We start from the raw sequence: 288,358 nt of genomic DNA, 5'->3' as shown, positions 1-288,358 counted from the left end.
GTTGGTGTATTACATTTTTATTGTTTAACACTACATCAGGTATGGATGGCTACACAAGTAAATTCCAATGATGGCCTAAATTAATATATATTTCTGTGCTGTGAGGGACTGATTTTTGTCCCTCTTAATCAATTGGCACCTTGTTATTATTTTTCTTGTACAAGATTAGTGATTGTTTTCACTTCTGTCGCCTAAACCATCTTTCATACAATGTTCAAGCACTGATAGTGGAAATAAATGAGTGAAACATGTGCTGCCAAGATGATACTGTGCTCTCCAACAAAATAACTAACAAGCCTACAAGCTGCCAACCTTGTTTATTCAATCCTCTTAGTTCCTGGGGAGTTACAGATGCGTTAATATCATGAAAAGAAATAAGAAATAAAAATTATTATTTAAATATTAAATAACCAAAAGAATACCCAAGCTACCTAGTCAGCAACAGATGAAAAGGACAGCAGTCTGAATTTATTTTGTGAATACATACACCTCTGGTATTGCTGCTCACGGAAAACAATTCAGAAATTATTGCCACATTACTTATATTTAACAGATTAGCTGAAAAAAGGTTTATGTCTGCACTTTGACAACTGTGTGGGCTCTCATTTGCTTTAATGCATTAAGCATTTTTTTCAAGCTAGATTCATACATGATGGTGGATTCAGTGGCCTTAGTCAGGAGCAAGCTGCATTACATCATGCACAGGAGAGTTTCAGCCCTGGAAGATTCAGGAATCTAACCTCTCACTCTTGCAGAGCCTCTGCAGATGCCTGGGTGAAGGACTGATGCACAGCATTGCTGTGAATAAGGAAAGGACAGGAAAGGACTGAAGCATGGTAATCCTGGGTAGTTACACTGAATAATATGTACATTACTGGTTTCAGGTATAGAAGAGAATTTTGTCTTACTCTTTTTAATTTTTATTTAGTAGTGACTCTGGCTTTATTTCTGTAAGTGTTTTGATTTTATTTACTTTGCTTCTTTTTTCCAAATCCTTGCTTCTGCTTTCCTCCCCACTCCCCAATTTACATAAATACATATAGATTTAAACTATTATCTAAGATGATGGACATAGTAAAATAAAGTGATGATATGCAGTACAATGATTTTTCCTCTGTGAGTCAAGTTTCTCATTTAAAACTTGGTGATGCAAAGGACCTGTAATGGAGATACAGACTTCTATTATGTTTAGTAAAAAGACATTTTCTTTAGAATAAAGAGAACATTTAGTTTCTAGTTTGTTTTTTAGGATGACCATATGTGTCATAAAATGCTATTTAAAAATAGTCTAATGGTGATGATCCCTGAGTAGGGAATAATATGGAGAGAGAAGTTGTAGGCACATTATTGTATTTCAGACAGCATCTAATCCTTTTGAACTCCTGCTGTTTCCCTTTCTTCCAAGACCATAAATTAATTTTATAACTTATAAGTTTATGGTGAAGAGGACTGAAAACACAAACTTCAACACAGATAGAAATCAAGAATTAGAATTAAAACCTCTTTCATGAGAAGTGACTCTTGCAACTCCATAATTCAGTTTGCATGGTAGGAAACTAAAATTATTTCAAACACTGGGGGTATAAATATATGGATTTCCTAGATGTAAAATACAAACCACAGCTGGTTATGAATAAATTAAGTGAATGTGATAATTTTGTGTTGCTAACTACAAAAGCAATGAATAAGGGTATTCTCTTTATCTAGCTGTCAATGTAAATACTCTTAAGCATTAACAAAAGCACGCATTTGCACTCTTGATATCTGCCACCTTTATAGACTTGCTTGAAAGAATATGCTATCTGAAAGGTGCCACATGTGGCATTGACAGGCAGCAATTCAGAGTATGGCAGACAGCCAGTAAATCATTCAGCAGAGCTTTATGTCCTTCTAGCCATATCTTTCAGAATCCACAAGTTCAGCCTTTGCAGTATATTTCAGTGACAGAGGAAATATTCTTTTTAAACTTTTGTATGTGACAATGACAAAAAAGTTACACATTCTCCTGTTAATTGATTTTTCTCTCCATTCAGAGCTTAAGTGCACAAATCCCAGCAGGTGCTAACAAGTCTCTCACAGTATTTCCAAGCAGTCTGAGTCAAAAATGTGCGTTGTTTTCCCTTCTCCCTGGGTGGACAAGAGAAACAATATATTGAGAGGTTTTGGGGCAATTCATACTATTAAGAGTTTGTTAAAAATCTTTGAAAAATATTCATACCTGAAATTAAATTTTCAGTTCTTGCCTGATTATAAACTGATATTAAAAAATATGTAACGTTTGTCAATTTCTTGTAAATTCATTTTTTTCAGCTTTTCAAATGTTTCTGGCAATGAACCAACTTTTCTAAGAAAAACTGCTGCAATTACAACATTAAATGTTAAAATTGCAATAAATCACAGCTAGTCCTGCCTGTTCTGCAAAAGGGTCAGCCTAACCTAGAAATCTCCTCCATCAATGGATTTACATGAAGATCCAAGAAAGAGTAAGAAAAGGACAAGCACATGTGATGCCTACTCTATGCATATGTATATTATTACCACATAAATTAGTCTCATTAAACACTGTTGTTACAAGTTAACACTGGTCAAGACTTCACATGCTGTGGTAATATCTGTTTTCAAAAAAGCATGAATCTCTAGCCCTCTGAAATCACCACTGTCTGTGGGATGGCTCAGATTTACTAGATACATCCCCCAGTTTTGGAAGATTTGAATCTTTATCACACATCTTTATATTTAGATCTCAGGAATGCAAATCTATTATTACAAAAACATGAATGCATCTGTAACAGAAATAATTAGTCTAAATGTGGTGTGTAAACTGTGGAAAAATTTGGGCTGTGGCAGTGTGAGAAACTGGGAAGAATGTCTGGAGACATTATGGGGTGAGAGTTTGAGGGAAAGGGAAAGGGAAAGGGAAAGGGAAAGAGAAAGAGAAAGGGAAAGATAAAGGGAAAGGGAAAGGGAAAGGGAAAGGGAAAGGGAAAGGGAAAGGGAAAGGGAAAGGGAAAGGGAAAGGGAAAGGAAGCCTCGCCCTGGTGAGGCAGTGCCCTGCTCCACACCTCCCACCACTAAAGCCTGTATCTCAACTATGCAGAGGCTGCCAAACCCTGCCACATCAAATGCAGTGCTCTACACCAGCCTCTGGAGCCCCTAACCCAGCTCCTGAATAGCTAAATGACTGGAATTCCCACCTGGGAGAAGTACCCAGGAAGGCCAAGGGTATTTAAAGCCAAACATGCAGTAAGCAATGTCCTGACCCTACCTCCTCTTGGAATTTCTATCATCTTGAGTACTTCTACAGCAGGAGTGGTAGCTATATTTGCTCTTTTAGGTATCTTTTCTGTCCATCTCTCTTCTATTCCTTCTTCACAGAATTTTTGTTTAAATTAAAATCAGACTGGCTTAGATTTTGTGAAATTGAATGGGCCAAGTTAAAGCTTTGGGAGGTGTTTCGTATTGACTGAATGTTTCTTCATAGCTTTTGCCAAAGTTCTTCGATTTTCTAAAGCTGCCAATGAAGTTTTTGTTGTTGTTGTTGTTGTTGTTGTTGTTGTTGTTTTGACCTCTTGAGAATACCTTGTCAGTTTTTCTCGTGTGTGTTTAATTCAGAGTATGTGAACAACTTTTAAGCCTTCCTTGAATGAGTTTTTTTGAGCCTTACAGGCTCTTACAGATCTTCTGTGTATTCTGTAACTGCTCAAGTAATTCTGATTTGGCCATAAAACACACGGTAACATAGTATCTTTTCTTCATTTTATAAAAAATAGAAATTTATAAGCAGCTTTTGTTTTGTGCAATTGTTTCCAATAGATGTTCTGAACTCAAAAGGGATCTATTTTGTTTTTCCCCCCCTTGTCTCAGATATAGATACATTTAGTAAATATTTCTCTTAGCACAAACTCAAAATCGTTACAGTGACTGACTAATCCTCTTGCTTGCTTTGCTACCTCAGGCACACAAAGCATATTTTCTGCCTGGCCAGACCAAAGGGTGTGTGGAGATCCTAAAGCATCTTACAGATCCTGCACAGGGCCAGCCAGCAGACACAGGAAATGCACACACCCCATGTGTCCTGGCTCATAAAACAGATTTTAGCCTGGGGGGATGTGTTTTGCCTTCACTGTAAGAAAGGCATCAGTCAAAGGGTGATGGGAAGGGTTGTGGGTGTGCCTGACAGCCCCAGCCTGGCTCCCACCACAGAGCATGACCTGGCTGGGCTGTGTTAGGGGAATCATGGCTCAGAGCCCCACGTAGTGAGGGGTGCTGGGACCCTGACAGTTGAGATCCCTTAAACTGGTTTAAAGGCCAGAGTTGAGAATACACTTTCAGAGTCTGCTATGCAGTTTTAACAGCTCCCGAATGCATGTACATGAAGTGTGACAACTCCCATTAATTTTTTATGTATAAACACTACAGGTGAAGGACTGGAAGTCCTTCTAAAACTAAATAAATTGATTGTCTTAATAATTGTGATAATTTCAGTGTAGACCAAACTAAGCCAAATTTTAATACATCTTCCATGCATTCTAAGGCGATAAAGTCTCATGTACTGGTCTGTTTTACTTTGTGGAAGTATGAAAACATTTTCAGGGAAGATGAAAATGAAACAGCATGACAATTTTTACCACTTGTAGCAGCCTTCTAAGGGAAAAAATATAAAAAGAGATAAGAGAATTAGACCTGCAGAAAACAAATTAAATCAAACCCATTATCACCTAAGCTACATTCAAGTACTGCCACTTGAAATAGTATGGACTCTTTAGTAGCCCCATTCTCTTCCTGGTTTAATCAATGCCTATTGCAGTATGGCAGCAGGTTTCAACAACTTTTACCTGTAACTGTGGCCTGGGAAATCTGGAGGTATTGCATTTAGTAATTAATTGCCAAGTATATTGCCTGGAAGAGTTCTTGTGAGCCTTTTCCAGAGATGAAATTGTCTCCAGCAATTTCTTCTTCTGAGACTTAAGACATAAAATGTTAAACCAAATATTCACAACAAAATAAATATCTCTCTCTCTGTCACAAAGAGTGGAAATAGTCCCAAGGTGATATGCAACAACCCTCAGTAACACTAAAGAGAGTTACAGCTTCCTTTTTTCAGTTTTATCTTCAGCTGTGATTTAATTTTGTTTTGTCATTTTCATCACCCTTCAGTGTTGGGATTTTGAGGCTAATGGATTTAGATAAAATGTGGGCTGAATGAAGAAAGATTTTTAATGGTGTATTTTTGGAAGGACTAAGCTGTTGAGAAGGGAGAATTCTTTTAGGGGAGGGAAGGACTTCTCCAGGGTTTCCCAGCAAGCCACTGACAAGGATAAGAACTAGAATCTTGATCTCCTGGGGCTGTGCCTGCTGTTCTGTCCAGCAACCTCCACAGCTGATTTTTATAAGTAACAGTCAGAAAAAGCAGTCACAAAAATGCCGTCATCATGAATCAAGAAGGAAGAGGCATTCAAATGCTTCCAGAAATTGTGGAGCTGTTGATTCAGGCATCCCTCAAAAAGTGAAGCATGAAGAACAGCAGCTCTTTTCATTCCTGAAGTGATATCTGCACTGCACAGGCATTAGGCAGAGAAGGAGCTGCCTAATTAGCAGGGCTTGTCCTGGCTTTAATACAGCTTAAGAACAGCTGCTTTAAGTTGCATTATTGGCCTATGGATGCCACTAAAGATGATTTCTCCTCTTCAAAATGGATTTGTTCTCTGGCCTTTATCAAATCAATAAATCTACTTAAACTGAATGGAAATACTGTGATTTGGTGTCTTGTGTAGGGTGTGCCAGCAAGTTGTTGGCTGCCCGCTGTTAACTCCAAATCCAAAAGGAGTCATCACCATTTAAAATGACATATTGCACTATTTGTAGCGTTTTCTAAAAGGCTGCTTAGCCAGGTGCAACTTTGATCCCACGAGGGAAGGAGTCACAGCTGCAAATGGATGGAAATACAGAATTTTGTAGAGGTAGTGAGAGAGGATCGCCAGATGGAAAATTTAGCAGGAAATTTCAGTGCCATTATGAATCTCACCCTCTTCATTTCCAAGTGAAAACGAATGCTTGAGTGCTGAAAATGATGACATATTAAATCATTATTGTGAATTGCAGTTAGCTGGCTCAGATATACCTGAGGTTCTGGAATTACAGATGGCAAATTTAACCAAGCATTGTGACGTGCTTTTGCTGCAGATATTAGGGAAGCAGAGAAAAGCACACACAATCTCTGACAATGGCTTCCAACACTATTGAGAAAACCAAATAATGGCAAAGAGGGAATTAATACACAGAAGTTTGTAGATATACGCTCTTCAGAACAACATAATCTACTGCTTCTGCCATCACCTGTTTAATAAAAGAAAAAAATGTATCTATTCAGTGAATACTGAAGATCTTGTCCTTATAGAAAAAGGGTTGCACACAAAGATATAGATGTGGCATTAGATTAGTTAGATAACTAAGTTTTTTGGATCACTTTTTTGTATGTGAAACATACTGTCCTTTAAGCAAGTTGGGAAAGGGAGGTAGGGGTGGATAAATCTCTTGGATATTAACTTTATTTGCAGTGGGAATGATTCAGGGTTTGAAGAATGATGAATGATTTTTCACAAAATGGCAACTTTCTAAAACTTTTTGATGATAGTAGATAAATTTGATCATCACAAAAAATGTCTAATATGTATTGATAGATTATAAAATCTATCATACTTCACTGCCAAACAATTGAGATAAAGGGAAATGTAATAGGACTAAAAAGAATAACTATGTTTCCATGTTTCCACTTCCGAATCTCTTCTCAAATATCTAGAGCTTCATTTTATTTTAAGAGCAAACAATCCAGCTCTTAGAATTTTTTGGACGTTGAATATTCTTGAGGACTTTGTTAATATCAAGTTACAATAGAAGTCTTTTCAAGTTTTATCGTCAACTTAGCAAATAAATTACACGGGAGTTAATGTATCAGTTAAGAGATATTCCCAGTCTAGTTTCTCTAGACTGTTCTGCTTAACAGCCTCTCTTCATTTTTATAACATGCTCCATCTCAGACCTTGAGCTGTCTTTGGGTAAGACATTCTCTATTGCACATGGCTCATTGTATTGCTTATATATCCTATTATTTCACTTCCTCTATGGCATGCAACTTCCCTTTGAGAAGTGATAAACAAAATTATACATAGGTTCATTTAGGAAAAAAATGCAATTTGCTTTCATAAAAATTCTCCCTTCAGCAAAATAATTTTATTATATGTATCAGTATGTAGAAGAGTAAAAAGAGAGTACAAACAGGCAAGAGGGAAAGGACAACCCATTTTTTTCATTCATGTGAATGAGGAGCAAAAGACAAATTATGCTTTTGATTGATACATATCAGTAGCTCACAAAGCAAATTCATGTACTTACAGTTGTTTATTTTGTCAAAAGGCAAGACACGTAACCAGTATCCAGTGTTTTGATCATCTAGTTGTGGGAACAAAGGAACATAGAAGATCAGGTTGAAAAGAGCTGGATCAAGTGTGAGAAACTGCAGGGACTCTCTTCAGTCATTCAGGAGCTCAGACCTTTTGGATCCAAACATTTACAAATGGAGGAGTCAGACAAGTTGTCCTGTGTATCCAAGCACATTCACGGCAGCTGCCAGAAAAACCAAGAGGGCAAAGGAGAAAAAGACGTTCTTCAGAAAAGGTGGTCTTAATTGTTTCAACAGCATTCTGAGAAATTACAATAGTTTCCTGGATTTAGGGCTTTTATTGCTGCACAACAAAGACCGTATTCAGGTATCATGAAACTTGGTACAATATTTGAAGGATGTTCTCTAGCCCTAATGGTAATTGTTTGTTCAATATCTGTGTTCTAGCCAAAGGCTGCAGAAGGTTATTCTGTCCTCTAAAATTGCTTAATTTGCCTATCACAAGGTACCTAAAAGAATAGTCTGCAGTCACTAGCAAAGATAAATAGGGATCAGCCCTTGAGCTTCCAAACCTTAAAGTCATGCCACCTTTATAACCACTATTTATCTTATTTATTATCTGATCAATTTTATTTAAGGCCAAGACTCTGAATGAGATACTATCACTTCAGAATGGCCTTTTCTCAGAAAACACACTTCTAAAGAGGTTAGGTGAACAGAATCACAAATAATTGGGTTCTCTTCACTGCATGATTTAGATGAAAAATAATTATAAATGGCAACTGTAGATTGTTAGGAAATAGTTACATTCTGGACACAATAATTTCAAGGTGGTAAAAGAACAATAAGTTGATAAATCATAAAGCTTTTTGTCCCTGTTTCGTTCTACCCTTGTGTTAATACTATTTTTTCCACGAAATTCTGAAACCCAAGAGGACTGTTGTGATCATTTAATCCAGTAGGCCATGGAATTTCCTTAACCAATTTCTACATCAGGACCTGTAATTACTGCCTGAGTAAGACTAGGTGCCATTCAGCAGACCCTTTAACACTGGTTCAAACATTTCAAATTGTGGAATATCACTGACAGTCATGGTAAATTACACCAGCTGCTAGTAATTCATACTTATTTCTCATTTGAAATTGTCGAGAATAATTTCCTGTATTTTGTTGTTATTTTCCCTGTTAATGTATCAAAACTTTTATCATAAATTTGTAGGTTCCCATAGATGATGGAAAAGCAAGTCTTAAACACTTGTTGGAAAATATAGATTGTTTTTGTGTGAGGTCAATTTTCTAGTTAGTCAACCTCTTCCTTTTGGGATTTTTTGTTGAAGTATTCTGGAAAACAGACTCCTTTTTAATAGCATTATAATTGTAAAAAAATCCTCAGAGATGGCTGGATATCTTTTCAAAAGTTGATTATAACTATCTAAAACTTACTTATATTACTTCTGTATACTCAGTTCTACTAAAAAGAGTAAATATTACTAGCTTTCTTTTCTTGGTAGCTGGCACACTAACATTTTAAGATATTTCAAGTTTCAAGAAGAATCTTTTATTTTGTAAGCTGAAAATTCCACTAACAGTTTCTTTATTTGAGAACTGCCTTAAGCAATATCAAAGGCAATAATATTTTAGTAAACAGGGTCTACTTAGCAGCATCAAAAGATATATATATATATTTGTCTACTTCAAACAAACCTAACTCTATGAAATTCTGTGAAACTGCACTGATTTACACCAGTTAATGTTGTGACCTAGAGTTTTTGATCTCAGTGACAAAATAAATATATTCAAACTCACTTTTTTTATAGTTATTGGATATTCCTGTGTTTAATGAAGAATAGATTTCTTAGCATTTAAAATAGAATTTTAGTTTGAAATAAAAGCCTATTTGTTTTATAGATCTCAAAACTCTTAATTACTTTTGCTATTTGCAGTTTTGTGATTAAAATCACTATCTAGATCACAGTTATTTAAATGCATACGATTTGATAATACAGCCATAGAATCCATCTTAAGTATGCAACAAATAAAATATAACCAAAAGTAACCTTGAAAAATCCTAATAAATTAAATCAGGAGAAAGCTTGTATGTAGCATTTATTTTAAAAATATTTTAAAATTGTGTACTTTTACACATATCATTATAAAATTTTGAATTACAAAATACAGCTCAGTTCCAAAATGACAAAGAACCAATTCTTGTCTTTGGTTAGTTGATGGCCTGAGAAGATTCTTCCCTTTTTCATGTCCTTCTTAGGATTTTCTTAGTGCAAATAAACTCTTGACAGATATTTTTTTGTTTTATATAGGGTATGAATGTATACATATAGGGTGCATGTAGCAAACATGCACATGTTTTAAGCACATGTGCACGTATACATAATCTTTCTAATGGAAGAGGAAATGTTGAACTGAACTCCTTGATGTGCAGTTAATTCTTGAATGAGAATTAACTGCGCAAATGAGAAAATTCTTATCGTCTTCAAGCTGTAATCTTCTCTTCAGTTTCGTCCTGGAGGTTGTGCCTTGAAATACGATAAGACATGAATATGTTAATGTATTTTAAATTTCAATCATTTCTTCTAAAATTTTGGTTGTTTCTTCATAAGTATTACAAAAAAAAAATCCCTTTCACTCTTTCACCAAGTATTCCTGATTCAAATTTTTCCTCACTGTTGCTCTTTTTTTTGTTTGTTTGTTTGTTTTTGGTTTTTTTTCATGTTTGTACTGTGAAAAGTGCTGACTCATGCATTTCTGTATGCTTGGAAAAGAAAAGCAGACTTCATCTGGGTCAATATAAATTTTATGAACAGTGGAGAATGACCTGGAAGATAAGAGAGACTGTTAACATGGATTACCTCCAATAATTTACTGCCACCACCTCATCTTTCAGCTCAATGGAGCAATGGTGTCTCCTAGTGGACAAGTAGCTGCAAACGGCAGCCAACAATTCTTCAGAAGATATTCAACTCCCTTTAAGTTGGTATTCGCAAAGGTATTATCCTAATAAAACTATGATTTCTGCAAATTTTTTCTGTTGGGAGTGGTTTTATTGGAAATTAATTCAAATACTTCACGTACCTGGACTTGTATACTTTGGAAATGAACAGGGCTTTTTTGGGAAAAAAAAAATTAAAACAATATCAGCAAATTTTGTTCCTGTTGCCTTTTTTTTCTTTGATTATGAATTAAAATATCTTCCCTTCCCTGGCCAATGATGTATTGACTGGATTAATTCAAAACAAAATGTATCAAATAAAAAAAATATAAGAAGAAATTTAATTATGCTGAGTCTTTAAACATTTTTATGTGCCTTGCTTTACATTAATGGGAAATCACAGCCCCCTCTGCAAAACACTGCTTTATAAATCATTCCACCTCCTTCCATTGCATTTTCTTTTCTACACAGAAAAAAGGAAGAAAATAAATGCCTACCTTTCTTCAAATTCAATTTGAGACATTTTACTTTATAAAATGCATATTTGCATAAACATTTCTCTAAATTTGCACTGTGGAACTTGACAGCAGAGCTTATAACCTTAAATTCTACTCATTGATCTGGAGCTCCTGTGTGATAAGTAATTTCCTATTCACATTTAGCTTAAATTTTAAACAAAATAAGGTCCTAAGCTTTGTACACAAAGATACATTTTGTATGAAAATACTGAGGACCAGATGTTATATGTCAATATGTCTGACAAGCAGACTTGAATGAGCTTAAGCATTTCTTTCATAGCAAGGTTACAGAATGAAAGGAGGTTTTATTTAGCAAAGAAATTATTTTGTTATGTTAAAATAATATAATAAAATACTCAAATGCATGCATAAAAGTTGAGTAAAATATTAAGCTGGTGAGATTCTGGTGTCTGTGAAAAATCTCATACCAAACAGGTAGTAAAAGAGATGCTCCTTCAGAAGAAATGCAGATAAACACATTAATTGCCGTCAATATTGATTGGCATAAGTAGTTGGGAAAGAAGTATTCAGAGGTCTAAACTAGTTTTCCAGGAGTTTCAAAATTAACGTTCTATTTTTTTTCCTTTTTTTTTTTTTAATTAGTGACTAAATATGATTATGAAGTTGTTAGACCCAGTTCTACCACTGCAAGCAGATAGAGAGATTCTTACACAGAAGCCTTAGAGTGGACAGAGAATGACATGAAACCAAAAGTATTACTCAGGTTAAATCAGGTTTGTTGAGTTGACATACTGGAAAGTATTGCCAAGGAACTGGGATAAAATACATTTCAGACTTACTAAATATAATGAAAAGTGACAGTTGCATTTGTTCTAGGAAATGTTATGCACTTGAAGACTTTTACTCTCAACAGGAAAAATTACATATTATTAATTAAACTTAAATTGAATTAATACATGGACATTTAAACCCATCTGAGTGCTTTAAATTTTTATGTTTTTCCTCACTAAAACTGCTGTTCCTACTGCATCCAGGTTCACTGCGAGGTCCCATATATGACACTTTGCAGAAATTCATCAAAGGTTGATGAACATACTGAGCTAAACATGAAGATTTGCATAGCCTACATATTATATGGATGGCATATTATCTTAGTTTTATTTAAATTTCAGGTCCTGTAGTCTTCCAGTAGTTTGAAATATTTCCCTGGTAGATTGAATGTAACTCTGGTACATTTTGCAGAGGTGGTTCACACAGAAAATTCAGATGCTGTAAAGCAGAAATTTGGAGATGCACAGGGCATAGGGTTTACTATTGCCATTTCTACCAGGGTTGTTATTGTAAAAACACTTTGCTCTTGTTATTAAAGGCCTTGTATCACTCTTTACATCTTTCAATAGTGAGGTGCTTTCCAAGGAAGGAAGTACCAATAATTTCAGATTTCAGTTCTAACAAATTCTTCTCTAAAATATAAGCCTTCTAATGTCTTTGGAAACACAGCATCTACATATCTGCTTTAATCTTTACCTGTATGAGAGGTTATTCTCATAGGTGGAATAAAGATCCTGTAAGGTGAAAAGATGCAGAATAGCTGTGTCCAATTTAGCCTGTTGATAGAGCAGAGATGACTCAGTGTCCCCCAATATATTTTTTGCACACAGAATAAGTTACTGTAGTAAGAGTAATTTAGCTGCTTTAACAGAATAGAGTGGAATTTTGGAGTCATTCTAATCTCTGTGTTTCAGCCATTAAAGGAATCTCAGATGTGGCCTTTTTTTTGCTTTTTTTTTTTTCCAGCAGAAGCATTTGCCATGAAGGGAATACAGAGCACAGTTGGCAGGGTTTTCCTAACTCCATCACTGCCTTTAGAATAATTCAAGGCATTCAAAAAACTAATCTACAGATGGCATAAGCTAAATTGTCAGAAAAATTGCAACAGCTTTTACTTGCACGTAAGACTGGCCCATTTCTAATTTCATTGTTAAGAAAACACTTGATAGTACTGATCAAAAGCTGTTGCACATACAGATATTCACTGTCATTCCATTTTTTCAAATTTTAGTTGGAAACAGGCAAAGTGCTTATCAATACAACTCACAGGGCTTAAGAGTCTGCATTTTGTGCATTCAGGTTGCCAAACAGGCGAATTGCTTATAAGTTAAGATAGCCTTGTTTTTGACTTGCAAAAATATCAAAAAATCAACAAAACTCAAGTGGATGGATTTACCAGAAGTTTACATATAAGCATGTACATAAAAACTGGGTTGTTTACTTCAATTTGAGACAGTTAACAAAGGTTTTATTTGTTTACCTTCTATCTTTAGCTGCATGCAGGACTAGAGAGCAAAACAAGTGACACTTCCACTTAAATTTATTTGCAATGCAGAAGGTTGAGTTAGAATAAATACAAATTTAAAAAAAATAATAAAAAAGAGATATCTGTAGTTCCCAAAGGAGAAGTGAATAAAAGAGTAAAAGAAAGATGTTTGAAATAAACATGATTAATTATCTTACAAGATACAAAAAAATTAAACTATGTGAATTTTATCACCATTTCTAGAATTTGGCCAGAAAAAAAGTCAGAATCAAAGTCCTAGTAACAAATGCACTAACAGAACTGAAGTTATTAAAGAATGAATTATATTTATTGCTTAGATAGGAAACAGCTGCCATTTTAAGCATTTCACTTTCTTTTCAGTACATATGAACTTCCTCTTTCTGGTACAGAAAAAAAAAAAAAGACAGTGACTTGTAGATAGCCTTAGAGAAGACACAGTGACAATTTCTCATCTAACTCTTTTTTGCTGCGACATTGTGAACCTGAACTGTGCTATCTATTACAGCTAATGTACAGGTCAGATTTTCAATAAAAAGTCTGACACTTTAGAAGGTCTCTGTTTCTGAGACAATGATGTAAGTGGCCAGTTGTTTTTGAAAAATATTTCACCACGAGCATTTTACTGAGAAGCTACAGCATGATCACACCTGACAGTAAGCCATTCTCTTGAAATAACTGGACTTACTAAATTCACCTAGGATTCTTTAACTATGGCTCTGGAGTTTACAGATGCAAGCTGTCTTATATCTGATCAGACTGGCGAGGGGTTCAGTATGTATATGGTTCTACCAGATAAGATACTTGATATAAGAGACGGAGAATATATAACGGTATCCAGGCTTGTCTATTACAGCCCCTGCTCAGATCAAGGGAAAATGAGAAGAGAAAATGGTTTCAACCCTGGGTTAGGGTACAACTCCCTCTTGTAGCTTGCTGCTTGCCCTACACTGTTCCACCACTGATCTATATTAACAGACACCGTGGTTATAGTTGGTCTATGTGAGTTGATTTCATCCAAAAGACTGATACAAAACTTTCTTAAGAAAAGGTGATTTGCAATTTTTCAAGAGGTTTAATTGAATCCAAAATTCAATTTGTTCATGCTATCTGCAACCTTTAAACAATCAATGGCTATACAATTTCAGCAATGACTCTTTAAAATGAGAATTATTGAAAAGGCTTGCAAGAGTGATAAACAGAGTACTGTGGTATCGATTGACCAGTGGAAGACATTGATTTGAACTGTAAACAGGTATTATGCTAGAAGAATTGCATTACAGCATGTCTTTTTGCTACTCTTATTCTGAGTCACTTGTAAACACATTCACACCATTTATTTGATTATGCTTTTAATATGCTTTTAGTTGCTTGAATAAATTTATGGTTGAGAAAAAAAGAAAGTCTGATAAACATCATGTGATATTGATTGAAAGCACAGGTTTCAGTGTCTTTTCTTATTTGATTGTGAATATTTATGATTTACTGAACAAATGCATTTACATATAAATGTATTTATACTGTGCTTGCAAATTAGCTTTCTCAGTAAAGAAGAAGAGTTATGTACATTATTTTTCATCTAGATATGTTCCATCCTTACTTTAGCCAAAAAATATTTTTTTGCACTGACATTCGTGAAACTTATATGGTATGTATGCCTATTCACATGTTTGTGCGTATATTATTTCAGAAGAATAAACTTGAAAGTTACTACAAATCTTCAATTTTCAGTCAGGAAAAGCTGAATAATATTTGATTGAACCTAAAATTAAATGTATTGTTATTATATCAAATGACACATCAACATGAAGTTGGTTGATATATGGGTTGATATATTCTTATTCTAACTTTAATTGGTAGGTAAACAACTAAATGGGGAAAAACATGGTAAGATAGAGCAAGATTACACATAAGAGTTAAAACTACATAGAAAATAAAAAGAGTATTAAAAGAGATAAAAGATGAACAAACAACATGTCTGCACGGGTTAAAGAAAATTCAGTGAAATTTAAATTTTGCAAAAAGAAGATTAAAAGTTCCTGGCAGACTTAGAATCTTACCCTTCACATCTGCTACAGAAGCCTTGGTTTTGGCTGTTCTTGTTCATCTCTTCTTTCATCAGCAGGGATCCATGTTGCTAATTCTATACTTGCACTGTGTGCAAGTCTCTTATCTATGTCAGTGGAAATGTCAAGCATGAAATGTGTTTAGTATATGGAACAGATTTGTACCAAGAGGAAGATTTTGCATCAGTTTTGTCTTCAGGCTTTACTCAGATCTAACCCTAGAAAAGCATACACAAATCTGAGCACTTGGAGCAAAGTTTGAGTCACATTTTTTAGGAGCTGATTACCACCTCACACTGACTCTATACCCACCAATTCTGGTGAATTCAGGGCAATGACACCCACTGGACACATTTCTGAAAGGTAGTTTAAGCCCTCACAGTCTGTCAATGTGTGTCACTTTCATAGATACAGGCTCTAAAACAGTTAAAAAGCATCACAGTTCTTCTATTTTTACTGGCTTCAGAGGGAGCTGAAAGCTGCAAAATACAGAAACGGGATGTAAATATCTAAACGACAGCTGGTGGTTTTGAGAAATGAGGTTACTTATTCAACTTACATAAAATCTAATGGTGAGAAATCTGTTTAAATCCAAGCCCAAAGTTCAGGATAAACTTATTCATAACCCCTCGTAGCTCTGTATTTTTCATTCTTTATGCATCCACTTTTAAAAGATTCTAGTGTTTTTTTACTTTTATTTCCATTCTGCTGTTGTTGTGCACCACTGTAATGTATCACAACTTTATAATTTATCTGCAATTTTCCATGTGTCCACTACAAGAAATTCCCTTCTATTACATTTGAAAAACAGAATTATTTGTCTTTTATAAGTTTTCTCTACCTGTTTTTATGGAATGTCTAATGGACAATTTATCTTTTGTTGGTCATTAAAGAACATAACAGATGCCAAAATTTAAAGCTCATACTCACCACAATATGATATGGAAGGGACTGAAGTGTCAATAGAAAATGTTTTTAATTTGGTGCACAGACATGACTTGCTCCATGAGGCTTCAAAGCTTTATGTCAACTTCATACAAAACCATTACCAGTAAGACTTAAAAACACAACAGTGTAGTTTTTTTTATTATCTACTTTTATTTCCCATTTACACATTCCACACAAACATACAAAAGGGCAAGGACAGTAGACAGTTTGAAGATCTTTATTTTATTTTATTTTTTTTTTTACAGATATGTTTCTGTATTTCTAATCTGAGACCATCCATACACAAAAGAAGGGTGTGTTCCTTCAAAATCTGAGATGTGAGAGCAAGGCATGCTGAACAATGACAGTGTCTGCTGTGGTGGGTACTGGGAGTGGTTGGACAAGATGGTGAGATATAAGTTTCCTCTCTTTTATAAATACAAAGAACACATTCTAGAAGCACCAGGAACCACAAAATCTTGAGGACAGAAAATAAAAAATTACTAAAAATTACCAGGTACCTCAAAAAGAGACAAGATTTATCTTGGATGAGTGATAGTGTTTCAGAAGCTGCAAAAAAACTCTGAGGGCAGCTGAAAGTCATGGACCTGGCTGGCCTGCAGGCAGCCACTGGGCTATGGCACATGGTGCATGCTGGCCCCTTCATATTTACTGCCAAAATGCATCTGAGTCTCAAAATTTGCCTGGATACTCTAAAAAATAATTATGAATCTGAACACTTACTTGGTAAATGCTTTTATTAGTATTCAAAACTCGTATTACTGTCCTGCTTCAAAAGATCGAGTCATCCAGTCAAGGTGTAGAAGCTACTCTTGACGGTCTGGGTAATCAATAATGCATGACTCTTAAGCTGAAACAGACTTACAGCTGAAATTCCAATAAAATTTTAATTCTGTACAAATTATACACAGAGAAGTTTGAATTTCAGAGACAAAATCTAGAGTTGCTCTTTTTCAATGTTTTCTGAAATACTGCGTGACATTAGGGTTTGATATATTTTATGATTGCTGTTTTTGTCGTGGAAACCTGCTGTTTCCTGAAATCTGCTTTTTTTTTTTTTTTTTTTTTTTTTTTTTTGCCAGAATCTAGTCTTTATTTAAATCAAAAATGTTGATGTTTGTTTCATTTGGATACCTACATGCCTGGAGATTTCAGCTGCATTAGTAGGGTTTTTTCTCTTTAGTAATACTGATGCAAGCAGCAAGAGATACACTCTTCTATTGTCAGAAACATCCAAATGCCAACTGCACAGGAACAGATGCAGTGCTCTATTCTGCAAATAGTTTGAAAAAAACTGGTTCTGGAAGGTGTAATGTGATGCTTTATATCAATGGTATATTAAGTGTGAAATGGAAAGATGCAATCAAGAAAACCATAAAAAATTGACTACTGCTTATGCAATTGAGATCATAAAGCCAAGGTACTAACTCACACTGTAGATACTGTCATGTTACCGAATGCAGACAAATTTACCACAGCCTGCTGTCCAAATGCACAAAACTGTATCTTAAAGGTAGTGAGGAGGGCAGATTAACAGTGTCTATTTTATGTTGTTTTGTAACACACTGAGATGTATGGAAAACATAAAGAAAATTGAAATTAATACCACTTAATAAGATATGAATACAAATTTATTCAAATTTGTGGTCATTAAATAAATCCTTTAGAGATTTATAAAGTATGTTATAGAATGCCAGATTAAATTAAATTTCCTTCTCTATTTTTTTCTTAGTTTTAGAAAATACGGGGTATTCACAGTGGAGCAAACCACAGTATGAAGGAAGTTCCCTCTTTTATCCCTCTCTGTACATGTAAATTACACAGTGGGGTGAGACAGACTCCTGAGTTATACCCTATAGATGGTTACACATAGCCTCCAATCCAGGGTACTGTTCTCAAAACTAGGAGTAAACTGTGGGAGTAATTCAGCTCTGGAGCTTGGTCTGTGTGGACTAAAGAGTTCACACAGCACCATGTGAACTTTTGTGGTTGGAAGGGTCACACGGCACAAAATGTCCTTGTCTGCAGTGTGAATTCAGAGTGGGCAAGGTCAAGACTGAATGGATTATTTTCAGTCCAAGCAAAGTCTAAGCCATATCTTGGTTCAGACTGAGGTTTTGTGTTAATTGATTTAAACTGTAACTGGATTTGGAAAGAACTAATCTCCCTTCAGCCCTAGCAAATGTCTTTATTACTGGGGAGTGCTTTCTATTTTTGCAAAGTTCACAGGTTTAAACAGGAACAACAAAACTCAAGCTGATCTACCACTGTGAAGAAATATATAATATTATATATATATATAATATATAACAAATATGTAACAATGCCTTATGTACTAGTCCAGCTGCTGAGAAGTCTTTCATCTCCTTGGGTGATTTTCCTAACCACTTTGGTGTTTTCAGTGGCCTGAAGACATTAACAGGTCATAATAACCCAACCTCACTTGGGACCAGCACCCACACCCTCTACCAGTGAGCCCAGAGCAGCCCTGAGCCTCCAGCTGTTCCCCGGGCTGAACTGCGGGTGTGCCTGTTCCCAGTGCAGTCTATGGCTCCATTCTTGGCACCTCCTTGGATCTGTACTGCTAGCAGCCTGACTCCAGCCCTGTTTTCTGGTTGGATCTCTCACACTTGTATTGTAACTCCACTCCTGCCTCTTGGCCTTATCTTATCTTGCTCCTGACTGGTCCCCCTGGATTGACCCCAGCCCTGGTTTATTGCTTGCTGTGCTCTTGTTGCCCTCCAATACTTGTATCTGACTGCCTTACATGATTAGGGACGTCACGCACTGGTGAGGGATGATGCCTCTGTCTGGTGACCTTTATCTCCTGGCTCCTCTCCCATCTGGGACAGTCCAACCCTTTCTGCTCTCTGGAAACTGTAGCAAATGGGGACACAGCTGTTATGTTTTTTGTCAGGAATGTCTGAGGCCTGCTGTGTGCACTAAGACAGGCTGGAAGAGGTAGGTGGAAAAGCCCTAACAGGCTGAGGAATGGAGTACTGAGTGCTCAGACCCACCAGTGTGGTGGCAGTTCTGTTCTGTGTGCTGGCAAACGTGGCCCTTCAAGGAGATAGCAAATGCATTTCCCACAGGAGGGCACTCTTTAGAGACTGCACTTGGCATACTCTTAATTCTCCCAAGTCCTCTTGGGGACCTGTGTTTCCACAGGGTTCCCAGCAGCAGTAAATATACAGTGTGGAATCTATTTCTTACCATATTTCTGTTGTGACATCACTCATTTCACTAAAGCACCTGTATCAGTTTTTCGTGATTTTTCTGTATTTTTGCTGCTTCTACTTTCTAAACTGTAGCTGGAGTAAACATGAACGCTGGCACCCACCACTTGGTGTCTGACTACCAACCATCTGCACAACCTACCTAGCAGGCAGCCTGCCCGGATTTGCCTGGCAAAACAGCAGCAGATTAAGGTATTGTATTCTCCCCTACACATGGGATGGTCTGGCAGGACTGGAGACTGCTGGCAGATCAGAAAGAAAAATTATTGTTGTGGGCAGACTAGACTATTCTTTCTGACATTCCCAGAAAAAAAATACCTTTGACTGTTTTAATATCATTTATAGACACAAAAAACTCCTTGCATTTATTTTGCAGTCTTGCCACCATGCTCCCTTAAGTGTCAAAACCAAACATGAGGTAATTTAACCTCAAAGCATTGGAAAAAAATCATTTTTATCCTAGAATAATTTCAAAATAACTTTTATGCTCAGTTTCATGGATGAGATATTTGAATGTGATGATTTCCATATTAATGGCTTAATCAAACTATTTTTAAGATTTATGTCATTTCTTATTTGTCTGAGCTACTTACTGTGTATATAATATCTGTTCATTTTTCATTTTATATTCCTGAAAAAAAAGATGGGTGTCTGGTATGATTGGGGTTTTTTTAGGACAGTTCTTTGCTGGAAAAGTGAATAGTATTTTTGAATCCTAGATATAGGATTTAAACTTCAAAGTTGTTTTTTGTTGTTGTTCTTTTATTGCTTTGTCCTCCAATACCAGATCATTTTGTATTTGTGTGTATATATATATACATATATATATATACACATATATATATCTCTACAGAAACAACCTTCAAAGATCACGGGAAATTATTTTAGCAATATCTCAGAAGGTGGCCTCAAACAGCAGCTTTCATTACTGCAAGGGATGCTATAAAATAGATTTTTTGCTTGTATCTGTTCCCACATTGAATTCAGACCCTTCTCTGTTAGGGACAATGATATTATTACTTCTTTATCCTCTAACATACTCCTCACTGGTTCCCTCCTATCTCACAAGCTACATAACACTTTGGGAGAGAGTCTTCCAACAAAATTTAATGGCAAATCTGCCACTTTTATGAGATCAGGTTTACTCTATTATAAAGAATGGAAAAGCTACACAACATTTTTTTTGTTGTTGTTGTTCTGAAAACCAAGCACAACTCAAATAAACTCAGGGTTAATTGTGCTAAATGATTTATCTGTAGTAATGGAGACTTCACAGAATTAAAACTGGGCATATAGATAACAAGTCTGTTGAGACCTGGAAGAGGGATAAAAAAGAGTAGTGCTGTCTTCATTTGGGAGACTGCAGGTTAAAAATCTTGATTCAGTGAAGTATTTTAGTACTTTAGGCCTCTCTTTAAGCAATTTGCTTCATTGTATGTGGTATTGTTAAGAAAAATTTTGTGGCTAAGTCTGGTAATACATTCCCAAATCTGTGAAATAAATGGCTTTATCGCAGTCTCACAGGAAGCCTGTTGCAGCCTTAGGAAATGGATTACTGCCTGCTTGTTATAAATCCAATACCATGACCTTAAATTAATTTCTTTTATGGCTGTTTGGATAGGAAACTCTTGGCCTCTGTACATGCATTCTGGCTTCTTAGCTCTATATTGATGGCAGGATTACAGATTCCACCAGACAGGTCTATTTTCCTTTTTGTCTGTACTGTCCTACAGCATTTGTACCAGAGTCAGTTTATTTTCTGTTTCTGACTGAGGGCAAGTGATTGTACTAATCAGATGAAATAGATCTCAAGTAAACATAATGGATGTAGGCTCTTATAATCCTATTGAGGCACAACAGAAGAACAAAGGAGCAATAAGAAGATCATCTTTGTTAATGGTCTGACGTGCTAGTGAATGGGGAGAAAATTAATGTTAAATTATATCTGAGGTTTATCTGGGCGTGCAAAGTATCTTAATAATGCCATTTAACCACGTTGCAGTTTGCGAAATAAAACTGTGGGGGTTTGGGGGTTGTTTTGGAGGATTTTGAAACTTGAAAATGAAAGGTGGGAGACCAATTAAAAAAATAAATATCATATTTGCTGAGAAAGAAACAATGTTACTCCTAACAGCATAACCCGGGTGAGACATATTACGTTTACCTCATGCTATTGGTGGCAGAAGTCAGTGGGTTAGTGCAAGTTAACCAGGCGCCACATTAGGAGAAGATAATTTCTGCCTCCAGAATGAGTTTCAGACTTAAAGTTTCAAACTTTAAGTTTCACACTTAAAGTCACTCTCTCAAAATATTTATATTGCGCATTCTTGTAAAAGGCTTTCACCCTGTCATTAACAGTGGTTAGTAGATATTTGTAGTATAACAGAATTTTCATTTAAGTAAAAAGGATTAAAACTGGCAGTATTTTAAGACAATGAAAATTCTGTAATATCCTTCACAATTAAAAAGAATCATTCTTTCAGATTCACAGACAATTACTGAAGCAAGAGACATTTCACTGTTTTATGTCTGGAAAGGTACTGATTACAAATTAAGAAAAAATATAAGTACTGAGAAAATATTTTTTCTAAAGGAGATATATTTTATATTTCATATTTTATCAGACCACTAGAACATCTTGGTTATTAAGCTCTATTAAAGCATTTCCTTTGAAAATACAATATAATGCAAAAATAATGAGTCTTACTTGAAATAAAAATATCTTAACTCAAAATCTCTGATGTTTCTGATCTCAGTTGTATTCCCATTTTATTCTGACAATCCCGGGGACAGAAGCATGTCCTTCAGAATGCCCATGGGAGCTCACCCAAGCATTGTATTCCCCATTTCTGTAGGTCCTCTGGCTGCCAGCTGTTTCTGACTCACTTTCTCACTGTCCTTGCTGAGTACTAAAATTCTATCTCTCCAGGGATTTGGGAACTGGTAACTCATGCCTCCTGTTGAGAGGTGATTTTGATAGCATAGGGATAAAACGTTTCTAAAATCATGGGAATTGTAGATTCAGGGGGTGGTAAGAAAGGCTGGGTCTGGTAGGCCTGGGAATGGGAACTAGGCCCTGGGAATGAATTAGATCAGGTGAAACTGCACCTGCGTAATCATCATATGATAAATGACACGATTGTTTGGTAGCTGAATACAGTTACTGTTTAGCTGTAATAAGAATCATGAGAGAAGGTATTTGGGGTACCTGATGAAAATTACAAGAATTCATGCTTGGATAAGATCAATGTACACAATAGAACAATATGGGTTTAATAATTAATATATAGTTATATAATGAAAAGGGATAAAGACACGTTCATCTCGAATCCATGCCAGAGTCAGATTTGGGGTTGTACCCCAACTCCCAGAGCTCTTCAATAAAAGCACCTGCATATAATCATCCTGTGATTATGTGTTTCCACGCTAACAATTTCATAACACAGCCCTGGCTGTAGTGTATGAGCAGTCATCAGTGAGCTGGCAGTGCTGATCCAGCACCTGCAGCCCTTGCATCGCCTTCTCCGGGTGGTGAGCTCTTCCTCACGCTGTGGAGGCTCAGCAGGAGCTGCCTCTGGGGAATCCATGAGTTTCTGGGTTTAAGAGAAGCACGGTGTCATCCCTGCATGGAGGAACCTCCCCAGACATCCCCCAAGTCCCACCAGGGATCCTGCTGTGGTGCTGCTGGTATGTGCTGCTGCCCTGCCAGGTGTCTCCTGTGGCTCCTGTGACCCTGGTGCCACTTACCATTGTCCTTGGCATGCTGACTTCCAACCCCACAGCTACCTGACAAAGGAACACAGGGTCCTGGAATAGCAATTTATCTTCAGGACAGTGCAACTGGGTAACAGGTTCTTTATTTCTGTTCAGCATCTGGTTGGCTGTGAATTTTCACTAGCAGAAGGACCTCTGTCTAGAAAATAGTAGAAATAATTTTCCTCAAATGGCTGTTTTCATATATTTGGAAGGCCATTATCACTTCAGGTAGGTGCGATAGATAAAATTTAATCAATAAATAGCATAAATGAGGACTAAAAATTATTACAGGGATATATAAATTACCTTAAAGGTGTTGTTACAATAACTTATATTGAAATATATTTTTAAGGCTAATTGAACTCTGATTCAGAATGCAATTTAAGAGAATATTTTGAAGCAGTGAACAAACATTAACTTATCATTTTAATTAACACAGTTAATTCAAATAGAAATAATCTGATAGAGCTCCCAAAAAAACTTAAAAACTTGCATATTTCACTTTAATATACAGATTTTTTTTTAATTTAGTGTTTTGATGTTTGGTTTTTTTGTTTGTTTGTTTGTTTTTTATTAAAGGCTGCTAATTTTCTTATTGTTTGTACTCTATAACTGGCTAAATTAGACAAATGTATTTTTATGTGTGTCTGGCAAGCATAATTAAAACACTTTTTCAAGTGTTTTAAAACACTATTTTTCAAGTTTTTCAAATTTCACATGTTTAATATTGAAGATCTTCAATTCAAAAATAAATCCCTCGTTCTGCAAGCATCTTCACAGTCATGATTATTTGAAACTTTTTAACATCATAGAATAGCAGTATTAAGTCCATACATTTAAGAGAAATAAAGAAATATTGTTTGGTGTTATTAAATATAAGATTAAAATCCAAACCTTAATTAAATAGGTTTAAAGAACACAGGTTTTTTAAGCATAAACTGAGAGTTTCTTTAGTAGTATTTTCAGATATATTTGTGTTAGGAGAAATGATTTAAAATAAAATTAAAATACAAAAATATAAACTTTTTGATTCAAGTGATGGCTCATTACTTTATATATTTTATAAGTATTTTATATTTGTAATGACTTTATTAACTATCTGTTGAAAATAACTACTTAAGATATGGAAAAGTGTTAAAATGGAGTAAAAATGAGAAGCCAAGGAAGAAAATCTTGAGCTTTTTGTCAGAGTCAATATGAACATTGCTATAAGACAAGAGACAATATAACCAGTGTTATCAGACCATTCCCTATATAAAACTAGGTAAAAAAATTAAACTAGAAATTACTGAATATAAAGAACATTAAATAGAAAATGTATGCATAAGTAAATAATTTTCATAATCAGCAATTTCATAATATAAGCTACATGTGTACGAAGTGTGTAAAGATACAAATGTATCTTTAACATAATTTAAAGGACATTGGAAATATTTTAGATAATGAAGTTTTTAAACTTTATTGACAATTACCCTCAGATTTATTGAGTAAAATTCCATTAGATATTCACAACACTTTGATCATATAAATATAAAATCACAGAAAGCCCATGTATCTAAAGTACTTTAACATTTTCTAGAGGCAAGAGGGGATGTCTTTGCAGCTCTTGGAGCAATCAGGTATAAGTGATGCTAACTGTATCTCAGTTGAAGAGGTTTCACTGGGGAGGAAAGCTCAGCTTCATTTAAGAATGTCAAGTTATATGAGGCACATCTTAGTGATAAGCCAGCAAATGTTCTGCATGAGAAGGTTTTTTGCAACTTGTAAAACAGGGTGTTCAAGAAGTCTTGGATGAAATGGTTAGTTGTCTTTATGCATGTCAGTAGTTCTGTTGATTTGATAAAGTCTGAAATATCATTAATCTCTCTAGCCAGAAGAATTATGTCAGAAGGGAACTTGAGAGTAAGTGTGAATGTATACTGAATTTTAAACCTGCTTGCTAGTGCTCTCTTAATTTCCATAGTTGGACACTTACCAATGCACATTTTGAGGTACAAATGCAAAGTGAGAAAATCTAATATGTCGTGTACAAAGGACTGCATTTGAAGGAATAGGTATTTTATCTAAACACTGCTTTATGAATATAATATTCTGAAGCACACAGACAAGGGTTATTGAACCTGGATATTAAGCAAACTCAAGTCTGAATGTTGGATCATTAATGTGAACCATACTGCATTAGTGAATGTATTGATTGGTAGTTTTTATTGAAGTTAATTTTGTTGTCTGATAATGATTAGGTAATTATCTTGGGGTCAATGAATTCACATTAATCAAATGCTGACTGTGGAATTGACCATGGGAAATGTATAAAGGTGACTTGGTTGACTACTACTTGTAATTATTAATATTTCTAGATATTAAACTTTCTAAAAGGTAAGCTTATAAATTTACTCTAGTCTAGTGATTTGTCTACTCAGTGCCCTCAGCATTGTACTTAGGAAGTCAAATACAATGGTCTTAATACAAAAAATATTGAAGTAATTGAACCTAGTTCTTATGGATAGGATTTTATCATTTGGGAGTGAGGGACAGCATTGTTCAGACTGTGACACTGGTACCTTAGGATTTCTTTTTTCTCTAAAACAAATTTCTAGAAGAAAACCTTTTCAGTTTCCAGTTGAGAAAGAATATGAGAAGAGGGGGAAATAAGAAAAAACTTAGGAGAAACAGCACCATTTTTTATAAAAATAAAAGCTTAAATAATAGTATCTTGGGAGCTCATTTTGGATCTCCTGAAAGCTTCCTGTTTGTCCTCCCAAACAGTCATTATCAATCCTGTCCAATCACCCTCCTCAAGCAGAGACAAGTAGAACCAGTTTGTCCCAGACAATATCTAGTCAAGTGTTAAATATTTCCAGGGGTGAGAACTGTGCAACCTAGCTGAGTAACTTGTTCCAGTACTTGACCACTCTCACAGTAAAAAAAAAAAATAAAAAATAAAAAAAGTGTTTTTAATTTTTTTTAAAGTGCAATTTCCTATATTCCTCTTTATGGTCATTTGTGATTTGTGCTGGTTTTGGTTTGAGTAGAGTTAATTTTCCCTACCTTTCTTTTCTACTGCAATCACTTTATGAAAGAAAAAGTTGACTATGACAAGCATGTTGTTTAATGTCTACACAAAACAGCACCATAACTTAGGTTTTTAACATATTAATATGAGAATTCCCAGTAGTTGATTTTATATGGATGCATGCTTCCATGTTTTGTTTTTTTTCTTTTCATTTTAAATTACCCTTATTTTCTAATCACACTACTGCAGTGGTGTTTGTCCTGACAGTTTCATGTTGGAATGTCAACACATATGGAAGAATACCTTTTTATAAATAAGGTTTGTAAATTGAAATTATAGCTTTTAGGATAGACTTAGGATACTTATCTGAATGTATCTACATCTATATCACCTACATCTATATATATCTATATTTATCTATATCTGTCTATCCTGTATCTATTATGTCTATATCAACTATATCTAAATATATTGCACATAAACAACTTTTTCCTTAAGCATGGAGAATTCTCCATAGGCACCATTGTTGTCCTCATTCCACTAGACCAGTGCATACAGATGATGTGACACCTTGACTTTTTTGGAAGCTCTGGCTTAAGTTCAAAAAAACTCATGTTCAGGGGCAAAGCTGGGCATTTGCAGCTCCTGGGCATGTTCAAAGCCAGGCCAGGATTGCAGCTCTCCTGGGGTGAGAGCAATGGCAGTACTATTCCCCACACTTCACAGTGACACTGGACGAGAGCAAGAAAAAATCCTAACTGTGAGAGGATAATTAGAATAATTTGGTGACTTGAAATTTGTGGTTGAGGGAAGCTCAGGCCCAACAGTATTTAACATTTTATGAATTCAATTTGCCTAATGAGGTGCAGCAGAGGTGACAGCATCTCTACTGCAAAGTGTGTGTTTAATTCTGACAAGTTATGCATGGGCAGAAACAACAACAATTTCCTTTTGACAGCAACTATTACTTATAAATCACACTACTGGCACAGCAGCATTAATGCAAAGAGATTAAGCAAAAGCTACCTGATCCTATTCCCAGCTGTCATCCCTCAGGTTCTGCAGACAGACATGTAGCTTTGGTCCTGTGGCAGACAGCACCCATTTAATCATTGTCTTAGGGGAATCTGTACCTTTCCCTTTTCTGTTGTAACAGGTCTGGCCAGGACACCAAGGGAGGCTGAGGAAGCCCAGAGCCACTGAGCTCAGAGGTCTGCAGTATTCAGTATTTGAGGAGCTTTGCTGGGGAAAAGCCTGTTTTCTTGAGAAAAAGAAGGCAGGACTGTGAGAAAGAGAAAGAAGGACTTTGGGAGTGCTCAAGGAGCAGTTCCCACACAGCATCAGTAGCAATGTACAGGTCAGGGACTGTAAATGTACAGGGCACAATTGTGCCCTCAGTGATGAAGTGACTAGGTAGTCTTTTGGGTTGGGTATCACATTTACAACATGGTGAAAAAAGTCTTAAAACTTGCAAAACATTCACATTAGGAGGTTTAAAAAAGAACCTTAAGGTTACACCTCTTCCTAAAAGTGGATAATTTGTATGAATAATAGAAACTAAAGCACACACCAGTTTGAAATACTTCCTTTCACAGAATCCAGCTGTATGTAAAGCAAGCTTTGAGTTGTTGCTACTGCTTTTCTGCAGATTTGTTGTCATGCCATGGATGCCTTGTAAAAGTTGTACAAACTTGAATGCTACTTAGCATGATTCTTTTCACAAGTAAAATTATGTTGTTGAAAGCTTCAAAAGGGAAAAAAACCCACAAAATGGAGCTGTTCTGTCTAGTAAAGACCTGTGTGAGTATTGTAGCAATATTTTCCTGACATCACTTCAAGATAAAATAATAACCATGTTATTGAGTATTTTTATAGCAGAAATGAAATTCTGAAATTATATAACCTTGGAACAGCAACAATTCTTTCCTTTTTTGCTGAGAAATATGAAAGAGGAAATTTGTATCCCTTCATGTGATTTAGCAAAGACGAAGTTCAGTGTATTTTTTAAGACAATATTTGAAATTAGTTTTGACTTTATGTGGACATATGGTCTGATCACACCTGGCCCAGCACCTCACCTTGATTGGAAAAGCCAGCAATGATATGCTGCAGTGGGATCACTGTCATTGTAGTGAGACCACTCCAACAGCTCTCCTCACAACAAAAGGAAGTGGGGTACTAGGCACTAAAATGGCTTCTCAAAACTAATACTTGTCATAAGGAAATAGCATTCTTTTTCATTGTTGTAAGAACTTAATGCTCTTAGTCCCTATACAGTGACCATGTCATGATGATCTTTCTCTTTGCAAGGGATTATAGAGCTTTTGTTACTGGGTGAAGCTGTTTAAAGATATTTGTTATCTTGAGGATGAAGGTGCAATTTTAATCACCTGATCAATATGTCTCTTCCCCTTTATCTATATCTGTAATGGCTAATCTATATATGTAGCACAAATCAATATCTAATATATATCTATACCTATATTGTCTATATCTATATCTATATCATCTATCTATATCATCCATCTATATCTAATCGATATCTATATCTATATCTATATCTAATCTATATCTATATCTATATCTATATCTATATCTATATCTATATCATCTATATCTATATCTAATATCTATCTATCTATCTATCTATCTATCTATCTATCTATCTATCTATCTATCTATCTATCATCTATCTATCTCCATATCATGTATCTCTATCTCTAATCTCTATCTCATCTCTTGTAATATTTTCTTGTCCCCCCTGCCCTGTTGTTCTTGGGCAGGGGAAAGTTCCAAGGTTAGTGAGTGCTGGCCTTTCAGGTGCTCAGCTTCATGGCTTCTCACACAAACCTGTAGTTTCCAGCTGGCATAAAAAGACCGGGAGAGCAGCTCAGACTTTTCCCACAGGTTTTATTATCGTCCGTGAAGGGGTCAGGCCACAAATCCAAAGATGGGGGATCACACATGTACTTTTATAGGGTTTGGGGGGATCACAAGTAAACCAATGGAAAACAGGGTTAACACATTTTGGCCAACTACATTATCTTTCTTTGTTTGGGACAACTAATTATAAAGAACCAAACCTAACCAATAATATTCTAAAAAGATAAGAAGAGCTTGCACTTTTCTAACATGAGTCATTCTAAACAAGTAGTTTTTCTTATCTCAAAGAAGGTTCTGGGGGCTGTCGCAGGGCTGTCTGCAGAGGGATTCATCTCCTCTACAATCTCTATTACCCATGAATAGGTGTGTATATTAGTTTATATTGCTACTGTCTATATTACTCTTAATTATATTCCGGTATATAAAGTAACCTTCCAAAATTCTTTGACAATCATAACAGTCCTTTCTTTTCCCTGCCCAGTCACATCATTTAAAATTCAAATCTTTCTGTTTGGTGATACAATGAACTAGATGTAATTTCAAGACTAGAAGATAAAATTTGTAGTTTAGCAAGCTATGAGGATTCTGAACATTGAAATAAGGTATATAACATAAAAAGTACCATGAAGATACACTGAACTTCTGATGAGGAAAATGTCAGCAATACAAGCTCATCAGTAATGATCATTACAGAAAGAAATAGGAATTTAGGCATAGGACTCATAATAAAAATAGAAATAAGATTAGTTCATTCATGGAATTGAAGTCATCCAAACACCTGTGTTGGTAAATGTGAGTAGATGAAGCCACAAATAGATGAAAAAGCAGTTGATAGAGCTAACCTATCAAATAATTTTGTCTTATGGGGAAAAAGAAGGAAAAGATAAACTGAAACTTTCTCTCTGGCCTTGGTAACTATTGTTTTCCTGGTTATCTAGCAGAAAATCCATTGAAGTAAAATTCCACCAAGTTGACTTGGTTATTTTCCATAGTTTCACCTAGAAGATTTGTGCTTTTAAATTCAATTTCATCATGTATAGAAAAGTTAAGTTAAAAGAAACCTTTAAGTCAGACAAAAAATATTATGAGAAACAATATTTTTCATGGAATTCATGAGAACAAAAAACCACAACCAGAGCTGTGACAAAGTAGTTAATGGCCCGCCATACACCGCAAACATTATTTTAAGAATACAAAACCAGAAGATAAAAATTAATTCCACATGCTTCTGGCTTTGGGAATTGTAATTCTTTGTTTATACTGATGCCTTGAAGAAGCATCCTAAAACAGAGGTTAGACAAAGTTAAGAGAATAATGTGGGTATTTATTAAAGGCCTCTAACAGAGACACCTTGGGCAATGCAGGAGCCTAGCAGATGCTACACTGAAGATGGACGAGGGTCACCAGTTTTATGGACAGATATGGGTTTGGTCCATTTGTTTGGTCAGGGGTTAATTGTCAAATTACAGCTCCAGGTAATGAAGTCACATTACCCCAGTTTGCTCCCTGCACAATTCACTTTTGTTTGTACTTTTCGGGCCTGAGGCTGTGATGAGGACCTTGGTTCCCATCTGAGAAGGGATTGTTTTGTCTGACCAAACTGTGAAGACAGTTTATTAACATTCCATATGAAGTTCAGAGTTATACACGAATGCAGTACAAGATCTGAAAAATATAAAAGCTAAAAGTTAAGGCATTAATACTTGTAAATAGAAATTTAAATAAAAATATTTATATACTCAGATCCTAGATAGGTCCTTCAATTTTATAGGGTAAAATATCCCAAGAATTCTTATAATATGTAGACTTTTTTTGCATAGGTTGTTGGTACACACAAAACCTACCTCATGCCTTTGCCATGCTTCAGCAATTCTTTCAAAACCTTGAAAAGGTTTATAAGCATATTTTATTTTTTTTTCTAAATTTGGATTCTATTAAAAAAATCCTTTTATTAGATTGTCACACTTAACAACAACAACAACCACCTACTGCTTTTCTTTTGCTGCATAAGTTTAGCTCAATGGGGTCTTTTCATGCTTGTAAAATATGTTTTTTTATTTAAGTTTAGAATATACTGATCCTAAGGAAAGATATTAATGATCACATAGTCCCCTCCTTCTTTCTGCCTCTCTCAATTTATTACACATTGAATAGTGGTTTAATAATAATAAAGATTATATTTATTCCAAATGGAACTGGCAGAAATGAAGAAATGTCCTTTTGGCTGTTCAACAAATTTACCATGCATAATACAGGTCCTTTATGTCATATTGTAATAAATTTCTAGGTTCTACAGTATTTTCTGATATCTGGATGTTATTGGAAAGTGGTTTCCAGTTTTCTTTGTGTAAGCGTGATTCCTGAATTATTCTGGGGATCTGGTTGGCTAGAGTGGTGCACTGCAGGACATGACCCTAAATCTTCTCTGTGTCCACAATATGAGTATATAAGTACATGGCTTGTTTCTTCTCACAACAAGAGGAATTCTGTTGTGCAACAGTTACTCAGATTATGGCACTGTGTTCATGTGTTATGATTCTGTCAATGTAACTGTTTCTTAGGGTACAATTTTGGTATATGAGTTCTTTAAATGTAAATTGAGAATACTGACATAGTAGACTGATTCACAATTAGTCCTTTAATTACTTAAAACTTACTAGATCAGGTTAGTAATAAATTGGTCCTGTCAGGTTAATACCCAGAGAAAATCTTTGAGAAATAAATCTGCATTAAAAAGTGAGCAATAATATCGTTTGTTCAGCTACATTTACATGAGAACATAAGGTAGATTTAAAATGTCAGTTTTTCACCATTCTCTTGGTATGGGGAGCCATCAAGCTGAAAATATATTTTGAAATGCACTATGACCCAGACACATTGCTTTACATGTCAGAAGGTTGTGTAGGAGGTAGCCCCGATGTCATCAGTTCACTGATGCTTATGTATGCTCTTGTAAGCAGTTTCCAGGAGATTGCAGTGAGTTGACAGCTCCTGAGATCAATGTTAATCTTCTGTCAGTTCCTGGCATCAGGAACACGATAGTTATAGTTTAGAAGTACTAAGAAACTATCTTGAAATTAAAATTATTTATTCTGAAATTACAAATAGTCTTCACCTGCTCAAATCTCTTGAGGTGTTTTTATTTGTAAGGAGGGATATGGATCAACTGGGAGTGTTGGTGTACTATGGTACACCATGATGGTAGGTGATTAAAGTCAGCCAGTCTGGAGCTTCTACTTTAAATGAAACTTTTGTGTAGACCTCCTTAGGAATAGAGAAACTACACAAACACTTTCAGACACAGTCTTCTGCATTATGTATTTAAAGAACTTTTTACATCAGATTGTAGGTAGCAAACTGGAAAGCATACAGGAAAATATTAAATATTGTTTTAGTATCCAATTCCAGGCAAAAAGATTAAACAAGTATTTTAAGCACAGGTAAACTAAGCATTTGTAGCAAAATTACAAAGACTCGCAAAAGGTACACATAGAATACAGTATTCAAAGATATCAGTGATAGGTGAAGTATTAATAAAATCTACGGTCTGAATAAACAAACATATGGTGCAGTGTGAAACAAAACACTATAATAGTTTTCACTTGGCTGGATGGGATATAAAACAATGCATAAATAAAATATATTTAAAGAGACCTATCTGTGAAAAAAAAAATATTTTGAAGGTCTCACTGAAATAGAATGCTTAGAAAATTATTTTAAACTGTAACTGTTGATACATATAATACTCTAAGATCTATTAAAAGATATTATAGTTTTGAAAAAAAGAGAAAAATACATTTAAAAAGGAACATAGCTGTGTAAATCTGGCATACATTAAAGCTACTGAAGTGTGAAAGAGCATAAAATACTAAATTCAACAAATTTTACGGTTAAGTATGCCATTTATAAACACACACTGTAGGTACTTTAAGGAAGAATAGTTGTCTAAAAGAGAAGAGAGAGCATATTAGACCCTCATACAGATTGCTATTCGGGAGTTGTAAAAGCTGCAGTAAATCTAAATTGACCTTTTGTATATGGACATATATATGCATATTTCAAAACTTTGTGTTACACACTTTACAAATAATCTGTTCTCTAAACTACACAGAACAACTTGAGATGGAAGAGTGAGAATATTTTACATTATCACCCTTTTATTTTTCCCCCTCAGAATTAATATATTTTGAAAGTTTCATGGAGTGCTCTGTATCTACTATGTAGGCTACCATATGGAAAATGTGTAGTCTGAAAATCAGTCCACAGGAGACCTCACCAACGTCAGTTCTTATACATTGGGCATTTATTTTTGCTTTCATACAGTTTTTCTAAAATTCATTTGAAGTTTATGTAATTAATGCCATGGTGTGGTTTAGAAATCAGATTGAGTTTCAGTTACTATGTTGCTGTTAATGTTGCTCTTCTATGTTTTCCCTTTAATTAGTTACACTAATATAGTCTGCAATTTTCTGAGACACTCAAGATATTTAAGTATCAAATTTTCCACTGCCACATTATATTTACAGGTTTTTATGTGACTCTAAAATGAAACCAAACACTAGGATTAAATTTGCTGTGATTTCCAGCTGAATGTCAGAGTCTAGGGAGCCTGAAGTAGTTGCCTTAGCATATACTGCCTTTGGAGGTAGCCTGACTCGCCTGCCATGCCTACCTGAATCCTTCTAGCCATCCTCTCTCTGGCACAATTCCTTAAACTGTTTTTGTCTTCAGACTTGTGGAAATAGTTTAACTTCATCGCAATGTTGTCATGCAGTGAGACTTCCCAACCTATAGTCAAGTAGCACTCTCCCTTGTAAAACCAAGGTAGACTTTCCTGTGACATATTCCCTTTAGTGTGCTTCTTTGATGTTTTCTTGCCTAGGAAGAGAAGGAAATGTGAAAGCCAGGTGAATCAGGATTATAAAATCCCTAACTTCTCTCTTTTGCCTTCTTACCATGGGTCTGAGCATAAAGCATAAAGTAATGACGTACCTGGGCATTACTCTCTATTCTCTGCTCTGGGTCTAGTCCATCAACACTCATGAACAGTCTTCACTATGTTTGATCCGTTTTGCAGTGCTGTAACTGATCCAGAGAAACAGCATAGAGAAGGGTCTTACATCCCATGTCACAGTTTATTAGAAAATACAACCTGATAAAGATTCAGAGGCAGGTTCCTTCTTTATTCAGTACTTCATCAATTCAGCAGGCATGGCACATATTTTGACAGTTCTATAGCTCACTGTTTCCCTTTTCAGGGTGAATTAAATGATCAGTGTGTTGTGTGAGAACTGCTAAGCATAATAATCTCATTAATAACAATTCCCTTCATATATTAGGTGCAAAGACATTGCTATACACTGAATGAAACGATTTGTTGGCTTAGAGTACCTTGCAGCAGGAACTTGATGGATTAAAAAATGATGAGTTGTGTGTAAGCTGTTCTGAGGTATCCCCTCAGTTCTGTTTTGGCAGCAAAAAATTTCTCCCAGAATGAAAGGGTCCTCCTTACTACACATAGATGCCTTGCTGACAATCTCGACAGAGACAATCCATGTCATTATTTTCCATGAATAACCTGAACAGCGGCCATCCCTGAGAATCACACTATAAGCATGAGAGCATTGTCCAAACCCTTCTTCAACTCGGTCAGGCTTGGGGCTGTGACCAATTCCCTGGGGAACCTGTTCTAGTGCCCAGTCACCTCTGCATGATAAATCTTTTTCTAATATCCAACCTAAACCTCCCCTAGCTTAGGTCATTTCCTCAGGTCCTGTCACTGGTCACCACAGAGATCAGTGCCTGCTCCTCCTCTTCCCCTCAAGAGGAACTTGTAGGCTCCAATGAGGTCTCCCCTCAGTCTCCTCTTCTCCAGGCTGAACACTCCAGGTGACCTCAGGTGCTTCTCATACAACTTCCCTTCAAAGCCCTTCAGCATCGTCATAGCCCTCCTTTGGATGCTCTCCAACAGCTTAATTAATATATTTTTTTGCATTGTGGCACCCAAAACTTCATAAAGACGTAGGAGGTGAGGCTGCCCATCTCAGAGCAGATCAGGACAATCCCCTCCCTTGCCCGGCTGTGATGCTGTGCCTGATGTCCCCCAGGACAGGGTTGGCCCTCCTGGCTGCCAGGGAACACTGCTACTCTCAGACTACTGAAGATTCTTTGTGCAGTTTACAATGAAATCTGAACCGATTTCCCCCATTGAAATACAGGTCTTGCTGGAACACAGATTACATGAAGACTTGCCCACTTATATTTACAATTAACAAGAAAATACTGTTTATTAAATGCATTTTTCTGGTGTGTAGAAGCCTTTCTTGTAAAGATATCTTAATGAAAAGTTTAATTTTTAAGTGTATCTTGCTCTTGAAGAACTTTGTTCTAAGGCTAGTTCATTTAATTATGTGATAGAAATACAGTGTAGTGTAATCCTGATGCTCCTTTCTGTGCATTAGGAATTACTTTACTGTTTTACCATTTTTGAAACAGAAGTGGTACTATTTCAATATGACAAGAAAATGTAATGTCATTTCTATCCCTTTTTGCACTGTTTTCATCATAATGAAAACAAATTTCACTACTCAAGAGTTGCAGTATTATGAACATATATGGTTTAAGTCATCAATTAACAAGCATTTATTTCCTCAACACTTTGGGAAGTGTATATTACTTGATGAATATAAAGAGCCAAAATTGCTTTGTGGATAACTTTATTATACCTGTATAATATTTTTGTCTCTTTGTGGAGTGGCATTTTTTAGTTGGTTTTTTTTTCAATATATTATTCCCTGATCTCATCTCTGCTTTTATTGTTTAATGGTATATGGTTTCTTAAGAATTCTGTTCAGCTTAGCTCTGAGTGTTGCACAAAGAGGAAGGTGGATGGGATACATTCTTCCAGGGCACATGCAAAACAGATGGCTGGATAATTTATTCTCATCATAACAAAGAATGTCAATATTTTAGAGTAGGATTAGAGTTACCCAGAGTGGCTATTTTTTTTTCTGCTGGAATTTGCTTCTAGAGCTTTCCAGAATAAAAGTAATAAGGCCTGTCAATACTTAAAGTCTTTAACAACTGCAAATTAGGAGAAGCAGTATATATTTCTACAAGAGAAATTCGTATTAGTGAGGTTGCTTTGTTCCCTGTACAGCACAAGGCACAGTTTTCCCCATTAGGAATCTGAAATAGTCCTTGTACTGAGCAGAACAAAGCCTTGTCGTAGTCAATGACAAATGTGAAGCATATAATTACATATAAGGTTCCCAGGCTTCTTCCCTAGTTTTCTGGCTTGGTTTGGAGTTTTGTTGTTTTTGGTTGGTTGGGTTTATTTTTTGTTATGTGGGGTGGTTTTTTTGTTAATTTGTTTTTTTTTGTGTGTGTGTGTGTTGGGGTTTTTTTAATTTATTTTTTGGGGGTTTTTTTCGTTGCTTTTGGGTTTTTTTTGTGTTGTTGTGGTTTTGTTTTTATATGTTGCTTGTTTGGTTTTGGTTTGGGTTTTTTTCAAGCTGAATAGAGGCTGCTGAATTTCATGGACTTTATTCTCCAGATTCTGTGTAAGTAGTTTTTTATATGTGACAATCACAGCCCTCCTGATCTCAGCTAATCATCAGTAAAAACAGCTGAGATTTATCCAAAATCAATTATTAAAGTTAGTAGTATCTACACAATGACAAAAGTGATCTAAAAGGAAAACAAATTATAAATTATCAGGAAATATTAGGGTTATACAGAGCTAGAGAAACCATATGAAAAATTCTGCTAAGAAATGAATTATTTTGCTTACATTTTTAGTCTTTGGGTAATACTTGAAAAGCTTCTTTGTGGAAGAAGTCCTTAATGGGTTTGTTTGTTACCTCTAAATTTGCAAGTAGTGGTATTACAAATTAGGGACCTTGGGAAAGAATTATTCCAGGTAATAAAACAGTGACATTAGTCAATCCAGTAGGAGCAGAAACACATTGAATTTAAATTTAGAAATGTTCTAAAATCGGGAAGGCTTTATATACAGGAAGGGAACGAAAGAGCTGTTAATAGGTCCACTCTTCAAGTGATTTGTTCTTGGTGGCACTTTCTCTTTTAGTCTCTTAAATGCTGGGAATGAATATTCTATCTCTCACTTGGAAAATATAATCCTTGTTCCTTCTAAGAATTGTATTCTGATGGGAATGGCCAGAAGACCCAGTCAAAACTTTAACTGATCTAGAAAGAAGTAGACCAGTAAGGGATGGGAATTGCTGGTAGGGGAAGGGAGAAGGTATTATTTTGTACTTTCCAATGCTGGAGTGTGAGTAATTTTTGTTTTTAGAAGAATCTACATTTGCAAAGAAATATCTTGTTAATAATACTGAAAGCTTTACTAAAATCTGTGTAATTTATTAGGTTTTTTTAAATCATATAGAATGAGAAAAATATTTAAACTATTGAAATAGCGTATATGTCCAGAGTATATTTCCTTTCTGGAAAGGTCATAAAGACTAAACTTCTCAACTTTTAAGTCTCTCTAAGAGCTGTAACAGAAATGGCACAAAAATGCAAAGGCAAAGTGTTGTGGTTATAACCCATCAGGTGCTAAGGGCAAGGTTTCCTGTCTGGTGCAGTAAGCTAAAAACACTTCTGTTATAAGGATTTAGATTCTTAATTTTTATTTTCTCCAGTGTTTAAACACATGCAGCAGCACCAACTTAAATACAAGCTTTAATACCATATAGAGTTATTGCTTTATTTTTCCCTTTAAATTTGTGTACACGTATAGAGATTTTATTTAGCACACCTCTTGCTGATTTAAGTTCCTTTGGATGTTGACAGTATCCTCAGGCTTGTCTGCTCTCTTTAGTCAAATTATAATTGTCACTTCTGACTTCATTTGCTTGGAAGATATTCTCATATGTTCAGTAGACTCATATTTGGAGAAGGTTTAAAAAAGGTATTTCACTGCCTTTTCAGAACTTAATCTCTGTTTAACAGATACCTTATACTCTGCCACAATTTTGTTTGTTAGTTTGTACTTCTGCATTTCTAAATAGCTGATGAATTCTCCCAGACATAGCCACATTCAAAATACTGAAATACTGAAAGGTGGATGTGTAAGAAACCCTCCTATTATTGTGTCCAATGGTAGCTGATGGAATTAATGAAGTACAGTTGTAATCAAGGTGTGCAACGTGTCCCTGGCCTACAGCTGGATCGCCTCCACAATAGAAATTATTTGTTGTCTCAGTGGAGGGCAGTGAGCTCGTTTTACAAAATATTTCCCCTTTGGGAATTTGAATAACTAGTGCTCTGAGAACTGAGCTTGTAGTTGCATTACAACATTTTATAAGGTTAGAACAACCTTTGTTCTTTTTCTCTTTTTGTAATAACTGAATATTGCTGAGAGACGTTTATTGTCTTATCTCTGCCAATATGGCTGTTCAGTATTTATTGTTCCCATTTTTCAAAGTAAAAAAGATAACAAGTATTAAACAGCTATGACACCTCTGTTTGCTTACCTACAAGACATAATTTTATCCTTTCTCTAAGCAGTGTACCTAACCTTTACCTAGACTAATTAGTTTGAATTCCTTCATCTATTTTCTCATATCTATCCTTTTACAGAGCAGAATTTTTTATTGCTGTAGCTTGAGATCATTCTGGTTTTGCACAAAGTAGCTGCAGTGAATTAGTTCTCCCTTAAGCTTTGATTAAATTGCTGCACAGAAAGTCAGTGGGAGGCTAATGACTTAAAGGAAGTCATTGCTGTGTACATATTATTTTGCATAAGTAAATATATGAGTTTTTCTGTGAGCAATATTAGAAGTTGTCAGGTAAGGATACATGTTTTCTTCAGCTGAATTAATCTCACTTAAATTTTGTAAAATGTTATTTACTTTAATGTGATTCTATTTTTGAAGCAGACTCAGAGATCAGAGAAGATATTTTAAAATGATAATGATAGCTTCTAGAAGTAGTACTTCCTTCTGCATGGTGTTTTCTCTGTGTTAAGGCCTTGAAAAACAACTTTCTTATCATTAAAATTGCCAGTCCTTCCTTCAATAATTTTAAAATTAGAGCATTCAGGAAAATTAAATCAATGTGAATTTAATTAGAACTCAAAAATTGCTTAAACTACATTAAACTTACAAGCTGTCGTTTCTATACAGATTATACTGAGTTTATTTTAGATTGAAACATATATCCAGTTGGGTTATTTCTATACTTGAACACAAGTATTTACCTGAATTTAACTACTAGGATTTAAAATTTTACAGGAAGTACATAATGTCTCTATGTTCATAAGGTAGAACTGAGATTGCAATCAAGTGTAGATGATCAGCTAATAACTTTTTTAAGAAATCACTCTCTTATACTTAGTTCCTTTATAACCATTTTCTTCAGGCAATGTTTTCACGGTGGTAACTAAGTGAATATTGTTTTTAATAAAATGTCTTTCTTTAATTGCTTTCATTAAATGCTACGTTTTACTAACAAGAACCAGTTTAGCATAACACTTTTCATGCACACTCTGCATGTTAGCAGCCTGATAGATGTAATAATATACTAAAAGCATCTAATATTTTTTGGTGATATTTTAAAGAATGAAGATTGACTTGCACAGTGGTTTGCCTCCAGAGAAAGTATAATGGGAGATGTAATAATTCCCCATGAATCATCCCCATTGTAACCCTTTTTAAGGCAACAGCACAATACTTTCAGTCCTTGCATTGCAGGATTTATTGAGACATGATGGTTTGAACTGCAGTAACACCGACAATACTGCTGATTTTCATTGACCTACTGGTAAGTATGATGTTTTAGTTTGTTTTTCTAGTGACTAGCAGAGATAAGAAAGAAACTGAAAACTATCCAGCTGAGGCAGAGCACAGAAAAGGTAGCACTGATACTTGGTGTAACCTGGGGCAGAGGGTAGGAGGACTCATCAGAGGGATCTGGACAGGCTGGATAAATGGACCTAGGTCAGTAGTGTGAGGTTCAACAAGGCCACGTCCTGGGTCCTGCACTTGGGTTGCAACAATCCCACGTAGCACCACAGGCTGGGAGCAGAGTGTTTTAAAAGATGCCTGCCTTCACTGACAGGGTTATCAAGCTTTGGAATAGGCTGCCCGGGGAAGTGCTAGAGTTACCAGCCATAGTGATATTTAAAGGATGGAATAGGCTTTAGTGGGGGGACTTCGTAGTGTTAGGCTGATGGCTTGACTCGAAGACCTTGAAAGTTTTTTCTCATTCAAATTACTCTATGATTTCATAGATAACCAAAGATGCTTTAATTTATGCAATGACTTTTGTCAGCTAGCTTTGTGATTAAAGATAAATTTGAATCATGACAGTGCTTGTCCTCAGGGAGAGACAGTGATCGGTATTATTTTCTTTTTTATTATCTATATTTCTTCATAAACCGTGGACTTTCAAGATTTGCATTTTTTTTCTATATACTGCATGACTTACAAAAATATCAGTCTCACCATTGTCTTAAACTGAGAAACACTGTGGCTCAGGACCTGATCTTCCTGAAAAAAGCTGAATTCAAACATATACTTAACAGTGGTGGAATTCTTGGTAGTTCTCTTAATGACCCTTAAATAAGAAAAATCTGATCTTGAACCTATGAAAAATATATAAGTATTTAGTAAAAACACATTTTTTAAAAATGTCACCATGCCCTAAAAAAGGTCTGATTTGTTTTAAACCACTGTATGACCCCATGATTCCTCCCTGGGAGGGGTAATATGTAGGCGATCAGAGCTATACAGGGAAGAATTTTTATGTACAACAGTGTTCCTATTCATGTGTTATTTTTTCCCTCCAGAATCAGTTTTCATTTCCTGCTAATTTCTTTAGTTTCTTATTGTTATTTACATATTCATTAAAAAAAAATCATATTGAGCCAGAAATTATGCATTCTGTTGGTTAAAATGACATTTTCAAATTGCGTAAATCTGTTATACATATGTCAGGAGATAAAAAGTGATGATCCAGTTCTTATTATAAGAAAAAGAAAAATCTGAAATCAGTTCAGGTCAGTATGTGCAATACCTTTTCACTGTTAACAAGAATCAATCTGTCAAACTGCATTTTGTTAGTTTTCTGGAAAATGAGTTTTGATGATCTACAGCTTGATGCTCTTATTTTTAAATGCAAGAGCAGATAGCATAATATACTGTATTAATTTTCTCAATACACTAAAGTGTAAAGTTAACTTCTCCAGTGTTACATAGTTTTACTCTTTCAACGTGACTTTTAAAAGCTTTGGTTTTTTGGTTTTTTGGTTTTTTTTTTTGTTTTTTTTTTTTTTTAGTTCTTCAACACAGTCTCTGCTATGCAGGTACTTTCTGTTCTATATGAAAAATGGAGGAAACATGGATTACTCAGAATAATCAGAATAATTAAGAAGACTCACAGACTGATTGTTTATATATTTTGAAATTCTTAAAAATAAATAATTAGAAGAAAAATGTTAAAATAGTAATGGAATCGCTGCTTTCCACAGCCTTGTTCCTAGGTTTCTCTAAGGCAATGACCCAGGAAAATCGTAGATTTGCTCACTCATATGTCAATCAGCAACACAGAATTCCTTTTCCTAATTCTCCCCTCTTTTTCTTTTCTACATAAGAAATCTTATAAAGATGTCTGTGGGGTTTTAAATAGCTCAGATTACATTAGTAAATAGTCAGTATTATCCTTTCATATTTATTGTTTTTTAAGTATAGAAGTGTAGACAATTTTATTCTGTGGAGAGAATGGAAATTCCTGTCCCCTGCTTAAACAACAGCTTCTCAGTTATGGAACATGTCATTATATAGTTATATTTTTGATGAAAATTTGATAAAACTATCTACCACAGAGTTTGGCAGGCAAATTGTGAAAATCTTGTAAAAGGCTTTGAAGTCATGAAGAAATGCATTCCTTTATTTCAAGAAAATATTCTATTCAGGACTACTCAGGAACTGCCTTCTTACTCAGCGTGTTTTGTGACCTCCAGGGATGGATTTGTGCTGTGAGCTGTGCAGACTATAAATAGCATGATATTTACTAGGTTCTTTACTGCTGCTTAGTGCTGACCAGTAACAAACTGATAAAGTTAAGGTCAGTTTTGGACAGCATCTGTCTGATCTTACAAAGAACATATGTTTTTGTATCTGTAGGGATTTTGATTCATAGAAAACATGAATGTTTTTGTCTTTGGCGTCATTGGCATGGGGTGCCTTTAAAATTTTCACCTATGTGAAAATACAAGTCATTCCACTGGCTGCTGCTAAGAGCTAGTTCTTGTTTCAACTTAGTGCATTAGGAGCTTGACAATGTTTCATGAAATTGAATTATTTTTTTCTTTCTAGATGTATTTTGGAAGCCCTGATAGACCAATTACTTGTACTGTATGAGTGGTGACTGTAATTACAGGAATGCATTAATATGGCCAAGTACAATCAATATTAATTCCATTGGAAATAATGTGGATTTATAACTTCCTTCACAGAATAAAAACGCGAGTTGCAAGTTTGGCAACCCTAGTTGGTCCGTAAGAAGTAGTTACCTACTAAGATACTTATTATGCTAATTTATGCTTTTTAAATAAAAATCCTCTGTATATTTAAAAAATACTGTGGGGAGGTTATGTGAATAAAAAATAAATTTATATTAAAAATAAATATAAAATAAAATAAACTCTGATGTTTATGAGTCTTATTTGTGAGAAATATTATTTTCTCTTATAATATTTTTACTAATTTATGTAGTCCTGAACAAAATTTTTAGCAAGAATAAACATGTACCTTATTATCCATTATAGCAATGCCCTGCCTATTGTGTGATGATAAATTATCACTTGCTGATCATTGTAAGAAGGACAAATATTTAATAGCCATGAGATGAACTGAGATCTCAGTAAGTAATCATTCTCACTAAGTAGCAAGTATGAGTGGTGAAAAACACATAGTTGAAGTGGTGACATATTTTTTTTAAAGAGTGTTTTAGTCCTCTAGCATGGGCTAGGTTAGGAATGACTTTTAGAACCAACACAAATGAGTAAAATTCTAATAGAATCAACTAAAATGTCACATAATAATACGAGATTCTTGTCTTCATCTCTCTAATAATGTGTCAAGTATTTAAATACTCATATAAAATATTAACTTTCCCTTGAAATTACTAAAACCTTTTATCATTATGCACTAATACAGAAAGTCTAGCTGTATTTTACTGAGGATTAGGTATCACATTTTATTGAACCCCTAAAATTTTATTGGACCATACTCTTCAAGATCTATTAAAATTACAATTTATCACAACATTTTATTGCCAGTCCTATACTTAAATGTCTTAGACGGGTTACTACAACTTACCTGTGTGTAATTATTTATTTAATGGTGTCACCCTTTCAGTATGCGTATTTGGAAGCAGTAATGCATATAAAAGGCAGTGTGATACAAGTTAACTTTGCCAGTGGATCAAAGTAAGTGGATACTTCTCTTGCCCTTATATCACCTCTGTGCAGTCAACCATAATTCACCAGTGGTTTTCCCTTAATTAGCAGCAACAGAAACAAAAAAGGCTAAAAGTGCTGAGGAAAAGGAAAACTTAGAGTTACACAAAACATAAAATCTGAAATTCTTTCCAAATCCTTCCTGAAGGAGTATTTCTTCTTCCCTACAATGAAGTTTGTTCCAGGGCTTGAGAAGCCCATTCTATTGTCAGCAGCTAAGATCTTGTGTCAAATTTTCATGTAAGTCAATGGACTTGTACTATCTGTCCATCAATCTACATAGTATATATTGGATCTTTTCGTCAATCATCAGGCAGTTGATGTACTTCTGATTTATAATTAAGTCACCTTAGATGAAACTATAGGGACTACAAACAAAGCAAAACAAACCAAACCCACAAGAGACTTGGCAGGTGTTTTGTAAGTGGCTCCCAGCCAGACGCCTGCCCATATCCTTGCACGAGTGCCTCATGTGCCTTGCCGAATTTCTTGCATTTCCCATTGACCAGCTCCTCCAGGTTGATTAGATTTGTATGAACAGTACCCCTTCACTCTGGAGTTACTGACCAACTTCCTTGTATTTCTTGTCATCTGTAATCTTTGAGAGTGAGCTCTGACACTCTGCAAGGGACTGACAAAAATGCTAAATAGGTGTGGTCCTGCAATATTGGGATAGGAAGTGCATGGCTTGTGCTGTCAGCATCTGCTGATCCTGATCCAGCAGCCCTTGTGGAGCAGCCTCACTGCTGTTGTTTCTTGCATGGTTTGTTTAATCATTTCATGGTGCAAACATACATGTCCAAATCAGGCAGCTGTTATAGAATACATAGGATCTTTGCTCACTAAGGCTTCCACAGTTCCAACTGAATTCTCCTCCAGCCTCTGAAGTAGTTCAGTGTAGAGGAGGGATAAGTACATGGAAAATTCTAGCCTTTACATAGTGGAATAGGATAAGAATAATTAAAATAAAAAGGAAACTTCAGTCTTGCCATCATACAAAGTACTTTTTCTTAGATAAAATAAACAAGTCTCTTATATAGTAGTATTATAATTTTCAGTTTATTTAAGTCATATTAGTGTTTCTACTGCTGCATCTATTGCTAGCACTACAAAAATATTCTCAGACTGATAGATTATTAAAAATACAGAAGTTTGACTTTATCATTTTCGTCTTCTGCCCAGAGGTACATTTCATGCTCTTTCTTCTTTTGATCAAACCTGTAGGAAGAGAAAAAAAAAAAAACAAAAACAAAAACCAAACTTAAGTTTTCAAACTTTTTCTGTACTGTTAACTCACTGTGTTCTGAAAAAAATGCATAAATGGAAGTATAGGAAATTCTCCTTGTAAATGGGATCATTGCATTCACTTTTTCCGAGAGTTTTGATGGTTCTGTCACTTATAAATGTTTATTTTCCATTTCATACAGACTATGCTAAATTTAAAAATGGCAGGACCTGGGGGATTACATCCTAATTTCAAGAAAGCAGTGAAAATGCATGAAAATCACAAGCACTAAGTCCTTTTCTTGATGCTTGCATCCAAGTTTAGTAAACAAAACACTTCCAAGATATTGCACTGTGATTATACAAATCTTCTTTCATCTATAGGACATAAATTATTTTATTAGATGGTTTTGTCTCCTGAAGCAAAGTAATTTTCTGCATGACCAGCAGTAATGTAATGTGGGAGATTTTAATAAGGGACAATTATTTTTAAAATTAAAATTTAAACAGAGTGCAGATTGCAATAATATAGCAGAGAAGTGTTCAAGATTATCAAGCTCCTTTTAAAATTGTTAGCATTGAAATGCACTCTGATGATTCAGAGTAGCACAGAACTTCCAGAACAAAAAAGATTTTTCCACTTCTTGCATCATCAAAACCTTCCCAAACTTTAAATATAAAAGAAACAATTGCAACATTCAAAAAGAGAATTCTAAACATTTTTGGGGTTTTTGTTTGCTTGTTTTTGTTTTTGTTTTGAGGTGTTTTGGTAAAACAAAAAAAATAGCATTAACAGTAGTGTAAACATCAGAGAACAAAATGTTGAAGTTAGGAGCTGTCACATTCCACTCAAGTTTTTATTTAAGTACATTAAGTACATACAATCTCCAAATACATGAGCAAAGCCTCATTTTGCACCCAGTATCCAGAGGATGTAGACAACATATTCCAACATCTGCTGAGATCTTAGTCTGGCCACATACAACTTCCCAAATATTGGAAAAAAGTGTGAGGTTTTTAGAGTGTGAGAACAGCACAAATGCACTACAGTTAGCGTTAAGACTCTATGATGATCTTTATTATATCTCTGGGTCTTTGGCCAGTGCTCTCAGAGTTTCTGTTATTTTGTATAGTCAATAATGTCAAAGTATGCCCTGTGACTTTTTATTGGAAGTGGGAAAACCAGAAAAATATCATGTTTCCTGATTTAGTGAGCTTGTTCCAAAGCATGATTCTGCAACCTTCTCTCTTTTGGTTATTTTGCATTTGGTAACATTAAACTTATGAAGGAAATCCTGTAAAGAAGATACATACAACTGAAAAGAACAAGCAATTACATATTGGCTACTCATAGAGCAGATAGTAAGAACTAATGAGTTCCTACAGCTTTGCCTGGTTAATGTGCCCATTAATATGCTCATGATGAGCCTTTGCTCATCTTAGATTGTCTTAGATGAAGAAAATTTGGCTTGTGTTGCTCCCTGGAAAGGACCAGTGTTCAGTGTCAATCAGTGCTCAGCATTGTAGTTTCACTGTTTCAGTTTCCTTTTGTTGTTTTACTTACCATTTTCTGCTCTTTCATACCTGTAGTTTTCCTCCTGAATCCCTAAACTGTTACTCATCTCTCTTTTACTTTTCTTATCTGGCATGGCTCTAGGTTATGAAGTTTCTTATGTTTTCTTTTTCAAAGTCTAAGAGTTTTAGTGGTAAACCTGACCCAAGGTCATGCAGCTTGATACATCAAAAGTAGACATTGGATTATAAATAGCTGAACTGTTGAGCTAATGGATAGAGGTTCAGGGAGAAAGAAACAATAAAATAACATGTACAACAATATTTTTTTGTTCTTTTCTCAAAAAATGGCTAAGATGAAATGGTTGCATATCTCAAAAATGCAGCATATGGCAAGAAATTTGATGCAGAATATTAAATATTAATTTCTAGAAACCTCGTGTGTAATTAGGACTCCTGTCACGCAGTCTTAATCAATGGTGCTAGAAATCTTCAAGGTCTGCTTTGGGATTCACCTTGTGATGCATGTTTTCATTTGATTCAGATCTGTGTGACAGCTGCTAGATTGGTCAGCACATTAACAATTTGGCTGAGAGCACTGGCAGCTTCAGGGGAATCTCCAGTGTTCTGGGACCAGTAATAAGCATTTTTGGTACAGATTTCATACTGGGAAGAAACATGCAAAATCCACTCCTATAAGCACTGATTAACTTAAAGATAGAATTTTTTACTAATTCCATTTTACCTTGAACTTGTAAATGTGAAAGGGCTGCCACTTTTTATAAGGGTGTTGATTATCCATTCTAATATTCACAGTAACTGAAAATAAAATGGAACTTAACTTTGGATCTGTAAACAGTTATATTGGACAGGAAAAATTTTTACAGAGCAGAGAGAATCAGATCCTGAAAAATTATCTTACAGCTCAAGGCTACTGCCATGAGGAAGTTCAATTAAATTTTTGGAGATATGCTTTTAACATAGAAGTTGATTGGCCAGATTCTACAATAGGAAACTAATACTTTATTTAGACTTTATTAGATTCTTAGAGATAACCAGGTCTGTCTTATTAATTTTCCATTATTTTCTTTTACTTGCATGGTGGGTGAAACAGGAATTTTAGGGGAAAAGTAGAATATCTGAGTCATATTTCAAATTCCAAAGCATACTTGACAAATAAGAATGTATTCAACAGGAATGCAAAGTAGAGCAAAACTTCCCAGTGATTTTATCAAGACTGATGTTAACTTGAGGTAGAGAAATTAGTCAATGAATATGTTTTTACGTGAGAGACTCTGAAAAAACAAGTAGAGTGAGTTACCCAACCAGGAGATGAGAATGCCCAGATCTTCAGACTGATGCAGATTGATATTACATAAGTCTTGCATGTGTCAGCTTACACATGTGTGGCAGCGTTTTGCAGCAAACTAATTTGTATGAAATGAACACATTTCTAAAACACAAGTAAGGCTTTTTGATTTATTCTATGTATTTTTTAAGTGATTGGATCATTAAATATCAGGCAAGCTCTTTCAGAAAAAAACCCAAATTATACTATTTCAGAGATTTCGCATTAATCCCGGTATTGACAAGAATGGATATATCACCTTGCATAATCGTTTCTAAATAAGGCCTTACACCATAGACAATGCTGTCGATTAATTATCTCATGTGGTGTTGCAATCAGTTAAGACAAAAAAAAAAAAAAGTACTCCCCCTGCCCCCAATCAACATTTTTTAAACGATTTTGTCACCTTAAATTAGCTTTGTGAGAGACTCAAAGATAAAAACGCTGAAGAAATTGTAGAATGAATATATGTATTTATCTCTCAGTTATTTTTTTCTCAGTGTCTTTTACATCTAACGATAGATTATGCAGAGCATGAAACTTGGACTGGATTTTATGCTTAGAATGAAAGCACATTTGAAATACTTGTCAGGAATTCAAATTGAACTTTTATTTCCTGTTCTAGATTGAACGATCACAAGATGGATAAAAACTACCATATTTTTTCTGACAAAATATATGCTAGCCTGTAAAAGGAAAATTTAAAAAATATTTCCCCTGTAGCTGCCAGATCATGTTAAGTAAAAGAATTTAAGATTAGCAACCTCTTCTGCCATAGAACATGTGGATTTTTCTGATGAGAACTGCCAAAGAAATCTCAGAAAAGACCAGGAAAAATTGGAAGGGTGGAAAAGAGTTTGTTATGAAATAATTGAAATTAAATTTCAAGAGTGGAAGTTAGATTTACTAAGATTAGAGTTTGATGTTATTCAAAAAGTGCAGAGAAAAAGCATCAGAAGGATAACAGCTGTGGTACTGCGAGGTGGGTAAGAAATTCAAGTAAGTATATCAGGAAAGAAATTAAAGAGATGAACATTTAGAATAATTGAGTTCAGGAGAAAAATGATAATTAATTTTCCAGTAAAAATATGTGACTGTCTAATATTTCTGGAAAAAAAGTAATGAAACTAAGCTACAAGGAGCCTTTAAACTGTAGTAAGTTAGGTAAACATAAAGGTTTTCTAGGAAAGCAGAGTGTGGCACTAGCAGAGACAATGACACATGACTGCCAGTATTTTCTCTCTTTAGTGAGTCTAAAAAATAGGAATGATAGAATATTTTGTATTGCTGAGGAAATACATTAATTTCCAAAGTATTACAGCTGCATTCCATTATTATTTCACAACAAATTTGCAGCTATATTGGTCAACAGAAAGTTGTTGATAATCTTACACTTTATTGGAAAAAGTGGGTCATTCTTTCATGGGGTATAGTCCTTCAGGTACAGGCATCTGCAGTGCAGGCTTCTCCCTCCATGGGCCTCCCACAGGGTCACAGCCTCCTCTCAGGTATCCATATGCTCCGGTAAGGGTCTCCTCCAAGGGCTGCAGGTGAATATTTGCATCCACCATGAGCCTCAATGGGCTTCAGGGTCACAGCTGCTTCACCATGGTCTCCACCGTGGGCTGCAGGGGAATCCCAGCTCTGGCACCTGAAGCACCTCCTCCCCTTCTTTTTCATTGACCTTGGTGTCTACAGAGCTTTCCTTCTCACATGTTCTCATCCTGCTATTCCCTGGCTGTTGGAATTGCAACTGTGCAACCTTTTCTTTTCTTTTTTTCTTTTCTTTTTTTTTTTTTCCCTTAAACATGTCATCACAGAGTTGTTATCAGCTTTTCTAATTGGCCCAGCCTTAGCCAGCAACATGTCCATCTTTGGAGCTGCCAGGGTTTGGCTTTGCCATACATGGAGGAGGCTTCCAACAGCTTCTCACAGAAGCCACCCCTGTAGTCCCCCCTCCACTTCCAAAGCTTGCCCATACAAGCCCAAGAGACAGTGGCAGGACGTGCTATTTTCACATTTACTCATCAGAGATTAAATGATAAAAACACGGAGTGCAAAGTCTAATAACCTTTTGAGTGGTTTTGTCACCAAGCTTTCTTATGAATTTTGTTATTATTCAGATAAATCTTCACAAGTACATATTATTTTTACTCTTTTTAGCAGGCTCATGATCACAGTGTTAGGGAGAAGTATGTTGAAGTTCCTCTTCCAGAATTTAAAACAGCATAACCAGCATAAAACAGCGGACAGCACTTTAATGCAGCCACTCTGAACAAAGAAACAGATAATTTATTTCATTTCCACAAGTTCTATACAGAGTAAAAGCCCATTTGAAAGTTTAATGGAAGTGTTAGTACCTAAGCAATAAGTTGCAGAAGAAATACATAGAAAAAAATGGGGAAATCACTTACTAAGTGACAAAACTATAATTTGCTCCTTCCTCTTGATACACTGCCCATAGTTTATCTATTCCACCGCTCTTATGCAATATAAAGAACAGAAGTTCAGGGCGTAACAGATTAATGACATGTTTGCAGCAATATGAACAAGAAGGTTAGGAAATTTACATTACTGTGAGCTAAGATGGATTAATGTAATTTCTGTTTACAACCTCACATTTAATTCATCAGTTTTTCCAGGAGAAAATGCATTACTGGTATAATGCTTCAAGAGAGTTTTGGAGTACGGTTATATTAGTACTGTATAACTGGAGACATTTGTTATAAATACAGAGCTTAATTCCATAAAATGTTGAACACTTTCCTAATGGAATATAGCTTTTGTTTGATAACAGGGTGAAACAGTGTCAGTTCTGTGTCTAGGTCTTGGAATATAAATGAAACAAAAGTAAGAAAGTAAAGGTGATAAAAGATGCAGAGCTTTAAAACTGCATTTTATTTTCTTCATATTATTATTATCAGTAACATTATTATTTTTCTAAAACTTTGATTTAAAATTTATCTTTCCTAATCTTCTCAAAATATAAAATAAATTAAATTGAAAACAGACAAAAATTGAGAATATTTTTTCTTATGGGGTACAACATGATAGCCAAGACACACCACTGATATTTAGCTATATTATAATACCCAATTTAGAAGAGGATTTAAGAAGAAATCTAAACAATATATTGAATAGGAATGGATTTAATGTATGTCACTGTTATTTTTCTCTGTTGATCTTTTAGTACATTAGACCTGATTTCTTCAAGGAGTTTTACAATCTGTATGATTATTCTCTGTTTCTTTTTGGGGGAATTAGCATTTGTGTAAAAGATAGGAAACAAAGTAACCTACCTGTGATGAGAACTAGGTCCATTCTTGGCCAATTGCTTTCCATCTGTCTCTGCCTCCCAAATCACAGCTCTGTGGCTGGCCCTCCTCTAGCAGGTGGCTCTTTAAGCCAGCTCCTTCAGTTTAAGACATTTTTATATAAATATGTCATCTGCAGTCAGGGTGATTTGATAATTTTTGTGCTGTTAGGAAATTGAATGGTTAAACATTATAAAATATAAAGTATAAGACAGGCAAGACAAAAAGTTCAAAGATGGTATTTCACCAGAAATTAATTAATGAATTGGTTACTGGAACTTGTTCCCAGAGGAATTTAAGACAACAGCAGAAGATGGAGTTTGAGATGGGGTAGGGAAAGTGAAGACTAGGCAACATTTAGAATCATTTTGTTATCTCTCAGTGAATAAGGAAAGGAAAATACTAAAGAAATGTGGGGTTTATTGCCAAGATCTTGAGGTATTACAGCAATGTGCATTTCTTGTTTGTTAGCAAATTAATAGTAACTTATAGTTTACTTACAGATAATTTATATATGGATACAGGAAACCAGAGGCACTGAGGGTAGTTCTCATGTCCACTTTCAAACATCTGAGTCTTGTGTCCCCTCCTCTCATTAAAATGATGGATTCACATAGTTACTTTTGGTATGCAGAAACATCTGGAAAGATGTGAAAAAGGAACATGAGTATTGTATTAACAAAAAGCCTAAATGGACATTAATATTGTAGTGTATTTTTTTCTAGATAAAATACAAAATAATTTTCTTCTAAGATTATCTTAAAAACTGTAGAAAAACTGCAGAAAAATTATTATGTCTTACATGTTTACAACACTTTTTCTACTGCCCCATTCCATGTGTCACTAAAATAAACAAACTAACAAAAACACAAAACCACTGTAAGTGTTCAGGTCTTTTAAAAATCTTATCTCTTATATTAACTAAGTCAAGAGGTCTAATTCTCCAAAATATTGTTTGTGGTCACTTTTTATTGCAGATTTCTAACAAAAAGGGGACAATCTAATATATAAGACTGTTAAGCATTGGAAGAGAGAAGACTGCTTGTGTTATATAAATTTAATAAAAATGATAGCCTTGTATATTGTAGAGGTCTTAGCTGTTTTCTTTTGCCTATTTGCTTTCAAAAGGAAGGGAGTTAGGTTCAGTGAAGCCCTTGGCAAATGGTGTGGAACTTCTGCAACTCCTCTTCCTCTGAGAGATTTGCTAGCAGTCGGGGTGGCATAAGGGGTCGGAGGGGTGGGGGCTGGGGGATTGGGTGAAGGGACAGGTGTGTTGCACCATTTTTGAGTCACACAAAAATGACTAAACATTCTGGGATTGTGATTTCAGCACAGCAAAAGTACCATCCGCACCCCTCCAAAGGGAACTGGTATCGGTCACTGCCTATGTTGGACAACATTGTGGTGCATTCTTTTAGCTGAAGTAAGAAGGTAAGGAGGGACAGTGTATCCTTACCCTTTGCTCTTTTAATCAGCCAATTTTGAAGTGACAGGAAGCACTGGGAAAGATCAGGGGATGCCTCTGGCACAACTGTTGTACTCATTCTATACTTCCTTCTGTAGCTATATTACAGTGCAGAGAACCTAAGGCTAATAATTGAACAAATGTCAACCTACCAGAATAAATTTAGTATAGACAGCATTGAAATCTTTAATGTAATTTTAGTCATCTACACCCTAAGGATATGAATTCCAAGACAACTTTCAGTTACTTGTCCTCATTCTTAAGTGTCAGCATGATCCTCATACCCTCATGTGGGACATTCTAGTAACATAAACATCCAGGATTTGTAATACTACCAGACAAGGATATATATTTTCCCCTAGTTCCCTTACAGAGGTAATTTCCATCCTTTTTGCATACCCTCTGGGTATTTTTTTATCATTTTATCTCAGTGTTTTAATTTTTAGCTTCAAAGATAAGGGATTGCAAGCCACACAATAAAACAATTATACTCCAGTTTAAAACTGTGTATACCCATCTAAGTCCTGCAATTTCTGCTGTTGATCTGCTGCTGGTTTTCAGATGTTTATTCCCTCTTCCTGTCCCAATTTTCAAGTTAATTTGTGGCCACCTGGTATCAGTAAGCTCTGTTTAGAACATCAACATCACATGGCAGTGTGCAAAACAAATATTTTGCCAACAGTTTTTGACCTTTAAGTAAAAGCTTGTGTTAATATGGCACTTTGCATTTATCCAACAAACTATAAAATGATTTACAGAACAGAATAAAATAGTGCTTAACTGAGACTTTAGATTATTGTATGAGCCCTATTTAAACTTCTGGGTTTAGTCATTCCATAAAGTCATACTGATGTAGAAGAAATTGCACTGGGTTAATCAAATCTGTTTTCTAACATTGTCACATAAGGGAATCATAGTGGAGAGTTAGCAACTGCAAGAGTTTAATATTCCATTGATTTTTTTGTAACTTCCCAGTGACTGGTAGAATTTGTATCTCTGTATTTATTGCTAGATATAGAAATTTTTGTAAAATCATCTGGCATTTGTCTGTATAAAGATAGAATTTTGAGTGAGTTACTTCAGTGAGTGTGGTGATTTTCTTAGAGTAGGCAATGAAACACACAACCAGAAACTTACCAGCATGAAATGGTATGACCAGGCTATGGATGATTTTGGGGTAGGTGGCCAGATACCCCTTATGGTATGTCTGTTCTTTAGTACAAGTACTCTATAACCAAAACAAATCTTTTTTCTTATCTTCTTTTGAGACTGTGGATCACAACCACAATATTCAAAACAAGGGACATCACATATATGAATTTATGCATATCACAGCTTAGAATTGACATATTTCTAGTAAGTTATATAACTCTAGTTACTTTTTTTTTTACTCCAGCTGAACTTAAGTTGATAATCTTAATTTCTAATATATGGTAATATTGAAATGATCTCTCTTGAATCAGCAGTTTCCTTCCTTGGGTGTGGGAGAGAGTAAAGAATGTGAGACAATTCAGTCTCCTTCCCCTTCTCAGCTTTTTCTATCATCTTTTTGAGTGCTGATGACTAGCAGTCTGATAATCTTTTGAAGTTATTTGCATTGATTTGCATCTCTACCTCTTTAGCAATGACAATTAACAAAACTTAAAATACAAGTAGCTTTTTCCCTTGGTAGGAATGACCAAAATAAATAATGCCATTCTATGTACTTGTGGAAAGGGAGAAAGGAAAGAAAGAAGACAAACTAAGATGAGATTCATTTTTATTATAAGCTGCATAACAATTTGTAGATGAGGCATGACTTCTATGGTTTGTTTAAAATGCCATGGTGGTGTTAGACTTCAAACATCAGCTGCAGAGATTTTGTAAAAAGAGATGCCCTTTGGATGGATTGCTGTGTTGCTTATCTCAGTGTGCGCTGACTTCTCCAAAGAATATTGGCAGATAGCTCAGACTGCTTTTCCCTTTATAAAGGCTCCTCTTATTATTCTCCCTCATATTTCCATTATACTTTATCTTTTACAACTTCTAGAAATGAAAGTCATACTGCGGAGAAGCTCAATCCTCTTTTTCATTTGCTAACTATGTGCATAAATGAATCCACTTATTTTTCTTCATAGATAACTAGTGTTTTAGGCTTGTCTACATTAGGAAAATAGGTCATATTTTGAAAAAGCTAAATTATTAATGCTTCAAATAGCATGAAAATCAGAAGGAAAATGGTAATAAAATCTTGATATGTTTCAATACCAGGAAAAACTAAAGCAAACTCATCTTAAGGGCATAATATCACTGGACTCAAAATCATAATAAAAACATGAGTAGAAATTTTAAAAAACAATCATTTGAAAAGACAGGAGATAAAGACAAAAGTATTTCAATTGAGAGAAAATTCTGGAAAATAATAATGTAGGAAAACATTAGCAATTTGAGTATTTGTGTTTGCATGACTTATGCATATTTCTCTCTCTTTAAATACATAATAGCAGAGCAGCAAAAGTTCCCAGATTTGTGGCTTCTCCTGGAGAAGGTGTTATTGGGAGTGATTATAGCATAGTAGGCAAAGCACACCAAAATCAGTGTGTCCATCAATCTTTAAGAAAGCTCCATTGCTACTGAGATTAGTGCATGCCATGATGCTGGATCCATCTGTTCAGTCATGAACAGCCTCTGTTTCATGGAGAAATAGCAATAGGAGAAACAGCCTTTGATGGAGTTTCCTTCTTATGAGGGTCACGTTGTAAGAACAGCATGATGTGTTTAAAATTAAACATATTTGAAAAGTAAAAAAAAAAAAATAAAATCCCAAAGGCTACAAAACAGTTTTAAAAAGGGTTAAAAAAAAAGTAGGCTACTAAAAGAGTTTAATCTTTGCAATTAGGTTGGAGTCTGGGATACTATATGCAGTAGGGAAAGAGAAAAATATAAAGCAGGCACTTGGCATTGGTAAATAGCTGGTGTTGGGGCTGTGTCTGCACCAGGAGGCTGTAATACATAGCTATTGTAAGTAGTTCTTATGTACGGAATGGGTTGTAGATGATGATAGAATAAAACACAGCCTAGAGAGATACGAGTGCGGGCTGATAGAAAGAACATGTGGGCACATGGTGAAACCATGGGTCAAGAGCTGTCAGTGAATGATCAGTAGTAAATTACTGGTCGCTAAACACATGAAGTGCTGAACTGGGAAAACTGGTTTCAGAAGTAACAAAGAAAACACTGAATAGCTATTTTGCATATGTAAAACATGTCATATACATTAACTCCAGATACAGCACAGAACTGCAGAGCAGTAAAACAAAAACAAGGTGTAGTATATGTTCTAAAGTACATAAAATTAGTCCATAAGATGAGGGAGGAGTAATATTTACTATCAATATAACAAATCTGCCAACTGTTACGAGGGGAAAATGACTCAGTTCACCTAGCTTAATCTTAAATTGGAATCAAGGTAATTAATAAATTTATTATGGACTTGTGTTGACCATTTATCCATTTGGGATAAATTAATAAGGCAGAGTCTTAAGCCTTTTTAAATAGTTAACAAACATATTTCTGCAACTGAAAGTCCAAAATTCTAACCATGCTGGGGCACAGTGTGATACTAGGTGCTCGTGGCTCCCCATGGGGAGGTTGTCCTCTTTAGCATGGGCAGAGGTTATGGTGCCAGCAAGGATGAGTGTAACTGCTCTTACGCTAAGGTATCTTACTCACCTTTGCTACCAAATTTTGTTCCTTCTGTATTTCTCAGGTGATCTTTTCATTTATTTCCAAAATATGTTAGAATTGTCTTGCTTACCATTTACTCTGGCTGATGTTTTTCTTGCCCTTTAACACTCCCAGAGGCAATTGGTTCCCAGCTATGATATTTAATGCAATCAGTGTTGGGCAATCACACTCCAGAGCTTTGTGCATTTGATCTGTATTCACATACTGTGTACACTTGTTCTAATCCTACCAATGTTGTTATTCAGTCTATTTGCCAACAGTGGGCTGTGCGAGCATTCCCACACAAGTGAAGGATTTATGATATTGACAACTCCCTGTAGCAATACCCGCATCCATTCTCGATGAGTAAGGTTGGCAGTCATAACAGGGAAGTGTAGATATTGTGAAACCTCTGTATAGGAGATTTCTAGTTTTGTTTTTGTGAAAAATAGTTTGAAAGCTTGAAGAATTTATTGTAAAGTTAACAAACAACTTTGAAAATATTGTTGATCATTTGTTAGTTAAATATTTTAATTACAATACATTTACATGGAAAGTGTGTTTATTTATCCCACATGGATTGCATGGAGGGTCTGATATGGCACCTGTTGGTTGAATTTGGATGAACCACAAGGCCAAAAGTTATTTAAAACATATTGACCAATATATTTACAAAAAAATACATGACAAAAAAAATTAAAAATAGAAACAAAATGTTTGAACTGCTGCCTATGATATGAATAACATCTCCCTTTAAACGAATTCACTTCCAGAAGACTAAAAAGCAGGAAAAATATATATGGTTTTTTTCACAGAAGTTTTCAGGGGTGATGAGTCATGCAGATAAATTCATTGAGGAAATTAATTGAAAAAGGTACTGATGCTGACATCTTGAGAGCCAGAAACAGTTAACAATATGACCAGGAACTTAAAGAGAATGAGACAGTGGTTGTGAAACAGGGTCATGCCTATCTAATGTGAGGGGTAGGTGCCATGTCATGGGCTCTGGATTCTGGCAGTGAGAGATTGTGACTACTGACTCATGGACCGCTGACTCAAGAAACCCAACAATGCAAAAAGGAGAGAAAGATTGACCAAGTGAACTAATTAGTATGAGAAGCAACAGAATTATTAAAAAAATAAAATAAAAGGTAACATACTAATTTTGAGAGAACTAACCAACTTGTAGCGAACAAACTTATTTTTTTGTGTTCTAAAGTGTATCAATAGTGTAAACTTTTGTCAATCTGTACACTTGATTTCTGGAAAAACTTCCACCTTGTACTCTGCTCGGAATCAACATGGTAGCCTATCTAAATTAGGCCCCCTGCCCTTGTTTAGAGTACCTAAACTGGCAACAGTGCCATACTAAACTCAAAGATGCTAAGCAGACAAAGGCCATCTATGAGTTTCGGGTAATGATGTGTAATTTCACTAAAAATGTTGGTTTGACAACTGTCTGGTTATGTAAATAATGAATCAGAGAATTTGTTTTTCATACTTTGTTTTTTTTCTTAATACAAGTACATGTCAACCTCTTAAGTGCTATTCTCTGATGTGTGTGTGTGTATGTAAGGGGGAGAAGAAATCACTAAATATTTCATCCCATACTGTGGCCAAAATACATTACTGACAATCATATCTAACTCAAACCTTAGAACCCATAACTTGAGTGTGTACTTTAGCTGGTTCTAGTCTAAGCATATTTCTTAACCCTAAATCCATTGTCAGCGCAGAAGACAAAATTGAGAAGTTATTCAGAAGACAAAAGAAAGATATCCCAATGATCATTTTATTTGGGCTCTGTAATCACTATTTGGCAGCTTTTAATTGATTCTGCTTGTGTTTTATGGACAACAGACCTGGGCTTCCAGTGATTTCAGATTGTCATAAAGCAGCCTATGCCTTATCCAAACAGCACCTATTACGTGAGGAATCTGCAGATACACAACACCTCTCATTCTTGACATTTATCTCCTCTGCCCTTCTTTGGGAGTTGTTGCATTGGCATATTTGCATCTATTTACTGGTACAGTACCCCTTTTATAGTAGACACAATGAATCAAAGACAAATACTTTGCGATTGCAACAAAACCTGTGTAGCTCTTTGTTAGCAGAATAATGAGCTCCATAGGCTTGGATTTTCCTTGCTCCCAAGAGGTTTTGGTTTTGTTTATTTGCAGTGCAGCCCTGTCCAGCTTAGGAATTATGCTGTTGCCATTGCTGGTAAGAGGCTTGGTGCAAATTACACTGATCTCATGGGCCTTTGGACCTGTCAGGCTATATCTGGGATTGGCCAGTTCATGGACCTTTTTCAGCTTGTTTAGCTCAAACACCAGCTATGTAATGACCAGCTATTAGTTCTCCTGGTTTAATTTTTTGTTTAGCCTTATACTGCTTTGTGGAATAACAGTAATTGCTATTGTATGTTTGTAACTATTAGCTCACACCAACAAGTAATTTTTCTGCATAAAATAATTAAAAATACATAGCCTTAGAACAAAATGCAGACCACATGGATACAGCTATGGGATGACAGCAGAAGCCTACAATGTACAGGTGAGAGTGAAAGCCACAGGGCTACAAACAACTGGTAAATGCCCAGCAGTTTTTCAGCAGCAGAATGTTATCTTAGAAGTTGGGTAAAACAAGTTTTAGGGATAAAAATTGAGGAAAGGGCAAGTATCCAACCTAAGCAAGACAGACCTCAGTAAATCAGAGTGCAATGGGGAGTTGCAAACCAGTGGGATGGAAAACACTAAGGTGAATCACACTAGAAAATGTATTTAAAGTGCTACAAAACATGTTGTAATGACAGAGAAGAAACTCTCAGCATTGTATCTGTTCTGCAGAAGGACTTGCTTTTGAATATGCTTTGAGTGTAACAAACTGATGTGAATTCAAGCAAATCAGGAAGTAATTCAGATGCAATAAATTAGTAACAGTATTTGAGCTTTGCACATAAAATAGGATTTTTTGTACTGCAGACACTGAGTTACAAAGTGGGTTTGGAGTTTTTTTATTTTTTCCTTTTCTTTTGTCTTTATCGATTCTAGCAGCACAAAGTATTCTATGGAAAGTTGATACTGGATTTAAAGTAGTCAAGTTAGCAAAAATCACATGGGGATAAAAAAATACTCTTGCTTTTTCAAGTTTTATGTCTATCCTAAATTTTGCCTCCTTGAAACACTAGGATTAAATACCAGTTGAAGTCAATTATGCAGCTTTTCAGTGTTATTCTTATTTACAACATGTTCCATGGTTAAAGGGAAAGAATCCAGATGTTTCAGCCACTGATAGCACAAAAAAAGGAGTTCTATAAAATAAAATTGGTTTAAATAATAGAAGAACCGTTAATTTTTACACATGTAAATATTTGGATTTGTACTGTTTAGAGACTAAAGTCCTTATTTCAGCAAAATTTTCTGTGCAGATTTTATTACTTTCACAGAATTAACCCTGAACTTTACAAAATTCATGGAGGCAGTAATTTCAAATTCCGTAGATTATTCTAATGACTTCCTAACAGTCTCGTTCAGACTTTATGCACTTACACATCCATACGCTGTGAACATGTACGTGTTAATTCCAGTTTACACAAGGCTTACAGGTATATCAGAAAAAACGGTTTTACAGAAATGTGTTTTAATTTCTATCTTTTGCAGGCAGAGAATGCTATTCCTTAGGGCAGAAAAAATCCATGTCATGAAAGTTTTCTGTGGGAAGCTGTATGAGAAATAGCCACTCACAGGTCCAAGGCTTCTGGTAGAGTTAAGATGGCTGCATAGACTGGTGCTTATGGGATCGGTGGTGCTTATGGGATCAGAGGCTTGAATTAATGTATTGAGATGAGCAAGACTCTTTACTATCATAAAGTCTTTACTGTTATCTGTTCAAAGTCTTTTTAAGATTTTAGTTAAAGCTTTGAGAATTGCTTGGCTATGCTAGAAAATTGTTTTCATTAGTTTTTTGTTTCAGAGTTGCAATTTGTTCTTTAGTAAGCATCTGAACCAGTGCTCTGTCCTTACAGAGCTCCAGTTTGAATGCTCAGCCTTCACTAAATTGTGCTTATATACTAAAGGATACAGCTTTTAGGCATGGCACTGTTAATTGGGAGTTTGAATGAAGACATTTATGTTAAATTATGTATTTAAACAGCTAAAATTGTAATGATTTCATAAGCGTTTGCCCAATGCTTTTTGAGATACAGACTCTTACTACAGTGCACTAGGCTCTCCTCTGCACATAAGTGGAGCTAGAGTTTCATAAGAACAAGGATAAAATTAAAAATTCATGAATAAAATCAATGATTCAGGTCAGCAGAAGGAATCCCAAATGTAGACTGTCATGTCCTAATAGACATATGTGCTTATGGTGTTTCTGTAAAACTAGATGTGGAAGATGATCAGGGGAGTATAAAAGTAGCCAACTGCATCCTGTTTGCTGTGGTTTTTTTGTTTGTTTGTTTTTATAATGTTTTCTTTTCTTTTTTTTTTTTTTTCCATGCAGTGGTCTTTTTTATTACTTTCTTCTATTAAAAAGAAGTGAATGGCCCGTATGGGAATTAAAGCCATGACCTTGGTATTATCAGCACCATGCTCTGACTAACTGAGCTAATCTCAAGGTCACATTATGAACTATGTTTAAAAATTCAAACCAAATTCTGTGTTTTTCAGCAGTTGTATTAATGAATAAACTCTAGTATTTTAAGTTGAAATACTCCAAACGTATTTTGCACACTATGGCACATTGTAAATATCTGATTAGCATGTCATGTTTTATAAACTTGAAAGAATAAATAATTTTAAGATTAAATATTTGTACAAGGACCAAAAACTCAGCATTTTCCAAGGAGAAAAATCATGACTTTTCATATAATGGAATGAAGTCTAGAGCAGTATTATGAGTAACTCTTCACACCATTTTTTTTCCTTATGGGTTTTGGAGGACTGAAGTGGTTGGGACCACAGTGTTTCTTGTGATCTATTTTTAGCATATTTATGTGTTTTGAAGTACTATAATAACATTGATAAGTATTTAGTGTAGAATAATATTACATTTATTAGAGCTATTTTTTCCTGTAACATTTTCATGACATTTCAAAATGGTGACCTACATATTCAAATGTATTCATATGATAATTATTGATAGTTTATTCAAAGAATTTTCATTTCATTTTTCATACAGCCCTTGAAATTTTTACTAACTAACTACAGTGGTATATGCTTGCATTTCTGATTATGGGAAGTTATGATTTTAAAAGGCTTCGGCACAGTGGTCCTCTTAGATGGATCTGTATTTAACCTTTTAAGAATAAAAATGCTTTTAAAATTAAATATTCAGTGGCCTCATTGTCTTGGGAACATTTCTCAGGTACTGAAAAGGATCTGAGAAAGTGCTTTAATTGCAATTTAGGAGAACTCCAAAGAGCCTGAAGAGTGAAAAATTCAAGAGGAAACACTTAAAACAGATCTGCATCTATATTATATGGTTAATAGAGTCTTTATGTGTTCGTGACTGTTCTTTACCTCCTCAATTTTGTGTGACAACTGATTGTCCAGTTGCGTTGACTTCAGCAGAACTGTGCCATTATACTGAATTTGTCACCTCTTAGAGCCCTTCTCAACAAGAGTGGAGTAAGACTTTGCTATGCCTGGGACTCAGCAGCCAGTTTCTACCACTATTAAAAATGAGTGCCTGAAATGAGACTGAATTTAGTCCATTCCTGTGATGTACACAGATTTTTGATCATTACACTGCTAGTCTCTAAACATAAATGTTTGTTGCAGGGCTCATATATATGGGATAAGGCATTTAGCAGCATAAGAAGCTGATACATGTTGAATCTGTGCATGGAAAATTCAATATCTTTTTTAAAGGAAAAAGGGATTACTAACGCTATAGTATGCATGGCCACATTAAATAGGGTTGGGTTTCTAGCTGTTTTTTTGTTCCTGGTTGAGTAGGAAATATCCCTGTCTTTCCTGTGTTCCAGAACAGTGTGCAATGATCTCCTGCAGACTGCAAAGCTTACTATTTAAATAGAAAGTTATTGTAAAGTTTATTCTGTAAATTACACTGAAAAGGTGTTGGAGTCTGAAAACAGAGGCATCTGAGTTCCTCAGAGAGAAATTAAGTTCTAGCAAAGGCTGAAAATCATAGTCCTTGATACGAGTGTTGAAAACAACTTTCTGTGGAGGCTCCAAGAACAGAGTTTTAGATGTAATAAAACTACAGTAAGAAGTTGTTTATAGTTACCTGGTGTGCTAAGAAACTAGAATTCTAATAGGTTAAGAAGAAATGCTTTGGGTTCATGTTTTTAGCTTATTGGGTAGTTTGTGTATAAGGATCTATGTATTGTGGAGAGATTCACTCTTGCTCTCTCACTTTTCGTCTCCCCTCACCACCATCATCATCCCCTGAAGAAGACAGGAGCTGCTGCAGAAACATCAGCCCTGCCGGGACCTCGATGGGAGCAGCTTCTACTTCTGATTGGGACTTTACTGCTACTTAAGACTTTTTACCAGAAACCTTTAGCATGGACTTTAACACTGGTGACTCTTTGCCTTTCAAGACTAATGTGCCTTTACAACAAACAACTTTTTAACAACTAATACCTGCTCAGCTCTTATAAAGAAAACAACCGCAAAGTGACAAAAAGGTAAAAAATTAACACAAGTGACACCTACATGAGAAAAAACTAAGACGTTTTAAAGCTTTAGCTGGAAAGGATAAAATAGAACTTCTTTTAAAGAACTGAAACAAGTTTTTGAGAGGATTTTTGTATGAATATAAATGTGAACTATTTGGGAGAACCACATAGAATATGCCTGGATAAAATGGGCAAAGAAGGATATGCAATATTGATAGCTATATAAGAGCATCTTGTGATGACTTATTTTGGATAATTCTTTGAAAAAACTGTATCAGTAGTGCTGTGTGCTCATCCATGAAGTACTAAAAGCTTTGTAGTTGTGTCAAGGATAAATTCCCATATGTGAAAATGATCAGTGAAGGAAGAATCATGTTGCATTACTGAAAGACTATTAAGATTCTGAACATAACATTTCAAAAGCATCTGTCTCAGCTTCAGTTTACACATTCTACCTCTGGTAGTCAAGGATATGACAAGCACAAACTTGCTTTATAAACTTACTCCTGGATACCTATCCTGTATTTCTTTCTTCAGCCTATAGTATCTGATAAAAAAAAAAAAATCCCTTTTTCTCAAAGAAGTATTTTTAGTTCAAGGAATAATGGAATTGCTGGCCTAGCAGTATCTCAAAATTTTGGATGACTTTTCAGCTGTCCCTAATTTTGAACACATAGGAAGTAGAGATTCAAGCATCTCCAGTTTTAAAGTTTTAAAATGAATTGATGCAGCTTAATCTCCAGTCGAAACTACTCTTAGAGCAGCTTTAATCTGTCAGCCTATGGAGGCTCTTACTTAGTGGCAAATCCTGACACTCATATGTGTCATTGACTGTAAGCTGAATGCTTTGTAAATGTGTGGCGTTTAAATGGAAAACCAAGAAGGGAGGCTTCCAGTAATTGCTAACACTGTTACGAGTGCTACAGAAAACATTCTGGTTTTGAGACTGCATTTTCTGCTGAAATCCTAAATCTGATAATCCTGAATTGGATCATAAAAAAAATAACAAGAAAACTCTCTAACATGACTGTATTACTGTAGATTTTAAAAATACTTCTTATTATCAGAGAATCTGGTGTCCACTGCATAACCTGACGTGCTGGTGCCACACTTACCCTTACAGCACAAAGTATATTAAATTAATCTTCTTTATCCTCTAAATTTTATGTTGAACAGTGTTAATAGTTCTCCGAAGAAGCATGTCAGACTTGTCATGAACCTCATTCCCAGAGATTACTGAGATCACTGAAAAATGTTCCCTTAGACACAGGTATGCTAAATTGGCCTAAAAGTTACTTTCTGTAGCCTTTAAATTGTATGTCAGATCTTTGTGAAGAAAAACTTGTACTGAAGAAAATATTCTACTGTTTCCCATGACTACTGGGATATCTGTTAAATTCCCATCATCAAGGAATGACATCCTCTGTAACAAATAGAAGCAGCAAAATTTTTCATTTCCGAAACATTTCAGTTCAGCAGAAAATTTAGATTATACAAAAGGAGTGTAGAAGGTAATGGTGACAGTTTTATAGCACACAGAAGGCAAATAGAATATTTTAATGAACACTCCTCTTAAATAATTTTTTTGCAGTATTTCTGCTACAGTAAACCAGTAATGCAATACAACAGAAAATAAGCTTACATGTGTTGCTGTGAGTATATGCTTTTATTATTCCCCTTATGTTATACCCTTGGGGTTATTTTACATTCAGGAATTTTCAATACAGACATTGATTAAAATTCATCTCTTAAACTATAATGTCACTTACCCTCTGTCCAATAAATCTGACTTAATTATGGGATAAACTCTGCATATCTTTCCTGGAATTACTACTAATAGCTCTTCCTTAAAGTAATGTTGGAGTGGCTAAAGGTTCTATTTGAATTATTCTGCACACTAACTTCAAGAATAAAAGAAGCTGTTTTTCAAGCATTTGTGTTCTGTAACAGATAATGAGATGGCTTCTTGAAGCTAGGGATTACAAAGCATAGAAATACCAGCAGTCATTAACTGGAAGCAAGTTCGTTTTCTCCAACTGAAGTAAATCAAAATGGGTAATATACCTCTTATGCATCATTAAATTGACCTCTGGGGTGTATGGTGGACGGAGTGACACACTTCACTCTTAAGAGAGAAGTAGCAATATGTCCATTGATATAAACCAGTAATTTAAGAAATTTTGATAGTAAATGCTACAGTGGTCGAACAAGATTTTATAACAAGGTACACTTGACTATCTACTGCATAGAGGACAAAACTATGTCAGGGAAAACTGTCAGACAGGTCAGACAAAAACTGTCAGGGAAACCCTCCTGCAGAGTTCTGAGTTTCAGAAAGGACATTCTTATATTCTAAATTCCTCCTAAGAGAAGAGGGCAGCTTAGGTGCAGCTGGATCCACATTTAGTTCCAAACTTGGTCAGAATTTTATCTGTAAAGTATAATATATGCACAAACAATCCTTTATGTCAGCAAAGATTTAAGTATTAAAATCTCACCAAGGAACTGCTGTGTTAAGGAACCTTTCAGTCTAAAGAGGTAACCTAGGGAAGCATCTCTGCTCAAGGGAAGATCCTGGCACATAGCCCACTCCCATGCAAAAGAGCTCAGCAGGACTTGGGTTGTCCAGTATTTATAGGGTAAAATAACTGGATTAAAGTCATATTTGCATACAGACAATAGATGTTAATTTCTTCCAAACTTGGCTTGAATCAAACCCTTGACCAGCACTATGGTTAGGCAGGTGTGTTGCTGACACTAGCTCTTGGTGCTTGGGTTGTTATCCTCCTCCAAATCCACAGTGAGTCAGATATAGACAAAAGGACCAGACACTTCCATGATAGCCACTGGCACTGCTGGTAAGCACTTAAGTAGACTTATGGGAAATAAAGTTCAGGTTGAGATCATGACATGTGGAGTAGAGAGCAAGGCATCACAGGATGTATGGCACCAGTGGATATTTTTTTAAGTGCTTTTGTTGTAAGAGAAACTTTTCCTAGCATGAATATAACAGATCTATATCTTTCTTTGTGTCTTATGACTTCCATTTTCTATGCATTGTAAGATTTGTTAGAGAGGAGAAAACAAAAGCAAGTTTGGTGAAGAAGAGTTCTTAAAAAAACTAAGTCATAATTTTTAGAAAAGATCCACTTACAAGAGCATAAAGAATTATACAAATGTTTTAATGCTTCGGCATGTTAATCTTGTGCTCCTTTAGTATTTAGAAATCATCCTGGTTTGCCTGGTTTAAGGAAAAGTTGGAGACAATTTCACTTTTATAATCTTGCAGACCAAGGTTTCCTCCACAAGCATAATGAGTAGGAATGCTGAAAGAGTACCCAGATCTGAAAATAAAGAGGATATAATTTTCTTTAATAGCTCATGTTCTTGAGAAAAAGTATTTATTACTTCACTGTCAAATATGCTACTGTTTGAAGAGGAGCAATATGCTGGTGTTCTCAGCTAAGCTGGTCTTGTTAGGAATTTTATGAGCAAGTTCTGCTAGTGTTCAGTCTGTAAGATTAATTTCAACAAAATCAGAATACTAAAGAAACTTCAATTTATTAAGTGGTGAATAATTAACATTTTTTGTGCTTACTAATAAATGGATGCATTATGCCAATTTTCTCTCTAATGTTAAGGTTTACTGAGCTATTGCGACATCTGTTTTCTGGTAAATGAAGGAAATTTTAATTTGTTTTGACTATGTCCCGTTATGCCAGGGAGTTCCTACATAAAATTGTAGGGATTTGTTTTTTAAGATTTTTTTATTGCATTTCTTTATTGATGTATATATAACTTTTTCCTATAGTCCTGCAATATACCCTCTAATATCTAATTCTTGCCAAACATATGTCCCTGTCACTATCTGTGTAGTCTTTAACTGAAGCAAAGTTTCATGCAAACTGATGTGTTCTGTGCTGAGAATGGAACTTTAGTCTGGATAGAATCATAGAATCATGGAGATTGGAAAAGACCTTAAAGATTGTCAAGTCCAACCATTAACCCAACACTGCCAAGTTCACCACTAAACCACGTCCTCCCTGAACTCTACATTTACCCATCTTGTAAATACCTTCAGGGATGGTGACTCCTCCAGTTCTCTGGGCAACCCATTCTAATGTTTGGCAACCCTTCCAGTAAAGTTTTTCCCAATATCCAGTCTAAACCTCCCCTGGTGAAATTGGAGGCCTTTTCCTCTTGTCCAATCACTTTTCACTTGGGAGACAAGACTGACGCTCACCCTGGTGGTCAATACTCTTCCTACTGCAGCAAGGTTGGATACTTTTTCTTGGAGAGACCCCTGCTGACTCATGTTCAGCTAAGTGTCCACCAGCACCCCTAAGTCCTCTTCTGTGCTTCAGCTTTCCAGACAGTCAGCCTGTAGCTTATTCTGGTATAAAGGGTTCCTCTTTACCAGGTACAGGTCTTAGCTCTTTCCCTAGCTGAACTTCATGAGGTTCCTGTCATCCATTTTCTCCAGGTTCAGGATACCCCCTGGATAGCAGCAAAACACTCTGGCATGTCAGCAACTCATCCCAGCCTTCTGCAAACTTGCTGAGTGTTTGCTCTGTCCCATAGAGATCATGAATGAAGGTGTTGAACAGAATTGGATCCAGTACTCTGGGGTACATCTCTAGCCGCTCATGATTTATACAGCTGTGGTTCTGTCTGTTGTATGACAGCACTGTCAATCCAGGGTTTCACCCTTTTAAAATCATAAGTCTTTAAAGACCTAAAGAGACATTTTTAACAATTTACTGAAGTAGATTGGTTTGCTGTCTATAGGAGCAAGTTGCTTAGTATAAAATACTAATAATACTAATCCTTTGCTGGTCTCTGAAATTTTTGGAAAAATGTGTCATGTGACAAAAGGGTACGGTTTAAAATTAATTTTGATAGCAGTTACTGCTAATAGTAAATTGATCATTATGCATGTTTTTTCAGTTGATTTTTTGGCAACCCTTAGAGAGAAATTATCAAAGACAATCACCTGCATTTAGTATACTCCACCTGAAATCCAATTCTTTAATATTCAAAATTTGTGTAGGGATGTCTATTTCTGTGAATGATGAAATATGATAAAATGTAAAACATTTCTTATGTGTAGGTAGAATATGTATACTTGATCGGTAACTAGAGAAAAAAGAGTATTGTTTCACAGGCTTTCTTTGATATGTCACCACTGAGTTACTTTGCACACCTTACAAATTTGCTGAAAAATTGCTGTCTGAGAGGTATTCTGACAAAAAGTCATGTTTCTACTGAAATGAATGCACTTTGAAAACATCTCAGGTTTGATTATATATGGTTATCAACCCATATACTTAAAATCTATAATATAAATTGAAAATGGAATGTTTATTTGAATTTTGATATGAAAATAACCTTCAAAAGTTAAGAATTAATTTAATTATAGGGAATGTTCAAAAAATGAGAAGTCATATTCTTAAACTATATTTTAAGATATATATGAACCCATAGACATTCTTAAACTGCTAGACTTTTTCTTATCTACCACTACTAAACAAGGGTTTTTTGTACTGTTGTAACTCTGTATGCATGCAAACATGTCTTATGATTAGGTTTATTGCCTTAGGGAAAAAAGAATGAGTATTGGGTTTAGCAGGTGTAATCAAATACTTTCTGCTTTTAAATTTCTTGTGTGTGTGCATGTTTATGTGTGTGATGTTGCCTAGTATATGGAAATATTAGAGAAATAGAGAAAATAATTTGAGGTTGTCAAAATTACTAAAAAAAAATAAATCTAATTAAAAGGTTGTCTTTTTAATTCCCCTTGAAATATGCTGAAAAATGCTGCTGCAAGACTTTCAAGTGAAAAAAAAATCTGACTTTTTTCCAAAAAAATTAGGAGTAAGTTTATCCAGTTTGGGTTACCAATTATGCAAATGAGAAGGGACTAGATATTAAGTTAGCAAATACCTTTTTCTCTAGTGCTTTGTAATAAAGAAAATCTATTGCCCCCTACATTGCTCTTCCAAATAAGTCTGAAACCATTACCTTTCACAAATTATTGTGCCTTGTTTTAATCTCTGAATAGAATAAATAATGTCATTCATAATGCAGAAGTACCTGGTACTCTGAAGAAAGTTTTAGTCAAATTCTATATGCCCTTGAGTAATATCATGGCAATCGCTTCAATAAAGATAACCTCTGTTTCTTCATCAGGGAGTAAACTTCCATGGGGTTATGTAATTCATTCATTAAACTACATGTTATGTTGAGAGAAATCTGAGGGATCAAATGGATTATGCAGTTGTCTGATATTTTCTTTTTGTTCTAATGCTAATGCTAAGCCCAACTGCTTCCAAAATGTGGAGCATTTCCACACTGAGGGTATTTGGAAACTCACTAGAAACTTGGAGAGGTGCCTTCTGCTGACGGGTTGCTTGTGCTAATACATTAGTATAAGCTCAAGGACCACTAGGTCCTGGGCTGGTAGAAGTGCATAAGGTATGTAAGACTGTACAGAAATAATTAATATATATATACTTTAAAAAAATGTAAACAGCCCATTTGACTGCTTTTACTTCAGCATTAACTCTGTTTGTGTTGCAATTTCTTTAACAATTCTAGCAATTCTAAGTGATAAATCTTCATTTTGACTGTGGGGAGTCAGTAAATAGTCTTAGCCATGGAAGTTCTGATTAAAAGATTAAGAAACTTCTGTTTTTCTGGCTCTTACTACAGTAGACTCTCCTAAGCATTCACAAAGGAAAGAAAACAAACAAACAAACAAACAAACAAAAACAAAGGAAAATCCTGAAAAAAAACCAACCAACCAAACAAACAAACAAAAAAAACCCAAAAAAACCCCCCAACCAAACAAACAAATAAACACAGACCAAAAAACCTCCAGTTTTGAATCCTTTTCTTCTCATGGGTATAAATGGCAACTTAGCTTATATGCATAATGCCTCACCTATGTAACAAGGAAAGTTGAACCAAAGTGCAGTTTTAATACACATCTATTCTCTTGGTATTCTCATGTTGAGTATAGCATTGTGACACTCTGTGTTTTTTATTTATCCCTTTAAAGGATGGGAGATTAATTAATTCGGGAAGCTTAAGTTCAGCCACACACTGTTCACATTCTTTTGTTGCTGTTGTTAAGTACATGACTTCTCTGTAAAGGCAGTGATGTGTTCTGCTTAAATTCCATTACAAGTCCTAGAGCAAGCTCTTTTCTGTAAGTTCAGAAGCTTTTTCTTTCTTTTTGCAAATGGAGTTCTCTTCAGAATACACATTTTATAGGCATGAAAGGAGACCTGTAAAGCACTGTCTGTCAGCTTTATGAATAGTTTTTTTCAGAACAGTGGTTTCATTAAACTATTGCCAAAGCAGTGAAGAATATTTTTTTTTTGTTTCCCCCTGCAGCTCTTAAATTAATTTTATAAATCCTAGATGATGCAAAAAAACCTTCCTAATCTTCATTGTGAGGTTCTTCAGAGGTACAGTAACAGTTTACCCTCTGGAGCATTTGCATAAGGCATGAAAGTCAAACAACATGCCCTTGGTTTGCTTGAGCCACATCAAAGTTTAGCTTAATCTTTTTGCATGCCTGGTCGTTAGACAAGCCTTCTGTGCATTGGCTCTTCTGTAATGTATTGTGCTTGGAGCCCTTGAAAGGTGCTTTTTGAAGCTTATACTAGTGCATTTTTAGGGGTCTGGTTGCATCATAATCCCTCCTCCCTGTTTATGGCTGTTACACTTGTCAAAGATGAATGATTTTTTATCCATTTTTCCAGTGTCCTTGGAGAAAATTGTCCATTCCCATTTACACCATAGTGAAAAATTTCCATGATGTATGATATAAACTATTAGATCTTCAGCCCCACATGGTCTCCTCAAGTGTGTATTTTCTTTTTCCTGAACATTTGAATGCATTAGACATCATGTAGAACATTTGGAAAAAAGAAAAAAGTGAAGTGTCATTATTTTTTTTTTTCCAAATGGCTCTCTGTGCTTTCTCTCTTCTTGGAACAGCATGTTAACAAACTGATTTATGATTGTAGTTTAATGAAAATCTTAAATTCAATGAGTCACTTCAAAAGTTCTTGCAAAAGTCAGGAAGCCCAAGACATCAATCATTATAACTTCATAAATCATTTAATTTCATTTTATTCAGGGGAATCACAGATTTTCCTGTACTGCAGATCTTTGTCCCACATTATAGTTAATAATATTCCTCTGCATACTTTCCTTCTCCTACAGATTTTATCATTTCAACAACTGCAAATCCTTAAAAGATTTTATTTATTGAAAATGAGTCACTGGTAGCCCAAAGAATTTAAATAATTTGCTCATAATTGCCAAGTGTAACAAAGACTAATTTTGAGTACTTCTTTGACTAACTGTCATTTTCTAATCACAGTGAATACTTCCAGTAGAAATCAAAGGGCTTGGATTTCATAACACATCAGAACATGGATTTTTAACACTAGTATTAATCATGCCCCTAAAAGTTAAAGACAGAACAAATGATGTAAAAAATGAACAAGTCAAGGGTTTTTGGGATATACAAAGTCCTGACATGACTTAGAAGAGCAAACCAGATTTTCGTTCTGTCAATGGTGTTCACAAAATTAATCCTAACTGCTCATTTCAAGCTGCTTGTTCACTCTGTGACAGCTATTTCAACAGAAGATCAGCTGTAGTGGGGGTCTTGTGGAAGATTATATCAAGACGTGAATAAAAAAAATGCTTAATAGTTAGATAACAGTTCTTTTTCAGGATTACTTTGCCCATCTTTGTAGTAATATATGATCTTTAATAAACACGAATATATTCCAGTATAATAATAATAACAACAAAGATAGTTGTAGGTGCTGTGGAAATCAGTTTCTCTTCCTTAGGTAATACTGATACATGCTTTGTTTCCAACCGTAAATTTTAATTCAGGTGGAAGGAAGGCTGGATGAAGAAGATAAAACATTGAAGTTGAAAGCCAGAATTGAAGGAGAAATGGAATTTGGTGATAAATAAAATGAAGAGCACATGTGGCAGTAATATTTTAATAGATATTATGAAATACAGAGCACACAGATTGAGGTGATACAGTCTAATTTTTTAGCATACCTGACATATGTATCTGGAGGAAAATGGCTCTAACAGGTAAGTGGTATGACAAAACAAGTAAAAATTGAGACATTTAGAAACATGGAGTCCGTCTTTGCTCTCTTGATTGAAGGGAGAGTCTTTTGAGTTTCACTCCTCAGAGACCTGATTTAGTTGTTTTGTAGGCATGAAGTTGTGAGCAAATACAACCAAGGATGTTAAAAAAAGCACATCAATTGTCTAATTTTGAGTATCATTCTTCAAACTCTTGAAAATGAACTCAGATTTCATTGCTCAATTTTTTAAAAAAATTAATAAAATCGGGAATCTGAAATTATAGGATGCTGAATAAATGTTGGCTACAGCAGGATAAAAATATTACTGTTCAAAGACCAAAATAAATAGAAGTAAATAGAAAGCTGGGACAGGATAAAGATAGGATAATTTTTTCTACATGTCTTCCTGAAATAAGTAGAAATTACCTGGAAGAAATAATTTAAACACTCAGTTGAATAAAAGAGGAAAATAAAAGGGTATCTTACCAAAAGTTTCTAAGGTTAGGAACTAGTACTGTGGCTGCATGTGCCCAGTTTGACTTGCAAGTCAAAATGCAAATAAATGAAGTGCAACTTGTGTGGGTTTGACTAACTTGTGTGATGGTGTACTGCAAATGCAAGTGGAAATTACAAATTATCGATGAATGTTGTGTTTTCAGATTTTTCATCTCTATTCTTTTGTGCTTCATTATCACATTCTAATACTAGTTAGATAAGGAAAAATGCATGATACTAGAAAGTACATTATTAAGCACCAATGCTGGAAGAGGTCAATTGAAAATAATTAATAAATACATAAATACCTTATTTATGAAGAACATAAATGCATACTTAGTGGATTTCTATGGAAACTACATCTCGAAAAGCAGTTACTATACTGAGAATCAGAAACAGTTTTTTTAGAAACAAGAAATCTGTCGAAGTTTTTCACTCATGTGGTCATGTCCCTTTATATACCAGCTGATACACATTAAAGTATAACCAGTTTTACATGCTTCAGTGTGTTGCGAAATGCTTTATGACCATTGAAACATCTTTGTGATATGCAGAAAGCATCCAACTGTGAGGTAAATGTCATAATAAAGTGCCAGTCAAGGGACTTGAACTCTTGCCTCTTTCCCAGAAGACCAAACTGCCAGTGAAAAAGTAAGCAGGGTTGGCTTTGTGTGCATGGTGTGTGGATCTGGTTTTTTTTGGTTTTTTTTTTTTTTTCCTTTTTCTTGTTTATTTATCGATTTGGTATGGTGTTGGCCCTGGGAATACATACAGAAATCGTTTAATCTTTCTAAAAATCTATTCTACAATGTATTTCAGATCAGTTACACTTTCCTGAATGATAAATTAAAAACACTGTGGAGTTGTAAACAAACTGAAAGCTCCCCCTGCTGTTTCAGAGCATTAGGAGATGACTCATCTCTTTGGATTTTTTATTTAAAAGAAAAGACAAGACCAAATGCTCTAAACCAGCTAATGGTCAAAAATGTTTATTTCAGTGATGACATTTTCAGCTGATGAAAGGCAGAATATGTGTTAAATTACTTTAAGAATCATGACAAAAAGAAAGAAGCTCTTTCACTTAAACTAAATGAGGAAAAATGTTAACTATAATATCCTTTTCTCAAATTACACCACTACTTAACATAGGAAGGAATATTCAAGGTATTTGAGTCATTTATTGTTAAGGTTATACATATATTCTGATTAAAGTCAATCAGAAATCTCTAAAGATTACACTTTTGAGAAAATTGAGTATTTTATTGTAGCAATACAGCATTCTATAAATGGTGCTTGGACACAATCTGAGTTAAAGCTGTCCTCCTGTCTTTGCTATTGTGTTGAAGAAAAAGATATACATATGTGGGATAGATGCCTTTCATTCTGCATATGAACAATGTGCTCCTATCACCCAAAATTAAAAAAAAAAACAGTTGGTGGAGAGGTAGGTAAAACTGAAGGGCAAAATTTGAGCATATTTAGATTTAAGGAGAATATAATTTTTTTTTACAATATATTATGCAAAAAGCATACTGTGATTGGACCAGGTTGCAAATTTCACCTGTGCAACACAACATGAATCAGAGAAATTGCATTTATGAGAATGAGAGGAAAACATCATATGCAGACAGAAGAAACAATCTGGATCTTTAATTCTTTCTCTAATTCCTGTACTGTGCTTCTGGTGTCTTTCACAGGGGGAGTAGCATCACAATTCCCACTTTGCTGTTTTTTATTCTCCTTGAAATGCTGATCATACATCACCATCTTGATATATGTCAGCCAAACATGTAACAGGATATTCAGGTCTATTTTGTTCTCAAATTCCATCATCTACAGTTATCTGTGCTCATCTTTCTGGCTGACCATGCCTGGTTGCCAGATACCCATACAACCGTGCTCTCATTCCCCATCCTCACCGGGACAGGAGAAGTAAATAGGATGGAAAAGCTTCTGACAGAAGACAAAGACAGGCAGATTCATTACTGTCATAAACAGCGGCAGCAAAACTGACTCCGCTTGTGCAATACCAACTTAATTATTTTTGCCCATTGAAAATAAGAATAGGACGGTGAGAATGAGACAAAAAGCAAAACCCTATATAAATACTTTCCTTTTATCTGTGAACTCTAGTTCCGAAGATCACCTTCACCTTGAACCTTCACTCCCAATTCCTCTACCTCCTTTCCTCCAAGGCATTCCTGGGAATGGGGCCTGTGGTCAGCTCCTTTCTGTTGCTCCTTCCTCTTCCCACTTTACCCAGCCCCAGTGTAAGACCTCTCCAGAGGCTGCAGTACTTCAGGATAAACTTGCTCCAGTATGGGTTTTCCACGGTCTGCAGTCTTCCAGGAAATATTCCCCTCCTCTGGTGTTAAGCCATCCCTTTTTTTCCCAGGGAAAGCCGTGTCCCGCCGGGATGTCTCCCTGTCCGCAGGGCCATCATCCCTGCCGGGTCTCTCCTGCCCCCGTCCCTCTCCCGCTGTCCCCTCGGGGCTCCCAGGGCTGTTTCTCGCTCCCTGCCTTCCCCTGGCTCAGCCCTGGCTGCCGGGCAGCGTTTTGCCCTCCCTTGCCCAGGCTTTCCCCGGGGCTGAGGGGCTCAGCCGTGCCCTGCGCTGGGGCTGCTGCAGAAGATGAGCTGCAGTGTGCACAGCATCCCTCTGGTCAGCTGGAGCCATCCAGCCCCATGATGTCCCCTTCCGACCTCCCAGACTAATCACTTTGAGCAGGTAAGGAAGAGCAAGCACAGGTCAGCAATGGCTGGAACACTGGTGTATTATCAGCACCCTGTTGACCGCAAGTGCAGAATAGAGGGATTGCTATGAACAAAGTGAACCCCAGAACTCCATCTCTTCAGCCCAGGTATGGAATCATAGAATGATTTGTGTTGGAAGGAACCTTAAGGATCATCCAGTTGCACCCCTTCCTACAACCAGCAGAGACATCTGCGACTAGATCAGGTTGCTGAGAGCTCTGTCTGACCTGGCCTTGTCCATTTCCAGGGATGGGGCACTGACCACAGGAAAATCTGTTCCAGTGTTGCAGCATCCTCATCATAAAAACCCCTTCATTCTTATACCTTGTCTATATCTATCTTCTCTCAGTTTCAAGCCCTTAGCTTCTGTCCTATTGCAACAGACTCTGCTCAAAAGTTTGTCCCCATCTTTTTTGTAGGGACCCTTCAAGAACTGAAAGGCCACAATGAAGTCACCCTGGAGCTTTTTCTTTCTCCAGGCTGAACAGCCCCATCTCTCTCAGCCTGCTCTCATAGAAGAAGCGCTCCAGACCTCTGATCATTTTTGTGGCTCTCATCTGAACCCCCCCCCCCCCCAAGCAGGTCCATGTTTTCCCTGCACTGAGGACCTCATAACTGGACACACTGTTCTGGGGGAGATCTCACCAGAGTGGAGTATAGAGGGAGAATCATTCCTTCCACCTTCTGGCCACACCTCTGAGATGGCACAGGATGTGTGTGGTTGGCTTCCTCGGCAGCAAGCACGCCTCTGGCTCGAGTCCAGCTTTTCCTCCAAAAAGCCCTTCTTATCCAGTCCCTATTTTAGTCGTGGTGAAACCCATTACGTTCCAAGTATTCAGTTTATATTTCCCTCTTCATTTTGGATTATGAAATCTTACCTATTGTGACACTACCAGGTTTCTCAAGGAAAGTGGGAAAAAATTGGATTTTCTAATATCAGTCTCTGGTTACATGCATTTCCTAACTTTAGAAATTTTTCATTGGCTTGTTTTTTGTTTGCTTTTTTAATAGTCCTGATCTGATGTTCCATTCCCAGATTCTATTTGCATCACAACAGAAATCTAGTTTAATTCTGTCAGGATTATTTTTAATAGTTCTTTGATTTTCAGTTCCCGTTTTTAACTTTCTCCCCTTAAAAGGTTAAGGGATTGTGAAGTTCTTAACCCCCTCATTTGAATTCTGAGTGTTCACCTTTTAAGAGATACTGCACAGTATCTTTCATAGCATTGAATATATTGGTAATACTTTACTAATGAGAAAAACTACTTATAGGTACCCATTTGGCACATCGCCTTTTTCAACAGGTTGTATTTGGTCACAGATGTCACATTAATACATCATGATATTAAATAAAAATAGAATGTCTTAAAAAATGTTAGTGCTTGTACTCAAAATATTCTCTGTTGTTTTAAGGAGGAATCTCAAACCTCTTCAGAATCTTGCATACAAGAACATTTAATTTGGCTTAATTAACTTAAGTAATAAAACTGTTTCATATTTAAGCTTGTCTAATATTCAGCACAGAATTCACTGATGAATAATATAGCCCAACTGCCTCTGAGGCACAGTTCTTTCTTGAGAATATTTTGGTACTGTGTTTTTCCAGTGTTTCTCGCATCTAAAGACATCAGTTAAAGTGTAAACTGATACAGAATTCCAAATTACTGTTTTTCCTCTACTGTTTGAGATTTATTTTTAAGTTCCTTAACTGCAGTCTGTGAGGTTTTTAGTACATCATGTCTATAACGAGGGTTTTTATTCCTGCTGTTATGTGTAACAGTGGTGGGTAAAAGGTCTGTTTTACATAAGAATTTACAAAAATATGAATGGGATGTTGGCAAGTATTCATTATCCCAAATAGATGCTGTACAATCCATCCCCTTTATTTATGTGTTAACATTACCCTCATCATCATTGTATCTGACTACTTCATGCTTATTACATTATTTTATTTAACAAAACTTACAAAGAGGGAAGCTATTACCATAAAATTAGAATCATAGGATTCTTTAGGTTGGAAAATATCTTTAAGATCACACTTAAGTCCAATTATTTACTCAGCACTGTCAGTCCAAAACTAAACCACGTTATTAAGTGCCACATCTACGTGTCTTTTAAATATCATCAGGAATGGTGACTCAACCACTTCCCTTGACCACACTTTCAGTGAAGGGGTGAAACTATTATAGAAAGGAAAGAAGTCAGGTATCAGGGAGAAGTTTCAAGGGAAAATTGAAAATATAGTCAGATGTAGACTGAATATAGCTAAGCAGCTCAATATTGTTTCAAAAGGTCAGGGTTGGATTTGGCTGTTTCCATATGAAGACTGACTCGTAGGCTGTTCTTGCTTCCTTCTGCCTAAGAGCACCTTCTATTTCCTTCAAAGAAAAATCATCTAAAAATGCTTTAAAAAACCCCAACCAACCAACCGACCAAACAAAAAAAAAAAAACCCTAAGCTAAAATTTTACCTGTAGATATTTAAGAAGTGTTCTTAAAAGCTGACACTGTAGGGTGCTGGCTGGTTAAGAGGGAGCCCTCAGTCTGTGGCTCAAGTGATTTAACAGAAAAAATTGACTGAGTCAAGGCTAAGATCTATCTGCCAGCTCAGGATAAAGAAAAATATGACCATGTTAGTGTAGCTAAAAATCAAATTATGCAAATATCAGATTGTTAGTAATTTTTGCTTTAAAGTCATTGCTATCATAAGACTGTAAAGTCTCATAGAAAATGATAACGCTTTGTTTTCAGTAGAACAATTCCTGCAAGACTATCACAGAACATGCAATTCTTTTCTGTATAGACTAGAAGATGGATGAAAAGTAGAAATTATTTCTGGATCTTATTTATTTTTCACAAAATTTTAGGTTCAATTCACTTGGCAGCTTTACCATTTATTCTGTATGGGTTGTTTTGTTTTCTGCCATTGGTTAGCTCTTTTATTCTTGTAGGTTTTGCATTAATATATTAATATATTTATTTATACATATTTATATATGAACAGAGATGAACAAAGGGCAAATTAGAGTTAATACTTTGATGGATCTGTAAGGGAAGAAGAATGAAACACTACCTTTTATCACAGAAAAATAAAGCTCCAGAAACATAGTGACATGTCAAATACTTATATAAAGTTATTAAAATATGCCAGTTAAAGATCCTGCCTTTGACATATTGATCAAAAAGGTGAGAGAGAAAAACTTATCAATCATATAATCATAAGGTTTTTTTTCAGAAATAATAAGTGCAAGATAAATGCAACAAATACTCCCTGATGGGCTGTTAATAAAAACAATTTAATGTCCTTGAAGCTCCCAAAATCCATGATGGAACGACAAGAAAATGATACAAATATCTAAGATTTCAGCAGATGAAAACCAGCATTAGGCTTAACTAACTACATGAAGACATTTCAAGTTTCAGTGTTTTGGGATAAGTGCCTATAAATATGAGAAGATATCCCTTTCAGGATTTGTATAGTTTATTTTGATTTATGCATTAAAGCATTAAGTTTTGGAGGAAGGCCTGGCTCTTTTTGTAGTTAATAAAAATGTGCAACTACATTGTAGAGATGCAGCTTGGTCTGAAGGATGATAAAACAGCACATTATTTGAGAATCTGCCACCGAACTGCTTTGAATGGACTTTTTTTTTTTTTTGCTATGACTGTAGACAATGTCACTATGCCATTGTCATAATTGATACTACATTAGAAAAATACTAGTTTCTTTCTTTTTCAGAATATTAAACTACTATGCATCATTTCAACGCATAATGAGAATCCGTATATTCCTATTGATAATATATTATGTTGGATTTCAGGAGGCCTAGGTCTTATTGGTGACTGATGGTGCTTTTATAGGATTTAATTCAATTTTTTTTTGTCTTCTGAGTTGCTAATAAACTTTATAAATAATGGAATATTACTATAATTCTGTTTCCATGGATTCAAACTTAATTTCTTTCTCAGTCATTGCTTTTTTTTTCCATTTGTGCATGCTTAAAATGTGCTGCACAAACCTTTATACTAATTCCTGAAAGTATAATGATCCTAAAAATTCCCTATACTGTAGTATGTCCCTGAAAAAAAAAAAAAAAGTTACTTTTTTAAAGCTCCTGGACTCCCAGCAATAGCACTTTTCAATGGTTCCAGTGATGCTCATATTGCAGCATGTTTTCACCAACCTTATTTGTGTATACTGAAGGATGGAGAAGAACAAGACAAACACCCCTATCTAGTAGATATATTTTCAGTTTAGATAAGGACAGATGAGTTGTGGCTATGACAGTGATTATTAAGACAGAGCTTTTGTTCATGAAAGCAATATTTTCTCAGAGAAAGAATACACTTAGTGACTGTATTTTCAAAATTCTTATTACTAAATTAGGGTTACTGATCTGATACTGCTAGAGGATTTTTTGCTGTCATCCAGTGATATGAAACAGAGATATTTTCCAAGGTCTTAGATGAGGTTCCCAGAAACTCAGTGCATGTAATTTTTTTTTTTTTACAATGGCAATTGAAAGGTATCTTTCTCCTCTTCTGATGTCTGTAATATCAACTCTTAATCTATCTCACATTTATCATCTAAGACCTATATCATCTACCCTATTAATCACCCTTTAGATATGTTGAAATAGCATGAGGAGGAATATCTGTGCTTCTTGAAGCTTTCAATGTCCATTATTTAGATGCTGACCTTTGCTGGACAAGTGGGGCTAACCAAGCTATTCTAATACTTCCCCTCCTCAACTGGAAAAGAAAAATACTAAAAACAGTGCTTTGATGGAAAACCTCACTGATTATGTGAAAAATACATATGAAACAAAGGCTTTTCAGGAGATTAGAGTTGGTGAATTTTTCTTGCCAAGGTTTAAACCAAAATATTGTTTTAAGTAAAATTAAGTTTCTATAAGTTTATAATCCATTATGAAAACATGATTTTTCCTTCTACTTCTATTTTTCAGTACTTCAAACTTTTTTTTATTCCAGTGCAAAATTCTGACAGAGATCAAATTGCTGTTTGCACAATCAGCACTTGGGAAACTTAATACTGAAGCATTTTCAAATGAGATTTCCATCTGTTAAAACTCCGTGGAAAAATGGGCAGCTCTAGAGTTTTAAATGTAAGGTGTGGAACTTGATGCTTTTCCATTTAAGTTTGAGTCTATGCCATTCTAGGAATGGCAGTAGACTGTGATAGTTATTTAGCTCAATATTTTCATTACATCTGACAGCCTCTTCAGATGTACCATGGTGTGTTCAGTTAACTGCATATTTTGATAGGGATGAATGGTACTGCTAACCTGAATAGCTGTGCTAATTTTTCATGGTTTTCTTTTAAGGAAAGGTAATGAATAACAGTCTTCTAAGCGAGGAGAGCAATTGCTTTTAGACATTTATAAAAAATTACTTGGAGAGCTGAGAGTTAGATTCCAGAGATGAGAGTACCAAAAACTACTTCACTTATAGCTTATCAACATGTCACTATTGACTTTCTGCTTTTTCAAACAAGCAGTGAAGTAAATCAGTCATTCAAAACTCCACATAGTTTCTAGATATTTGTGTGAGGATGGAAAAATTCTTTGAAGCACATGCACATTCATTGGAGGATTTGACTATTCTCAGGGGATTCAATAAATTTTAATGCTTTGGTAGGAAGGGAACAGAAAACAAAAGAAAAAATATAGGGTTATTGAAGCCCTAGAATTAAATACAGAAAGTTATGTTTTTAGCAGGGGTCAAAGATATCTATGTTAATCACCAAAAATATTTAGAACATGAAACCTCTTACTTAATCTTTCATTCACCTTCCTAGCAAGTGATAATTGTTCTTGATCTCCGTGCTATCCTAAGAGTTAAGCCCTTTTTGTGTCAACCAAAAACATTCTTAGGTCGAAGCAAGCACTGGTGAGGAGCTATGTAAAATATCTGTGGCAGCTGTAAAAAAAAATCCCTCATTGCAACTCCAGCTGTGAAGCTGATAATGCACTTCCATAATACAGTACTTAATCTGTTTTATATATGGAGCTTTCAGGATAGCATTTACAAGTCCTTGAATTAGTCACCTGAAACTTCATCAGCTCTTCATGTTCTAACGACAAATACTATTCTGGTGGCTTATTTTCTAAATGTTCTGCTCTTGCACCACTCACTGTAGATGCAAAGCTTGGATATGTGTCTTCTTTTATATTTAAAGGACCTGTTATTGATTTCTTGTTCTTACCTTCCTTCTGGCTTCACAAGACAATTAAAAAAGCGATATGGCTTTGCTCTTTCAGTGAGCACATAGTTCCTCTTGCTGCCTAGAGAGGCTACCTAGAACAAAGGCTAGCCAGTGTTAAAGGCATAAAGTAGGTATTTAATTAAAGGCCTGCAAAGGATACACCTTGGGCAGTTCAAGAGCCCAGCCATGGCTCCACCCAAGACAGATGGTGGAGCACACATTTTCATACTTTTATAAGTTTTGACCAACTTACATATTGGAGTTAATTGTCTAATTACATCTTCAAGTTATTAAGTCCCATCCTCCCAGACTAGTCTCCTCAATCCACTGTTGTTTATACTTTTTGGGCCTGAAGCTGCAACAGTGTCTTGGTTCTCAGGCTGGAAAAGGATTGTTTTGTCTAACTGAACTGCGAAGAGAACTTGCTAACACTTTATATAAAGTTCAGAATTATATACTAATGCTGTACAAAATCTGGAAAATATGAAAGCTAAAACTTAAGGTATCACTCTGGCGCAACATTTCTATTATGGTGAATTGCTGTCCCTAATATGTTCTCATTTCTTGTGTTCTAGCAGGGACATCACACTGGGTGGTGCAACAAATACACCACACTTACAAAATTTTAGTATTAAGCTCCATGGTTTTTAAAGTGAAAAGGAGGGCTGTTTATCAGTCTAAATTTTAAATCTAGGAATAAATTAATATTTCCTAATGAAGGCAAGAACTGTTGCTTGCATGACTTGAATATGATTCTGCATGATATAAACAAGCTTATTTCTGCAATAGTCTCTTAGAGAGAAATGTGTAACTAAAAATTTTGTAAACTAGGGCACAGTAATGAAAAATCTTCACAGTTTCAAAATACTGGATTTGAATAAGCATACAAAAAATAGAATATATGTAGAGAATACAGCTTTACTCATTGTCATGTTTTCTTAAAATCTATCCTTTTGATTGTAGGTTACATGTTTACATCTGTAAATGTAATTTCTAGTGTACTGATTTTTGGTCAATCTCCATATCCTAATACAAAGTGCTATAAAATCCTGAAGATTCAGTGGTGAATGGACATAATTTGGTGTTGATAACATTATCATAATTCAGGAATTGTTCAACAGAGAAATAATAATGTTCTGTACGTATAGGGGAAACAGAGAACTTGGTTTTGTGCCACAGAGTGAATATATATGCAGTGGCATTGAAATTATTGCTTGTGAATAGATTTTAATAATTACAAATGAGTTATAGAGCAATTGCTAATTGAAAATTGCTAATTGCTAGATAACAAGAACAGAAAACCTAACAAAAACATTAACAGCAAAATCTCCCACCTCCAAAAAAAGAAAACAAACTAAAATTTGTGTAATAAAAATCAATTTAGCAACAATTTGCAATTTCCTACAGTATATTTTATTTACATTTATTTTCTATCCATGTGGCTTGTTTTGTACTCTGTAAGCTTTCAGCTTGTATCCCCTGGTCACCCTTTTATCTTTTATTTGTTGTCTGATTTTCCAGTGGATCTCATGCCAAACTCATGCTTTGTAGTTAGCATCTCATCTCTGTTAGACTGACACTTGTGTTATGCAGTCTGTTTTAAAGTCCAGGTGTTGCAGTCATTGAGATTGACATTTGAGGGACAAGACCATGGAATTAAAATATTTTTTTTAATTTGGAGACGATGCGTGTTTTGTTTAGCTTTGACAATGTCTGCCTGTTTAGGCATCCAACGGTAGAATATGCAAAACTAGGGAAAATCTAAACAATTTAAAGGAAATATTCAAGCCAAAAGTACATTTTTAACTGGATTTCCTAGCTGTTTCAGAGATTCATAGAATGACTAGGGTTGGAAGACACTCTAGGATCATCTAGTTCCACCCTCCCTGCCATGGCCCCAGACACATTTTACTAGACCAGGTGGCTTAAAGCCCCATCCTGGCCTTGAACACTTCCAGGGATTACACACACAACTGCACTGGGCAGCCTTCTTCTGGTGCATCACTACCCTCACAGGAAATAATTTATTCCTGAAATCTATTCTAAATCTACCTTGCTTAAGTTTGAAACCACTTCCCCTTGTCCTCTCCCTACATGCCCATGTACAAAGTCCGACTCCATCTTCCTTGTTAGTCCACTTTAGGTACTGGAGGGCTGCTAGAAGAATTTGCTGTCTACTTGCATTTCCTTCCTGTATCATTAAGGACTACCAAAACATATTTTCTGACATATTTTGTAGACCAGTTTTAGCCAGAAGTGGATAAACACAGTAATATTGTTGGGAATTTTATATTATGGTCTGTCATGATTTAGCCCCAGCCAACAGTGGCTCACTCACCTCCCACTAGTGGGACTGGGGAGAGAATCAGAAGGGCAAAAGGTAGAAAACTCACGGGTTGAGGTAAAGAGAGTATAGTAGGGAAAGCAAGTGCTGTGCACACAAGCAAGGAAAGACAGGAAATTCATTCACCACTTCCCATGGGTAGGCAGGTGCTCATCTCCAGGATGTATTCCATATGTAATGTTGACTTGAGCAGACAAGAGCCATCACTCCAAAGGTGTCCAATCCCTCACCCCTTCTTCCTCTTCCCACCACTTTACATGATCTGGAACATCCCTTTTGTCAGTTTGGGTCACTTGTCCTGGCTGTGTCTCCCCCCAACCTCCCAAGCACCCCCAACTTCCTCACCAGTGTGGCAGTAGAGAAAGCAGAAAAGGTTTTGGCTCTGTGCAAGCCCTGCTCAGCAATAACACTAACATCTCTGTCTTCATCACAAATCCAAAACATTACCCTACAGCAGTCGTTGTGAAGAAAATTACCCTGGTTGAAACCAACACATGATCCTATACTCAGCAGCTGTGTCTGTACTGTAAAATGCAGTGATACCAGCAACCACTTCCTTGCTTCACTTATGACCTGAAAGAAAAAAATGTTCACTTAATTTTATTTCCTACAAGTGAGGTGTGGAGAAACTAGAGGAGAAATACTTTTTTTTCTTTTTCTTTAAATGACTTGTGAGGGCTGAGAACGATTTATCATTCAAAGAAGTGGTGGTAATGGAGTTTGGCACAGCATTTAGAATATTAAAAATAGACTGGAGAAATGTCAGTGAGACACGTTTATCACTATGCCTGAAGTCACATTCCTGCATTTACTGTCTTGGTTAACATAACATTATTTAAGGAAGACATACAAGAAATGCAGAATTGATGAAAAGGTGCAAAAATTGTACATTTAATTACATAAAACTTAAATCACTTCATGCAATGCAAGTAAATAACAGTTTCTCCCAGCGACTGAATGTCAATAAGATTATTTGAAATATTTTGTCATTATTACTATTTTAATGGCTTCCCATTAATTCTTTTCAAAGAGATCATAAATTCAAAAGGAAATAGCACCACTTTGGTGTTAATCTCTGTAGTTAAAGCTCATATAAAATGTCTTTTAACATTTACAAAGTGAGATTTGTGTTTTTGCAAACCAGCAAAAAGGCTTATTTTTTCTGGTTTTCACTGAATCACACAATCCTGCTTTGTCCTCTAGGATACAGTCTTTTAGAGAATCAAAAAGGAAAGCAGGAGTATTTGAAGCTATACTGTGAGCTTGTAGCATCACTCTTTTCATTAGTTAGCTAATTCTTCATTGTGCATAAAAAAATGCTGTGGAAGACAAAATCTTCCTGTTAACATTTAAGATTTAGGTTCAAGTACCACATAAGATAGATCAAGGCAATTCTATGCAGAGAATAATATCATCCTCTTATGAACTGTAGGTAGACTCTCTGAAAACAAATATAATATGTACTTAGTTATAGTATTATCATAAACAAGGTCATAAAATTTTCTCTTTACAATTGGGATGCACAGACTGAATAATTGTATATTTAAACATTGGTTATTCATCCTATTTGAATTATTCTATATATTAGACCTTATTGTTGAACAGATTTATTTCTTTTATAATACAGAAATCCCATGTATTTTCTATTAGCAGAATGAATTTCATAGTAAATTATATATCAAGCATGAATCAACATAAGGTCTGGGTTATTTTTAATAGCAGATTAATATTTGTTCCATTGCTATCTCAGTTTAAAAGTATCCAATGATTAAAATAGCACCTTTATTAATTACCCCTCATATTCTATTAACTTAAAAGAAATTCTATTAACTTAAAAGGATGTCCACAATAATTCAGTGTACACTAGTAGTAGTCTACCATTTTTGAGGTATTTTCCTCAAAAACTACACTAAACATTCTTACATAATTTTTCTAGCTATGAAGATCATTTATTTAACATAGTATTCCATGTAAACACTTAGTATTTTTCTTAGTATTTTCTGGAATGATACTTCTCTTCAGCCTTCTTCTGCAGGCATCCTTATGGCTCTGTATGATTTTCAAACATACTATAAAACAGACTCTGTGAAAGACTGTTCTTAACCTCAATAATCTTGTGTTCTAGAAAAGGAAGATGTCATCATTTGATGATACATCATTTGAACCACAATCATTTTATACAAGTAACAAAAACTTGAAGGCTGCCCTAATTTATACTGAAAAGAAAATGAAAGCTGCAGGCAAATGATTAACATTTAGTTAGTAAAAATGTAGGCAGTTATACATTAAGGTCTATAACACTGGCATATCTTGGAAATAATTTGAATGATTTTCTATATGAACATGAAGCAACATATGAATTTCGCATCACGTACACCTTTCCCTTTTTATATCAGAAGCTAAAGCATATAAAGCATAGTCAGATGCTTTTAAACAGCCTGATTCTGGAGGGGGACTTTTAAAAAGGGGGAAGAATGTTTTCTGAAATTAACTGGAGTACTTGTTTCCAAGGATATAATTTTTGTTGCTGTTGTTTTTGTTGTTGTGGGTTTTTTAAATTTTTTTCTTTATCCAGAAAAAATTATATTCAAAGCATTGAACTGGAAGACACTTGCCAGAACACTTGGGATTTAAATGTATACAAACTTTTAAATTTACTCTAGATCATTTAAAATATCACTCCCTGTCTCTAATGGGAAATCTTACAGGCTAATAAATCTTTAGAAATAAAAGCTGTCTTTAGAAATATTTTATATTGGGCCAACTTGAAATAGAGTTTTCAGCTGCACACAATAACATGTTAAATGTGAGATGCCTTAAATGTGAACGTTTTTGTGCTGTAAACCCCTTAACTGTTTTAATGGCTAAGTAAGCTGTCATATAAATGATGATATTTTATAAATGGGAATGTTATTTTGATCATATATTTCCTTTTTGATATCTGTTTCTAAAACTAAGTACATGTTTAACTAAGTAGTAAATAGAAATTGTGAGCTGAAAATTGCTCTAATATTAAAACAGTTGTGAAAACTGTTGCCTATTATAATGAAGATATAAATAGGTTATATATTTATACTAGAATTTCAGGGAAAATGCCAGTATTTTTTTTTTCAGTAATCTTTCCTTAATCTTTTGACTTCCCTGTGTCATTTGGCACCTTATGTTATTTTTTTTCTCTAAGGCAACATAATTTTGCCAATAAATCCCATGTCACATTCCCAGGATGGCAGCTAGTACCTATAAAGGACATTCTACGCACTTCTGAAAGTGTGAAATTTTTCTACTATGAGTTTGAGCAACCAAAAAAGCATCTTCTTAACTTTAAGTATGTAAATACTATTCTGAAATATCTTTAGATTTGAGGCAAAGCCAGTATTCTAAATGTTATTTTTGGGTCAAGATTAGAGAGATCATCTTGAATTTGTTTTCTTAACAAAATAAAACAAGCAGACAAAAAATCCCCGACGCTAGCCCCCCCCCCACTTGCCCCCTAAACATTTCAAGCTCTAGAATCTTCTTTTCAATAGTTCTGTGAATACCATTCTCAAATAAAGCTAGATACAAGTTTCAGCTAGTTAGGCTCAGAAAGGCTTTTTCACAGAGTTAAACTTCTTTAAACAGAATTTAATGTCAGAGAGATTCCTTGGATTGAATGGAGACTATTTAATCAAAATCACAGATAACTAAAAAACCTTTTGCAGAACGGTCAAATGATAGTTAAGTACTGGAGTCTGTACTTCAGGTACTTGGTATTTAAGCAATTTCTCTGGTATCACATTACCTTACCATCAGGCCCTTCAGCCATTCCTGTCATCTCTGCTGGATTCAGTGAATAATTTTAGTTCAAAGTAGAAACATATGAGGGAGAGACTAAGGCAGTAATCTGGAAATCCCAGTGGGTCACAGGAGTAGCATGAGAACTTGCCTTTCAAAGCCTGGCTTTCTGTGTGGCAGAACATTTATGTAAATTGATTGAGCCTTTTATAACTTAGATGAGCATTCTAACTGCAGGACTTACAGGTTTTGGAGTAAATTTTTTTTTTTTTTTTCTCCACAAAGTTGACAAACTTTTGTCCAAGTGTACATTGACATCTCAGTTAATTAGAGGAGAGGTAAGCTTTTTCTTATCTAGCCTTAAAATATAAATAAGGAAGTGCTGGGGAGTGGAAGTAAAAGGCTGAAATAGCAAAAGGCCTAAAACACTGTTGAAAGTGTAGTTTTCTGGAAAGTTTCAGTTTTGCAGTTGGATCAATCTCATGGATGTTACTACACCATTTGTGTTTCTACCTTCTTTCAGTGTTTGAAGTCCTTCATCAATGCTGTTGATATTTGCTTCTAACTTTCACTACTTGACCAGCTCTTCTGCTTTCGGGATTTGGGATTCCTGTTCATAACAGTATCTCCCGATTTTAGTTTATAGGTCACATATGTTATGACATATGTTCAAGACATATTGTCAGGACACTGTCTATCTCCTGGATAGACATGCTTAACCCTAATGTGCTTCCAGCAAATATTAGGATGATGGAATTCTTGGTTGAACATCTGGGCTCTGTGTGACACATAAATAACATGATCTGATTAAAAAAACTTTCATAGGAATAATTTAAGGTTTTCCACAATTATCTCTTCCCAGGTATTACATACCTCTTTTTCCAGGTATTATATACCTATTAGACTATCAAAGCATCTTTTTCTATTCTTTCTGTTTAAATCATACATAATCTAGTAGCTGTGCTCTATGTGACCTTTGACCACAATTAATACCCTGCATAAAGGAAATAATGATATCTGTTTACTTATTCATTCAATTCCATTTATTATGAATCAGTCTAAAATCTCAGCAAGACCTGCAAGATTTCAGCTGAAAGAATATTAGCTGACTGTAATTGTCAGAACAGTGAGTTTAAACAATGAACATTATAAAAGATAAATAGTAGTTATTTAATACTTTAGCTATTCTAAGTCTGAGCTTCCTGTACTATTTTCAGTGTAGTTTTCCTCCTGCAGAACTTTTTAAAGACACGTGTGGATTAAATGACAAATAAAAATAATCTTATCTTTGGTTTATGTCAGATATTTGATAGTTTGTGTGGAGTTTACTCCAGCATTTTGTTGTACAAATTTCAAGATCAGAAGAAGCTATACTTAATGTCCATTTTAATAACCTATAGGAAATGGTCCCAAATAAATAAGCAATTTTGTGTTGCATCTGATCCAAAAAGCATAATTTCAGTTTGTTTCTAGTTTAAAGTGGTGCATATACTACCAAAATATTTCAGTGACAAGGTGTTTTCTGGCCCTCGCTTCAAGTCTGGCTAATTAGCAAATTTTAAATCAGCTAATTTAAAGTTTTCTTTCCAACTCAGAATATCCAGTGATTCTGTGATATTTCTTCCTGTGCTCATATAAAGTTCATTATTTTTCATATATATATATATATATATTTATGTATGTGTGTGTGTGTCTATCTGTTTGGCTGCATTCTATTCCTTTATACTTCGAACGATGAGTAAGCATGAGTAAATTAAGTGACTTCTTAAGTCACACATATAAGTAGGAAAAAGATAACCTTTCTTTTTATACATGTGCAGGTACTAAACCATGAATATGAGTGTTTGATACATGAATACCTGTGTGTTCTTTTAGCCACGAAATTTGATAAATTTTTTGACTGAAGTGATAATTTATTAAGTGTTGCTTAGCTTATTAAAAGTGAGTCAATTTTCTCCTTCAGTACTTCTGAAATTTAACTCTTAGCCATACCAATTCTTAGATAAATATACTTGAGTTGACTCCACCTTATGCCATTTGCACCTACAGTGCAACAAAGTTGCTGGGTTATACCATTTTATTGATCATGCTAAAGAGCCTCTCAGAGATTAGGAGGTCTGTTTCACATTGCTGCCATTGCAGTTTGGAAAAAACAAAATAATTTTTGTTATAGGTAAATATTTTATGTATGATTACATAAATTGCTTTAGAATTCTGTGAAATAATCATTTCTATATGACTTCTATAGAGTACTGAATTACTTTGGATGACATATATGAGTCAAAATATTCCTAGTATTTTTCAGGGTCACAATTGACTTACTCATAGTGTTACCTAAATGGAGGTCTCTATTTTCTGTTCTTCCACTCAATCTTTATACCACATTCAAAATTGCAGCCACTTTACCAGGGTAGTACAAGGATTGATGAACCATCACATAATCTGAAGGATGAGGGAAAAAATTCCAATGATCTGCTTCACCATTTCTGATCAGAGAAAATTTAATTACACATTATATTTATGGCCATTCTTCAGTAGATGAAAGGAAGTAGCAGACAGATAGGAATTTGCAAGTGTGAGATATTGTAAATCATATTGTCATTTACTAATAACCCGTTTTGTGAAGAAAAATACAATAACTATAAATTTAGATACTTCAGTCTTGAATTTTTTTTTCACAGACAAAACTGTAGAATCATAGAAAATGATAAAATATTTTCCTTTTGATCTTTCTACAGCTGCCATTAAAAATATTTTCTAATGGATATATATTTTGAATGAGCATGCTCAAACCTATAATCTGTTTCAAAATTCTTGAAATCATACATTATTTAATATCAATAACATTCTGTCCTTTTCATGTAGAAGTAAGAGAGGTACATGAACAGCAGCGCATGATCTCCCATGCAATGTACCTTATCAGGGAGGCAGTGAAGTCACATAAATTACCAAGAATAGTATGAGCAAACCCATGGGAGATCTTGAAACGTAGCTTACATCTCTGCAGGCTCTTCATGCATGATGCTACAAATGTGTGGAGGATTTTCTGTTCGTTTGTAAAACATAATCTCTAAAATTCTAGGCAAGTATTGTAATAAAATGTTTTACCCTTTCCTGAAGTAATGTATGGCGAGGATCTTGTTCTATACTCAGTACTTATTTTATGTAGTGCAAACTTATTTTATCTATACAAGAAATGTCTTTAAGAATTGTGGAATAAGCAATATGCAGGAATTTTTATACACTGACCTAGAGCAGAATATTTATTCCCAACAAGATATGAAGGTGGCATCTATGAAGACATATATGGCTGTATCATGCTGTCCTTCACTAATATATTTTCAATGTTTTTTTTCCTACCTTATGTTTTTCTACTGTCAGCTGAAAGGATGCTCCAGGGTTTTTCCACAATTCTTATTTTGCAGTAACGGGGGATTAACAGTAACTACCAGGGGATTGAATCTGGCCTTATACTTTAGATGAGAAGGATGTTAGTTTATTACTTTGTTCACCTAAAACAGCCTTCCGATAAACACAGTTATTGTCACTAAAATGTAGATTCTGACTGATTCAGTCTTTCATGAGTAACAGAAAACATCTAAAGCAATTAGACGCCTCCAAATGCAGTACAAAAAAAAAAAAAAAAAAAAGCACAAATTCCTTTATTTCTCCAGCATACAAATCTAAGCCTTTTGCCCTCTGTTTTTGTACAATGCAATGTGTGGATCACCTGTTGTGGTAAAATGCACTGTTGCTATTGCTTTTATCACAGATCTACAGATTCTTACAGATCAGCATTACAGTATTAACAATTTGCTGAAATGCATTAGTAATTCAGTTCAGTCTGGACAGTAGATTTACTGTAAAATTGCAGTCATGTAAATGCAAAACTAACTCCCAAACTGATTATATGGTGTATAACACCAGAACTGTCAGTCCTTAGACAAAATATATCCAAAGCGCTGGCGTAACAAAGTTTTGCCTTAGTGACTACTTTATCACCCCTGGAACTTTTTTTTTTTTTTTTTTTTTTTACTAAACAAGCAAATTGCTGCATCTATTTTAGTAGTATTTGGGACTAAAACTGTTGACAGAGCTTTACCACAGTGCAAGGACATTACTACCATTTTTGCTATATTAGGAAGGGAAGAAGTCTCTCTGGGTTCGTCCTATTTCTAGGCTATTATTATTTCTAGGCTATTTCATCCTGTTTCTAGGCTACTAGGAGGAAGATAAACTGAGGCCAGACCGGTCTAGAGTCTTCTGGAGAGTAACATGTGGCTCACTTAAGCCAACAAATTAGAATAAAATATCATTGTCTTCTCCATTTTTAAGCAAATATGGCTGAAGTATGAGGCTTTGAGGAGAAAGAAGATAATACTGTGAATTCATGAAAGGAAATTAACTTCCTATAGTGATTACAATGTAAAATTCTATTTCTATTTTTGGGGAGAAATAAAACTATTCCCTCTAAAATTTGTTTTAATTACATTACAGGGATTTTTATCTGGATGCTGGCTATTATCTATAAAAAATGAAGATGGATTGGGGTTTTTCCATCTTCTGTACTGAAAGACTTCCATGGAAATTTAGATGTGATATCTTTTCCTGAAAAGTATGTGAGTTGAACAATCTGTTCAAGGTATACAAATGTATCCATGTGTTTGAACTTGGAAAAGGTGTTTTGGCAGTGTGTTGTATAGCAGTCTTTCTATGTTTGTTCTATAAAATTCAGTCTGCTGCTTTTGCAGAAATAAGTTATATACCAATTCACAAATCTATCAGTCTGTCTTCTGCAAATTCACTCCTAATCCTCATCCCACAGTTCCCTGAGGAGAATCTTTTGGAATCTCTCACTTTGAGTTGTTGAGCTCCCTGCCCACATTGAGATTCTGTATGCTTTGTGCCTATGCCAGTACTAGTTTGCTTGGTCCTGTCATTTATGTACCCACAAAAGATAGATAAGACTTCCAGAGAGAAGGAATGGTTTTTACTAGAGGACACTAGATGAGATGTTGGAATAAAAATTAGGAAAATTCTGTGTATGAATTCATTATTCAGATTTTCAGAGGGTTATATTTACTCTGTAAACAGGTAACTTAAATTCTTTACCCGTAGTCAACGATATCCAGGACACAACTGAAATGTGTTCTGGCATTCTTCTGGTCTTTATTATTTTTTTCTCCTCCTAAACATATAATTTCAGAGACATACAAGTCTGCCAGTGTTTTTCAGTGTTCCAGTCCTTTTTTTGCATTATTGATGCTTCACAACTTTTGGGGTCCTATTCAAGTGTCAGGATATTTGGACTTTTTTTTATTAAGGCATTCTGTCATGTCAACTTATATGCAACCTGTGATTAACAGGTCATACAGGTGCTGGTGCAAGAGCAGTTCGTTCTCTTTGGTATTTCATGTTTCACAGTCACTTTCTCTGTGACAAAATCTATTGTTCACACAGCATTCCAAAGAAGCTGTGACTACCTGGTGCTGAGCCTGAACTAATTTATTTTGAGGCAGACTTAACCAACTGTCCCTGTGCCAGACTAATGTAAATGTTCTGTGTTCTGAGTTCAAAGCAGTGCTGTGAACTTTGTATTCACCTTTGAGATATAACTTGAAATATCTGTGATATTCTTCGGTGGTCCATATAGTTGTGGGTCCATAGTCTATAGGACTCGTAGGAGACCTGATTTGGAAATATATACAGAAATTATTCTAGTTATCAAACAGTCCTAAAACATGTATTATATCTTCAGTATCATAAGATAAATGAAGCCATTTCCTGGCACCAGCATTGTTTGTGTTTGTAGAAGCAGTGCATCAGCAAACAGCCTGAGATTAAACTCAAGAGGGGCAAAGACAACAGCATGGCAAAAACAACACTTTTGACAGGCTGTCAGGTTATTTTCCTTTGTAAGAGTATGAAGTCTATATCAGTTTATGCCATTCTGTCAGTGTTTTGCAGCATGAGTTTCATTTCACTGATGCCAAGTTGTTCACGTATTTTTAGAAACAGCTACATAGATGTCAGTAGGATATTGGCTGCCAGAGGTGTTTTGTTTCTTTGGGTTCCCCCCCCCCTCCAAATTAAAGTAGAATTCTTGTAACCATACTCACCTGGTTATGCAAGCCTGTGTTCATCCCCAATAGAAAATTAGGCCCTCTTTATCATTCAGAATAATATGCTGAATATTATAACATACATAAACTTACTATGTAAGTATTACTGTGTATTACTATGTGTATTACTGCACAAAGAAAGGAAACTATCTTGGATTTACTTTGAAATGCCAGACATAAAAATGTCATTAAAATTGAAACATAGGAATTAAAGGGAATTTTGATCCATTCCATAGTACATAAATAGAGTCAATGTTCATTAAGAAATGTTTTTTATTCATTTTAATGCACTTTTCTAAAAACCTTGCATTTACCCCTGACCGGAATAATTGCTAAATTATTCACTGTATATTGTCTTTCAATTGTTGTATAAAATCTAATTATCAGAAAACCAATGGAACCCTTTCTTATATTTTCCCCTAAGCAGAGAGGAAATAAGAGCTTTACAATTTAGAGTCTTTAATTTTTATGAATGAAGGGAATACTATTGCACCTTTTATCAGGATTAATCTTCCATCTTCTCTTCCTTTTAGAGTTAGAGAACTTTGGAAACTGAGTAGAAAAAAAAATCAGCACAGAAAAATAATATATTTTTTATTCTTTCTGGAATTCATGGGGAGGTTAATATGAAAAGAACATCAAAATGAAAAATAAAGAAATATAATAATAATAATTAATAATAGTAGTAGTAGTAGTAGTAGTAGTAGTAGTAGTAGTAGTAGTAGTAGTAGTAGTAGTAATAAAACTACACCAAGAGTTGATTTTCAGGCATTCAGAGCTGGAGAGGAAAAAGATGACACGTTGAATTCCATAACAATCTTCTTTCTTTTAATTTTCCAACAGATTTGGGTCTAACCAGTTTATCTTCATAAACACTATTTTGTAGCAATGTCATAAGTAGAGAAGAAGCAAAATCTGAGGGAAAAAACAGCAAAGCCTTATCTGGCTTGGGGTTTTTTAATACCTGTTATTATGTAACTCTCTTTTGCTATGAGCAGAAACGGTAACGATTAAAACCTTTTCAGATTTTTAGCAAGCAATTAGAAATATTAGAATGTAATATCTTTTCTTATCTCTATTATGGTAGAGAGTTTGAACGATTATTGCTCAGCTTTTGCAGTACTTTATCCTTCCTGCTTTACAGTAAGAACCAATTACTACCTGAGAAATAGTATAAAAGGGTAAGATTCAATGAAACACAGTGAAAAATGAAATCCCAGAGATGTGAAAAGTAGGAAAGTGACATCTCAGAAATTGAGACCTTGGTCTAAAACCTGAGCATAACTCATTCACTGTAGAAGTCAGATGACTTCATGATCAATCTGACAATGGGTTTTGGGTCATGCAGGGTTGGTTTTTTTTTTCCTCAGTAGAAGGCACAGAGCCCTGATCTGTCCCCATCCAAAATGTGCAAGAAAAATTTTTCCTATTTTGCTCTTTTCCTTCTTTCACTTTTCTAGCAGCTCAAACTGTCCAATTCTCTTTTGCTTTGCAAAGCAATAGTAAATATTTCTCTTTTGTTTTTCTTTCCATTATCTCTACATTTTCCTAAAATTTTAAATTTAAATTATGTAGTTGTGTCAGAAATGTATCTTAAGAGCTCTGATATACTGCATAGGATCGGAGTAGGCATAATTATATTCTAAACATTAGTTATTTGCTGTTAGCAAATAACTCTTTCCTTCCCAAAGCAGGGTGCATCTTTTATAAGATTTGTGTCTCAAACTGTATCAGATCATACCCAGGAACACTTGTACATAGTGCTACATTTTTACTTTGCATGTCTACTGAATTTATTGTTGGCAAGCTAAAAGAATTTTTAATGTTTTTATCCAGTAAATTGCACTATCTGTGAATTTGTAATCGTGAATGAGACTAGGCTTACAGTGTAACCCACTATATGCACCTGGGGTCCTACTGAATGCACCAAACTTATAATTCCCAGTTGGTTCTACTTGGAAATTAAGCCCAGCTACACTCAGCACCTTTAATCGCCAAGGACCAGATGATATGCAAGGGAATTTATTTTCTGCCAAATTTCTAGAATCTTAATGTAACAATTTCACACTTAAACCAATTAAAAAAAAAAAGTTGAGAGATTTTTTACTTTTAATCTAAATTTAAATATTTTTTCTGTTGATGAAAGGAAACCAGAAGATCAAGATGGATGGAAAATTGCATTTCCCTTAAAAAGAAACGTCGAGTCTAATATGCTGTAAAGACTCCATTATGTTTTGCTCTTTGTAAAACTTAGAAGGGAAAAAAAAGTGGGAAAGGGCTAATACCCCTTTTGATGTGGGTAGTTAACATAAGAAGTCATTTCAGTGGTTTTAGAAGGTTATATTTTATTACTGTCACTAAAACATAGTATTTATGCTAAAGTTCTTATGGAGATCTTCAGAGAGATAATTTTGAACACAAAACATAAAGATATTTAAGTTCCTTTAACACCTTTAATCCTTTGATTTGATTTACAATTAAACTTGCAGAGTCTCTTTAAGTCTCACTGTTGAAGGATCATATCATTGATTTCTCTTTACTTTCTGTTCAGTGGGAAAGTCTTTGTAACTTGATTTAGTCTTAAGATTTCCATGATTCTCAGGCTTGAAAGTAACTAGAAATTCATTGTCTCCCCTCAGTGTCTCTTTAGAGGTGAGACAAGAATGGCAGGTTTTAATCACTGAATTTTTCAAGATTTGGAGGTTAGGAATTTAAAATTTAGATTAATCTTGCTCAAAGGACAGGATTTTTCAAAGGTGATCCTGAGATGTACTACAGTTTTTCTTCAAGTATATTTTACTCCTGAGTTCAGTTGCAAAGACAGCTTGTGATTGCTCTAGTATGATACTTAAATTATTATTAACACTCCAGTAATGCAGGCACAGGAAGACTACAGACTACAGGGAAAATAAATCTTAAACTCATCCTGACATTGTTAGAAAAGCTTTGTGGAGTAGTGGAGAAAATAACTGAAAGCACTAAGATACAAAATGAAAATTCCTTTTGTATCCATTGTCTGAACAACTTGATTAGCTATTAGGTTTTGTTTTGCATTTTGTCATTTATATCTTTAATTGGAGGTTATAGATTAGCATGGCAATGGTATCTTCCATGATGTACAGAATTTTTTTTTATAAATCGCATCTTTCTTTTCGATATTGCTGTATACAGAGCAACAGTTCCCTGAAAAAAAAAAAAAAGAAAAGAAAAAGTAACAGAAGTGTCTGATAGAATAGCATAGTCAGGAGAATTATATTTAAATGCAATCCAATATCATTGGTGAATATCCATTGGCTGTTGAAACAAACCTCTACCAAAATACTGAGCTATTCATATTATATCAAGGAATTGCTCTGTGTGAGGTATTTGATGATGCTAGTTTGGGGTTTAACACATTCTCATATTGCACTCTGCAGCAACTCAATTACTATTTATATGAATTGAAGAATGAAAGCCAAATTCATATAATGATAAATTCTATTAATGAGTAAATAACTTGTACAATTAAGGTACTTTCTCATAAAACTTTTTGATCTTTATATTTTTGAGGGAACACTACACTCGGGATTTGGAGAAAGTTTGTTAATGCTGACATTTCCTGTCAAAATTTTTTAAATCAGTTTGTAAATATTAATTTTCTTTTAAATTAAACTGGAGGAAGAAATTTTAACTGTATAAAAGATATCCACGTTAGTGGTAGACTTATCAGAAGCTCTAAAAATAAGGCAGAAAGGTGTGTTCCTATGGGAGCAATGTAGAGCCTCTGCTGCCACTTGAGATGGCCACACAAATCATGACTTGACCTCTACAAATCAGATGCAGGCCTCCCTTTTTATAGCCATAATTGTCATTTTGTAGCTAGCTTCATGATTAACCTCTGGTATATCCTGTCACTTCTTTTGCTGGGTAGGTGGAATGTACATTTTGAAATGTGAATCAGCATAATGGAAAGTTGCTCAAAGTATTGCATTTATACTCTGCAATTGCATTCTAAGAGTTTTACTGACCTTGGGGAATGCAAGTGAAAATTCATTTCCACAGAAATTGAACATGTATTTCTTAGGAACCTGTAGATAAACCTTATGAGCCTTTGAGAACTTATTAGATGGGCACAGCTTTCTCATTTTTGAGCTTTATCATCCAGCTGAAGCACTTTGAAGTAGTTTTACAAATTTGTGTGACAGAGAAAAGTCAATTACAGCCTTGAATTCACTTCCATTTGGAAACCGATACATTGCCAGATAAATTAGGAGACCAACAAATTAGTAAATTTATTGCAAAAACAGTAATGCTCAGCAAATGCATGTGTCTAAATTTATTCCATTGGTTTCCATTGTTTTTTACATTATTTTGTATGAGATGAAGATTAAAAAATCGATATTAACTAAATGCTGCTGGAATGTACATTGTTATGGGGAAATTACTCAGTTTTCCATAAGTAGCAGAATATACTTTTAATGTTTTGGTAAGTAAATGTTGCAGAACTGATAAACTGATAAACAGAGACTTAAGACATACCTGCCTAGTACCCTGATGCCAAATTATCTTCAGACAAGCTGTTACATCTGCACAGAACAGAGCATTGCAATTCTGCACAGATCCACTGCTTTGGGATGCATAGCCAAGACCTAGTATTGCCCCCTTACTTCAATGGACCTGTGTGCTGGGTTTGTGTGGTCAGGTTTGAGTAGCAGACAGGCTACAGGGGTGTGAGAAGGTGCTGGAAGTTTCCCCTTGTCTGCCAGGGCCAATGCCAGCTTGGCCCAGGATGGACCCACCACTGGCCAAGGCCAAGCCCATTAGCAGTAATGGTGGCAATGCTGGGATAGGCATACTTTAGAATTGGGCAAAAACTGTGCAACTGAAGCCAGAGGAGTAAAAATATGTGGGAGGAACAACTCTGCGGACATCAAGGGCAGTGGAAGACAATGGATAAAAGGTGCTCCAGGCACCAGAGCTGAGATTCTCCTGCAGCCCGTGGTGCAAACCATGGTGAAGCAGTTGTGCCCTTGCAGCTCATGGAGGTCCACAGGGAAGCAGAGATCCACCCACAGCCTGAGGAAGACTCTAAGCCAGAACAGGGGGATGCTCAAAGAAAACTGTGACCATATATGAAGTTATGCTAGAGCAGGCTCCTGGCAGGATTTATGGACTCACGGAGAGAGGAGCCCACGCTGAAGCAGGTTTTATAGCAGGACTTGTGACCCCATAGGGGGCACATGCAAGAGCAGGCACATCCTTGGAAGGGAACAAGACTGAGAACTGTAGCCCATGGGAAGGACTTACATGGGAGAAGTCCATGGAACACTCTCTCCCATGGGAGGTTCCCCAGGCTGAAAGAGAGGAAGAGAGTTTCTCCCTCTGAGCAGGAAACAGTGGCAGAGATAATGTATGATGACCTGACCAAAAACCCCAATCCCACAACCTGCCGTGCCTCTGTGGGAGAGAAGATAAAGGAAATGTAGTTAAATCTGGGAAGAAAGGAGGCATGGGGAAAAGGTGTTTTAAGATTTTGATTTTATTTTGCATTATCCTACTCTGATTTGATTGGTAATAAATTTCATTAATTTCCCCAAATCAAGTCTTTTTTATCTATAGCGGTAATTGGTGAGTGATCTTTCCCTGGTGTTATCTCGACCCATAGGTCTTTAGTTATATTTTTTCTCCTCTGTCTAGCTGACAAGGAGAGTGATAAAAAACTTTTGGTGGCATCTGGCGTCCATCCAAGATCAACAACCTTCACAAAATGGAAAATTGTATGACACTACTGCTTAGATTCCCAAGAGATTATCAATTAAACTTTGGATTTATACATATATGGAAATAATCCTCTTAATAATATGTAAAAAAACCCCAAAAAACAAAACAAAACAAACAAAAAACAAAACAACAAACTCCTGCTGTATCAAAAACATTGGACTTCTTTAATCATGTGAATCCTCAGTTAAAGGGTGAAAACAAGTTTGGTTTGATAACCAGCTTGTTCTCACTTGCTTTTGAAGTCTCAGGTTCCTAATTCGCAGTGCACAGCATGCTTCCATGTGCAGTGAAAAACAAGGGTCTCCTCACCCACTAAAGAGTATCTGTATTTTCTATTTCTTCTATGTTGCAGGTATTTGCACTTTATTTCATGTTATTGAGCATGAAAGATTAATTCCTTTAAAGATTTTTGTAAATGCTATTTTCCATCCTGATTCATTACCTTGCCTAGGAAATCAAAACCAAAACCAATTTCTACTCAGTAATTTCAGAGTGAGAACATGGTGGCTTCTTTGAAGTCATGGAAATATTCTGTTTAAGTCTGATAACTCAAGTGTGGTTCTAGTTTAAATGCAGGATGAGTAATATGAAGTAGTTTTTTATAGGTGGAAAAGTACCATGAAGTTTAAAACAAACAGAACCCAGACTTAGGGCATATTACAGTGGCAGATGATGCTGTGAAATGAGAAGGTATAAGAGCAGAGCTACTCCAGCTATTTAAACAGATAAATTCCATATTTACTGGCAGTACTGTCAGCTGGATGTGACTCTGGGTTCCTTCATTAATATGTGTCCCTGGCAATGAGACCTTCTAGAGTACTCTGATATAGGATTTTTTGGCTCAATATGTATCTTGCATGTTTGTTAAGCCTGTAATTACATTGCAAAACCCAGCATCTTTAATTTTAATGTCTGTGGTATTTGCATCTTTAGTGAATTTCAGTGATCAGTTTTCTGGCAAAAATGAAAAATAAGAAATCGCTGTTGTATAACTGAAAATAACTGAATTCTGAATTGAAATAACATTAATAAATGTAGGATATTTTTTAAATTGCAAACTTTTTTAATCTTTGTGTTTAAACAGTGACATGATCATTAACTACTTCAAATCTTCTCCACTCATATTGTGTCTCCTGACATGTCCTAGAAGACCCTTGGAGAGTCACAAGTCTTGCTTGTGACCCACAGTTCATCCATCATAATTTCAAAAATGCTGTTCTTGGTTAAAATACTTATTTTATTAAATTATCAGTGTTAAAACTGTAAAATTAATAAAAATCACCTTCCTTTCACACTTTAATCTGCAGAACCATATTTATACAAGCATTCCATCTTGAATCAGAGGTCTCAGAACAGAATAACCAGAAAGTATTTAGATACACTTCTTACCATCTGTCTGTGTAGACCAAAGGAGGGATGAGACAGATCATAAGCCCTGAAACAAATGAAAGTATATGGATGAGAGCAGAAGTGTGAGTTTAGTGCTGCAATTCAAAGCATTCAAAGATTCTTGTATTATTAGCCATGAGAAAACAGTGTGAAAAGTGGAACAACTTGGTGGAACAACTGGAGAGCTCAGTTGTTAATGTAAGGATCTGCAATGTTAGCGCTTTCTTTCAAAATATTAGAACCTGCAGCCTTTACATCAGTTTAGGCCTTGGTACCCCTTCACTGCACACAAGATAAGCCCATTCTCTTGCCTTGAAAAGATTACCTAATTGCATTGAAGTACTTATCTTTTAAAATAACTGATTGAAAAATTTGCTTGCATTATGTCCTCCTTCTATGCCTTACAAAAAATGGCTGAGTTTTTAATGGATTTTCTCAATGGCAGAAGAGTTGCCTCTTGATTTTGTTTTCGTGTTCATCAGAGAGCAGAAGAGACTCATGAGACTTAGGTTGCATGTCAGCATATTATCCTCTTCCTTCCTCTTTTCTTTTTTATTTCTTACTTATGGAAGGTTGCCAAAGATGTGCAGCATTGTTTCCACTTATTCTTGTATTTTCATCAGGCAAGAATTCAAATTTAAACAAAAGAAAGCACAAAGTGGAAAATCACATGTAATACCTGGATGAGAAAACACTGAGTGCCATTATACCATGCCATAAAAATTACCTGAGAGAACATCAGCTGCAGTGCTCAGAAAGACTAAAGGCTTAAACACCTAAAGTTGTCACACTTGTTTAAAGATAACAATTATACAGCTCTTTACAGAATATAACTTTTGTATCAGCCTTTTATGATTTTATTGTTCTATTCTGCCATAGTCTCCACCAATGATAACCGATAGTGCAATAAAATAGCATTCTGTTTAATGGAAGAAAAAAAGAGTTCAAAGAGAAAAAAAAAATATTTTTGTCGATCTTTGGATAAAGGAGGAGATAAATTTACTTTTAGGTTTCCCAAGATGGATTTGGATGCAAAGAATTTCAATAATGGATAGATCTTGTTCTGACACACAAGAAAATACAACATTTTGATGAGTGAAATTCAGTTGCAATGTTTCCCTTCCTGTCTCTCCTACATTTCTGTGCATTTTTGCACATAGTGCAAGGAAATTCTGTAAAATATCTATATACAGTTCTGTCATGATTTACTCATAGTGAAGCTAAATTCTTTCAAACTAAGAATTTTTTTGCAGCATACATGTAAAACAATGCAGACTAAAACCCTGTTAGTGATACTCATTGATGGTATAAGCATTATAGTAAGAGCTAAATAACGTTACATGAAGTTTTTTTAGCTTTATTGGGTCTGGGAAGGCAGCAAGAAAACAAGATACACAAAGCTGTCAAGCTTTCTTTGTCAGGCTCTTCTTGGTGGTGCAAAGTAATTGGACATGAGACAATGGGCAGAAACTGGTGCACAGGAATTTCCACCTGGTTATGAGGAAGAACTTCCTTACTGTGTGAACAAGCACTGGAGCAGATTTCTCAGAGAGGTTGTGGAGACTCCCTCACTGGAGTTATTTAAGAACCATCTGGATGTAATCCTGTGCCACCTGCTCTAGGATGACCCTGGTGGAGCAGGGAGATTGGACCAAATGACCTGCTGTTGTCCCTTCCAAACTGGTCCATTCTGTGGTTCTGATTGTGTGATAGCTGAGAATCAGAAAGAGGGCAAAGTCTCAGGTAACACTAGAACACATTTCCCAGAATTTTTATGGTGTCTATGTCTGATACCGAAAACCTGCTTGGACAAAAGTCTGGAAAACCTGCTGTAGTTGACCTGGCTTGAGCAGCAGGATTTGACTGGGTTGCCTCAAATAGTCCCTTTCATCCTAAATGGTTCTGCAATTTTGTGTAAATACCAACATATATTAATAATTTTTGTAATTTTGTTATATCAAGTACAACATTGATTTGTATTGTCAGAACTGTAAGTAATCCTTAAAAAATAAAAAAATTCCCTGCCTGGAATCATTGAGACAAAGTTGTTAAATAATATGACACAGCTATGCACCAAAAAAACACTTCTAAAAAAAGATTTTCCATTTCTAATAGTGTGCTACTAGATGTTTTTTTTATTAAGAATTTGTAACCATGCATATTGTTTCATTAAAACATTTGAAATCTTTCATTATAATTTGCATTGTCTACTTCAGTCTGTTCTGTGGAGCAAGATCTTTCCACGGTGTTATCAAACAATCTGTGTCCACAGTCACAAATGATTGATCAGACTGATGTTTCCAATTATCATCTCTAATTACATATTCTTCCTGCAGAGTCTTACTGATATTTTTTTTTCCCTTAACACTTGCATACTCTGCCTTTGGAAAGGTGCACCTTTTTATTTTTGTTTTGGGTTTGTTTTTTTGTGTTTTTTTTTTTTTTGTGTGTGCCTGTGTAGTTTTTTGTTTTGTTTTGTTTTTTGGGGTTTTTTATGGTTTTTTGTGGGGTTTTGTTTGTTTCTTTTTTGTTGGTTTTTCCCTACTAGGACAAATAGAGGGAAATGGATACATTCTGAGTCATCGACCACAGAAAACAAAGCTGAATCACAAATACAGTGTGCACTATAGAACAAGATTGCACTTCTGGGTATTTGTACTCTACGTTGGATATGGTATGGATTTATTCATTTTATAAATACATTTTTATTATGATAGAACTCACAAAAGTGATCTCTAGTTGTAAAAGCAGAATATTCCTGAGAGAAACTTCCTCTATGCAGTTTGCATTTGCCTCTGAGAAAATACAAACAGTGCAAAAAGTGAATTCCAGGTGCAGTTCTATAAAATTGATTTGGGGAAAATTCATTTGAGAACAACAAATTTGGAATGCCTGGTGGATGACCGGATTATATTTACGTGATGAATGACGAGAGAAAGATGGGAAATTAATTTCTGGCTGGAAGAAAATGCAGGTTGCAAACATTTAATAGAGTATTTTTTAAATTATTAGAGTGAGGAGGATGTTTAGATGTGAATTCCTGCGTAACTGTATGGTGCCAGACAAAATTGTCCTGTTGGCAGAACTAAACTAGAGCATTTATTATTTGGGATAGTGTGATCAAAACTTTCATTTTGTATGAGAAAAAAAAGTTAAAGACTCATAGCTGTGATTTTAAATACTCAAGGGGTTTTTGTTTTTGTTGCTTTTTCAATACAAACTGACATTACATGAGAAAAGAAGGAAGAAACTGTCTAGTCTTAATTATCATGTTAAACTAGTCTACAGGTGTAAGGTAATTTTGAAGTTTCATACTTACTGCAAATAGCATCATGTTTTTATTGTGATAGGATAATTTGGCTTTACATAGTTAAGAGAGAAAGGATCTGAGTATTTTTCACCCCATTTATAGTCCCCATTATGTTTCTTTTTCTTTCTGTTCTTAAGAGCTGTTTTCATGTGGAGTGAAACTACTGTTTTCGTGAAACAACATTGTACTTTTAATAACAGTCATTTAGACAGATTCATACTTCTTGCTGTGCACAAATGACTCTGCAGTGTCATTTCAGGACAGTGTATACTGTGGGCTGTGTGGAATCACATCCTTTATGGAGCAGAAAAGGCTTTATGGCTGCAAGCATCTAATACACTATAGGGATTTGTTTAGTGTCTCTCCAGAATCATTAGTCAATTCACAGAAATGAGAAAGACCCTGAGCCCAGTATCCTGCAGGTACATAATTTTGGAATTACTGGGCAAACTGAGAAAAGAGTGTTTGTGCAATGGTGTCATTTATTGAAACTAAGGCTGGAAGACACTTTTTCAGGCCAGCTTTATGGATAAGCACAATTTGGCCTAAAGAAGGAGGTTTTAATCCCCTGAAGAAAGAAACAATTATTCTGAGCAAAGAATTGGTTCAGGTGGTGAGGTCAATATTTAAGTATGTTCTAAGATCCTAAGTAGCCATGCATTTCACCCACTTCATGTTTAGAAGGTCTAAGATAAGGATGACTATCCATTTAAATCAGAAGTTCAAATCCTCACACAATGGGAGAAGCAGAAACTAGATTTCTCAACTATCAATATACAAGTGAGAAATAAACTGAAAAGAGAAATACAAGCATATTTTAAACCTTTTAATAGGGAATTAGTAAATCCTTAGGTGGCTTTTTTGGTGTATCCCTATGGTTTGTTTTCAAAGATGCATTTTTTTAATCAAAAAAGCATTTACCTAAAAAACTCATTGCAACCATTCTCAAGATCAAATTGTATCATTATTTTTCAAAATAGTGTCTAGAAATGCATGGATGTTTTTAATGCCTGGGCACCTACTGGGATTACTTTCGTAAAGTAGAAGAATTAAAGTAAATGTGTAAATTCCCCAGTTCTGAAAAATTGCTGTCCTCTGTTTTCACCAGATGTAACAACCCATGCAATGTGTTACAGGACAATGCTAAAAACCCTTTATTCAAAAATGGAGACATAAATAACATTAGCTGATAGTGTGCAGTATTGGATAACTTGGTGGCAATTTTAAACATAGAAGAAGTAGTGAAGTATGTTTGACAAAATTCACTCAGATGGACTTTCTCCTTTTTTTTCTCAATATTCCTTCACTACTCTCTGGCTGAGTTTCTGATGATTTAATAAGTAGATTGATTTTCATCTTTTGCCTCCTGAAGTAGGCTGGTCCTTATCAGATGTGCTTCTTGTAAAGTCAGTGGAATTAGAAAAACTCATAGCAAAGCAAAACAAGATCTTTTGTTTCTTCTTTCATTTAGAACTAAAATTTGCAAGGAACTTATAAATATTCTGACAGGAAACTCTCTTCTTAGTTAAAAAAATAGCTAAGGAAAATATTCAGCAGGCGATAAGCTCTGCAACATGCAGTAATGAGGATGAGGAAAGATAACTGAAGATATATTTGGTTAAGCTCAATAGAAAAACAATAGACAAGTTGTTGTGTGACCAGAAGACTTAAGATGGAGAACACTTAGAGGGGGAAAAAAACCCCACAATTTATAATGATTCAAAGCAGCGCTGGTTTTAATTAATGGCACAGATGAATGCAATAGTGTAAAACCAAATGGACATCATGTGGAAAAAAGGCTCTTTTATTTTCTTCTCTCTATTGTTTGGCATGACCTAGACCTGCTTAAAATATTCTTTATTGCTGATTGTGCAGGAAGATGTTGCAGTTACCCCCACATTTTTTCTGCTTTCAGTTTGAAAGGACCATTGGCTTGCAGGGAACCACTGGCGCTGCTTTTCCTTGCATCCTGGAAGGGCCAAGAGGATGGAAAGTGCAAAGCGCAAGAATGGGGGTCTACTCTTTCTAACTTACTGGATAAGTCTTATGTAACACTTCAGAGCCTGCAAATGGAACCCGTAAAAATATTGGTGACTGTTTTAAATGGCACAATGCTAGAACACTTCTTGCTGGGATGTGATTTCTACACTATCTTTTATCTTATGCTTTAAACACAAACACCACAAAATGGTTTCACTGTCACAGCCAATTATGTGAACAGGGTTCAGGATTCACCACAGGCCAGAGTATAAATCTGTAACTAGAGTACAAATTCATTAAGGACTTTATAAAATACAAGTCTTCATTACTTAATAGAAAAGATCCTATATAATGATTGACAGTCCTTGAGTTCGCAGAAATCAGTTTACTTCAGTTATGAGTATATTTCTAAGCTATTTTTTTTGTATTTAATTTATACATTTTATAGGAAAGTTTTAATGGTGCAACATTTGCTAATGTTGCACGTCTCGCATGCAATAAATATTAATGGCTATACTAAATTCTTGTACTTAGAGCACTTAAAATGCTACTCACTCAATTGTGGGTGGGAGAAAAAAAAGAAGGGTTGAAAGCTGGTGATAAAAACAGCAAGTCATAAACTGGCTGAATTAAAGACAGAAACTATATATATATATATATATATATATATATATATATATATATATATGTATGATATAATTTCACAAATTAGTGTTCACTTAGAATTCTGTTTCTCAACTATTTTATGGGTTAGTTATCCCTATTCTATTAATCATCTTTTTCTTCCATGATCCTCTGTCTTTTGGACTTTGCATTCTTGTATAGGTACTGTATATAGACTTCTTAATTTTATTTCTGGCTGCAGATTTGGTGCACTGATACAACAGCTGTTAAGAAAGCTCACTTCTTTAACAGGATGGTGGAGGAAGGGTGAGATACTCCGATTGCATACCTGTGCAGGCAGTCATATATTTGTGGCAGTTTAAATGGGAATGACTATGGAGTAACATACAAGTACTCAGCCAAAAGAATCCAAAACCAACCAACTAACCAAACAAACAAACAAACAGACAAATAAACAAAAAACCACAAAACCCCTGAAGATTATGAAATTGATTTGTTTTACTTGCCTTTACAGCCCAAGATGTGGGTCTGGGACAAAGCTCACTCCTTGAATTATGGCCAGGCTCACTGAGAAGTCTGTTATGAGGACAGGGAGAAGAATGATGGCAAGAAGTAAGAGATCAGGGCTTGTGTGTGAAACCCCAAAATGCTTTAATTTAACATTTCAACTTCCTGTTTCAAAATGAAGTCTCACTCCCCAATCTGGTTACATTAAACATGAACAAAACAAACACAATAGCCAAAATAAACAACCCCTACAAAAGGGCCAACAAGAAGAAAACAAAACAAAACTTTGTATTTTCAGCTCCAATAGACAGTGTTTACTTTGACTGAGAACAATGTTTTGGGGGATAGGGTGAATGTAAGTAAGAAATTCTTTGGTTTTTATCTGCCTTAAGCACTAATGTTTCTTCACTGTTTTTGGTGCTGCAGACATATCAGCACAATCAGTTATTTGCATAGCTTTTCCTGCAAAAATAATTTTGTAATCTTAACACTAGAAGCTCTTTCTTCCTAAATAGCAGTGTAGTCAAGTACATAGTATAATTTACTGTAGGTATAAATTAATGTAGCTACATGCTTAGTTTTGAAGGAATTAAAGATATAATCTGGTGAAACCGCCTTGAGTACTGTGGCATTCAGATGAGATGCAGAGCATGTGAGGGGCAAAAGTCCTGGGTTTTGATCACAAACAGCATTTTATTACATTATCCTTAATAAAACTGTAGAACACAAAATTGGTTTGGGTAGCAATGATAAAAATTAAAAGGTAGCATCTAGAATTTGAATTTATCAAGTTCGTTATATAATTAAAGACACAGACTGGCTTGGTTATGAAGTACTGCACAAAGCTAGCCAGATAGTTATATATATCACTGTTCTGGCAACATAGTGATAATTCAGAATGAGAGTGTGCCATAAACTCTTTCCTGCCAAATAATTTACAAAACAATATTAAAGATGATTTTGTTTGAAATGCCAGAACAGTAGTTTCCATAGTAAGTTGTGTCACATAAATGAAATACTCAGCCTGAGGCATGAGGGAAAGCCTTGCTTGGCTTCAGGCTGTCATTGCTGTAATTGTTGAAACGATAAATTGCTATGAAACTACATAAATTTATATGGATACAAGATCTTGGAATTTCAGTTGGCAGTTTTATCCACCTGAGAAATGGCATTGAATATTGTTGCCCTAAGACAATTTCTGCATGGACTCATCTCATCATGCTAACTCTCACTGCTTTAATACTTTTGAATGCGGTAAAAATATAATCATTTTTTATAGAGGCAATCTAGAAAGCAGCTTATAGAGAGTCGATGAGTCTGCATTATCCACTTGTTGCATCATTGCTTGGAGTCCAACCTGGTGCTGAATTAGTAGTAGTAAGGAGTAAGTGGCTCTGTTTTCCCCAATTCACTTGTTTCCAGATGTGCCCAGGTATCCAGAGGTGGCCTGCCTACTGTCTCATCCCCATACATGATCTCTCAAGCAATTTGAATAATGTTCCAAAGTGACTGAGGCAGTGATCTGGCCTTTCCCTTTCTTCTGTACTTGCTGTCGTGTCCCAGGAGAATAGGAAAAAACAGATTTCTTTGTTGTACTTTTCTAGTTTTAAATGCACCTTTGCAGACATCATCTGTCTTCACAACAAAATGATGACAGAAGCCTTAAGTTAACAAATACCTCACTGAAGTATTGTCAAAATTGAGGTTTTGTTTGGTGGCTTTTAATGGCAATAAAAAAGAGAATATGATTAATTGTCATGAGGCAATTAATAAATGTGGTATTTAAGGAGAATATTTCCTTTAAATGCATGCAGGATAGAGTTTATTTTCTTCATAATATCTTGTATGGTATTATGTTTCTGACTTGTGCTGGAATCAGTGTCGATGGCACAACACGTTTTTGTTATTGCTGAGCAGGGATTTCACAGCACCGAGGCCTTTTCTGCCCATCACACCAACCCACCAGCAAGGAGGCTGGGGGTGCACAAGAGGCGGAGAGGGGACACAGTGGGGACAGCTGATCTCATCTGACAAAAGGATATTTTAGATCATACGACGTCCTTCTCAGCATATAAACTTAGGGGAAAGAAGGAAAGGGAGGCATTTGAAGTGATGGTGTTTGCCTTCCCAAGTCACTTTTACAAATGGTGGGGCCCTGCCCTCCTGAGAATGGCTGAACACCTGCCTGCATATGGGAAGCGGTGGATTAATTCTATGTTTTGCTTTGTTTGTGCATGCAGCTTTGCTTTCCCTATTAAATGGCCTTTATCTCAAACCAGAGGTTTTCTCTCTTTTACCTTTTCAATTCTGTCTCCCATCCCTCCAGGGTAGAGTGAGTAAACAGTAGTGTGGGGATTAGTTTCCAGCTGGGAGTGCACAAGAAAAGTCAAAAATAGAATTCCCTTTTCCATCCATTAATCATACATGTTTCTTTCATTTTCCTGGTTTGTGAAAGGAAATGCATGCAGGATTTCATTCCCCACTGTAGCTGGTGCAAACCCCACTGCTCACCGTGGGACTTTTGCTGAGACATTTGCTCTTCTGCACAGTTCCCAGTGTCATGAAGAATTGATTTAATGCTCAGCTAAGTTTCTATTTCACAATGTTTTACATAACTTCAGCACATGTATTGTTTCCCAAGTCCTAGTTGGATCTGTTTGAGATATTGTGAGGAAGGTCCCTTTGCCCTCCACTGCCAGATTCCTGTACTTGTTTTGGCTATCCTAGAATATATATACTGAAATCAACATTTTGACAATTCTCAATTCAGTTTTCAGTTGGAAACCATTGTTTTCAAACAGTTGCAAAAGTTGACTTTGTCATTAATTTTACTTTTGACCTTTTCCCTAAATAAGAACTTTTGTTTAGAAAATATAATTTATCTGTAATATATTGTTGAAATATCAGTAATCTAAATGAAGTATAGAATTTTTTTCAGGTTTCTTTTCTGAATTAATTAATATTGATATCAAGCAACCCTTTTGTAAAATCTTGAACTACTCCCACCAATTTAAGATGAGAATAATTTTCAGAGCTGTCAGGGAACAGGGAAGTGTTCTTTTCTCTTTTTTTACGCTAGGTTAAAAATCTGTGCCAAGTTCTATCTTAAGAATGACTAAAGCAGACAGTAAATGCCAAGATAACTATGTTTGAGCAGAATTATTACCTTTTTCAATTAATTGTTTGTTTAGATTAACATTCTGTAAATGTGAAAGTCATGTTGAGTCTACATTTTCCTCCCTTCAGGTTTGGAGAATATCTTGCTGTGATGTTCATTATTCAGCATATTTTTCAGTGAAGTTGACCATATTATTGCTGGGACAAGGCTGATAAATCCCTAAAGGAATAACACAGTGCATCCCACCTGTCAAATCAATAACTGCAGACTGAAGGTTATGGGCCTGTATATCTACACACCTCTAAGATGTTACTTTTCTCAGCATCTTTCCCTCAGAAAGTCTATTCATTCTGGCAGAGGTGAATGACTTCTGCTTCTTCTATCAATAATAATTAAGAATAATTGAGTACTGCATTCTTCATCCTAAGTACATTGCCTTGGGTTATTAGTTGAGAAAGCATCCAATTATATTTCTCTAAAGTGTTAATAATAAAATGAATAATTATTGGTTTAAATGTTGACTAGAACTGAACAAAAGCTTTATTTGTGCATAGAATTTTACATCTACACAAGACAAATACCAGCATTTTTGTTTTCTCAAATAACTGCAGTTCTCACTTAAAGATCAGTTCTCTGAGGTAATGGGATAGTTTACATGGGACTACCATTTTCCACAGTGCTTTTTTTATAAGAAGTATAACATACTCACTAAGGACTTTGCATCCTTGTATAATGCCCTCAGTGATATGATTGAAAAATGCTAATAGGAATCTGGGGACGAGGAAGAAAAAAGTACCTGTCATTCTTCAGCCTTGCCATCAAGTGGCGCAGACCCTGTCATAAGGTAGAGTATTCCCAAAAGCTGGCTTTATCAGCTGTCAGGTATCTTCACAGGCTCTTCAAACAGATTGCAAAAATGTGGAAAAGCTTACTTATGTACTCTTTACTTAGAGTTCCCAAACACTTACCCTGGGGGAAGGTAGGACATTGCTTTGTAAAACTCTTAAAAAAAAAAATGTAATTAAGAATGGAAAATATTGAAAAGATTGTCCTGAATCTAGGCTGGGAGCTGACTCACGAGGAAAGTTGGCTTGAAGAGCAGAAAGAGTAGAAAATAACACAGCTAAAATGCTTTGGGTTAATCTTTCACCTGTAATTCTCAGATAAACAAATGATAAAGCATATTTTAGTCATGGTAGAAACTCTCCAAATCTTTATTGCATTCTTCAATAAACAAAAAACAAACAAACAAATAGAGCTGCTTTAAGAACTTTTACATGTTGCTTTGGAGCAGAGTGAGCAAATAGATCAATCTCCTTAAAGCAAAGATTCCAGAATTACTGATTTTTCTTTTTTTAATTATTATGGTTATTTCATGACATCATCAAAGAGTTAATATTGCTATTACTGCCTGCATGCCTCTTAAGGCAGGCTCATCAATATGTGCTGTGCAGAAATAAAGAACTTAAATGAAACTGTACTACAGAATATATATAGCCCAGTCTTCATCACTTTAGTATAAACCAAGTTTATAGGTTTATAAATGGTTTATATCTGAAATATACAGGGAATTTCCATCTGCAAATTGAGCCACCAAAAGAGCCTTAAACTCAGTTAAAGGTACTGTTTACCTTCCACATATATCTTAAACATTTCTTCTGCATTATACTGTGACTGTGAGGACCTACTGATGATTCATTTCTGAAAGTTGAAACATTTTCCCCTTTTCCTGTACTGACCTTCACACTTTAAATTCATAAAAAGCATGTTTTAAATTATAAAAAAAATGATGTTCAAGGCATTGACAATAATGCAAACAAAAGATTTTGTTATCTATTTCTCACTGCTTCCATGTTCCTGGTAAAGATGTACACATTTAATTGAGTTGTAAAGACAGGTGATTGAATTAGCACTTAATGAAGAGAAAAAAAAGTTTCTTTAATTAATGAGCTTAGACAAAACACAAACTACAATCAAAGCCATACCTCTTTCTCATTCTTGGAGAAATATTGAAAGCTGAAGCTCTCTTTCTTAGAGACACTGCAGTGTAACTAGAACATTTTTTAATTTTAGCCTTGTGTCTTTCTTCAGAAGAAAATTTAAAATCAGGGGCTTGGTAATCTGTTTTTCAAAATGTTTATGTTTTTTGGCATTAGGTGGAAATCTGAGATCATTAGGCTTTTCTAGACTGATATATTTTGTTATAACTATGCAGTAAATTATGCCAGCCTACATTAAGCCCATCAGAATATGTGATATTCTTTCCTGGATTCATCAGAACAAGTATTTTATGGTTTTTGCATGTGTAAATACACATCTACTTTTTGCTTTCATGCAGAGGCAAATAGCATGTGTATGTTTTAGGAACTCTGCTTTTAAAAGTACAAGTATTTCAGTGGCTTTAAAATATAATTTTGTGTTTGCTTGCCTACAAGTTTTATCGTAAAAATTGGGGGGGGGGGGGGGGGGGGGGAGGAAGGCTGTTTATATGACTCTTGAGAGTCTGCAGAGAGGGTTTTTTTTAGACAGTTCCTTAGACCAGATGCTTTGTTCACATTAGGAAAAATTACAGAGCAAGTAACACTGGATGGCTTTTCCTTGCTGCTTTTCAAAAATCAGTGAAAAAATTTTCTGCAGTGACTCTATGCTGGTTTACGCTGTCTTATATATACAAAACTTTAATATGCAAGGTAAATGATATAAGGTTGCTCATTAAAAATAATCATCTCATGCTGACAATATTACTAATGTAGATATTTGAATTATTTCTCTTGGAATTTCTTCATATCCATATTTCTTTAGTAGGAGTTTTGATGCAATTCAATTTTCCTGTGCTAATACGCTACACAATACACAGAATTTTAACTATTCCTATGTCCATTTCACAGAATGCAATAAATGCTATTATTTCAGCGTAACATATTAATGATTTAAGGACATTTTAAATATTTTCACATATTGATCCATTAGGCTTATGCAATATTTTTGAGGGAAATTACACATAAAAATATCCATTTAAATAGCAGAAAAGTGAAAGAGGGGGCTGGCTGAGAGAGACAAACTGTGTTTGAAATTGCTGTATAGAGGGCATCTCTGTAAAATAATTCCTCCCTATATTTTTTGTTTTCTCTTCTTATAAATTCAAACAATTATCCTTTTCCAAATTAGGAAAAATTTTCTTAGGATATAAAAAACACATAATATTGGCAAGTTCCTTCTATTCAGAACAAAGTATTAAGAGAGCTGTCCATCAATTGCATTGTAGTTTATAAATAAAAGTTTGCCTTCTCTATGTCTACAGAAAACCAGTTCTAACTCAAAGAACTGTAGTTCTTGTAAGTCTAAACTGAACTGTGTGCCTTAAGTAGTTGTGTTGATTTTACCCTGGATGGACACCAAGTACCCATCAAAGCCATTCTATCACTCGCCTCCCCAGCTGGAAAGGGGAGAGATGACTGGGAGAGATTACTCATCAATTTCAGCAAGGGGGAGAAAGGAAAAGAGACTTGATTTGGGAAAATTTTTGAACTTATTATCAATCAATCCAGTGCAGGAATGAGAAATTAACCTAAAACTTAAAAAAAAAAAAAATCCCACAAAAAACAAACACCAAACTTCCCCCCTTCCTTATTCCCAGGGTTAACTTTATTCCTGAATTCTGTACCTTGTCTCCCACGAAGGGGTGGGGGAACAGGGCATGAAGACTGTGGTCAGTTCATCACATGTTCTCTCTGCAGCTCCTTCTTTATCAGGGGGAGGACTCCTCACTCTTGACCTGCTACAGCCTGGGGTCTCTCCCAAGGGTTTTGGATCTTCATAAACTGCCCTGGCATGGGTCCCTTTCCATGGGGTGCAATTCCTCATGAACAGCCTGCTCCAGTGCGAGTCCTCCACAGTATTACAGCTCCTGTCAGCAAACCTGCTCCACTGCAGGCTCTCCTCTCCCCTGGATCTCAGGTCCTGCCGGGACCCTGCCCCAGCACAGGCTTCCCACAGCATCACAGCCTCCCTCGGACACCCATCTGCTCTGGCATGGGGTCCTCCACGGGCTGCAGGTGGATCTCTGTTCCCCCATGGACCTCCATGGGCTGCAGAGGAATCTCTGCTCCAGTGCCTGGAGCACCTCCTCCACCTCTCTCTTCACTGACCTTGCTGCCTGCAAGGTTGTTCCTCTCACCTATTCTCACTCCTCCCTGGCTGCAGCTGCTGCTGTGCAATAACATATTCCCTTCTTGAATACGCATTCCCAGAGGTGCTGTCCCCACTGCTGATGGACTTGGCCTTGGCCACCAGCCAAGGCACTGGCTGTGCCAGCTATGGGGAAGTTTCCAGCAGCTTTGCACAGTAAACACAAAACCTGTCCCTGCAAACCCAGCAGGTGTACAGTTAAACCTGGATCATAAGTAAGCTGTCACAACTCTTGCTGATTTGGAATGTTCAACACTTTTTTTCTTAGCTGAATCCAGCTCATTGCTCTTAATAAAGTTGCGAGCACTTAGCAGGAGAAGCATTACACTAAATAGAGGAACTGTGGAGAGCCATTGTTGGGTACTTGCTACTAATTCATGCTTTTGAAGTGCACAAAGCTCTCTACAGTGTCAATATGCATCAGATTGTGTTGTTTTGGTAGGATTCAAGCTTTCCCTCATACTCAGTGGTACTCCTGAAAAGAGATCTGAGCCTGTTGATTTCGGTTAGCTAGTATTTGATTGTCAAATCGTTCAATTCTTGTTCATGTGAAGTTTTGGGCAAGATGAAATTACTTTATTGTAGAATAAACTATTATTTCTGATGCTGGTGTGTAAATATTTATATATAGAGAGATCTATAGATATAGATATCCATAGATTATATAGATCTAGATCTATATATCTATAGATATATTATATAGATAGATTAGATATAGATATCTCTCTGCCCAGACTGCCATTTTTATATCTCATTTCTTAATGCACATAAGAAATTATATCAAGTACTATTGGGCACTCCTATTTGACTTCTTATTTATATTTGTTAAGATCTATTTCCATGGTATATCATGTATTCCTGTTTGGGTTTTAATGTGTGCATGTGTTTTCATCATAAAAATAATATTGGATGTTGTCAATTAATTCTGAAGTAATAAAGCTCATTGCTACTACCAGTAAAAAATTTCTTTTTTTTTTCCACATGTACTGTTTCTAAGTGAAGCCCCATCCCATCAAATCCCGCAAAGTTTGCATGTACTGTAACAAAGGTACACTTGTCCAGTGCGAACACAGTGAGGCACCTTTCCTCCCTTGGAAAGGCTCCCAAACCTCGGAGCCACATGAGGGCAGCAAAGACCCAGATTCCAGGGGAGTGTTGCCTTAGCCAACAGAAGTGAAAATGCCAGAGGGGTTCCTTGATTCTCCTACTTCCCTTTTGCTTTTCCCAGATGAATTTTAAGATCATAACAGTGATGGTAGAAAGTCCATCACTTCAGTCTCAGAAATCGCTGGACAGAGTTGATGGCACTCTCTTTCCATGAGGAAGGTTCAATGGCTTTAAATAAAAATTTCCGGCATTACTTTGGAATCCCAAAGCAGATTTATGAAGCCTGTTTTATCCACACTACGGATGAGAGTAACTGAATCATGGTATTAAAACAAGAACCCTTCTCCTTTGTTCCTAAGGTACAGAATATGGAAAACTTTTCCGTGGTGCACTGCATCAATAATATTTATTTTTTCTTTTAAGTATTCTTTCTTCTTTTGAGTCACTTTGCTGTTCATTTTCTCAGCTGCTTTTTCTGTCACATTAATTAAAAAATCATCTGAATGCCTTGGTTTTTATAATTGTTTCAATCCTCTATAAATTCACACAATGGAAATTTAAGGTAATCTGAGCTAAGAGGAGCTCCCCCCCCCCCCCCCCCCCCCCCCCCCCCCCACTATCTATTGCCTTGTCAGTACAATCTTAGCTTAAATGGCAGGAATATACATTTCACATTTTTGTATTTTTACTTTCTTTTGTTCTACTTAACAAAGAATTGACTTGAAAAAGAAAGAGAAATTAATAAAATTCACATTAGTAAGCATGAATGGCCTGCACTTCTCTTAGATTGTACTAAACAGAGTATTTCATTAGTACACACAATTAAATGAGTCAAACCTTCTGTCAAAATTGAGACAAATTGCTCTGAAATGTGAACCATTAGTTGCAAATTAATATAGTAAAATCTACCAGCTCTATGATTTAATATGGTGCACACCACTTGTCAACCAGGATATTTCCATTTTCTGAAATCTTATTGCTGATCCTATTTCACATAGACAAAGAAGCAGATCAGGTGGTTACCTTCTTAGTATTCCATTGCTATCTTGATAAGTAAGTTGAACATCATTACTTTTGTATTTTTCTAAATGTTAACATTAAATTTTTACCAAATTACTGTGGCACTGATATGCAAACAGTGCAAGTAGACCTGAATAGCAGACATCTCTTCTGCAATACCTTTTCACTACCCGTTAAGTCACAGCTCCCACTGATCAGAACCATAATCCAGTCTCTTACACTGATGGCAGTTTGTGCTTTTGCTTACACTACTGTTGCCTTGCACATTCTGGGGTACTTTAGGGAGCTCTTCTCAGATGTTCTGTTGAACGAAGGAACCAAGTCCTTGCAGCAAAGTACTCCTTTTGTGCTTACTATGTGTCATAAAACATCTCTAATTGCATCCCACCATTTTTCTGGGGAAAGAACTGCATTTCTCACACTGCAGTTCAGGCATAGGCATATCTGACCTGTCCCAAAGAAGAAAGGCTGTTTGCTAATCAGCAGTTAGTGTTTTTCAGATGTGTATTTGTGTTCTGCTCTAGGGAAGTCCTCTTCAGCAGTTTCTAGGCGCCGATGACACACCTGTAAATATTCTTCCTCTAAAATAGAGCATACCAAGTAACAGGAGGGAGGCAAAGGTTAGAGCATAGCTAGTTCAATTGGAGCTGAAGGGAATCTTGATGCCTGTAGGGAATCTTGAGTAGCTGTAGCATGGGTAGAGTACACCACAAAATGATGGTAAGGCGCATATTGATTATACATCAAGATTTGTGAGGGTTGTGAATGCTTCAGCAAATAATTGCCAAAAATGTGATTTAGGTCATGGCAAGAAATAAATTAGATGTTTTGGGGTATGGATGATATATCTGAGAGAGAATTATTTGGTGATCCCCTCCCTCTAAGTGATCAAGAGTATCAGCAGAAAAGTAATCCTACTTACACTTCAGAACAGATCAATATAAGAGTAATTCAGGACCGAAGTGGCCACCTCCGATAGAAACAATGATATATCACTGCCCATAGATCACAAGAACTTTGGTATCCAAATGATCCATTGTCCAATTTGCCATGAAAGTGGAAATAATTCTGGAGAGGAGACTTTAAATAGGTTAGTGAAATAAACTGAACCTGAAGTCTGGAACATGAGACTAACTCAAGCTGTATATTAATGCTGCACCTGTGTTTATTTTCCAACCTGTTTGCATGCCACTACCATAATTTCTTAGCAGTATAACATTTTTCAGCTGGTCATGCTGACTCAGCCAGTCAGACATTGCAGGCTGGAAAATGTCCTGCCTGATTCCTGTGAAAATATTCGGTGATAGATACTTCTGTGATGCTAATGGGGGCTTTAAACCAACAAAGGCCCTTAAATCTTGCAATTTCCTTCTCATTCTTTGTAAGCTCATTTTCAGAGATTGTTTCCAACAGAGAGCTGTTGATTTTGCAGCAAATTGAGTAATCTCAATCTGTGTCTCTATACTGGAATTATTAATCCTATTAGAATTGCCAGACTGATGACGAACTCATTTCGTTAAGCTCCTTTGTATGCTTAGAAATCAATGTATTGAAATGTATTAATCCTTTTAGAAAATTGCTTCCATCATATTCAATATTTCTTGGAAATGGTGAACATTCAGTTTTAAACTGAGTACTTTAGAATTAATTTGATAAAATAAGTTTTTGAAATAACATCTTGCTGACTGGGTGGAAGAAAAAAATTAACAAGCTATTTAAATACAATTTAATAAATTAAATTAGACACAGCCACATCCAGATATATAAAATTATTGTGTAGGAAAAGTATCAGCCTCGTGAACTGCAAAGTGAAAAATAAAACGTTTCAATGTAAGAAAACCGGGGTTATAAAAATAAGTGTTAGTGTCTGGACACACAATATTCTTCAAAATGTTTATCTCATTTTTCTCTTTTTAATGGGATTTATTTTGAAAGATGTTGTCTGGTAAAAAAAATATTGCTGTCAATTTTTTTTCTATTATACTGTATCTCTTTTATTTCAGTGACTTCTATTTCTTTTGTGAATCATGCTAAAACTTTCTGAGATGCTTTAAAGCCATGGTTGAAGAAGTTTCATGTGTTAGTTTTAAACACATTTCATGTTGAAAGTATATTTCCTGTTCTAGTGCCTAGAGTTGCCAAACTAATCTACTACACTTTTATGAAATTTTTTAATGAAATTCAATGAATAAAAAATAATAACATAATAAAATATACATATTTTCAGTGAAAACTTGTTCCATACACCAGAACACACTTTTCAAATCCCAATAGGCATTACAGTTCAGGAGTATTTTCAGGAGAGTTCAAGGTGTTACATTACTGTAAAAAAATGCAAGACATCCAAAGTCACGCATTCAAAACACATCATATGGCAAAAATATATACAAAAAAATAGTATTAAAAATGTTTGAACCTCTAAGTAGTTATGCAGAATATCTATATATCCCATCATATACAGTGAAAAAAGTGTTTTGATATCTCATTTAAATTTGTTTACTGTTTTTGCATGGATATACTGTTTGTTCTAAATTTTACTTCTCAAGGTCTTGGAACATTGCAGGAGAAAGGCTGGAAAATTTCATCTGCTTTTTTCTTTAATATTATGTGCAATAGTCTCTTCTACAAGTTTTTTTCTCTTTTCACAAATAGAACAAAGTTCTTCAGTTATGTTAAATATTTCAAGATAAATTTTCAGTATGTGCAGTGCAGATGAAAAGAAGAGCTGTTGCACACTTAGAAAAATGTTTTTACTTTCTTTTAATGGATGGTTCCAGAAAGCAATTCTAGGCCTAGTCTAGAGAAAATTCAAATTGATAATTCAAGATTAGGTGTGTCTAGGTGACTCGGAGCAGCCAATGCATGAAATGAACACTAAGGGGGAAATAGATTGTACCAGGCTAGATCTTTCTGTGATACAAAATCAGCCATATAGACGTTTTCTAACACAGTTTTGCATATTAGAAATTGAGCATTCTTTATTGGAGTTCATTTTTCACTCTGGGGATCCTTCTTCTAATTGAGTGCCCCAGAAACAAGTGAATGGAGTTTTTATCATGCACACTGATTACATATTCATTAGTCAACGCCTCTTACTTGATGTAAATGCATTAATTTATTTTACATAGTCACACCCCTTGTCAGAAGTTCTTGCATGGTCTTTTGGGATCTTCTCTGGTGATCTTCAGTGTCCAGTATCATAATATTTGAATGGTCAATGGGCCATTCATTGACCCCAGTTCCTGAGTAAGATCAATACTGTTGTTTTGTATGACTCCTGCTTTGTCAGCCTAGAAGAGCTGAGCTGGCATCCTGTTTTCTTAAGTTACATCCTTTATCTATTTTTCCATGCCTGTGTTGTTCTGTTTTACTGTCCTTATCACCTGGAGCATTTTCAATCCCAGTCCTAAGAAACATCCAAAGACAAGCCTGTAGTTATTCGTGATTGCGTCCAATCTTATAAAATAGACATTCGAGTCTTCATGATGGAGGAATCAAAAATCCTGGAAAAAATACAATAAATGAAATTTGATTATTTCTCCACATGGGGTAGAAGAGTTTGCCAAGGATTTGAGCCTGTAAAAGATAAATATTAGCTGTGGGAGAATAATCCAGAGGACAGAGTGTTTTGCTTGTGGGCCTAACCTCTCCTATTCAACACATTGGTTATGTTTTATGGGTTTGACCTGCTAAATTATCTACCCCTTTGCACACAATTTTTATATAGTTTCAGCAGAGAGTGTGAGGGGCACAATGATGGCCTGAATATGCTATTGTGAGAAGCAAGATACTTTACTTGGTGCAACCTTTGGAGTGCTTTAAAATTGGGCTCTTTGTTTGTGTGCATGCTTCTACTGGTGAACCACTGCATGGGAGAGAGGGGAATTTCTTGTCATTGTCAAGTTTAGTTTTTTCTTCTGTTTTGATTGATTTCTGCAAGTGACTTTTGCAGCCTGTGTGATAAACTAAGGTTGTGGTAAATAGGATTTCAACTGATGATTTAGAAAAGGGAGGGTTTCCTCCTGCATTTCAGCAGGATGTAGATATGTTAGCCCTGTCACTGGATTTTTACGTTACCTGAAAATTCTCCATGGAAAAGTTACCCTGGTTAGTAAAGAAAGCCTATGGGCAACTTCTCCTCTGACAACATGAAACAATATTGAGACAAAAAAATACTCTCCAGAGCATGTTTTCAATCATGTGCAAATGAAGTCATATACAGTATGTAGATGTCTGGGAGAAGTTTCAGATTAGTTGTTCTTCATCACCCCTTTGGAGGCTGTGCTGGGTCTAGCTGGGATGGAAATAGTTTTCCTCATAGCAACCCTTTGCACCTATGAGCAAAGCAGCACTGATAAACACAAATCTTCTGGCTATTGTTGAGCAGTCAAGGTTTTACTTGACCCACTCTGCCACTGGTTGGGATGCACAAGAGTTTGGGAAGAGACACAGACAGACCAGATTACCCCAGGTGACCAAACAGATATTACATACCATATGGTGTCATGCTCAGCAATAAAGCTGGAAGGGAAGGTTTTTCTTGGAGGCATGTTTTGTTTTTAGACTGGCTGAGCATTGGTCTCCATGTAGGAGGAGGAGCTGAGTTCCTCACTTGGCTTTGTTGTATGTTTATGTCACCCCTATCCTCTTTCTTTCACTTTTTAAACTGTCTTTAACTTGTTCCATGACCTATCTGGCTTTCCTCTGCCTATTCTGTCCCCCAGCCCATGGGGGTGGTGAATGAGTGAGTGACTATATGGTGCTTAGCTACTGTCTGGGGCTAATCCTCCACAGAGGCTCTGTCACATGCAGAATAAAGGGCAGATTTCTGTCTACAGAGAAAATAAGATGCATGATGGAGCCTGGCCAGCTCAGAGACTGCAAACAAAAGGGAGAGATCAACTTTGCTTTACAATAATTTTTCCATGTTGCACAGTTTTATTTAATCCTGCAATGCTTTAGTGCAAATGCATGCATGATCTTTGAATTACAGAACAGCATTGGAGGCCGTTTATAAGGAAATGTTTTGCCTTACAGTCCTTTGCAGATCATTTCAACGGGAAGAACTGTCATGCTTAGATTTTCCCACATACTTAAGTTTCCTCTCCTGCTCATTATTTGAAATGGAGATCTCACTCTGCTCCCGGCAAAAGTTTTCTAGAGCAATTACCCAGAGGAGTTGTTAAGTCAACAAACTGTTTCACTAAATCTGAACCCTGGGAGAGCATTCTCTTCTCCATAACCATCAAGAGAGAGCTCAAGCACTGCTGCCAGCTTGGGTAACAAAGCACTATCTTCCAGATAGGCAGCAATTCAGGTAGACCAGAATCTGTCTTTGAACATATCTGGTCAGCAAATTGCTTCATTGAATCATTCTTCTGAATTTACCGCACTCTCTTGACTACATAGGATATTAAGCATTTTCAATCATATCATTTGGATCAAGCACAAAAACTAATGTGTGTGATATAAAACTTCAATTTAAATAAAAAGAATTGCAATCATAAAAATTAGTCCTAGAAATAAAAATGCAGCACTTACCAACTGTGGGACAGCATTACTAGAAACAATAATCATTCATTGTTGAGTTAAATTCATCAAACCTGAAAAAAGATAAGCTGAATTTCTGCTCTCAAATTTCTCCTTTTATGAACTGAAGATTAATATCTTGCTTTACTACATTTGAAACATTTGTATTTCATTTGTCACTGACAAATCCCCCTTCATTTAATAGAATAATTTTTTTCCTAATTTAAGACTAAGAAACAAAATTAAGCTAAGAAATATTTGCTTGCTATTTGTATATAAAAAAGGATGCTAAATACACATAGCCATAAATTAAGAGGACATAACAACTCCAGAGTCCTTCATCTCCTATTCTTTGTATCTCCTTCCCTTCACAGAGAAGAGGTGTTTTACATACTGTAATAGAACAGGAGAAAATATGCTACAGGTTTTGATACTGCATTTAGTTTTATCTTTTTTATATTCATTGTCTCATTTTATGCCTATGCAAATTGGCAGAACATTAAGTTGATGTTTGTTCATTCTGAAACATCTTATGCAAACCCACATTCTAGTTCTGCACCTGTCCTCCTTGTCCTGTACTTTTTGGTCAGATGTTTCTAGCGTGAAAATTCATCTGTAGTCATTTATGCAGTAAGATGCATGACTGGGAACATGATGAATACACAAGGGGAATAAAAATCCAACTTCAAAGTAATCCAAACAACCTAAAGCAGCAGGGGCTGAAGGCAAGGAGAGCATTTGAATAACATCAAATGTATCATCTGACTTCACTTACTGCTCTACAAAAATGAACTCCAAAGACAAAATTAAAAATATAAAATTAAAAATATAAAATTAAAAATACAACTATTTACTGCAGTCATGTGACCAAATAATATAAGACAAGTTTTTAAGGCATATTTATTTGTGATCCCTCTTAATATGATTTCATTTCCTCACCATACACCTTTTTGTGTATGCTTCTTGAATTGTCCTTTTTGACAGAGGCATACAGTAGAAAAACATGCATTTGAGTATAAATGCAGAATGTTCAACATTTGAAAACAATAAATCACCTCTAACATTACAACACATAACAGGAGAGCAGTAGCCTGCATTCCAAAAGAGTGGACTAATATTGGGCCCTTTCCTAGTCAGTCACTTCATTCTCCCCTCTCTTTTCCAGGTGTTCTTGGAACACAGGGAAGTAACCAAGACAGTTAAGAAAGTGAAACACATGCAAAAGAGGACATGTATTGTAAAAGTTATTTTCTTTATGCAGTAATGAATTATTTTTTTTTTTAATATAGACTAAGCCAAACTGTGTCATCAGCCCTAAGAGCAATCAGTGCTCCTGTTAAAGACAAAGGAGTATAAGATCTACATAAGGTGAGTAGAATTGAAGGAAATGCAGCAATTACAATGATTAAAATCTGAGGGAAATAATCAAATATGCATACATATAAGCATGTGGTATGCAATAAATAAGAAAAACTGGTTTTATCTATGAAACCTGGAAAATTAGAACCGAGGGAATGTTGATATCAAGATCAAGTAAATTTACAATAAAATCATAATAAGAAAATAAGTTAGTCAAACTTGAGTAGCAAACTTTTATGCAGCACTGGCAAAAGCTGAGATCCCAGCAAAACACCAAGAAACCAACAGTTTATGCGACTTCCCAGATGCTAATCAAACAGTATTCAAGAACACATTCAGCCAGATGCAATTCCTATGCATTAAGCAACCCACAAACTATCCGGTTTTCAGGACTTTGTCCAGCCTCTTTTTCTGAGCCTCCATGACTCTCTCAGCTAGTCATCATGTGAAGAACCACATCAATTTTTTTTATTTTTTTTTTACTTTCACCCTTATATCATGTGGTGACTCTTATTTCTTGTACTGGAAATTACAGTAAATAATTTATCCCTCTCTACCCTGTCCTCATTGCTAGTAACTGTATAAATTGCTACTCTATTCCTTCACTCCTACCTCAGATGTCCCACTGAAAAAAGTCTTAGTTGCTATGGATGGAGATTTGAGAAACCTGATCTAGTGGAAGGTGCCCCTGCTCATGTCAGGGAGCCCGGAACTAGACGGTCTTTAAGGTCCCTTTCCAACACAAACGATTGTGATTCTGTGATTCTACTCTGCTTATGAAGTTAGGTTCCTAGAGCTATTGAGCTTACTAGAGCGAAGGAGTATAGGTATGACTTTATCACAAGTCACAGAATGGATGAGCCTGGAAGATACCTCTGGAGATTATCTAGTCCAGATTCCCTGCTTTCAGCAGGGTCAATTACAGCAGGTTTCTCAGGAAAAGATCCAGTTGGGTTTTGAAGATCTCCAAGGTTTGATACATGACAACTTCTCTGGGCAACATGATCAGCTTTTCAACAGCCTGACAGTAAAACACCTTTTTTCTTGCATTTTAATGGAATTTAGTGCATTTCAATTTGAGTCCATTAAGTCTTGGGCACCACTGAGAAACAACTTGCCCTAGCCTGTTTACTTCCATCCATCAGGTATTTATACACATTGATAAGATTTCCTTGAGCCCCAGGAAGCAATTTGATTGCAAAAAACAGAAATGAAAGTAAGATATTTTAAAAATTACATGGGGATTTTAGTTGAAAATTAAGTTGAATAAAAGAAGCCTATGACTTAAATAAATTGGTTTAAAAAAACTCCAAAGGCCCACCAAAAAAATCCAGGAACTTATCTTAGTTTTGCTTAAAATAACAATGTTTGCTGGCATTCTGACACCTTATCTGATTCCTGATTTAAATAAGAACAGAAAAAGATTTGGGTTATTATGGATTTTCCATTGCAAAAAGGTTGTGAATGAGTATAGCATAAAATTTGATTTTCGTTCACACTTAAATGTCACCTCAGTAGGGTTATTATTTGGGGTCATTTCATTATTTTCTTTCATGAAATTTTTCAAAGCTCAGATATGTTTTTATACACACAGAATTTGAATGTCTACGCTAATAACAATCATAATAATAAAAAGTAATGTGTAAAAACAGTACAACCTCAAATCTCAACAAGTAAAATGCAATCATTAATATAATATTAAATGCCTTTAACCTGGTGAATCATTACCTTTTCTTCCTGTATTCATTCAGTAGAGATCTGTTATTCCATAGCAACACAGTCTTAATAACTCTCATATCAATAACAGAGGTAAACCTAGTATGGATATAGCATCTGCAAAACCAAATTTTTTGTCAGTGTAAAGGATAGGCTGTGTTTATGTGGATATGGAAATCTTATTGTTAAGGCAAGAATATTTTTAATGTAATTTTTAGAACAATATTATTAGTAAATTATTGAGTCATTTATTGGTCTTTGCTTCATAATGAACTGTGGTTCCAAAACCTAGAGTAAATGGTCAGTAACTGTGATTGTATTTTGAACAGTGAAATTTAGCCAATATATAAAATAAGTAAAAATCATGAAAGTATAAATTATTCAGCCATATCTTTGTGCAGGAGACATAATCTACTGCCATTGCTTTCCAAATCCTTGCTCTTTGACTAACTGTCATTTTTGCAGATCTGTGTTACAAGAATAGCAGTAATTTCAGATTTTTGTTGTAGAGGTTTTAAATCCAAATGTTAACAATCTTTTCTATTTTGACTCCATAGAGAAATTGTATGAACTTCCTTAAGTATTGACACCTTCAGTTTTCTTGAGAGGGCAGGGAATTTTTTTTCTTTCTTCCCTGAAATTTCTGTTATACATTTGTCTTCAATTCTTTATGTCTATGATGTAAGTTTAATAGTTGACTTTCCTTAGGTACTTCAACTTTTAGCTGAGTGTTTTACACTTATCTGTTTATTCCAGCACCAATAGCGTATGTCATAAATATTTAATATAAAAAGTGGAATTCTTTATGCCAGTGAATCGTTTTGTATCCAGTGCTGGAATCCTCAGTTTAGGAAGGACACTGAGATGCTTGAGCACATCCAGAGGAGTCAACAAGGCTGGTGAGGGGCTTGGAACACAAACCCTGTGAGGAACGACTGAGGGAGCTGGGGTTGTTTAGCTGGAGAAAAGGAGACTCAGAGGTGACCTCCTCACTCTCTACAACTCCCTGAAAGGTGTTTGTAGTCAGGTGGGGTTGGTCTCATTCACCAGGCAGCAACTGACAGAACAAGAAGATGCAGTCTCAAGCTGTGTCAAGGAAAATACAGGTTGGATATTAGGAAAAAGTTTTTCACTGAAAGAATGATAAAGTACTGGATTTTTTTGCCAGGGGAGGTGCACATCCCTGGATGTGTTTAAAAAAAGACTGGATGTGGCACTTGGTGCCACAGTCTAGCTGAGGTGTTAGGGCATGGGTTGGACTCGATGATCTTGAAGGTCTCTTCCAGTGTAATCATTCTGTGAATTCTGTGAAGTATCTCAGTTAGTTCATATGCAGAAAGTGTTTTACAGAGCGTTATGATTTGTGAGGAGTGCACTGTTGGGACATTTGAGAAGACGCCAAATGTGTATGCACTAGTACCCTATTTTTGGAAATTAAAACAAAAACATCTCTCAATTCTATGCCTTTTATACAGTTTGTTGGCTTCTTGACACTGTGACAACATTTGAGATTTTTGCAGAGAGGCATCCACTTTGACATCTTGACTATTCAAGGGTTTGTAGAGATTTTTTTTTAAGATATAATGTGTAAAACCAGAAGTTATTAACTGATACAATTTACATGTGCACTGGGGTTCCCTAATCCTACTGACTTCATGTCATCTCAGATTCCTTGGCATTTTAATTCTTGTAAATTTCATATTTCTCTAATTATATTTTAAAAAGTAAGATATTAAAAACCTGACAAGCATCTTCTAGAAAGGGTGTGAAAGAACATGGAATTAAACATGAATTTCCCAAATCCCAGGTTATGAATAAATGAAAAGCAAATCCTTTCCTTAGTTTTGTAGAACTGTTTACAAAATAATCCCCCAATTATATTAAATTTGTTTGATCACTCTTCAAAAATTTTAATTATGTATTTTTAGGACAATTTTGTTACTAGCTACATATTATGGCTTTTCTTGTTCTAAAATTTTCCTGGATATTTGTTAATTATGTCATAGCAACATCTCAGCTACAAATATTTTAAATGTAAAAAATATACATTTGATGTTCAATTTGGTATTAATTTAACATACAGCCATACATACGCTGTCACATATGGAATATGTGTAGCAGTATGTTAAAGATCACATTTTCTGTCTACCCATTTTGGAAGTCAGGCTCACATACAGACTGTCCAGCTTATAACAAATGCTTACCTATTCAAGATGGCTAATGTTCAGCCAGTATGGGCTACAAATACAGAGAATTTCCTGGGGAGAAAAGTCAAACACTGCCATGTTTTCCATGGTGTCAGAAAGTCAAATACTACCCTCACTTATGTTGATTTTGCTAGTGAAAGGCATATAAAGGACTAACACAGTTGCTAAGAGCAGAGTTTGGCTACAGGACTGCACCTCTGAAAATTAGTTGAGTCAGATTTTTGTTTGAATTGTGGCAACAGGGTAGGTAGCATTGCCATCCACATGCTATGTGAGGAAGCTTTGCTAATTAGGTGTTACTCTTGTATGAATCAAGTCTCAGTAGTGACTAGTAGAAAATATTTTTTTTCCAGTGCTCTGGTTTAGGCCCATTGTGCAGTATCAAGTTGTTTTTGACATACTGTCTAGATGTGTGCAAATTTAAAACCTAATTTTCCACATAAAAATTTCTATGCTGTGAAATGCATTCCATCACTTCATGTGCTTACCTGTCCTTTGAGGAGAGAGCTTTTATACGTTTAGTCTATCTTTAGGCAATGTAGGATACTTTTCATTAAAACAATAAAGCCCACAAAATTTCCACGTTGCCATATGCTGTGTCTCTTCCTCAGCATGCTGCTGGTAGAAGCTATGACAACTGTGCTTTTGATGCAGCCCTGTCCAACTGTATTGAATGGTCCAAGACTAATTTATAATATGCACCTTTCAAAGTGTCATTGAGAGATTAATTTATATAATGCTGACAAATCTTTACATTTCCCCCAGAGGGTAAAGGGAAACTTGTGCACATTAATACCAGACTTGTGAGCAAAGTATATCTGATACTTATTAATTCTTTACCTATACAAAAGTTAAACTATAGACCTGAGGTGAAGAAAAGACTCCTGGTTCAAGTAGGACACAGGCTGACCTTGGCAGTATCATTAATCATGAGTAGAGCTCAAATAGATTGTACAGCACTGCAGAGACTTGGGAAGGAGAATATAAGGATATATGCACTTTGGGGGCCATAAACTGTTGTCTTAAAAAATGTCTATGTCTTAGATCATCAGAAAAAAAGTAATGTAAAATAGTTTTGCAAGACATCTTCCAAGATATAATGCCTTGTGCATATCTGAACTTCTGTCATCTGCACAGCTACATTTAGGCATGAGTATGTACGCAGAGAGTGGAAAAAAACTGCTGGAATTTTATATTTATTCTGTTTCTGTTTAAATTTTGTCAAGAACAAAATTAAGAAAATGTCCAACCTCAAAAGGTTTTCTAAAATGTTTCCTGTGGGTGTGGCAGTGAAATACAGTGATATTCTGAACTGCAGCAGATGATCAATGGTAAAATAATTATATTTATAATATATATGCTTATGGTGCCTACAGAGTAACCATTTAACTGCAAAGAAAAGTGATGTGGAGTTCTTTACATGTGCTTTAGTGATGTTTACAATGGAAAAGGTGTCTTGGTACTAAAGATACAATAATAGACTAAAAACCTTCTCCATTATTACCTTCTAATAATAGTCTCATTTCAAAAGAAGAGGGAGAGACAAGGGAAATTTCCTTCACTTCAAGGAATAGTTGCTTTCATCTTTTTATTATATTGGAAAAATGTAGAATTTGTATGAACATTTTAAATATTCATTGGTGTATGCTAAGATCTTTTCCTTTTTAATTTGGGCTTTACATCTTCAGAGTGAGCAATAGCATTTTAAATTTAAATTTTCAGTGAAACTTTGAAAGAGGAAATATGATGTGTCAACATACTGTTTTCTTTAAAAAAGGGACAACAAACATAACCCCCAAACACAATGTACACAACCCCCTCCTCCCCCACAGTTCTAGTCATTAGATACTCCAGGAAGTGATGTTATTTTTTTTTTTCTAAGAGAAGTCAGCATGTTGCTATTGCTTCTTGTCTTAAAGTTTGTATTTGATTTACCATTCAGTTTTGTAACACCATCACAGCAGACAGTTTACCACTTAAATGATAAAAATTTCAATAGGCACTTTAGTGGAATTACGAAAAAGCTACCACTCTTCCACCATGATGCCAGAAAGCTACCTTCTTTCTAAATCAGGTCAGTAAACTGCACCTTGTAGGCCTGAGCTTGTCTCAGTGTAATTCCAGAGTAACAAAATAACAACAACAAAAACCTGTGTATGTTACAGGATTTATCATTCTTTCACAAATCAAACCAAAACTGACGGTATGATAAATGTAGTAACTTGCTGGAAACAATTGCTGTCTTTTATAATCAAAGTAATTGTGTCTTATATAAAGCTTAGGTTTATCTTTTAAATTTGTTGTTGGTTTGCTTTTCTTTTTGTTCCACTGTTGTAGTTGTACTTAAGTGACTTTGTCAGGATTATAACTTTCTTCTCCAAACATATCTGCTAAGATCTTAAAGCGAGGTCCCCAGTCACTCAGATAGTCATAATCCTGATCTGCCTCTGTAGTGAGGGAGTCTATAGAGCTGAGAGACTCTGCAACAGATCCATTTCCCTCATAAGCATAGGTTGCCAAGGAGTCATAAGGGGGTGCAGATGGATCTACATCGTTTTCCTTCAGCCTTTGATTAATGAAATCTCTTATGTCTGTGTTATCTTCCGCTGGTGGTCTGTGGCGTGTAAAACGCAAGGTGTCCGGTTTTATGTCCCTGCGTATTTTGTTATCTTCAATCACTTTGGGATTCCTCAGGGCTCCTATGTCAAAAGCCTGGGTGTCCTCTTCTCCACCTCCTTCATCATCATAATGGATAACATTATCTCTGATGTCTTCTTTAGAGGTCATCAGGGTGTCCTTTTTCTTCTGCCTCCGTAGTGCTACATACAGTACCACAATGACTGTAACAAGAGACAACTGAAGTTAAGACATGTACAGAGATAATTTAGTACTCTGATGACACATCATTATATCTTTCTTTGAAAGCCACAAGCAATCAAAGGGATTTTTGTCCTTAGAAAAGAGCAGTGCTTAGCAGTGCTCTAGCCAATGAAAAATGATCTGCTCTTTGACATGAGTCTAACTTTCCTAAGTGCTTGCTGAACTGCTGGAGAAAGTATCACATAATTTTCATGCTGGCCCGCTTTGCAAGCAAATAGAATTGAAGAGGACTTCAGGTTTTTAGTTCAGAGAGACAGAGACGTGATTTGTTAAAAAATATTTTCCACAGAAAAATAAAAAAACCCTAAATTTATGCTTTGAAGACAAGAATAAAAGAACTAAACCAAAAATCCAACCCACAAAGTATTACAGGAAAAAAAAATTGAATAATAAATAATTTCAAACTTGGAATTTTTGAAATACAGAAAAAATAATCCCACTCTTTGTTTTTAGACAGTACACTTTGACCTCTTCAGGGATCAGATTCAAGAAATTATTAAAGTTCTGGAGAGAAGAGGGGTCCAGGAAAGCTGGTTGATTTCCAAGTATCATGACCTCCAAACTCAAGAGTGGTCCAACCTGAGGAGCAGGAAATCAAGAAAAGGCAGCAGGAGGCATGCATTGATTAATAAGAAGATCTTGACTAAACTCAGTGATAGAAAAAGAGGCATCTAAGCGTTGTAAACAGCAACAAGTAAGCCAGGAGGAATATACAGCGACAGTCTGAACGCACAGGAATGCGGTTAGGAAAGACAAAACCCATGTGCTGCCATCTCAGGAGGGACTCAAAGAGCAGCAAGAATGGCTTGTACAACTGAGACAGAAAAAAAGGGTAGAAAAAGTGGAGTAAATTTGGGCCCTCTGCTGAATGGGGCAGGGGAGCTCTTATTTCCAAATAACATGGAAAAGCCAACCTAAGTCAGCAGTTTCTTTGACTCTGCATTTTTTTGAAAAGTTGTAACTCAGTAATTCCATATCTCTGAGACCAGAGGGAAAGTCTGGAATAAGAAAGACATACTTATCCTTGGTGGAAGAGGATTAAGCTAGGGAATACTTGAACAAACTGGACACACAAGTGCATGAGTTATGAAGAGATACGTGAATGATGAGGAAGGTGGCTGCTATCATTGTGAGGTTATTTGTGATAACTTTTAAAAGGTCATGGGGACTTGGAGAGGTTTCTGAGAACTGGACCAAGTGTCACTCCTATCTTCAAGTAGAGCAAGAAGAATGAGCTAGGGAGCTAGCAGCCAGTCAGTCTCACCTTGATTTTTAGGAAAGTGATGGAGAAAATAATTCTGGAAACTAAGAAGGGCCATAAGAGTAACAGATATGGATTTTTGAAGGTGAAATTGTGCTTAACTCACTTTATAGCCTTCTACAATAAGGTGACTGGTTGGTGAAGGGAGAAAAGTGCAATAATTGTGACCTAATTTTAGCAAAGCTTTTGATATTATCTTTCATAAGAATCTTCTCATAAAACTTGAGAAAATGTGAACTATACAAGCAGATGGTGAGGTGGATTGCAAAGCTGCCAAACTGCCATACTGTAAAGGTTTTGAGCAACATTTCAAAGACCAAATGGATTCCAGTCACTTATAAAGTACCACAGGATTTGGTACTGGGACTACTTTTGTTTCATATTTTCATAAATAGCCCAGATGGTGGGATTGAGTGCACCCTCAGCAAGTTTTCAGGCAATAAAAAAGAGTGGTTGTGCCACTGTTCAAAGGGATCTCATCAGGCTGAGGAAATGGACCAAAAGGAACTCCATGATGTTCAACAAACAGAAATTCCAAGTCTCACACATGGAGAGGAATAACTGCATACATCAGATCCTGTTGGCCCGCTGACCTGAAAGCAGCTTGATAGATGAGGTATTGTGATCCTGGTGAACAACAAGTTCATCATGAGCCATCAATGCACCCTTGCGTCAAAGAAGATCAGCAGTATTTGGGGCTTCATTAGGAGAAACAATACTAGCAGGTTTAGTGAGATGGTCATTACCCTCTGCTCAGCTCTGTTTATGCACACTTGGAGCTCTGGGCCCAGTTCTGGGCTCCTCATTACAAGACAGACATGAAGTGAGTCCAATGTACAAAGCAGATCAGGGGATAGGAACATCTGCCACACAAGGAGAGGCTGGGAGAACCAGGTCTCTTCACTCTGGAGAAGATGCAGGGGGATCTTATCAATGTGAAAAGTACCTGAGGGATGGAAGTAAGGATAGAGCCAGGCTCTTCTGAGGGGTGACCTGTCACAGGACAAGAGGCAATGTGCACAAACTGAAACGCAGGAAATTCCATTAAAATGTAAGAAAAGAAAAGGCTTCTTTATCACCAGCATGTCCAGCAGAGGAATATGTTGCACAGGGAACTTGTGGGGTATCTATCCTGCTCTAACTGGAGTTGTGGGAAAGGAGAGGGCATTCTTGATTCAGAAAGAAACTGACATAAGTTATTTTTGTTTAGTTGTTTTTTTTTTTTTTTTGTTTTGTTTTAAATTCTTCAGAATGAGTGTATTCATGAATTGAGCTGCTACTCCATTGGAAGTGTGACAATTTGCCATTCTTGTTGCGATTTGGAAAAAAAGAAAAAGTTTCTCACAACATAATTTTTTGATGCACAGCAGAAATCCTGACTTTTACCCACTCAACTCAGAAGCTATTTATGTAACCCTGAGCCCTTAGTAATTTATTTAATTAATTTGATGCAGTGAGGTACCCCCATGTTATATTCTGTGTCAAGAGCTATTTTTGTGTATGCATTAGACTACCATGGTACCTTGGAAGCCACTAGTATCAAAAGGAGGCATAGGCCAGCATCTGTAAGACTCAGTCTAATCTCTGAAGCCCACATTGTGCCTCTGTAAGCTATGAAGTTTGGTTTATATTTCTTAAGGCTATATTACAAGTAAGATGAACTTTGGATATGCTGCATATAAGGCAGAAAAAAAAATATAAGAAAAAAATATAAATATAAGGTAAAACAAAAAACAATGCCTTATGAAATCCATGCCTGTCTGAAATAAAATTTAAAAACTTCCTGTGAAGCTTTATATGGATGTGGCCAGTAACAGCCTATGTTACAATTATTTTCTCTTCCTTCATTTCTTCATTCTCCTTCTGCTTAAGAAGACATGAAGAATTAAATAAAGGCTCTTACTATGTACTTACTGCTGTTACTGCCAGTAGGACTTGTCTGCCTTAGTAATAACCTAAATCTTTCAAGAAAGATATTTTAAATAATTTCAGAGATAAAATTATGATTTGGGTTCCACTGAAAATTGATTCTCTTCATGCAATAAGAGGCATTGCATGGATTACCAGATTCATGGTCATGATCAGTGCTTTGGGATATTCTTCTGGAAATAAACTGCCACACATTTTCCATGGCTTTTGTTAAAAACTAGGTGAAGCTAATGAATAACCAGAGTACTTTTCAGGATTTCATGAGAACTAACCTAGAAGTATAACAATACACAACAAGATTGCAATCAGAGCTCCTGTGCTGAGGCCAACTGGTAAGAAGATTGCTTCCACGTTGCAGGACTGGATGGTGCCATCAGAATCACATCTGCAAACACGGATAGTCAGAGTGTTTGTGCTGCTCTGGACAGGGTAACTGCTGTCTTCTATTACTACTGGAAGAAAGTACAGCTCTTGCTGCCTTCTGCTGTAGCCATTTCTCCTGGTTTCAATCCCAGCTGTGTTGTCTGTAAAACATGACGGTCATTAGCAGATTTTTAATGTGTACTTCATTGCATACTGTAGCTTGTATCACCTTCAGTATTAGGCTGGTATTTAGTATTTGAAAACTGGTGAATGAAATGCACTACAAAATTGCCTTGTTTTGCCATTACAGAAAGTATTGTATTCTGACTGGTACAATGGGGTTTTTTTGGCAGAGCCTTAAACATTCCTTTTCTCGTAAACCTTTTAACAGCTGAAATTTCAAAGAGGATAAAAATAACTAAAAAAGGTCCAAACAAAAGATTGCAAGTATGATTCTGAAGACTTTTCAGGTTTGTTTTTTTTTTTTTTTCTCCTGATCTCTTTACATTCCAAGCCTGTGGTCCAAAGGATTTTGATTGCATATGAATTCAGAATCATATTTCTATCAATAAATTAATTTCCTTAAAAATACAAAGTAATATTCCTGGACAGTAGGCAATAATTTTTGCTTTCCTGCCCCATTAAAAATAACTAGAAAAATGAACTGAGTACTTGAAAATCAGTATTAGTCAATACTGATTTGTCCACTTCTAGACTTTGTAATTTCTTCCCAGTTAGTTATTGCTGCTTTCCTTGAATCAAACGAAGTAGCCAGAAAATGATGTAAAGATTCAAAGAATTATATTCAAGCAGAACCAAAATTAATTTGTCAAGGTATTAATGAGACGACAGAACTAAATGAAAGTAACCTGCTGCAACTACCATTTTTCCATCTCACCCATATATTTTATTATATTTTTTACAAGATGTCATATGATGGTTTTCATGCCTTGGAGGTTTGTTATGAGCTAAAAGGATTAAGGGCTCTGAATTTCACACTCAAATACTGGTATGGAGTTCTGATTAAGGACAATAAGATGGAATCCTAAATATCCAAAATTAGATATGCTATGATTAGACACCATTGAGAAGGCTCATAGCCAAAAAAAAAAAAAATGCTTCAGACACCTCTTTTCTATCAAACTCAAATATGGACAGGTCAAGTTCAGTTACACTTAGTTTTGAAAGAGAAAAATGTTTTAGAATAGTTTGACTCAAACCAGCTTCCATCTTCAGCTTTTCCTTTCTCTCTATGATTAATCACCTGCACTGTATAAAAAGTTTAAGAATTAATTTGAAGACATTCTGTTTAATCTTATTTCTATTATTTTTCTATATTTCTATTATTATAATTATCTATATTATTTTTTCTTCTAATTGAAACACTGAAGATCACTTTAATAGCTTACAATGCAACTAAATGACTTTCCATCCTCCTTTGAGAAGAATCAATCAGATCAACCTCTTAACTCCCTGATTTTGAGCACTTTTTGTTGCTCTTTTGTGGCCCCTTTCAATTGTCCAAAGTCCTTTTGAGAATACACAGGCAGGTGTTTGAACTCTACACAGAAGAGCCGAGAAAATATGAGGTAGCTTCTGGTTCCTCAGCCTCTTGGCAATAAATTAATTTATGGGATATGTGTGAGAAAAGGAAACAGCTCTTACATGAGCAATGGAGTTTACCACATGGAAGCTGCTCTCTAGAGAGCAGAGTGAGACCAGCAAAGCAGGAAGAGGGAGATCAGCAGTCCCTCTGAAAGCAGGACAGCTCTGCCAGGGCATTGCTTCTATTAACATTATGGTTTGATCTCAGTTCTGCTGAAAGGCAGCCTTGAGCTTCTGTCTCTCACCAGTCCTTGTTAAGTTATATTCTGAAGTATGGGGCCTGGCTTCTCTTGGGTGCATTACAAGAATGTTACACCTGCTGAAGTATCAGACCACCCATGATTTCCAGTTGTATAGAATAGCATGGGGATTAGGGCTTCTTTATTTATTTTAAAAATGTAAATGCCACCATTACTTGTAAAAGCATTAATTGTACCACAGTGAACAACACGGTGTCCTCAAAAAATAGAAAAAAAATATCTTCAGAAAGTACCTGCTTGTAACTAACATAATTGCTAGCTTAAAAAAAATGGTACTTGTTTTTAAAAGGGTTTTGTAATGAAAATAAGGTTGTGTTATTGCACCTTTAAACTGTGCACAGAGTAGACCTTCCTCCACAAACAAAAGGCAGAAGATATTGCAAAACAGGGTTTCTGTTTGGACAGATTTTTTTCTAATATCTCTGCAAATCATCGATAATGAAAAAAAAAAATATGGGTTTTTATTTGTTCCTTACATTGCAACAAATAGCATTTTTTTATTTTTCCTTTGTTTCCTCCCTAATTGTTAAGAAATTATTTTAAGAATTTACATCTTGAAGGTTTCCACTTTTTATCAGAATATTGCTCTTTTTTTTAATAGAGTAGTGAAGCTTCTTAACAGATCACTGAGATCCAAAGTCATCTCAGTGTAAATATTGCTGGTTTTACAGAGAAATTTATTACAGAAAAAATATTACAGAGAAATTTAATTATCTAATAATATTTGAACAATTTCCTCACCAAGCTCACATGCAAAGCACACTTTACAAAAGCTGTAATTACTGTATAGATTTACTAAGTTTAAAGATTCTTTTGATTAATTAAATCTGTTTAAATAACCTGATAAGTCTTCTATTTAAAGCACAAGTTAGTAATTATTAAAAAAACCCAACAACAGCAACAACAAAAACCCCAGCAAAAAACCAACCTTGGTGAAGTTGAAAGATCTTTTAGAAAACAGACAAGGAAAAAAAAAAAAAAAGAAATTAAAGCCCTTACTTTAAAGAAATCTTTACAAGAAAAATAAATTAAAGGTATTTAGAAATACCTTTTAAAATAAATAAATAAATACCTATTTATGTTCTAAGACTATATAATTGTGAAGATTCTACCCATATGGGGATTGAAGTATGTTCTAGAGCAGAGTAATGCCTTAATCTTCCAAGAACAAAAGTAAGGGAACTTGGATCTGTTGTAAAGTCATTCTTCGTATTCATTGAGCTGTCTGTCTCAACAAACCTTTTTGAATGCCTTTTGATAAAATTTGGATCTACATAGTTTTGGATTTATAAGAGACTATTATTCATGTCTACAATATTATGAATTGTCTCACTATAGTCTCTATTTACAAATCCTTAAGTTTCTGGCTCATCTGTTCAATCTCTTCATCTATCTATGACACACAAAGATAAAAGTCGCTATTAAGTTTGGGAATAAACCATTTTCGTTGTATCAGCTTAACAAGAGAGCTATTAAGAGAAAAGAAGCACAGTTTGGTTTTTTTTTTCAAATTTATTCCTTCCTGAAATTTCTTCGGGTTTAATAGTTGTTATCTTGTGTTGTTGCCTTTAGTTTTCTATTGCATAATAATACCAATAGTACAGGGCCTCAAAATAATTTTAACACATTTTTTAAAAGCTAAAAAAATAAGGTTTTGCAGTTTTATTTCATTTGGTGTATTATTCATTTCTAGTACTTTTGATGGCTTGGGTCACTTAATCTGCAAGAAAGTAACCTTTACCTTACAATTGATATAATCTCAAATTTAAATTGAAAACAGCAGTTAAAAAATTAAGAATTATATACTTCTTTAGATAGCAATACTTATGACCTACATAGACAAATGCTTTGAACTTTGTTAGATGCCTTTAGGTATTCTTTCTTTGAAATGTAATGTAAGCAATTTTATATTGAAAGTTTATCACAGTTCTTTAAAAATCATCTAATAGTTCAAATACTTATTTCTTTCTTACTTGATTAAATTAGTTAGTGGTGAAAATTTGCTACAGATTATTTTGTTTCATCTGTGTCTGTTCACAAGACTTGAGGATGCTTACAGTAGAAAAAAGGTCAAAGTTATTGTCTTGGTTTGTTCTTGCCATCTAACAAAAGGGTTAAAGGTAATAAGGAAAAAAAAGATTTTCAGTTCTGACAAAAATTGGAAGAAAAATCCGGGATGTCAGCTGTATAAATCTCCAAGTTACTAAGGGTCTTGTACTTCAGCAGCACTGTCCGTATTTAGAACTCACTGTTCTGCAGGACTACGTATCCTCAAGAAAGCACAACATCTGGGTACTTTGAAAATGGTTAGCAAAGTCATTGTATTTAAACAAGACAGCAATAGTGCCTTGTTTAAAGGTATACCTGCATTGGCATATGGATTCTTCCTGAGATACTGAATGATAAAAGGAAGAAAATAAAACAGGTAGCAGTGTTTTTGAAGGCCTGTAGGGAAATCTCAGCCTTTGGTGTTCTGACAATTCCTGCCCCTAAAAATAAGAAAAGGTGCAAGACCTGAATTTATATTAATATAAATCCCAGAGAGTCTAGCAATTAGAAATGTCAAAGAAAAACATTAGCTCCGTAGACACAATTGTAATTGAAAATAAAGATTTTTGTCATTGTAACTGCAGTCTGCTGCTCTGAAATAGAGATATGGTAACCCACTTACTTCTGTAGTCATGGACTGTGAAGTTTGGTTTGTTGGAAGCCTCAGAAGACAGTTTGAAGGAAAACCTTTGCCCAGCTGGTGACAAATCTTTATCTGCTGCAGTGATGGTCTGTATCACCTGAAACCAGATTAATTCTGAAGTCAGTTCACTCTTCTAAAAGAAGCAGTTTTGTAGAAGTACAAAGTGGACATCAAATGAAACTGTTGACGGTGAAATTTTGCTGGATTACTGTCATTCCCTCAATACACTGGACAGTGGAGGCAAGAAGTCTGAATTATATAACCACCAGAGAACTCAGAGAAGATCTTGCTTTGATATATCTGATGAAAATCAAAAAGATTTACTGTATATTCATGGTATTTAATATTTATTTTTTATATTAAAATACTAGTGATAGCTTTTGGTTGAATGGTTATCTTCACTTCATCTGCTACTACTTCTGTCACAGTTCCAACCCTTTAAGAGAGGGATTCTTTCTCCTCTTGTAGCTATAAAATGCACGGTAAAGGGTTGCACAGGCCCATATACTTGGAGAAAATATAAATAAAAATACGCTGTAAATAGACCATAAAAGTCAACAAACAGAATTCCAATACGTATTTCCAACACAGACATTTTGGTTTTAGAATAATTCTGACCATGATGTAATTTTTTAATCTAGAAATTTCTACTGCTATAAATAATAAGGAAAGAAAATGCAAAAGACCAAGCATTACAAATTTGAAATACCTGTCCTGGCTTGGCATTTTCACATACAGATGTCTCGTATGGAACTGAAATTTCAGGAGGAAACTCGTTGACATCCAAAACATTTATTATAACATTGACTTTGCTGGTTAATAGTGGGTTACCTAAAAATAATTTTAGAAGAAAAATGTTATATATTTGTTGTTATCACCAGTCTCCTAAGCTGTCACAAACCTATGATCTCAGTATTGTGACTCACAAAAGCCCTTGACTTCCATTAATTTATGATTTGAACTAAGAAGCAAACAGAACCAACTTCTTATCAATTTGTACCTCACTTTGATCCATTACTTTTCATAGCTTAAGGAATCAATCAGTGTGATTATGTTTATCAGAGCATAAATGGAAAAAAAAATAGTGAAGTTGTACCTGTTATTAAGGATGAAAACTTCTCTGAGATCACTTTTCACTAAGCCTGTGGAAAACACTTCCAGTGATTAAAACTTAATTCTGTTTTCCACAACTAAATGCAGAAAATCAGTATTTATTGCCTAGCCATTGTTTACATCTTCAAAATATCAAGGAGGCAAGCATAGCATACCAGTTTAGAGGACGGAGAAAGAGAGAATTATATGAAGAAAACCAAAATCTTGCTGAAAGTCATACAGAGTCAGTGACAACCTCAGCAGTGGAACATGCACAGCTATCATTCAGCTATTTGGCCAGGTTGAGGAAGGTATTTCTTTAACAGCAAAAGTGTCTGCAGGCAGCAAATACTTCTGTGCAAAAGAAATATTAAACAACAGTATGTGCCATGTTTTTTGCCACTGTCCTTTCTCTATAGATAATCTTCATCGGTGACTAGATGCATTTTATAAACAAGTTTACTCGCAAATGCCATGTCTGACAAAACAGAGACACTAGATCAACACAAAGCACATAATGCTCTCTTTTACTTTAGGCTGAGAACTCCTGCAAAATAGCAAATACATGAAAAATAGTATAACTGATGAGTCAAAAGTATAATTATTTTATCCTTTTTCACTTAAGATGAGTGGCAGAAACAGTTAACTGAAAAAATCTGTTACAAATCAGGGTGGTGGTGAATGGCAACACGGGACCATGTTCAAGAAGAAGAGGAGTTGTCTTCAATCTTGAGGGAAAAAAAAAAAAATCATAGAATGGCTTGGTTGGGAAGGAACTTTATAGTTCCAAGCCCCCTGACACATGCAGAGACACTTTCCACTGGACCAGATCGCTCAAAGTCCCTTCCAACTTCGTCTTGAACACTTCCAGGATTGGGGCACCCACAACTGCTCTGGGCAACCTGTGCCAGTACCTCAGCACCCTCACTGTAAAGAATTTATACTTCATATCCAATCCAAATCTACTCTCTTTCTGTTTGAAGCCATTCCCCCTTTTTCTGTCAATACATGCTGTTGTCAGAAGTCCAGCTTTCTTGTAGTTTCCCTTCAGGTACTGGAAGGCCACAGATAGGTCATTCCAGGGTATTCTCTTCTCCAGGCTGTAAAAGCTCAGTTGTCTCAGCCTGTCTTCATAGGAGACTTGATCCAACCTTCTGATTGTCTTCATGGCCCTCAATGGACCCTTCAAATTATTTGCATTGGGCACTTGCTTTGCAGTTTGTATAATCCCTGGCATTTCTTTTGTTTATAACTAACACAGCAGGGGGCAAAGTCTCTTCATATTGTCAATATAAAAAATTTGCATGATTTCTTCCTTATTCTTAGGAACTACTGAATGCAGTAGTAGTTTCAGGAGACCTCTGCCAAAACCAAAGGTATTCCCCCAATGATTTCCTAGTTACATACAACTATCTGCTAGATGAACTTTGTTTTACCCGTTTACAAGTATTATTTAAACTGACTGTGCTATAAACACAGCTTGTAATCTAGAAGACAATAAAAATGCACTACCCAGACCACACCCAGATCACATTTATAGTCCCTACTTATGAATTTAATAGAGAAATACTTAATATTTAATAGAGAAAATATATAAAGACATATCTTTGAATTCTTGTTCATTTCCAATTCAGCATCATCCCTACTTGCAGAATAGCTCTGTGGAAAAGGGCATTGTGCAGTGCAGTTGAAGATACAGTTTGGTCTAGCAGCTAGGAATTATATACTCATTCTTTAGGTGCCTGAAGAGCTGGAAGAAATCTAGATCACTTGTTCACAATTGAGTTGGTTTCTTTGTATAATAGGAAATTTACAAAAAACAAATCACTAAGAAGTTATTTTATTCAGTAGAGTGCAAGACCTCTATAAAAAGATCAGAAAATCCCTGAACATGTCAAATCCATGCAGCGACTGGGAGAAACAATCTGACCTAAAACTTCCCTCCTAGCAGTACTCACTGCAAAGGACACATCAACTCACATGGAGAAACTCAGGTTTTGCTTTAGATGTTTTTGTGTGTGTGTGTTCATTTTAAGGTACAACACTGAGAGGTTGAGGAGACGTTCTTCAAACAGATTAGAGATTAATGCACCACCATCAAAACACAAGCATAGCTGTTCATTTTCTTTTGGGAATATGTTCACAATGTCTTTCCAATAAAACAGTTAATGTATTCAAAATGTATGCATCATGGAACTATCAGATGATTTTGATAATTTATGTTAGACATGTCAGTTTCTTTAAGAAGTCTTTTAGGTCATATTTTTGTGAAGATGCTTGTCTAAATTATTTTTTCTGCTTTTTTGCAACAGTTTAGGTAGCAGTATGTGACCTATATTTTTAAAATTAACAAAAGGACTTTACCTTTTTTCTCCCTCAAAACCACTACAGGATAGCATGCTCTGGAAATATATATGTATATGAGTACATTTCTTACATTTATTTCTCACTGACGGTATCTGATTTATTCTCTGTGGTTCTTTGAAAGATATATTAGAGGCCAAAATCTTCTCTTCCTAAGTATTTCAGCAAACTAGAATTTTACCTTGCATAAATGGTCTGGAAAATACCAGATATGAAAGTAAACAGAATTACCAGAGCCTAAGATGAACCCATTTCAGGTTTTCATTTTGTTTATATGATTTTCTTTCTGTTTTGCACTGACATCACTTTAACTCCTTGTATGTATAAATGAAGACTGAAAGAAGATTGTATACAGCTTTGACTTCATATATAATACCAAAGACTTTTAATACTTGATGTAAACGAGCATGAAGAATTGCATTTAGAATACTATTTTGCAGACCTGACCTCCATTTTCTCTGGTTTCTGGTTGTTGTTTCTCTCAAAATCAAGTCTTTATGAACCCTGTGAACACAGTAGTGACGTACATGCTGGTATCAGTGAGTGAGTCACTAAAAGCATCTGCTTATGCCTTTTAAACCCAGATTACACAGATGAGAAGACAAACTGGTTCAATCACGAGCCTAGAAATTAAGAAACTGATTTCATGTTTCAATTTTGCCTGTAAGATGTAGGAAAATTAATTAGTTTTAATAAATTATTTTATCAACTTAATTAGTTGACATCATCTTCCCTTGTTTTTTCCTATCTGTGAGACTGACCATCCTGCTTCATTTTTTTGCTTGATTACCATCATTTGTCAATATCTTAATGGTTCAAAGCTATTACAGCAATAGAAAACATGCAACGTTCTTTGAATAATGGACTTGTGAAAACCCAAGGTATCTGAGAAAATAGATAGTGACTATTGAGGAGAACTGCTGGTTCCTTAAATTCCAGTTATGGTATGCAGGAGAAGATTAACTCCATCTTGAGATTTAAGGTGAGATTTCCTTAACATTCTCAAAATTTGGACCTAGGCATAGGTGAAATGGGAAGACAGTTTGAACAGGAAGAATTATTACTTTATTTAGACTCTTAAATTATGCCTTCAGGACAAGAAAGAAGAAGTAAGATCTTAAGCATTTTACCTATCTCCTCATTTGTAAATGGAGAAAACCACTTCTATACTAGGTAATTAGGCAGCATATGGAGGAGTTTTGAACACTTTTTTTATGATTATTTTTTTTTATGCCACTATGTTCTTATGGTAGCTCTTGGTACAGTTTTGACCTGGGGTAACCAGTGGTCATGTGGACAATGCACACACATGTGCTGGGAGTTTGTAAGGGCAGGGGCTACTCTTAAAGGATTGATTTACATGTGGGGACTCTGAAAGATAAGGTGTAGAAATAAGCTAATTCATGCTTGCTGGCCCTTGTGCTTGAAATGAATGAGAGCCATGTTTCATTTACTAGTTTGGATAGGTTCCCTGGCATCAAAAATGTTCAGAAGTGGCACCCACACAGGCTACTGTGGTGTTGATTTAGCCTAAGAATAAAAAACCAAAACAATAAGCTATAATTAAATGGAGTCAGGTAATGAAAAGAAGTACAGAGGAACTGGGAAGTGAAATGGGGAAAAACAATGTGAGTCTGAAATATCCTCTACCTGCTCATGCACTTTGTTCTATATAAAACCTGAATTTTATTTCTATAAATGGGTTAGGCATGCTCTGCATTCATTTGCCTTCATATCTGCCTCATCATCAGCATGTCTGCAGAACAATCATCCATCTCCTGCTTAAAACTATCTCCAGTCAGGGACAATTCAAGAAAAGGCAGTTTACAGAATGATCATTCAGATGTGCCTAAAAAAGTGTGGGAGGTGTAGTTGCTATTCTCTCATAATAAGAAAACAAAATTTCAGCAATAAAGTTTTTAAATAGTTAAATAGTTAATAGTTTTTAATCTGACTGCTACTAGTTTAGTTTACTTATTTACTTATTTATTCTTATTTTATAATTATATATATATCCTTATAGAGAGATAAGGTCACAAGGAGGTGAAAATACTTCAATAACAATACTGTCTGTTCTTTTCTGAAGAAAGTTTGTGCAGCTAATTTCAATACTCGGCCACCTTTTCACCAGTCATGCATATATCAAGGCACTCCTCTGTTTTATCTGTGATAAGAGATGACAGTTTTAGTTTCTATGTCAGCACTGGACAGAATTTTTTATATCAATAGTTCTTCAAATATAGCAATTTTGTCCCAATATTTTTCTTATTTTTTCCCCTCTCAAACCATTATTTTTTGCTTTTGCACAGTGTGTCATCTCAATCTTCCACCTTTATTTCTACGCTCTTTTTCAGACAATTGCACATAATGCTTTGACAGTTACTTTACCTCAAATCATCCCAAATGTTGCCAGTTACTAGTATAGTAGGGATATGGCAATTGTTGTTACCTTTATATGTAACAGTCAATGTACAAATATTTTGGGATATGCTGCAATGAAACACAGATTAGTTTGAGGTGCAGATTCTTAATATAGCAATTGATAAAATTGGGGATTTCAAATTATATACTATTTGCTGCAGCTCTGCTTAAATGTCATACTGTTATATATATGTCCATGGAAAAATAAATTTCAGGGTATTAGACATCTTTAATTACTCTTGGGAATAATAAACGGATTTAAATCAAGTTTGCTAAAACTGTTTCCTTACTGAAGGAAAAAAGCTTACAAATCTCAAATGTTCTTTGCCCACCATGAAGTCTAAATAGTTAAGCTTTAATGAAACATAGACCATGATGAGACCTTCTTTTTGCATCTGCCTGCCTTTCAGTTTCTCTGGAAACAAATTACAGCTCTGCTAGATTTTCTGTGAATATACACTGCACTTGTATCTCCATGGACTCAACCACTTCTGACAGTTTATGCTTCTCTCTCAACGTAAGTCTTTTTCAATTTATGGATAAAATTCAAGTGTTCATTTGATTGGTGTTCTCTTTATATTTTCAGGTTCCTAGGAGTGAGCCCATGGCTTTTTGAGAAAATTACAACTGAGAATTATTATTATTTTTTTTTTAATCTGAAATACTATGTACCATCTCTGCTTCCCAAATCTCCCTCTTCGTGTTAGTAGCATCTATTAACTTTTGAAGACTCGGCCAAGAAATACATTCAGTAAAACATGTTCTTTTGCTACAGAAACTTGCCTTTTCTGACACATAGACAACATAGCATGAATAAGAAATACAACAGGACCCTCTTCTACAGCCTGTTAATGTCAACAGAAAGAATTCTGCGGCCATTGCATAACTGCTAAGTGACCAAAGGACTTGTATTCAAAGTGTGAGTTACACCTAAGAGAGTTACAGTTTGACAAGACCATGAATGAGAAATCCTGCACACATGGATGGCAATGAAGAAAGTCGCAGGTACATGATATACTGGAAGAAGAGATTTCTAACAAAAAAAGAGGCTATGCAGAAGACACAAAGACAAGAAATGAAATTATCCTACCACAAATCACATAGAAGGGGTTAGGCACAAAATTTTGGGCAGAGAGAAGAGACAAGAGCAGAGATGCAGCACATAGATAAGTTCATTTAGGACAGTATATCTTAGACTTAATTTTAGTGTACTTTTTATCTGAGTATCAAATGAACTTTTATATTTCTCTGCCTTCAAAAATTGCATTGACAAATCTGTTATTTGACTAACCTAATTTTAAATGAAGTGACTTACAAAATCAGAAATCAGAACTGGAAGGCACCCATACAGATCCTCATGCTCAACATGCTGACGAAATATTTTTCATCTTCTAAGGGAACTGTGGTTACATGAGGTCTGCTAGCAAAACCTTACTAAATAGGGCTGACTGCACATCACAATTATCCTCATGAGTCTGGGAAAATTATATTCATTGAATCTTCTTAAATAAATTCTTGGCAATTCAAGCAGTCTTCACATTATATTTGCACCTGAGCATTACATTCTGAGAAAAACATCATATTAGCATATTAATTCAGTTTGTGTCATACTTACTAACTTTACTTGCAATTATTGAGAAATTGTATTGTGCTGTGCTTTCTCTGTCCAGTAATTCATTAGTAGCAATGGTTCCTTCAGTAGCATCTATTGCAAAGTAGCTGTCCACATCATTCTTCCAATCCATGAAGTATCTGTATGCAAAAAATATTACAGAAAGTAGATGCAAATGTGAAAATATTACTCATTTATCATAGCAGCAGTGTAGCTGCCTCAAGTTTTATTTTTCTCTTCACAGCTATTACCATCCTTGCAGGAAGAAGACAATAAAGAATGATTTGTTTATTTCTTTTTTTGCCGAGTTGGAGTGCTCAAGGGGAAATGGGATATAATAAAAGGTTTAGTAGTCCTGGTGTTCATATTATTTGAAAACCTTGGCGTCCCAAGAAATTGATGCACATCTTCTGTGACCCTGATTACCTATATCAGCCACTTTGGAAGCACTATACAGGCTTAGAGGGAAACAGAGAAAAGGAATGTGAAATAGGGCATCAATAAGAATGTGCCAGATCTGGTCACTTTACATCCATTTTTAGCTGCAGTGGGCTGGATATAGCCTCACAAAGAGGTGTTCGGAAGGATTTTGGCAGGCTAACAGCAAGGGAGATGGAAAAGACTGTGCTTATTCCCACACACATATAGGATCAATAAACAGCACTTTGTGAAGAATACGTACCTTTCACTGGACCTATGAGGAACAGGGAAATAGCACTGTTTTATGTTGTTTTGTTTGGTTTTATTTTATTTTGTTTTGTTTTCCCGAGCCTTTATTTGTCAAGAAGTGTGAACATAAAACAATTTTAAAACCAGAAATGTCTACTTATTTCTTATTTTTCCGTAGTGAGGAATAGAAAGCAGAGATGTACCTAAACATATCTGCTTAAAAGCAATGTGATAACCATCCAAACCCATTTCCCTTAAATGCTAATTAATTTGAAAGTCTATTTTCACATTTGATGCTACTGTTTGTAGTCATAACAGATTAATATTTTTCATGGAATTGCCACCAGCTACTAATTTCCTTTTCATTGTTCATGTCTTCATACCTTGATAGTGTTTCTCAAAAACTAGGCAGGATGAAATTGAGAAAGCCATTCGTGAGCAGTGGGCAATAAGAACAAAATGGCAGTCAACAACAAGTACATTCAGAAGATTATAATGCCTAGAGTACCACTCCTATGACACCTCATTTCATGCAAACCAATGAGAATAAGAATAAAAGTTGCTTTTTCCATCTCTAATTAGAGTAATTTATTTATTTAATTTAGAGGGAATGGAATGATAACCACTGTTTACTTCTGTAGAAGGAAGCAGTGGTAGAAAGGAGTATGTGTCATATTCACAAAGAAAATATTTCTACTTGGTAATAAGAATACTAAGAGCTCCAGAAGACTTGAAGAGTAAAAAAAAAGACACAAATAAAGTGATGTGCTCATTTGGAGACATTTTGTTCAATCAAAATCACAAAAAAATACTATCTGTAGATGAAATATTTTATTTCATCTATTGACAGGCATCGTTGCCAGTTTATAGCTTTAATTGAAAAGCCTCAGAAATGGTATTCTAAAAGCAGTATGTATCCTTTTACATAGTGGAACGGGCACGTTTTCTTGAATACTATATTATTATCTGCCCATATTTGTAGTTTCAATCTCGTTGTTCAAAATTTGCTTAACATTAAAATGATGAAAAACATAAAAACCATTTATTAGAAATATCCTTACTCTTAGATACTCTCTCAGGATAAGCAAAATTACTTTGTCTGGCTTTGCACATTTAATAAATTACAATTTCTTCCAAAATTAAATACATAGCAAAACACAAATAAATGAGTTCAAAGCATGAGAAAGTAACTTGGCTTTTATTTCCACTTAGGAAGATTAACTTTGCCTGAGTACCCTGCACATCTCAGTATGAGACAGGGAAAAAAAGTACAGGCCTTAATTCAAAGCACCATGCAGGGGATAGCCTCCTTCACTGGGAGGCTTTGAAAGTACAGGAAATATATTAAGTATGAATACTGTTGTGATTGAAGTTCAAGCATGAATATTTGTAGGATCAGATGATCAGTAGGATCTGATGCCATCAGATTCTGTCTGGAAGCATTCACACAGCTGATTAACTTAATACAGTGGCCCAGTATGCCTATTCCTAAACATAAGCATCAACAGGATTAAAGTCCACAGTAAGCACTGCAAGTCTAGCACTAGTCCACCTGGTACTTATGGCAGAATTCCTTGTGGCTTCCATGGAAATGGGAATTGGACAATTTGATAAAAGCAGCACTGTAGCAGTTCTTCCAAATTCATTGCCTTCACCTTCATTGTGTTACAGTGTGAAAACTATTATGTCATCACCATTAGCACAGTTCGTATTTTTATTTTTTAAAAATTTTACAATTTTACTTATGTTACTCTTTAGAGACATCCCTTCCTTCTATGTCTGCATGCTGCACATAAGCTTAAATTAGGCATGTTATTTCAGCTCCTCTCATTTTAAGAATCTACATATTCAATTATACTACAGAAAGGGGGAGGTATAGGTAGAATGATTGGAGATGTATTGTCTAAGACAGACCAATTTACAAGAAAAGCTGCAGACAAACATTCATTCTTCCTCCTTTCATTGGCTCTTCATGTGTAGTACCCAAGAAAACATACCTAGCAGAAAATCCTCTTACAGGCAGATCTGGACACAGAATTGCTCCCAGGTACATAAGTCTATAAAGGTTAAGAACAAATGAATGGGACCCCATCCATTTAGTCTTGATATGGAAATTTTTGTGGGACTCCCCAGGAGGAGGTCACTTTTGGCAAAGGCCCTAAGAAAATAAAGTTTCCTTTCATAGCCAGAAATCATTATTTCACCCACTGATGCTCAGTGTGCAATTTTTTATAATTAGTCTCTAAGGCCAACTGTAGACCCTGAGCTCTGGCCTTAACATGGAAGAAATGCTTTGAAGAAGAGAAGAAATGGGGAAAATGTCTCCAATCAGAAAAATCAGTAACTTTTCCAAGACAAACCCAGACGTCTGGGACATAAAGCCTGACATTTCTTGTGAGATTGGGATACACAGAGGAACACTGTTGAAATGCTGGTATTAGGACAGCTGTCTACATCTTCCAGTTATGGTCTAGCAGTTTGAAGCAACTGAGGTTGGCTTATTTGACTCCTCAGAGTGCTTCTAAGAGAGATCATGGAAAAGTGCACTAATCCTAAGAGGCATTTCCTTCCTTGAAAAGTTAGGGAGAACTTACTTGTTGATATAGGACAAAGCTGAACTATTTTTCAGAAGCCCCTAAATAGGCCTGCCAGACAGCTCTTAGTACCAAACATTGATATAGTTCATATTCACCATCAGGGAATAAATTTTGACTTATATGTTTCCCCGAATATTCTTTCCAGCAGAGTAATGTATTTCAGGGTATATTGTTGAAGGCAGGAAGCGTGTGGAAGGATATATCTTTGCTAGCACTGTCTGAGTTTTCTCAAGAATAGCTGCATTTAGACATTATGTAGGATTGAAGAGACAGAATGGAAATACTCAGTTTATAAAATTATAAGATTCAAGCCTGTAAGACTCACCCATAGTCCACACTGACTTTTCAGGAGCTCCAAGAACTATGGACACTCACCATGGCTAGATGGTGAAGTTGGATGTATGTCCCTCACAAGCTCTCGCAGAGCACTCCCATGGAAGAGGGCTCATCTTGCAAAGAGAGGGGGACAACAGCAGAGACTGAGCTGGCTCTTGCTGCAGCACGGAAGATGGCAGTTCTTGATGGAGTGCTATTGAACACGTGAGTGACAGCAGGTCATCCTTGTGAGGATAACAGGAACTGAGCCATCGAGCAGGCAACTGTAGTTGCTTCAGACTGTTATGCCATGAATAAAAGAGTTGGACAGCTGTCCTGTGCTGCTGGAGAAACCCGTGTGACAATGTGCTCTGAAGGGACAGGAGGTGGCAGGATGTTAAGGAGGCTTAGGAAGCTTAGGACTCAGGATATATTTTTTGGTCTTAAAAATGTGGAGGGGAAGATTTCTCCTGCCTGTCATGGGAAATGCTTGTTCTTGATGTTACGATCATGTAATTTAAGCCAGGAAATGAGTAAGGTAAGACGTCTAAAAGTGTGTATATTATCTAGGAAGAGAAGACTGTTTAAAACTACATTGGGAGAATTAAGGCTAAATACTAAAGACGCGAAACTCCAAGATTGACCTTAAAGAGTGCTAAAGCACAGACTCTCAGGTTTTTCTTGGGATTCTTTTTCCTCTTATTTTATATTTACATATATCTATGTACACAAACAACAGGACGGGAATGCTGGAGCAGCTGTCTCGAAGTTTGTATTCCACCACAGTCATCAGTCTCATTTTACAGAACCAAGCAAGGGAGATGGAACAGCTTCAGCCACTAGCACAGCAAAGTTCTCTTTGTTACAAAGTCTTTTAACAATTTTTTAGCCAATAGCATAATATTAAAAGCTGACAGCTGTTTTCATAGGCCAATTAATAAAGCTACATCTACATCTTGCTTTGAACAATGGTTGCTTGTAATAGCTCAAAACAATAGATAAAGCTTTATTATTAAACTTACATAGTTCTACTATCTTGGTTAATGTATTTTCCTGAGGACAATCTCTACACAGTTCACAGCCCTATTGTTTCTTGTCCTTGCATCTTCAGCATTCTTTCATTTCTCCATCCTGAGATTTGTTTTAACACAGCTTTCTGAGAGTTCTATACCTTTCCTATTGCCCACAACAGACAATAGATAAGGTGCAAGATAAACTAGGTAGTGGTAACATAAGATCAGCACAACCAAAATTAGGCATTTGAAGGTTAATGGGTTTTGATCATTGTGCCTTTGTACTCAATACATATTTCCTAAAAAAGTCCTGTTTTGTTTCTTTTTTTGTTTGTTTCTTTGTTTTGTGTTTGTTTGTTTGTTTGTTTTAACTTTGACAGGGAGAAATAACCAGGTGATAGAGGAGCTTTATAAAAATAGTTTCATTTGTCTCAACTCACACTTTGCTGATGTAAAGTACCTTGCTTACTCTAGTACCTAATGACTTAGAATACTGGCTTTTTAAAAGAAAAATATTGCATAGAAAGATAAGGGGTGAAATAAAAATTATCTGTAATACGATAGATGGCGATCTGTGTATATGACCTGAAATTGTTTAAACTGCATTCACTTTAAGTTTTATTTAAATATTAAACTGCAACTAAATTAAATTCAGGGTCCATGACAACTTGGGATATATAAATACCACCCATCAGAGCAAAAATAATAAGCAGTAGCCTAAAAACATTGGTAACATAAATGAAAGCTAAGAGAATTAGGTTGCGTATTGTGATCAGTTAAGATTTTTTTGTAATTTCAATACATAGATAATTAAATAGATGAAAGAAGTATTAAAGGAGCAATGGCAAAAGAGGTGAGGGACAAGAAGAATACAAATGAGATTCTAGCTGTGATGAGACTACCTGAAAGTCCAAAGAAATTTTCATTAGTATAATAATCATGTGCTGTGGCTTAAAATTATTAGATTTCTTCATATAACTGAATGTTGAGAATATGACACATCCACAACACAACTTTGTCCTGTCCTGGACATTGTGTCAATAGATAAATATAAAAAAAATAGAGGAAGCTTACAGAAAAGCAAGAAAAACTGTCTTATGTCTAGGAATTTCCAAATTATAAAGAAAGATTAAAAGAACTAACATATGCTTAGCTTGGATAAGAGATAAAAAAAGAGAGACAGGATAAAGGCCTACAGATAATGAAGGACTTCACTAGCAAAAAGGGGAAGGTAGGATTTTTTCAACACAGAGAAGTGAAGGGACAAAACTCGGGAAAATTTATGTGCTGTAGCAAAATCTTTCTGTCAGTGATGTACATTATGCTTCACAGCAGAGGAATGACAGAAGTGCTGTCACTTGGTACTAAAAAAGAAAGCTGGGTAATGTAATGGACACTGTGCAGTAAAGGAAATTTGTAGAAAGGTGGAATTATAATCCTTATAGTCTCTGTAATCATAAGCTCTGCTAAATAGGAAACATATAATATAGTTATATATAGTTATATATATATATATACAGTTATATATAATATATAACATATAGTATAATCATACCGATCATACTCATCATAAGGTGCAGTTACAAATATTTAAAAATATAATTATGGTTTTTGGGTCTTTTTAAGATTGCTATTATTAAAACATAGGAAAACAGAAAAATCACTCCTCCAATGAGAAATAAGAAAATCAGACTTCATGTCAAGCCTGAAAGAAATTAAAAAGTTAGAGGCTACAATGTGTTGAAGCATACAAGATATGTGTCTTCCAAAATCTCATCCTGCCACTAAAATTTCCTTTCTGCAACTCTAAATCCATTCACTGAGTTATCATTGTGTAAAACTCAAATTTATCACCATATTTACATGCATAAATATGAGAAACTCTAAGTCAGAACTTTATTGTTCTTCTCAAAGATAAGTGCTAATTACTGATTACTGGAGGCATCTTCCAGTTAACACAGAGGAGTGATTTCCATGATTTTGGTAAAGGTGTAATCAAGAACTTTTGAAATGAGTCCCCAGTGTAAAAATATTGAATCAAATAATCCAGCATAAGCTTTTCCAGTTGCTGAGGAGGTCTTTTCGTTGCAAAAAAAAAATGGTACAAAAGTACATGGTTTCCTGCTCTCAGAGTTCCAGCCAGCCATGGAACAAAGGCTTGCTGGAGAAATCAGGTGTTTTGTGTGAGCTGCTGCACTACAAGGGTACAGGGACTCATCAGCTGCAAGAATTCGTGAGTACAGTCTGCCAGGCATTTGTCTGCTTTGGCAAGTTTCTCAAATGTTTCTCAACAATGACAGATTTCTGCTTGTCCCTGTAACCCATGCATGCCTAAAGAAGTCATTAAGTTCAAACAGGTATAAATAAATTTAACAAAACATTTTATTTTCTTGTGCCAAATAATACAGTCTTTTGAGTATTTACAACTGAATAGGACTGTTAAATTTCCAGTCTTTCTCAGGGCCACAGCACTTGAAGCAGTATTATATTAATTTAGCTTATTTTCCATACCTCCTTTAGACTTAAAGATTAGCCTTGACTCTGTTTCTTGTGGTTTTCTATTAACTTGAAAATGTTGCTTCACACAGTTTTATAGGAGCAGAAATGCTGAAGAATATTTTTCTTCTCTGTGCAGCACGGTAATATGAAATAAAGTGTCATGTACTACTTGCTCAACAATAGTAGGCAGGTTTTGCATATAATTCATGTTGTCCTGTGCTAATGTAATCACAATAATTTTTAAGTTCCCTTTACACCGTACAACCCAGCAGCTATTGTGCTGTATCTATACACACTATTACATGTGTGAAATATTAGATATTTAAAAAAATAAAATTATCTTCTCTTGTGCAGAACTTCCAGTTTTAATACCCTGGGTTTAATAGTGTGATATTCTTCTTGAGGGAAGTAAATGCAGTCAACCTTACCTGTTCTCACATAAAGCCATCTGATATATTCATACCAAGAGCTATCAGAAAAATCTAACACTAATAACAGCAAAATAACATTTAAAGTTTTGTTGTAAAATTTGCCTGTCATTAACCAACAAAAAAAGATGTTTTAGCAGATGCTAGACCCACTTGGTTGCAGGGTATTTTTTGTTTATATGTTTAAAATAATTTATTAAGCCATCTCCCTTAATTGCAGCAGAAGTTTTCTGTACTTTTTGCTGAATATCTTCAGAACACTGCTGAGACATTAGAGGTCAAAACAAAGGAAACTTGGACTGGTCTGCTGTCAGATCATATCCCTTCAGTAATCTCATGGCTCATGGGTACCAAGTAGATCCCAGAAGAACCCTACCCATAGCAACACATAATTGTCTCAAATATGTTGGGTTTGTTTGTTTGTTTGGGTTTTTTGTTGTTTAGTTTTGTTTTTAGGGGGAATACTAGAAATGGAGGATAAACAATAACAAACAAGCAAGCAAACAAACAAAAAAACCCTCAATGGAGAAAACCCGGTTCTACCTGAAGTGTGAAAAGGAGTCAGCACTGCCATTCGCTACTATTGCCATAAAATCTTAACATGACATCTCTCCAAAGTGCCCAGGCAGACACAGTCACAGAAGGGCTTCTGCTGCTGTTTCAGGTTAAGTAGCTACCTCCTATCCTGAACTCCCTTCCTGCTTTGCATTAGCATTATCCTCTAGTTGTCCCAAATGCAATTTCCTTCTCAAATGAAAAGGGAGAGTCTGTAAAAATGTAGTTTGGTTTCAGCTGCTTTGTGACCTAACCAGTGTCACAAGTGGGTCATTGCTCAGTTGTGCATGCAGAACTGACCTCAAAAACCACCTCAAGTGTGATGCTAAGTTGGCATAATAAAATGCAACCAAAAATGAGCAGAAAATGTAGTTGCTCTAACTTGCCCTAAGTGCCTTTACTGTCATATAATAACACACAACCTACAAGAGGAGCATACATTGAAAGATTTAGAGGCATTGCTTTGTTCCAGGGTATCAAAAATTAGAGATGCCCATGTGGGTGATGCTATAGAAGTGGTAGAATTGTCTTTTTACCATATTACACTTGACACACCTAAAAAAAATATACCCCCAAGTTTACTGACATACTATCTTTCAGTTTAACTATGACTTATCCTTCAGCATTTCACACAAAAAGCCATATTCCTACATGATTTTGCAGAGATTTTTCAAATGCACAGAACACTGAGGTAAGGTTTTTGTGATAGTCCAGGCTGAGTGCTTTTGAAGATCCCGATGAAGTAATGTACTTAGTCTTTTAGGAAGGATACTTTTGCATTAGTTAAAATATTTTGGCTTAAAAAGCAGAGAATTCTGGGATTATTTTGACAGAAGCCCAGATAAATTGCTGTCTCTGTACCCTCTTCCAAAGGAGTTCAGCATTGTAATTTCTCAGACTGCTATCCTGTGATCTGTACTTCAGCCTTTCCACAATGAGTATTGTCTATATTGCCCATCAGTGGTGATGCTTCAGAGAAGGACAGAGGAATTGCTATACTTTGGGAGAAGGTATGAATGCTTCCTGTCATGGTCCCATGCCTATCAGTTTAATGTCTTCCATGTAACACAAGAAAAAAAAAGTTTGAGTCTTTGGCATACTACGTGAGTTCACAGTTTTTCAAACGTGGCTTCCTACTTCTATGATTTTAATCAGGAGGTTGAAGGTTTAGTTTTATTAGCAGTCAGTGTCTTACTTGGTCTGGAATGAGCACTGTATCAGTACAAATAAATTATACTTTCCTCCTTGGAGAAAATCAACCTTTATGCCAAATTAATTGACAGGAAAGCAGTGGCGGCAGACAGCCAAACTAATGATGGGTCAGAGTCAAGTGAGGGAAGCTGTTAAACTTTTCATAAGCCTTATAAATCTTACATAGGAATTTTAGTAAAACATGCCAGGTAATATAGGAATTAAAATGTGCTGCAGTTCAGTTATCTGCCCTTTCAAATTGCCAATTCTGCCTGTCTCCAACTTCCTGTGATTTCTCTTCCGTATGCTTTTAAAGGTTTTGTTAATTTGCTTATCTGACCCTACAGTCAGCTCCACTGTCTGCTCTGTGTTTCTCATTACCAGCTGAGTATCTTATCAAAAGATGTTGTCATTTAGAAAATGCATTGTTTTTATTCAGTCTCAACATCATTTTTCCTGCTTCATTGAGCAGGTAGAACTGCAAGACAGACAGGCAGAGGGAAAGCTTTGTCCTGAAGTTTAATTCAGTCTCAGTTTTTGGACTGTGAGCAGCAGGAGAAGGCATGTTGGATTTAACACCCTCACTCCCAGCTTAGCAGTCAATCCTGCTATGGTAGGAAAGAAAGAGAGTGCTTCCTACACCAGCACCCCACATTATAGGGCATGATCACCATTTCACCCTGATTTTGAAAGGTGTTCATTTGCCCTTTGCCCATGGTCTGTTCTTTCCCCTTTCATCCAGCCCATAGTAGGAAGAAATTACCATCTGCATTCTCCAAGGCATCCAGACACCAGAGGGCACATCTCACACTTAGTGAAGAACAGAAGGGATCTTGCTTTGATGGTTTTAGGTGGGGAAAGAACATGCTGGGATGAGTGTCTGGGCTGTATGAGTATCTCTACTAATGGGCAGAGTGATTAAAGATGGAGCAAGTAAACCTGAATTAATACCTCTACCCTAAAGAAAGCTGAGAGGGGGAAAGCAGATGCTATGACTCCATCAGATAGTCAGCCTCACTAGAAGGCTAAAATTTATTTTCCACTGGAGTTCATCTGACATAAACCCCACAGGATAAGACAAAGGTGCTTCCTGGGCAGCTGTTCCCATGCCTGGCCTGGAATGCTTTGTCTTCTGATAAAGTGCTACAGCACTAAATATAAATACTATAAAGGAGAGCTGGCTTGCTGGCATATATCCAGTAGAAATAATCTTTGATTGTTTTCTTTTGCTTCGTGTAAATATGTAAATATTAGCTCTGTTCTATATCTTTTGGAACCAAAATCTGAACAAATATCGTATATTTTTATCCATTTAAAAAGCTGTAGTAAAATGCTGATGCTGAGACAATCAAAGGAAAAGCAAATAAAATAGCCATGCTGACTCTAGAGAAAACTGCAGCACACAGTAAAAGAGTTATTTCTTGCTTAGATCATCAGTTGGGACTCACTTGGATTGTCAGCTTGATGAGAATTGGAGGCTTCTTTGTGCTGTTTTGAAGCTGGTTTGGTAAAGTGCTTATAAAATAAGATTATTCAGAACAGCTCTGATGCTACAGAGATTCTGCATTTTGCTCTTTCATTTCTCCTCCCCAAGCCCTTGATGTATCAAGGAATGCAGAATTTGCAGAGGTCAGTATAAGTATGAAGTCACCTTTTCAAAGGTTTTATGAATTTCATGATGGAACCAGGCAAAAGTTGCTGGATAAGCATCTCCTTGCCCCCATTTGCATACTGATGGTATGACCTGAGCAACATCAGGTCCCAACAATTATTTCTAAAATGGGTTCCTCTATCCTCCTATCTGTGTTGTGTTTCCTTCACACTATTTTCGGATTTATTTCTAAAATAATCTGTAGTTAGAAATCTGTATACTTAACTATTTCAATGAATGCTGACAGCAGTCTTTTTAGCTATCATAGATTCCCTTCATTTATTTTCAACAGATTCTGTTCCAGATTATTATAGATGGATGTCACAGAATTAGAAAAGGGTGGAGATTGGCAGGGACCTCTAGAGGTCATCTGATCCAAACCCTCTGTTCAACCAGGTACACCTAGAGCTACTCACCCAAGACCAACTCCAAAATTCTTTTTTAATATCCTCACAGTGAGGCACTATACCACCTCCCTGGACAATCTGTACCAGTACTTGGTCAACCGCACAGCAAGAAGTGTTTCCTGCTCCTGATATTCAGAGGAAACCTGTGTTTCAGTTGTGCCCACTGCCTCTTGTCCTGCCCCTGGGCACCACTGAGAAGAAGCTGTCTCCATTCACTTTGCACCCTCCCTTCAGGTGCTCCTATGTGAGCTAAGTGCATTTATAACTGTTAAAACCTTCTTGAGGCTTCTTTTCCCTGGACTGAATATTCCCAACTCTGTCAGGATTTCCTCATAGAAAGAATAGTCCAGTTCCTTCATCATCTTCAAGGCCCTTTGCTGGACTCCCTCCAGTATGTCTTTCTTGTACTAAGAAGCCCAGAATTAGAACACAGTAAAAGTAGAAATATATGAGATCCATTTGCATCTAGAGTCAAAATATGACTGAAACTTACAAAGAGAGCCCAAAATGTGTAAAACTCTCAAAAACCCTGTTGTTTAAAATTTATTTAAAAACCTGAAAACAAAAGTATGAACAAACAAAGAAAGTGCAAAATGTATAATATGTATGCAATAATTATTTAAACATAATAATAAATTGAGTATTTTAGGATTGGAAAGTATGCTTGCAAACAGACCTAGAGGGCAAATTCAGAAGGAAAGGACTTGGAATCTGACTAGATTGCAATTGTAGTTATCCTTGTAGAAAGGGATGAAAGACCTTAAATGAAAAATATTGCGAAGCTTATTTACTATTCTATACTAGTGAGATAGCTCAGGGTCGACTTGGTATACCCTAGTGCAGATTTCCAACTAACACACTTCCCTGTAGAGAGTAGGTTTTTCTTAGACATAGTTTTAAGTCCTGAGCCCTCCTAATTCTCATTCAAGCCTTGAGGTTCACTAATTGAGGTGATATGATAATGGCTGTAGCCATTAAAGCTCTGTTTTACTCTCGCAGTTTCTTTCTAGAATCCTTGAGAAAATTATTCCTGAAAAAATTTGGAATAACAATCCTCAATCAACAATCAAGAAGACTATTATTTGAGGTAAAATTACAGTTTGTGCCTCTGGCATGAGAACTGGCTTTGTAAAATCACATCACCAGGTAGTACCAAGTGCTGTGGAATAAACCAGAAACTATTATGAACCATTATGATCATATTGTTCCCTTCCCCTCACTTTGTCTGCTTTGCTGTTCTCAATTAATTTAAAAACTTTCCTTGCCAGGTTGTTCTTCACCTTGGATCTGAATGCATATTTCTTGATTTTCAGCATCCATTTCCTTCACAAACAGGCCATTCACTGAGAGCTATAGTCCATAAATTTCTTGGACTGCACATCTATTTCAGTTCAATCTCCTGACTGATATTTTATAGTGTAATATGACTGCATATGCCAACGGAAGATCACTTGCTGTTTTGCACAAGCTTCAGTAAGTTGATGAATTACTGACTGTAAATAAAGGTTACTGGCCTCTCAGTTTTAGACTTTGTTTTCAGTTGCTTTTAACTTGCTGGACTTAGGAAATAATATTTCACCCTTCAAGTGCATTCAAGAGTTGATCTAGGAAAAGTTATACATGTCAAATTAATCCCACCCGTCTTTCATTTTGGAAGGCCTGATTTTTCACTTGCACAGTCTTTCTGACTTGTGCCAGAAAGTACTTACCTTTGCTCCATGTTCCTGCCAGTCTTGAGAAAACCCACACAGATCAAAATGTCAGTCTGCATGTGTCCTAAAATTGCAAGGAAGGATTTTTAACGCACGACTCCATCTGTTTCCAATGAACCTGCTGCAGCATCACAGAGAAGTAATAATTGACTACATTTACCTTCCCCACTGATCATGCATGATTGCTTCAGCCTGAAGTATATAGATTTAAGATTAAGGTTAAGACAAATTCACACCTTTTTTGTAGTTTCTCCTTGTAGTACCGCCAAGCCAATCACCAAATCAAGGTACCACAGACCCTGAACTGATACAACTGAGCCACTTACTAGCTGAGCTGTGATAACTGTCTGCGTGCATCTAATCCATTTCAAGTGTAAAATAAAATGTAGTCATTTAAACTACCATGAAGGGGATTGCTAAAATAATTTGGTATTCACACCTTGTTTTTTGGTGAAAGTAAGGCAGAAACTGCTGCTTGAAAAAAGCTCCTTTTGGGGGACAACTTATACACAGAAGAGAAAGATTTTTCTGCCTTCTGTTTGAAGAGAAGTCACTTTTCTGTTCAGTTCCTTAAAACCACCCAGTTGCTGAGGAGGAAGACAGGTCAGTCAAACCTAGAGACTGGCAGTGCAGCATATGGGACCATAGGAGAAAAGCTTACAGGAACAGGGTGGTGGAGTAGAGGATGTGATTTCTTGAGGTCATGAAGATGAAGTTTAGGAGCTAGAAAACAGAACAGAGGAAGAGTCAGAAAGTGGGGAGGAGTGGGAGCTGGAAGCAGGAGTTCACTGCCTTACATTGAGCCAAATGAGAATGGAAAGGAGAGGATTGTGAGGAAAGAGAAGATGTGTCTGCCAAATATACACCTTGGGATTCAGAAAAAAATGTTGGAGGGAAGCCCAGATTACATAGTTTTGAAAAGAAGATAAAGTAGCTAGAACAAAATGAAAAAAACACATCAAGATATTGAGATCAAAAAACGTGTCAGTCCTCAGCAGAAGAAAAGAGGAGGGTAGAGCAGGACACCAATTAAGCTAATGGAAGATGGTTCAGCAGTAAAAATACAGAAACCAGCCAAGGGAGAAAAAAAAGACTGTGGATTAGGAGACTACTATTAGACAGAGCATAAGAGATATAAGAAAACAGTGGGCTGGTAGGAGGACAGAAAACTATACCAAGAAATTTGCAGGAGAAACTCAGCAGTAGTTCTGTAGGGATTTGAATTAGATAGTTTGGATAAATCAGAACCTATAGAATAGAATCCTCTCATGGAATAGAGGTTTTAAAAGTGAGGTGTGTGACAGGGATTTCATAAAATGAAAAGGTAGGAGTATAGCTAAAATTGCAACAGAAACTGACAGGAGGCAACAGGGAAAAAAGTGCGCAAAATCACCAGAGCAGCTGAAGAGGAACCAAAATTCATGAGTCTCAATACCTCTTATCTAGTATATCTCCAGCATGATACCATACACAGAAAAAAATAGCTGTCAACTACCTAATCTGTCATTAAGTGAAGACGCTTGAGGTGCTGGAACTAGATGTCCCAGATTTCCTATATATGTATGCAACTGTAAGGTACATTTTAATGTCACAGGGTGGGACTTTTCTTTTTGAAGAATAAGTAAATTCAAAAAACTTAGGCACAAAACCTTGGAAGAATTATGGGACCAAAAAGTCAAACTCTTACATACTTTAATTCATCTTGTTGGTGCTTGTATATTAAGATGTGATGTTTTAGGATTCAGGAAGAAATCATTGTTTTCTTAAACTTGACATGAAAAAGTATTTTTCTGGGAAAACATAACCTATTCTTCAAAGTGTATGGATCATTGTGAACTAGTTCAGACAGAAAAATAAAGCTTTTCCTTTGGAAGCACATGTAGGGAATACAGTCTTATCCCCAAGACAGTGAGAACAGTACTGACCTGTGGTTAGTACACATGGCTTTTTACTTTAAAATCAGTTTAATGACTCTGGACTTGGTCAAGAAAATGAACGATCCCCACAGCTTTCCTGCTTTGAATGGCTCTTTTGGTTCATAAGGCAAAACTCCTGAGTCAAGAAAAAACCTGAAGGACAGTATTTTGGCACAGAATAAGAAACTCATTGTTAATTAGAGTCATCTGGGATTCACATCAGGAACAATAATCCTCTTATACTTTATGCCAGAAGGTCATCTCCATGGAAATCTGACAACTTCAGACATGTCAGTGCAAAGTTGTTGAACTTCTCACACACTATTAGACAGAGCTCACTAGGATGTACTGCAGGTAACTCAGCCTTGCCCTCCATTTCTTTCTCCTTATTTAGACAGCTTTGTCTATGACATTCATGCTGTATGGACACATAAACCAGTGATTTTTAGGAAGTCCTAAACACTCTTGTTCCAGAATTACAAGAATCTTTACAAAAAACTTGCACAGTTACAAATTACAGGCATTGTAACACACTACAGGACAGCAGCTTTTTTTCCCTTCCAGTCATCTTCAAACTGCAATAAACTAGAGGACTCTGAGAAGAAAATGAGATCAGAGCTGTTTTTGCAAGGGCTTTGGGATTTTTAATTGCCAAAACGTACATAGGACTTCACCTTAGCGTGTATGCTGAGCATTTCTTGAAGCACTGTGGATAAAATGGGAATAGACAAAACAGATCACCTGAGACACATAAAGTCCATATTTAACACAGTTTGAAAATTAGGTGCACTGGGGTAATGTTCAAAAACAGCTGCAAAGCCAGTCACCCTTGCAGGTGTTGAATACCTGCGGCTCTTTTTCTCCTTGTGCTTAATTTCCTGTTCATTACTGAATGTATGCTCTGTGCCCTTTCACTCCAGCATCTCTAGCAAATACCTTTCTAAAAAACAAACCTTTTTAGGCTTCAGACCTGACTAAAATTTTGAAACCAGTAACAGAAAAAAAGAGAAAATTAATATAACCCTCGCCATTTTCAATGTCCTCCAGCAAAGTATTTTTCTTTAACAGCTGAATCCGGTGTTCATCCTTAGATGTTATCTTCCCCTTCCTGATGTACCTAGCATAACAGATGTAAAATTTTTGTCTGATAACATGAATTTAGTTGTTGGAACAAATACTGTTTCTTTTCATGTGAGATGTTCTAGCTTGCTTTGGTCTCTGGAGTTTTGCTTTCTGTTGCATACTGTGCAGGTTTTATCCCAGTCTTTATTGCTTGGCAGACTGTTGACTATTTTTTTTTTTCTGTTATGGATTTCTCAATGCCCAAACCATTCCAGGAAGATATTTCACAGAAAATTAATGAATTTACAACCAGCAGTTGTAGTACTACTAGTGCTATCCAGTAATTTGTATGGGCCATGTCTTCAGAGAGTATGACTTGCTTTTCCCCATTTGTTTTGAGGGCATATTTACTCAGAAGTTGTTTGGGCTCCTTTGCAATATGATGAAATTGGTGCAGTAATTCTTTAGCTCTATGAGATCATCTAGATTTTAAACAGCTAACAGAGCATGACTGCTTAAGATACAATAAGAACTTGCAAACACATTCAATGCCTTCAAACTAATTTACACTTTTCCAACTTATGGTCTTGCTTTGTTGGATTTTTTAAATTTATTTTTTATTTCATTTAGAGGATATAAAAGTTATATAAAAAGGGATATTGAATACTTATACATTGGTGTATTAGGTCTGGCTGAGACGGAAATAATTTTCCAAAAACAGACTTCACAGTGCTGTGATCTGTATTGGTACCTAGAATGGTGTTGATAACATACCAGTGTTTTGTCTACTGTTGAACAGCTCTGGTACAGCATGAATTTTGTGTTTCCAACATTTCCCAAGATCCTGAGAGGGTACACAATTATGCCAATTAAATTAACAAAAGGGATAGACCATACCATATGATATTAGCTTAGATATAAAAGCTAAGGAAAGGAGGAGGAAGGGAGGCATTTGTCAATTACAGGGTTTGCCTTCCAGAGAAACAACTATGTGTGTTGAAGCCCTACTTCCCAGGAAGTGAGTGAACATCCCTTGCTGATGGGAAGCAGAGAAAAAAACTTTTTTTTTTATCTCTTCACTTATGCATGCACAAGTTTCATTTTTTTGCTTTAGTAATCCTCCTTATTGAATGTTGTCCATCTTATTTTCTCTCCCCCATCCAGCTTGGAAGGGAAGTGATAGAGCGGTTTGGTGGGCACGTTGCATCTTTCCAAGGTCAACACACCACAATCCTTTTTAGTGCACAGGGAGCATGACAAAGGCAGTTCTATCTATCTATCTATCTATCTATCTATCTATCTATCTATCTATCTATCTATCTATCTGACTTTGTCTGTCTATCTGTCTATCCATCTGTCTATCTATTTTGCATGCTATAGTAATAGCAGTTATCAAGTAGCAAGCTCCTTTGTGGGACACGAGGTTTCTCAGCTGCACTCCTTATCTCTTTGTTTTGCTGAGTTTGCTGGGAACATGTTAGCACCAACAACAGCTCTGTGCTCTGCCCTGACATGGCAGCTTTGTGCGAGGGGAGTTATCGTCTGTGGATGGTGAGGAAATACATCTCCCTCTCCCTGTCCAAGATTGATGTGAATGGGTTGATAATGCAGAATCCCATGGTTATTACTGATCCTTATTTGAGCTGCTTAATACTGTTAATAGTATTAATGAATACTATTGGCGTACTATAGGATTTGTGGAATCTGGTGTCATCCTGTTGTAAGACAAAACAAACTTTAAGTATGGATATATTGAAATCTGCCCTGAGACATCTAGTTCCTGGGTGGCAGGGTGTGTGGAAGGATTTGGGAAGGTTCCTGGGGTGGTTATGACCTCCAGTTCCCTGTGACTTTACACCTGAACATGTGACCAGCCCTGGGAAACTGACCCATCAATGATGGAAGGGTTCTTTGCCCACCCCAGTGAAAGCCAGCAGCTTCTTGCCCTGTGCTAGGTCCTGACCTGTGCCTTCTGAGCCACTGTTCAGTCCTCACAGAGGACTGTAATTGACGTGGGAACCCAAACTGTATTTGAGGACACTACAGCTGAGATGGGGACTCAAACCATAGCAACAGCTTGCACCAGTAGTGGAAACAAAATAATGTATAAGGCAAGCTACAGATCCACATCACTGATAAGAAGGGGGGAAAGAGGAAGAAGAAGGAGGAGGAGAAGAGGAGAAGGAGAACAACCAGGAGAGGAGGAGAGGCCAGATGAAAAAGCTAGCCCTTCAACAAAGAAATTCAAAGGAGTGAGACAAATCAAACAGGAACCTCAAGTTACCCATTCCTTGACCTCATCAGTACTTTGAGAAGCACAGAAAGACTGCAGTCACCAACCAGGTGATGCTGGGATAACAGTGCAGACAGTCAACAATTGGAAGGTCATGAAGCCATGACAGCTAAAATCCCTTGTTAGAGATGAGGAAGTTGAAGGAGGAATTGGAAAATAAGGAGCAATTTGCTCTGGAGTCTCTGGAGATGGCCTCTCTAAAGCATGAGGTCATGATATCCATTTAAGGAAGATCTTGTGAATTCCCCAGGAAAGTGGATCACTGCAGACAAAGGTATCCAATACATGAGTGAATTAGAAGTTCTGGAAACTGTCAATAGTAAATTAAAAAATGATAATGTCTTGTCTAGGTTTAGGGACAAATTTTAGGAGAAAATGCCATGGAATGAGCATTTCCTCTAAAGAGAATGGCTATGAAAACTCTGTTTGCCAATGAGAGAAATGATTCCTATTGGGTGGATCCTATTCACCCACAGTCCTAGTGGGTGAAAGTGAAAAAAAAATCCCAAACTGTTTATTAACAAAGAAAAAAACAAAAAGGTGCCCACAAGGCACAGAAAATGATTGAATAAATGCTAGATATTGAAATTTCAAAAACATAACCCCAACCCCCTACCAGACAGCATAGCTATGAGGCAAAAATGGAGGCTGCCCCTCTTTTTGTCTCAGGGAAGGGGAGGAACAGGAGTTTGCACAGCCGCTCGGGCAGAATAAATGGGAATCTTTCTGATGTCGGACTCTTCCTCACAGCAGGAGAAGCTGGTAGGTTTTAGTGTCCTTGCTGATGTTGGTTCAGCTTCTTTGAGGTCTTGAATTTTGGGCAGCCTCTCCCCACCAGCTCTCCAGAAGGGCCAAAAAAAATAAAAAAAAGAAAAGAGAAAAAAAAAAAGCCAGAAAAGTTCAAGAGGAAAAAAAAAAAAAAAGCTGCTGATTCTGGCAAAAGCAGATGATTGCTAAATAATGTATCATCATAAAATCACCTCAAGACAGTTCCTAAAGATCCAGAGGATAGTCATTGCACAGTGGACACATGGAGGAAGGTGGCTCAAATTGCCCAAGAAGCACCATCACATAACAGGTTGTCCCAAAACAAAAGAAGCCATGCTCTATTTTCTGATGTATCTTTTTGCATTGCAGGAAACCATCGGAGATGGAAAGCTGCTGTGTGGAGTCCTACACAATGGCTGCTGAAGAAAAAAAAGAGTCAAGCCTCTTTGCAGAAGTGTAAGCCATACAACTAGCCCAAGGTATCACTGAATAAGAAAAGTAGCCTGTATTCTATCTCTGCACTGACTCCTGGATGGTGGTTAATGTCCTGTGGTGGCAGCTACAGCAATAGAAGAGAGCAAACTGGCAACACAGGGGTAAACCCATTTGGGCTGCTGTACTGGGGCAGGACATGACTGCACATGTAGAAAATAGGACTATGTATGTAAGTCATGTAGGTGCACACGTGTCCAAAAGTCACACCACTAAAGAACATCAGAACATTCTGGGACATATTTCATGTTTTTCTGTGGGCATGAACCAGCCAAATCAACTCATAAATGTGACCCTGGGAGGACTTAGGCAGTTTGTTGGTGTAAGGGGTCAGCTAGAAGAGCAGGGAGATTAAAATGTAGGGGTATTAACTGTAGATGGGCATTTGGACACTCAAGTAGTGATTTCAGGGTTAAAAACCATAGACATGGACATTATAAAGTGGCTTAGGATTCAATATTCCAGTGAACACATTACGTGGATTAACCATCAAGAGACAATTATTTTTCTTGCATAGTTGCAGATACAGAATCTGTAAAAAGCACTTGAGTCTCCTAAGAGTGTTTGTAAAATAAAAAACTCACTGAAACTGTTTATACATCCAAATTATTCCACTGTCATATGAAAAACTGCTTAGCAATGTGATTAAAGGCTTTCTGTCTGGTTGCAAGAGAGTATGGTTTGTATGGTTTTCAGCAGAATATTGACTTCACTGGGGCTATTTTCATAGGCTACCACCAGGGAAAAATATTCCAACTTCAGTCTTTGTTAGTGAAGGTTTTGATCTTTTTTTCAGAGAAGGAATGTATCAGACTTACGAACAAATAAATATCTGTATTTTTTAAAAATGAAGATTCTATTAAAAAGAAGTGAAGCAAACAGCAGTAGTAATAGTTTTAAGCAGAAATTAACAGTGAATTAACAATGCAGTGTATGTTAAATTTTTGCATATGATTACAACTAGCATGTTTATTGTATATTTTGAGAATATAAGTATTGAACAAAAATACACATAATTAATATACATGGATTTAAAAAGTCCGAATTCAATTTTTAATCAAATATACATGAATTTCCATGCACTTGGTAGACACTAGTGTAATTTGCCTGTCCTGTCCCATTTGATAAACATTAATATATAAAGATTGATGACATGCATCATGTGTTCAATATTTCTTATGAAAATATGAGAATAAATGTTTCCTGAAGTCAGGCAGGCCCAGTACAAATTGATACTGGAAGTATGTATGTGTTAACATCTGCCTGTGTCTCAGACCACTCCTAAGCTTTAAGGATCTTCCTTATTGGTACATGACTTTGATTCACTTTAATCTTTCTAATGTGGCTGTAAATAGGTTGTCAAAATTAATGTATTACATTTGTATACCAGATGCTCACCCTTTTTTATTTCTAAAATTTACTTTTTTACTATATAAGCTATAGCAATAAATGAGAGGCTTGCCTGGCAGGAGTTTCCTTGTGCTGAACACAGCCATGTTGGTCAGCAATTACATCCCCACAGCCTCAGCCAAGACACATGTGCTGATTATTTATCAGATCATTTGTTCTTTGCCAGATGTAAAGAGTAAGTGGTTCTTGTGAAAGGGGCAGTTCTGTCACACGTTGAGGTCTAACTCAAAAAGATGACGCAGGTAAAACCTTCTTTCTCACTACTGTGCTTTGGAGATACTTTTGTGCAAGACCCAGTGTAGAGGACCAGACCTAAGCCCATTTCGTCTCAAACTTTCTGAGCACTGCTACAGGAAAGGTGTGATCAGAGGAGAGGATCCTGCAGAGGTGGGGCTGGGCTGTTCTCAGCCAACTTCTTGCTCCACCTTGAGACTCCTTCTCAGCTTCCACCTGCCAACTCAGGAGAAGTGCTGGCTGTGCATGTGCTAACAAAACAGTGTGAAAAATCTACATAGTGTAAGAGGTGTGCACCAGGTTAACTATAAAAGTCATGGTTTGGGCATCCTCACTCTCTCTGGAGGTGTGCTGTGGCTTCTGAGCCAGCACATTTTGAAGGGCATGTTGTGGGAGTTGGGAACTTATTGAAGTGTAGCTCACAAAATTAAGGGCTACCACTCTTGTGGAAGTACATTATAAGAATTTAAGGGCTTGTTAGCCAACATCTTGTGAGTCAAAGTTATAGCGATTGTACAATAAAAGCCTGAGAGTTCCCTGACATGTGTCTTTGTTCAGCCTGGAGGAGAATTTATAGCAAAAAACACGTCCTCTTCCAGTGGGTTGTGACACCCAGACACCGTGTTATTCCTTAGTCTTAACACACCATCTCTGAAGTCATGGCAGTGTGTGGTAACTTACATAATCAGCATGATAAGAAGCTGTGAGCACTCAATGTATTTTTCCTGATAATTCACCTAAACGAGCATCTGCTTCCAATATTTTTTTCAGAGCATGAGTTATCTATAAGAGTGACAGATTTGGTATACTTTATATCTTCATACTTAGTTCTTTGTCAGTGCATCCAACTGTCAGCAGCACTTTTGGTTGTCAGAGAGTTATCAAAGGAGGAAAAGCTCTCTTACCTAACTGAGCTGCTGCCAGCATCAAGGTCCTGTGCTGTCACTGCGCCTATAATGGTCCCCACGGGTGTATCCTCATAGACTTCCATCGTGTACATGGGCTTGCTGAACACTGGAGGTTCATCCATGTCCAACACATTTATCTTCACAGTGGCAGTATCTTTAAATGGACCCACTGAGTGAAACCGATGGTCAAGATGGAGATTGGAGGCCTCCACCTTGAAGGTGTATGCCTTCTTTGTTTCAAAGTCTAATGGCTGCAGAAAGAACAAAAGCAAAATGTTAGATTTGACTAAAATCTAGACATCACAAAATCATTTTGGTTGGACTAATCTGAAAAAACTTAAGATGCCTTTAATGTAAAACTTATCTCCTGAGCTAATCAATAATTTAAGTTTGTTTTGCTGTTCATCTCATGCTAAGGTGGTTTTAGAAATAGGCCAGATGAATCACAGTCAGGAAATTACTGCTTCTCTACATCAAAAAAAATCAGGATGACTGGCATGGATGTAAACAGTTACACTGTAGATGTCTGAAGTCAAATGGGTGAGATTCAACTCTTGCAAATGAGCTGAGTGCAGGTTAGTCATAGATTTGCATTTGCAACTCCCATGCACTGGCAATCAGCTGTCTCTACCTGATCCAGCTCCTTAAATACAAGATTCCCCACTCTTTTTTTTTTTTTTTTTTTTTTTTCATTTAAGCAGGAAAAGATTTCAGAAGACCATGACAGTGATGAAGATGAGTCCAAATGAAAACTCTGATTATACCAGTGAGTCAAACCAAACCTCAGGTATGACTTGGAATTATGAATTCTAACTTGATCTTGAAACAAGCTTTTCCTGTAAAATGTCAATCTTAGCAGTGAACTGCTAACCATGCCATATGTTTGAGCTGCATGTACTTCACAAAATGTCGACTTTGGCTCTGTCTTATGATCTTAGGTGTAATTCATAAGGTCTTGAAGATGACACAGCAGCTTTTTGTGCACTTATGTGGGGTTCTGACAGAATGTATCCTGCAATCAGGTTGTTTTGATGCGGGTTTCTATCAACACATATCAATTTAGTGCCTTTACTTCTAGAAAAGTAATAATCTCAAACCCCTTAATGCAGTCTCATTTAGTTGAAAAGATGCAGAATCTTTATTTTCATTTAAAGGGTTTATCTGCATTGATTTTCATGTTGTTTTTAAGGTTTCTAACAAAACCTTTTCCTGATGTCTGGGTAACACTGGCACCTAGTGGTTTCTGTCTATAATTGTAAAGGTGGAAATTTGCTTACGGGAAAGAATATGCTACCTGGAAAAAGAACAGGTTTACATGTATATCAACAAGAATATTTCAATGTTTGTTTTGTTGTTGTTGTTGTTGTTGTCATTGTTTGGTTTTTGTTTTTTTTCCCCAGTGTTTTCAGTCAGTTGTCACAACCATGACAGATTTAAAGTCTTCAGTTTTCCATCCTTATCACAACAGGACATAATCAACCAGAGGACTGACAGGTGTAAATGTAAATAGTTAAAATCAATTGAGTTACCTTGGCTTGCATTAGCTGAACAGCTACAATAATGATTATAAATGCTTATGAAAGATGTCATAATTTTAGCAGACTAAATATTCAGGGGTTTTTTTGTTTGCTTGTTTTTTTAGATTCCTTTTGTTTGTTTGTTTTTGTATATTTTTTAAAAAATCTATTTTTTTAAACCTAAACTTACCCATATAAATCTCAATGCCATAGAAATAATCAGACTTGAAAGTAAATTACCAGAAAACCCACTATGTGCTGCACCTTTGTTACTGAACTGACGTAAAGAAGACAAAACTAAGCCTGAGGATAAACGGACAAAATTAAGTCTGGTAGATCTCATGCCCCAGTGGTGAAACCCTAAGATGTTTCCTTCATTAAAAATAGACACGTTGGTCTCCATTATTCAAATTGCTGCCACACCGTGGTTTCATTTTCTATGCCACTTTTGCACACTTGTTATGCATTGACTAAACAATTTTACCCAAAAAGAATAAAAAACAAAACCAACTCTTCTCCAGATATTTATATAAATTGTTAACACACTTTCAAAAATATAATAAATGGAGAAATATGAAGTTTAAGGACTTAGTCTGGTGAAGAAAAAGTCAGGAGTTAAGCTAAAGATAAGTTATTAAGACAGAGAAAGCAAGAAATCTAAGCTCCACATAGGTAATAATTCTGGGTAATAACCTTGTATGTATCTTTCATACCACCAAAATTACATTAAAACTCTTCAGATTGGTTCCTGTAATAGTATATTTGCATCAGTATATTTGCAAAGAGACGTATTAATGGAGAGAGCCATAATTCATACAATCTTTGCAGGCTGTCTTTAACCAAATTACCCTTCAAGGTACTTAGATCAGATCATGGCACATGGCCAGTGCGCAGTCACATTTCATGATGCAAGGGGAACAGAAAGTGGTAAGATTTCAAACAGTTCTGTCTTTTGGTATGTTCATACTGGCATATTTCACTGCACAGGTACCCAGGAAGCTGACAAAGTGGCTGCATAACTTCTCTACCCCCAGCATTATGGAGAAATATAAAGCGTATTTTTAAGTAGACAGTGTGATTCCAAGAAAGGATAAAATTTTTTCACTGTAACCTCAAAGCAAGTCATTCTCTCTTTCTGTCCTTCTATGGGTTTGATGATAAATATAGTTAGGGGTTATGGGGCCAGTGCAAAGCACAGATGGCAGTCAAAATAAGAAAAGACAGGCGGAAAATGATGAGCCATCACGAGAGAAAGAAATCAGTGTCAGACTCCTACAAAACAGCAGAAATTAGCCTTTAGCCTAAGTGAGGCTAAACTGCAACTGAAATGCATATGGAGAGTTGGGAAATGTTGCAAGTTGTAAACTTAGGACTTAATTTCAAACAGAAAAAAGGTTTTGTACAACATATATCATGTAACAAGAGTATGGCTTTATTATCTTGTGTGTATGAGGACTGCATGTTGCAATCTCCAGATCAGTTCTGTTTTTTCCATGTTTGAACAGTTGAGTCATATAGATAGCATTGACAATTTAAAGTTTAGGCATATGTCCAAATTGTCCAGAGTCTGCCTAAAAACAGTAGAGTTGAATGCCTGCATAGATCCCAGGCAAAACCTTTTGGATTTTTGTATTTTTTGTTTTTATCACATTAAAAATACACTTTATTTTATTTTTAATTTTTAGTACATAACACTAAAATCTATCAAGGAAAAGTGGTCCACAAAATAGTTTATCTCTATTAAAAAAAACAAACAAACCAAACCAAACCAAACCAAAACAAAACAAAACATTACTGTTTTGCTGTTGTATAATAGCTGTCTGAGGGTGCTCAGCCCCATTTTTGTTTTGAATCTGGAATGCTGCTAGAAATACAAACTGTAGAATGTTTGAACTGTACCAAAAAAACCCAAACGATCCCTGTAAGGTTTTTGAGATGTCTTTCAATTAATAATATTTTAATGAGATTACTTCCTAGATTTTTTTTTATTAAGCAAGATAAATATTTATTTATTCTATAAAAGTAATTGGACACAGAAGGTAAGTTTGAATAAGGCTTTGCAGATATTTGGGGTTTTTTTGTTCAGTAAACAGCATTTTGCTGATGTTAAGGTGATGTCTTATTAACTGTGAACTATTCAATAACTGAGTGTTTCTAATTTATATTCTAAGTACCAGTAACAGAACAGATGTATTTGGCCCCCTAAACTTGTCCTCATCTGTCTTTTCCTATGTTGAGGTTACAAGCTGCTCTATATAATTGCCTAGTAAAGTGCTATCAGCATATACACACCCGTGCACTGCAAAGCCATTCTCCAAGTCCCCAAATCAAATACACACTGACAAATCAGTTTACCATGCAACTCTGTAAGTACCATGAATGGACTTATTTAGTATTACTAGGACAGCACAAAAACAGCTCTGTATTAGAAATAAACCTACTTTGAAATATTACTGTCTTCCAGATTCAAGGCAGAATTTAAGAAATGCTGTTATATAGATGCATCCGTATCCAAAATTTTACATTAGTGTGAAATAGAGGGAGAATTAAAGAACTGAAAGAAAAAAAAAAAGTGGTCTGAAAGATATAATTACCCTGTCACTTTGTTCTGCATCACAAAGAGGCAAAATTGGTAACTCGAGAAATTTTTGTTTATCTACACATAAGAAATACAAGAGTATTGTTTCTGATAGAGGCTTTCACCTACAATGATGGAAAAGCTATATTTTGGGATGAGATTTTAAGCCCCGGGATATATAGATAGTTATGGATAGTAGGACTAGGTTGACAGGAACTGTAGAATAACTTAGGCTTGAGTTCATACTAGTACTGTGCAATTGCAGACTAGCTCTGGATCACATGTGCTGGTCTCAAAAGCCAGAAACACTTTTCCCTTCAAACGGCTTGAGCACCTGTGCATTTTGTGAAATACTGGCATAAGACGATTTGCTGTGCACTGACACTTTTTCTGTATGAGCAGTTAAGTTTCAGTAACTGGACTTCTGCATTAGATTCCAAATATGGAAATGACTGGTATTACAGGGCAGGTTTGGTAAAGTAAGCTCTAGATCAACCAGGAGCATTCATTAGTTAGAGTTGAGAATGGACAGTAAAAAATGAGATCTGTAGTGAGTATTTCAAGATTTGATGGAAAGTGGGCAAAATATATGTCTGTTCTGTATCTAGAGAAGGGGAGAAGCTGACCAGTGTCAGGGGTTCTGTTGTTTCCTACTCTCAAGCATCTCACTCATTTCTGAAGGTGTCTTTCCCTGTTCCAGGGAAAACCAAATCAAACAGTTCTATCCACAAACTACAAAGACTGAACTACCCCTTTTCCTTGCTTTTCCTGTTGTTCTTTGTGATTGTATCCGCACACAGCTCACCACTTTCTGCCTATACTGAAGGACTTTAATATCACCTGCTCAAAATGCACGGCCACTATTCTCACTTCCACAAACTCATGAATTATGATTACAGATTAACAGACAGTGCCTGTCCTCACACTCGCAGAGGAAACTCTCTGCCTTTGGAGAAAGAATGGGTGTGGTGGGGTGTGGTGAGCAGTCTGTAGCCGTTTTGGTAGTAAAGCAAGGAATAATTTTAATGCAGTTCTCACTGAAGGATTTCAGAAGTCTGCTGTATGCTCACTCTTGTGTGGTACAGGTGTTCTCAGACTGCTCTTATATTGCAGCAACATCCCAGAGATACATACATACATACACACACACACATGGGCTGTCCCACAGGCAGCACAACTGAGTTTAGTCAGCACTCAAAGCACTACATGCTGACTGCATTTAAATGCTTCTAAAAAGTGCCTCTTGAAGTTAAAAGGAAGCACACACTCCTAATACTTTGCTGCAGCTTCTGGTTCTGTTAATCGTCCCCCAGTTTCATCTACCTTATCATCACTAAAGTTGCTGTTTCTCACTGTGCAGTGCTGTGACATTTTGGGATTTTATGGCCACAGCTTTTGTCATCTAATCAGTTAGTTTGAGTACTGGTGCACAATTTAACAAAAAACAAGATGTGATTGTCCCTTGAGCTTCCACTGAACCGTGTGGAGAAGTTGACTCAGTTTAGTGGAGCAGGGTAGGACCACAACAGGTGAAGCCTAGAAACAGTTGATTTCCAAAGTTTCAATGAAACACTGCACAAATTAGTAAAGTGATATCTTCAAGCAGAACAAGTTCAGAGCCTGAAACCTGTTCAGTTTCTGGATTAGCACATGCTGAGCCAATTAAAAGGCTTCTGCACATAATGGATTTATCATGTAAACTCATCCTTGGTTTAATAAATTTAATTACATTTTTTTCAGAGAAGGTTGGAATCTCCCGTTTTCCTTTACTGTTGTGTCTGGTCATTAAAGATTCCAAAATCAGTCCCTTTCCTGACATATCTGAGGCCACTATGCTCTGGCGTGAAGGGGATGGCCCCTTCTGTCACCATGTGTCTTATACCTTACACCTACTGTAGTTCGCTGAAGATTCAGGTACAATAGAAGATACTATCTAAATACCAAATGCAATAAGCACTACATTAAACAACACTAGACAAGGGAGGGAATTATAATTCTATAACTAACTATATTCTATTCTAATCTATAGTAGTGTTTCTGACTCTTACAGAGAACTCTGTAGAGCACTACTTTAAGACAAGTCTACCGTTTCCCCTCCTCCCCCCACCCCCCCTTCCCCCCTTTAGGGATACTATTTTCCTTTCTTTTTTATTTTGTGAGGAAAAGAATATTACAGTACTAACCACACAGTGGTGCTAGATGGCATTTGGATGATTTATTTAGCAGAATATAAGAAAAGCTGTTTCACTTTTTCTTTATGTAATTAGCACAAAAGTAGTAGTAATCAGACTTACATAGGATCAAAGCACAAAAATAAAGGAAAAACCAAAGCAGAATATTTACGATCTGAAACTTGTCCATCTGTTGCTGTTCTCACCCATTTAGCATCCCTGAAGCAGAGAATGGCCTTCTGCATCCATAACACACTTAGGGTGCTAAAAGGAACAGTTTAGCCTATGCAATTTTTTTCTCATCAAATGTATTTTCCACCAAAAATAAAGGTAGTCCAAGAAGGTTTAATTTTCATCAATTTTTATATAGAAATCTCTCAATTTTTTTCTGCATAACAGCAGACCAAAAAAGAGTCTATGCAGTGGTGGACAGCTGCTGGCTGCAAGAAATTTTCCAGGGAGAACAAAAGCAAATTTTATAAATGGTTTTGAATTTGCTCAGCACTGAATTACTGTAACACTTACAGCACCAGAATATGCTATAATAGAGAAGAAAGTGCAAACCTGTTTATATATATATATATTGATATACCACCTTTTTTTTAGTAGCTTTCACTATTTATTATTTATAATTGAATTTAATTGAATTTAATGTGAATGTGTCAATCTTATTCATTCACCCACTTTCATTTTAAAAAATACTTCAATACATACTAAATATTTGCATAATCCCACAAGGTCAAATCAATGTTTTGAACATCTTTCAATGTAAAATTGCTTCTCTGAAGGCAAATGAATAATGCTGTTATAGGCTTGTACTGTACAAGTAGTATGCATTTTAATAGGTATCTATAGAATTGTGTCAAGCACTTCTGTAATCTGAAATCTGCAACCCATGAAAACACATTTATATTACTATAAGTGTAAGGATATAAAAAGACAACTGAGTGAACAATATCTTTAAGAATCTATATTGTTCTTTTTTTTTTTAACCTGGAATCTAGCAAAGAACCTAAGTGGATGGATTTTTGGATGATTCCAAAATGGTGTAAAATACCTGAATTATTTAAAATCTTGTGAAAGGGATCTTTTTCCTGAGAAAAGTTTTGCAAAAAACAAAGTATAGGGTCAGTTTAAAGGCATACTTTGCTGAAGGCCCTGAGTGTTTGCTTTATCTTCTTTCCACACTCCACTCTTTCCACTCCACTTCCACATTGTTCTATGTTTGCATAGAACAAAGCTGACATTTCCTGATCTTCACATTCTCTCACTGTCCCTCTCACTGTGATGAAGATTAGGAAGGGATTGGGATTACAGTTTTTTCCCAATATTCAGTGATGGAGATCTACAATTTATATTAGGCAACATTGTTCTGATGTTGTCAAAGCTCCCTAGTTCAGTTTATGCCCTATCTTTTGTGCTGGAAAGACTAAACACAATAGCCAACTCTAAAGTAGCTGGATATAGAAGTGGTCATGTCAATTTTATTTTTTCTTTCACCGCTCTAATTTTCTTTTTGCATGCCCTAATGACATCTTTAAACATTTCCTGAGTTGCCTGCCCCCTTTTCCAGATTATATACCCTCTTTTTTCTCCTTAGTTTCTTCAAAAGCTCCCTGCCCAGACAGGTCAATTGTTTTTTTCCTACTAGCTCATCTTTTGACACAAAAGGATAGCCTGCTCCTGCATCTTCAAGATTTCTTTCTTGAAGCATGATTTATTTCTTTCTTGAAGTCTATTCTTCTCAGACCCCTTTGTTTTTAAGGGCTGTTTCCCAAGGTACTCTCTGATCACCATCTTGATTAGGCTGGTTTGCCTTCCAGGAGCCCAGTGTAGGTGTTTTGTTGATGCCTGTCCTTGTTTCACCAAATATTGAAAACTATTATTTTATGATCACTGTACCCCAGACGGCCTCTGACCACTGCATCTCCCACAGACCCTTCTCTGTCTGTAAGCAGAAGGGCTAGAGGAGCTCTACACCTGGCTGGTGATCTTGAAACATCCTCCAGCTGCTTATAGAATAATATATCCACCTCTTCATCCTGGCTGGGTGGCCTATAATAGACTCCCACCAGGATGTCTGCCTTGTTGGCCTTCCCCCTGATCCTTACTCATAAGCACGAAACCTCATCACCATCAACCTCAAATTCTTTTGTGTCAAGAGATTCCCCAATGCACAGAGCCACCCCACCTCCTCTCCATCCTCACCCATCCCGTCAAAAATACACTTGACCACAAGTATGGAAAATTCTATTTCTGTGTGTCTAAAAGCAAGAAGTGCAGAGGAAGCTGCTCTTTATGATCAAATATTAATTTTAATGGTTTTTAATTTCTTACTGGCAGTGCATATGGAGGGGTATGCAGCTACACAGTCTGACATCTCCAGATGGACCCATTTATGAGTCATCTGCATGGAGAGAAAAAGGTGACCAGAAGGGTTTTAAAAATGAAACAAAGTCTACAAATTCCCATTAGGAGGAAACAGAACACTCAAACCTTTAGTCAGAAAAGAAGGGGGGTGTGAAGAGGTCAAAGAGGTCAATTTGTCTTATTGACAAATTACTTCCTGTGAGTATGGTGGCTTCCATTTTATGTCATAAAAACTAGCAAAAATGTCAGTGGCTTGACATAACCTATCCTTTAATGCACCAATGGATAATTTACTATTTCCCAGGTCAGAAGGTTGAAGCCAGCACTTCCATTATTAGAATGGATATAATGCAAATATAGATCTACGGTCAGATTCAAGGGAAGTTAAGCACCTACATTCTAAATTTGCTTAGAATTAAAGCTTCATTTTTCCTAAAGCTTATCTTAACATACATGTCCAGAATGCTTTCCTTCCCAGACCCTTGTGAAGTGTCCAGCTAATTGTTTTTTTACAAACTTTACACCTACTAGCCTGAGCTGCCTATAAAACATATAGCCTTCCAAATTCCATTTTGCCTTCCAAAATGTCCTGTGGTTCAGATTTCTTTCTAGCGAACAAGTTGATTGTTGGTGCATATGTAAATGCCTGGGCCCAGAAAATAATAACTGCTTAAAATGTGATGTTAAAATAACTGGTTAAAATGTGCCCAAAATCTCTGTTTTGGATTTCTCCTATTGAGTGCTTTAATCACTAAAGTCTAAATTAAATGCACCATTTCCATCTTTGAAATTCATAAATTGAGTAATCTTGAGTTTATTCTACTGCACTAAAGCAACATCAATGACTGAGATGTAGTGTATTTCCCTGCATGAGTATCTAATAACCAGCTACTTGGTACTCTATTACGAGACTGGAAATAGGACATGGCTATTTGCAACCATTTGGGACTCTTCCTGCCCTGAATAAAAACTGTGTCCACCATAGTACTTTATAATTATTCATTATTAAAATAGCAAACACAAAGTCAAAATTTTCAAAATAAAATGCTTATAAGTGAAAATGTACTACATTTTATCTAACATAAAATATAACTCATTCATTCCATGCTCTGATCTAAAATGTTTTTTGCATGGTTTTAGGTAGAAAACTTCCCATAAAAGAAAAATTGTACTTTCTAGAAATTAGAATTACTTCTTCACCATGACATTATTTATGAAATGTCATACCTGATTGTATGCTAAATTATCAACTCAAATGCAATGGCTTTTAAAATGAAGATCGCAACTGTGGATTCAAATAGGGATATAAGCTACTTACGTAGCACTATTACTGTGAGCTACTTATGACATAAAATTGCAAAACGTTTCATTTCTTTACCTATTTTACGATCTGAGTCATAGGCAAAGCCACCCGTCGGTGCGACATACCTTTTTCAGTTTAATGACTCCTTCCTGGGTGTACTCATCTGTCGTGATGTCAAACAAGTTTCCTCCATCTCCTGGAACTATGTTGTACTCAATTTCTGCATTTTTCCCAAAATCAGGGTCCACAGCTCTGATCCGTCCAATAGCAGAACCAACATGAGAGGTCTCAGGTACTTTTAAATGGAAGATACCTGTGACAAAGTGGTAGACAGTCATTCTTGGGATTTCTCAGTAATTAACACAGGTATTTCTGATTAAAATCATGAAGCCTGTGCAAAATAAAAAGACTTAAATAATCTAATTAAAATTAGGAGATGAAAACAACAAAGGTTGTGAAAAATACAGTCCAGTTTATCTATTGACTTCCCCTCGATTCTAGATTTTGTCCATTTTGTCAGTAAAGGCCTTAGCATCTATATCTCTTGAGATATCTATCTATATTTCTATCTTTAATTTTTCACATATGACTGACTCTTTCTAGAATTAAATTGTACTTACAGATAGTACATAGTTTATAAGTTCTTTCCTCCTTCTGTTTGTTTTTTGGGTTTTTGGGGGTTTTGTTTGTTTTTTTTTGTTTGTTGTTGTTGTTTGGTTTGGTTTTGTTTGTTTTTGTAGAAAATATATTTATAACTTTCACATTGCTTGAAAGGAAGAATTCACTGGGAAAAGTTTCCACCCATTTATTTAAAATTCAGTATTATAAATAGATGTACAGCTCCATTTGAAAGAGATATTGTTCATACATGAGCCACCAGAGGGTGCTCTTATTAAAATTTCAGAGCTAAACAATTTTTAACTTTGAACACCTTTACTTTCAGGTTATTTACTACAAATTTTAATTTAAAAAAATAAAAACAAACAACCAAAATAATTTGAACCATTTTAAAATAAGCATTGCAACTGACATATGAAGAGAAAATAGTTTCATTCAGGGGAACTGCTGTGTTGGAAAATGCTGGACGTAATAGTTAATAAAGCTAAATGAAAAAGTCCAACGTACTCTGAGGCAGCCCTGATTTTAGCAAGAGCATTAGCAGCAGGGCTTGTAACATGGTGCCCTGACTTATTTCACTACTCCTGAAGCACCTGTATTCCCTGTTCAGCTGCACTTCTTGCTGGAGTTGTTCCTTGGCTCAGCTGCCGGTGAACACCTCCATGACCAGTATTTACAGTGGGCAGGCAGAGCTCGCCTTTCTTGGCGTAGCAGTCTCTGCTGTCAAAACTGCCAGCAGCTTTTGGAATTGGTTTTGAGCCCAAGATGTTTGATTCACTTCATCCTGTCCCTCAACAAAATTAGCCCCATCATTTTATTTCCCTTGGTCCATTTTGTTTTCCCAGGTCAATGTTCCACAGCTCTCACAGAGCAGTCCCTTCAGAAAACATCGGCAAGGTCTGTTTGATTCTTCTACGTGTGACATGTAGGGGGAAATTTGTACCTCTTTCTTAACAGCATAGCAGGTACAGGCAACTGTGACTCCTGGGAGGGACATTAGGGGGATGTCTCAGAGATTTCCACCTGGCAGTGGTCCAGCCACACATCACAGAATGAGGCTCTGAGAAGCTGTATATTATGGAACAGCAGGATAGGTGACTTTCACATTCAACAACTGAATTAAACAGCAGATGCTGCTCCCTGTTGTTATCTCCTTACAATGCATGCTGTGTCAGCTTTTTCACCTTTACAATCTTTTCAGGTGACGAAGAAATGATATTAGCACTGCTGGATTAAGAAAAAGCTCAGTCTCTTTTGAGCTATTCATTTTGCTATGGTACCTGTATTATTGTCTGATTGCCATGGAAAAAATGTCCTTTGTTTGCTTTCTCCCTCTGCCCGTCAGTATGCAATGTATACCAGAAGGCAGAATTTGCCTTTTTTGTTAGAGAAAAATCCCCATAAGTAAAGTCATCTTGTGCCAGCATTCACTTCTGGACATCACAGTGTGCAGGTTTGTATTACCCACTGACTGAGCTACTAAACACTGAGAAATTATCATTTCCCTACTTTTCTTTCCAAGGGAACATACTAAAGGAAGCTGTACTTCTTAGTGCTCTTCTAACAGCAGGAAAGGATTATTATAACACGAAATGGTGTCATGACAAGATAGTCTCGGATATTTCTTAGCTGTATTTCAGTGATTTTGAGTATAGAAGAAATTTTTAACATGGTATTCATGATACAGCCACAAATCCTCCTATTGTTTAATGTCAGCTGCTAACATGTGTATTACTGGGTCTTTGCTGCGCAAGTTAAACAAAAAAGAGACCAAAAAAGCCTTTACCTACACTTGGATCTTATACTAAGCTTCCACAACATAGTCCTAGGCCTGATGTTCAGCATTTTTACAGGTATTTATATCAGATAACAGAAGTCATTGCTGAAGCAATTCCTGTTTATATCTACAGTTTTAGTGAAACTTAAATATAATATGATCACAGATTTTTCCATGTTAAACAAATTGATCTATTTTTATAGATCTGAAGATCACTCAGATTCATTAAAATCAAAATTTCCGTATAAAATACTGTACCTGGCTGAAAAGCATATGGGACTTGGACGAAGTCAAAGAAAGATTAAGTTACTAATTTTTCATTGTTCAGGCTTTTATCAGTTATTTTCAGTGACTTGGAATTTCAGAATTTCCAGAAATTCAACAGCAATAAAAATGGGATCATCCAGACTAATTTGAAACTCTGAAGCAATTTTCAACCCTGCAAGAGTCAGATTTCTGAAGATGTAGTATGTAATTACAGTTCCATTGTCCTCCTGTAACGTTATCTTCACAGCATATGGAATCTGTTCTACTGTGACAGCTTGTTTTCAGAATAAAATAAATGAAAGCAAATAATGTATATTGCTGCCAGCTTGCAGAAAAACTTAAAGAGAATATAATATATAGCATGAAACCACCCTCATTCCTTTCTTCCCCTCCCTCAAGTAATAGAATCCTAGAATCATAGAATATGTTTAGCTGAAAGGGCCCCATCAGGAGCACTGGCTGCAACTCCTGACCCTGCACAGGACACCCTGAGAACCACACCATATGCCTGAGAGTGCTGTCCAAACACTTCTTGAACTCAGACAGGCTCAGTCTTTGTAGGAAGGACATTTGAAATGATCAATATAAACTATACATCAAATGACATAGAAAAAGAGTTTTGTAGATTTTATTTTTTTTGTTTCCAGCAGACATTACTTCTTGCTGTGGACTTGCTGTGACAGTTTAGCATTATTCATTTTTTATTGTCCAGTTTGCCTGTATACACTAGCACCTCCATTTGCTATAGAGGTATATTGAAACAGGCCTGAGTAATAGCCTTTTACTGCCAAAGCTCCTGAAAACCTTGTTCTCTTCAGCTTCCAGAAATGATGGAACAAGAACCTCAGACAAACTTATGCAGCAGCTGGTTACACTGCACAAATAATTCTGTCAAATGTTGTTGATGTGACTTCTCTGACAACAGAAGTCTTTCTTCTACTTGCATAAATCTCTTCTAAATGTGTTTTCTAAGTTTGCTCCTGTCTTTTGGGATGTCCCAGAGGAGAAAGCCATCACTTTCCTCAAAGTGCAGTACAAAACTGGACTCTGCAACTAGCTCCCCCCTTTGCTGATTTTAGTCACATATATTGCATGCAAGTCGGGTTATTTTAATGTGTAGGAAAGCTGGTAGCAATAAATATTTCTTGGTCAGGTCTTTTTGTTCCACGTTGAGCAGCATCAGTGAGGATGATAAAAATAAATGAATGATGAGGCTGTTGAAGCTTTTAAGCTGAAATAACTGACAGGGCTAATAACTTGGCCCCAAAATCATTCAGGAAAATGAGGGAGATGTGAGCTAACAATTCATACGCGCTGCCTCTGAGTTTCTAAAACAAAGATGATTCCAAAGTGCGCAGTAGGAAAAAAATCAGAGCTGAGTAAGTGACAGGTAATCAGTCATATTGACTGAAATACAGCACACATTTACAGTTCCTCTGACATGATTAGATTAGTTTTAGTTTGTAAGGCTCGAAAGCTGTTCTGGGGTTTGATTTTTACTTACAAAGAGGTTAGGTGCTTTTTTGTTTATTTTCTACTTATAAAGAGGTTTTGTTTTTATTTCTCCATACTTGAAGATTACACCATCATTTACTAAAAACTTTTCAGGTCTGATAGGAATAGCACCATCATTACTTCTTATCAGTAAAACAACCATTAAGAAATAACCCAGGTTAGCATAAAAGGACTTAAGCTAAATGCATAATGGCCTTCAATCAAACAGCTGTAAATGTTATTCAAACATTTTTTTCTAAACTGTCACCATACTTGTACTGTGCAAGATTCTCCTCTCCTGAATTTTCTTTGTCTATAATTTTTCAGGATTTCTGGCAGTTACCAAAGTAATGCATTGCAGTGGATCATGATAGCATGATTCTTAAAGGCAAAAACACTGAAATAGAAGAATTGATCTCTCTTTCTTCTTAATTTTTAATGTTTTCTCAGAAAAAAAAGAGCAAAACCCAACCAACAAAACAAAACAAACAAACAAAAAAAAAAACCCAAACAACAAAACCGAAACCCAAGAGACAGGGTATTGTAATATTCTTGTTAAATTAAGTTACCAAGGCATTTTAATTTTTATCCAGACCCAGGTTGCAAAGACATTGATTTATGTCTATTTAGGGAGAATCATAAGACAACAGTTCATATTTTCTCACTGGTGTTTTAAATAGGGTGTAATAGCCAAAGGAAAGTATAATGTAAATACATAAGCATATACTCAATATATTAAACCTGCTGCATCAGCTACAGCTAACCAGCCTAATAAATAGCAGCATCTGATGCATATTCTCCTAAAACTGGGAAAATGTGATTCAGCACAGCGGTGAGATGCATTCATGACTTTCCTGGATGTGGCTTTGTGCCCTGCAGAGGGGCTGGGACATTATGTGTGGAAAAAAAGCCAGGCTTTGTCACCATGTGCCTGATGCAGGTCATGCATGATCTGGGATGGGCTTGTAAAACTTCAGTTATGGAGAGGCTCCTTCCAGTCTTTAACCCACTGCTCTGAGTGAGGGTTTATGGCCTCATTATATATAACATAAGTACGCTGTAAAATTTCTGGTTCTCTTCTGTGGATTCCAAAGTCCACACTTAGAAAAATGCATTTCCCAGTGTGGCAGAGATTGTGAATGTCCAAGGATCACCAGCACCTTAAGGGAAAATGAGCAGAAACAAAAAGAAAAAAAACAAAAACATTTTGAGTTTGATCCTACCCTAGTTAACGATAATCCACATGCTGGAGCTTCCCCAGAGCGGGCAGTTCCTGAGCCAGAACTCTATCACCCCCTGAGGTGAGCTAGCAGACTGTGTTTTTGAAGCCATTCTCCTTCCACCTCCCTAAAGGGAAAATTATGTTCATTATACTGGTATAATTTTTGTATACTGAAATATTCAGTATAATAATTTGCTGGGGTTTTTTTTTCCTACTGAAAAAGTGTTGTTGTCATATAGCTTTCTAAAAATAAACCTCCCCATTGCATGTCAGAGAATATTTCCACAGACATTAATATCCCTCTTTTTGAAGCAAAGGTTCAGGAAATGGGAAATGCCCGTTCACTTTTATTATCTCAAGACAGTCAATCCCACATCTTTTCCTCCAAAGTGTGCTGGTTGTTGCATAGACAATATTTGTTGCAACAAGAGAGTATACTCTTTTTAAACGCATAATGTAGAAATAATTATAGAAGCAGTTGTTTAGAACTATACACACTCCGATGTGTGTCCTAATACTGAGGCACAGATAATACTTAATCTTCTTTGAAGATCTTAAATCATCTTTGTGTGTAGCATAGTTTTACTAAGAGGGAAAGAAAATGCTCAGTTCTAGAAATTCCTCAAATTTATAAAGAATAGTTTCTGCTAGACAATATGGAGTTTCCATACTCTGATCGTCTGAGGAGAACTAATCAAATTCCTGAGTAATTGCTTTAATCCTGATGTTATTGTTGTATACAAAAAAATCCCAGCTTTATCACTTCTTTTTATGAAAAATCTGATTTTGCCAATGTATTGATGTGTTAGACAGTGTAGCTTTCTGTAACTCTGAGGGCTTATGTGGAAAACCAGTTCCACATGATCAGTTTCATTATGTATCATAACCAATGAAGATTTTTTTCTGCTAATATTCAGTCTACTACTTAGAAATTAATACCAAATAAAATTGGGGGGTATAGTACAAAAGCTTGAATCAATTTTTTTGTATGTAAATTACACAGTGGTTATAAAGAATTATCAATGTGTAGCATAACTAATAGATAGAAAAAGGTTTTCAGGAGAAGATGCCTTTCCTTTTTCAGAATCCCACGTAGCATGTAACTTATCAGGTAGGTTGGTTGGTAATATTCTGGTGATGACACTGTTACCATGAAGGAAATCAATATACATATTCCCCCTATAAAATTTAAATTGAAAGGCACATGAGAAACATTAACAAGATAAAAAGTACATTTTCAAGGATGGGGCACAGAGTTTGTAATGCTCTGCTTAACATCCCTGCTTCTTTAATATCTTGCTGGAGCCTTTTCATAATTTCTTTATCACTCTGGCACAAGATATAATAGCACAACGTTTACTACAATTCATTCACTCTTAAGAATATGGTCAAACCATTTACTTTAGGATCTAAGCCAGGTTCTCTAAATCATCTGTATTGGAAGAATAATTTTTCTGACCATCAACTAAGGAATTAGGTTCTTAAGTCCTCCAAATCACACCTGTATCCCTAAAATCACCTAAACAATGCATGCTTAACATCTGTATTACTCAAAAAACTCCTTGTGAAGACTTGATTTTTATATAGTCATTGGATACATTTCATGCAATTTTTTCCCCCTACTCTCCATATCATTTTTTTCCCCATGGAGGCACAGGCTGAGGTGGCCAAAAATTATTACTTTTAAAGATGAAATTGTGAAATCATCAAGGACAAGTTCATAATAGTTTACTATACTTTGTTTCAAGTTCTGGTTTACTTTATGCAGTTTTCTTAAATGCTTGTGATTCAGTGTGTGGTATAGATATGAAAATAGTGATACAATAGGATAGAAATTGCATGTTTTGCATTTGTATTCTCTAATACTTTTTAGCAAGTATGATCAACTTATTACAAGTGATGTTTACATTTTACAGTTTAAGTGTTTAAAGTAAGCACTCTCTATAAATACTGCTCATTTTGCAATGAAATGCAAAAGTAGTGAGTGCTTAATTACAGGTCCTTCTCTTGTGAGCACTAGGCAATCACATTTACAAATTCAATGAATTCTCCATAGAAGCCACCAAGAATAAAATAATTGTCATGAATTCAAGAAAAAAAAACTTAAAAATATATACTATTCCTAATATCTTCTATTTATTTTTAAACCTTTCTCTACGCAAATATACTAAAAAAGTATTTTGAACTCACAGAAGACAGTCACAAACTGCTTGGTAACTTCAACTCAGTTCCTCCTGATATCACTAGAAACACGTGGATTGCTGCAAGCCCTTGGGCATCCCATTTAATGTTTTTACAAGGAGTGGAGCATTGGTGAAAATCTGAATACAACTGCAGTGCTGAGATATTTTTGAAAATCATGAGCCTAAACGATTGTGATAATAATTAGATAATTACGTATGATCTGTTTCACTCTATATTGCCCTGTAGTCTAAATTTTCAGAAGGTAAGCTCACAATGGTTAGAAACAGAAAGGATATGTTGATTTCTTACTTGGATGGAAGACCTCAGGGAAAAAGGCAGATGCTACCAGAACTGATAGTGACACAGCAAGTGACACTGTTGTCAGTGAGTCACTTTGGAACCAATTCTGAAAGCATTGCATGGCAACCCCATGCTGTTAAATCTGTAGCCTTAGCTACTTTTCAATATCAGAGTAGGCGGAGATGCATGTGGCTTTCAAGACATACCAAGGTTACTGAGAGTAATTTCATGCATCCAATCTAAATACTCTCTGTGTTTTGAATGAATAATTTCTTTGTCGCTCCCCATAGAAAACACATTGTAGTGGAATGAATGACATGATTCCTGCCAAAGGTTGTTGAATTTCTATTAACTGTATTCATTTGCACCTTCTCTACATAAGGTACCAGATGTAAAATACCATTATTAATGATAGTATTCTACTATGATGATAATTATAGTGTTTAAAAACAATTTACCTAATCTTTCCATTAATGATCAATTACGACTTAGAGATGATGATAAGAGGGGATGAATTAACAACGGAATGCTATGACAAATAGACAATAGTGTGCTTCTAACCACTATTGTGCTCATTTGTGTTTCTCAAACTACTGTTTACAGTGCAATCAGAGCATTGCATTTTAGCCAGTGAGAAATTACCTTTGTTTTTCATTGGCTATGGAGTAGTATAAAAAAATAGCTATATTTGGGCTTATGCTCTGCTTTGCAGCTAAGGGTTCAGTCTCTCAGTTTAGATCTTTGAGCAGTTTTTTTGTTTCATTCAATATGTACTCCAAACAGTCCTCAGATAACCTTTGCTACTTATGCATTCCTGAGAGTTAAAAAACAATATAAGTGCAGCAGTCAAAGAATTTGTTAAACATGTAGTCTGTGGTAATTGAATATCTCCCTCTCCAGTTTATTTCTCAGTATTCTTCCAATTAGTATGCTTTGGTTAGGAATTTAGCTATTCAGTCTGAATAAAATGATTCACCCTTCAAGATGCTTTATGGTTAAGAACATGCAACAATGACAGCTGCAAAAAAAGAGATGTTTCCAGAGCATTTTTACTAAGGTTACATTCACCTTGGGGGAAAAATCAGTTGTTACTTAAAGTACGTGAAGAATTCTGATATGGAAAGGAATAAGAAAAAAATTAAGAGAAAGTCGGCATAAGTATAAATAGAAATTTTTATATAGGTTAAAATTTAACTCCTTTATGTTGGACACACATAAATAATGATAGAAAACTACTTAATTGTGGGGTGCTGTGACCCAAAGAGGGCTGCATGGCCTGGATTGCAAAGCATTGGTTCAAACAAGCTACAAATGTACAAAGAAATTTCATGTACCAGCTGTACTCTCTGGCCCAGAAGCCAGCCAATATAAATGCCCTAATTCCATATTATTAAATTATTTTACCCACACCAAAATAGGTCAATTTCATGGAAAGTGACTGCAGAAAATAGTTCCTGATCTTTATTAATTTCTTCAAGTGCCCTGAATTTCTCAGAGAAAGCTTTACTTGGTTTTGGTCAAAAATGTGCCCTGGACTGTTCTGAGATTAACAGTGCAGACAACAGAAATCTTCAGATCCTCTTATGTCCTTCTTTTGCTTTGAAAAGCAAAATGTAATAAGACATTGTATATCTTTTAGTCTATGTAAAAATGTCCATAATTTCACTGATTAAATGATGGTGCAGGGAAAATAAAAATACAAAGGCTTTTTTATGACTACCTGTCAAATGTGTAACTCAAGTGAGTGAAATAGAAACAGCAGACAAGCGTCACTGAGCTGTGTCACAGGGTAGTGGCCTAAACAAGTAGGATGAAGAGGTGAAGAGTTTATCTGGGATGGTGATGACTCATGATTTCAGTATAGCAAATATGGAGAAACTGAGAGCTGGAAACGACTTACCAAAGCATAAAGTCTTTTTGCATTGGGAAAGAAATAAAATTACTTGTGGAGTTGAAGGAGGAGATGGCTACAATCTAGTTATATGATGAAAATGATATCAAGGATAAGTGTGTGTCTCTCACAGAAGAGTGGAGACAAGAGTGCTTGTTGAAAATAAGGAAGGATATACAGAATGAGGAAGAAAGAGAGGCCAAAGGAGGATGAGACAGGTGAGAAAGAAATGCAAATAGTACAGAGGTGTGAGACTTGGAAAGAACCAGGAGAAAAGAGGAGATACCTTTGGTTCTCCTCTGATTCCTGTTCAGATACTGGTCAGCTGGTACTTATCATTGTACTGATTTGACTGCAGTTTTACTGATGGTAGAGCAGTAGTGGGTCAAAGGTATTACAATCCAAAATGAGTGCTGCTTTCATGATTGGCTTGCAGTTGCATGAGCCCATTTCTGGAGCCTTTGCGCTCCTATCTTCCATCACTGTTTGAAATGGTTGGTTAAAGTATATGTTTAACTCAAAAATAAAGCTTTAAGTTAATCAAAACTCACAGGTAAATGAAAATCAGACTTGCGTAAGACTTTTTGGCATTAAACAATATATGCTTGGTTAACAAGACCAAGCTGGTACTTTTATTTCCTTTTTTGTCTTACGGCATAGACATTAGAAAATTAAAGATGGAGGAAATCAGGATTTGACCTTCCCTCCTTTTCTTTTTCAAAGCAAGTTCTGGCTAAGTCTCACAACTAATCTCTGCCTGAAAGCTAGTCTGCAATCTGTCCACCTGTGCAGGTATCTCCCAAATGCTATAACATAAGAAATTATTTGCTGGAACTGAATTAGGGCATCTTGTCTGCCAGGCAAATTCTTTAATCAATGAAAGATGGACTGATTTTCATTCTGAGACCCAACAAAGATGCAAGTGCTGTACATAAAACACAACTTTTACCAGAAATACCGAGAGGAGACATACTTCTATATCTAAATTACAGGGAGTAGAACAGCTTCCCAGAAAGTCATGCAGACTTGTTAAAATGCTTAATTAGGCAGATCTGAACCTTAATCCTGAGTAAGTTTTCTAGCTATAGAAAAGCAAGTAAGCCTTCTGGTTCTAAAGTGTCCAAGTAAGGAGGGAATAAATCTTCCTTTCTTATTTTTAAATAAATTCTCTGCTTTAATGATTTAAATTTTTTAGATTAGTGAACAGAATAATTTATTATTCACACAATCTTTTCCTGTAGATTTCTGGTGCACTACTGGGTGGGATTTGTATTGCATTCTTCTGAAATCTTCAAAATTAGATACCATTGTCTCTCATAATATTGGCTCTCATAACCCACTCACCCAAAGCAATGGATTAAAATATAAAATATTTTTCTTTCTGTGTCTTGTGGACCAGAAGACCTCTTGCTTGCACTCTGCTTCTGAACCAATTTTTCAATATAATCTGAGCTACACTTGTTCAAAGAAACTTGAATGGAATCAGCCACATTTAGTCTACTGAGTTAAAAACTGACCAGCTTCAACATAGTAAAACTTAGAATAATTAATGCACGTGGAATTTCTGTGATGTACTCAGCTTGCAATAATATATAAATGGGCAACTGTGATAAGAATTTTCAATCTACAGAGTGTGCATGCATAACTATATGTAGGCAAGCTATTCTTGGTTCAGCACTTAGTTGTTCTTTCTTTTTAAGTATTTCTACAGACTGTAGTACTTAACAGTACACCCATTAAAATAAGCTGCAAACCAGTAAATAATCACAGAAAATAGATGCAATCTAAAGGATAATAATATGTAAAGCCTATTCCTAACATATAATATGTCTATAAAATAGATCATCTAGTTAATAGTTCATTTAAGTGCCATGCTAAGGTTATATAACTAAGTGAATAAAGGGCTAGTCTGTGTTTGCATAAATCTTCTTCACTTACACTGAAATTCCTGAAATTGCATAAATGAAAGGTGTTTTTCTGTTTGTTTCTGAATTTTCTATTTCATGATTTTTTCTCTCTGATTATTGTTTCCTCTGATGTCTCCAAAAAAATAATTTAATATATTCCATGGAATGCACTGTATTGGACACTGGGGAAATCCAAATCCAATTACCTGCAAATTCCTACAGTATGGACTGATGTGCAAGGTCGTAAGAATGATCCTTGAACCTTGCTTTATTTAAGGTGTCACTACCAGAAAGATGAATAGTTGTGTATCTGCTTCCAAACATGTTAGCATTTCTGGAAATTTGCCATGCTCTTTTATGTAAACCGCCTTGATGGATTTCACTGAGATGCTTTTGGAAAGACCAATGACAGCAAAAAAAAAAAATGGTCCTTGTGATGTTTAGGCCTTGTTCTACAGCTGTCTGAATATTTTAAATGTGGTTGCAAAGCAGCCCTGAGATAATGGTTTCTGACCATCAGAGATGCATTTTTTTTAAGGTAAGACATGCGGAAGTAGACAAAATTCAAGTACCAGGTTCAAACCTTAATTAATTTCTCTTCTATTAGAAAAGGTTTTTAATTATGGTCTCATAAAATTGACTTGTGTTAGCTGGAAATTATGTAATAAAATGTATGTTTATCCAAATAGTTCTTTTGGGTTCAAAAAACAAATTCAGGAGGTGTCACCTTAAAAAATACACACCTTAATAAGAAACCAAAGTTATTGCTGACTTCACAAGACACTTGAAATAGTCTTTTATTTGCTAATATCAGAATAAAAATGGTATAAATTTTAAAATTCAATTCCATGTCTTCTGTGTTAGGGCCTTATTCTCTAAAAGCATATTTATGTAATATTAAAATGAAATGACATACTATCCCTTTGACTAAAATGATTCACATGTGCTTTTATTTCTCTAAATTGCTTTCACACTCACTCTGTCAGCAGTGAACAAATGAAAGAGACTGGGAAACTAAAGCATAATAAACTTACAAAATATGAATCCACCACTTCATTTAATTGGTTTGATTTCATAATGCATAATTTATCCCAACTAATTATATACTTTTTGTCATTTAAATGTTGAAGTAAATATAACCCATCCATTCGTTCTTTAAGCTTATTTCAACAATTGGAAACAAACCACTGCTGTCCTGGCAGCTTGCTCAGACTGGTCCACTGCTTGATGAGTTAAGGGTTAGCCCATTAGCTTTCAGGAATGGTGTGCTGAAATACCTTTTTACTTAGCCAGCTATCATGTACATAAGTAGCTGGGAGAGAAAGGCCATCAGTCCCCTTCTGGACCAGAATGCATGCCTACATGTACACAGCTTTTGCCCACTCCTCTCTGCTCAAAGGTACTGTTGTGTTATACCAAATTTTTATTCAATTGCTTGAACATTGTTGTTATAATAGGAAAAGTACTTGCCTTTTCAGTCTTAGCCTTGATTAGTTTTCCTCTTGTTTTGGTAAAAATAAAACTTTTTTATGAGATATTTATTTTAATATTTACAAAAAAAGATTTAACAGTGAAACATGCACAGCAATGCAGAAAGCTGCTGTGCTAATGAAGAGCCAGGGAAGACAGAAAACACTTCTGGAAATAAATTTTTACAAAACAAAAAAATATTCAGATTAATTTTTCCTACTAGTTTCAAAGAAAATATCCATTTACTGAAGTGTCAGTTTTCTGAAATGTGGGCCAATAGATACTTGCAGGTCAGACAACTCCAACAGAAATATGTGTTTTGAGGTTTCCTCTCTGTTACACTCCTCATTACTAGGAGACATGCAAGGTGGGAGTTCCCCACTGAATACGTTCAAAAGCACAGGTTCTAAATAAAAAATTCCATGTTCAGCAGGATAGTCAGTGATTTTTCATCACTGGATGCTGATAAACCATCCAAACCTGCCTGTCTCCTTAAAGGACCCTCAATGAGATGAAGGTGTTTCATGATACCTGTTTTGCAAGTTTGTAATGTATTATTTATCAATGTAGCTCCTTCCAAATATTAATAATATATGTTCTCCTACTTCTGCTGTGGAAACCTCTTTTTTTTTTTTTTTTTTTTTTTTTTGCTTCTGCTTTACTAAGTTCAGAAAATAAATTTAAACTTTATCCTGTGAAATTTAATATTGTCTTATTTGATTAGGTGATCTATAGCGTAGCTTCTTTGGCATAAGTCCTTTGCAAAACTGTGGTCCTGATTATGTGACATAAAAGCCTTAACCCTGCAGCAGTTTGTGTTAAAGGATCTTTAGTCCTTTTTTTTTCAGTCTATACTTCCTGGCTTTGTTAGTCAACGATGAGCAATGGGATACTGGAGGTCTCAATCCCAGCAACACCTAGGGGTCCTGACCTCTTGCCTGAATTTGGCCCCTACACAGACCAGATTTTAAATACTTATTTTTTTTACGCAAACTAAAATTCTGCACAAGTATCAATTTAGCTATGGTGGTTAAGCAAATGGCAAACTCCATTTTCTGGCAGGTAATTACTATGATTCATTGCAATGCTTTCAAGGAAAAAAAAAATACGGTTGTTATATTCAAAATATAATTCATACTCCACTTTTTCTCACACAGTTATTTTGTTTAGCTGTAATTGGCCTTGTGTCTCTGTGAATTTCAGGCACGCTACACATCATCTCACAGACTGCTTAGCCAAACAGAGCTGGCTAAGTAAATCCCCACTGACTGAGACTGTCGCCTGTAACACATGCAAAAAAGATGAAAGGCTTGACCAATACACTGGAGTCCCCACACTGACATTTTAGCTTGTAAGCCATGTTAAGTGTTTGTTATTTTCAATATCAACACAAATCTCCAATCTTATTCTCTTCTGTTTTGTTGAGAGTCACTACTGCAATTTGTCTTTTGTGACATTTGATATAATAGAAAGAAAAGGATTTCAACCTTACTAGCATGCAAAGTACAGGACAAGCTTGGTCTCTTATGTGTGATTTTTTTTTTTTCTACTTCATAGCAACAGTTGGGCCAAGATGTCATAACTGCAATTCATGCATTAAATGAGACCTGGAGGCTATGTTCTTCAAAGACAATGATATATTCATTTATTTCTCTGTGTCATGAAAACCATCTGATATTACGTGAAATGTGTGCATTTTTGCACCACCACAGTAGATGAAATCATGCAATAAGATATAAAATACCAAGGCCCCTAACAAAAAAGGAAGTAAAATATACAGTTGAAAACCAGAATGGGAGTGAGTACTGGGCACATGAAGCTTGCCAATGTACTGAGTTTTCAGTCTCCAGACAGCTACATTATTTCCTGTTGTACCCATGGTACCCTTCCAACAGCAAATGTTCCAGCTGAAAGAAAGGAGCAGACTGTAATTGTGGGCAGCTTAACAAGCACTGAGAATGAAGACAGTAGGAATGATGGTACAAAGAGACCCTCTGGGAGGATTTTCTAATTGATCAGGTTTGGAGTATTCCACAAGTACTTTGGTAGTGTGTCATGAAACTAAAAGAGATATCATGTGAGGTCTAACAAAATAAAGAAGTCTTAGGATTGAAATTTAGGCTGGCAAATGAAACCTGAAGATAAGGACATTGATAGTTTGAACTAGTGTCACCATGTACAATCAGGACAAAAAGATTGAAAGACAATGCTTTAAATGCCTGGCTGAGAAAAAGTGATGAGGAGAAGTGAGTCACAATATTGGAATGTTGGAGCACTTTTTAAAGAATAGTAAAAATTGCAAAATTCATTTTGGACATGAGGAAAATAGACTTATGAAAGTTTAAAAGCTTTTTTATGATCATTGTGATACCTAGTGAAAGGTTCAGGAGAATTTTCAGGTGTTGGAAAGCACAAAATTAGAAAAAAATTGCAAAGATATGCAGTTCAAACAAAGGGTGCAGTGATGAGAATTCTGCATTCTTCACTGGAGGATGCTACAGAAGGATTTGATAGTCCAGTCAGAAATGCAGAAGTGGTAGTTCATGCAGGATCAAACTAAGGACAAGTAAAGAGGAGAAAGAAAGCCATAATATAAAGCCAAGGGTTAATACAGGGACTAGTATAGGTAACTTTAATGCCTAATGCTAAAAAAGAATATCAGCATTATACCTGTGTTCAATATCTGTGGGAAAGAAGAAAATCACTCAGGCAGCATGGTATCAAGGAGCAAAATACACAGGGAAGTCACAGAAGACTTTATCAGTGGAGGAATAATGATGGTTGTGAAAGGCATCTTTGTAAATAAGATTTAAAAAAGAGGACAGTATTAACATTAGCTATTCTGGAAAAGTTCCCTAGTTATTTTACATTTTGCAACAACTATAATTAGTTTAAATGGAATATTTGTGCAGGAGCAATAAAAACTAGAATTAGAAGGTGGCTGTATTTAGTGAAATAAATAAGAGGAAAGTAGAAATAAATAAAACTTAGGCACATTACTATAGAAATTCTGAATGGGACAGCTGAGACTGTTAAATCACTATGGGTGGTATGGATTCTATCGAGGGATATAATTTAGAAGACCCACAGCAAATGCACATGTCCATCAAAAGGCAAATCTGTAAGGGCAAACAACATAGCTAATGAAAGCAAGAGCACATATTTCAAAAAACAAAGTTGTGTCTCAGAGAGGACAATAGAAAGAATCATAAAACCTGCTTTAGCTATAAAACCACAATAAAGAAGACAAAAAATGAGTTTGAATAAATCTCTGCAAACAAGGTAATAATAATTGTCCTTTAAGACATCTGGAGGCAAAAGCCTGAGGGGAACTGTGTAAAGCCAGCCCAAAACTGAGATACAGAAGTGCTCAGAGAAGATAAGATCACAAATGTAAAACTTACTCTCTTTTTTGTTTCTTTATTGTTCGTATAGAAAAACTGGAGGGTTTTTTTTCTGTCCTAGAACTTTATAGGGGACTCAGGAGAAGGTTAAATTAGCTATAGAAGCAGTTGTGGAACAAACAGACACAACAGTAACAAATCATTTGGATTAGCTGTTACATGCCCAAGAGCCTGAAGAATGAAATAAGGGAACTATTATGATGTGCAATATTTTGCTTTAAACCACTGTGGGACAAGAAGGCTTGGAGGTATAATATAACAATGATTTTTTTTCCCCCAAAAGTTCTCCAGGGAGTCCAGGGGAGCTAAGGATGAATATGACTGACATGTACAGGCAAAACAGTAGGAGCAGATTCGCTCAACTCAGAGAGAATTTCCCATACTGAAAAAAGAGAAGACAACACAGCTTCTCTAAATAAAGTTGATATTTTGCAGTTCTTTCTGAATTCTTTGAAGGGACTAACATGCAGGCAATTATGTGAAGATGGATTGAAAACAAGTGAGGGGAAGAAGTTGTATGATATATGATTAGTCTGTGTACCTCTGACAGAGGATGTGGACACTGAAATTTAACATAAGTTTCAAAGCAGAGGGGCAACTTACTGCAAGAAAAATAATTTGAGGGTTTTTAAGTACAAAGACACCATTAGAATTAAATATAATTAGCAAGTAAGGAAGTTTTATGAAGTATTACTTGACCTGTTTTATGGATACCGTCTAGACATGAGTGTAAGAGACAGAAGGTAGGACCAAATGCCTGCAAAAACACGATGCATTTTCAGACTGAGTTAAAGAAGAATTTTTATATGAGAGAAAATTTCACAGTTGCAGATGTGGTTTTGTACCTATAGAGCATTCATAATACATATAGTGGGATTTCAATTTGTAAGCAAGGAAGAGATGCAAAGAAAAAAGCAGCTGTGATCTCACTGCAGATTTGTGCAATATATGCTAATTTGCCTTACTAATGAATTTTAGCAGCTAATTATTTTGGCATAGTTATCAAAATGTATGATTGATTAGTTTGTGCATTTTGAAGGTATCAAATACACAGAACTTCAGTGAATTTATGGAGACAAGTAAGTGACAATCCTCCTAATCATACACAGACTATAAAACCCTTTAAATTAGCATACTTCTGAAAGGCTTCATTTAAACTAACTGACGTGAAACATAATAAATTATCAGTGAATGATCACTGTTTTGAGGCTGTAGGTGTTTTAATGGACAGATATAATCTTCTGGGCCAAGACATATAAAAATCTGTTCCTCAATATCATAACAGTGATGCTTAGCATGAGCTAGCTCTGCCTTTGGTACCTGAAAATCTCAGGTTTAAACCTTTTGTAATTTGAAGGGGTTCGTGCAGTTTCCCTCGACAAAATTGTATTTCCCAAATAATTTTTACAGTGTATATGAAATTAATTCTTAGGCTCAGGCTGGTTTTGTGGAATGATGGTATATATCCTCTTAAATATTCAACTCATACTTTCAAATTGAGCTTTATATTTTTAAAAAAAACAACAAAAACAAGCAAACAAAAAAATGTTATCTCATTTTTTTCATCATATAATGTTCTTTTTCCAGGATCTCAGTTTCTTATCCACAAGACTTTTCCAAATATATATTTTTAGTCATGCTTATTTGAAAAACAGTGCTTGGAATACTACATACTCTTAGGAAATCTGGGTGGGTTGTCGTTGACATCCGTGAGAGTTATGTTTACAGTAGTAGTACCAGCTAGTCCTCCCAGCTGTCCTCCCATGTCCTTGGCTTGGATTAGAACTTGGTATTGTTCTTTCACTTCTCTGTCCATATTTGGTAAAGCTGTTCTTATGACACCTATGAGAAGAAATGGGAAAGAAAAGGAGGAAATAAACAAAGGGCTGTGATTGTCTACTCTTACAAATTAATACTGGATCTCTTGAACCAGGAATAGAATTCTTCTGAACGGGTTGATGAGAAGTCACACAAAAACATGCAAATCACTCAGGCTTTTCAAAAGTGTTTGTCAGCTATTCAACCATTTTGTCTTTTTGTCTTTTCAATCAGTACATGAATGAATGAAAGAGAATTATGCATTTTCACTAGGGGCGTGAATGATATGAACATAGGTTTGGCACATCAGGGATGAGGAATACTGTCTTGTACAGAGTAAGGCAATGTAGCAAGAGGTGGCATTGCATTGTAGAGCCTACATCTTCAGTTGTTTTCAACCATTCACTTGACAATTAATTCAAGTTACTGTAGGCCAAGACAGTGTTCCTCTGAACAAAAGGATGTCTTTATTTGAAGACTTTCCTTTCCTACAGAAAGTTTTCTTGATATAGCACAAACATGAAGTGAAAATTTGAGGAACCTCCTTTAAAAATAAGTAATTTAAATATCACAGTAAGACATAACTTTTAGTCTTTAGTGATTTTGGATAGTTGCTATCTAAGCAGATATGCCATAATCTCCCTTCTGAAATGGTAAGAATACCTAGAATAAAGGGAAGACTTGGAGAGAGAAAGAGGAGGAGAGAAAAGGAGAGGTACGAATGAGCACACAAATTAGCTGATGAGGCTGCATAAAGCTGAAAGGTTTGGGGTACTAAAAGCTTTTATTGAAATCAAATATGTAGGAGAAAATACATGTCTTTGTCAAAATTTTGAAAATGTGAATAGCATTGCAAAATGCTATTTATTCAATAACAGTTATCAGAAAATATCTAGGTGCACATTGGTAACATGCACAACTGAAAAATAAACCAACTGCTTATTTTCTAGTATTAAACAGTTTGATGTTAAAAGCAGGGATTTTACCTGGTGTTAAAATGGGTCTGGAAACTTTAAGGACCACTCTAATCTTTACAGCAGCTAACCACTGCTGTCTTAATAAGCCAGAATAGGAATTTAACAAGCCAGTCAAAAATCTGCAGGACCTCCCTGCCCCCAAGTGAGTCAGCAGCTCCTCCCAATTTAGTGTCTTCAGCAAACTTACATAGTGTTCCTTGTAGTCCTGTGTCCAAGTCATTTATGAAGATGTTGGAGAACATTGTGTTGATAATGGATCCCTGTAGTCACCAGTCTGATGTCACACCCTTTTCACTACAACCCTTTGTGCCTGGCCCATGAGCCGGTTGCTCACCCATCACATGATGTGGTGTTTACCCAACTGTGTACTGGACATTTTGTCCACAAGGATCCTGTGAGGGATGGCATCAAAAGCTTTGCTGAAGTTCAAAAAGATTACAGAAAAAGATGACAGAAATAAAAAAACAAAACGGAGCATGGGCACGCAGTGGATTGCGAAGAGAAAATGCAGTTTATCTGGTTGATATAGGTGTTCTGGGTACAACTAAGTGGCTTTCTCAGAAATGTTCCAGGGTTTTTTCAGGAAAGTAAGAATGGGCTATCACTCCAGTAGTAGAGTTCCAAATCACCCACTGTTTCTTCCTGTCTGGATGTGTAAGGTCATTCTGTATGTTTTTCTGGGAAAAAACAAACACTTTGTCTTCAGAAAATTAAAAAAAACCAAAACAATGAAAATAATTTTTCTGCCTAGCAATTCATGGTCAATTTTCCTTTTTCTGCCTACTCTATTTCAAAGGCTTATTCAAAATAATGAGAAATATTATTTCTCACAAAATCGGTTCATATGGACAGGATAAATGTGAATTTGAGTTACCTTACCATCAAAAAGAAGAATAAAGTAGAGGTAAGAAACCGTGGGAAGGAAAGGGCTACAAATGTTGGTATTTCAACTTCAGCATCACAAAGAATATCAAAATTTAAATAAAAGTGTTATTTAAATGTAGAGGCCTTATGTGCATGTAATGGTATTCTGAGTTTTTGTGAATCCTTTTATCTTAAGATTTTATGATATTGTTCAACTGCAGAACCGAATAGCTTTGATTTTCCTTTTTGTCTTTTCAGATGTCATTAATATCAAATGTGTGGAAAAATTCGGTCTTCATGAGATCGTTGAAAACTGAAAGTATGAGACTTGGGCCAGAAGATTTTCTTTCCAAAGTTATTGACCTGTAATTCAGCAGGAGATCACTCACTTTTGTGGAAAATACAGGTTCCAAGAAAAACCTCCTGCATAAATATTAACATCAATACTCCTGCTGATATCAATTTGGATTTCAATAGCATAACTGAAGTAAAAAGATGGACTAGAATACCAAGTCTAAGAAAAGCTGGTGATATCTAGCCATAAATAAGAACATTGACCTCACAAACATATCAGAAAATTGAGTGGGAAGGACACTTTAATGGTGGAAATGGATTTTTTATAAGAAAAGAATATACAGAATAGAGAGCTTATCTGTTTTAAGAGAAGTTCTCTTGTTAAAAATCCCCTCACATTAAAATCAGAAGAGCAATCTTATAGCATTTAAAAATACCCCCACATACAAGATTTGAGGCTTTAGATTGTGCCATTCAGTTGCTCTCCAGAAGGTACTGTATTGCATTTAACTGCCCTGAAATAGCAATAAAAGTTAACTTTCCACTTCCACATGGTTTGCTTATCTCCAGCAAAAAGATGGAAAAAGATTAGGAGGTCTATAAAGACAAGGAGTGAAAGGGGCAGGCATGATATTCAGACTCATAGAGGTTAAAAACTATTTAAGTGTACAAGTTTCATATCAGAGTAAATGTGTAACACCTATTAGGAGTGATTTGAGGAAGGGCTATGTATAAAGCTGTGTGCTTGACAAGCACGATCCTTATTTCCCATGTCAAGTGTTGGTCAGTGGTGTCACAGGTTACTACTTTGCAATGGGACCTTGAACCAGTAACAGAAATTTCCACAGACGTATCAACATCTGTGCAGTAGAATCTAAAGAAACGAACAATGTTTGGAACTGTTTGGGAAGGAATAGAGAACAAAAGTGCTATTAAACAGCTGTATGCATCCATATCAGCTGCCTGCCTGAATACTGTGTGCACTTTCTCACCCTGAGTAGAGGATGATTATTGTTATGGACTGGCTTCTGTTTAAAGAAGTCTTCAACCTAGAAGAGAGTCAATCTAGGGAGAATAGAAATAGAAATTAACTGCTCACTGTCTTATGCAATGCGTGAGGTATGAAACAACTTGAGATGTTCCTTCTTTCACAAAATAAAGAGTAAGAGGAGCTGGTTCTTAATAAAATAAACTTGTGCTATGGAATTTCTAGTCAGTGAGTATGTAGCTACTGTACTCCTGGACAAGTAAAATCTACTGGGAAATGGAAAAGTTGTGGAGGAGAAATACTTTTAGAATTTTAGTTACTTTAGCCCTGCTAGTCACCCAAAAACTTTGTAAGACAAGTTCTTTGAAAATGAGAAAAATATTTCAGGGGTGCATCACTAAACATTTACTCTTCATATCTCACTAGAGCTAAGCAAGCTATCACTTTTGGAAACATGATACAGGACAGAAACGAAGTAGAAATGTTCTTGGGTTCTTTAAATGACTACAAGATTATGTCTCAAAATTAATTCTGGAATGCAAGAAATTGTTAAAGCTAGCAACAACACAAAAAATTCTTATTCATCTGGGGGCAGTTCTGAGTTTGTCATTTAACTGAAATGGCTTTCTTCCCCTTTCCTATCAAAAGCACTCAGGACAGATTTCTAGCAGCAAAACTCCACAGTGAAAAACAACTGTAGAAACTCTCAATTATAAAATAAGGAATTAGGAAGACCAGATGTGTAGTATTGACCCGGACTTCTGGATTTTAGAACAAATCGTTAATCACCATCCTGTGCAGGGTTATTCACATACCTCTAGAGTTAATGTTAGAGCCATGAGTAATTCTCATAATGGGAACTTTGTAACGTAAGACACATTACAGCATATTATTGATGCTTATAGAAGCATGCATCTATATGCTTTTTTTCTGGTATAGGATTTTATACTACACTAGACTACTGTTTCACCAATCTTCCTCTATAGCTGTGTCCATTCTTTTAGCACTTGAGTAACTCATTTAAGGTAATAGCCAGGTTTGTATGATGTTCCAGGGCTAGTAGGGTACAGGCCATCACCTGTGGTTAACTCACTAGTGAGTAACAGATGAGAACATTTGACACAGACATTAAAAGTGCCATGGGAAAAATAGTTCTTCCAGGTACCACTAACTACTCTTATTTTCTTGTAAAACTTGTACTAAAACTCCAATTTTGACTCCAGTAAATTTATCCTCATTCTTTACAAAACTGAAATGAAAAACTAGGTATAAAGGCAACTGTATCACAACCCCAAACCATAAATTACAAAGCAAACTACTTAGTGCAATACAACATGCAACTATTTTTTTTCCCCAGACACCTGAAGAAGTTCTATTTCAGTTTGGAAAGTAGAATTGCTCACTCCAAATTACAGTAAGATCTTCTGCTACACGGAGCCTGGAACAAAGGAATGTGTACATTGGAGATGGTGCATTCACAACACTCCACCATCAGGGATAAAGGCCCTGGATCTGACATTCAAGTACAGGTACATTGGAAGGCCAAACTATTTGCTGAAAGGACGATAGGATAGCTTTACCTGTAGCACACTCAGGATGCCACAATGTGTGTCATTCACCATGTATGTGATCCCTTCCTTAACTGAATTACTAAATATAAAATCAAGAATGACATTTAGAAATATAGGACGAGTTACCCAATTAACATGTCCACCGACCTCCCAAATACTTGTCTCTTGAAACATAATATCTTTTTCTGCTCACACACCCAGTAACCCCAGACAAAAATCATATGCCCCAGGAAAAGAGGAGGGAAGGAGATGATTAGCTGTTCCACAGTCTCAAATTAGTTCAATATAACAAAGCAATAATTGTTGGAGAATTTCTGACTGTATGTTCAGCAAGTAAAAATACTGAGAAGACCCAAGTGAGAAAACTCAATCATCAGGGGACAAAAAAGGATACATGTAGAAGATAAAGTTTTATTTATAGGTAGTATAGGGATAGTAAAACATTGAGAAAATAATCATTCAATGTGGACATATTTTAGATATTCCAGGACAAATTGGAGGAAAATGTTTAATTGGAGGAACATGTTGGTTTTTTTTTTTGTTTGTACAAAACATTGTAATTCATAAAAAGCTAGCCAATACTCAAAACTGAATCATGTGGAAAAAATTGCTCTCCTGGATTTTGGCCATATCAACAAGGGCCATATTTATTCATCGATACTGACTCTATGAATCTAAAAACCAAAGCTTAAATCTTCTGCTATTGCTAATAAGTGATTTACCTGTCTTGGGATCAATGGAGAAATATGGTTGTCCCTGAAGAATGCTGTAAACCACTCTAGCACTGTTTCCATAAGTGGGATCATCAGCATCTGTCGCCTTTACTTGAAGCACATATGCTCCTGCAAAGAAACACAGGTAATCACATTTTTGTCATAGGGAAGTGATAAGGGATATTTCAGACACAAGTCCAGTTGCTAATGGATTCTGTTGCAATTCTTGTTTCACTGGAAAAAAGGCGAAAATAAAACTGTTAGTTCTTCAGCTGCATGCTAGCAATTGTCTAGACCATAGATGAGACATAAAGGGGAAGAAAGGGAAAGGTACCCACTGTCAGAAGATACTTACAAATAATTTATGATGCATGCATTATTTGCAGTAACTTTTAATATAGCACATACAAGATGGAGGCTTGGGAAAACTCAATATTAAATTCTGAAAAAGGATTATGCCCCACAAATTTGTGAAAAAGTAGACAACCATGAAAGTAAAATATGGGAGTTGCCTTTAAAACAAGAGTTTGGTCATTCAACTCCTGGATCTTCAGTAAGATCAAGTGAACCAAGCTCTAAGTAAATTAAAGAGCTGCACTGCAGTCTCCTAAAGTTAGAATTCATATTCCTACTGTAGAATGAAATTAGGTGTTTAGTTCAGCTCATTGTCTTCAAAATCCAGACTTGAGTACCCTTGCCCTTCCAGTACAGCTCAGTAAGAAATAGAAGTACTGTGGAGGAAGTACTCATTGTCTTTGTTTTCAGCCATAGCTATAGACCAGACCTAGTGCAGTTTCCTTTCCATTACAACTTAAAACAAACCAACGGAGCAAAAGAAATGCACGTGAAAGCAGAAAACTCACTATAAATGTCAACAGTCTGCAGAAATATCTTGTTTCTCCTGTTGGTTGCTAATGTATTTACTTGCATTTCCTCACTGATCCATAATTAAAATAGTTTCCAAACTATAAGCAAAACAAACTGCCGCATTGTAAGGCTTTCCTATCAGCTTTGAAGAATTGTTTCCTATGATCTTTAGTGCAATTCAGTGTTGGAATTTGCGGTGCTGATTTGGAGTGAAGGTTGCCTGTGTGAGAAACAGCACAGTGATGAGCATTATCTCTGCCATTCCTGTTTTAAGCAGCATTGTGTATTTGGAGGTCATTTGGCATTTTTTCAATAATATCCATGTAATAATGCAAGAGCTTTAAGGCTGCTACATTTCTGCAGTGAAAATCGACAAGTTTTAAAGAATATTCAGAATTGGAAATTAACCTTAATGGACTTGTCAAAGTTTAGTTTTGGGAGTACCTCACTGAGAGTTGTTCCATGTTCCTATGACTTAGGCAAGAAAATAACAGTGAAGGTTAATTGTTTGGAGGACAATTTTTCAGTGCCCGGCCCATGAAATGGTGGTTTCAGTGGTGTTGAAAGGTTTTGCACTAGCATGGTAAAAACACTCGCTGTGTGATGGCAGCATCAGACTTCTCCTGTTACAGTTTATTGAGCAATAGAGAATGAAAAGCTATTCCAAGATATTCTATTTCCTGAGGAAAACACAAAAAATATAAGTGTTATTTGATTTGCTATCACTTTTTACAGTTAATGGGCACATCAAATTATTAAGCTAACAGCAAGTTCCATTAAATTCAACTTCTAAAATAAAGAAAATATTAGCAAATAATAAATTTAAATAAATTAAAATGAATGAAAATAAACACTGCATGTGAATCCATATCTACAAAACTCCTCACTCAAAAATATGATGATGCAACATGAAGGAAGCAGACACTGGCCATGAAATTTCTTGAAAATTCTATCACCGACCGAGGTGCTTGATGATCCCTGCATATACTCTTTATTAGAGTAGATATTCCTAGGTACATGGTCCAGGTAGTCCACTCTTATGACACAAAAGGAGGAAGAAATGTTGATTCACAAACTAATTTTTATTAAGGGAGACATACAAAGTCTGATAAATAGTTGGCACTGAATTTGAAAAACAATTCATTTCACATTGACAGAATTTTCAACTATAAACTCATCTGTCACATCTTTTTTTCAACAGATAATAAGTAAAGCTTATATTTTTATGAGAGATCTGACATGTTGGTTTGTATTTTTTAATATGCTTCCAGTAATTTTTTTTTAATGCATACTTAATGTTGTAAATGGGTTTTCTGAAATTGGTTTCTCATCCTTTCAGTATTATCAAGCATTACTCTTTGTATCTAACCAGCTTTCTATTTTATTGCAAAGCATGAAACCAATGTATTTTTAAAAAACAGACTATAAAATCAAATTATATTTTTCCAGGCAATAATGCAGGGCACTACAGTTGTAAATTTTTACTTCACAAAGGTAGTGAGGATAGATCATATTAACTATAGTTCATGACATGTTAATTAAAATATATACTTACATTACTACATGAGGTAATGAAATGAACAAAAAACTATACAATATTTTTTAAATACTTTATATTATAGACAATGTTTAAATATATTTTAATTTTTTAAGTGCAAGCAACACATATTTGATGTAAGGCATTATAAACTGCAGAAAAAATTAATTATGTGCTTTAGTTATTTATGTTTCAAAAAGGGAAAAAAATAATGTTAAACCATTCACACAGCTCAATAAATGGTATGGAATTTTAAAGATTGTGTTTTCTTTGAAGAAATACAACTGGTATTGAGGACTAACATACTGTAAATCACAGCAAGCATAGTGACCTGAATTTTACTCTGGCTAAACCTAAAGGAGATTCATCAATAAGTGCAAACAGACTGGAGCCTAAGATCTATAACTTGTTGATGAAACTGACAGAAAGAGCACTAATAAAAACCTTGTTGTTTGTATCAGAATAACTGGAAGGAACTGTAGGATGTCTGAGTTTATACCATAACAGAAAAGTTTATGAAATATTGATTTGACTTCTAGAACAATTACTCTTTTTTTTTTTTCTGAGAATCTCTCATTGGTAAAAATGTTATTTTGTCAAAATAAAGAGAATCTTTGAAGGAAGAGCAGTACTGATGAAATCTCTTCCCATCCAAGGAGTACTAGAAAGAAATTTCAAAATATTCTAGCACCCAGTTTGAGATTTTCAAATTGCTTATGAATGTCAATTTTTTTTTTAATACTTTAAAGTTTAGACCCTCCCAGGTTTTTGAAGCAGAGTATTTAATTAATTTATTATCTTTCTTGCTTTTGTTGTTGTTGTTGTTCTTTTGTTTGTTTGATTGTTCGTTTGTTTGTTGGTTTGTTTTTTCTTATAAAAGACTGAAATGCTGACCCTTTGTGCCGTTTCAACCTGGAAACAAATTTTACCTTCACCAAAGAGTAGATGAGGTGGGATGTTTTGCTCTCTGTGGAGCTATTACTGTCTTTCAAAGTAATCAAGAATGAAATATGAGTTTTTTATGCTTGACCTGAAGACTATGACAAAGAATACACAAAACTTGACTGGGTCTATATAAAATTATTATTTCATTGTAAAGTAAAATGAGTTTAATCAATGCCATGGTAATAATAGAACAGACTTATTTAGACACAATTCATAAAAAAAAAAATAATGTGCATTCAATAGAATTGCAAAGACAAACTAGAAAGGAGATTGTGATATGTTATTTCTTTTCATGTTAAGAACAGCTTACACTATGCCTGCAAATCCCATTAAGTTTGGTTACAAATGCCAAAATTCACTTAAGTGCTAGCAGTGCATTTTTTCATTGTTTTACACAGGAAGTGCGGGTGGCCTGTTTTGAGGCTTTGAAGGGGTAAGAGAAGGCTGGAATGGGAGGGGTAAGTTTTAAAGGTTACTCAAGAAAGGAAGAGATGGTGAAATTATAGCAAGACTTCAAGTGTTCCACGGGCTCTGGCTGGAGCCTCTCTTCACTGTGCAGAGATCCGAGGTTCAGTCAGAGCAGGTGACTCAAGCCCTTATCCTGCCAAATTTTCAATTTTGCCAATAATAAAGATATCACTTCTTTGGTGATCCTGTGAAGAGGATTCCTACCTCAATTCTTCTCCTTTGAAATTCAGGGGCCCTGATTTTGCTATTTCTCTTGTTCATCTTTTTTTTTTTTCTTTTCTTTTTTGTCTTTTGTTAGCAGGAAGTGAATGCATTATGTGAATAGTATGTGAATTTTCATGGAATTACTTTTCGTAATGGACTACCGAAGATAGTGTCATCTACTCCATGGTGTGTAAAGAAAGATATGGTTTCCTCATAGAGTAAGAAGAATTGTCATCATCTTGCTGCACAACCTCTCCCACATGCATGATTCAGTACTTTTGAAAGAAATTAGATGATTGTGAATTTATTTATTTTTTTTATGGGCAGGTGGAAGGAAGAGCACAGCTGCTGGCATAGAAACTAACTAGTTTGTGCAATATTCTTTCTAAGCAATTCCAAAAATAGCTGCATGGCAACCCAAACAGCATCCATCTTCGTATCAGAAGTCAAGTAAAAATCTAATCAACACAATTCATAGTTGTGGGTTTGGGGTTTTTTTTTAAGCTTAAAAAAAAAAAAAAAGAAAAAAGAAGTGAATTTATGGCTCACTGCAGCACTACATTGCAATTCAGATCAGGAGATTCTGTGTCTCAATAAATATTCCCCTGACCTGCCACTAGTAGTTTCAGCAAAACTCCAGTGCTCGGAAGACATGTGAATTTGTAAAGAGAGATGCTGACATTGCCCTTTCGGGGCTTATCTTTTATAGAGAAATTACCAATAATAATTTTTGAATATATACTCTGGACGCTGACTCCCACAAAAGTAATGTGAGAAAGACATATTTTACTTGGAAAAGTCAGTTTCCAGTTTATGTATTCATGGCTGTGCAGCCCTGATAACAATACAAGCTTGCTGGCTCCATCAATATCTCGAACACTAGACATAATCAAGGAAGCATACTTTATTTCTGTTTTGCATTCCAGACATCACCCTGAACATATATATTTCTCTCTGCTGTCAGAAGCAGCCATGGCCACAAAAGCAATACTGCCATTCCCTTTTGCAATTGATGAAGAATAGCAGCCTTTTGCTAATAGTTTTTCTGTGCTGGTGGCTAAAAGCAGCTGTTGCAAATCTCAGCATTTAGAGCATAATTAAACATATTTCTAGGATGTCTAGAATAACATTTAACTTATATTGGTAACAATCCAGGGAGTATGGAAGCTGGCTTTTTTTTTTTCCTGCTGGTCATCCCTGTCTCCTTTAAGGATGATGAGGGCAAACAGGGGAAACCTGCTGTGGGGGTTTTAGCTTATTATTTAGCTTAGAAATCAGCAAAGCAATTATTTTCTTTTTCTATTTTCTTTTTCTTTTTTCTTTTCCTTTTTTTTTTTTTTGGTACCGTCATCTGTTGGGGTCAGCCAGAGTTAAGCACCGCAATCTGGCTAAACGAATAATGCCTGATATTCACTAAATATTTATTTAATTTATTTATTTTCATTAATTTAGGCTATTCATTTTATTATAAAGACACTCAGCTGCTTACACAGTCTCAAGGCTGTGATAACGTTTACAGAGGTTACACTTCTGAAGAAAATTAGGAGTTTGAAATAGCAGCTAATTGTCTATACCCAATATGCACATAAAAAAGTGGCTTAGTAAAGTAACTGCTGGAAATTCTGCATAAGGAGAATAGCAGAGGAACCAATTAGCAAATAGTAAGCTTAATATCTATGTGTTTGAAAAATACACCTCTGGAGAGTGATTTTTCCTTTCTGTTTTCAAGATTGTTTTCCTCTTACCAACATGACAGAAGTTCTTATATATATGAAATTTAGCAAATAGAAAAGTTTAGCTTTGACTTCTGCCTTTATCATCTTGAAGACTTGATTAGTTTTCAGGCTATGACTCAACAGGGACTTAAGTCTGCCAGTATACCTTCATGGCTAGGATAGGTGAGATAAAAATAACTGGTACACCATCTAATCGTGATAACTATGCTGGCAAATCTCCCACTGTAGATGTTTCTGTGCTGATAAAAACGTGCTTTTGCTGTTTTAGTTTATGTTTTACAGGGAGATGGTTTAAGTTGTATTATAAGAACCTTTATGATATCAAATGCTGTGTCTCAGTCAGACAACTTTTCCAAAACAACATAAAAAATCAGATGTGTCCTGGGAAATACCTTCTGGAATAGAATTGCAAAATAATAAATTTTAGCCCTACTCAATGCACTGAAATCTTTAAGACTTGAAGAGAAATGAGTTAACCCCAGAATAATAGCACAAAGAGTTGCTATTCATTTATTAATCTGTAAAGTTGTTTCAATGCAATCAAAATACTTTTTCAGACTCAAAAGTTCAAAGAAAATACCAAGTATTAAGTTCAATTTAAGCAAGGAAAGTGATACATTGGAACTGATTCCAAGCTAATGCAACCTGATGTTTGTCATGATATTTACCTGGACACAATTTGTTAATATCAGCTGCATGCCCTTGCAGCAACAGATACTTCTCATGCCAGATAAAAAGGTACTAGATAAAGAATTTTTAAGCAGTCACTTTCCTCATGGAAGAGCTCCTGGATGTTCTTAATTGTGGCAAAGAACTTGAAATTGTGACACTGCTCCTGACAGCCTCCAAGCTCTCTTCCCCCAGAAAAAAGTGTGCCAAAAATGGCCATCTCATAAAGAACTCAGGAGAAAGCAAGTCACAGTGTTACTTCCACTATTTTACAGTTTGAATTTTTCATGAGCTGGAGTGTCACACATCAGTTCTTCAAATGCCAAATGATTTATTCAGAATGTAGTAATAAGAAAACTCGAGCTTTACAGAGGATAGAAGAAAAAAAAATACTGTGAAATAAATGACATTCATAGTGAATGTCAGCTAAAAAGACCTGGTTTTGAATCTCACTAGATGTTCTAATGCTATATGGAGGCTGTGTTTCACTGTTTTTTACCAGATATTGGGCCTGTTTAGAAATTATTTAATTCTATGTTCACTCAGCTATCTTTAGCTAAGAAAAGTTTCTACACCACTATTTGTTGAAAAAATATTTTAAATTTTGTATGAAATAAAGAAGTTTACCAAGGCCTTTTCCCAAGTTATATTTAGAGTCATGCAATTACGCTCAAGAATTGGTAACTAAATTGCATACTTATGTGGTAACATTTCAAGGAAAAGACATTTGGAGCTGTTGATGACCGAGCACTTCTAAAGTTTATATTGTCAGTATCACAGTTCTTCCTATCTACTTAAAATATTGTAGTTAAATCTCTCAAGAAGGATACAGAGCAGTCTTCATGAACATTTATCCTTATTTTTTTTTTAACCACTCTTTTCCTTCTCAAAATCTACAAGTATTCCTCGGGCAATCTTGGATTAGGCAGAGTCATGAAAACATGCAAATTATACTTCAGAATACATCAGCGAGTTCTACACAGCCAAGTATGCAAGGAGATTCTCTGTGAAAATTGATGACTTTAATTATTTAATCAGAATACTGCTTTGAAGATTTTCCTGCTACTTGAAGATCAAAGTACTGAAGAATCTATAGAATTTTACTCTATACATTTGCATTAAAATTTAAAATGTAACCTGATCCATTCAGTGAATTAATTCATAATGTCAGTACTACTCTACACAGCTCTCTTTATCAATATCCAGCTACACCAACCTTTTGTGGTGAGGGGAGACAGTAACCCCACATACCCACCAAAGGGCTATGATTATAGGGGCTTCAGAACATGGAACAACATGGATATCCTCAGGCTTGAAAAGAAGCTCCCCTCATGCAAACTCATTTGCAAGAATAAGAGAAATGGCAAAAGATGGATTGTTACTTTAGGTGATGTCAGGCACATCCTCCATCACAAATGGTATTTCAGAAAAAAAGAGGGGGGAGAAATCCAGCATCTGACAACACTCAGGATAACGAGCCCCTGTGTAAGCCCTGGTCTGATTCCTACCCATGACCGATTTATATCATACAAACATACCATTTCCAAATACCTTGTACCTTTCACCACAATAATTAGACAAATTATTCCAAAAAAAAAAAGCTAAGGAACCAATTTGCCTTTCTATAAGAACAGTACAAGGAACTGAAGGGAATCAGAAGTTTGTGATGGATGAACAGAGACAGCATGATGGAGCTGACTTTGGTGATTCTTTTTCTCATCTGAGCTTTGTGTTCCCTTTCAGAAATCCCATCCCTGGTGTAGGAATGACACAGCGACTTATAAAGGTACAAACTGAGGTCAACTTCAGATTTTCTTAGTAATTCACAGCAGTTGATGAACTTTGAACATGCAGCTGAACCATCCTTCCAGCAGAGACTCTTGAGAGAGAGTGGGAATAAATAACTTGCAACAGAAAACCATGCAGAAATTAAGGTTGCGAGTGGACAGACTTTAAATAGAGCCCTCATGTTAATGGTAAGCACATAATTTATTCCAATTTGTTCTTTTACTAGAGGCATTGTAGCATCACTATCTTTGGAAGTTCTCAAGAACATACTAGATATCCATTGGGAACAACATATATGTGGTGATCCTTGTGGAAATGCATAAAGAGACTTCCTTCAGAAAACTATTGTATCCTTGTTCTAATGGCTATGATAGAAGTGCTTTAATTTGGTTCAGGAGTGCAGTATCGAAACAGATCTTTCCCTTGCCCTCAGTGCACTCTTTCAGCAAGTCAACTGGATTATTTTGGGTTGAAGCTAAGATGGAAGGTAGGTGTGCACTTGATGCAGTGCTACTGTTAATAGGTATTTGATATGAACTTATTTGAAACCGTGAGGGCTTCAAATACTGTGAATGCCAAGTTCTCATCACACACTGTTTCATCACACAGCTGTTTCTATTGCATCATGCTACTGCCTAGAATGACACCACATTATTTTCATAACCTTTAGATACTATAGCATTACATAAGTAAATTTATTATTTCACATCAGGAACAGTTGTAACTTAATCAGGAAAAATCTATAAAATTTTAACTGAAGATTGAAAATGCTATCATAGTACAACTACACATATTTGGCCAATTTCATGGCACTGAAAAAAGAACATTTTAGTGATTCGGAGAGAGAAGAAATTCAAACCACAAGGCCATATTACACATATGGAAGTTTTAAGTATACACACTTAAAAATGATCATGACTGTCCTATCTCAAATGTCTTCTAATAGTGTGACAGCTTTTAAGATGCTTGCATTAGTTTTTGATTATTTTTTTCATAAAATCATATTAAAACCTTGTAGTGTTCCAGTCTGATTTTTTGTTGATCTGATTAGTAAATCCAATTCTGTTTACTTTATAATTTGGATCAGTATAATGCTTTGATAATACAGTTAGTCTTTCTTTCATTTTTGCTCCATCTCAGTTTCTTCTGTATGAGCACTCCTGATCAACGGAAATCTGTGTTTTCAGAAACGTGAAACAATATTATCAAGTGAGCCTGAAGGACTTGAATTTATCTGTGATAGGTGTAATAAGACCATTGCTGGTAGAGAAACAAAAATAAGTTCTACATAAATTGGACTATTGCATTAATTTTTTTTTCCCTGACACATTTTTATGTATACATAATTGGCTAACTGGCAAACAGATTCAAGGCATCTTGAATTGAGCTTTTAAGTGAATGAAGTCTTTACTGACACAAAATTGACTTCAGTAGTATTCTTGCCTTTTGTGACTCAGTTTTAACCTCTTATGAGAGATTCAAGGCAGCATTGTGGCAAGAAATATGATGGAGAATATGGAGAAGAAGGAGATTTGAAGTATGGGACAAAACCCCCTCCTTCTCTGTTTAGAGAAGATTACAACTCTAAGAATGCTCTATTTTAAAATTAGTATTGTTTTCATCAGTGTGCCTTAATTGTGGGTACTGAATTTTACTGTTTAACTTCAGGCATTTAAGACTTCAATCTCAACTCTCTAAAAGTTAATGTACCTGCCCATCTTAAAATGCAGGCAGTGTTCATTTATCAATTAAATTTTCATTCATCTGTTTTATAAAAATAAGCCTGAACCCTCATGGGATAGTCTGTGTTAAAATGACTGTGAGGCTGGTGGCTGCAAAGCTTCTAACTGGAATGATACCACATCAGATGACGAGCCAGCCAGTGGTCCTGGGGTTATTTCAGGTGATAATAAAGGCTGTATTAAAGGTGTATGTAAAGAGTAGGTGACACTCTTCCCTGTGTGCCAGAGGTAAGTTCAGACCTCCACCCTAAACAGTTCTTTAGCCATGGCTGACAAAATGAGCTGTTCTCATAACTAGTCAAAAAGTGTATCTTCTGGCAAAGTGTAATCATTATCTTTATCTTTTAGCAAGTTAAGACAATTTCAGCTCATTTTATGCTGCCCTGCCCATTTTAATGTCCTGTTTGGGAAGGCTGAGATACTGTTCATGCTAAAATTAACAACAAACTCGTCATTACCCTGGATAGCAAAAGACCATGTATTTAGAAACTCCTGTTGCTTTGAAATTCAAAATCTATCTAGCTCTATCACTCTATATAAAACCAGATGTTTCCCATCAGACTGATAATTATCCAGAGAAAATGGATAAATATTAAATTTTCAAATTTGACTTTGTGAGCTATCAATTGGTTTTGTGCCTTTCTGTTGGAATTATTGACTCAAAGCATTGCCTGAATGATTATTCAAGCATCCTTTCCTTAATAATCATGGACAATGCATTCTGAATCCACAATATGTGATTGAACTCTGCTGAAACTCTTAAAATACAAAGACTTGTGTCACCTATCTCAGATAAATACAAGAAATCCAAAATATTTTCCTCTCCCTTGCAAAGAGACATTTAACACCTTCAAAAAAAAGGGTGCTTGGATTCCAAATAATTTAAGATCTTATGTTTCTTATTATATTTCTCTAACTTACTAGATCACTTTTAAGATTTGAGCACTTACAAAAACATGGTAGCCAAGGTTCTTTTACCTCATTCACTTGAAATTGGCTTAGAAAATTTTCAAAAGTTCATAGAAATTTACTTCAAGCTATGTGTCACAGATGCTAGAGGAGAAATAAAACCCCACCTTTAATAAATTATCATTTATTTCCCAAATCTAAACATTTGTGACATAATTTTCTCCTCCAAGAGCCACAATCACATTTGTCAACTTAACTGATCCCTGAAATGAAATCCAAATTATTCAACAGGGATAAAATTAGTAGCAAGCCTGCGGCAAAAGACAGCAGTTGTCTTTAGCATTCATTTTTGGTTTATTAACTTCTAAAGATCTACACCAAATGAGATCATACAATGGTACTGCAGTCCAGTTGAATAATCTCCTTTTCCTGCAGCAGAATAAGTTTTTGTTTTGTTTGTTTGATTGCTTGTTTATGGTTGGTTTAGTTTGGTTTTGTTGGTTTTGGGGTTTTGTTTTTTGTTTGTTTGTTTGTTTGTTTGCTTGGTTACTTGTTTGTTTAGTTTGGTTGGCTGTTCAGTTTTGTTAATTTTTCTACAACTCTGGAATCCTTTAGATGAAGTGGAACATGTGTGTCTGCAAATGCACTTTGAGATGCTCAAGCTTCCAGCATCTGAAAGCAGTAAGTTCTCAATTTTACTCTCAAATTTATTAAGGCTTCTAGGACAAGTTAGCATCTAGAACTAAGGTCAATCCAAAACAATAAAAATGCCAAGTCTAGCAATGATGTGCTAGAAGCAATCTTTCTTTAGAGAACGGTGATACTTTACCTCGACTCACTGCAGCTTTTCTCCTTGGCTGCTGAGAAGACTTATACCTTTTGCAATTTCCAGCCATGTTCCTATTCCCATTCCCATAGCATCCATCTAGTGAGCCACACAGAGGAAATTCATCCAGTCCAAACTACAGTTCCCATAGTTACTACATTTGCTTACCCCCCCTGTTTCTCCTGACACATTCCCGACTGTGCCTGTGATGAAACCATTTCCCTTGTGCCCCTGTTTCTTTCTACTCTAGGTCTTCCACTCTTGAACTTTGCCCAGGTCTAGCTTGTTTATACTGTCTCCTTCCCACAAAACAATGCTTCTAGATACAGCATATTAATTCATTTTTGGTTCTTCAACACTAACTTCAACACCAACTTCAACATCAGCCTACTTCTTTGGTTTTCATATTCTTTTCCATTTTATTTTATAAAATAAAATTATATTCAAAATAACTATTTTTGACACATTTCAATCATTTTAATCAATTATAGGATGAATATATGTGAGATTCTATTTTCTGGAAAAGTATTGCAAATGAAATATTTCACACTGCATCAAAACGAGGTTTTTCCTGGCTCCATTGCATCTAGTGCCAACAAAAAGCTTCATGCCAAGATACTGACAAAAACATGTTAACTAAAACAATATCAACACCTTAATGAGACATCTAAGCAGTGTCAGACCACTTACAGTTTTCTGTTTTCTATTTTTTTCATTTTCTTACTCTGAAGGCCTCTGTGATTTTTCTTTTGAATCATCAAAAGGTTTTAAAATAGAAAACTAATAGTAATTTGTGTTAGTGGGCACTGGTTGAGGAGAAGTGTAAAGGAAGGTATAGGAGAAAACAGGCTTGTTCATGTCATTGCTATTGCAGCTAAATATGATGCAGAATACAGTCTGATTTTCTTAAAATTCAGTAAGCGTGTGAAGACCACACTCAATGAAGGAGTGTGCTCTTTGACCATTTTGTAAAAATGTCTAATTAATTTCCCTTTGTCACTTTCAATATGTTTTTATTGCATGCTTGGGACTACGGGGGTTCCCAATGGCAAGTGATTTTTGCAGCTGAAAATTACTGTCCTTAAGTAATTCTAAGAATTTCTCACTGAAAACTCTTAAGGACACATCAGATGCTGGTTGTGGCCACACAAAGAAAGACTGCTTGGTTATACTTCTTATTTTACATCGCCTTGAATATTAGTTGTTTATTTAGGATAATCACCAATTTTTAAAAAGTCACCTGCAATATTTTCCTCTTCACCATAAATGAAGATTATGTGTCTCTGAAATATTATTCTCATGGATGACCATACAGGAGAAAGGAATCCTATCGAGTGCATGCTCTTTGGCAGAAATGAGATCTGGGAATGTACCCAGTTCATCCAGTTACCTGGTAAGTTACAAGTAGTGCAATGCACCAGGTAAATACGATGGGCAGAAGTTGCCAGCGCATGCTGCTGTCAGATTCCTGTGGAAAAAGGTCATCTCTCTTACCTGCATGGGAATAACTGACTGAATAACTGAGATTTCCAGTGCTGCTGGTAACCAACAGAATGCATGTACCAATGACTGTCATTGTATCTGAAAAGCAAGAACTACTACTTTATAAGTCCTCAAATCAACTGAGTTGCAATGCAATGAAAGTGAGGGCATTTGTATCTCCCAAAAACTCCCCGAATCTATATATTATTTGACTTTCCTGTACTCCATTAGCATGTTCAGAAGAGTATTTCACAGAATTGTAGAACAAGTTCTTTAATAGATGCTCATAGCTATGTACAGAGTGTTCAAGTAAACACTAATAAATTGTTTCTGACTCATTTTCTTTGTTCTCTTTATTATTCACATGGCACTTATTGTGCAAAAAATAATGGTAATTTTCCAAAATGAACAATGGTGAAAATTATATTGTTAATAACTGTTACAATTCTTTGCATTCTTATTTAACTTTTAGCACTTCTTGCAAAATATTCAGTCTTGTAGCAGAGGAACAGCCTCTAAATTATGACTTCACTTTCCAGGAAAAATTTTCCAAATGATAGATCCACCAGATGGTGCCATTCACCTAGCCAGATGAGGAATTTTGATCCATGAAAGCTTTCAATTTCTTATTCATAGAAAACATTTAATAATCAGTATATCCTTGTTCACCATTTTATGGATGTCCTATGCATTTATGCATGTTATGCTGATCTTTATTTAAAGACCTAAATTTCTCATAGCATCTTTTTCTCAAGGAAGAGTAGGTAAGTGGACAAGATGATCCAACACGCTGTTCAGTAGCAGAATGTTCATTTTTGGTTTTGGGTTGGTTTTTTTTTTACTGAGAATAAAACACAAAGCTGGGAGGAGAGGCCAATACCCCACAGGTTTGTGCAGCCCTTCAGAAGGACCTTGACAGGATGGAGAGAGGGGCAGATAAGAACCTTCTGAAACTCAAGAAAGGCAACGGGCAAAGATTAAGGCCATGGACCATAACAGGCTAGGGGCTGGAAAGCAGCTCTGTGAAGGACCTGGGGGTAGGGTAAACAACAAGGTGTCCATGAGCCAGCAGTGTGTCCTTATGGCCAAAAAGGCCAATGGTATCCTGGAATACACTAGGAAGACCATTGCCAGCAGACTGAGGGAGATGATCATGCTCCTCTGCTCAACCCTGGTGAGGCACATCTGGAGTGATGTGTGCAGTTCTGGGCTCCTCAGTAAAAGAGAGACATGGAGCTCCTGGACCAAGTACAGTGCAGGGTGACAAAAATTATTCAGGGACTGTGGGACCTCAGGAAAGGCTGAGAGACCTGAATCTGTTTCATCTGGAGAAAGATGACTGAGAGGGGACCTAATTGATATGTATAAGTATCTAGAGGAAGGGTGTCTACAGGATGGAGCCAGGCTCCATTGGACAACAGGAAACAGGCAGAAACAGATGCACAGACAGCTCCCGCTGAACAGGAGGTGACCAAGCACCAGAGCAGATTGCCCAGAGGGGTTGTGGAGTTTCCTTCACTGGAGATATTCCAGAACTGTCTGCAATGTGCTCCTGGATGTCCGTGCTTGAGCAGGGAGGTAGGACCAGGTGACTCACTGTAGGCTTTTCCAACCTTATCCACTCTTGTTTTCCTGTGGCTGATGTAAATTTTGCATGCGATCACAGAAAATAAGGGTAAAAAGAAAAGCAAAACCTTCCACCTCAGTCTCCTACTTTTTTCACTCAATAGGGACTAATACATGTCTGTCTTCCAAAACTGCTCAGAATGTTTTACCATTGGTTAATATATATATATATATAATTTTTTTAATTTTGATCTCTAGATTTGACACAAGCTGGAGCTGAGTTGATCCATTAAATAAATGCACAGTTTTTTTCTGATTTAATTGAAATGGCCATTGCAAATTATTAATGTTTCTTCTCACAGAAGTATTTTTACATCTACTGTTCTTTTATCAATCCTAGGCCTTAAATATCAATTACAAGTCTAAATTGTCATTTTGCAAGAATCCTACCCTCTTTCTATCTTCATACATATCTTAAGTAGTATTCAGTTTTGCCTGATCCCTCATTTGAATACAACAGAAGATCATTTCAGAAGGTCCTAAATCCTTACCTGATCTAACCGTAATGAAAATATATTATTTTTTTTCATCAGGCTGTATGTAACATTTGTCAGAGAGGGAGTCTTTCTCTGTCACTCTTCCCCAGAAGTGACTCCCACAACCCAGTCCAGGCTGCCTGTCATTACTGTTCCCAGAACAGAAATGACAGTAGACCAAACTTATCTGGAACAGTCAGCAAGAAAGTTTGAGGTGCCTGAGAAACAAGGCACTTTTCTAGATGTAAACACTGTACTTACTGATAAAGCACAGGCTAAAAAAGATTAGATGCAGGGTAAATGGTTTGGTGCTAATTCTGGACACTTTTCTACATGTCCGTGTGCCAACACAGGACTAAAAGCCACACAGGCATAACAGTGCTCATCCGTTCACCTGAGATACAAGACATGTCAATCTCTGCACAGACACGTGCTAATGAGCACAGGCAGCCCTGGGAGCAATGCTGCTTCTCACAGTGCATGCCCAGGGATTTTGCACCAAGGCATACAAACTCTAAGTGAATCCAACATGAATGTTTCTCTATTTAATGCAATAACTTCGTACATTGAACCAAAAAGAGAGCATATATAATGTCCGGTTTCATTTTCATCACAACTCTGGAAAGCCCTGAAAGCAGACTCCTCTGAGGAATCAAAGTGCCTCCTTGCTCAAAATTACTTTCACGTTTAAACTTGGAGTCTCTCAAACTTTGCTCAGGACCATGATAAGGGACTTTGGCAGAACTCTTACCTTTATAAGCATTTTCTCTGCCTGATGTATTTACAGAACACCTTAGCTTTTATTTTCTTTTGACTGGTTCTCTGTTTATTTATTTTTCTATGTATTTTTCCTTAAACAAAATGTAGTTAAAGTTGCCTCCAACATCTTAATTTTACATACGTAAATGCTTACAAATTGGATCTGTGGCCTGAATATAGCATATACATTTGCGCGTGTGTGTGCATATATATGTGTATATATATGTGTCTATATATACATATATATATATATATATATATGTATATTTGTTACTGACCTGAGACAGTTAAAACTTTTCACATTTATAATTAGCAGGATTCCATACTCTACCAAGCTCCTCTTTCTTGGGGTTTGGGTTTGCTTGGTTTTCTTAAACTGATGATGGTAATAACAGGCTTGCATATAAAAACTACACAGTGTCAAGACTTAATGGTGCACAATTGTGGACACAATTGTTAGAAAAGCATTCTGTAGCAGTTTCTTAGCTTTTTTAGGGTAATGATTCCCTAGTCAGAAAAAGAAGATTGATAATCACTTCAAATTTTATTTCTTAAAAAAAAAACATATTTAATGAGAAAGGCAAGTCATGTTAGTTTCTAGGTATCTGGGGATACAGCCAAATCTGCTGAATCTGATTAATTTTTTTAAGCCCAGTGCTATTTTCTACAATGAATTGCATTAGTACACTTCTAGAACAACTCATCCCCTGAAATCAAACTAAAATAACAGGAGCCACAATGGTACTAAAAAAGGGATACAGGTGTTATGGCACTTATGCAAAATTTGACAGAATCTGACTTTTACCTCCAGCATGCTTGTTCTTATTGACTGTGGTTATTTTCCATATCTCAGAGTGTAAGAATGTGTTCAAAGATTTTTTTTTTAATTTTATTTTTATTTGCCTTCATTAACTGCTGCCCCTAGACCGTGTTGCAAAGGCTGACTTATTCTTTCATTATTCCCCTTTTTCACTGGGGGAATACATCTAGCTAAAGAACAGTGGCAGTGCAAAGAAGGTTAAGCAGAAGCACCCTTGCATTAAGTCCTTTGGCAACAAAGAAGAAATAAAAGATGCCAGCTAGCTTGACTCAAAAGATTAACTTCACTGTGGTATTCTGAACCAGGCTCTGTAACTTTGGGACACTTTGTTGCAGGTATGCTGGAGCCCTTGTGTCAAGATAAGCTGGTCTTCATCCACAGTTCCCTAAATACACAAAAATTCAGTGGTTTAAGACAAAATAAAGCAATTAAAGTTAACAATTTCTGCCCTTTTTAGACTTCAAGACTGTTATGGGTTATGACTAATGAATAATGTGTTTAGAGACTGTTGCACAAACCACCAAGGAATTTTTCTGACAGCAAACCACACAGACTGAGGACTCCATACATCCTTTACTGATGTTGTAGGGCAGGACTCAGTTTAACAAATCTTTCAATATCATTGCAAGTAAATATCTAAAATTATATGTTTATTTAAACTCTTTTCTCTCCAGTATTTGTATACTTTATGTTCTTAACTGGGTTTAACAATATGTGACCTTTAGAAAGACACTGTACTAATGGTATCTCATCCCTTTCATTTCCCGATTATAATGCTCTAAAAGGTGCATTTGTATTCCTATCATTACAAGGAAATATTGAGACAAACATAATAATTTATCCTTTTTTCTTCCCTCATCCCCTGGTAATAAGAAATTTGTGCATTTCTGTATAAGAAACTCTGTAATATCACCCTTTTCCTTTAAGCTGTGTTACAGTAGGACATATTTCCTTATAGAATGATAGAATGGTTTGAGTTGAAAAAGACCTTAAAGATTATCTAGTTCCAACACCCCTGCTGGGGACAGGGACCTTTTACTAGACCAGGTTGCTTGAAGTCCCAACAAACCCTGAAACTTCCAGGGATGGGGCATCCACAACTGCTCTGGGCAACCTATTCCAGTGTCTCACCACCCTCACAGTAAAGAATTTCTTCTGAATTTCTTAATATCCAATCTAAATCTACTCTCTTTCAGTCTGAAGCCATTACCTCTTATCCTATGACTTCATTCCCTTGTGGAAAGTCCCCCTCCAGCTTTGCTGCAGGCTTCTTTTCAGTACAGGAAGGTGCTCTATGGTCTCCCCAGAGCCTTCTCTTCTCCAGACTGAGCAACCTTAACTCTCTCAGCCTGTCTTTATAGCCATCTGATCATCTTCATGTCCCTCCCCTTGACATGCTCCAGCAGGTCCATGTCCTTCCTGTGCTGGGTCCCCCAGAGGTGGATGCAGCACTGCAGGTGGGGTCTCACCACAGCAGAGCAGAGGGACAGAATCCCCTCCCTCACTCTGCTGGCCAGGTTGCTCTGGCTGCAGCCCAGGACATGGTTGGCCTTCTGGGCTGGAAGTCCACATTTCTAGGTCATGTGCATGCTCATAAAAGGAAAGAACTAAAAATGGCAGGTGTGTTATCATAACTGGTATGTAACTCATGCAGTATATGGAAAAATACTTCTGATTAGAACTGAACCTTAGCTAGAAACAGAAGCATGAAAATGATGCGCTTTCATATCCTTTGTCACTTACATATGGAACACAGGAATTGAACATACTTTATTAAGTTAAATAGGACTTTTAACCATGAGTTTTTTGCAAGATAAAGATTACAAATACCACTGCTTAGAGGCAGCAGCACTAAAGAGATCAGCTCTTGTTCCAATGAATTTTTTGTAAAGTATACTCCCACCTTTGTGAATGCAGTGCACTTTGTCCATATTTGCACAAAGCTAATTTAATTGAATGATAATACAATAAGCAATTTAAAGACTTCTTTCACTTTCATAAAATTTTGGGGTTTTCTACAGAAGCAATACCCCTTCTCCAAACAGAAGTCACAAGTTCTGCTCTACATAATTTATTGCAGTTTCTCTGGACTCATGTTTTGGTAAAGCCAACGCTCATGCAGTTATCTCTGCAACTGACTTCTGGCATGTTTGCCGTATTTTTCTTGGTATAAAGCAGAAAAAGCTAGTGATTTATCTTTGGCAGGTTACTGGTATGTCACCAAATGGCATATGAGAAAGACTTAATAAATCACACCTTCATGTAAGAATATTTAATGACAAACTTCCATCTTTTTTTACCCTAAAAATTAAAAGCCTCTATAAGACTTAGGTGTCAAGACCACAGAAAGGCTGTGAAGACCCTTATCTCTCCTTTTCAGTATGTATGTACATAGATGCAATTCCTCATTACTCCCATTCACTTACCAGGGATAAAGCTCTGGGGCTGCTGGCAGGTGGTTATCAGCACCTTATTACAGAGCCACTCTGGGACAGAAAACAGGCAGCTGGTCAGGGCCACACAGCACGAGGAGTGCGACAGCCATGGCTGTAACCTGGTGCATCCCCTGCCCACTCCAGTTTCTGTCCTCTGCTCTTTATCCGTAGGCTTTATCAGGTGACACCTGCACTGGCCTACCAAGTAACACAGGAATTCAACTTGAATGCATCTGGCTACCTGTCAAACAGCTAACTAAATAAAGATGTCTTTTCAGATGTCTTTTCAGAACCCAGACAGGTCATGTCTCTTCCCAGCCCTCTGCAGTAGCTTAAAATGATAAGAATCATACTACTTAAATATTGCAGTAAAAACAATTATATGATGAATATGCTGTAAGGTTTAATTGAAAAAGAGAAAAGCAATTACAGGACTCTGAGTTTAATTTTATATTAAATTTAAAGATGTACTCCTGCACTTGACTTTATTTTTACTTCCTCTTTCATATGCACATATCTGATTGTTATCAAATTAAAATTAAATATGAAAGGACAACCTACCAAACATGATGTGTGCTGTGCCCTTTCCTTTCCTTACTTCACATGCTTAGAAAAGTTTTTTTCTTTCTCCCTTCAGAAAGCTTGCTGTCAATTACTTGGATTTTTAGGTCATCATATTAAAAACCACACACCACTTCAGTTTCCTTTAATTATTACACATTTGATTTTAAAAATTCTTTAGGCAAAATTCTATTCTCAGTAGCACACATGTAGCCACACTGAAGTCACTAATTACCGTTGAATCAGATATATAACTTACTCTCAGGGAAAGCAGATAAAAATGAAAGGAAAGGCAGGAAGAGAAAGGACTCAGAACACAAAATAATAGGCTGACTAGCAAAGATAATTTAATAACATGGACATAACTAAAGCTTATTGTGAATATTCTTTTCTTCCTCTGATTTTGTGAGTTAACAGTCATTTAAGATCAATGACTATGCACGTTTCATCAGTTTAATTTAAAAGACAAAAGGGAAATTATGTTCGGTTATAATTACATTTATAAGGACTGTGCTGGCTTTTAAGTTTTCACTATTTCTGTATTTGGAAAGTACTAAATACTCACAGAGCACAGAGACAGAAGGTCGCCTAGAACACAAAAAGGATTATAATCACACGAACAGTAGAAATAACAGCAGAAGCAATAATGCAGAGAGATTACATGCATTGCACCATAACCTCGTCTAACCCTGAGCTAAGCTATATAAAATTACCTAGTTAGGTCTTATTTAATGTCCTGCTGCACTGAGATGGACAAGAGCTTGGTTAGGTCGAAAAAGCAAAAAAGTTGCAATGTTAACATAAACTATCCCAGCAAGAGAACACTTGTGTTGGTTCAATTGTTTTGGTTCAATTGCCTTTAATGTCTGTACTAGTTTCCTAAGATTTTCTTATACCACAGCCACTCAACCACTGCACCATGCTGCTGCCACTTGCTGGCAAGGTTAACAGCAGGTACAACACGAATGGTGCGGGGTGTAGAGCTCAGTGTCTGCTCTTGTGCCCTGTAATCAGGAGATGTAGCATCCTTGGGTGCTCACTGTCATACCTGTATTTGTCACCTTCTCTAGGTCAGATTTTGTGTAGCCAAGTTGCCAGAACGTTGGCTGTGAGCTCTCTGCACCTGAACCCAGTGCAATGCTCTCCAGCCTGGCTTGAGAATCCTGCAGTAAATGCTCAAACCGAGACAGATGTTTTGCCCCTTAAACAGATAAGGAGTTAACATGTCATTATTTCTGCTTGCTCAAATGTGGGGATGGTACTTTTGAGACACAGCAACATTTTCAATTAACATAATTGTTTTTTGCAGCAATTGCATGATTATGGCCTTTAACACAAATATAAGAAAATGCTATCAGAAGCACAACTGCACTGACTACTACTACTACTATTGAACTACTGCCAGTTATCCATGTTTATTAATTTCACTAAACTGTATTTTCAGTGGGTAGCATCACTGTCCTGGCCTCAGTGGATGTCAAGATTAAAAGATTCTTGCTACATGCATTGTAACTGTGCATAATAATACATTTTCACTAGTCATGGGTGCATTTCAAGAATTTCAGAGTTCTTGTTTCAGTTGGGTAAAGGCTTGGGAGTCTGAAAGTAATTCCTATTTTTTTTTTCCTAGATGTGTTGAGTCTGTAAAATTGAATTTAAAAGCCTTTCAAGTACGCTTCTAGGAGTCTGCATTTGGCCAAGACAACCTGCAAAACACTTCTCATTATGATTTCTCAGAAATTTTGACAACCCTTTCAATTAGAAAATGAGTTTTTAAAGATATATTAAAAATTATTATATGGTGGAAAATAAAGATTTATTGCAGAACATCTTTGAAATGACAAAATTGGACTGCTTCTAGAAATGTTTTAGAAGAATTTTTAAATTTCATTGAATTGGTTTGCCTTTATCGAAATTTAAGTTATAACTAAATGCAACAGAGTTGGTGACAATATTGCTACTAAAATGGCTGTATGTACATTTTCAGATGGCCTCAACAGCTCCATAATTGTCTGAAGAACAAATGGAGACACTTTTTTTTTCTCTTACAAAATCTAATTCTTGGAGATTATGTTATTGGTTGGGGTTTTGATTCCCTTCCTTCCTTCCTTCCTTCCTTCCTTCCTTCCTTCCTTCCTTCCTTCCTTCCTTCCTTCCTTCCTTCCTTCCTTCCTTCCTTCCTTCCTCCCTCCCTCCCTCCCTCCCTCCCTCCCTCCCTCCCTCTTTATCTTTCTTTCTCTTTTCTTTAAAGAATGGGATATAAATAGTATTTCCCTTCCATAGACCTCTGGGGTTTTTTTTTGCCTTTTGTTTCACTGTAGCATGACTAACAAGTTTTCAGTGGAGAACCTACATATGCATTAATTAAGAGTGTAATTCTTTCTCATACAAGACATTCAAAGATAACAAGATATTTCAAGATAACAGTCTGAAATACTTCCTTTCAAGAAATGCCAAATCAGAAAATAGTGTGCAAGAACATGGATTGTGAAAAATCTCACATTATGCAAATATGCTCAAAATAATGATGTAAACATATTTTAGTTGTGCTTTTTGACAGGAAGGTTTGTAGAGCTTTCTTCAAAACCTCCTCAAAAAAAGCATTCTGATTCACAAAGGCAGCCTTCCATGCTTCAAATTTATCTTCAGTTCTGTGCTGGTTTTGGCTGGGTTAGATTTAATTTTCTTCACAGTGGCTTGTATGAGGCTATGTTTTGGATTCATGCTAAACACAAGGTTGATAATAGAGAGAAGAATTTTTTTTTATTGTCCAAAAGGGGTTGTTGTAGTTTAACCCCAGCCAGCCACCAAATCCTACGCAGCCACTCACTCCCCCACCAGTAGAACTGGTGGGAGAATAAGAAAGACAAAAGCTAGAAAACGTGTGGGTTGAGATAAAGGCAGTTTAATAGGGAAAGCAAAAGGCATGCACACAAGCAAAGAGAAACACGGAATTAATTTACTGCTTCCCAAGGAGAGGCAGGTGTTCAGCCATCTCCAGGAGAGGAGAGCAGGGAGATGACACAGATGACCCCAAGAGACAAAATGATGACTTTGAAAGACAAACACTATCACTGCAAATGTCCACCCACTTCCTCCTTCTACCATGAAATTTATACACTGACCATGATTTCACGTGGTCTGGAACATCCCTTTGGTCAGTTTGGGTCACCTGTCCTGGCTGCGTCTCCTCCCAACCTCCCAAGAGCCCCCAGCTCCCTCGTAAGTGTGGCAGAAGGGAAAGCAGAAAAAAAGACTTGGCTCTGTGTAAGCCCTACTCAGCAATAACAAAAACATATTTTGCTATTGCTCAATAATAACAAAACCAGAAACACTCAGAAAGTATTATCAACCCTATGTTCGGCACAAATCCAAAATATAACTCCGTACCAGCTTCTGTGAATAAAATTATTTCTACCCCAGCCAAAACCAGCACAAATTCCTAAGTGACATATTTTACAAGTCTCTACATCAAAAAGTATTGCCTAGTGCACAGCCATTTTGTGATAATTGCTTTTTAATAAATCAAATCATTGTATTAAAAAAAAGACAGTACAATAGGAAGATGATATCTGAGGATCGACTTTGTTAAACCTCTTGAAACATAAGCGATTACAGGACGCCATTACAAATCCACTTGTGCTTTTACTCTTCTTTTTGTTTGTTTGTTTTTGTGGGTTTTTTGTTCTGTTTTGTTCTTTGTTGTTGTTGTTGTTTCTGTATGTGATAATGTTTAAAAAGGTGGAGAAATAACATGGGAACATTTTTAATTAAAATTGTCATTGCCCCAAATGCTGTGAAAAACATGTCAACATCTATGGCAAATGGAGCATGAAACACAGCATTGTGAACATGATGGTCAAATTGCTGGGTAAGTAAATATTCTGCACCAAAACCTTTTCAATGTCAGATGTGGCCAAACATTTCAAGTGTGATTCTACTGTGAAAAGAAGCTGACAGAAAATAACTGTTTTGTACTTTGGAGATCTGCTTCTTGTGTTTATCATGTGACTGAAAACATCAGACTATTCCAGCTAGCTGCATTCATTTCATCTGCAAGGCTGGCTACACAACATGCTTGAGTGTGCTTGCTTATGTCTCTGGCAGTATGAACACAATTGTTAATTAGTTTCCAAGAATAAAATCTTAATTGCTAATAAAGATTGTGCATCAAAGCACAAGTGAGCAGTTTTGTTTGTGACAGCATTTGGGTAACATGAGTTCAATATGTCTAGGCTTCAGACTACAACAAACACTGTGAATATTTAGTACCTTAGATTACAGTGCCTATGTTTGCTCATATGTTAGAAATGGTGAGGAAACGTTTCAAATGTTCACTGTGAAGAAAAATGCAGGGGTAAAAAAGCATTAGAAAGACAAACTACAGGGAGCCAAGTGAAAAGTTTCTTCCATATCCACCCCAAGCTGGCAGGACATCTGCTATGTGCCCACCATCTGGGTGTGTCTAATTAGAGACTACCTGGAATAGGCTCTCAGAGAACTATTACAGAAACAGCTCTGCAGAAGATGCAGCTTCAGTCCCTAAGGGCTGAAAGATAAGGCTGCAAGAAAAAGGGGACTGCTGAGAATTGGGAATTTTGTCTCACCTTGTGCAGTAGTTTTGTAGAGTGAAATGCTTCCTTCCATAAGAAATAAGTATTGCTTGCACTTGGAATTTGCATGGAATCCAACAGGGAGTGATGATTACGCAGAGCAGCAAGTACAAAGGCATTGGAATGGCACACTGAGATGCAGTAAATACATGCCATCCCATACTGATACTTCTGATGAGCCACAGTTTAGACTGAAGTGATATGGATTCTTTTCTTCTCTCTCTTTTTTTTTTCCTGTTCCTTGAAGCAGCTTCCCTCCCCCCCCCCCCCCCCCCCCCCCCCCAGTGTTTTAAACTTTTTTTCTCAGGTTTAAATATCATCTCAATTTCAAATCATATTCAGGTGAAATTTAACACAAGTCACTGTTTAGTTTCCCACACTCAAGCCAAAAATAAACAAATTGCAGTATAGCATCAGGAGAAAAAAAAGTTATTTTCCCCTTTTTCTAGCTTTTTTTTTTTTTGCAAAAGTGTTGCACTTGTCTTGCACAGTACTTAGCACTTCCTGCAGACTGAAACACAAACTCAGAATCTTTAGACAGCTCAAGATAACTCTAGAGAACTGAAGCAACTTCTCTTGTACTTCAGATGCATTTATGTAAAACTGCTGTTTGTTAGAGAGCTCGATTCTTTACCTTTGGGTATTGATACTGATCCTAATGCTTCACTGTGTAGAGCTTGCAGCTGAGAAGAAAGATCTGGGTTCTGGTGGAGCTTTGCTTGAAACAGCCATGTACATGTCATGACTTAGTTCATGGCTTAGGCCACAGCACCAGCTACAGAGCTCTCTGGTCCCCTTCTGCACTGCCCTCAGAAGAGCCGCCACCAACTCTGCCATCTTGTTAAAATAAGGCCATGCTTTTAAAAACACAAGCCATAACAGGTATCATATAGGTTATATAACATATATCATATAGGTATATAACATATATCATAAAGGTTATACCACTTTATTTATGTTGTTTACGAAATACCTGTCCTTTCCTGGGTCTTTCAGACTAACTTGTGTGTCTCAGAGCCCTCACTCCAGATGACCTCCACCTTGCACAGCAGCAGGAACAGCAGCTCCAGGGAGCTACCAGACTGTGAGACCCTTCATAGCTTAGCTCTCAAACACTTCTGATCTTAGGCCTCCACTTGTCATGTGCCTGGAGCCAGAAGTGAATAGACACCTCTAGATACTCTCCTTTGGGGCTGACCCCTCATGCAGATGGATGAATAAGGTCCTCTGTAAAGAGGCAGTTCCCATTTCTTGGCCAGACAATCATTCAGTTAACTTACTTAAATCTTTTGCATTCCATGATTATAATTTTCCCAGAGGTGATCTGAATAGTGTAAAAAATCCATATGGGACTGCAAACATAATTGATGTTTTCACCTACAACAATGGCAATATAAATTATATTCTTAGGCACAAAAATATATTCATTCTTCTATTATAATTCCTAATTAATAGAATTTAATGCAGCTTTTCAGTGCTATCACATGGCTTTCAAAGGTTCAGTGGGGTTTTCAAACACAGAAAGATGATTTATCAAGTTCTTCCTGGTAGCTTAATAAAACTGCATTAGTGAAGGCCACTGTAGTAAATTTGAGGATGATTAGAGATCAGTTGCCCCAGCTTTGACTTTGCAGTGCACCCATCCAATGCAATCAGGGTGATCAGAGCTCAACAGTCTAATGACAAGCACAAGAATGGATTAAGCCAGCTGGGATTGGAGGTGGAGATATGAAATAGTAAGTGACCTGAACATGACCTAGTTCTGCTAATTCTTTTGAAATACTCAAGGTGTGTGGAATAAAGGATGTAGTGTTAAACCTCTTCTAGAAGAAACCTTACGCTGATACTTGTCACATGAGAGAGGATAGAAATATGGGGAGATGTCTATGCAAAACCCTCATAAATCTAGAAATATTTAATATTTATTAAAATTTTAGCTATGTTGAAAGATCTGTAATTACATTCTTCTTGCATACTGATATGGTGGGAACTCTACTGTTTAAATCATCTTGATATGCACAAGAGTATCATGCAGTCCCCAAGTTTATCTTGGATCTATTTGTTGTTAAGAAATTTTTTCAAGACTTCCCCCCCCCCCCCCCCCCACTTGGGAACATAATCCTAAACACTGTTTTAATTTTGGATGTAGAAAAATAACTGAATAACTGAGGTTCATCTTAATCAAATATATGTCTATAGTTGTGCTGGACACTTTCACCACCATTATCTCTGAAACAATTGTAAGAAAGGTCAAATTATTTGGGTTTTGAAATTTCAATCTTTGATTACCAAACAATTTTTTTTTAAGTGGTTCTAATCTTTCAGGTCAGTGAACTAAGAAAATGCAGTTACCAGTACAGACTAGTTGCATATCAAAACTCTTTATTTACATGCCACAAAAAAAAAATATTAAAATAAATAGTAAAAGAAAGGTAAATAGTTTTTCCATACATCTCTGACTCCCCAATAAATTAGGTCCTAATGATTCTCCAGGGCAGCAGCATATGTACTTCAAAACGTAAGCATAGATTCGTGAAGCAAGAAAATTCTGTCAGTGTGGTTCCCCAGACAAAAAATGAAAAGAAAATGAAATTTTGGCTCACAAGTTAAAGATCTGCTTAATGAAAGAGACCAGTGGCATTACAAGGTGTACATGACATTATCAAGGTGTGACATGACATTTCCTATTGTACAAATATAAAAGAAAGGCACAGTGAGCATCTTCTTAAAAAAAGAAACCAACAAGAGTATGAAAAAATAAAGTATCTTAAAAGGTCACCAGCCTTTCCTATGGCCTCTAGCCAAAAAAAAAATAAAACCAAAAAAAAAAAAACAACCAAACAAAACAAAACAAAACAAAAAAAAAGCCACCAAAAAAACCCCCAGCACTGAATGTTGTATGTCACCGCTATACTAAACTACAGGTGAGAAAATATGCCCTAAGATAAAACTTTGAGCAAATGCCTGACATATTTATATTGTTTTCATGTTATCTTAAATTATTCTAATAGAATTTTCCTCAGTATTCTTCATTTAGTGAGCATGTAATCAGTGCGGATCATCTGCTAGTCTACATACAGAATAGACACATTACACAAAAGTAGTTTAAAATTAAAACCTGCATGCTTTAAATCTATTTTAAAGAAGTATTTCAATATGCTTGAAATTAGGTTTAAGATTAAATGATACACTGTTTTGCAGATTTGGGGCATAAGATCTGTAGGAATACTTGGGAATTTACTGAAAAGTAGAACTAATTTACAAATAGAGTGGAAAAGCATTCAGAGCTGATGTGAACATCTCTAAAAATAAAAGATCATGGGAATTCATCAGCCTAGTGAAGAACATGATTTTCATAACTTTTTCAGTTGTATTTTCAGATTATACCACTATATGGAATACTCTTCTTGATTTTAAAAGACTGAGTCTCATAAAATTCTCTGTAGTGGAAGATTCCTATTCCTTCTAAGAACAAGGTGAGAATTTTCAGGAAAGGGTACTTTTTTCCCACCTATAGGTAAATAACAAAAACAGTGTATTTGCTAATATGTCTCACATGGAACTGGAAAAACAAAACATGAAATAGCAAACAAAATAAATAAACAGAATTAATATGGGCCTGGGAGTTCTGGCTAGGCTCCATTTCTCATATTGCAGTACTACTTCATTGTCAGAAGGGAGTCCCTAAATGGAGATGGGAGATTAGGGGAAAAAACACTAAGGAGAAGAATGAGGTTCTGAGTTGCTCAGATACATAAATCTATCTTAGAAGTTGAGTTATCTATTTTTGCATGTGGGAATGAAGATGTCGTTCTTCAGCTCCGAGATTGTTTTACCTTAAAACTGAAATTCTATCAGTTTTTCATTAGAATGAAAATACCTGGAAATTTTCATGGAAAATATTAACTAATCCCATTGCACTCTTAGTGTACAATATTTGGTTTTCTGCAAGCTGGAATACAATGTCAACTGTGTGTAGTTCAGGTATCTATGGGGCAAAAAACCAAACAAACAACCAGGGGCCCCATTTTCCCCCCTCATTAGAGAAATAATTCAATATGGCACTTTATTTGTCTAGTTTGTAAGAGACAGAGTACAATATGGACGAGCAGACAGTACAGAACAGATTTTAAAGGCATCTATCTTCCTGATGATAAAAATGAAGGTATTTCTTACAGCAAAACTGTATATATATATTTTTTTATCAGATAAATTTTATGACAGTGATTAAGTATTTGTTAGCACAATGTGTGAAGAGAAAAACAAGTGTGTGTGACTTGTGAAGCTTATACCAGTCACCAAGGGTGGCTGCCATGGTCCTGTACCTACATCTGCCTGTTACCACCTGAGGGAGCAGAAATGTTCTGAAGACAGATGTGTGCACAATATCAGAAAAATAGGGGCTCATTAACTCTAGACTGTGTCAAAGAAAACACCCAAAATTGTGAATTTCTGCCTCATTATTTGAGTGTTTAAAAGGTACTGTTGAAAATCACCATTCAGAAAGCCTGCAAGATAGTCTCACTCCACATCTACACAATCCTCACCAATGCTGTATCCCCATCCTAGTGCAGAAATAGTGCATGTTCAAAACATCTCACTTTCCCAGATGTTTAGTCAGAGGGCTTCTGACTGTCAGCAGGAGCTCAGCCCTAACACTCACCTTCAGGAAGGCTTCAAGGTGTCATTCTGGGACTTCCCTTGGCTTCACCCTCACTGTCCCGAGTCCCCCCTGCCACCCAGAGTGGCTTATGCTTCTCTCTTCCTTGTCATTTGAGCACTGTCAAAAGCTTACACTTATCAAACAGTAGCAGTAGATGTTGTTCTCTTTTCATGGAGGGTTATCAATGGGTAAAATGACAAATACCAGGCCAGGTCAGGACTTTCATTCATGAATCCTATTATATCACTCCATGGTCCAAATATCTTGGGCAGGCACAGCCTTGAATTCATCTAGAATGTGAATGAAAGCCTGACTGCAAGCTTTAAGAACACAACTACTCAGGATATCACTTGGCATATGTTTCATTTAAAGAACATTTAAAAAAATACTGAAGCCAGTGAGATCAAATAATTGTATTTTAAAGTAAGTAATTGGGATTTATTGTAGCAATAAATGAAGCATATATGGCAATACAACACTCAGTTTCATTTCCTTTCTCCATGGTCATTCCTTCATCATATTCTTCTGTTCCTTGTCAATAACCAGAAATTCAGGGGCATAACTGGTAATCAGAGAGCTCTGAGGAAAAATCTAAACCCAAACTTTCTTTATCTGCCTAATTTTCCCGCTGTAAAATGTAAGCAGAAAACATTTGTTTGCTTTCCTCTGATGTCACTGCACTATGGACTGAAAAATCTTTGTTACAAGACTTACAACAATTCCTCTTTGAGAAGACTTTCTCTTATTTGGGAGTTCTGAGCCATCACTTCTACAACATAGCCTTCTCTTGATGTGATTCATGGTGTACATAGCTATAGCAATATACATATATTATACAAATATTTCACTGGTAATCTGTTAGTTTTATAAGGAAATATGTTGGAAGATGATGATGCCTTAATTAAAATACCTGAACTTTGGAAAAAAGGAGTAAAACCAGACAATGATGCTTAACTGTCTCTATAGGAAGGGTACAGCTTTTTTTTATAATTCTAAGTTTAAGCCCTTGTATCTTATTTGAGGGCTTCTTTAATGCCTAAATTTTATAGCAATGTGTTATGCTCTTTAAAATAGACACAAGACAAAAAAAAAAAAACAAAAGAACAACAGGCAAAAAAATTGTGACCATAACTAAATGCATAAATATTTGTATAACACAGCTAGGATACAGGAAATTCTAGTTATGGATGATACAAAAAGGCCTAACTCTGTATTTCACACTGTTAAAATGATTAAGGTAGAAACTCCACAATACTTACCAGATAGGAATTTAAATCATTTACTCATTAGAGCTATTCTGAACCTACTCTGGGACTTTTCCCCCTAATTCGCATTTCTCTGTCTATTTTGATGATCAAAATAACTTGTCTCTGGAGATAAGATAAAAAAGCAAAAAAACAGTCTTAAGTTTGCACCACTGGCTGAAAAAAAAAAAACAACAAACAAACAAACAAACAAACAAACAAAAAAGAGAGAGAAAATATTAAAAAAACAGAACTATTAAAAAAGGCAGAGCACATCTGTCTGTTGTCCAGGCTGAAGTGTAGTCTGACCCTTTTAAGGTGAGATTTCTATTCTAAAACTTTGCCTTTCTATTCCATCCCAACACCTTGATGGTTATTCATAAATTCTAAAACCTGTGAGGTAAGCAAGCCTTGATAATCAGAAAATTCTGAACTTGTGGAATACCAGAGCTAAAATTAAATGCACATAAATATGGCCTGGATAACCTGCTTAACTCATAAAAACAGAGTTATACATTTCAGAGGAAAAGATTTGTTGAATCTTTGTTGTGTTATCATTTTAGAGATTAATCTGCATGTTTTAAAAATCAAATTGAGACCTACATATTGACTATCTAAAATTTGATTGCATTCAGTATTCAAGGTATCTTGTCTTCTCCTTAAAATTTCTAGATAAAATACAATCCAAATTATTGATTTTTTCCAAAGATCAAGAGTAAACAAAATGGCAAAAAAATTCTACCTTAATCCCAAAGAGTAAAAAAAAAAACAATTATAAGAAAAACAAAACAAAAAAACCCCAAAAAAATAACAAAGACCAAAAAACCTAAACAAAACCAACCAAACAAACAAAAACAACAAAACAAAATAAAGGCAAAAAATCCCCCAGATCCTAATTTTAAATAGTACATGCACAGTCCTTCCCCCATACATAAAAACAGACATCATGGTTATCAACTCACTAAACTAATCCTGCTCTTTTTTTTTTTTAATGTACATTAATATGTTGTCTTATTATTCACAAGTTTTGGTAACTTTTTGCTGATTTTATTTCTATTTTTATTAATCAACATTTTTTTTCCTTGACACCTTCATAAACATATCTTAAAAGACTTACGGGTTTTTAAGGTAATTTCCCTCAGTTCCCATGCACACACATCCTATCTCTGTTTGTCAGTTCTGATATCAAATAAGCATTATGAATCAAACCCTGCAATGAATATTTCTTCTCAGTTTTTACCAACTTCAGGACTACAACTATAAAACAGAGAAGAGACATTACACAGTGCTTTTATGCACAGCAATACTGAGGACATGAATCAGAAAAAAAGAGCCACTGCAAAATGCAATAAGCCCAGATGCAGGTTTTTTTCTCTTTGGTGTTATTTAGATGCCTAAGAGATCCATACAAGTGAGCTTATTAGTGAAAAGGTGCTGTAAGAAATACCAATGAGGAAAGCTACATTGTAGGTATCTTCTGTCTCAGATTTACTGGGGATAACAATTTTGAGCTCTTTTCCATGTTAATAGTTTAAAGCAGCCTTATTGTGACAAAATGAAGAAGCAGATGATGACTGAAAAAACGAAGAAGCAGCCCCCCTGACTGCTCAGTGGATACGTGAGCTACAGATTATTTTAAGTCACTCTCCTGTTTTATGTTGGCTGAATGCTCATTTCTTACCTCCTAAGTGAATGCTCTCTCAAGAGCTTCACTCTCTTGGAAAAAAAAAAGGAGGAAGCTGATCTGTTTTATGTAGGATCATTAAATATTCATCAGGCCAAAAAAAAAGGGAGAAGGAAGAAAAAACTACAAAGACTCTGGTGGTCAAAACATAAGGAGGGGGTACTAAAAAAAAGGAAAGCATTAAAGCTGCATCTGCAGCATCTTGTGCAAGTTGTCTACCTACCTCACTGCAAAATGAAAAACATGTAACCTCTCCTCCAGTCACATTTTGCATGGGATGTAACTCTGAACTCTGCAAATGTCACTGACTAGCTTCCGAAAGAGAATTAGGTATATCTACTTTATGATTTCTGACAGTGCTTAGGCATTAATTGGCTCCTAGCTGCTCAGCAGTGTAAAGTTCAGATGCTTCTATGCACAAGCAGATTGGGGACAGACTTAGATGACATTTTAGGTACCCACAGTAAAAAATTATGGATTCTTACTTTTTATTACAGTTTCAGGGAGGTGCTAAAATATTTCATCTAGAATAAGAAAAATAAATGCATGTGGGTGTCTAACCCTCCATGGCATGCCCTCACTGTAGTAGTGCTGAATTTGATTTGTGTCTGATCTGATTGGGCTCCAGACATCGCTCCAAGTACCTGTCCAAATTTCGAGGACACATTGACTCATATTTATAATGTAGGTCAACAAAAGTTAGGTGTCTATAGATAAGGGATACTCAGTATAGCTTGAGGAACTTAATGGTACAGCTCAAGCTATTAAAAGATATTTGGGAGTCTAAAGACTGACTAGGGTTTTAAAAACCATTTATATGCCCTACACTTTGTCATATCAAGGAAAAGAAAATACCCACAAGATGCTTGTAAAACTCTCAGTGCCAAGTTACCTTTAAAAATCTATCCTGAGAATGTGCTGATGAAAAACTTCCATGAACAAGACCCTACTAAAGAGTCAAAAATTTCTGCTGTTGATAAGTGCAGTACCGACATGATACATGCTCTGTCCACAATGAAGTCAATACTCAAATCACAGAACACATTTGCAGTGTGAGACGTGCAGCCTCGTGTAGTCTTTAATATAGGCAGTCTGGGCAACAGCAGCACTGGAAATGAACAATCAGGACATTCCTGCAAGGTAGCTGGTGAGTTAGTGTCCCAAAGTCTCTTAAACTATGCTGCTATAAAAAATGTCCTGTCATCACTGTTACTGTCCCCTTGTGCTATCCCAAGTAAATTGATCAAGATGGCTAAAATATAAAGCATCCAGATTGCAGTACAGGTATTACTGACCTGCCACAACATCAACATCATCTCTACACTAAATCAGTAGGATGTGCTGGTGTAGTTCTTATCCCTTATCTTTCCTTTAAATCAGCCGTTCAAAGATCTCTTATTGCTGTGCAGTGGCCCGAAGAGAGGATTCCTTCTTTACAACTTGCCAGTTCAATTACTAGCTTCATATGGATTTTGGAATTTAAGGAGCTGATACCTTGCTTCAATTTTTTGATTCAGGAAGACAGTGTGACATCTTGGCACCTCTCGGTCATTTATGTAAGATTTTCTTCAGAAGAAAAAGCTAGAATTTGCTTTTGCTTTTTTCTTACAAAGAAAAGCTGATTTAGGAATTGATTATCCAACATTCTATGTTGCAGCAATTCCTAGTACAGCAGTGTCTGAATCTGGGTTGTGTGCAATAGAAACATCTGTTTACATTTTTTCACTCACTGCCCATCCCTCCACAAATGTTAAGAATCCCCTCCTTTTTCCCTCTCCAGTATTGCAAACAAAACTATCAAAAACAATGCTTTAATATATCGTGGAAAATCTATTTTTACTTCTCAACCAGGGTAAGACTTTGCCACCCCCCTTTCCCCCCCACACATTATATTAGCAACTGGATGATCTTTGGAAGACACACAGGATCATCCACACCTTGAACAGCAAGGTGCTATACCTTACTGAATTATGCTCAGTAAGTAATAATGATTTAGGACTTAAAACCTGTGAACAAAGGATTCATTGAGAATCACATGGAAGAATCATGAAAGAATCCCAGGCCTATCAAGCATCTATCGAAACCTGTTGGAAAGGGTTTGGTTTGTGTTCAAGCATAAGGTGATATGGAGTTAAAGCAGCAAGAAGTGAATAAATTTGGAGCTACTGAACCAGAGAAGTAGCAAGTAGGGCTGATAATTTGAGTATCTGTGTCTGTATCATCTTTTGCAGGACCATAAATTGTAGGCATGAGCACTTGAACCTGCCCTTCAGGCATTTATCTCATCTGAATTCTCTCAAGGCAGTTGAAAATATTGATTACTGCTCCCTTATCACTAAAAGGACAGCAAAAGAAACGGGGGCTCAGAGGCAAGCAGTAAAAGTGATTGAGACATGAAAAGTTTTCCACATAGAACTTCAAAGATTTAATCTGTTTAATTTAGAAAGGAGACAAAAAGATGTGGAATGATAGAGATGTGTTCAGTAGGGACCAAAACTAAATCATCTGTTCCTATACACCTTTTATCTTCAAGACTAAAAGGCAAAAATGTTAAAAATAGGAAAAGAAAATGTCTTGTAGAATGACATGAGCAATTTAGGCAGTGTATAGCCACTGCACCTAACAAAATATTTGACATATATGTGAACCCAAACAACAATCCTTTTTAAGAGATAGAGAAGCAGCAAATTGTGCTTGGATAAAACTTAGTATCAAATAGGCTGTGACATAATTTGCCTATATGTGTGTTTAACCTTCTCCCAGGTTCTACTTCTGGATATTTACAGAGACAAGAGGATAGATAGGTTTCTAAGGTGATGTTTCTACAAAATGGGAATCTTAGCTACACAATTACCTTATGTTTCAGATAAGTTGGGATATTCCTTTAGATCAGAACAAATGATAAAACTGATGTTTGCTGTACTAACAGCAAAAAACACAGATGGGAGATGAAAGACATTTTTGAGGAGATAATCTCCAGATTACTTTTTTTTTGATTTTCATTGAATTGTCTTTTAGGACTCATCCTTTATAATTTAAAATATCTTTTCCCAAAGCATGATGTGGATGGTTAGCTGAAATTACACCTTTGACAGTACCAGCAGCAGCATTCTCCAGCAATCCCAGTGCAGAATGGTATGTCAGGTAATCCCTTGGTTGGAGGTCCTCTTGCCTACTCCTTGCTGTTTCCTTGTTCCCTCAAGACTGCTCCACAGGAATACTGATACCTTTGGCTGTTTATGCTCCCTTTAAGCTTTTCATGAAAAAAACAGTCCTAAGGTTTTGTTAACAGAAATAATAGCTGTCTCTTTAGCAGTGAAAAAATCAAGTTAATAAATTAAGTCAAATGAAGTATAAAAGGTGTTGATTTCTCTCCAGCAGCTCTTGAAGTGAAAGCTGAACAGTCTATAAAGATTTTCCTCTTCCTCTGCTGTCATTCTTTACTTTCACACCAGCCTGAAGTCAACTCCCCTTCTATTCCCAGTCTTTGCCTCTAATCCTCAATGATTTGACATTTACTGCTGGCTTCTGCACAAAAGGTGTTCAGACATAACTGGCAAGTAAGAATGTCTAGACATTGAAATTTTACTGTGATATTTCAGCTAGTTTTTGGATTTTCACTTCATTTTGCATTATTCCAGAAAAAAAAAAAATCACTCCAGAAAACAATACTGGCACTGCCAAGCTTTTAGCAAAGAGAAAAGTTTCTTTCATTTCCACTGGTCTTCTTCCTGCCTACTTATGACCTGTTTAGCTTGCAAGCTGACTAGCTTGTCTGCAGAGCATGACAACCTCTCTTGTCATCACCTATACAGAAGAGAAATCAGGGAGCAGACAAATGCACCATTTTCCAAGCTTCAAAGAATATTTCCTTGCCTATGAGTTCCAAGGCAGCCAGTGCTTGGCTTGTCAGGGTGATAAAAAGAATGCTCCTTTACTAATACAGGAACCACCTGTTTAATTTTCCAGTCACCAGCTAACCTGTGGGATGACTCACTAAGCAGCCATCTGTTTTTTCATAAAAAGTTTTAAGAGAATTATATGTTTGCACCTTCCTGTTGTACAGAAACTTAGCAAAGTACCTCTTGTAGAAAGGTTTTGACCAGCTCTATCAAAATCCTTGTTGAGAAAAGGCTGGAGGGATGCCAAATTCCTGTTCCCACAAGGTCTGCAAAAGTTCCTTAGTTAGGAAAAACCTTCAGTCTACAGGACAGGTATTGGATTCGATTGCCCATCCATGCTGTTCCTGACTACAAACAAGGAGAACTGTTAAGTACCCAGGACTCATTAAATCTAAGGTTGGCAGACAGATACACCTACTAATTGGCTGACACTCCACTTAATGATACTCTTGTATGTGCTGTTCCTCAGACTGAAGATATTTTTAAGCCTCTGGTTTATGTAGACTTTCCTTTCTTAAGGCACTTTTATCTGCAGTGTCCTTGCTGTAGACTTGAAGCCTTATGGAATTCTCTAAACAGAGAATAATTTGTCCTTAACTGTCTGTGATCACTGATCCTTCTCTTAGTTCTTTTTAAGACAGATTCTCATGAACACTTTTCTTATCACTCCAGACCTTCCAAGGATTACACCTAATTTGCCACACAGAGTTATTTCTGCGCGCATAATTAAAACCTTTAATCATATTTGGTTTAGTGACTCCCATTTGCTTAGTAATCTTGAGACTATTTTGCATTCTCTTTTGCCCTCCTCTAGGACTGATGATGACTTGATTGATTTGCACAATCCATCAGTGGCTGATTTCTTAGACTTCTTAGATTTCTTAGTAAAGGATATCAATCATGTCTGCTTTAATTGTTTTGGTTTGTGGCAGAGTAAGACACAAAAATGGGTGACTAGAACACTAAGTATGCACTCATTTTCCATGCAAAATATCCATTAATATCCTTTTAAAATTTGGCTTGTTATTATTACCTGCAGTGTTTTTATGAGAAGATGGGTAGAACATGATTACTTGTCATAAATGAAGAACTGCCTTGTGCCAGTGAAACCTTGAACTTGTTTCTTCTCTGAAAAAATTATAAACAGAACTGAGCATATAAGAAAAAAAAAACAAAAAAAAAAGAAAAAAAAACCAAACCAAAACAAAACAAAACAAAAAAAACAAAACAAACAAAACACTTCAGTGGCTGAAAAGCAACTTTAAACAAAAATTATATTCATAGCCATTCAGGCAGTAGCTTGAAAAGCAGCTTTTATAAAACATATTTAATGTTTACAATCATTCAGTGGCTGAGAACAGTAATACTTTTAAAATATGTTTAATGTTTAAAGCCACTTGGTGGCCCAAATAACAGCTCTTCCTGAAAAGATATTTAATGTTCAGAGTAATTTTGTGGTAAGAAAAAGCAACTTTTTAAAAATTTTTATCACTTACAGCTGATCTGTGGCTACTAAAACAACTATCAATACAGCATGTTTTATGTTTACAGATATTATCTGCCTATATAAAAACAATTTCTACATTTTTCAATACCACACTTGAATATATCAATTTCTTTCCCTCATCAACAGTAATATTAACAAAAAAAAATTAACACATAATCCCGAGAACTCTACTGAAATATATCTTGAACCTAAAGGTGTTTATGAAAATAACAAGACTGGACCAACAATTATAAAGCTTCTCCTTATATACAAAAAAACCCTAATACTCAATACCACTGAAACTACCAACAATATTTAGAATATACATTTAGAACAAACTCAATAGCTGAATTTTAATAATGAAGACATTGTTTGGCAACCTAAACAAGGTTAGGCTGTATCAAAACCCATATGATAAAATATATTATTTGATTTATGCCACTGCAGTAAAGTCAGTTTGTGGATAGAAACATAGTGGTTTTAACAGCTGTGACATGGGTTCTTAGCTTTTTCTACTTGCAGTTAAGCACAGTCACACAGACAATCCCAGAGTGGGTTAGGTTGGAAAGGACCACAGTGGGCCATTTGCGCTGACCTCCCTGCTCAAGCAGGGTCATCCTAGAGCACATGGCACAGGATTGTGTCCAGATGGTTCTTGAGCGAGGAAGGATGCACAACCCCTCTGGGCAATCTGTTCCAGCTCTTGGTCACCTCATGTTCAGGTGGAACTTTCTGTACATCCATTTCTGCCTGTTGCCTCTTGCCCTACTACCTGGCCCCAACAAGAAGAGTCTGCCTCCATCTTCCTGACACACTGCTTTCCAACATTGATCAGATCCCTTCTCTGTCATCTCTTCTGAAAGCTGAACAGGCCGAGCTCCCCCCATCCTTTCCTCATAAGAGAGATACTCCAGTTCCATAATACTTCATGTTACCCTCCATTGGACCTCCTCCATGTCTCTGTTGAACTGAGGAGCCCAGAAATGGAGACAGCATCCCCCTATGCCTCCCCAGGAACAGAAACATGTACCTCAATCTGCAGGCAATGCTGCTCCTAATGGACCCCAGGACACCTTTGGCCTTCTTGGCCAAAAGGACACACTGCTGGCTCATGGAGAGCTTATTGTTCTACCACCACTCCAGGTCCTTCTCCGCAGAGTTGCTTACCAGCAGGTCATCATCCAGGTGTGCTGATTCACGGGGTTATTCTTCGCCAGGTGCAGGACCCTGCATTTGCCTTTGTTGAATCTGAGGTAGTTCTTCTCTTCCCATCTCTCCACCCTGCTGGGGTCCCTCGGAAGGGCTGCACAGCCCTCTGGAGTATCAGCCACTCCTCCCAGCTTTGCGTCAACAGTGAACTTGTTGAGGAGGCACCTGCCCCTTCATCCAAGTCATTGGTGAAGAAATTAAGTGCTGAACAGTATTGAACCTTGGTGGACACAACTAATGAGCGATCTCCAACAAGGTCCTGTTTCACTGATTACAATTCTCTGGGATCTTCATTCAGCCAGTTGTCAATGTGCTTCACTGCCCACTCATCAAATTCCCATCTCCTGAGTTTGCATATGAGGATATCATGAGGGACAGTGTCCAAAGTCTTGCTGAAGTTGTGATAAAGAATAACCTCTGTGGGCTTAGATATATATGAGAAGTAAGAATCAAATGCTTTTAAATTGTTTCAGCACTAATACTGACTTTTTGGGACTTTAAGAACAGCTAGCAAAAAAAAGTTATCCAGCATCACTTTTAACAAACAAGTCTTCTCAGCTTTGCTGAGAATTTCACTGTTCACATGTTTGTATAGTCCTGTCTGTCACAGCTTTGATTTTACATCGATTCTCCCACCTGACAGCATTTGCCAAATGTCTTAGATTCACTGATCCAACAATTAGATCCAACTTCAATTCGCAGTATCCAACAGCCAGGGTATATGAAAGGAAACTCTCAGTATGGCAACAACCATTATCTTTTAACTAAGAAAGTCTTGATTTTCTGCACTATTTTCTCCCTCCTTTTAGATCTACTTTTTTTTCTGACTCCCGCTTGCCACATAATTGAAGCTGCCTGGGTTGCCCAGTGATCTATCATAACAAAACACTTTTGTTTCAAAAGCTTTAACTGCCTACTTGTAATAGTCTCTCAATATCTCAGTGCTGGTTTTTTTTTTCATATTCCTTTTATTTTGTTTTACGTTTTGTGCAATGTCTCGTATAAAGGGAAATACAGTCTTTGAGAAAAGGCTAAGCAGCCCTAACCTGCCTTCGCTTCTGCTCCTTCCTTAAAATCACTTTCCTACACAGTCACAATAAAAGTTATTCTGATGATCAGCGTAGTAGTGTAGTAATATATTTTCAAAATTAAAAGAAAAAGAGAATCAGAAAGACAAGAGCTGTAATTAAAAAAAAAATAAAACAACAGCTTTTTCTAAAATAATCCAAATAAAAAGAGATCTAAAACAGTAGGAATCAATTGCCAGTCTTTCTGTATGAGAGTGGGGCTGCCACTGGCATCTCTCTTGGATCTGAACTCATAGGTTGCGAGTAAAAGAGAATATATGAACAGGTGACAGCTTGACAAAATGAAAGCGTCACTGGAAAGTGCTACAGGGGAATCTTAACATAGCATGAAACTGAGAATACAGAACTTCACATGCAGAAACACAAAGAGGCATCAGAAAAAGTAACTTATCAGTACTTCTGCAGAGGTGGGTTATAGCTCCATTACCTATTCATTCTTGATCTTGGGATCACTGCGGAAAATCCTCTAAAGTTTTTGTCTCAATGATCAACAGCAGACAAAAAAAGGAAAATGATCAATGGGAATAATTCAACAAGGACAATTGGATAAAAATAAAATATATTCAAAATGATTGTATCTTGAATATGGCATGCAATTCCCATCATTTTCTCTAAGGACTTGATAACACCAGAAAAAAACATGGAGACCAGGCTGGAGATGGAAGGACTGCAGAGAGTGGCTGCAGACAAATTATGCTGTCAGTAATCTGTCCATGAGCATGTATAAGGCCATTCAAAAGTACCTCTGTTCTCAATGGGTTCCCAAAGTAATGTCTTCCCAAGAGGCTAGGTAAGCTTTTGGAAGCCCTTCAAAATATGTCACCAACAGCTAGGAATCCATATCAAAGGCAGGCTCATTCAACATTTGCTCCAATGCCTTGTAGTCCTTCCCTCCCCAGCCTCTGCTCACTGTAGGCTTCAGGCTAAACTCAGGCACACTGTGCTAAGCTGAGCCAAACCAAAGTGCAGGTTATTACCCACCACTTCACCAAGTTAGTTTTCTACATATTATGATTCTTGCACATGAAACCACATAGATGGATATATTAAAAATATGTTCCCTTTGTGGATGTATATATATGTTCCATTGTGAATGTCCAAATGTAAGCCAATACTTAAATAAAAGCCAATTAAGTATTCACTCCAGCAGGAAAACTGCCAGAAAATTTATGAAGACTATTTTCACACTGGCAGTAGCTTGGGAAGCAAATGCATTACACTCTTCAGGTAGCTGCTTTGCACAACTGAGGAGCACAGTAAAAATAACCTGATACCCACTTTCTATTATGACCATTGACCATTTTAGTCTGCCACGGTGATCTGGAGCTTTTAGAGTCCCATCTAATCAATAAAGAGGTAATGTAGTGGAAAAGTATAAATGAAATTCTGTGGAAAAACATATGACATCTGTATATCATGGAATTGATGGGTTTAGTACAGCCCCAGCTGGTCTATGTATAAGCATAGAGGAATAATGCAAAGACCATAGAAAACAATTAGGAGACTGTGACAATGGATGTTATAAATTTGCTGCTAAAATCACCATATTCAGTGAATGAAATGTGTACAGAAGTGAATGTATTCCTGTGCACATTTTTCTGTATAAATATATAAAAATATATAATATCTTCCCTTGAATGTGTACTTAATGCTGCTATGTCCCCATTCTCAGTCATCTGGACTGATAGCTTTAATAAGGGGATAACCTTGGTTTAAACTCAGCTTTATTTGAATGCTTACGTCAACTATATTGCAACTGAAGCCAGCACAGCTGCCAGAAGCAACAACACAATTGATTAAACTATACTTAAGGAGAACATATTTTGCTGATAGAAACTCAAATGGGGATATTAGGGGACCCTTTTCAGTTCTCATAGATAAATCCCAACTTCTGATTCATTCTACATTTTGGAACTTATATTAAATCAAAAAAATATTTTCAAATAAAGGTATTGATGAAACCTATTCAATATCACGAAAAAACAACCAAAGAGACAACAACAACAACAAAACAGACCACAAAAAAGCCACCAACATTAGGAGTCCAGCTCTAAGTGTTTATAATTATCTTACTAGGCATAAGATAACAGCATAACAATCTTTGTTACTAAAATATTAGTTCTTCATAGTAATCTGACTCCATCTGCTGAGTTTTTCTGCAGGGAATTTAAAATTATTGTCCTTTAAAAAATAAAATCTTCACTATCAAGTATTCTGCACCGTATTTACCATGTGAGCAACACAATGTCAACTTTGGAGGCACTGATATCCTTCCACTACAGAGCGGAAGTTGTGCCCACTTCAAAACTATCAGAAACACTGGACATCACAGATGGGTACAGCAGCCTCCATGTCACAACAGTTGGTAACCCAAGGGGCTTTTCAAGAGAAGATTTTTCTGGTTTATGGCTGTGATTGTCTTTCCATCATATAAAAACAGATTACAGTGCAAATATGGAAAGAGCAAGGCTGGCCGTCCATTCAAACATTGTCATGGAATAGGTTTGCATCCTGGCTTTGGATGGGTAAACATCCTTCTAACATTTTTTTCTTAAGAGCATATGAAGGACTTTGGACCCTGGTAAGTAAATCATCTTAAAATAGCAGTCCTAAAACTATCTCTTCAGAAAAAAAAGTAAAATATACTCAGTACCATGATCTTTTTATTGAGTTGGATTGATTAAAAGGAAAACCAAACCCTTAGAAAGTAAATTGTAGAAGACAATTCAATCTGCCCTCAATGTAAATTTGAAGGGAAAAAGTAAACTTCCACCTACAACATGCTTAGAGAGTAACACAAGTCCTAAGAAAATCTACTGTGATAAACATGGCTAATAATACCTCTGTGCAGAAAACCAGATCTTGGGAATGCCACAAATTTTCAATTTTTTGCACTTTTTCCAGTAAAAAATTGCCAAGGTCCAGTTGATGTACAATTTTTTGTAACACTGTAACTGCAACCCTGATTCCAGAGATGAATGCTATGGAATTATTTCAGCCATCCCAGATTCAGCAACAGCAATTATTAGGAAGTCCATAGACATTACAAAACTGAAAACCATGTAGCCATGATAATTTCGAAAAAGTACCATTACTAATAATATTGCCAATAACCTTGGGATAAAGTACCAAACTGAGTAATCCTTTGCATGCAAATGCTATGAAAAAATAAAAGACTGCAAGATACTAGACACAACCTTGTCAGGTTCACATAAGAGGTGAAAAAAGTAAGGGTGAAAAAAGTAGTGTTTCAGTGAATTTCCCACAACTTCCCAATAAATATGTGCATGAGTGCAGTTTATAATAAATACTCTTGTGAAACTATAGTAAGAGAAATTTGGAACATTTTGTAATTAAAAAGTGGCAACTAGAACACAAAAATGTTAAAAAAACATAGATGAGAGGAAGAGTTTATCTGGGGTTTTTCCTAAGCCAAGACAACCATATGCTGCACCAGCTGAAAAATCAAAGTGATTTTCAATGTCAGCCTCAGGCACTGGTAGGTCTAAGCATCTCTGTAGGTGCAACTAAACGGTACTGATGATAGAAACGAGTAGTTTTAGATCCTCTGAGAAATTTGTGCTTGCATGAGGGAAAAACAGATAAGAAAGAGCAAGAGAATAGCAAGACCTACATCAGAGAAGACACAATCTCCTGGCAGACACATAGAGGACAAGGCATTTCTGGATATTTTTGCTGCAAGACAACCTAACAGCAAAAATTCTTAATTGCTTTAGTAGTCACTAATTGAAGTTTAGGCTTCCATTTAGGGAACTCTCTCCTTGCCTTGCCTTTTCTGATCAATTTTCATCCATCTTTAATTTTTTAATAGAGGAAAAAAACAAACAACCAACCAAAAGAAAAAACTAACTGTTACAAATAAATCTTCTAGATATAGTAAACGTGACCAAATAAAGAGAAGACCGAGAAGATCCATTTTGCCATGACATCTACTTTTATTTTTCCTAAAGATGAATAAATTGAAAAGCATTTATTTTAAAATTCTGACTGCATGACACACCATGCTCAGTTGTATCTCATTTAGTCATGCAACTCCTCATCCATGTAAAAGACACAATGTATGTATGGCACACCTTGAAGAGAATTTCATACGGAGTAAATGTTCTGTTAGCATTTAATTTTCTGCTGCACGCACATATTTAAGAAATAAAGAAAGATAGGGGAGAACAACAGAGTAAAGGAATTGTCGCAGGCAACTCAATGCAGGTCCTGTGTTTTCCTGTACAAACACCATCACTGATTCCCATTTTTTCTTTCTGATCAGGTTTTAAAAAAAAAATCATAACCAACCATTCACCGGTGAAAAATGTTCTGAATTTGCAACAGATGCAGGTGTCAAAATGTAACAAACAGTTTTCATCTCCACATAATAATACATTTATCACATCCTATCACATTCTACTATTCCTTATCACAAAATTTAAAGTATTACCTCATTAATTCTATGTAGCAACTTGTATTGGTACCTTGTCACCTCCCAGATTGACTTTAAAAATATCAACATCTGAGGTGCATAGCTGAAGGGGAACAGTATCCCTCTGCTTGAAACTCAGAAAATTGTTAACAACTACCAGGAGTATTAAATGGCTGGTACTGGCTTGTGAAGTAGTGGGGAAAGACAGTTTAGGAGAGAGAAGGGCAATCAGCTGGAACTAGCACTGGGAAGTGAAAGGACTCCCAGCCCAGAACAAATTAATTTCTGGTGCCTGCAGGGAAAACCAAAATGCCATCTGGCAGCAGAACACAAGCACTGTGCTTATGTTGCAAACACACTGCTCAGGACCGCTTCAGAATCAGCCATCAGGAAGAGACCAAAAGGGTCCATTTAGCCTATTCTGCTCCAAAGCAGGACTGATGTTCTTTATGTCATTTCTAGCAAATATATCTCATGTTGTGAAAATTCTTCAAGCAAAAACCTATTCCAGTACTTCAGTATCATTACCACTTTCTGAAAAGAAAATTACTCTGTCCTCTGTACACTAGGTTTTTGAAAACTTACCATGTTCCCAGGCAATCTTTTTCTTCTTTTTTTTTTTTTTGTTTTGGTTTGTTTGTTTGTTTGTTTTTTAACTTAGGAGTCTGATGCAGTAAAGGTTTTCTTGGAAATTATGTTTCTGACAACTTTAGCCACTCTTGCAGACTCTCTTGCATTGTGACCAAGGCAAGGGCAATAGTTTGAGCATGCACAGTATAACAGGACTTGAATAAAGACTTGCCCCTTAATGCATGATTAGGAGATCATGCAAATGCAGTAGGAGTTTAAGAGCCTCAAAGATAAAACCAGTTAAATGGCAAGGTGCTTTACAGTAAACAGGCAATCTAATTTTGTACAGCAAACAGCAAATGTAAACTAGGGAGAGAGGGGAATGCACCACATCATGTGACATAACAATTTTGGGATTAGGGAGGACCCCTGGACCTTAGCATACCTTTCTTGAATATCTTTTTTTTTTAACTCATCCTACCCTCAGACACTTAACATCTCATATCGCAGGAAGATAAGTTTCTAAATAAGCAAAAAAAAAGCTAAAACAAAACTGCAATTTGTGTATATCTAGGCACAGAATATTAGAAACATTTCTAATAATAAGTTTTAGAAGTTGTTTTTTTCATTTCATCCTTCTCTTTTTTTCCTCAGCACGAAAATTACATTGAGACAATTAAGCAATATGCAATTAGTTATCAAGCATTTACAGCTTCTTACTCACCCACTGGAGACATTTCTGGGACGCTGGCAACATAAGGCCCATCCAGAAACTTTGGCTCATTATCATTAATGTCCTGCACTTTGATGATGAACTCTGATTCAGGCTCTAGTGGTTTCTTGGTGTCAACATCCACAGCCTGAGCCCGGAGTGTGTAGAAAGGTTTTTCTTCTCGATCTAGGCTCCTTATGGCATGAATATCTCCTGTGGTCTCATCGATGGTGAAAACTGTGCCAGCACCATCTCCTGAAAGGGTATATTTAACAGTGCCAACTCCCTTGTCCAAGTCAGAATGAAGCTTGAGAAGAAAAATGAAAACAAAGGGAGGACAGAAACATTAATGGCTTTTCTTAGGTTAGACAGAATTTTTTTTTTATTATTTTTTTAATGTAATAAAAGACTTTGGAGGAACCAATTTCTTAAGTCCTTAACTGCCTCTAAGTGTATGGAAAAAATGTGGGTAGTATGCTATGTGAGACTCTTACCCCTACCTAATGCAGCACAGACTTGCTGCAGTTCAGTAACTAAAACTGCATTGAAGCAAAGCTAAACAATTTTTATAAACTGAAATTTAAGACCAAGGACATAAAATCACCCATAGCCACATCAAACAAATGTGTGATGACATGAGAGTGTCAAAAGCTTTCACAGGCATTTGGCTTTCAGAGTAGAAAAAGGGAAAGATCTAATTATTTCAAGAGCAAGAGCTTGATGGCATCTGAAACTCAAACTTGGTTTAAAAAAAAGAAAAATATACACCTCATGAGTACAGTAAATGCTAAACAGCTTAAAATACTGCCTTTTACACAAATATTTTATCACTTGCTTTTGTCTTTTCTGAGATAATCACACTGCAGACTGTGAATCTAGGAGTTTCTTGTTCATTTTGAAAGAGTACAGAACTCAGTATTTTCTGCTTTAAATACCAATATATGCATTTTTCAGGCTATTACTCTGGTGGATTTCTGGTAAGAACTTAAAATTAAAAAAAAAGAAACACCTTGAATTTAACTTCTTGAATGTTGTTGTCCCTTTAATCAGTGTCTATCCTACAACAAAGTGGCCTTAAATATTATTATAAATGCAGGATTTTTAAATCAGTACAAATATAGTATGATAAACTTCTTTCTCAGATACTTTTACCTGCTCCATACTCATCCTTTAAATACATGTAATAACTTTGAAAAGATACACAAGGTTACATCACTGATTCCGAAATAGTTTTTAAAATATTCATTCACTTTTCACATCTAATGAGGACTAAAAAGATCTTCTATAATGGACACCACTCAGAATGGAGTTTTCAAGAGTGAATTCCTTTACGCTGAATTGTAATGCGATTATGGATATAGACTTTATTTACATGATGTACTGCCCAAGGTGAAACACAATAGAGGGAACATGGGACATGAAAGGAGATTATGTATAACATGAATTACTGAGAAACTAAATGGTTTTGGTAATGGGGCAAGAAGCTAAGCTACAAAAAATGAGTTAAAGGCAATTACTAACATTTATAGCTATTGACTTGAAATTGAAAATAGGTCCTTGTGACTGTGGAAGAGGTCATGGTTTGTGGCACAGAACGAACACAAACATAGTCTCGTCTTTGTCTATTTTTTCATCTCATCATTCTTGCTCAGTGAATATACTAAATTCTGATCTTTTGTTTATCTGCCCCCCACATGTGATTTTACACTATGTCTCCAGTCTAAACTAAGACATCTTGCTTCTGAGGTGTTAAATATTTCCTTGCTTGCAAAATGAAAATATAATACACTCTGAGATAATTAATGTCTATTTCTTCCTCATAATTTTAATTTAAGTGGCTCAAAACTTCCTGCTGTGTCATTATATTTTGCTCAGTAAAAACTCGGTATTTTTCTTCCATTGTCATTTAGAGGCTTACAGATATACATCAAGAGAAAGAAAAAAAAACAAAAAAACAAACAAAAAAAAGAATCAAAAATTATGATAAGAAAACTTGAAGAAAAAATGTTAGAACTTTTTAGAGGGAACCAGGCAAATGTTGTAGTAGTGTCCCTATATTAAATAAAATTTGTTTGGGCTTCACTGCGAAAACTATCTTGATACATACTCCTGGAAGTAAGAATCTCACAGGGCAAAATAATGCAGTTATGAAGCAGGAATTTGTAAACAGGGAAGCGTGACAAGATTACTCCTGTCATTGGATTTGGCACTAAAGCTGAGATGGGTGAGTGCATTTCTGGTTGCCAGCTGAAGGATTTATGTTCAACTAGTAACAAATCAGGCCTCATTCTATGTTTTATCAGAGCCCTTGGATTGTACTAGAGAGAATCAATTACAGCTGCTTTCCTAGCTGGAGAAAAAGAAGGAAAAGCAAGGGCTCCCAAGACAAAGGAAGATTGAAGTACAAAGACTAGACTAAATATAGTTTTTGTTCCCAAATGTATTGGAGAGAAAACAGTTTACAACTGGCAGGCTTAGCAATTCTACAGTTACAGGTGTATTCACTGTAGTCACCATGACCTCTTCACAAGTATCACTCAGCTAGTACAACCTAGGAACCATTCCTCCTATTTAAGCAGAGCTGCTATGCTCTGCATTAACTGGGATGTGTCAGATTGCATTTATTCACCAGATCTGCTGATTTTTACATAGGCTTCCTAGATGACATTGCTGGACAATGTGCAAATGCATGATTTGTAACCCACGCTGAACTACACAATTTGTGAGGCAATTCAACATTACACAGTGTCAAATTACTGCAGGGGAACAGCTGATTGATTAATTTAAAATTAACTAAATTCTCCAACAATAAAAGAAATTCAAAGCTTAGATTTGGATACAAGGATGAAGAGAAAGAAGTTAGCATTAATGTATTTGCAACACTAGGAAATAGCCCTTGATTTTCAATGCCTGAAATTTTCCAGAAAGCAGTTTAGGCTAAAGCATAAGTGTTTGCTAGTGTTTCTTGATTTATGTGCTATGAGCTGTATTGCACTGGAAGAAAATACTTTTTTTTTTTTTTTCTGTGGTGAAAGACATACAGAAGATTTGTGAAATACTAGTTTTTCTGACTGTGTCCACAGGAACTTTGGGTTTGTATTCAATTTCTCCTTCTTGCTTGTACTTATTTTCTAATTCTTGGTTTTCCACTATTTCAGCAAAAATAAAGGGCAAGAGAAAAGGTGCTCAGATATTACCTACTTCCCTCGCCACAATGTATTTACACTCCAGAATCAACTGAATTTACTGCAACAAGGTTGTACAAATGATTGTATTCACACCGGTTATCTTAATTTTATGTCTTCCCGATAAATCCTGAATATTAAAAGTGCAGAAGAGGCTTGGAAATGTGAGGGATTTATTTTTACCTTTGCTGAAATCTCCACTTTTATTCTCGCTGTGTAAGTAAAACAGTTTAGTGTCAGATCTTGGGGTAAATCTGCCCTAAGTGTAAAACTAATAATTTCTTGCAGCAAAACTGTTAGCGCAGAAAATAATGAATATTTTTCCATGATGGCAGAAAAAAATGTATAATTCCATAATTCTTGCTAATGTGTACAAACAATAACGCATATGGCAAAAGAAATGACTGATTAAAAAAGTATGAATAATAAGATGGAGACTATTGTGAGATACATTGCATAAATCTATGAAGAAATTGTGACAGTGGTTTTGAATCATATTCAGCACCAGATGCCAGACTGAAGCAGTCTACAAGTCCATGTGATCTAGCAATCTGCTTCAGCCTGTAACAAGCTGAATGCTAGTTTGCTTCAGAGAGGATGAAAAAGTTGATAACAACTCACTACTAACACACCTGGGAAAAATTATTTATTCCATTCTTCTGACAGTTTCTAACAAGTATGATTGTTTGTATTTGAGAAATAAATTAAGATCTTACTGCTTCAATAACTCAGTTTTATCAGCTCTGTGTCACTTCAAGAATTCATGCACCTGTGCAAATAATTTCAAATCACATGAAGGACCAGGAAATGCGTTAGGTAATGCACTTCAAGAATGAGTCTGTACTCCTAGATAAATTGAGTATTGCAGGACTATGGATCAGATGTATTTGTTCCTCAGTATCCTATGGTGCTGATTTTATCTTCAGTATCCTATTCATCTGATTCTCAACTGTTCATGTTCTTTTCCTTAAATACTTCAATAACTTTTATTAATGCAATCATTTTGAAAGGAAAATATGCAAATTGACATACATAGGTAAAAAATTGGAAGCAAAAGCTAAAAAAAAATGCAAGATAGTTTTCTTTAAAATGAAATAATCACTATAACCTCATAAATTATGGAAGAACAAGGGCTATGACATCTGCCAGGATTGCTGCGATTTTAAATTCACAGCAACACAGACATTGAAAAGTTGTTGTTTGAGTTAACAGCTTCCTGTTCTGCATTTCTCATCTTCCTAAAATGTAGGGAATGAAGTAAAAATGTTTTAAATGTCAAGGAATCCTTAAAAACCATAAATTGATATATTTAGCTTACGATACACTCTAAGATTCTAGGTCTTATTCCACTGCAAATTTCACAGGCTGAAAAAAAAAAAAAAACCACTGTCCAATTTATTTGTTACTAGTAAATTAATTTAAAGGCTATATTTAAATATAGCAGTGCCTATCTAGACTGAAAAAAATAGTAAAAGTTCCAGGCCATTAACCATTCCTTGCCTGCACAACAGTATTAGTTATACAACCCATATCTATATCTTTATACCATTTTTCTTTATGCATTATATTTTAGGACTTTACTCCATTATTTTCTCTTCCTGCATCTACTCCCGGGTATCACCATTCATTCTTTAGCCACCAGCACCTGTACTTTCTTGTAGGATGTGCAACAAAAACTATTTGAGAAACCAGAACACCCATTCAACTCCAATATTACCTAACAAGGAAAGCACAGAATGATGTCCTGACCGGAGGAAAGTTAAAAAGGCCATTTTTGTATATAGGTAACACAAAACAAATCAGAACTATTTTGGCAGATCTCTACTGCAAAAGTGTGTGTTCGAACAAGGATACCCACTACAGGAGAGGAGGGTGCAAATGAAACTGGAGACTTCTTATTTGGAAAGGTGCCCTTTTAAAATATAAATATTCTACACATAATTCCTCTTGGCAAGAACTCTATGGTCTACACAGATTGCATAGTTTCTTTTAAAAACTGATAATTAGAATCTAATGTACAGCTTTCACACAAATGTATTTATTCCATCCCTCTAAAAATACATAAACCTTGAAAAATTTCATAAGATTCAAAGGGGTGTGGGGGTGCCAGAGACTTTAATTCAGGACATGGAGAAATTAAAAAAAAAATTGTAATTATGGCTAATCAAATCCATAAAGTGGTTTCTCTTTCTTTCCCTCTCCACCAAACACACACATCACTGCAGAGGACATTTAGGGACGAGGTAAAATCTGCTCAGAACACAGTCAGTGCAAATGTTTCCTGATCCTAAAAGTCTGGATTACCTAGGGCATATTCTAAATAATAAGTTAACATGCATTAGTCAGGCAAGACTGCAGACTAAAGCTTGTGTTGAGAGGAGTTAGTACACTACTACAAATGGGTCATATGAATGGCAATAGGTATAGGGAAGCAGGAAGCAGCTAAAATCACAGAATCAGAGAATCCTTTAGGTTAAAAAAGACCTTTAAGATAGGTCAGTCTAGCTGCAAAATCATGAGGTAAAGGACAGGTGAACAAAAGGAGAAAAGAATGATTTTTTTAAAGGTCATTTGGAAAAGAAGAATTTTCAAAGCTGAAAATTATTTGCAATAGGAAGAGTTGTATTTTTATTAGCTTTGTACAGGGCTTTTATAAGAGACTCCCATCTGTGAGCAGGCTTTCCTAGTACTATGAGAATTCCAAGCAATAATTTAAAATGTCAATTAAAGGATGTGTATGTGTGTGTATGCATATATATATGCACACAATTTTAAAAAATATTATTTAAATTAGTAAGCTATGCATATCTTATAATCATGATTATTTTATTTCATTGAATTTCAATGTCTTCTTTTTTATGTTTAGTAAAATATCTGCTTCCAAGAATTTATATTCTTCTATTTTTTTGTAAAAATAGAAATAGACAACATGGTTCTGAATTTTCAAGTATATTTCTGTACAAGTAAGATTAGAATACAATCATATTCAAAAGTAATTAAGTAAAAAAGACTTTCTACTCCTTCTTTAGTGACTCTTGTTTCACAAATAAAGCTGAACTTTACTTAAATTAAAACATTTATTATCTAATTAAATAAAGCATTATCTTCTTCTGTCATGGGGATTTATTCTAAGCACACTAAGTCAGAGCAGACTTTTCCAATGAGTGTGGTTGTCAAGTAGTAAGATGATGGCAAATGAGTCATTAGAGAGGAATAAAAACAGTACCTGACCTCGTCAGTTCAGATGAATCTTCATCTCTACCAACATCATGCACTTGAGGGATTGGGGATTGCTATTTTTCTAATTCTTCTCTACATGAATATTTTTTTTGCCTTACGTGGAATTTAATAGCAACACTTCTAAAATCACAGTGAAAAAACTCCCAACATTCCTTTTACGGAATGCCATATACCTAAAAATATTGGCCAGTGAAAAATGCTATGTATTTAGTAGTACATTGAAAGAATTAAAATTTCTCAATGATATCTTAATATAATTTAATTATGCAAGCAATTATACATGTAACTTACAAGTTGCATAGATTTCTGATGATTATTTCTGCATCACCATTTCAGCTGGAGATGAGGCATATTGAAACACTGTGATCTGGTCCACCTTCTTCAACTTTAATGCAAGAATCAACATTAGAAGTAATTTTAAAAATTAAATTATTCTTACTCATCTCCTCTAACAGCATATTACAATGTGCTCTGTGTACATATGTTGGTAGGTTTCAGTTCACTGTTGTGTTGTATGTCATTTGAGAGAAATGTTCTGCAGAATTGTGACAGCTGATGTGAACTTCAATCTGTTGAGGTCTCCGGGTATAACAGTTGTCAAGTAACAACATAAGTACAGGTTCCAACAACATATTCCAGTATTGGCTGTTAGACAGCAATAGGAGACAAAATTTGAGGAAATTTATCAACTTCCAATTTTTTCTTTATCCAGTGCAATTTTATATATCCTTCTGAAGGATTATGAACTACAATGGAGTCTGCAGCTGCTGATGACAGCTCAGTGGAAAATGATTCTACCATATTATTAAAGTTTGATAACTTTAGAATTTTTCAACGTATTTGACAGGAACTGAGCAGGGGATTGAATGTGAAACCCTCACAATTCAAAACCCTTAATGCATCACATGGGAAAAGTGAGGTTGTTCCATGTGTCCTCATACATGGATGTGATCTTTTCGCTACCATGTACCTGAAATCTGTGGTAAATAATCTTCTGAGTTGAAGGAGCCTGTGGAAGACATCACTTTTTATTAATGAATATTTGAGTTGGCACCAGTTGGCCTGTTTTGAGCTACACCTGTGAAAGCACTGGTACTCCCTTTATACCCATGCCGGGCTGGAGTCCCTGTGGTTGAGTCAGAGGATAATGTTCATGTCCAAAACTTAGAAACGAGGAAAACGAAATTGCCACAAACAGGGGTCTGGGGGAAAAAAAAAAAAAAATCATCCCAGCTTTAGTCAGGAGATATTTGTATTCCTCTTCAAGACAACACTTTTTTGCTGATTCTAAAAACTAAATGAAGAAAAGACAGCATCACAATCAAATTCTAAATCTTGCTATTTAATTAGGCAAGATCAGCAAAATGTTCAATGGCATTGCCACAATCAATTAAAATGGTAACTATGAAGGTGTGTGATCTTTTGAGGTATAGTGTATGATTGCAGCATTTCCTTTATGAAAGGGGAATCACTATTAAGAATATCAAATAGAATTGAATCTCTCTAGATAATATATACTGACAGTAATGCATTATTTTGCACTGTGTTCCCTGCTGTATCTCTTCTACAACATATATAAAAGATCAATGCACGAAAATATAGATTATGCTGGGTAAATAAATATAATGAAAATAAACAGTTGAGACTTAGGAAGTTTTTAATGTGATTTTTTTTTTTTTTTTTTTTTACATCTAAACCAAAATTTCTAAGACACCTGTTAAAGAAGAGTTTATAATTTTTAATCACTATCTACTTATATTTATGAATATAGGCTCTTTGAAGATCTCCGGATAATCACTGTTCAGAAAGTTGAGAACAAGCAGGATGTTTATACTGCACAGTGTCACTGAAATGAAGCTGTTGGTAAGGTTAGAAATTTTCAGTCTAGAATGAGGTGTTTATGCTTACAAAATGACAAAATCTGTTTTCTTTCTAGGATGTGTGAATATGATCCATTTTCTGTTGAATTATAGTCTATAGATCTCTTAAGCAACAAGATGTAAAATCCTGGTTTGTTACTTGGACTTTTCTACAGAGAAAATACCATTATCATCAGAGGATGTATGCTTGATTCCTCTTCTAACCTAATAATTATGACATTATGGACTTGTTTTTTTATTTGAGATATAATTTATAATGGAATCTGCTATAGCTACAGCCAATCAATTGCATGACATTTTTTCTCTCACAGGAGTTGCCCTACTGCTGCTAGTAGGAACACCTTGTGTGATAGGGAAGAAGTGTGGGTTGTACCATTCAGTTTCTGAAGTGACAGACCAAAAGAAAGCTGCTTGTTGACAATTGCCACGCTGCTGGAAGAGATCTTGACTCTGAGCAGCTTCCCACTCCTATTCTTAGTGGTATTCACTTCTCCACCTAAACATCTGGAGCTAAATGAATTTCCCCAAAATTCTTTATATCAGACTGTCCCATCTAGTTAGAGGAATTGAATAACTCACCTTCATAAGCCTGGCTCTTTTCAAATTAATTAAGGAAATCTCAAATTTCCTGCTGGAGTTGCTCTTCTGAGAAAGGAAGAACCTGCATTTCCAGGCTGAAACTAGGAGTAGAATACATCTCCAGCCATGCAGTCATAAACATATAATGGCAAAGTAGTCATGAACTAATCTGCTACTTTTCATCAATCCCTAACACAGAAAACCCTACTCAGGGATTAGCTGACCTCCACAGTCACAAAAATTGTGCATGTGATCACAAAGTGAATCCCAAGCCTGACTGGCTTCCTGAATCAGCTGTGCAAAGTATAAAGAGATATCTTCTCTGTAAAGCCAAGGGCTCAGTACTGTTCCTAGAAGTGTACCCCAATTAGGTTCCCTAAACTAGGTTTACTCTACTTACAGAAGTCAAAATTTTATGATGTGCAGAAGCATGAAAGGACATATCTTTATACAGACTCCCACTGCCTTACCCATTAGTCTAAATAAGCTGAAATTTTTGTGTCAAATAATAGAAATAATAATATCTAAAATACTGATAAATACATAACTTTTAAGTACTTCAAAAAGGCATTCTCATAAGCAAAAAGTGACAGTTTCTTGTAGTTGGAACATAAAAAGAAAGACTAGAACTGCAGCAAACACATCCCTAGAAATGTGTGTTGAATGAGTATTAGTTTAAATCCATTGAATTTGGAAAGCTAAAAAATTATAAATTTATTATAAAATCTTATGCTTAATTTTATACTGATTGGAACCTTATTTATCAAAATCATCTGCTATTTTCTGACTTGCATCAGTGTGCTCTTCAACTCCAGCTTGATCATGGAAGGGTTTAGAGTAAAGGCCTACTAAATTCTGCTGGAGCTGATTAAGTTTTCTTCCTTTTTATCCTTCTCTTAATTGGCTTTTCTTTGGTTTGTTTTTTTTTCCATTTTTTTTCTTCATTAACTGTTCAACAAATGAATGTTAAAAACTCCCTTCCTAGTGTATTTAAATTTAGTGTTAAGTTAAATGCTAAAAACTTATTCTGTAAATCACACTTGCTGTAAAGCTCTGTCAGTTAAGGTGTTTCTTGGTTTGATAATGATATAGTAGAACAGATAGGGAATGACAGAGTAGGAAGATTTTACCTCAGCCTGTCTATCACTGTGACAAGGCATACTATCATAAACTGACCAGTTCTCTTATCGAAACAGCAAAAAAAATCTTAGTTCCATCATAGTGGTAAAGAATATAAATTTTAACGCACATATTAAGAGGGATAATTTTAAGGCATTTAGAGGCACCAATTTTTATGAGTGAAATATAATATCGTCTGAATTTTTAATCTCTTTGTCTTAAATTGGCCCCTAAAAAACAAACTCAGGCAAACATTCACACTACAACACACACACACACACACACACCAAAAAAAAAAAAAAAAAAAAAAAAAAAGTCGAGCAAGCATGAACAAATAACACTTAATATTCAAGGAACAGAAGGTACAGCAAAGAAACTGAAAGAGCTCTTTTGTGCCTTATGCATATATTTCAAGAAACCACAACCCATGAATAACGTTCTGGCTGCAAGATTTCCTCATAGCAATACTTTTAAAGGCTGCATTATCACATAGCAGTTTTGCTTTTTCTCAGGTCCCAGAAGCATCATGGGTTATGTAGTATGTATTTCTTTCATTTTGCTGAAGCAGTACAGATAAGTGACCTGCTGCACAGTTTGCATTTTTTGCTAGCTTGTGACATAGGGGAATTTTTTTGGTTTTTTGAGGCTTGAGGTTTTGCAAAAATACGTAATCATTCTATTTCAGTGGGGTCTTTTAACTAATCAACATTTGCATGGGAGAAAAGTAGATTCTTAAGACACAGGTAAAGTATCAGATACAGTTTGTTCTTCTGGCTCAGATTACTTAAAACAAGCAGCATTTATATGGCACTGTACAGAAAACTGAATCAAATCCCAGAAATCCTATATAGATTTTAAGTTATGGACACATTACTATTTAATATATTTTTAAGCTACAATGTGTAAGAATATTGGAATGTTTTCTTTCTAATAAAAAAGTCACACCTATGTACTAATAAGAAAAAGAAATGTATTTTCCAAAGCTCAAGGTTAAATAATTTCTGCTCAAAAGGAGCAGTTTAATTATAAAACTGAATATAATTGTCTCTGCTGGATTTTCCCAAATCAATTTTAAGAAAAACATGTTGAGTTTACATGAAGTTATATGTTAGCTATAGCATTCACTTTCAAGATTTACTCATGTTTTTAATAAAGACAAATGTTCCTAAGAATCAGTGGAGGGTACAACACCATAGATAAAAAAAAAAATTACAATATTTATAATTTGGAACAGAAAATATTGTATGGCTGCTGTAAGATATCTGTTTTCTATAGCTGCATCTGTACTTATGTTCTATATTGATGAGATGGAAGAACAGCCACTTCTGCTGGTCTTGAGAGTGGAGAAGGAAGAGTATAGAGTAATTTTACTTCAGAGACAAGAGGGTTGGAAGGTTATTCCTACACAGAACTTGGAAGAAGCAGAAAAGGAGGTAGAAAAACTGTGTCTGGATGACTTTATATTCCATTCTTCTGACGGAACTACTCACTGAAACAACAGAGATAATAATTTGTTCCTATCTTGCATATGATTCTAGTAGAAGTCCTGGGGAAATCAGTTTGCAAGGACAAAATCTCTCCAGGGTCCAAGGAAGTGTAACTGTGTCCATAAAGCCTAAATCTTGGACTTTGAGAAAGTCAATGACAAAACTGCCATTGTCTCCAATTTTATTCAATAATAATTATGGCCTTGCAAGCAGTAGCAGAGTACTCTCCTGCAGAGTATTGGCAGGGCTCTCTCCTGCAGTTTGAGAGTAAACATTTTCTTTTGTTTAAGTTCACACACTGAGGGAAATTTCCTTTTCACCTCTAAGTTTTACCATACTAAAGATCTCAAAATGGAAACAATAAAAGCCTTTTCTTGTGTGGAAATCATTCATCATCTCTCTCCCCAGTCCATACCACCCCCTCCTTCTTGATTGTCCAGAACCTCAAATACCTCAAATAATAATATTTGATTCTTTCAAGATTCAGGGGTAGGATAAACTTCACCAAAAAAATGCTTTTGCAATTTAACCCTAACCTTTGTTAGACAGAAATTACTGTGAAATCCTTTCAGTGGTGCAGGAGTTACTTATGATGTGGCAGGGCTTTTATCCATTCATAAATGTTTTAAGAAGTCAGGTTTCTTTCACTGACAAATGTTGCAGCTATTGGTAGCTAAATTCACCTGCATTTGAAGCTACTGTTAATTATGAATAAGGAAGCAAGATTCACAAAGGGAACCCATTTTAGCAATTTTCCTACAAACATTCCTTTGGTGTGATAAATGATGCACACCATTTCTGAACATAAAGACAGACTTATCTATTAAATAATAATGTATTCACTGGCTGTAGACCTTCTGAGCATCAAACATGCTTTTTTTTAGCTGTCTGCCTTTAAGTTTTTACAGATTTCATCATCTTATGACATTTATCCCAAATGTAGAAATGAGGACAGTGGAAAGTGTTTGTGCTTCTTCAAAAAGACTGTGTAAATATTTTACTCAATGAATGATAGAAAATCTCTGTAGTGAATAATGCACTTTAAGAAACTACACAGACTAGTGAGGTTAATTTTGATTATGCCTGAAAGCTTTATCTATAGAAGCTTCATATTTGTTAATGAGAATGCAGAAGAATGGCACCCATTTAGAGTTAGATCAGAACAAATGAAATGGCATTTGTTTGTAAAGAGGCTTTTACTCTAACCATATTTGCACCATATTGGAACTAAATTTAACAATAAGGGAGAATACAGTGTAATTTACATAGGAAAAGACATCCATTACTGTATCAAATTCATCCAGAAAGGTAAAAAATAGAGAGTATTTGCTTAAACCAAATAAAAGAATGAACAGGAAAATGCAGTTATTTACTAACAAATTTGCCAAAAACGAATAAACCAGGAAACAGTAGTTATTTCTGTTGCTCCCACTTTTTTTCAGGGGAAAACAGATTTAAAAATTACCAAATTTGTTGAAAGATAGCATTTTTATTTCTATTTTAAAACCACCTATATTTCAGTGTGAAGTTGTTTGTCAGAAAATCTCATTTCTTTCAAAGCTATCTGATGATGATTGCTTTTTCTGCAGTATTGATTTAATGAATCAGAATAGATTCAATGTGGAAACTGTCTTATGTGCATATTCTTTTGTAAATAGTGCTTACAGTAATTGAAGAGTAATGCACACTAATATTGAGGCAAATTGTGTTTCCCTATCTCATTCAGGGGCAAGTTCTAACTACCAAACTATGATCATAAATGTGTGAGTGACTATAGGAATATAGCAGGTACAGCCTCTTAAAAGAGAGTCTGCAAGCCATCCATGGAAAGTCATGCAAGGGTGTGCTCTGTAGAACTGCACTTTATTTATCAAGTGGGAATAACCTGTAACTGCCAAAGTCCATATCCACAGCAGGACACAGGTTTATTTATAACAAGCACATATCCCATAGAGCTGATTCTATTAAAAGAATAAGGTCTTTAAGTAATTGAGTCTTATTAGACTCAATAAGAAGAGAAAAAGGCTTTATGCACAGAGCTTCCCACCTTCCTACTTTCCCCACCTGCACAGGGAAATAGCCATCCTTCATGAGCTGCTATGAGTTCCAATTTAGACCCACATCCTCTGCTCTAAAACCAAGTTTTTTGAGAGGCTGGCTTAACAGAATGAGAAGAATATGGCATTCACTTGCAGTGAGCCTTTTTAAGCTTTCAGAATAGATTCATCTCTTGTTGGTATCCAGCTGGCCTTGTTTTGAGTGCTGCAAAATTTTCCTTGAAAAAAATCATACAGCACAGACAGAAAAAAAAAAAAAAAAAAAAAAGCAAGACCAAGCTTTTGATTTACTATATGCGTGCCTTAAACGTACATATTTTTCATGTTAATGATACATTTACTGGAAACATGAAGTGGTATTGTGGGATGCCAAGCACCTGTCGCAAAGAAATTTCATGCTATAAAATCATCAACAAACTATGTCCCAGAACACTTAGAGCCATATCAGGATAATATTCTTCTGTAAGAATTAAGCTGTTTACCAGATTTTCTATAAATATTCTTTTAAAATTCATAAGCTTAGTAAGAAACACTAATAAATATTTTGAAATTTATAAATACATCAAGATTTCTATGCTGACTTGTTTATTAAATTAATAAATAATTATTAACTAACCTCGTTATCATTATAACCTGGGCTTTGCTTGATTAACAAGCTATTATAATACCAATTTCACATAAAATTAAAATAATCTTAAAATTAGTTTGATTTAAATAATATTACTAAGTAGTGGTGTTTCCATAATGGAACAACTGGTGCATGTAGCAAGAGATATTTTCTTCATATTTTGATATACCAGATGCACTATACCACTAGTAGCAATGCAGCATTTCTGAGTTCCTGAAGCATCTATTTTGTGAACTGGGCTAGTGCTGTGGACCCCTAGAAACAATTTTGGGGATTGTATGACTCCTTTGTTATCAATGCCATATGACTGACTGTGGAATATGAAATTCCATGGATATTTTTTTTTCCTGTATGAACTCAAATTTTTATCCCTGTAAGATAAACATATACAAATTCATTCTTAAGTGTGAAGTGAATGTGAAATGGAAATGAGAATAAAAAAGAATAGGACAATCTGAATATTTCTCTTCAGTACATAAATTAAAAATTGACTTGATGCTGATTAATTTGCTCTCAGAAAAATTCTTCTCTACTTAAGCAAGTTTGCCCTCAACAGACACTGTTTTCAATTTTAAGAAGAAGCAACATGAAATATTTGGAAGACAGAAAAAAAAAATATATATACAGAGTAGTTCTCCAACTTGCCTGTGATCTGTGAATGTCATGACTTTGATAGGCAGATGAATAGGTGCTTCAGCCAGGCTGGGCTGTACAAAGCACAGCTAAGAACAGCCACGCACTTGTCTGTAAAGGGGTTATAAAGGAAAGGTTGCAGATCTCAGCTGGAGGATATTTCTCCCTGTGAGCACAGTGCAACTTTCAAACATACATCCCTCCTCAGCACAGCAACACAAATGCACCGGAATCATTAAGGGAAGGTTGTAAAGGTGCTTCCAGATGACTTCCCACAAGGGCAAGTAAAACACTGTTTTCCCAGCCTTACTGAGTACATTTTGCAGGCTGATCCTGCTGTTACACCTACCTCTGTCCCATAGGAGAGGTATGTGTGCCAATGTCATGCCAGGGCAGCAGATACCAGCTCTTTGTCTACTTAGCTTGCAAAAACTCCTACATTTCCTGGCTGAGCAGTACTGCCAGCTGTGAAAAGAATGGAAAAGCACTTTTCCCCGTGGACAGGTGAAATAATAAACTAGTCATGGCAACAGTAAATTAGCAGCGCATACCAGCACTGCAGGGTGTATGTAGGATTTGTGTAGCAACAGGCTGAGTCCCAGAGGTATTACGGACTTTGACAAAGGAAAGTTAATGATGTTCAAGTTCTACAAGGCGATGCTCATGTAAGAGCTACAGATGATAACTTTACATCAATTTTCAGAGAGAACAATCAACCCTACTTACAGGAAGGGAAACAGACAAAGAAATAAAATGGTACAAAGAAGCCCAATGGTACAATTTGTGGACAGAATTCAGTGAAAGTGTACTGACTTTAATGGCAGTACTCGATCATTCAGCTGCCTTCCAGCACAATAGTTGTAGATGAGTGTGAAGTTTATCTTTCATTCAAGCCATAGAACATGAAAGGTCAGAGAAATGAAGAATAGTCTAATTTCATAGGACTTCAGTTAGGAACACCTAAAAATTATTGATCTTAGTAACTCCAGCTGAGTTAGTGAGAAACAACAAGAGAGAATAGACAAACATCAACTCAACAGAGAACAACTAAAGCAATGTTTTCTCCTTTCATATGAAACTGGGTCAGTTTGATGAAGGTTTAAGGTCAAAACCACTAAAGGTAAAAACTGAAACCAGAGGACCTATTAAAAAAAAAATCTGGATCATTTACCAGCTCAAATAATTAAATGAAGTTTCCTAAGTGCAGGTTTTATACACACAGACACTCAGATTGTCACATGCCTGTTTCAGAACAGTTATTTCCCTGGCTAACATGGAAGAGAAAAATGAAAAAATAAAACGATGAAAGAAGGGGGGAAAAAAAGACTTTGATCAAAGGCGTAAATCATGTGCATTACTAATGCGTGTTGCAAAACAGTTAACAAATATTTCCAAAAGAAAGAGCAAATGAATTTTACATAGCCAAGTATTTTAGAAATACACATTTTATGAGAACCTTACAGGAAAAACAAATGGCATTTTAGACTGTGTTCTACATACAAGATTTCTCTATCAAAGATTGTGAATTTTATATACATATATATATATATATATATACATATATATATATATCCTTCTCATATATTTTATATAAAAATGTTTTGAAATATTAATTTTTAATTTTATTAATTTTTGTCGTTTAGAAAATATTACCATGAATATTTTCAGGAGCACACATTCAGAAATATTAGCCTTCAGAGAAATAAAAATAATGATTAGAGCATAAACAAGTATTTAGAAACAAGTATTTAGAAAATTTCTTCCGTTCTTCATAACACCTTGTGTCATTTTTACACCAAAATTTTATTTTGAAAATTCAGTTTTCAGTTAGACCTTTCTACTTCTCTTTCCATTTAATAAAAATAAGTTAATAACAATTCATTTTATATTCCATTATTGCACTGGAAAAATCTGTTTAAATAGACCATCTATTATAAACTAAACATAACAATATTTTTTTTTCATTTCTTTGTCATGATGCTTACAACTTTGAATTGCCTGTTTCATGCTTTTGTTTTAAAAATCATTTAAGATCAAGTTAAAATTTATTCAAATTGAAATATCTTGGTGGCTTCAACATAAATTTGATCTATCACATAATTTTGTTCTTGATATGTTTTTTTTCACCATGCGAAAAGCAATGAGCGAACATGTTCTATCACAGATAAATAATCATAAAAAGAAGTCTTGGAAAAATGTAACTTTTACTTGCAGATCACACACAGACACATAGACACACAGACATGTAACATCAAACTTGGGAGTTAATTTCTTCTAAATCAGTATCAATCTACACAAACAAGGTGAAGACTTATTTTAATACTTAGATATTTCAGGACTGTAAGTCATGAAAGATATACACTACAAACTGGAAATGTTTACATACTCAGGAATGTTAAGTATCTAATATCACTAAAAGTTACTCCAAAACTAAGATTATACACTCACACTTTATACTACTATTTTGCATAATTTCTTCCCCACCTTGGTACATTAGACAGTATAAATCCCTCCTGCTCAGTAGGTCATCTTAAAAATACTGGGAAATTTAACCAAAATTTAGAGAAAGACGGATGACTAAATATGCCAGGACTCACCTAGCCTCGGGTAGTGTCTCTGTATCTATTTTTTATTAGACACAAGCTGTACCTATGTTAGCAGGTAATGTGAACCAGTGAGAGTGTTCTGTAGAATGAAGCAGCTGATGGAAAGGAATGATGCAGGCAATAAACGCACCTCAGGGTTTTCTGCTGCGAACAAAATCTCATCTGGTTCAGTGGACTAAGTGCCAATTCATGTAGTTCATCCTCTCAGCTTTTTTTCATCAAGAAGTGATCTAGTTAGTACTCTCCAAGACCTCTCCTGATGTGAACAAAACTACAGTAAGTCTGAATGATCAAGAGCTTTGCCTCAAGTGCCCTTTAATTCAGAATGAAAACACTCATGAAGAATTGCCAGCTAACTGGTAACAATTCTGAAGCACAGCTATGACTTCAGAATTTCAGAAGAATAATATCACATCTTAATTTTGAAAGAATCAAAAAGAATTTTTTTAAGAAAAGTCCTGTTTATATTTTGGACACATCCCAAAATGGAAGTGAACTTTAGTTTATGGCTGCACTGTATGTTTAAGTAAAGATATAGAGCTCTTATTAGCTGGCTATAAAGTTTGCAGTGGCATAAAGTGAAGTGAACTGAAATTTAACAGGATAAAATGAAAATTTACTTTAAAATCCCTGAATCTGAAAAACAATTTCTGAAAACATTTTTTCTTAATAAATTCTGTCAAGATGTATAGGGCAATAACAACATTTAGAAAAATGTCTTTATTTACTTTATAGTCATTGTTTTAGGCTCATCTTGTCCTTTAGTGTGTAGCATTAATGAACATTAAGGCTATGAATGACTTTCATGGTTTTTTAAGACATTTTCATGACAGAATATCAATGGCTTTGAAAAGTCCTTGAATGAATATACCCATATTTATCTTTGTTATTTACTTTTTTCCTACAGTTTAAGTCACATTACTGGAAAGTAACAATGGAGACAAATTACTGGAGCAAATAATTTTTATCTACTTATTTAACTCAGTATATGGACTGTCCATCACTAACAAACATGACAGCAGATGCCCCACAAACACACAGAAAAAATAACCTTTTCCTGTCCTAGATATTGGAAAGAGGGATTTAACGTGCCTTTTTTCTCCCCAAAAAATATTGTTTTATATTTTCCCCAATAATACAGAATTATCTGTATAGTGCATAAAATGTGATCAAATTCAAGACATATTTTTTATTAACTTGTAAAAACCATAGGAAAGGTAATGCCAATAGGCTAATTACTTATACCATTACTTTTTACAAGTTGTAACCACTAATACTTTCAGATAATTTTAAAAAAAAATGAGCAGCCTGTCAGAATTATTTAACACACTGAGGAAGCCATTACTTCGGAATCAGTCTCTGGGGCTGGGCTCCCCAAAGAAACTTGTTAACAATCTATTACAGGGAACACAGGTGAATACCATAAAACACAAGGCAGACAGACTGATATGAACAAAAGACTCTCAGTTGCCTGTTTTGCCAGTTATTTTAATAATTCCATCGTCTATTTTGCTGATCCATGAATACAGTAGGCTCATGAGGACTTGGCAGCACTGGCCTTTAATCCCCTCCCCTCTTCCCCTTGAGCTTACTTTACCTTACTTTTTACCTTGCAATTACAAATTTGACATTATTAATGTCAAGACTAGGAATGGACTTGGAAGCTAACTATTTAATCTAAAGAGCACTGCAGTGCTGGATGGTGGAAAATTTAATCAGTAATCCTTTATTTAATTTCCAGGTAGGCAGATCTGCCCAGCTCCCTGTTACTGTGTCCTTCAACACAGACACAACTCCCTGCTTATCAATTCAGACAATATCAAACTGTAGAACATTATTTATATTAAAAAAGCCCCACATTTAACAATAACCAGTAAAAGCAGAAGAAAGGACTTTCTAGTTTTTAATGTTTCAATTTCATTCGTAAATTATTCAGGCGAATAATTCAGTCTTCCTGTGCTTCAACTCCCTGCTTAGGGAAGAGAGCTGATATTTCCTTGGCTCACAGAGACACTGCAACGATAGCCATTGAAATGTTCAGATGCCTTAGTGATGAGGCCCATAAAAAGCCTCTTTAAATCGCTCTACTTTATAGACAGGTTAATAAGCAAAGAGGACAGAACAATTCATTTTTTTGTTTGATAAATTACAATTTATTTTTTAAAAGTGTTGCTCCAAAACAAAATAATAGGTTAGTCATTAATTTATTTTTAATTGTTAATATATCTAATTTCACTACTCTGGGTAATAAAATTATGCTATATTTCCAACCACACTCACCTGGCAGAAGACTCATCTTGATGAAGAAGGAAAGATCAAATGCACTTCAGAACCAAGACTTACAGTAGCTTTCAGATATGATAGTATAATAAATATGTCAAAATTGTAAATAGAATAAATAAAATAGTACATAAAAAAAGAACCAAACCAAATCTTGTTTGCATCCAAATGAAGGAATGACTTATTTTTGGTTCTGTATTTTGCTATACAAAAAAAACCAGCAGCTCAAGTTATTGTTTCTAATATAAACCATAAACTTGTCACTGCCTTTTACCTACTTGATAATATCAAATTAATACAATATATTAGTATAATAATTATTAGTACAATATACTAATAATTAGTATATTAACAGCATAATTTATATTATATATAATATATATATAAATTACTCAAAATAAGTAAATATTTTACTTTTTAAAAATTTCACTTGTGCTGGTTGGTTTTTAAAGTTTTCAGCATTGATATAATGGTACTTAATCTGCACAAATGCTGTCTGCCAAAATTCATTGAGCTTGCACAGGAAACTCCTGATTCTGCAAACACTCATTGATTATTTTCTTGGACTCTAATACTGGCATCAATTAAACTAGAAACAGTTCCCTGCTGTTGGGCTGATACAGCTGGATTTGACAAGCAGGAGCTATTAACTGACTTATATGAGAGTGCTGAAAAGTACTCTTGGTTTCTAGAAAATACATGCTGCACTAATATCATCAATGAGACTTTTTTCCCTCAGCTTTCTCCTCCACAGTTTATGCTTCAATTCTCACAGTAAGGAAAAAAAAACAACATTGTTACAGCAATTAGACTGTCCTATCTCACTCTTTTATTATAATCCTTAATTCACATCAGCAATAATACATACAAATTTATAGCCTTATGGTTTTTGACAAAATAACTGTTGTTGACTCTCCAAATCTGAGCCTTGGAACACTAAAGAAAGTATCTTTGGATCCTGCATCATGAAACACTAAAAAACTCTACTCTCTTCAACCTAGTTATTTTACACTGACATGAAGGTACAAGAAAACATAAAAGATTCAGAATCAGCTGTGATCAACATCTTATTCAGACATCACTCCTGAAAACCAGTGCAATGAGAAAAACTTGAATATAACAAGTTCTGCTGAATGGCACAGAATCATCATCAAGGACTATTGTTTATCCACTGCCACAGTGACATAGAAAAGGGTTTACTAATTAAAACTCATTTACTGACATTAGCCTCTAGGATATTGGAATGGAAAATTCTCTCATCTTGTCTCACCTTAAGCTTCTTTAAAGGACAACTTGAACTGAACACCAGAAAAGGGTTTTTGAAGACCCAAAATTATACAAAAACCAATGTGGTGTACACATTCCTGACAAGCCTAAATTCTTATTCAACCAGCACATAAAACTATCATCTACTCTCCTTCAATTTATGTTGGATTTTGTGTATAAAGACTGTATGCAAATATAGACAGACACTGAAGGTTTCTAAACTTGCAAGACAAACAGGGAATTCTTCCACAGAATTAAAGCAAAAGGTGTGATTGAAAAATCCTTTTGTTTACTTCTTAATTTTCAGCTTACCATGCGGTCAGTGTAACAAGACATGATCACAATTCTTACCCCCTTTACGAGGTCATTTTATTTTTATGAAGCGGATTGTGAAGTATAATTAAAACCACCTACTGCCTTTTATAAGAACGCCATGAGATTTGCAGAAGATGGTAAAAATATCCCAGCAAGAAGACATAGAGGAATATTTGTGCATTGTAACCTGTCTGTCTTTTGCAATCTGTTTTTCTTTGAATGTAGGCAGCACTGTGGTTCAAGGGTTGTCACATTCATGCTGCATGTGGATGATGAGCTTGCCTGGGAGGTTTTGCTGCACCTTGTCAAGTCCCCTCATATTCCCAAGCTGGCCTGAGCATAGGCTGAGCTACTTCCCTCTTGCTTAGAGTCAGAGAGGAAACCAAATCACAAACTGAGTGTGTGGGCTGCCTCCTCAGCATAGCAAATATGTTTTGTGCTTAGGTCAGCTTCAGATAGAAGGTATTCTTTCGGGGACTTGTAAGGGGCCTGAAGAGGCTCAGCTCTTTTTAAGGATGTTTTAAGGATGATCCTCTGTCAATGACATGGGCTAGAAAACTAAAGCAGTTAGTGTGAAATGGCTGGCAGTATGAGATATTGAAAGGCATGAAGATTTGCAACTACATCCCAAGCCTCTTGTTAACCAGACATTTTGCTTGGCATTGTTTGTATAGTGACCTTCACTACTGTCTTATGTTTTTTGAATCTAATATTATAACTGATATACCCAAATCGACAAAAAAAAAAAGTAAATTGCTAGGAAATCTATGCATTATGAATCTGCATTATTTCATAATGCAGATGTTTGCATTTTACATATAAAGGCAAATGTATGTATTTTTCACTAGGAGAAATGCTATTTAATAAAATGTATTTTTTCTATTTAGAACTGATTTCTTACTTGATGAAAGTCCTTGCCCATTATCTGTCCAAACAGCTTTCAACAGAGTTAAATGAGTCACTTTTGGGAGCATGACTAATGTATATATAAACACTTATCATTAATTTATTCTAGGTGGAGGAGCATATCTGTTACTATCATTGGTCCCCAAAGTATGGTATGCTGCACTGGGTGCACGTGGCCATCAACCCAGAACTCTGTCAATAGCAAAAGTGAAGGTCAGAGAAAGCACAGTTCACCACTGTGAATTTCCAAGTGTCCAGTAGTTCATGCAGATATTGGTGGTGACTATAGCTATCGGCCTTTGAAAACATACTCTTCATCATTAACGTGAAAAATTCTGTTGTCTCTTCAGCAACCTGTGGCATGGAGCTGCCTATTTTGCATTTATTAATTTTGTGAAAAATAGCTTCCTTTCCTTTTCTCTGAATGTGCCACCTTCATTTGTATCCCACATATCTTGCATCAGTGAAGGCAGAAATCTTCCCCCTTTAGTCTCACCCCAGTGTTCTAGATATTTTTGAGACCTATCATATCTTCTCCTCTTTGTTTCTTTTCCAGGTTAAGGAGACCTATCTTGCTCAGTTATTCCTCACTGACAAGTCAGTCCAAAGGTCCTGGTCAACCTTTTGTCCTTGCCTGTACTTTTCCCAGTTCTTTGGGACACATGTTCTCTGAGACTAGAGAGAAATCAATCCCAGTGAGGATGATACAGGCTCACCAGAAATTTAGACACAAAGCTGTATTAATGACATCTATTTCCTTCAGCTGCTGCTAAGAATTTCCAGCATCCCATTTGCTTTTTTTGGCACTCACCACGCACTAAGCAAATGCGCATACAGCTATTCTGAAACAAGATCTCATTTGAGAGAGATCATTATTTCCACACAGCAGAACAATTTATTGATGAAATTGGAATTATTGCACTCCTCCCACAGTGTGTACTGCTTTACCTCAGACTTCATGTCTTATTTTAGTCCTGTTTCATAATGTTTTTCCTATTTTTCCCTTTAGCCTTTGTCTTTAGTAACTCTTGTAGCTTAATTTGAAGAGCAAATACTTCCTTGGATACTTACACTTTCCAAGATAATTTATGATGACATTATACAACATATGCCCCAGCCTAAATCCTTACTGATACTGAATATAGCATCATAGTGTTCAAGATGAAACATAGTAATGTTTTTCAGTGCTCAATTAAGCATTTTCACAACAATGGGAGTGAATAATCCTTCTGTTACTGAAAATCTGTTTCATTTAGCTAGCAGTAGCAAGGTTTTAATGGCATTACAGTATCAATCATTGATAACAGAATCAATAGCAACTCTAACTTACATGTTGAGGGACTGACAGCTAAAATAAATACAATGCACGCAAGGTAATATTTTTATCATTAGAGCCGATGCTAGAAGACAGGAGTTTTTTCCAAGTTTGTTTTGTTTTTTACACACACTTTTCTCTTGCTATAAGTACACGAATAACTACTGCACACATTTATTTATGTATATACTTATGTCTTTATGAAACAAAACCTTTTCCAGAGGAAAATTAAACCTAGTTGCTAAAAATTAAAACTACATTAGATTTAATTTCAGGATACGTCAATGATAGTGGACATTGCATCCTCTTATTAGCAGTTTTCAGCTTTTCTCCTTCCTTTTTCACCTTTTATGAGATCAGTCCCTGGGCTGGATGGGGGCGGGACATGTCACCCAGCAGTGTGGATATAATCACCTTTCTCCTCAGTCACCCTCTCCTGCCTGCAGAGCACATGTATCACTGCCATGCAGCAGTCATAGAGCACGTGCACCTGGTACTGCACAGTGAACTATACCAAGGAACTTTTCAGAGTTTAAAAAATTATTGGAAGGAAAAGGCAAATTTAACACCAGATTGTTTTTATCCTTTAGATCATCTTCCAGCCTTAGAAACAGCATTATCTGTTTCTAAGAGTCTAAAAATGTCTCTTCAAAGTTATTGGGTTATTTGGGATTTTATAATCTCCATTTGGGTTGACTAAATGTTAAGCAAGTGACAACAGAGAAAACTATGTCATAGTGTTCCTGTTAAAAAATATTTTCCACTACTGGGTCATCTAAATAGTGTTTGGTTATTTTTATGTATTAATATTATTAAGTCTCAGTTTTAGTCTTCTCCCATTCCACTTTTATTTGTTAAGACCTGTTTTGACTTTTCATGTTGATTTTTATGCATTTTTTCCTTGGGTAGGAAAATATGTAATCTACTCTGTGTTATGAAGTAATTGTTATGTAATAAAGACAAGGTTCATTTATGAAAGACAAGTCATTTCATCAACATGTGAAAAATACAAGCAAGTTTTTGGGTATGCAAGGTCTATTTGAAACTGGAAGAGAAGCTGTGGAGTCCAAAGCTGCTGCTAACTGGGTTAATTCCTCAGAACTGAATAGGAAACATAACAGATCCTATGCAAGAAGTAAGGTGACTAACTTGCATCAGAGTGGCTGTAAGATGCAGGGAGACAGAAAGAAGGATCAGAGAATGACTGTCTATAGAGGGAGAGGAGATACAGGTCATGTAGAGCCTGTGGGACATGAAGTGCTGCTGACAGAGAGGGAAATGGTCATTGCCATGAAACCAATACTTGCTCCGAGTCCATTGCTTTCTACATTATATAACAGAAATTGTGGTTTGATATATTGCTTTCTGAAGAACAGGGGCTTTTGCACCTTAAGACATCTCCTATTAAAACACTAAATCACAAACCATATTATGCAATGGCAGTGCTTGACAGGACTGCCAATCACAAGTATTTCTGCTTATAACTTGCATACAAGGATATTAACTGCAATGATTGAAGGTGAGATAGCCTTCCAACTTGGTAGCCTCTCCTATATGTTGATGCTGGACAGCTGATAGGAAATTATTCTTTCATTTTCTTATGAAGCATGTTTTATCAATGATTGATTCTAGCTCTGGGGTTTTGGGTTTGTTTTGTGGGGTTTGGGGATTTTTTGTTTGTTTGTGGTTTGGTTTTTTTTTGGGGGGTTTTCTTGCTTAGTTTTGTTTTGTTTTTTCTGTTGTTGTTGTTTCAAGATATTTATCATTTTGTTTGGAAAAGAATAATTTAAGTTTTAATTTTTTACATTCTATTCCATGGTCATACATTGGTTTTGAATTTCAGTGATGATTTTTCATGCTATGTTTTCAAAAATTTTCGTTATTGAAACAATTTTAATCACAGAATCAAAGCATATTCTGAGTTGGAAGGGACCCACAAGGAACTTTGAGTCCTTGCCTGCACAGAACACCTTCAAGAGTCACACCATGTCCCTGAGAGCACAGTACAAAAGCTTCTTGAGCTCTCTCAGGTTGGTGCTGTGACCTCTTCCCTGGGGAGCCTGTTTCACTGCTCAACCACCCTCTAGGTGAAAAATCCTTTTCCAATATCCAGCCTAAACCTCCATGACACAACTTCAGCCCATTTCCTTGGGACACCACAGAGAAGAGATCAGTGCCTGCCTCTCCTCTTCCCCTCACAAGGAAGGTGTAACTGCAGTGAGGTCTCCTCTCAGTCTCCTCTTCTCCAGGCTGAACAGACCAAGTGACCTCAGACCCTCCTCACAACTTCCCCTCAAGGTGCTTCACTGTCCTCGTGGCCCTTCTTTGGACACTCTCTAATACTTTAATGTCATTTTTACATTGTGGCACCCAAACCTGCCCCCAGCACTGGAGGTGAGGCTGCCCCAGCTCAGAGCAGAGCAGGACAATCCCCTCCCTTGCCCAGCTGTGATGCTGTGCCTGATGCACCCCAGGACAGGGCTGGCCCTCCTGGCTGCCAGGGAACACTGCTGGATCATGGTCAACTTGCCATGGACCAGGAACCCCAGGGCCCTCTCAGTGCTCCTTTTTAGTGAAATCTGTATATATATCCAAATTATACAAATATGCATATTTTAACAATTATTTAGGTAGAACTATAAATTATTTATAGTTCTGAAATTTGCAGTTTATTTTTTTTCCAATTACTGTTTTAATGACAAATCCACATTCCTCTGCAATGAGCAAAGGAAACAAAAATGTCTACATTGTGAAAAAATAATCCATCTCACAGATATTAAATCCTGATCTTTAATAAAGTTTCCTGTCACTTAATAGTTATTTAATAATTCTATTTTTTTTTGTTTTCTTGATGAAATTTTATACTTTTGTAGCATGTTTAAGTGAGGCATTATGCTATACCCCCTTTTTTCCTTTCCTTTCCTTTCCTTTCCTTTCCTTTCCTTTCCTTTCCTTTCCTTTCCTTTCCTTTCCTTTCCTTTCCTTTCCTTTCCTTTCCTTTCCTTTCCTTTCCTTTCCTTTCCTTTCCTTTCCTTTCCTTTCCTTTCCTTTCTCTCTTTTCTTTTTTCTTTTCTTTTCTTTTCTTTTCTTTTCTTTTCTTTTCTTTTCTTTTCTTTTCTTTTCTTTTCTTTTCTTTTCTTTTCTTTTCTTTTCTTTTCTTTTCCTTTTCTTTTCTTTTCTTTTCTTTTCTTTTTTCTTTTCTTTTCTTTTCACACCTTGCATGTTGCAGCAATGATAAATTTTATTCCACTTCTGAACTTTCTCATTATTTCAGTTTACACATTGTTACCCAGATACAGGAATGGCTACAAGTATTTAGTACTTTCCCACATTCTGCTGTATGGCAAATGCTATTTAATTTATTACTTGGCATTCTAATGATTGTCCACAAAGGAGGTTGCATGATCCCACCTGAATTTTAATTGATGGTCTAATGTTTCACTAGTTATAAATTCAGCTTGCATTGCTGGCATACAGAATACATGTCCATGTCTGATCTGACTATCAATAACACTATGTCTACCAGGTGAACCAGAAATTCTCAACCAAACTCCATATTTAGATTAAGCAAATTTAAAATCTTCTAATTTTTCTTGGATTAAAAGAAGAGACTACATTTTAGTTTGTCTGTTCTCCTCAAATCCTTTGAAGAATTTCTATATACTTTATACTATATTTTCCCATATTTCCCTGTTTAAATAAACTTCCTGCCCAGATGAAGACATTTATACAGAAGTAATCCAAATAAAACTACAATAGGGATAAGATTTTTCTTCAGCAGTTTAATTTCTACAAGCTCATTTGTATTTCTCCATCTGTGTTGGAAACATCAATTTCAGACACACACACAAGCACCATTAGCACCATACAGTCAGCTGTGTTCAGAGGTCTTGAGAGACCCAGTTGCTCATTCTAACGGGATCATTTCCACAGGCTCTGAATCTTCTACAGTGATCACTGCATTCTTGCATAATACAGCCTGCTAAATTTTAGAGTTTGAAATATTCCAGTCTGTGACCTCCTTAGTTGTTCAGAACAATAACTTCAACCTTCCACATCCTCTAAAATGTGGGTGACAGCTTGAGAAGTTGATTCTTCCTTTTTTATTTTAATAAAAATAAAAAACTGTCCTTGTCCTGAGCTCACTCTTTCTCCTCTCTCACGCAATCAGTGAAAACATAGTCCTCCCTTATTTTCAGCTCAAAATAGCTTATACAATTTTCATCAATGTAAGGACCACAGGCAAGAGGTCTTAGCACTACTACACTCCTAATTTTCCTGCTATGAGCTACCTAAGCAAATCAATAAGCAAAGTGAAGCCACTAGATCAATAATAAACATTCTGTTGCAAGTTGTTCATCTCTGCTGCATGTCTTTGTACACCATGTAAAAAGGTAAGCTTTCAGGAGTAAACATTAAATGCAAGTCTGACTTGCTCATGGGGGTTTTGTGTTTCCATGGTTCTATTTCCTTCTCACACTTTCACGTGCAACTGTCAAAATTACTTTGAGTCTCACATACTCTATGCAATATACAGGATGCAATGCTTTTAAACTCACCACTTTTTATTCACCATACAGACATAAGTGGGAGAGACAAAGGTCTCAGCTCAACAGAGCAAGAAAAGAAATACTGAATTCTGATACCAGTTCTGATTCCTCCTACACTTTTTTTTTGCCATTTTATTTCTTCTCATCAATTTCCTTGTCTGTAATAAATTGTGGCAGTGCTTTTGCTTGAATATGTGCGTGGCATAAACTCTGTAAGCCAATTTAGTAAGCCAGGTTAATGTGATCATGCCTGAATGCTCTTTAAATTACTATCTAAAGACCACTAAGGCTCAACAAGATTTCACTTTGATGTCAGCAGACAGAGGTGAGTATATGTTCAATGTACTGAACAAGCTCATTCTTATACATAACATATCATTCATATTATAATCATGCAGAAATGAGTACTGTGATGTCCTGCATCATGGGAGTCAATTAATACATTACTAGCAGCAGTCCCTGAAACATTTTTCATCTCCTTGATGATGGCACTGTGCAAATGTCTAATGGAAATAATACACAGCTATCTCTAATATTGTTATATTTAGTTGTAGGAATGGAATCTGATGAATTATGAAAAAACCCTTTTGACAACATTAAATTAAATATTATTGTGATCATATCACTAGAATACTAGTAAAAATACAATTTAAAATTATAAGTTTATTCAGGGTATATTTATTAATAGATTTAAGTGTGGTTTTTTTTTTTTCCTTCAAAGGGTAGTAGCTTTCACATTTACTGGACACATTTATTTTCCTTAAATTTTATTTTTTGTTTCAAGTTAACTCAGTGCTTTTGAATAATGACAAAATGATGGCCACTGCTCTGTAAAATTGTTTGTCTGAACTGATTCAAAGTAAGCAGTACAAAATTTCCTCTACAGACTGCCCTGTCATCCAGACACTCACCCAAGAGGGAAAATAACTGTAAAAAGAGAGTGTATATTCAGAAGTACAAGTTGATTTAAGTCTGATGGAAAGTGGTCAACATTAATTCCATTATATTAAAAATTACCCACTACAAAACGCATACATGAATTCTATGCTCATATTTCAGATGCAGAGGATAAATTATGAGGTTTCAAAAAGACATGCTGTTCTGGTCACTGGTGTAGAGCTCTGCTTCCTCCAAATCAGCACTTTTTTCTGCCCTGATATATGATGAATATGATGAGGCTTTCTCAGAACTGAGTCAGATGAAAAATACCATATTGTTACATTACCCTGTACTGCCATAGAGCAGTCATGAGTATTAAATTTTTCAGCATCGTTTTCCTAACAAAAAGTATCTGTAGTAGTTCGTATGTGAGCATGCATTAATGTGACAGAGGTTTAAAGAACAAACTGTTGCAAAACATAGGTTATTTGTTGGCAAAAAAATATCTGGTAAGCTGAGGTTCTGGGACTGTTGGTGGGGTTTTTTCCAGTTTGTTGTTGCTGTTGTTACTGTTGTTGTTTGTTCTACGCTGGAAAATAGAAGAGAAATGGCATTGAAGAGGGTTTTGCAATCTGTTCCTATGCACCCAGTCTGCATCCAGTACAAGCTATCATATGCCTGTCTCTGCAAACTTGAGGACAGACAAAAAATTCTCACTGGAAGCAATTGTGCAGGTGTACAACATAAGAAAGATGTGATACATTTAGACACTAGGAATGCAAAGACACATATAAAGGGAAGATGCCACATGCAGCACTACTAAAACCTTTGTTAGTATTATCTTCACCACGTTCTTCTCTTGAACTTTCAGTTTATTTTGCTGCCTCTACATGTCCTGGTTGAAAAACAGCAATAAAGAAAGGCTACAAACATATTTGTAGTGTCCTGGTGGGGCTGCATCCCCTTGAGCTATCCTTGCATAAGGGCAATTAAAACTTTTACCTTCTTTGTGGCTATAAAGTCTGCTGGGACCTGTTCATGCTTGAGGACCCGACCCTCTGATGATTTCTGTCACCATTCACTGAGACCTGAGCTTGTGCATTAAAAAAACAGTCATGAATGTTTTTTTGCGTTCATCCACAGGTGCTGTTTTTGCCTGGCCTTCTGGAGCTTCACAGTACCAGGAAAACAAGTAAAGCACTGCAAAGTAAATGAACAAGCTCATCTTTGTGGGTCACATGGTAATACTTTAATTTTACTTTTTAGACTGGATCTCCTTAATGAAACTTGAGCAAAGAGGGTTATGTTCTGTTTATCAATCTGACAGATTTTTATTCTGCTTCCAGATTATATGAGCAGATTCTCGAACTTTAATAATCATCTTAAATGCTTTTAATGGGTAAGCTTCAAGTACTACTTCAAAATCACTGCCTGTAAAATAGAATAATCCCCATCAGTTTTCAAACTATATTTTCATCTGCAACCTGACATTTCTTGAGACATTTGTTGAAAAACAGACGTGAAAGGAATTAGGTGCACTAGCTGGTAACAGAAGACATTATTGTTGCAAATCCATATTCTCTTCCAGAGTGTTTGCAATATTAGCTAGTCACCCTCAACTGTTTAGTGCAACTGTCAGCTGATTTAATAGATACATTAAACTCTTATTTCTAAATTATTGTGACATTATTAGTGCAGTAGATCTGTAATAAGTAATCTAAATGCCTATGCACAGATGTCCTGATATCATAGCTAGAAAATTATAAATCCTTTGTGATTTCAGTTCACATGAAATACCCTACACTTTATAATATACTTATTGCCACTTTAAAATATAGAACAGTATTATAAAAAGAACTAAACTGAAAATATATGCTTTTGGAATAAATGTTTAATTTTGGTGAATCATTTATTTCTGCAGATTTAGTTCTGCAATCAATCCAGAACTCAACTGCATTTAACACCTCAAAAATCTTATGTGATTTTAAAAATTTGCATACAATCCCAAGATATTGATTAGTGACTAGCAGGTATATTTTAATATGTCGACAATTTTAACTTTTATGAAGCTTGGCTTTTGCTATCTGGATTTAAAAGCACAGTTTCTTCTAAGGAACTTCTACCTTCATTGAGAGCTTTGTGCAAAATAAGGGTAAAACACAAACATCTCCATCTTGGTTTTGTATATTGTTTGTGTTCTGCTTTTGTAAGAGATTCAGCAAAGATGACATACAAAGACTGGAAGGGTTTGTTGGGTTTTTTCAGCTATATTAAATCAAATATATAAAGCAAGTTGTGAAAATCATCAAAATAAACATTGTTGAAAAAAGTTATTACCTGGAATTAATTGCTCTATTCTAGAAGAAGGTGTTTTGAGGTAAAAAAAATGAGTTTGTCTTTTAGACTTTCTTCATACTTGAAAAGTGTCCCACAATTTGTAATAGTTCAAAAATGTCTTAAGAGGTAAATTCCGGGTAAATCTGTGATAATTGTCACTCTTAATGAAAACATGCCATAACTTGCTTATAAACTTAATGTCAGTGGAGAAAAAACAGAACAAAGGAAGCACCTGATTCATCAGCACATTGAAATTATTCCATTTTGTGCAACATTGCCATTATTTTGGCAGTTTTGAACTGACCCTAAATGAAGACCTAAGAAAAACTTACACATAGGAATAAAAAGATGAATGAAAATATGATAGCTCTGTCTTTTGACATTAAAGGCACAGCAATCACTTCACCCGTGCTACAGCACCAAATGTGATAAGAGTCCTTGTTGGCATATTCAGCGAGGTGCCAGAAAAAAGGTATGTGTTAGAGAAAGTGTTGTTTGTACCAACTAGATATGACAAATATAATTTTTCATTGTGTGGTCCCCCCTTCCTTCACTTATAACAAGCTCATTTTATTAACTTTGTGATACAAACACTCTGCATTGCAAATTGCTTTGACCAATGTATTTTAGGGCTTAACACAAATGTCTTCACATGCAATTTCCAAGTACATTTTTGGCTGCTTTTCTAAATAGCACTAAATAATCCAGTGTTTTATTTATTCATCCTCAGAATAGCTTTCTGGAAGGGCAGGAGGACAAATTAGTTTTCTGATTTTTTTTTTTTTTTTTATGTAGGGGAAAAAAACAAGAGATTTCCAGCTCGTACACTAAGAAAAGAAAAAACAAAAAAAAAAGAAAAAGGAAAAAAAAAAGTTGACCGAGGTGCTAAAGTAAAAGTTGAAGCATGATGACTCATTTTTACAGTAGGTGAATGTGAATTTGAAACCCTGCTGTCTAAAGAAGGGCCATCTGAGGACCCAGGAAACAAATATCTGAGTTGCCATTTTCACTGAGTAAAGTCCTTAAACTGAAAATTATACACAGCATCCAATTATATGTTCTGCTAAGATTTTCTTCAAGTGTCTTTTTCAGCTTTCTTGTCTGAAAACCTGATTATTTAAATTCACCACCCCCACACCCCTTGAACAGTTTTCTGTCAATTACTTATGCCATCATAGAGAAACAATGGATACATAATGAGAGAGGTAATTGCAAAAATTCTCTGAAGGTATGATTGTGCATGTCTACACACAGTATAAAAGCTGCAGTTCAGTACTTTGAATTATGAAGCAATCAAACATATTGGAAATACTTGAAAACAATCTGAACTATCCAAAATAAAAGTAAATGGTTCTGAGACATAAGACAATAGACCAAAAAAGATGTGTCTTCATTAGCTGAAAACTGACTTGAAATAATTGTATCAATCACAGTAATGACTGTGCATTCTGGGCTTGAGATTTAAGGTTTATATCTTATCTCTTGATATCATAAGAATGTTTGTTGCTAAAAATCAAATATGCTATTGCAGTAGTCTGAATTAAAATTAGTTGTGAGACACAGACTTATATCAGAACTTTTTTTTTTTTGTTTTGTTTGTTTATTGCTGTTGTTACTGCTGTTTTTGTTTAATTCCAAAAGCAAGAAAGGGTAAATAAGACTAACATATAAAGAAAGTATTTAGTGACTACAGGAAAGGCTGGATGGTAAAAGCAATGAGCAGAGGGAACTACCGCCAGTTGAAGATTTGTCCCATCAGAAACAAGTGCACATTTATAATATGTTATACTACTTGTCTATGTAATTTGAACTTTCAAAGAAATAGTAAACAATTACCTTTCCAACATACTGAGGTTCAGAGCCCATGTACTCCTCCAGCACAAAAAACTGATTCCACACCCAGCCTCGCTTGACTCGCTGGGCAGACGATCTCCTCTCTGGCACTGGGACAACATTTTCTCTTGGCTGTGCTTCTAAAATCTCTTGTGTTTGGGTATGCAGTGGCGTTAGGAGGCCTCCATCAAACAGGACCCAGAGAAGCAGGGATAAGCAGTTCCTTGTGAGCATTGGCAATGGCTTCCCTACCGCAAGTAATAAAAACTCCAGCACTTAATGCAGAGCAGAGGGATCCAGGTTTGAGGTGTCTGTGGCCTTCACCACTTAGCTTCTGATTTTATTGCAGAAATGCTAATGCAGGCATTAATCCTTCTGATGACAATGTATTTGTCGCAATAAATTCCATCTATGGGGACCTATAAAAAAGATTTACATGCAACATCAAATTACATAGGATTATACTAAAGTTCATCAAAATTCTCACACCTAGTTTAGTTTCTAGAGACAGAGAAAAAGATTAAGAATCACAATTTAAGAGAGATTGCTATTTTCATTGTATCACTGAGCTGCTCTAGAACATTGTACAGTTATTGCAGGAATATCTCGTTCTTGCTCTGCTTAGTGTTACGTTTGTGTCTGTCTGAGAGAGGTCTGTAGCCTTTCCTTTAGGATCAGTTATCAAACAAAACTGTTTCCCAGTAGTGATAACAAAAATATTTACTCCAGATTTACAAACAAAATACCATGGAACAGGGGATCCACTCTGTCACCCTACTGTCCAGGGCAGGAATCCTTTGCTCACTTTCTCTGCTAGAAAAATCTCTTGAAGTCTTCTCTGCAGTGTGCTGGTTGACAGCATATAAAAAATAACTGCCTGTAGGACTTAAGATAGATGCATTTTATATTTTTAAAACAAAAACACAATTTATAGCACTGTGGAATTCAGCACTTTGTTAGACTTATATTATGTCATTGATTTTTAAGCATAGGTTTCTAGGAAATCACTAGAGATCTGCTTAAAAATCAATGATATTATATGGACCTCAAAAAAGGAGAATAATAAAGCACTTAACCATATATATTTTTCATTTTCAAATACTACCAAATGTTATTTTTTCCTTTTGAATAATATATTACCATCCATAACAACAAATAACGTAGACATTCTTACTTCTTAGGTACATGTTGAAGTATTTAAATATAAAGGATTTATAATCAGAAACCTGGAAAACTTAAAAAGTCTTAAAAAAGAAAAAAAAAAAATGCCCAAGAAGAATAACTGAATGTCATATGCTAAATTTAGGGTGAGATTTCCTACTCTGATTTGAAAGCATCTTAATAAGAAATAAAGGTCAGAATAAAATATAAAGTAAAAAATAAAGTAAAATAACCTGGTGAAAGGTATCTACTGAGTGTTTTAATTCTACCGTCAGAAAGGGTAAAAGATGAGGAAAGAACTCTCATCTGCTCAGAATCCTTCAAATAAAAGTTTTTCTATGTTCAAAATATTTACATTTTTTTCATCTACAACAAAATATTCTTTTGTGCAACGGGCAAAAACTTCTTATTTGCACAATCATTTGTAGTCTATGGATTTTATTCCAGCAAAGAAGCTTTAAGACACAACCCAACCACAACAGGGATCTACATTGAATATATTTGGCATTAATTTATTTTTTAATGAACAGTTCACATGTGATTTTCTGCTTCTCTTTTTAATGCATTCAGTGGCATATAACATCACATTCAGACTGCATTTCTCCATTACTCATTCCAAGATTTACAAACTTTTTGCCTCTCCTGATCCTTGGCTGCAGAGTGCATGCCTCCTTTTTATGGCAAAATCATGTTAATTGGGAAACATAGCAAAAAATAAAACAAATCAACTCAACGTATCCTTTTGAATTGCCCAGACATAGATGGGAAGTAGAAACAATAATAAGAAAAAAGGGGTGGGATAGTCTGCACTGCTTCAGAAATGCCAAAATCATGTTGTAGTCAATTTAAGTGCCATACAGATTCTCTTTGCTGAGAAGACTCTGTACATTGCAGTTCTCCCAGCAGAGCTCTGCCTCCGGCCATGTCTGTCAGTCAGGGAGCTTTTAAAATGTTATACAGCACCAAAAGTAATGTGAAGAGATTGAAAGACTTCAATGAAAGGAGAGCAATTCTCCCTGGGCTGGAAGGTTAGTAACCAAGTGCAAGACACAGAGCACTTTAACCCCTTCTCCATTGGTCTCCCAGACAGCCTCCCAGAATGCCTACTGAAGAGTCAGGAAAGAGCAATGCCAGTGCTTGCTTCATTTCCTACAGTTTCAAAAAGATGATGAATGGGAGGGTCAGAGAAAAATGGGAGGCTAGTGGATGTTGTAGTAAAGGATTGTTGCACAGATGCCCTCATCAGCTGCAAAAGATTTCAACATGAAGAATTTGTTAATTTTTTTTTTTAATTTAAAGCTCAGCAAGGCAAATAATTGAGACTTTCATACTGTAACATTTGTGCCATAGGGAACTGAGGCAGAAGGTTCTACCCCAGTAGCTTCATCTTCCCCATAATTTCATTGCTGTCTTTGGAGGAGTCTTGATCTGATGGAACATATTTTATAGCACCATTGAAACTTGTACAGGAATTCAAAGCCTAATATATTTCTTTTATGCCGTGATTATTGGTTTGCATTTTCTTTTTAAGCTATGGATGTTAAAATCTGTTTTAGTGCTTTTATATTGCAAATACTCTTTGATCCTTTATGTACCTCAGATCAGAAAACTACTAAGACAACTAGGAGACAAAGATTTAGAAATCCAAACAGAACAATTATCCATACGGAAGGTACTCTATTTCATAATTTTTAGGGTATTATTTCCAGTGATGCTTGTAATGAAATATTATCCTGTGAGATAGTTGTGAACAGAAATGAACCCTCATTGCATCTCTTTCCTATATATTACAAAAGTACAGATGATCAGATTTTCTTAGATCTTGGGGTTTTTTTTAGTATAAGCTGTTGCTACTAATTTCTTCAAACTATCTTGTATGGATTTAAGTACCATTATGCTATCTAATTAAGCCATACAGAGAGTTACCAAGAGATAGATACCCTGTATGAATTTAGCCCCACACATGCTTTAATAACCTGAGATTGCATTTATTTTTTTCCCCAGTTTTATAAAGGCAGATAAATGACCTAACAGCAAGCATGAAAAGTCTGTTAATACACAATTATTGAAATATCTTGATCACAGTTACTGTGCCCCCAAAACTGCAGGCTTAGAAACTCATGAAATTCAAGTGATGAATGAAATATCACTACTACAATTATTTATTGGGAATAACAATATACAGTACAAATGGTGTTCCTGCAAGAATTTTGATTCTTACCTGGACTACAGTGCCATTAATCTAAAGACCCTGAGAAAAGAAATGCTTTTGGAATACACTGCAGCTGCAACAACCTTTAATCAATGAGAGTCATGGTACTGCAGTCACAAGTCACCTCACCAAGCTTGGTAAAGTTTATCCCTTGTAGAGAGAACAGCCACAGGTCCTCTGCTATCACTAGCATGCACATAAGGCCACATGTAGAGAAGTATTTGAAAAGAAACTCTAAATGATTTTTGCTCTTTTCATGGTTTAATCCCAGTCAGCAACTCAACCTCACCCAGCTGCTCACTCACTCATGCCCAGTGGGATGAGGAGAGAATCAAAAACGTAAAGGTGAGGAAACCCATGGGTTGAACTAAAGACAGTTTCATAGATAAAGCAAAAGCTACAAATGCAAGGAGAGGAGAACATGAAGTTCATTTACTCTTGTCCCATTGTCAGGCAGATTTTCAGTCATCCTCAGGAAAGCAGAGCTACATAATAGTGGTGACTTGGGAAGACAAATATCATCACTCCAAACCTTCCAACTTTTCTTCTTCTTCTCCCCTGTCCCCCAGCTCTGTATGGTGACCATGATGCCATATGGTCTGGAATATTCCTTCAGTCATCTTGGATCAGCTGTCCTGGCTGTCTCCACTCCCAATTCCTTGTGCACCCACTACCTCCTCACTGAGGTGAGGTGAGGTGAGGTGAGGTGAGGTGAGGTGAGGTGAGGTGAGGTGAGGTGAGGTGAGGTGAGGTGAGGAAAGGTCTTGACTACATAAGCGCTGCTCAGCAATAGATAAAACATCCCCATATTATCTACACAGCCCCAAACTGAATTATATGAACAAAATTAATTCTATCCCAGCCAAAAAGAGTGCAGACCTCTATGATGTATCTACTTGGATGAGACCACAGATGCACTACTGTCACTTGCAGACAAGAAGAAAACACTAAAGCTTCATGTTGCATTCAAAACTGTCATCAGTCCAGCAAGGCTGGTAATTGAACCTCCACGAATGGAGGGAAATTGCTTACTGACAAAGTGTTCATTATACACTGATGGTGGGAACATTTCTGCAGCCACCTTAACCATAAATCTATTAGCATAGGGAATGCTTTACCTCATGTGAAATAAGAGCTAAATGTAGAGCAAACATCTTCCTACTGATAAAGAGGTTTGAAAAGCTTGACAGTACTGTAAGATGGTTCATAATGCCAGCAGGAGAGCCAGATAACATCTATAACTATGGATATGCTGTAATAGCTGACCATGTAATCTTGCTTATCTGCAATATCTTGGAATAAGAAAATAAAACAACGGGAAAAACAATCCCATGTTTTGGATATCTATTAAAATAACCTGCTAAAGTATTTGAGATTATATAATTTCTGGTTAAAGAATATGTAAAAGGATATGCTAAATCTTTTTCTGAGTTTAGACATATCATTTTGGTGGAGACCCTCAAAGTTATTTAATTAAACAAATACCATTGGATTAAACTCTAAATGATCATTTTTCTTTGTGAGTTTGACTTTCTTGAGCTTCACAACCTATCTAGACATTGCAAATAAAATTATTCCTCTTTTCCACTTGTTTTTTTTTTTTAGTTAGGGTGGGAACTACTTGATAATATCAAAAGAAGGGTTAGGAGGGAGATCAAAAGTAAACAGATGACAACCCTCAAACTAGCAAAGAGTTTAATTCTCAATCTGTCCATCCTACAAGTCAGAAAACTTTCAAAAGATTAAGCATGTCCCATCTCTGCAGCTACTACAACCACTTGGCAAGAATAACCTCTGGAATCCATGCCAGGTAACTGTCATGAGGAAAAAATAAAACAGTATCAGTGTTTGTACCTGCTGGGGTCTTAACATGATCCAAAACAGTTATTCCTTTATCTCCCTTTGTGTGAGATTCAATAAACTGTATAAACTGTCCTAGTTTAACATATGTCAGCAAACAAGCACCACTCAGATGCTCACTCACTCCCTCAGCCAGGAGGGGAGAATAAAAGTGGGAAAACATGTGGGTTCAGATAAGAACAGTTTAATAACTGAAATATCATTAAAATACTAATGGTATTATTAATAATGATATTGATATGAAAAGTAAAATAGCTGAGTGAGAGAAATAAACCCCAAGAAATATAAATGAAAATAGTTGGGCACCACCAATTATTGAACGCGAATCAATGCCCCAAGCATCAATCCCCACGCAGCAGCTCCAAACCACTCCCCTAATTTATTGCTGTGCATGACTCCATATGTTATGGAACATTTCTTTGGTCATTTGGGATCAGCTGTCCTGGCTGTGTCCCCTCCCAGATTCCTGTGCATCCCCACATGTGTGCTGGTGGACTGGTGCGAGAAGCAGAAAATGCCTTGATTCTGTGTAAGCATGGTTCAGTGGTCAATATAATATCCCCGTGTTATCAATGCTGATTCCAGAACAAATCCAAAAACACTGCCCCATACCAGCAACTGTGAATAGAATTAACTCTGTCCCAGACAAAACTAGTACATAAGCCAAGGCTGGCTCTTTGGCTGTTTAGATTGAATTCTCACTGAGCAGAAAATCTGAATCTCAGTTCCATTACTTCAGAATTTTCTTTATACGAAGTTTCTGATTAAGAGGGGGAACAGAAACCAAATCACCTAAGCTAAACCCAAGTATTCTGTAAATTAGTAGTGAGATTTTTTTGAAAGAATGCAAGAAATATATGTAGAAAATGCATAATTATGGAAGATGAATCTTGGGATTTCTGGAAGATATATGTCATCATATGGACAAGAGCAGTACTCTGTAGACTACTAAACAACAAACAGATGGTGGCATTTCCCCTGCAATAAAGTGACTTTAGCTCGCTTTTGTTAAATTCTATTACAAAAGACCCCAAATCTTAATATTTAACGTCAAATATTTTGCTTGATATAAAGTTACTAATAAATTGACTTGGCAAGAATAATATCAGTGTGATTAAGGCTATGATTTTTGGATTTGACTGCCAAAGCCACTTCCTTTCTCTATTATTGTTCTCTGCAGAGATGTATTTTGTATACTAGTTGAGAGATCAATTCTGATGTTAGTTGTGCCTACAGAGAGATGCCATCTATGAACTGGGACAACTGTGTTGAGTTTTAGCTGGCATGAAACCCAGGTAAGGTGAGAATGATGTCCCACATCTTTGAGTGTGACTGTCCATTTAAACACCTTCATAAGAAGGTTGCCATAAAACAATATTACAGCACAAAAAATGTATGACATAAACATACTTATGAAATGCCCAACACTGGAGAGGACTCTAATTACGTCTGGCATTTCTGAACCTTACAATAATAAAATTATTATAGCCTCACAGATATGCTTTAATAATAATCTGTTTAGCATACAAAATTTGATGACTTTAGGGAGTTTTGTAATATATAAAAATCAAATGCTACACGGTTTCAGAAATAGTGTAGCTCTACAATGCTCAGGCTTATGGAAAAACTAATGAAGAAAAGCAATGTAAAAATATTCTGAGTGCAAAATAATTAACTGGTTGTCTATGCAACTATTTATACATATTTTGTCAGCTCTGTCATCATTACCAATACTTACAGGAGATTATTTATGACTGAGCCATCATACTCTACCTGGGAAATTATTACTTCACCTCTAATTCACGAACATGCATAAGAATATGAGGGAGATAACTGTAAAAAAACATACTAGAACTTTCATTATAAAATGTAAATACATCACTAAATCCACAAGTCTCTGTGGTTCATTGAACTTTTGAAAGTTAACTCAGGTAAAATGAAGATTCACTCCAGGTTAATAATTAATGTTTATTTTTCTGAGATTCCAATTCAGGCCAGTGCTATTCTGTAAATACATGGTGCAGCTCTACAGTTTAATCATCAGTTCAAAGAAAGAAACAAACTGCTCGTGAATAGAACAAAGTTTCCTTTACAAATATGGTCAGATGAGGAAGCAGTGTCTTCAGTTTCATTTTTATTCTGTTTTATGTCATGTTTGACTCAGAAAAGTACTATGGTGAATCTATACCTACTTTGTCAATGATATAGAATCTTTTTTTTTTTTTGATGAATTACAAGCATTTTCATTTCTGCTAGGAATCTGTCAATGTCAATGTTAAAGCATGGACAATCAGGAAACAATTGTTCATTCTGCTGTCCTTCTATACTTTTTGAATAAGTATATGAGATTGGGGAAAGGAGGGAAAGGCAAATAAATCAAAACATTTCAACACATTAACAATACATATAAAGCAAGAATTGACAAATCTAAGGCTGCAGCTCAAATATATTTATAAGCCTATATGTAACACAAGGTATTGAAATGCATGTGAGGGTATTTTTATGTGCTCTGTAACATTATTTTCTTAATCTTTATGATATTTCTGTTTTACTGAACCTGCTAAGTATTCCATCAGATTGCAAATGCACTTTAGTTAAGATCTCATTATTAAAACATTTTCTACTATTGGTCAGAACCTTCTTATAAGAAATTTGAAACAATTTATTATAGTTTATGGTGTTAGAAGGACTCAAAAATATACTAAATTACGAAATTAACTCAAAGATAGAAATTTTGAAGTGAGTTCTTGCTAGCATTTGTTTGTGTATTGTGTATATAATGGTGGAATTATTACTTAATATCAACTTGGTGTATAACCTTAGACATTTAAAATTGAAAATATGTCTCTT

General features: G+C 35.8%; 1 protein-coding gene across 2 annotated transcripts; it reads right to left on the bottom strand.

Moving 5' to 3' along the window:
- Nucleotides 1–129,770: 129,770 nt before the first annotated feature.
- CDH12 (cadherin 12) lies at nt 129,771–280,509 on the bottom strand. Of its 2 annotated transcripts, XM_062499222.1 has the most exons (11): nt 280,279–280,509; nt 247,193–247,487; nt 201,734–201,853; nt 196,174–196,341; nt 178,091–178,278; nt 168,024–168,277; nt 145,910–146,046; nt 139,127–139,248; nt 138,397–138,514; nt 133,770–134,021; nt 129,771–130,267 (listed from the first exon to the last, which is right to left on the bottom strand). In XM_062499222.1, exons 1-11 carry the CDS (start codon nt 280,507–280,509, stop codon nt 129,771–129,773), a joined length of 2,382 nt encoding a protein of 793 aa, XP_062355206.1. The 2 variants fall into 2 exon arrangements, with proteins under 2 accessions (XP_062355206.1, XP_062355293.1); XM_062499309.1 differs by lacking the exon at nt 201,734–201,853.
- Between the last annotated feature and the right edge of the window lie 7,849 nt (nt 280,510–288,358).

Source organism: Cinclus cinclus, chromosome 1, assembly GCF_963662255.1.
Source record: "Cinclus cinclus chromosome 1, bCinCin1.1, whole genome shotgun sequence".
In the NCBI taxonomy this organism is placed as follows: Eukaryota; Metazoa; Chordata; class Aves; order Passeriformes; family Cinclidae; genus Cinclus; species Cinclus cinclus.
The sequence above is the reverse complement of the archived record's forward strand: the minus strand, read 5'-3'. Positions and strand labels throughout refer to the sequence as shown.

Coding starts and splice junctions, on each gene's coding strand:
- CDH12 (XM_062499222.1), bottom strand. CDS start 280,509: ATGCTCACAAGGAACTGCTTATCCCTGCTTCTCTGGGTCCTGTTTGAT. Junction 201,854..247,192: donor CCCAGAAATGTCTCCAGTGG/GTGAGTAAGAAG, acceptor GTTTCTTTGCAG/GAGCATATGTGCTTCAAGTA. Junction 168,278..178,090: donor GAGTCATTAAACTGAAAAAG/GTATGTCGCACC, acceptor TTCTTTCTGCAG/CCATTAGACTTTGAAACAAA.